Here is a 211,772-nt window from a genome sequence, read left to right on the forward strand (position 1 = left end):
GTCCTCCGAACGCAGCTCTGGGTTCGGAAGGGGTGGCGTGCCGGCCGACAGCTCCCTCCCTGGGCAGAGGATGGTGGGACATCGCGTTCAGTCAAAATTCAGTGAATGCCTCCTGTTACAGAAAGAAATTAGGTTAAATTTTGTAGGTTTACTGTCCTGTGAATAACAAAGCATATTGCTTTCCTGGGGGGAGAGGAAACATCTCCGATGCTTGTCAGCCAGGACTGGCCTGGAGGAATCGTTAGCCGCGTGTGGGTGAGGAGGCCTTTGAATCCACCAGAACGTGAATAAACATATTTTATGTTTGTGTGTGTTTGTGTGAATTCCTGCTCTTTCGAAAGGGACCTGTGAATTGGAAATAAATCTCGTGCGTAAGTTGTGTTCTGGGGAAGGGAGGGGGCTGAGAGGATGCTCTCAGTGTGCTCGTCCTGGTGGTTCTGTTGGCTGGAAACCAGCGCTGATGTTGCTCTGAGGCAGTAACCTGTAAACTGCCGCTGGGAACGGTTCTTGTCCTGGCAGACGTTGGGCTGATGGCGTTCCTTCAACTTCTGCTGCGCTTTGGGGAATGGAATGGTGAAGTGAGCAGTCAAACAAGATGCTCCGCTGTAAGGATGAGGATTGCTGAGATATTGCAGGGAGAACGTCGCCCTCTTCAGAGCTGTGCATCCTCGCACTCTGGAGATGTGGGATTTAGCAGTTAACGATCACTGCACCGTTAAAACTGAAGATACGTATTGAAAGGCGTCGGGCAGTTTTGCCTTGCTGCTCTTCAGCGTAGCGCGTGTGTAGCTGGGTCAGCGTAGCTCAGCGCATCCGGGCCGTGGTTCTCCCTGCGTGCTCTGTGACGCTCCACTTTAACCTCTGCCCCTCTGAGTCGTGTAAACCAAACACTGAAAATACTTTTTTATCAGGAAAACGACATGGTATATTTAAAGGGCCTTAAGGTAGGAGTTAATATTTTTTGGGACCTTCTTGCTCCCAGTGTGCAAGTTGCTTGGAAAGTGCCAGCGACCAGTCATATTGGAGTAAGAATTTGTTAGACTTTATAGAGGGAAGTCACGTATGGTGCAAACACCCCATGTCTTTATTTGGTACTGGACGGGCTTTAAGTTCTATTGTCTCAGTATTTTATTTTTTCTCCTCCCTGTCAATTCAACTTACCAGCTTTCAACGATAGCCAAAATTCTTCATGCTGCCCAGCTCTCACATTTTAAAAATTGACACGTTTTGCGTCAATTTTCTCGCAACTCTTTACAGGTCCTTTTATTTCCAGCTGCTGGATTTCCAATTAAAATTTGGATTTTTTTTTTTTTTTTTTTTTTTGCATTTTTTTGACTCGCACTTGCTTTCTCCTGCTCTGTGCTGCTTTTGACTCCGCTGGCCAACCTCTGGGTGAAGCGGCGCCGCCTGCAGCCCGTCCTGCCGGGAGGTGTTGATGCTGCTGCCGTTGATTTTTCGGATGGTTGTGGCAGCTGGGCTTGGAGGTCAATCCCATGCCAGGATCAGTAACAAAGAGCTTGTTGCTGGACCACCTCCTGGCATTAGGGGGGAGCTAGTGAAGGTTAAATGCCGTGGATGGCTTGGGGGAACCTGAACCATCTGGAACTGATGTAAAAAGGTGAAACTAAAGGAAAGTAGGTGATAATGATTGTTTTACCGTTGATAGCGAGATGAATCACTTGTGAGCTGATGGTCTGGTTTAAATGTGTGCCCTGTGATCGCTCTCGGTGCTCTAAAAAGTCATGTTTAGTTTCTGCTTTGGACTTCGCTGTTTTCACTTCTTGATTTCTGGTGCTTTTTCTCCTACGCAGCTTCTTTTTGCCTTGTGATGAAATTCTTTCCAGAGCAAAATAAATGGGTTTCTGAGAGAGTCTTGCCCCAAAAAAAAAAAGTTAAAAAAAAAAAAAGTAGTAGAACCTCTTTGATCGTGACCTCCCCAGAGCCGCAAAACACTTCAGATTTTAGCTGCAGCTGCCACAATCCCCTCTGCCTGTCTCAGAGGGACTGAGTGTGTCTGCAGATGCTGAATTACGGTCGCGAGAGGGCTGGTAGGTGCCCAGGGTCGGCAGGATTGGGCCCCAGGACCTGGTGTGGGGCAGGTGGATGCAGCACGGGAGCTCTGGGGCTGCTGTTCCTCGGTGAGGAAGGCTTGCTGAGCTTTGGAGCACACCTTGTGTGTTTTTTAAGTAAATACTCCAAAGGCAAAGTCAGGCTGACCTAGGGCACGCGCGCCAATGCAGGGCGGGAGCTGGGTCCTTGTCTGCCTCCCAGGCTTTGGCCTGACCCGCTCTCGCGGGAAGCCTGTACTGCTTCCCCCAGTTTCCCTTTATGTGGAAAAGAGTTCCTGGAGAATTGCTTGGTCCGTGCTGCTCCGATGTTAGTGGAACCCGGGAAGGGCACAGCGTCTGGGGGCACCCGCTCAGGGGTGCGGTGCAGAGCTGGGCGTCTTTCTGTGCCCAGTGAGGCGCTGCGTTAATAAGGAAGAAGTACTGCTGGGGCTGTCACGGTTGCACTTGGGCAGTGCTGCGCTCAAATTGAGCCTTTTAATTTTTGCATCTGGTGTGATCAACTAAAGAAAAAATAATTGAGAACAGAAATCACTTTCTGTGCTGGGGACAGCAGAGCTTGGCTGTCTTCTAAGATACGTTGTTTTGAGGCACCTGGTCTGGTGTGTTTCAGATCTGCCTGTCCCGTCTCCTGAGGCGCAGCATTGCCAGCAGCATGGCAGAGGAAGAACGGCTTCAGTACCGCAACAGAGAGGCAAGTGCCCTGGCCTCGTGGGCAATGGGCTTTAAGTCCTTTGCAGAACCATAGTTTTGCCAGCTGGCCTGACGAAAAACGTGCTGTGTATACTTAGGCATGTCACTAATTCTTGATTTCATGGTCTTCTACCAGGACAGAAGTTAGAGATACCTGGTAACCTAAAACACCAGAGCCTGGCTGAAGGGGCTGGGGCACGACCCAGGCGCAGCCGTGCAGCTCCTTGGAGGGCAGTTACCACGATGATGGTGCAGAGCAGGGCAGGTAACGAGCTTCAGCGTCCACGAATAGTGTCTTGGAAGTTTCAGATTGGATATGAGCAATGTCTTTGTGAGGAGAGCAGTGCAACAGTGGGACAGGCTGGAGAGATCTCCATCCCTACAGTCTCGAGCTGGGGTGGGGGATTGCTCTACGCGAGACTTGAAGTTGGGTGAGAGATCCGCAAAGGCTCTTTCCAGCCATCACAAAAGGGCTCTGCTGCAGAGTGGAATGAAAATGTGCTGCCATCTGAAGAAAAACTAACAGCTTTTTTTTTTTTTTAAATAAAAAGCTTTGCTTTGGGTTACAGGAGTGATGTTCTTCAGCCAGCCTTCCTTCTGTCTGAAACTTGTGGTCTTGTAGGTCATCAGAAAGTTGCAAATAAGCAGCAAATGGAATAAAGAATAGCTTTGAAAAAAAACCATCTCTAAACCCTATAATCCAAAGCTTAACCTCTTTGGTTATAAATAAATGATGTTGTAATGTCCCTGCCCGCAGCAGTTTTGATTTCTCTGCACCAATGGAGGGAAAAAAGACCACTGAGAAACACCAGCTAGCACTGTCCGGGCAGTGTCCCCCAGCTCCAGCATTAGCCATCCCATTAGCATTAGCCATTAGCTTGGGGGAAGAGAAGTAATAACCTTCTCCTCTTCCTTTTGGCCCCCGCAGCCCCTCTTGGCCCAGGTCAGTGGGACCAGCGTGGTCCTGCCTGGGTCAACTCCAGTCACCCAGTTCCCTGCATCTCTGCTGGGAAGGTTCAGGAGAGAGGTTTGATCACTAATAAACTACTCTGAAGCTGTTCCTTAAAATGCAAATAATGCATTAAAACAAGCCAGTTAGGTCTCTTCTGGCCAGCATTGTGTCTCTAAGAGTGGGCACTTCAGTTAATAGAAGTCTGTTAATGTGCACGATGGATGGAAGCTACGAACATGAGCTGGCTGACGGTGTCCAGTGCTCCCCACTGAGCACAGGGATGTGCGCGGACACGCTGGGCTCGGTGCTGCAGTAGGAGTGGAGTGGAGCCCAGTCCTTTCAGCTTGTCCTGGTACAGGACAGAACCTCTGCAGATGGGCAAGAAAGGAGAAACTGGAGAAATAACCTCTCAGAGTGCCCTTGGGGGAAGTTGCGAAGCTTGTGAATTGGAGTCCACTTTTGAATTTGAAACTGATTCTTTGACCTCAAATGACGGAAAATGGAAACTCAGGAGCAGGAGGTGCTGTCCTACCCTGGTGTTGCACAAAGTGCTGCTCAGGGTTTTGCAAGTAGGGAGATGGAGTGATAATGCTTATTTAAGGTTAAAAAGCCGTTATGGTCAAAGGCAATGGAAGAGCTGACCTGCAGCTTTGAGCGCATCCAGTGTCTTGTAGGAGGGGAGGGAGGTTTGAACAGGAGAGCTGGACCACAGCAAGGGGCAATACTTTGGTAATAAAGGCAGTCTGTACAGGAGGGATGAAGTTCTGCTGGTGCTTAACAAGGTCGTTAGTGAGATTGATCTATTGAAGAATGGAGAAAAAATGTGAGTGAAGTTCTGTTTCCCCTTTAAATGACAGGATGGGGGATGGAAGTAGCCTTGGCAGAAGGAGGGGTGGTGTGCGACCAAGTTTTGTGAGTGTACTGTGGTGTGAGGATGAGAACCAGGCTGAAGGGCTTGGGGGTCCAGGCGTGAAACCCAGGGATGAAGTTGTGTTGGACGTGGGAAACCCAGCTCTTGCTTGGTGTACAAGACGTGCCGTTGGTGCTCGCCGTTGTTGATCAGTGGTGAGACCCTAGAGCTGGGACAGGGGATGCAGTGCAGACAGCAGCTCAGCGCTTGGGAACGGCCAATAGACAAGTTGGGTGTTAGGAACTACTGTAAAGGAAGAGAGAACTCAAATGAATCTAATTACAGGGCTGAACACCCCCCTGTGCACTGCTGCCTCTCTCTGCCTGTTCCCGTCCGTCGCTTGTTCTTGGTGCTTTGTGCCTCTAACGTTTCAAAGATATTACTGAAGCCTAATTTTCCCCTCTCCACCAACATCTCTGTCTGGAGAAGGGCCGCAGGGCCCGTGCCAAGGAAGGGAAAGGAGGGGTTTGATAGTATTTCCAGTCTGTAAGAAATGCCGTCCTCTCTTGCTCTTTCCGTACCAAGAGGATGTGCTACTGTAATTTGCTGTCACTTGCAGCATGTGATCCTTCCTCATTTTCAAGGTTAGCAGTCGGGGATTGTACGTGGAAAACATAGGAAGACGGTAAATTATGTATTCCACGTAAGTTTTTGCTTGCTCTCTCGCAAATGATTTCTGGTTTTTTTGTTGGTGGTGTTTTTTTCCTAGCTGTGCAACTCAGTTGTGGGCGAGAAAATGTTGGATGTAGCTAAATTAGGGAGGAGAGTGGAAATGAGGAAGGATTGCAGGGAGGGAGCTTCAAACTGTGTAAAAGAGATTGAAAAATCTTGTTATGCGTGTTAATTAATTAAACTGGAGATCTAACCAGTTAGCAGGGCTCCCACCGGAGCATCACGCTCTGTCTGCCTCCTGGGCAGCAGATGAGCGCTGCCGGGGCAAGCTGTGCGGGTGAGGCACGCAGGATGGGTCCGTCCTGCCTCTGAACCGATGCGGAGGGACAGGGGCTGCAAGCAAAATGTTGGGAGTTTGCTCTGGAGACCCCCTCGCACAGTCGCACGGGGACTGCGAGCGCTCTCCCGAGCGCTTCTCCAAGGCGGTGTTCCATCCCCCCTGCACAACCGCCGTGAAGAGCCAAGAGCGGGGGCAGGAGATCCTCCGGGTGCCTGCTCAACCTCAGCTGCTGCCCGCTTTAAAAGTCTACGTGGTTCACAGGCAGAATCACCCCCTTGTGTCTGTGGGTTGTCTCAAGCGTTGTAGACAGCGTTAGAGGCCGCAGCCACATGGGTTGGCCTTACACAATGTCTCCTGAGAGACAAGGGGAACAGTGGAGAGAGGGACCAGCACTGGACCTGGGTTGTGGTGGTTCCTTTAGCATCTTAGGTACAGGTGATACTGGGCAGTGGGCCCCAAGGGAAGGGGAGGAAAGAGATTGGGATCATTGAGGAATAACCTTTCCATCTTTATCCATCAGAAAGAAGTTAAACTGGATACGAGGCATTTCTTTTCCCTCCGTGTGGAGTTGAGTAGCCCATAGCATCGTGGAGGTGCACGTAGTTCAACTGCAGTATGATTATGCAATTCATATTCAGTTCAATTCAATACACAATATGAACTGTGTGGAATACAGAGAAACTGTCCGAGTGGCCAGCAACCAGACTAGGCAAGCTAAAGCCCAGATAGAACTAAATCTGGCTAGAGGCATCAAGGATAACAAGAAAAACTTCTATAAGTACGTCAGGGATAAAGGCAAGACTAGGGAAGAGGTGGGCCCTCTCCAGAAGGAAACAGGAGAATTGATCACCCAGGATATGGAGAAGGCTGAGGTACTTAATGACTTTTTTGCCTCAGTCTTCACGGACAAGGGCTCTAACCACACTGCCCAAGTTGGAGGATGCAAAGGCAGGGGCTATGAGAATGAAGAACTGCCCACTGTACGAGAAGATCAGGTTCGAGACCATCTGAGGAACCTGAAGGTGCAAAGGTCCATGGGACCTGATGAAATCCGTCCATGGGACCTGATGATATCCATCCATGGATCCTGAGGGAACTGGCAGATGAAGTTGCTAAGCCACTTTCTGTTATATTTGAAAAGTCGTGGCAGTCTGGTGAAGTTCCCACTGACTGGGAAAGGGGAAACGTAACTCCCATTTTCAAAAAGGGAAGAAAGGAAGACCCAGGGAACTACAGGCCGGTCAGTCTCACCTCTATGCCTGGCACAATCATGGAGCAGATCCTCCTGGAATCTCTGCTAAGGCACATGGAAAATAAGGTGATTGGTGACAGCCAACATGGCTTCACCAAAGGCAAGTCGTGCCTGACAAATTTGGTGGCCTTCTATGATGTTGCCACAGCATTGGTAGATAAGGGGGGAGCAACTGACACCATCTACCTGGACTTATGCAAAGCGTTTGACACTGTCCTGCACGACATCCTGGTCTCTAAATTGGAGAGACAGGGATTTGATGGATGGACCACTCGGTGGATAAGGAACTGGCTGGATGTCCGCACTCAAAGGATTGTGGTCAATGGCTCAATGTCCAAGTGGAAACCAGTGAGGAGTGGTGTTCCTCAGGGGTCAGTACTGGGACTGGTGCTGTGTAATATCTTTGTCAAAGATACGGACAGTGCGATTGAGTGCACCCTCAGCAAGTTTGCTGACGACACCAAGCTGTGTGGCACAGTCGACACACTGGAGGGACAGGACAGGCTGGAGAGGTGGCCCCATGTGAACCTCATGAGGTTCAACCAGGTCAAGTGCAAGGTCCTGCACCTGGGTCATGGCAGTCCCAGGCACAAATCCAGGCTGGGCAGAGAATGGCTTGAGAGCAGCCCTGAGGAGAAGGACTTGGGGATGCTGGTGGACGAGAAGTTCAACATGAGCCACCGGTAATGTGCGCTTGCAGCCCAGAAAGCCAACCGCATCCTGGGCTGCATCAAAAGAAGCGTGGCCAGCAGGGTGAGGGAGGGGATTCTGCCCCATACTCTGCTCTGGTGAGACCCCACCTGGAGTACTGCGTGCAGCTCTGGAGTCCTCAGCACAAGAAGGGCATGGACATGCTGGAACGGGTCCAGAGGGGGCCATGAAGATGAACCGAGGGCTGGAGCCCCTCTGCTGTGAGGACAGGCTGAGAGAGCTGGAGGGCTTCAGCCTGGAGAAGAGAAGGCTCCGGGGAGACCTTCCAGCCCCTTCCAGTCGCTAAAGAGGCTCCAGGAAAGCTGGGGAGGGACTCTGGATCAGGGAGGGTAATGATAGGACGAGGGGTAACATTTTCAAACTGAAAGAGGGGAGATTTAGATGAGATCTTGGGAAGAAATTCTTGGCTGTGAGGTCAGTGAGCCCCTGGCCCAGGTTGCCCAGAGAAGCTGTGGCTGCCCCATCCCTGGAGGGGTTCAAGGCCAGGTTGGACGGGGCTTGGAGCAACCTGGGCTGGTGGGAGGTGTCCCTGCCCAGGGCAGGGGGTGGCACTGGGTGGGCTTTAAGGTCCCTTCCAACCCAAACCATTCTGTGATTCTATGAAGTGTGTTTCCTTCTGTGGACCTGCTTGGGTCCAGCCCTGTATCATCCTTCCTGTAATTCCTAAATAGCCTCAAGTTAGCTACAAACCAAACAGGTTCACTGTTCCTTATTGCGCCCAGCATACAAAGTTTGTTGTTGGAGTAACCTATGTGATTAACTGGAAGCTGATCATTGATGACATCTGAATGCTGGCAGCAGAATAAATGCGCATGCAGCGGGGTGACGGTGTCCACGTGTGTGTGTGCGCGCACACATCCATGGTCTGCCAGTCCCGATTAGAAACCAGAGCATGGCTCCGGGTCTTGAACTTCAGTGAACTCCCGTTATCCCCTTTGTGAAACCATCTGCACCTGTGTGACAGCGCCTGTACCTGCGTATTGTCTGCTGTGACGATCTGTCTTATTATCTGTCTGGCACGGCTGCCGTAATTGCCTCCCACGTTTAAGTTCTTCTGCCCAGCTTCCTCCCGCAGCAAAATTTGCAGTGCCTTCAAAGGAGAAATTGAAATTCCATGAAAACCTGTAATCCCTGTGCCCTGGCTGCCTTGGCTGGGACCCTGTGGCTCTGCTTGCCTTTTCCTTCCCCTCTCCAGGCCGGGGGTTCCCTGGCTCCCTGCACCCCCGTGCAAATAGGAGCTACCTCCTGCGTGGCCAAAAGTGTCTCAGATCAGATCAGAAATCCTGAGGCATCTCGAGTGCATTAAAAGACGGGGGGGTTCATGATTTACACGTGTAATTGCCTTCATCTTACTTGCGTGACTTGGGAATGATTTTTGTGTGTCCTGTGTGCCTGCGCCTAGTGCCGGGTCGGGTTCTGGGGCAGGGGGGCTGCTCCCCGGCCCCTCACCTGGGGCTCGTGGCTGGGCTGCCCCGAGAGCAGCACTGGGGAGATCCGCAGCAGCCCGGGAGCACAGCCCCACGCTGGGGCCAGCGTTCTGGTTTTTGGCTGTCTTTATTGCTTATCAGCAAAAAAATTATTTTCTCTGGGGGCGGGAGGTATGGACCTGGGTCACAGCAGGCAGAGCAGAGGGTTGCAAAGTCACTGTGGCTTCTGTGTGATCTGCCTGTACAGAGATAAGTACATTATACTCAGATATGGTACACACATGCTAAACGCAGTCTCCTACTCCAGGCAAAGCCCAGACCGGTGGCTCTGCCTGGAGATCTGGCCAAGCCAGACCCCGCAGGCAAACCCCCCCCTTCCCCCGGCTCTCCGAATACGCTCCCCTTTGAACCGTGGCGTAGTTTTTCATGACTTGGTGGGCTGGATGGATGGTCTGGGTGTCATTATATTTGTAGAAGCCCTGGACGTACTGTGTTCCCTTGGGTGAATACAAGACCCATCTGTCACCACCTAAGACAAGGGGTGGTCTCCCGCTGGCCGCTGGTCCAAATGCACCCTGTGAAGACCCTGCCAGACCTTTTTCCCAAGGACCAGCCTTCCTCAAAAGCCAGGCAGGGGCCAGCTGTTTCCAGCGGCAGACTTTCAGGGTGCTCTTCTCCCCTTTCCCTGGTGGATGTGCATCCAGTGCCCAAATGTGGCTCCTGGAGGGCTTGGGACTGGGGCTGCGCTGTAGAAATCGCTCTCAGACAGCTGGTGCCTCCTGAGCTGCAGGCTCCTGGCAGGAGAGTTGCCTGCAGGATAATGTGTGCAGTGAAGATGCTTTTTCCAAGGAGATACCTGTAGTGAAGATGCTGTGACCAGTACACACACAACTCCGCCGTGTGGCTGGTGGCGTGTCCTCCTGGCAGGGCTGAGAGTTGCCAAGCGGAGAGATTTTTCAAATGGGTTTTGACTGTCTCGGCACATTCAGAAACCTCTGAATAGAAGAGGGTAATGCAGGATCTGTGTGTCCCTTCAGAGATGCCGTTTTGCCGAGGCGTGGCGTCAGCATCTCCCCAGAGTGGGAGCGGAGGAGCTCTGCTTCTGCTCTTCTGGCTCTCCAGGGCAGGGCAGCTCATTTCCTCGCTGTCCTCGGCCTTCTGGTTACAGGCTTGGAAGAAGCCACACTCCTGCTTTGGGATGTTTGTGTGAAACGGCGACATGTCCTGGTGGTGCTGTTTCTCAGGGACTGGCTTGGGCATGGCTCAGCCGGCAGCAGCTGGGGTTGGTGCTGCTTCCCCAGGCCACCAGACATTCTGTGAGGAGAGGGTGAATGCAACAGGTTGGACTTACAGCCAACAGAATATATACATATATATATTCTTCTATATACATATTCTTCTATACAGCTTGTTATCCCTGTAAAAGCTGTTCAGAACTGTTGGGCACCTCAATACGAGAGAGATCTCGAGGTGCTGGAGTGAGTGCAGAGGAGGGCAACGAAGCTGGTGAAGGGCCTGGAGAATAAATCTGATGAGGAGCGATTGAAGGAGCTGGGACTGTTCAGTTGGAGGAAGAGGAGGCTGAGGGGAGACCTCATCGCTCTCTACAACTACTTGAAAGGACACTGTAGAGAGGTTGGTGCTGGTCTCTTCTCACAGGTCATTAGCGATAGAACAAGAGGGAATGGGTTCAAGCTGCAGCAGGGGAGGTTTAGGCTGGACATTAGGAAAAAATTCTTCCCAGAAAGAGTGGTCAGACACTGGAACAGGCTGCCCAGGGAGGTGGTGGAGTCACCATCCCCAAATGTGTTTAAGAGTCGTTTGGATGTGGTGTTGGGGGATATGGTGTAGGGGAGAACCCTGTAGAGTGGGGTTGGTGGTTGGACTCGATGATCCCAAGGGTCTTTTCCAACCTGAATGATCCTATGATTCTATGATTCTATGACTGTTGCAGCCAGCGCATTTTGTAGGTGTTGCCCAACTGTGACAAACATCATTCACCTAAGACAGTGGGGCAAAAGAAGTCCACCAGTCTTGGCTCATTATAACATTTTGAGTGATTGCTCCTAGGGAGAGGAATGACTTTGGAAACTTCCTAGGAGATGCAAACGGAAAAAGGGCTGCTGTCTGCAGGGCTGGGCATCCTGCTGCCACGGATAGTGGCTGCTGTGAGGAGCCTGCAAAAAGCGACCTGGTATTGCCTTTGCATGAGCGCTGCTGGCCAGAGGCCATGTCCCGGGGAAGGCACGAGCCCTGTCGTGTCACAGCCCTAGAGGCAAGCGACAAGACACAACTCCAAGCTCCTGGTGTCCATCAGGATACGTGGTGCTTCCTGCAAGAGCCCCTGGGTCCTCCCAGGTTGTGGCAGCCGTTACACCCGCCTGTTCCTTGGTGGGGAGGTTGCCATCTTCAGCACAGCAAAGATGAACTGGCTGCAGCTTTTTGCTCTTCAGTTACTCATTTCTGAAGTTTCATGGTAAATAAAGACCTGTGGTGAGACAGACTAGACCCTGGTTGCAGGTGGCTGCATACCTTTTAGTATCATTTTTTCATTTCTTTTTCTTATTGTGCAGGGAAGCTGTAAAATAAAATATGGGCATTGATCGTATTTTGTATCTTCTGTAGGCTCCATCTAGGTGGTTTGGGTGAAGTGAAATCAGAAGTGAGTTATGGGGGAAGTTCCTGGTGCCTGGTGGTCTTTTAAAATATTTTCTATGTAGTCCTGACGTATTCTGATAAAATGCTGTGGTGTCGCACCCTGGGGAGAGTGGTACAGTGGAGATCACTTATCAGAGAGGAGGAATTTGATGATTTTGATGTCTACAGAAATGGAAGGAGGACAAATGCAAATGCGCTGAGCAAGAGTAAAGGATGGTCCCTTTATGGGGAGATTTTGCACCATCCTCGGTCTGGGATGCAACGCCTTCAGAAGAGTCACTTCTGAAAATGATTATAAAACACAGTTGCCCACGAGGTTCCTGCTAGAACCATCTTGTTACAGGCATGTCTGCCTGTTTCTAACGTTTACAGAGACCCTCAGACGTGTCCTGAGGAGCTCACAGGAAGGTTGGGGTGGTGGATGTTGCTAAGGCAGCAGCACATAAGGAAGGCTCTGCCTGAGCGGTGTCTGCAGTGGGGAGCAAACTGGGACCACGGCCAAGGGGTTATCTGAGTTGCACAGAAGACTGAGGAAGCCTTTCCCATGCAGCCACATGCTATTCTTGAGATGAAAGTTGGCAAGCTAACGAAAAGGGCTGGGAACTGATGTGGAAAGCAAGAATCAGCAGAATCAGCTGCGGATAAGACACAAAGAAATCATTCCCTGTCGTGTAGCTGTCAGTGTGTCTTGGGGAGCAGTCTGGGGCAAAGGAGACCTTTGCTATGACCTTCTTGGACAATTCGGGTGTTCCTGTCACCTCTGCTGGTCCTGTACCAGGCGCAGCTCCTTGCTTATCCTTGGTCATTGCCCTGGCTGTTTTGTTCAGAGGACTTGGGGCTGAGTTTCTGCTTTAAGCAAGAGTCTATCTCTTGCCAGGACAGGGACGTGGGGCTCACAGAAATGTTCCCATGGGCTGTATCCAAGCTGGTCAGTTATGATTGCGTCTGGAGAGCCCTGAGCTCTGCTACGTGGTGGTTCCACCAAGGCCACGGGAAATTTCAGCTCTGGTGCATGCAGGGGTGTGATGGGAGGAGAATGACTGAGCTTCCACTGTGGAGACCTTCCAATGGTGGGCTGGGAGGTGCCCCGAAGTCAGGCTGGTGAGGGGTCTGGAGCACAAGTCTGGTGAGGAGCGGCTGAGGGAGCTGGGGGTGTTCAGCCTGGAGAAAAGGGGGCTGAGGGGAGACCTTCTCGCTCTCTGCAGCTCCCTGAAAGGAGGGGGCAGCCAGGGAGAAGCCAGTCTCTTCTCCCAGGGAACAGGCGATAGGACAAGAAGAAATGGCCGCGAGTTGCACCAGGGGAGTTTTAGGATGGATATTATTAAAAATTTCTTCACCAAAAAGGTTGTCAAACATTGGAACAGGCTGCCCTTGGAAGTGGTGGAGTCGCCATCCCTGGAAGTATTTAAAAGATGGGTAGATGTGGTGTTGAGGGACACGGTTTAGCGGTGTTTTTGGCACTGTTAGGGTGGTGGTTGGACTAAATGATCTTAAAGGCCCCTTCCAAGCCAGACAATTCTATGATTCTGTGATTCCATTCTATGATCAACAGAGCACAGGGTTCTGCTGCCTCCAGAGAAAGAGGCTGCCTTATGGGGGACGGACTTTCCTGGGAGTTGCACTTAGACCCAGACTGAAGTACAAGCAGAATAAGGACACAAGGAAGGGCCAAGATGGTGTGTGGACAGAATAACGCTCACGCAGCCCTTCAGCGCACTCTAACAAGTGTGCTCTTGCAGGGCCATTAGCACAAAGATGGAGATGGGCTGACTTGCCCTCTGCACGGCACAAACATTTCATCATTCACTTTTTTTATGCCAGTCTCAATGGGCAGCAGGAGGCCTTTTATCATCTGTCACCAAGGCATTTAAATAGCTAATGCTTATCCTAGGCAGGTGCTTGTAGCTCATCTTGGTGTATTTGATGTAGCTGTGCTGACTCTTGCTAATTGTTGCAATTGAAAGCTGGCAGGTGTGGGGAGATAAAGGCACTGATGGAGGAGCATGAGCTGTGATTTCCTGCACTGGAGGAATGAAAGGATGTTTGCAGAGAGGAAATCTCCTGCTGCTTACACTGCAGAAATTGCTAGATCCACTTTATGCCGTGCGAAGTGTGAGGGATCAGAAGGCTGAGGACAGAGCTTCTGTGGTTGTAGTTCAAAGGCAGCTGCTGGGGTTTTATAGAACTTAATTGATTTAGGAGCAGGTGGCTCTGTGGTAGCCAGTGCGATGCAGGGCATCAGGTGAGGCTCTTAGGCAGAATGCTGAGTTACAGGAGATGCGATGCTTCATATTTAACGTCCAGTAGCCCTCCAAGTGGCTCATTTTTCCTTGCAGATGCCAGAAGGAAAGAGCTGAAAGCCTAGTTTTGAATGAGGACACTAAAAAGTGTGTTACATCAGACGCCTGGTGCGAGGAAGTCACTCTGCTGCTGGGGTGCTCGGTGCGCAGCAGAGATCTCCAGTGTCAGTGTAGGAGTGGTGCCATGTGTTAAGGGAATGGTGAAGTCACGTTAGTTAAATAAGCGGCTCAACAATTAACACAGGGCCCTTTTTGAAATGAAGTTAGAGGCCTAAAAGCCAAAGGAACAGTGTTAGAAATGGCTCAGGACATGGAGGGACACTGAAAGGCTGAAAGCAGGAAAAGGGGTAGGAGTGATAAGAAGAATAACGAAGAGGCGATTGTCTACAATCAACATGGCTTCACCAAGGGCAAATCGTGGCTGACAAACCTGGTGGCCTTCTATGAGAAGGTCACAACATCAATAGACAAGGGGAGAGCAACTGATGTCATTTACCTGGACCTGAGCAAAGCCATTGACGCTGTCCCGCATGACCTCCTGGTCTCCAAGCTGATAAAATATGGCTTTGATGGACTGACAATTCAGTGGATAAAGAACTGGCTTGACGGCCGCACCCAAAGAGTGGCTGTCAATGGGTCCATGTCCAAGTGGAGGCCAGTGATGAGTGGAGTCCCTCAAGGATCAGTACTGGGACTGGTCTTGTTTAACACCTTCGTCAGTGACATGGACAGTGGCATAGAGTGCACCCTCAGCAAGTTTGCCGACGACACCAAGCTGCGTGGGGCGGCTGACACGGTGGAGGGAAGGGATGCCATCCAGAGGGACCTTGACAGGCTGGAGAGGTGGGCCCATGCCAACCTCGTGAAGCTCAACAAGACCAAGTGCAAGTCCCTCCATCTGGGCCGGGGCAATCCCAAGCACCAATATAGGCTGGGCAGTGACGGGCTTGAGAGCAGCCCTGAAGAAAAGGACTCGGGGGTGCTGGTGGACGAGAGGCTCAACATGAGCCGTCAGTGTGCACTGGCAGCCCAGAAAGCCAATCGTATCCTGGGCCACATCGGGAGAAGTGTGGCCAGCAGGGCGAGGGAGGTGATTCTCCCCCTCTACTCCACTCTCGTGAGACCCCACCTGGAGTCCTGCCTCCAGTTCTGGAGCCCCTACCACAAGAGAGATATGGACGTGCTGGAATGTGGCCAGAGAAGGGCCACGAGGATGATCCGAAGGCTGGAGCACCTCTCCTATGAGGACAGACTGAGAGAGTTGGGGTTGTTCAGTCTGGAGAAAAGGCTCTGGGGAGACCTCATAGTGGCCTACCAGTATCTTAAGGGGGGCTACAGGAAAGCTGGGGAGGGACTTTTTAGGATGTTGGGTAATGGTAGGACTAGAGGGAATGGATTAAAACTAGAGATGGGTCGGTTCAGACGGGACTGAAGTTCTTCACCATGAGGGTGGTGAGACACTGGAACAGGTTGCCCAGAGAGGTGGTGGAAGCCCCATCCCTGGAAGTTTTTAAGGCCAGGCTGGACGGGGCTCTGAGCAACCTGATCTAGTGGGAGGTGTCCCTGCCCATGGCAGGGGGGTTGGAACAAGATGATCTTTAAGGTCCCTTCCAACCCGAACCATTCTGTGATTCTAAGGGAGACTTCGATTACTGCAGTAGAGATTGGGAGTGATGCTGAAGCTAAATTTAGTTATACCGCGCACGACTGCTTTGTGGAGCAGAGTAGGGAACCCGCAAGAGGAGAAGGGACTTTTGACATGGTCCAGTTAGTGCACAGGGTTTGATTCACTTTTATTTTAATATGATATTTGTGCAGGGGCAGTAAAATAAGTCATCTGTGGTGTGTTTAATGAAAAATCAAAATGAAAATGTTAAAATGTAATGTTAAATGAAATGTTAAAAATGTAATTAAAGAACCAACCAAAGGGTAAAATACTTGCAGAATGTGTGAAGCCTGTTTGAAGATAACATAGCGGAGGCTTATATCTTTTTTTTATGAAGGCCACGATGGCTACTCAGCAAGGCTAGGAAAGCTGCTGGAAGGAAGAAGCCGTCAGAGTGAAAAAAGTGATCCTGATTTTTACCTAGACAGCAGCAGGCCCTGAATTAGAATCAAATGTTAGAAACTATTAGAAAAGCACTTAAAAAGAACACAAGACGTATGTTTACAATGCTGTGTAAATCCCTAGTCTGTCTGTGTAGTGAGGCTCTCTGCAGCTTGTTCGTCTGTTTCAAGAAGGTAAACTAGCCCTGGGAGAAGCTCAGGAAAGGGCAGCAAAGATAGAAGTCATGGCATGACTTGTATGAGAGAAGTGACTGAATAGATAAGGGCAGCTCAAACCACAAGGAAGATGCCTGAGGAGTGTGTTAAGGATTATCCCAGGTAGGTTGGAGGGCTCAGATCTCCCGTTACCTCTTTCAGAATAAGAGCCGAGGACATAAGAAAAAAATGGCGGATGCAAATCAAACCATAGCTGGTCCTTCCCTTGGCATGCAGTGAAGCACGTAGACATGGTTATGGTAGCACGGAGGCTAAAGGCTTTACATGTTCTCAGAAACTGGTCTGAGAAGAGAACCCTCTCCATCAGTACTGTTACAACGGCTCCAGCTCAGGAGCCCCCTGAGCCACAGATGGATTGTAGAGGGGAAGGGTTTCTCGGGGAAGCGTCACTAAACGCTGCATGCCTGATAATGGCTGCCTGTGCTGCTTTGCAGAGGCGGAGGATGCTTGGACCTACATGTCATCCTGCAAGAATACTGTGCCCTGAAAGCTCACCATAGCCAGTGGTGGTGGAAGAAGAAGGAGCCTGTGCAGCCGTGGGCCAGGTGAGGGACCTGGAGCCACTCGCAGTCACCTCCTCTTCCAGCTGATGGAGGAGTTAAGGCAGCATCTGAGAGGGAGGTCTGCCAAGACAGCCTGCATATCGGGGGAAGATTGCCTTGGAGAGCAAGTGGATCATGCTCTTCTCTGTGACCAGGGGGGCACTGCCCAGCATGCAGCAGGGGGTGATGCCTGGACATGCGGTAAGGACTAGAAGAGGAAAAGCTTCTTCCCCAGGAGAGTGCAGCCCTGGGCCAGGTCACCAGAGAGGTGGGGCGTCTCCATCCTCCATCAAGAGCTGTCTAGACAAAGCCATAGCCAACCTGATCTGGTTTTGGGGATAGCCCTGCTCCACATGGGAGGCTAGACTGGAGACCTCCAGGGCTTCCCACAAGAGCACTGCTGTGATTCTGTGACCTGTCCCTTTGGGTAAGACATGGCCTTGCAGGGCTGGGTGAGAAGGAGAATGGAGGGCTTAGCTAACGCAGGCTAGCGAAGCTCCTCGGCCAGCTGAGAGATCACTTGGTGTAAGTGTATGAGGGGTGTTTTCAGGCCGTTTCCTGCTAGCTCTGTGCCAGGCCGCGTAAGACCGTCCCTGGATGCATCCTGTGGTACCAGATTCACTTCTACAAGTGGTACCCAAGGCTTCTTAGTGCCAGACTGCAGCGACAATACCTTGTATGCAAACCTGCTTGAATCCCACGAGCTAAGGCTCTAGAAACAAGACGGGTGCAAGAGAGATGGTTAATATTTGAGCACCACTTCCTCCACACTCAAGATCAGTGCATCCCTAGGAGCACGAAATCAGGCAAAGGAGGCAGGAGACCCGCAGGGATAGCAAGGAGCTTCTGGAAAAACTCAGATGGAAGTCTGCAGAATGTGGAAAATGGGACTGGCCACTTGGGAGAAGTACAGGAGCGTTGTCAGAGTATGCAGGGATGCAATGAGGAAGGCTAGGGCCCGCTTGGAATTAAACCTGGCAAGGGGTGTCAAGAACAACACGAAGGGCTTCTTCAAGTTCATCAGTGGTAAAAGGAAGACCAGGGGAAATGTGGGCTCTCTGAGGAATGAGGTGGGTGCCTTAATGATGGAGGACGCAGAGAAGGCGGAGTTACTGAATGCCTTCTTTGGTTCAGTCTTTACTGCTAAGGCCGGCCCTCAGGAATCCCAGACCCTGGAGGAAAGAGAAAATGCCTGGAGTAAGGAAGATTCTCCCTCGATCGAGGAGGATCGGGTTAGAGATCATTTAAGCAAACTTGACATGCACAAATCCGTGGGCCCTCATGGGATGCACCCAGGAGTGCTGAGGGAGCTGGCAGATGTTCTTGCAAAGCCACTCTCCATCATCCTTGACAGGTCGTGGAGAACAGGAGGTGCCTGAGGACTAGAGGAAAGCCACTGTCACTTCAGTCTTCCAAAAGGGCAAGAAAAGGGACCCGGGAAGCTACAAGCTGGTCAGCCTCATCTCCAACCCTGGAAAGGTGATGGAAGAGCTCCTTCTGGATGTCATTCCTAAGCACATAGAGAAAAAAGATTATTGGGAGTGGTCAACATGGATTCACCAAGGGGGAATCATGCTTGACCAATCTGATAGCCTTCTACGGTGGCATGACTGGCTGGGTGGATGAGGGGGGAGCAGTGGATGTCATCTGCCTTGACTTCAGCAAGGCTTCTGACACAGTCTGCCGTAACATCCTCATAGGTAAGCTGAGGAAGTGTGTGGGTTAGATGAGTGGACAGTGAGGTGGATCAAGACCTGGCTGAATAGCAGAGCTCAGAGAGTTGGGATCAGCGGCGCAGAGTCTAGTTGGAGGCCTGGAACTCGCGGTGTTCCCCAGGGGTCAGTACTGGGGCCAGTCTTGTTCAACATATTCATCAACGACCTGGATGAGGGAACAGAGTGCACCTCAGCAAGTTTGCTGATGATACAAAGTTGGGGGGGGGGGTGGCTGACACACCAGAAGGCCGTGCCACCGTTCAGCGAGACCTGGACAGGCTGGAGAGTTGGGTGGAGAGGAACCTAATGAAGTTCAACAAGGGCAAGTGGAGGGTGCTGCACCTGGGGAGGAATAAACCCATGCACCAGGACAGGTTGGGGGTGACCTGCTGGAGAGCAGCTCTGCAGAGAGGGACCTGGGAGTCCTGGCGGACAACAAGTTGCCAGCAATGTGCCCCTGTGGCCCAGGCAGCCAATGGTCTTCTGGGATGCATGAAGAAGAGCATGGCCAGCAGGTGGAGGGAGGTCATCCTCCATCTCTGCTCTGCCCTGGGGAGGCCACATCTGGAGTGCTGGGTCCATTTCTGGGCTCCCCAGTTCAAGACAGACAAGGAATTACCGGAGAGAGTCCAGTGCAGGGCTACAGAGATGATCTGGAGATGGCTGGAGCATCTCTGTGCTGAGGAAAGGCCGAGAGCCCTGGGGCTGTTCAGCTGGAGAAGAGCAGGCTGAGAGGGGATCTCATCAATGCTCAGCAAGAGCTAAAGGGTCGGTGTCAGGAGGATGGGGCCAGGCTCTTCTCAGTGATGCCCAGCGACAGGACAAGGGGTAACGGGCACAAACTTGACCATAGGAAGTTCCACCTAAACATGAGGAGGAACTTCTTTGCTGTGAGGGTGGCAGAGCCCTGGCACAGGCTGCCCTGAGAGGTGGTGGAGTCTCCGTCTCTGGAGACATTCCAAACCTGCCTGGACGCATTCCTGTGCCACCTGGGTTGGACTAGATGATCTCCAGAGGTCCCTTCCAAACTCTTCCATTCTGTGATTCTGTGATTACCTGGAGGACACCTCAACTCTCATGTCCTGGTCTCTCAACTGAATGTTTTCCAAAATGTCTCCCAGACATCTCTAGAACCATAGTAATTTGGTTCAGAGCTGACAACTTGGATAACTCAAAATGTATTGTAACCACACCATGTTAAATAATGCAAGATATGGACAGGATGGAAGTTAATTTTTCAAAAGGTTTGTGTTATGCACTGGTTCCTGATTGCTTTCTCATCTGTGACATATCCTCCAACCCTCTTCCTCTCCATGTTACTCAGATGCTATTGTTTTATGGGGAGTTCTTAGAGATGCTGTTACTTTATGCTTTTTTCCCCTGTAAATAATCACTGTTGATTTCTTTTTGCATTAAAAATAACATTATTCTGTAATTTTTGAACAAAGCCCACATGTGTCTTGCTTTCTTATGAGGGAACGGTCATTGAGTTAAATCATTGATGATGGCAAAATTACTCCTGTTAGAAAACACTGTGACATTTCTAGTAAATACGTCTGTGTTGCTTAGCATTTATGTGGGATTTCGTCATACACCCACAGTTTTCACTGTTGACCTGGAGATCACGTGCAGGGTAATGCCGTGCAGAGCATCACTTTGTGGAGGGCTCGTGCAAAGTGGGATGGTGCCAGCCAGTTCAGTGGATCGGCGGCAGCTCTGCTCCCCCTTACACGTCCATCCTCGAAGGTTTGCATCACTGCTGCAGCGTCTTGCAGGCTTCCGAAGGAGGCATTGGGGTGAAAGGCAGGATGGTCCAAGACCTGCACCTTGGGAATGAGGAACCAGGAGGAGGGGAGCTAACTAGCAACACGTGGTTTGATCAGGTCAGCCATCCCATGTCCCTGCGCCAGAAGGGCCAGTTGCTGCATCTGGTTCCAGCACTTGGCTGGGCTTTTGGTGGGGAAGCTGTGCTCTGAGAGTGGCCACTCACTGTCAAAGAGGTAGGGTGCATGAAAATGGGGAGGCCTGGATGGATTCATCCTTCATCCACTCCCATTAATAACCAATGCCATTGTGGAAGATGGAATATGGAGCAGGCAGAAATTTGAAAAAGAGATTCAAGCTTTTGATTCAAGATTCAAGAGAATTCAGAAATTCAAGCTTACCTGGACAAACTGGACATCTATCTGAAAGTGATAGCATGGTTTTTAGTAGAGATGTTGCCTGTTATCTTCCTAGCATTGGCATAATCAATGCACACCAATGGGACAGGGGAAACACTGTTCTGGGGAGCAGTCTGATGGACAGCATAGATTTATTGTGGACCTCAAGGTGAAGGTAAAACAGATGGGTTTTGCTGTGGAAATGGCAGGTGCAAAATCATCTGCCTTTGCAACCAGGAGGAGAATCCAGAAGCACCCAGCGGGCAACCCCTGTGCGCACAAGGACACGGCCTGGGAGCCTCTCAGCATGCCTGGAGACCACATGGTTCTAGGGTGAGGGCCATGGGCACAGGCCTGGGGGATGTCTCCTTGATCATGTTGATGAGGGGGAAAGGCTGGAGATGGTTGGTTGGATACAGCAAGTCCTCACCGAGTTAACTAATCCTGGTCACAGCTCCCTGGGCTGAGGACTCAAGTAATCTTTCCTTTAGAAGTCCTCATAAATGCATATCTCAGTACCCCTGAAAACCGGGCCAGGGTTTGCTGTGGGAAAAGCACCATTTCAAGTGCATTGACATCAGTTCTGTGAGGTTTGCAAGCCACACGCTTCAATTTGTTCCATTCAAATATTAATATCCGGTTTACTTTAACATCCATTTACGGAGTCTGAGGAATGTGAACTTTTGAGGAGAGACAAAGGTGCCGTGGGTGGGATAGCTCACATGGCTGGATGTAGGCAGCTCAGGAGAGACAGGAGGAGGGCTTGTGTGCTCTGTGCAAAGTGGTGGCTGGAGAGCATGGGCTGCACCTTGGGACAGGCAAAGGGCCAGCCAAGAGCTTGGGGGTAAGGCTCAGAGGATGGACCAATGCAGATGACCATTGCCTAATCCAGGAGACCAAGCAAATGAAATCTTTTCCAGATAGTTGGAAAAAGCCTTGTGATCGTATGTCCTGGTGCTCATCAGGAACCCCCACCACCCTGATGGGACAGGGGCGCAACGGGGCTGGGAGCAAGCAGCCCAGGAGACTTCTGGAGCGTGTTGGAGACAACCTCTTTGTGCCGATAATCAAAGAACCAGGAGATGCACTGCTGGATCTGTTACTCAGAAACAAGGAAAATCTGGTTGGGGTGCAAAGATGGAGATTAGCCTTTACAACAGCAACCATGAAGTGGTGGGGTTTAACATCCTGAGAGACAGGAGCAAGGCAAATACAGAACTACAACTGTGGACACGAGCCCTGTGAAGATTGTTTTGTTGCAATAAGGTCTTTGGACCCATATGACTGATTAAGGAAGGATTTTTTTCCTAGGGATGAGGCCCCTTGTCTTTCTCATCCTGTCCCTAATTTCTTGGGTCGGTTTGTCTGGGAAAGCCTTACCTCTGATGATGCTCAAGTGCGGGAAAGGTGCTCAATGGGAATAAGAAGGTCTCCCAGCCCAGGCAGGCATGGGCTCCCATACAATGGTGTTCCTGGTACTCAAGGCACCCCTAGAGGGAGTCTTGGGCCTCAGAAATAAATAAAACATTCATAGTTTGGCTGTTAAAGGAGGTCACTCTGCTTTTCCACTTGAGCAATTTAATGCTGTGAAGAAGTTCAGCTGCCTCAGGTGCTGTTTGGCATCTGACCACTTCTGAAATAGGAACAGACTTTGGGGCCCAAGTGTAGCATTTACAATGGAGAATGGTGATCTTGGAGAGGCGATGAAGGAGAGGTGGTGGAGAAGTGATGAAGGGAGTTCAGTAAAGCCCTGAATGGGTTCGTTCTGTCTTAGTTTGTCCAAAGTAAACCTGACTGAAGTGTAAAGGGCAACACTCCACTTACAGTGCTCACATCCTCATCCCCTTCACTCAGGCTGTGCTGGGATCTTCGAGTCGCACAGACTGCAGATCTGTTGGTGGGCTTGCCCCAGGGTCTGCCTCAAAACAACGCTGGCTTCGGTGTCTCCAAGTTAAATCTAACCCTGGAAAGCACGGACTGACTGCTCAGTTCCCACATACTGCAGGCTATAGTCTGTGGATTGGCAGTGGGGAAGGTTGGTGGAGGTTGCATGGCCAAGGGTTTGTGGATGAGGGAGGAGACACTGGTGGGGAGACGACCAAGCACCAAGTACTGAAACACTCCTACTTAGGTGGTATGTGAGCACTGGGGTCCAAGGACCCATCTCTTGTTTGGAGTACAAATGATTGTGCTTCACTCCCTTTTCTCCCCAGAGGAAAACTGTGACCAAGGCAGCTGTAACAGCCGTGAGGACAGGCTGTGGAGGGCTGTATGGTGGGCAACCAAGAACACAGTCTGAGTAGGAAAGACAGTGGCTATATATATAGACATATATATAGGGTATATATAAATATATATTTTTATACACCCTAGAGGTATTTAAGAAACATGTAGATTTGGCACTTCAGGGCATGCTCTAGAGGCAGAGATTGTAGGGGTTTTTTTCGTGTGTTTATGGTTGGACTCGATGATCTCAAAGGTCCCTTCCAACCATGAAGATTCTATGATTCTATAACCCAAAATCTCTGGTAAAAAGGGAGAAAAGGTGACTACCATGCACAAGTCTAGTCCTTGAAGGGGGCATGTGTTGGCTGGAAGGGACTTGCTGACCAAGTGTGGGCAGCAGAGATGGAGATGGTGGGTCTCAGCTCCTAGAGCAGGCTGCAGCCAGGATCACTTGTGAATTCAGTGAGGCAGGCCATGGAGCCCTTCTTTCGATGACTGGGAAATACAGGCAAAGCAAGGCAACACAGAAAAGAGCAGGACAACATAAATATTTAGATAGCTGATGCTTGAGGCGCACCTGGAGGGCCAGATGCTGCAGACAGAGGGCAGGGAACTGGATGAAGCTGAGTGTGTACCTGGGGGATGTGCCCTGGGTGGACGCTCTTCTCCCTGCTTTGGTAACCCAGGTCAGCTCAGGTGCAGTGCTGTCAGGTTTGGGTTGAACTCACAGGCAGCTTAAGGTGTACTTAAATCACACACATATTTTTTCCCAAAAAACAGCTAAGAAGGAAACTCAGAGGTCCGGTCCACACCGAGCCCCTGCCCAGCATTGCCAGGCCCAGAGGGAGGCAGCACCCAGCAGTGACACCCACCACCCTCCAGGCCCTGTCCTCCAGCTGCAGCCAGTGACCATGGTGCCTCTGCATGGCTGGGGTGTTCACGATGCTGCGAATTCATCCTTGTTCTCTTGATAACACTAACTATAGTAATTAATGGTGTGTCGTGGTTTTGGCCGGATTGGCCGATCAGGACGACAGATGGCCGTCTGTCCTCAGAGAGGAGAGGAAGAGATAAGGAGATTCACAAGTTTCAAAAAAGAACTAAACTACTTTAATGAAAACAATAATAAATAAGAAAACAGTAAATAATAATAGAATAATAAAAATTAAAGAAAAAAAAAGTATACAATATATACAAAAACCATATCCAGCTCCCAAGATGACGGTCGTGTCACCAACAGACACCGGGAAAGTCCCAGACCGGAGTCAGCAACGGACAGGAGCTGAATTCCGTAACTAGAGTCAGGAACGCTCGGACCGGGATCAAAGGCAGACGGACAGACAGGGTCCTCCTCAGACGTCGGCCATTGAAGAAAGAGCAAGCCAGAGCCCCCTTGCTCCTTTGATCCCTCAGCTTTTACACTGAGCGTGATGCAGATGGGATGGAACACCCTGTTGGTCAGTTTGGGGTCCCCTGTCCCATCTGCTCCTCCCTGCAGGTGGGACCCCTCTGCGCTTCTCCACTTCTGACCCTCCAACGGGGCAAACAGCGAAGTTAGCCGACCTTGATTGTTACGGCAATAAGTCTAAGCAAGAGCCTCTGTGCGCACCGTTCCGTGGTGTAATCAGGTCTTACCACCCTGAGAGTGAACAGTGTCTGAACAACACGCTGTTAATTTCAGGCTTTAGTCAGTTAGAAGAGGCCCAGCTGAAAAGTAAAACTGCAAATCAGAAAAGTTGTTCTGTTTTACCTCAAACCAGGCATGGTGTTAATCTCACTGCAACTGTTCCTAAGTGAGGTTCAACTCAACCTTCCTTCTCTTCTGTTACTCTGGTGGCTGCCAATGTCAGATGAGATCCAGCATGAAGACCAGTGTTAGTTGCTCCTGCTCCTCACGTACAGGTATCCGCTTCTGGGATTTCTCCTGGAAACTGAGCACAACTCTGGGAATGTTCTCCAGTTTATGCTTGGGTTTTAGTCAGGAAAAATTAGTCCGCCTTGATCACAAGAGTGTGACAGGACTAGTGACTGTGAACTCGAAGTGGTGGAAAGTGCTAGGATAGAGAGGGACGATGGGGAATTTGGGATTAGAGACATATATTTGGTGCTTGGCCATTTGGAAGATAGCTCGCTGGTTAAAGGGACAATAAACTGTCTGTCCAACATTGTGACTGGCGGGGGCTATTTTGCAGTAGTAGGGGGAGGTCTGTGATCCGAGTGAAATCGCTCTTCGGATAGGGCAGACTCAGGACGATGGTGAGTCAGGGTTTGACATCACCCTGTGTTGCACGTGGAGCCCTTGGCTGCCAAGCTGAATTGTTCTTGAGGTCTGTTCCTCCTCTCTGCTTGGTCAGGCCATCCCCCGCCTCGCCGCTGGCATCACTGTGCACCAGCTCAGGAAAACTGATGACCGGGGCGCACGCACCACTGCCGCAAATGACAGAGCTCTCTGGTAACACCAGGGCTTCGACCACCCTTATTAGACCTTCACTGTCTCCATACTGTCCTAGTCCTGACTCACCCTTACCTTAACTTGTGCCATCCTAACAGAGTCCTTCGGCTGGTGGGGAGGAGGCATTGCTCCCCCGCACGTTCACAATGCCTGTTCAAGTGCAGAACACTTTAATACGGAAGCACAGAAAAGTTAAATAGCAAAGCAGTTACACGAGAAACCATGTTCCAGGGTGGGCAATTTATTCATTTAAAGTACAGCGTTAGGCCTTCAGAACATGACAAGCACAGTGCGGAAAAGTCTGATAGATGATAATTGCTCTACTCTTTGCTAAGCAGAAATTCACTGCACAGTCTGTTAATCTTTAATTACAAGCAGTAGACTGGTATCATTTCTCTCGGCTTAGACTGATCGAGGTACTAATATTCTGAGATCACGGTTGTAGGACAAATTCCTTGATTCTTGCAGTCCTGTCATTCATCTGGGGGGTGAGCAGGAAGGCTCAACCCGGGATATGTGTGTGCGTCTGTGCACTTGATGAAGGAGGAGGAAGCCCCTCCTTGAGCCCACGCAGATCCCCCCTGCTCTCTCACAGTCCCCCTTCCCCTGCCATGGTTCCCTTGACTCAGCAGCCCCGCTGTGACCGTTGCTCACCCTTGTCTTTCCATGCAACTCTCCCACAGCCACAAAAGTGGATTTTGGCTGGTCTGCTGAGAAGCCTTGAGCTGGCTTTGGCCGGAGATTGTCATGCAGCTTTCAGATGCAGTTGTCTTAAAGACCATGGGGTGGTGCAGCCCCACTGCCTGCCCTTCCACCCTCCCAGACATCCTCCATAGCAATGGGGAAAAAAACACATAAGAAACTCTTCTGTCGAAGAAAACCACTGCATTGCAAACTGGGAAAGATACCTAAACCATCAGTCCTCTATATGGGATGGGACTGCTCATAGCCAGAGACCAGCACCATGTGCTGAGATGTGAACGTATGTTATGGTCTGGTAGTGAGGAGCAGAAGAGGAAGAATCTGGTTAATTTGGTAAATCTAGGTAAGGGCCCTGCAAACAGGGGTTTGCTTGGCTCTTGCCACATGATGACCTTGCTGCATGTTACAGAAAATACTTTGGTGTATTATTCATGCCCCTGGCACCCAGGAGGTGGCAGGAATCTTATGATGCTGCTGCTTCACCAGCCCCATCTTTGCAAGGTTAAGCCCTGGGCTCCAGTGATGCAGGAGGTGTCTGCAGCTGCCATGGCCAGGTTCCTGGCTGAGCTCTGGAGATGGGGCTGCCCCTGCCTTTGGCAGAAGACAGATGCAGTGCACTGCCCTGTTGTCGCAGTTATGGCCATGCCGGGTGCTATGGCTGTGCCAACGCTATTCAGCCCCACAGGACTGCAGAGAAAGCAACAGGGGAAGGGAGGAGCCTGGGATCCCTGCAGGGAGGTCATGGTATGTGCCTGCACAGAGACAGATGTCAAAGGGTACTCTCATCGCGCACACAGTTCAGTTCCAGCAGGTACTTCTGAAGGGCTGTTTGGAGATCAAAAGGACAGTCTTTGTGCAGAATCAGTTGCACAGTCATGGTGGGTGGCTCACTGGGGCTACGTAATGGGCCAGCCTGTGACTTGCATGCAGCTCACACAGCCCCTAGGCAGCTGGTTGGAGGAATTCAGAGTGTTTCTGAGGTGCGGTGACGAGATTGGCACCTTTGATGATAGAAAAAAAACCCAAAGGATACTGACAAGGAAAGAGTACGGAGGCCAAGTGATGCTAGTCTGCAGCAGGGAAATTGGGTGAAATAAAAGCCTGAGGACTAAGGTTCAGAAGTGCAGGATGTGGGCTGGGGGTAGCGTGGAATAAATACTAAATTGGCTAAAAAATACAAAAGTACAGCATTGTTCACACATTAAGGAAAAGTATAAAATGAAGAGGCTTCTGAGATAGAAAATAGCCGCAGCTGGCATGAAGGACACAACATCTGTGGTTCCCTGATAAGCTACATGAGGTACGGGATGGGATGCAATTATTCCGTGGCTTTACCTTATGATGTATAGCGGATACGGGAATGGGATGATACCATGAAACAGATAAGCTGCCAATTAGCTGCCCGCTAGATGCTCAGAGCCAACATTTTGTCAAATTTTGATGAAATGCTGTCCTTTGTGCGAACTTTGCTCATTATAATGTCATTATAATACCAAAACACACCTCCATCCTGAAGGCTACCCGCCTCCAAGGTGCGACCACTCCTTCTTGAGTCGGCGCCCTGAATTTCTCGTAAACTATACCTTTAATTGTGAAGCGAGAAAAATTTACACCAATCATGATAAAAGTATGTATGACTAAAGTCACTCAAACTCCACCTTGAAGATGACAAATAGTATAAAAATAGCCCAAGAGAGGGGGGATACCCAGGGAAGACACCATCACAAAGAATTACATCACTGACTTCTGGGATCAGTCGACGGGCTGAGCCTCTCTTCCCCCCCACAGGGACGCCTTTGGGTAAGACTTAGATTATACCGAGTGCTTCCTTGGGAAACTTAGAAATTTCTCTAGAGACTCTCTTTTCTACATTTAGAGCCAGGCTGTATCGTTTATAACTTTGTCGCGCGTTTTGTATATGTAACAATACTTTCATTTGCATGTGCTTTGCAGACAGTGTATTTATCACCGGCAATCCTAAGAACCTATATATCTGTTGTTTAAATAAACTGCACTTTTTTAAGTAGATAGTTGTTTTGGTTTCTCACTGAACGCCACCAAAGACTCAAGAGTGGCCGTGCTAGTTCATGAGCACGACTAGACTGAAGGTGCAGTCCACTATTAGTGTCTCCAAATCGTAATAGTTTAATACATATTAAACGCGATTGGACTGATAGTGCTGAATTGGGCATCACTCAGAATTTAAACCTAGCCGCACCTGGCCTCCCACCTCGGTGAGGAGTGTTAGAACGCAAGGGGGTTTATTTTCTGCCAAAACCGCTTTGCCCCTTTTCACGCAACAGGTAGTAGTGGGGTGTATGACAGGGCGCAACTCCCTGCAGGTCTCTGGCGATCAAGGGGGCTGAGCACAAGCTCTGGAGATGTGCAAGAGCGGCTGCAGATAGCTGCCTACATTGACCCTGTGAGATGTTGAGCCTGGCCAGGGCTTCACAGAGCGGCTGGCAGGAACAGTGACAAGGTGAGGGGGACAGCGCGGGTCAGAGCATTGCAGGAGGGCTTCCCCCTTGCTGCAGGCTGCCTTGTGCTGCCCTTTCTCCACCCTGGGGCTGCATCTGCCCTGGCACCTAACATCTTGCTGCCTGAGGCGAAGAGTGGTCCCCACCAGGTGTCCCACAGCCTGTCCCAATTTCATGGCCGTGAACCGAGCGAGAAGGGGCAATCTCTCTTCCAACCTGCTCCTGCCGTTGGTGACAGAGAAGACAAATGCCAAACCAAGCTTATCACCCCTTGCCCCTGCCAAGAGATGCCTGTGCCATGGCATGGGTTGTCCCTGGGCAGCTCAGCCTGTGCGGGCTGGGGAGCGGTGTAGCAGCATCAGCGCTTCCCACAAGGCTCCTGCATCATCTCTGCCACCACAGGGCATCTCAAGGCCTATTGAAATATTGAGTTCGACATGTTGAAGCACAGACTCCTTACATCACCCTCCCAGACCATAAAACCCGGGACAGAATACAGCTACTCTGACAAAATGTATTTTTAAGTTCTCTGGTTCTTTCCCCAGGGTGGGAATCTTTGGGCTTGAACAGGGGGTTTGCACCATGGTAAGTGTCTCCACGCTCAGGTGTAACCAGTCTAGGGAAAATTTCTTAGTGGTTTTCCTAGATTTAGGTGTTGCAGTTTCTCTTAAATCACACTCGAATGGACAAAGCAGGGTCTCTGGGCAGTAACCGCAGCGCTTTAAGAGAGGAGGGCTTAAAATGTGCCCTTTTGGCCATTGTTGCAAAGTATCTGTTGTTTCCCTCGGTCTCTGATTGCTCAGGGAAATCGCAGAAGGTAGAAAATTAGATACAGATTTTTCAACACCAATGGACAGAAGCAGCAATGCAGAAGCAGCAGCACAATTTTCCTTATTTGAAAACAAGATCCGATTCATTATGCTTAAAACTTTCTGACAAAAAACATCTGGAGAGGGTGTTTTGGTGATTCATTTGCATGAAAACTCTATTATTACAGTATAACCAGCTCTCCAATTGACCGAAGTGTCTTTCAAGAAAAGGTACGTAGACAGGGACAGAGTTTCTAATGAAAGGACAAGCAGAAAAAGTATTGATTTTTCTCATCCTTTCAGGCCTTCTTTAGAAACACAAATACAGCACAAATTTAATTCCTCCCCTCTGCATTTCATTAATGATTGCAAAGTATTTAAAGATATTAGAAGAGAGATTTATATGGCAAGACCCAGTTTTATCACTATAACATGGTAACAGGACACTGTGTTTCCCCCAGACCAGCCAGTCCCATTAAAACACCACTTTTTAATGATGATGTGGCACTATACAATCGGGCTGCAGGGGTCCCACACAGACTTGCTGGTGGTTTTAATTTTGGCCTAAAAATCTTCCCTGAATCGGAGAGAAGTGACTTCCCAGCAGGGAAGGACAGAGGGTTCAACAGCCCCTCCACACCCAGCTTCCCCAGGTTATCTCCTGTTTTACCTTAACCCACAACTGCTAAGTCTCTGAAAACCGTCAAAACCTGGATGTAAGCTGAAGGTCGCCTGAACCAGGACACGGGGAGTTGGGAGGTTGTCCTCCCTAGTGCCTCTTTCCTTCTGGCCCAGGACTGGATGCTCGTGGAGGAAAGTGGATGCCTACTGCTGGGACATGCCCTGGAACACTCATTTTTCATTGATTGCAAGGGAGAAAATTTATACAGGGGAATGGGGATAGCAGAGACAAGTGCTAGGAGAAGGGTGAGCCGCCTTGAAGCTCTGGGCTTCAGTGTGTTTTTTGCTCTTTTGCTCAATGGGTTCCCCCCTGCCCAGTCTTGGTACTCCACACTGGGTTGGGCACCCTCCTGTCCCCATAGCAGGCATGTTACCACCCCATCCCCTCAGAATTTCTTGCCAAAGCACACCCTCTCTGCACCTCTCCGCATACCAAATGCTCCCTGGCCAACCTTCACCCGGGAGAAGATGTAACGCTGGTTCCCGCTGCAGCTCCGGTCGGCTCCATGCAGCACACTCTGGTGTAGGTGGGTGCCTCTTGCAGCGTATGGAGGCGGAATCTCCATCTGCGGTGTCGTTCTGGTTCACAGCTTCCACCTGGCCCTGGTGCCTGGGGATCACCTGCACAGACCTAGTACCCCAGTACAGCCCAGCACCCTCCAGTGCCACATCTGTGCTCCATCGCTACGCCTTCGGCAGCGCCCTGCCCCCACTGCCACAATGGATGCAGTGCAATGGCTCTGACTTCCCAGGACACACAAGAGGCACACCTCATTTTGGGAGACCTGCCTTCCCGACTGTGGTGTGTGCACTGGCAGGTACCCTGGGGAGATGGGCCTTTGCGCTGATCCAGCAAGGGTCTTCTTACCACAGACGTGCAGCCCTGCCTCTGTGGGCCTCTCACCCGTTCCGAGTGCTTGGTGAAGACCATATCTTCTTTGGGCACAGTTTGATACTTTTCCAGTAGCAAATAAGGGATGATCCCAGTTATGCCTCAAGGGCAGACTGTCTCTAATCCATCTGCTGTTACTCTGGGAGAGCCTGGTCAGAAAGATATTGCCAATATCCCATCCTTTACTGTCACATGTTGTTAAAACACAGCCAAGAAAGACATCCTTGCTGCAGTGAGCCCTGCTGAGTTTGTGCAGCTGCATTGATTTTTGTAGCCACCTCAGGGACATGACTTTATGTCTAACTCCACTGTTTTCAGAGATGATGACCATCTGTATCGTCACTTGGGCATAAGCTGGATTTGTTAAACAACTCCTGTGTTAATCAGGACTTAAATCTGAGAAGCCAGGCCACTGGTTCAGGAATGTTTCAAAAGTGGTGAAGTCAGTCCTGGGAAAGACAGCTACCTTTTAGAGCTACCTCAATAAGCTCTAGGAATGGGTCAACAGGGATTTTATGAAGTTCAACACAGGCAAATGCCTGCTTCTTCCCCTGGGATGGAATAACACCATGCAACTGGGACAGGTGGGGGACAAGTACTTGGGGAGCAACTCCTTAAAAAGGCCTGGTGGACAAGAAGTTCAACAGGAGGCGGAAGTGTGTCCGTGTGGTAAGGATGGCCAGCCACATACTGAGTTGTATTAGCAAGAAAACAGACAGAGGTCTGGGGAAGTGATTCATCCCCTCGACTCAGCACCTCTGAGACATATCTCAGCGTTGTGCCCACCTTGGGGCTCTCCAGGGCAAGGGAGGTCTGACAAACTGGAGAATCTAACAGAGATGATTAGGAACGGAGGCGCACAATGTTCAAAAAGACACTGAAGGAATTGGGCTTCTTCAGCCCAGCGTAAAGAAGGTGTTAGGGATGATCAAACTTCTGTCTTCAACTACCTCAAAGGAGGGTCATAACGAAGATGGAGCCAGACTCATCTCACAGGTGCGCAGCAAAAGGACAAGAGGCAGCTCACACAGATTGCAATGAGGGAAACTGACTGCGCATCAGAAAAAACAATTGTTAACCAAGAGTACCTCAGCCACTGGAGGAAGTGCCAAGAGCTGGTAGACTCTCCATCCTTGGAGATTTCCAAAACTTGACTGGAGAAGACCTTGCTAGGTCTGTTCTAGCTTTGGAGTTTGCCCTGTGTGGAGTAGAAGGTTGTACGAGGTGACTTCCAGAGATCTCTGCAAGTCTAAGTCTTTTTCTGTGATTATATTATGAGATCTAAATGCCATAAGCATGGGAAATCCAGGTGTATGACTGGTTCTTTATTAAATCCAAAATCATTTGGATATACGTGGCACCAGTCATTCCATTCTGCCTTGACGGCAGGTGATAACTGCAAGAGTAAACAAAGCATATGAAGGAGTATAACATAATTCAGTTTGGTAGGGATCAGAAGTCCTGAATTGGAGTAATGTGATTTTTCAGGCACACTTTTGGTTTTTAACCCTCTGTGGGGCAGAGTTGAAGCTCTGTGAGATGCATAACTGCACCACTCAAAGACGAGGCTGCAATGACCATTCACCCAGCCCTATGGACCTCCTTGGTAGCTCTGCATACAAATGGGCCTCGTGGAGATGTACTCAGTGCAGAACTGAAAAAGGCTAGTCAAGATACGCAGCCAGGTGGCATCTAGTGCCCAAATTGGGGTGGATGAGACAGTTTGCAAAGGCTCTCTGATGAAAGGAGGGCTATTCATCATTACTGGCTTTCAGCAGTGCAGTCCCTTTGACTTTAAAAGAAATGAGGGTTAGGAGGGACGTGTAATATTCTCTGAAGGCAACACATCCTCTACACTGCAGAAGGAGTATGGCCTAGAAAAGGATGCAATGGAACGAGACAACGCAATAAGGTGTTAACAGATGGGTAGAAAGTATGCGCTAACAGGAACAGAAGAGTGAGCAATCCAGATCATCTGATACCTTAACTCCATTCTTTTCGTGCAGCATTTTCCATTATGTGCCCTATACAGACCTGTGTGACTCAAGATCTATTCTGATGCCTTTTCAAGGTGAAGTATTTCAGTATTTCAAGGAGATGTATTTCAGGCAGTCGCATTTAGGAGGACGATATTTCTCAAATGCACGTAGTCTGCTGAAAAGCCAATGGTTAAATGTGGCTGGCTAAGGCAGAGGCCATCAAAGTCCAGAATTTCCTGAGAACTCCCCTTCCCTCTCAGGCCCATAGCTGGCATTAGCTGGCCCCCTCCATAGTGATTCTGAGTTTCTCCTTTCCCAAGTCTTCACATTCCCACCTTTGGCAGGGCCCACCCAGAAGAGCCCCTCCACAGTCTGTCCATTGGCAGGCACAGAAGGGAAATGCTTCAAAGGAGTGTATCAAAAGCGATGGTTCCCCACATTGGCCACTGAATAGTTATGCTAGGCACGTACCTCCAGCCTGTCACCTCCATTTCTACCGTCATTGAACCCCTGTGGGTGAGCTCCTTGCCCACTTCACATTTCCTCTACAAACCCCCATCTTTCCCAGCTTCCTTACTAATTTTCTACTTTAAAAAAAATTTTAGTGAACTCCATACAGAGGATGTTTACCATAAAACCAAATAGTGGATGTGTCAGGTTCAGCCAAAGGTTTATTTCCCTGAGATGCTCTCTCTGCCAAATGCAGATATCAGCAGATGGGCAGCAGATGGGACATGGCTCAGGAAGGAACAGAGAGATGCCTTCATTCTGGGCTTTCTCCTGAAGTTACTGGGAGATGAAATAGAGCTGCTGGGTATTTCTGCATGAATGGGGAGCACAGGAGATGGAACAGCACTGCCTGCTACCTGCTTCCTCTGGCACTGGGGCTGCTGGCTGCAACAGGAGCATCCACCACCAATGTCTAGAGGGAGATGGATCCCACTGCAGTGAAACAACACAATTTTCATGACTGTTACTGCAGGAACCAACCTTGTTATCCTGGTCACTGTCTCCTCTGCTGACGGCCTCAAGTGTCTCCTGTACTGGAGAGGACGTGGTGGGACCCAAGGACACACACCTGCGCTGTCAACACTGTAGAGCAGAGCAGCCCACCTCCCTGCCAGGACAGCTGGGACCTCTCTGGCTTTCACCCAACTGCACAGAAAAAGGCTTCAGGGCGGGGGAGGGAAAGCAAGGCCCCCTCCATCCACTCTTGGCCTTTACTATCCTTGTTTTTCCCTTCATCTTCTCCCTCCTCCGCCCTACAGAGGAGGCTCATTGCATCTTAAAAGGGGAGATACATTGATCCTCATGGATCCCTTCCAACTTGAGATAGTCTATGATTACATCCCCCTAGTCCCTCACGCAGTTCCTTTTCCCATGATCTCATCCCTCATTTCCCCCGAGAGTAATTATCTGTTCTTTCTCATCAGCCCCCATAACCCTTCCGTCACTGACAGCAGAGTCAGCCGAGCAGTGTCCCCCTTTTTAATTTCCATCACACTGTTACAACCACACACCTGTGAATCCCTCTGAAATTTCACCCCTTTTGTCCTCCACAAGTTGCTCTTTCCTTGCAAAGTGCCAGTCCTGCCCTGAACACACACAAGGCTGTCCTGCCATGGGCAGGGAGAAAAGGAGGGAGGGGAGCGAAATTCCATTTCAGAATCAGTCTCCCTTAACAGGGAGACCTCCTTGACCCCTTGTTCAAGTCAGAGACATCTGAACACCAAGCCCACTTAATAAAGGTAGAACCAGGAAGGGACCTCACTGCCTCACCTCAGGACCCATCATTGTCTCTAAGGTGGCAGGAGGATGCAGGGACCACAAAAGAAAACCACAGCTCACCACAAAGGCTGTGCCTGTGTTGCAGCCCTTTCTCCTTGCTAGTCCCCTTTGGGTGGAGCTTCCTAGCCAAGAGGTAGTGGAGAAGGGCTTCCTGGGGAGTTTTCTTCGTCATTCTCACATACCTGGAAAACCCTGGTTGTCAGATGTCCCTCAGCTCTCTCCCCTCTTTCCTACCACCGCTTCCCTTTTTCCTCCTGCATCCATGCTCAGGTGTTTGTCTCCCTACAGGGACCCCCCCCCCGGCCATGGTGCAGACCCCCATGCCACCCCTCAGACTGTTGCCTTGAAGCAGTGGGCAGACTCCAAGGGCACCCTGGCTGCATGCACCAAGACTTAAACCTCCCCCCACCCGGTATGGGGTCCTTAGCTCCTCCCCCTCCCTAGCCCCCAAATACCCTATACCACCACTCAGCAGACACCAAGAACTCCACCGCCAGCCCAGACCCCTGACCTCCATCGGTGCCTCCAAGATTATCATTCTCCTTCACCATTAGTGATCCTCTGGAAGTGTCTTTGTGTCCCCTTGGGCTGAGTGTTTGGTTGGATCATGTCTGGGATGATGCTGTGCCAGGGATTTACTCCTGTTGTTAATGGGGTTGCAAAGCCCAACACAAAGGCCACAATGTTATTTAGGAGAAGCAGCGCATTAAGATGGGATGGAGCGTCCTTGAGACTCTGCACCAAGATGTGGGCAAGATGTCCAGTCTTCTGACATATTTAGAGGACTTTCATAGTTAGGGAGTTCTCCAAGGGAGGGTGCTCTCCTCGTTGTCTTAACCAAAGACATGGGGCAGAAAGAACAAGCCACCACATGTGGCATCTCCAGAGCCACCCGTAACATATTCCTGATACCTCCACGGTAGTGTTCAGAGAGCCAGAAGGGAGCCTGGACTCATCTAAGATGTCTCCTGGCACCAGCGCTGCAGTATGCTCTGGATTTGGCTCCAAATGCCTCTCTGTTTTCTCAGCAGGGAGAACAAGATATCAGCTCTCTTCACAGCACATCATGAGACTCGCCCACCTGTGCAAAGCATTTTGGACTCCTTGTACTCATGACACTGTTTTTAGTATTTAATGAATGAGCCTTACAGTCAGTAAGACTGTTTGGCTCCATTTGAGGGATCCAGTTTTCTTTTCCTGTCTTTCTTGAATTGTTTTTCGTCAGTGCAGATCTAAAAGCTAATTGGGTTCACTGGAACTCCCAAAGCAAGCAAAAAAAAGTCCTAAAAGTCCGAAGAAGGACAATGTTCTTTGAGATGTCTCCACTGAAACAATGCAGAAACAATGCAGGAACACACTCTACGTTAGAAACACTGCTTGGAGTTTCAGGTAATTTAAAAATACAAATTTAGATCACTATATTGGAATTAGAGCTTAACAGATTTATGCTTTAGTCTGTATTTCCTTTGGCAAAGCTGGAAGCTTTGGAGTGGCAGAAAGTCACCGGAGAAAATCTAAAATGATGATAAAAAAGTGGAATAGTGAAATGGACTCTTTGGGCAGACCAGAAAATATTCCAGTTGACCTGAAGTGTTTGCTTTTGAAGAATTTGTAACTAATTAAAAAACAATAATGGGCTGATTGCCTACAAATGCTTAATATCCCAGGTCTTCAGGAGAGGCTGTGGTCTCCGTTTCTGCATGACAGGATGTCAATTTTTTTCATCTCAGGAAAGACAGAGGCACTCCTCATGTCCTAGCAGAAGCGATTTCCATAGTGTTCCTATTTGAAACAGTAGTTTTCCATTTCTGCTAACAGAAATTTTCCTGAGCTCTCAGAGCTTGTTGGTCAGCTACTTTTACAACCAGGGTGTTCTCGCAGGGCATCCTTCTGTGAATGTATTTCAGTAAGTATCTTTTGGGGAAGGAGATAAGAAAACCTGTCACTTTCTCACGGAAGAGAGGTAGACTGTATTTTTGATACTGGCATATTCAAGCTGAGCTTCGCTGTAAGCCCTCTTCGTAAATCAGATGTTTGTCTGTGAATACTGAAGTTCTGTGCCTATGGATGACATCAGCATGTTGCAGGAGACAGAGGTTGCTAGGCAGTTTGTAAAATACTCTATATTAGGCATGCAAAGCCTCAGCCACTTATTGAAGGACACAGGGCTTTCCTTCCTGGCCCACCTTAGCAGAGTCTGATGGCAGTTTCTCAAATCGAAAGGTCTGTTCTCGGCATGGCTGCTTTGGTCGCACCATGGTGAGCCCATCAGTATGTGCTCCTCTTCTTCTTCTTCTTCTTCTTCTTCTTCTTCTTCTTCTTCTTCTTCTTCTTCTTCTTCTTCTTCTTCTTCTTCTTCTTCTTCACAGATTCAGAAGTCACAAACAAGTCAAAAGTTTTAATAGCTCATGTGAAATGATCACCATAGCTGTGCTTCTACTGGGCTCTACTCCACTGTCTTCCGCCTCATGCTAGAGCCGTTGCTTCCCACAGGGCAGTGAGCAAAAGCTTAAATCCCCTATGCCAGGCTTTATCCACTTCCCATTTTGGAGTGTTTATTCTCTCTAAATCTGACCTGTTGGACTGCCAGAGCACAGGACAGGCTTCGCAGGGACAGTGGGCTCACAGAAATGGCAGGAGACGTGTGCCACACATGGTGGAGTTTGCAGTCCTTATTTTTCAATTCAAAATCTGACAGATCATCTCCCAGAGATGAGATGGGAGGAAAGTCTCATTTGTGCACCCTGTCAAGACCATGACATGAAAAAGGTGCTACATTTCCATCATGACAGGGGCTGGGCAAAGTCATGTATGACTGGCAGTGGGCATGTAAGTGGTTAAGGTGATACAAACCGATAGGTTTGTGTGCTGATTTAGGGCATCTAAACGTTAAGAGTAATTTAGCACTAAGTTAGCACTAAAAATCCACCCTGAATCTGATGAACTACCGCGAGTTCCTTCAGGATGCTAAGAAGTTGTTACCAGGACCAAGCAAGCTCACTTTCCGTGGATGGTCTGGAATTATGGCTGCTCCTTACTGTAGGAAATCAGGTGATACGTCTCAGTAGTTACATGCAGTTTGAATCCTTACTGTGGGTATCTGACTTTGACATGTTGGTCTAACTCTTTTGTTCAAAGATAGCAAGGAAGACTAAAAGCCAGGAACAGCAAGTTGTGTAGGGCTTTTCTTATCCATACTCAAGCTTCCAAGCTCAATTTCCAAATCTGAGCTCTCAACTTAAGTTACCTGCATTAGTGACTTTATTTTCTTCTCCCATTTGAAGCTGGATATACCTCATATAATCCTACACACTGATCCTTTTCTGAAATTTTCTGTCCTCTATATGCCTTGCACAATCCTGTTTATTCCAAGTGGTTCTCTATAGCTTGAATATATTTCACAGCAATTTCCAGCAATATAGGAAAATAATTTTTTTTGGCAGTAAGTTCTCACAGTCTTTTCCTGGAAAAACTCTGGCATCCCACACCTTGGTGAAGAGCCAGTAAGTTCAGTCAGGAAGTTTTGTATCATGCTAAGTGGTGGCTCTGGGGAAGTTTGATCCTCTCTGATCTACTTGATCTTCCCACAGCTCCTTGCCTTGCCAGGTAGTGTTTTCACACACCGGGTACTCCAGCTGAACAGCAGCCAAGAGGCAATGGGCACAAGTTGCAGGAAGGGAAAGCCTGAATGGACAGAACCAAGAACAGACTTTACTTGGAGCGGCCAAACACAAGTGCAGAAGCCTACTGATATTGTAGGGGCTCCGTCAACGGAGGTTTTCAAAACTTGACTGGGTCCTTAGTGACCTGCTCTTTCTTCTACGCGAGTCCCACTTGAAGCATCTGTCTCCTTGGTGGACAGTGGACCCATGTTGTAGTCTTGTTTCCAGCCCTGTCTATGGCTCCATCTCCTTTTGTTCCTGACTGGACTCCAGGGAGGGACCTTGAACATCGTTCACCACTTGCCATGTCTGTCACAGAGGACCCAGTTACCAGTATCCTGCTCTGCCCACTGCGTTCAGACCCTGTGAGACTTCAGTATGTTGGTGAGAGGATGGGCTGTGCTGCAGCCACCCTCACCTCCTGGCACACCAGCCCTCAGAAAGCAGCATCTTCTCAAAACCTGCAGGCAGGCAGGCAGATATGACTTATGAAATCTGGTCAAGTGCCTATCTCAGATGTTGGAACAGAAACAGAAAACTCCCACTGCTGCCAAACTCTGTTAGCTCAAATGGCAGGTGTCCGTGTCAAAAAGATAAACCTCTTTTTTTTTTTTCAGGTTGCTTTTTTCAAATGTGTAGGATATCTTATTCTAAATAAACTGCATTGAAAGAATATCTGGATTTAGACACCTAAGCAAGTTTTCTGCAGAGATAGGAGAAATCCCTAGTATTCTCAATGTGAACAAATGAACTTTCTTCCCTCTAGACAGTTCCTGATGCCTCCTGGAGTCATCAGCACTCTGGAGATTATCTTTGGGTTCTTGCTTCCCTTGTACCACCACAAAAAAAAAAAAAGCCTTTCTAAGCAAAAAAAACCTTTATTGTACATGCTTTGTGCCAGTCCTTGCAATAACACTTCATTTGATTCGGGTTCCCCAAGCAGCCAAGAAGTTGAAGAGAAGGTCAGGGTCATTTTTGGATCTGCGGGTCCTACAGGTAGCTAAAGCTGCCCATGACTGGGCATGGGTTAACACTGGCGCTGGGTGCTCAGGTAGGGCAAATCTTTTTTTCTGCATTTAAAATGATTTGCATCAACCTAGAGATGTAGGAAAAAGGATAATGCTTAAATATGCTAGAACTATAGTAAAAGAAATCCAGGCTTTAGTAGGACTGATGGAAAAATTGCCTATTGGTTTTCTCAAATATTTTAAACACATTTTGAACATATGAAACTGTTGCCCACTCCTAGTCATTGAAACATACGGATTCTGCCCATTTATCCAGACACTTTTGTCAAGTATAATTCACCTGACTGGGGACAGTATCTAGGATGGTACAGAGGAAATAGGACCCAAAAAGAAATTTCCGAAGCAGTGACCGCTGCTGGTGGTGTTGGGATGGATCTTTGGAGAGCAGTTTTCAAATCTGGTTCATCACATTCCTCATCAAAAAGTGGTTGTACAAGGGATCTCCAACCGTTCAATCCCAGAACTCACAGATGACAGTGTCGCATCATCCTCTTCGTCAAACCCTTGATCTAGCTGTGCTGGTTATTCCCATCTACCCTGCGGTGAGGTGTTCACTGATCTCATGGAAGGGCACATTTGATTTCTAGTGTAAATCTGTTTATGAGCTACAAACACCTAGTTTTGAGCTTAAACCCATGAGGTCAAACTCATGAGTTTTGAGTTTTGAGTCATCTTTGTCCTTTAGGTAAGGTAACTCAGCCTTTCTCTGCTTACCTGATGATGTACTCAAAAGAAGAACCATGATCCAGCTGCTGCTCTCTCCCTTTTTGGGGCACCATTATTCCCAGGGCTGCGATGGCTCTCTTGAAGCACAGGAAGAACTGTGACCGCTTTTTCCTAAGTGCTGCACGACGTTGTTCTTCCCGCTGGCACTGCTGCACGAGACATTCCTGGTTTCATCTCGTCTTCAGTCTCGCTCGTGGTCTGGCCTTCATCTTCCTGTCTCAGAATGTTCTCTTTCATTTCCTGTGGGAGGAAGAGACTAGTCCATTCCTGTATGAGGAATAATCAGATATGAGTTTATTGAATACTGTTTGCTTACAGATTGCAAGCAAGTTGGATTTTAAGGAGAGAAAAGTGCCCAGTGTTTCAGCCAAAAGCCTTGGCTCCATAAAAAAAGGTAAGAGCCCATGTTGGCGATGCTGTCAGATGAATTAAAAACCTCCAGTATCTGCTCCTAATGCACTCTCTGTGATGCTGCCTCTTTGTTTTGTACAATAGAAGTACTTGTTCTGCTGCCAGACTGGAAGAAGATAATGCATTACGACTAGCCGATAGACGGTTTGTCTTTAGAACAGCTTGAAGTAACTTGCCAAGACTGCCTGGTTATATCACCTTTCTAGCATTTCCCAGCCTTCAGCCGATACCTCACTCTTCCCCTTATACAGCACAGCAGGATGTGGAAAATCAATCATGCATTTCTCAAAAAACCCACCTTGAGAGACTGAGCCCTAAGAGCAAACTCTAACCAAGGTCTCTGTAATTCACAGACTTTGAGACTAGAAAAAAGTGGTGATAATTTGTTTTCACTTGGCAGCAAAACCAGCAAATGTCCTGTTGCCTCGCCTTGATGGGCTCTCTCCTGAACAGACATGGTCAAAGGAAAAACCGAGCACGGTGAGGAACCATAGGTAGCGTGGAGTTGTTCACCCACTTTCAGCGCAAGAGTGTCTCTGGAGAGGAGGTTTGTGATGCTGCTGCCCACACAGCCTCCTTGTACGGGGTTTTTCTCAGAACCCCGTGAACTGGAATCACGTTTAACCAACAATTAATTTTCTCTTTCTTGCCAGACCTGGACCATGATTTGTGATTCAGGCTGGGCAGATGGACATGAGGCCCACAGGGTAAGTACCAACCAGATTCTGCTTATTTTCAGCTTTTCCTGTTGGGAGCATCCTTTGGCTGTCTGCAGGGTGTTACTTGTCTGGATTTGTCAGAGCACAGGACTGTGCAGCACCCTCGGTGTAAACACACGGCTCTTCACTGGGATCTGCCTCTGACTCCTTCACCAGCGAAGGAGCTTTCTCCATCACTCCTTTTTTGGCTGCCTGGGTTGCTTTCTTGAACACATCGGGAGTATTTCCCTGCAAGGGGGAGAGTTAGTATCTCCATCTCATCCTGAGGGAGGAAAGCAGCCTTGGAAGGTGAAGGATGCCATCTGCTCTGGTGTATGAGAGGTGCTGCCTCCCTGCTGGTTGGGATGCACAGAGGCACCTAAACGGGGTGCCAGGTGTCTGGCTTCCACACAACCTTTCTTCCAGTCCAGGAAGGAGTCAGGCATTATTTTGGTGCACAGAGAGGCCTAAAACAGCAAGAGTCTGAATGCAAGAAGATGAAAGTGGCATTAAGGATCATGAGCTAATAAACTCTTCGGCAAAGGCAAGCATTGTTTATTTGGGGAAACAGTACAAGAAACACAGCACAGAAAGAGTAATCTCACCCCATGTATCCTTTCCAAGCTTCTGGCAGTAAGTGCTTTGAGAACACCCTGAACAAGGGACCAAATTCAGCTACAGAGTTTATTGACATTTAGTGGAAATTTTTTGCCTTGAAATTACTTTTTTTTTTCTGGGGCAGTAAGTTTTACAACTAAATTGATAAAGTGTCCCCTGTTTCTGGTTTTAAGCCCATTACCAAGTAACTTTACTGGAAGGCCTCTAGTCTTTGAATTACTTAGAAGCTAAGTAATCATTTCCCTGTTGTCTTCTCTGCATTTGTGGTCTTCTACTCAATCTTCCAACGTGATGGCTCCTAGTCTGTTTAGTCTCCTCTCACTGCAAAACTATTGTCTATCTGATCTTTCGTCCTTCCTTTCAAAGACCTTGTATCTGTTTGAAATAGGAGCACCAGAACTCCATCCAGCATCCAAGGTGCGTGCTCACAAGAGGTGATGACGTGTGTCATCACTTGCGTTTTGTTCTCTGTTCTTCATAATTTGATTTTGAGCTATAGCTGAGCACAAAGCTCCTTTTTTTGCAGAAAGCTGCCCTCGCAAACTATGTGTAAGTAGACAATTTGTCTCCATGGCAGATCTTCAGAATTGTCACTTCTGCATCCACAGCCAGTTAAATTCAAGTGCTGTTTTCGTCACCTGTCACTCTCTGTTGTGATGTGCTCCAGCAGTGTTTCTCAGCATGCCTCCCTGGGATTACCATCAGTTACTCTGCATCACCAGCAGGTTTTCTCACGTTGTTTGTAAGCCCTTCCTTTCTCCCAACATAAATTTTATGGGACCCATGACAAGATGCTGCTGGGGAAGAGGCCCAAGCAGTAGCAGAGTAACTTCCGAATTTTTGTATATGCTTGGGAAAATTATTAAATCTACCCTTTCAAGCCAGGAATAATGTAATAAAAATGATGTAAGAGGCAAGCCAGGACTATGGGTCACAGAGCTGGCTGAGCAAATCAACTGAGTGGAGACTGAATGGGTCTTGGAGGCCTTGTGCTCCTATTTGTGATCTGAGGGATTTATCAAGGGACTTGAGTGAGGGATTTATGCCTTTCCATCAAAGTTAGCATGTAAATTAAGCATACAACTTGTGCCAAGTGTCTGTACTTTGGCAGTCTCCCTGTGTTGAACATAGAATGGTGAGCCACCATGCAATCATAGTGGTACATGTCCTGACCATCAAACGCTCCACCCAGTGTTAAGGAAGCCTGATCAAAGTTGTAAGGATGCTTATTTTGTCACCCAGAACTGTACTGCCCTGCGTGTCCCATGCTGCATATATACACTGCTCTGCTTTGTAATGCTGATACGCACTTGAGCTCAGCGTGCTTTGTCAGCTGAAATGCAGCAGGACTGAGCAGCAGGCTGTGGAAGACTGTCACACATGCCCTCACGACAAATTTAGCTGCTTGATGAAACAAGGAAAGGTACAGCAACAAAGTGCATTTGAACCCCTCATGGAAGCAGGGATGATGGCATTAGCACATGCACTAATTATTGACAATTTGTCAGGGACAACAGTACTAGGAGTCATATTAATTAATGGTAAGACCAGCATTTCCACACTCTGTCCTCTTCTTCTGACAAGTGACAACAGCTTGCTTCTGTGCTAATCAAGACATTCTCCTAACGTGACCCAGGTACTGGTCAGACAGTGGTCCACACGGTGGCATGCTCTCCTCTCTCACACCAGCAGTACATCTGGGGCAGCAACGCTCACTCTCTGCCCACCATCTGCCAGTATTTGTTTCATTTGGTTTCTCCTTTTCCTGACAATGCCTATTATTAGCAGCGTAGCATTTCAGGAGGACATAATTAGCAATGCAATCTTTGTGGGAATATTTGATTGAAGGACAGGCTGAGGCTGAAGCCCTGTGGTTCAGGATTCAGGACGTTATTCACCTCTCAAACCCCTAGTAAGAAGTAGGGACGTCTTCTCCCTGCAACCTACCTTGACACAGGACTTTGGACACGCTCTTAAAACTTATAATGTCAGGAAATGTTCCAGCTGTTCCAGCAGCTGCATCACTCCAGGCAATCCGGGGTGCCGCTGAGTGGAGCTGGGCTACTCCCCCTCCCTCCTGCTGCCCCCCCCCCCCCAGCACTGCTGCTCTTCCCACCCCTGGGGAGCCGGGGCAGGCAGCTGAACTGGCGGAGACGTAAGCTTGTCCAAAAGACTGGACCATTTTCTGCATGTTGGGTTCCTGCTTTGTCTCATGGCAGGAGCAGACTGATACCTGTGTTGATGCAAAGAGAGAGGCAGTGTCTGTGGTGGTGGCATGAGGTTCATAGAATCATAGAATCTTCATGGCTGGAAAGGACCTTTGAGATCATCAAGTCCAACCATATACACACACAAAAAAACCCACCAAAACAAAACAAACCAAAACAAAACCCAACAACCAACCTACAATCTCTGCCACTAGAGCATGCCCTGAAGTGCCAAATCTAAACGTTTCTTAAACACCTCTAGGGATGGTGACTCAACCCCCTCCCTGGGCAGGCTGTTCCAGTGCCTGACCACTCTTGCAGTAAAGTCATTCTTCCTAATATGTAATCTAAACCTCCCCTGCCGCAGCTTCAGACCATTTCCTCTGGTCCTGTCTTTTTACGCTGCTTTATATGAAAACAGTACATTCTCATTTGAGCACTCATGTTTTGCATTCTGCGTCCTTTTCCATTTTGGCCTTGCAAGGTTTCAATGTTCTTGTTTTGCTGATGTAAATACCCACCAAAAGCACTCATTTATCTGGCTCTAATGAGTACTGGGCTGCTGAAAATTTGGGATTGCATTTGAAACGCTAGCAAAAACGTCTGTCAGTTTATTCCACAAACTGTAAAGGACAGTTTAATAGATCATGGAATCATGGGATAATATAAGATGGAAGGAGCTGTAAGGAACCAGTTGTAACAGTTTACTGTTGACTTTTTCCAGTTGGGACCTTTTGAGAGGCCAGTTCATCTATGTGTCCATTCACTCAAATGACAGCGGAAGCCTTTCACATATCCAAGCGAAAACTGGTGATTTCTGACTCTACAATCTTCAGCCTAAATTTAAAAGCATATATTTAACTGTAACTTCTATTATCAAAATGCTCCAGATGAGAAATCTTTCCATAGAAAATCCATTATGTCACTTACTGAAGCCATTTGAGAACTCCTCTGAATATGGTTGCAAAGTCCCAAAAAGAAACGAATGGCTCCACTGAGGACACATCAGGCTGTCTAGCATCCTATTTTCTGAGAGTCAAGTGCAATATATTGCCTCAGTGAGGATGTGAATAGGAAGATTTGCAGGCAAAGAGGAGTGGAAGGGTGCCTGTGCTACCAGGAAGGAATACGGCTATTTGCTGATGGAGGCAGTGAGTGGCTAAACAGGCCGTCAGCTCTTTCACCGAGCTCTATGTATCAGACGAACCGTGCTTTGCAAAGGAAGGTAGCACCAATTCCTGCCTTTGGGGGCAGCTCGGATGTCATCCCCAGAATAACCCCAAGGGAATTTCACCCAGGTTCTGGTAGCAGGTCAGTCTCCAGCCAGGTCCACCTGGCTGATAACATCTCCCTGAGATGTTCTGGGTAGAAGCACTCAAGGATCCTACTGTCTCCAGAACTGCAGTTACTCCCTCCATCCAGTCCTTCATTTCATACGATCCTCTTCTGCTTCTGCCTTCATCAGCTGATTTACCTTACTACACCAAGAAAACACATTTCTAGTCTTACAGAGCTGCTCTAGCAATTTTACTAACTGGCAGCTCTGCAGAACTACTGAAACCAGCTGGGCTTTGCTCGTTAGTCTGCAACCCTTCGGGCTCCCCTGAGGGCAGAGAGTGTAGCATGTTAATCGTGTTGTGTCTCCAGCCATCGCTGCGTGCAAACAAGCTTCAATCTGTAGCGCCCTAAGCATCTCTAACACAAATGCCTGCAGCTCAACAACAGCTTCAGACAGCTGTCCAAGAGATGATGTATGCTCTGCCAGTGCCTCCATCTCTGCTTGGTGTTCAGGTACCCGCTCTGTCTGCCTTTCCACAACTTTACACCAGTGCACGCCAACTGCTGAGTTACAGCCGAGGCAATGTGTGTTGGAACCATTTTAAATAACAAAACTACAGGAACATACCATGAAAGGCCTTTCCTTTACTGCTTTTCCAGCACTAATAGTGGTTTTGGTATTTTCTTTGCTGAGAACATCAGTGTCACCAGCTCTGTTGTCCCCAGAGCAACTCTAAATGCCAAGAAAAGTCCCCAGGTTCCTGCTGAGGGAAACTACAAAGCCAGGAACAGCAGGTTGGTGCTTGTACCTTTGCAGTGGCTTTAACTCAGATCTGAAAGAGTTCTCCATGTGTTTTCTACATGGTCAATGGAGGGAATGAGAATCATAGAATCATAGAATCATTTAGGTTGGAAAAGACCCTTGGGATCGTCGAGTCCAACCATCATCTCCACTCTACAAAGTTCTCCCCTACACCATATCCCTTAACACCACATCTAAACGACTCTTAAACACATTCGGGGATGGTGACTCCACCACCTCCCTGGGCAGCCTATTCCAGTGTCTGACCACTCTTTCTGGGAAGAATTTTTTCCTAATGTCCAGCCTAAACCTCCCCTGCTGCAGCTTGAACCCATTCCCTCTTGTTCTATCGCTAATGACCTGTGAGAAGAGACCAGCACCAACCTCTCTACAGTGTCCTTTCAAGTAGTTGTAGAGAGCGATGAGGTCTCCCCTCAGCCTCCTCTTCCTCAAACTGAACAGTCCCAGCTCCTTCAATCGCTCCTCATAAGATTTATTCTCCAGGCCCTTCACCAGCTTCGTTGCCCTCCTCTGCACTCGCTCCAGCACCTCGAGATCTCTCTCGTATTGAGGTGCCCAGAACTGGACACAATACTCAAGGTGTGGCCTCCCCAGTGCTGAGTACAGGGGGACAATCACCTCCCTCCTTCTGCTGGTCACACTATTTCTAATACAAGCCAGGACACCATTGCCTTTCTTGGCCACCTGGTCACACTGCTGGCTCATGTTCAACTGTTTGTCAATTAGAACCCCCAGGTCCTTTTCTGCCAGGCCAGCTCTCCAGCCACACTTCCCCAGGGCTGTAGCGATGCATGGGGTTGTTGTGGCCCAAGTGCAGGACCCGGCACTTGGCCTTGTTGAAGCTCATCCCGTTAGCATTGGCCCATCGGTCCAATCTATCCAAGTCTCTCCGTAGAGCCTCCCTATCCTCATGCAGATCAACACTCCCGCTTAGCTTCATGTCATCTGCAAACTTGCTGATGATACACTCTATGATCTTATCAAGGTCATCAAATAAAGATGTTGAACACAAATGGTCCCAACACCGAGCCCTGAGGGAGCCCACTTGTGACCGGCCGCCAGCTGGATTTAACTCCATTGACCACCACTCTTTGTGACCGCCCATCCAGCCAGTGCTTGATCCAGCAGATCGTATGCTCATCCAGGCCATGACCCGCCAGTTTTCCCATGAGAATTCTATGGGGGACAGTGTCAAATGCTTTTCGAAAGTCTAGGTAGACAATGTCCACAGCCTTTCCCTCATCCAATAATCGGGTCATCTTGTCATAGAAAGAGATCAGGTTCGTCAGGCAGGACTTGCCTTTCCTAAACCCATGCTGACTAGGCCTGATCCCCTGCTTGTCCATTATATGAGTTGTAATGGCACTCAAGATGATCTGCTCCATGACCTTCCCTGCTACCGAGGTCAGATTGACAGGCCTATAGTTTCCCGGATCCTCCTTTCTGCCTTTTTTGTAGATGGGCGCTACATTTGCTACTCTCCAGTCCATTGGGACCTCCCCAGTTAGCCATGACTTCAGGTAGATCATGGAAAGTGGCTTGGTGAGCACGTCTGCCAACTCTTTCAGCACTCTTGGATGTAACCCATCTGGTCCCATAGACTTGTGCGCATCCAAGCGGCGTAGCAGGTCACTGATCACTTCCTCTTTCATTGCGATGACCCCGTCCAGCTTCCCCTCCCTGTCTCCCAGCTCACGAGGCTGGGTGCCCAGGGAACAGTTAGTTCCACTGCTAAAGACTGAGGCAAAGTAGGCATTGAGCACCTCAGCCTTCTCCTCATCCTTTGTGACTATGTTTCCCTCTGCATCCAGTAAGGGAGGGAGATTTTCCCTAATCCTCCCTTTGTTGTTAATGAATTTATAGAAACATTTTTTGTTATCCTTAACAGCTGTAGCTAGGTTGAGCTCTAGCTGCGCTTTGGCTCTCCTAATTTTCTCCCTGCATAGCTTCGCTATATCCTTATAGTCTTCATGAGAGACCCACCCCCTCTTCCAGAGGTCACAGACTCTCCTTTTGTTCTTGAGGTCCAGCCAAAGGTCCCTATTTAGCCAGGCCAGTCTTCTTCCCCACCTACTTGTTTTTCGGCACACGGGGACAGCCTCCTCCTGTGCCTTTCAGACTTCTCTCCTGAAGTATGTCCAGCCTTCCTGGGATCCTATATCCTTCAGGGCAGCCTCCCAAGGGACTTTGTCCAGCAGTCTTCTGAACAGGTCAAAATTTGCCCTCCGGAAGTCTAAGGTGGCAGTTTTACTAACCCCTCTCCTTGTTTCCCCAAGAATCAGAAATTTGATCATCTCATGATCACTGTGCCCTAGACGGCCACCAACCTTTACTTCCCCTACAAGTTCTTCCCTGTTCACAAGAAGCAGGTCCAGCAGGGCACCTGGATTACCTTGACTCACTTTTTATTTTTTGAGCTATAAAACACAGGCTACACGCTGAGGCTTTAAAAGAGGCAGCTGTAAACAGAAGTGATAAGCAGACAGATGACAGTCTTGCTTTTCGCTTACAACAAGGCAAAACTTGCTGGAATGTGTAAATAGTTGCTCCATGACCAAGTGCTTGGAAGTCATCTGTCATCATCTATTAGAGACACATGATAAACGCTGATGCAAAGGGTAAAAGGCTGCTTCGAATCAAATAGCAAAACTCCTCTGAAGCCCTACTGGCAACACCAGTAGTGGATCAGGGTGTTTTCCAAGCTGGCAAAGAGGCTTTTGCCCTTTGGGGATGAGTGAAGTGTAAACAGGCAATGAAAAAGTTGAGTCTAGGCAACTTTATATTATTAGAGATTTGTAACAGAAATGTCTTGGTGCCTGTGAGCATGGGTGTGAGAGTGAGACTATGGAGAGTCAACTTGAAAATCTAAACAAAATAAAAATCCCCTCCCCAAAAAAGATCTCAAGCTGAGTTTTGTCACATCAGTCTCCAATGTGAGAAAACCATATCACTCGGCAACAGGAAAATCAGAGCCAGTACAGCCAATGTCCTGGGTGGGAGCACTGTGCTGGTGGGATTGCGTGGCAGGGCTGGGAATTAGCAGCTATTTCTTGGCTACAGTAGAAAGTTTATCAGATCATCTGAGAGAGCTGGTGATGATCTGGAGTCTGGGGGATGACCCTCCATCCAGCCAGAGGAGATGGGATGCTACTTCTCCTGTCTTTCTGAACATCTTCCCTGCACACCAAGAGATCATTCATGAAACACCTCTTGTGCTGGTCTCCTGTGGCTGGGGGGTAAATCTCTGCAGGTGCAGGCCTCTTGTGCTTCTGACAGCAGATTTTCTTGGCACTCATGGATGGCACAGAGCAAATCTTGTGGTCTCCTGTTCTGTGTGTAGAGGGGCTCCAAGACACCCCGTCCTGGGCAGTGGCATGAGGTACGTAACAGGGTCTTTCCTTTCACAGTATGAGTTTGAGTTTGTGCTGTTTCCCTTGCATCAGGGCTCAGACTGTACACTTGAAATGGAAAATTAAGCAGAAAATTCTTGCAGCTTCTGAAACAGAGATAAATGCTTCCCTTGGAACAGAGCCTCAGCATGACAAGTGATTTTTTTCTGACATTTTGAAACAGAAGCATTTCTTTTTGACATTTTCAGAATGATGGCTTTTTGCCCCATTTTTTGCGTTGAAATGATACTTCTAATTAAAAATCAATCTGAGTGGAAAGCAAATTGTGTCAACAGAAGTGGGCAAATAATCCCCCTCCCCCCATCCACCTGTGCATCCTTCCCACCCCACCACTCCTGCGGAAGGCAAATACTGTATTACAGATCAAAGAGAATATTTTCTGTTGGTCCCAAAAGAAACATTTCTGGTTTTCCACGCTGATGAAACTAGAATATCTGCATTCCCCCCTGTGCAGGAGCAGATGTTTCTGAGCAAGGTGAAGCAATCTATTTACAGCAGCGTTGCCCCAGCCATACAGATCAAATCATGTGCCTTTGGGCTGAACCTCGAAAGGGAGAGGATCTCTAAAGAGGAATATGCAATTTACCCCCATAGGCTGCACACAGCTGCATCTAGAGATCCCAGGAAGGTTTTAGGGCTCTAGAGCTTCTGTTTCTCCAAACTGGTCCTCTCCCTACAGCCCTGTACATCGAGGTATATTGCTCTCTAATCCACAGAAGGAGCATGAGCCAGCAGTGTGCCCACATGGCCAAGAAGGCCAACAGCATTCTGGCTTGTATCCGGAATAGCGTGGCCAGCAGGAGCAGGGAAGTGATGGTGCCTCTGTACTCCGCACCGGTGAGGCCTCACCTCGAGTGCTGTGTTCAGTTCTGGGCCCCTCTGTACAAGAGGGACATAGAAGTGCTGGAGCGTGTCCGGAGGAGAGCTACCAGGCTGGTGAGGGGTCTGGAGACCAGGGCATGTGAGGAGAGGCTGAGGGAGCTGGGCATGTTTAGCTTGGAGAAGAGGAGGCTGAGGGGAGACCTCATTGCCCTCTACAACTACCTGAAAGGAGGGTGCAGAGAGGTGGGGGTTGGCCTCTTCTCCCAGGGGAATAATGACAGGACCAGAGGAAATGGTCTGAAGCTGCGGCAGGGGAGGTTTAGATTAGATATTAGGAAGAATGACTTTACTGCAAGAGTGGTCAGGCACTGGAACAGCCTGCCCAGGGATGGGGTTGAGTCACCATCCCTAGAGGTGTTTAAGAAACGTCTAGATTTGGCACTTCAGGGCATGCTCTAGTGGCAGAGATTGTAGGTTGGTTGGTTGGTTGTTTTGGGGTTTTTTTTTGTTTGTGTGTGTGTGTGTATGGTTGGACTCGATGATCTCAAAGGTCCTTTCCAACCATGAAGATTCTATGATTCTATATATACCACACACAACTGTTCTTATGTGCCTGCTGCAAATTTTCTCATTTCTACCTTGGCCCTGGTCCCAGGGACAATGTGACACTTGGGGGCAGGCAAAGGCAATGCAATGTACCTGGTAAAAATGACCACTGATCCCTCTTCATCTTGCCACTCTTTCCCAGCATTTCCAGCCTGGGTGAATTACTGGTTGAGAAAGCAGGGATCTCGGTCCCACCTGCCAGCCAAGCTTGGCTCAGTTCCTCTCGAGATGACCTGCCCGCTGCAACCACATGCACCCTCCCAGAATGTGGTCACAGAGCCCCTCTGGAGCAGGCTGGGTGAGAGAAGCCAAAGCACTTAAGAGGAATACAGCTCCATTCATACTGTTGGGATCAGGCCAAAGGTATCCACAGGTCTCCAGCTTTTGGCAGTGGAAATCTTGCTGCTTAACTCCTGCGTGTCAGTAAGTGTTGAGTCTTGCAGAGCGGCTTTCTGGCAGAAGAGAACCCTGTGATGCAGCATTTGGATCTGTAAAGAAAAGTTCATCTACTCTATGTATAGAAAACCTAAACATGTCGTGCGTGTCAACTGCTTTTTCTGTATGTGCTCGCATACCCACTGTGACAAATATAGGCTGCGTTAGAGAGTCGTCCCTTCTCCCAGACTCATGCTCACATCTGGTTCCCACAGTGGCTGCATCCCACAAGAGAAAAGAGCCAACTCAGTCGTTGCCTAAGATGTGTCTACATCTAATCCTGCATAACCCTCTGCCAGTCACCATCACCTATATCTCATCACACAAAAGTGCATTTCTGACTGCGGTCAATCCAAGCACCTGATAGAAAATTCAGTCCAGATAGAAGTGAAGCAGAAATTTTAAGGAGATTTTAAACTTCTGAGTAAACCTGGTGTATTTTTCTCAACCCATGACAAATGTTTGTATTCTGGGGTTATTTAGCCCTTTCACTTTAATTACTTGCATTGGACATTGGGTCAATTTTTACACGACGCTGTTTTTCCGAAGTAAATGTTTAATATTTTCCTTTATGAAATTTCTGTACCAAAAACTTCCCTAGTATGTCTTCTTGTGGCCTTAGGACTTAGTCTGCATATTAAATGTAATTAATGAAATATTATGTAAAATAAAAATTTGGCTCAGTTCCTCTCTCCCTAACTACTACTACTAATCACCCTAACTATGATTTTAAATAAGAAACATATTTAATAAATAATATTTTAAAGCCAAATTTCATAAGCACTCCAGCGGTCACCAAGTTTTAAGTAGTTTTTCCCTTCACACAGCCATTCACACGGATGCCCACGGTACCTTTTCTGAACTGCTGGTGTAGTGCAGTCATGCAGTAAGGCGGATTGAGGGATTTCTTCACAGGTTATTTTTCATGTGGATTTGTGGTGCAGCCAAGGGAGAGGGTGACGTTGCCTGCACTGGCATTGCCGCAAAAGGCAACGCTCCTGGAACACCTTAGCCGTACTGCATAGGTGCTTCAGACCCGCAGGGTCCAGCAGATGCAAGCCTGTGACTGAGGCCTGAAAGAAAAGAGCGGTCTCTAACAAAAGCCCCCATGAAAGGAACAAAAGGTACATTCCCTTGGGGACAGCTGGAAAATGAATGAATGGGACCAGTGGGAAAGCCCAAAACGTAAGAACATTGGAAACGCCCCACTGGGTCAGACAAACGCTCCGTCTCGCTCAGCGCAGCGCCAGCTCCACCAGCGCCACCAGCAGCCGCCAGCGGCAGGGACTGGGGGAGCCCGGCCCCTCTCACCACCCTGCAGGCCCGCCGGCGTGGGACCACGGAGGGGACATCCCTGCCTCCTCCTCCAGCAGCCGCTCACGGATCTGCTTCCCACCAATTTGCCCGCTGCCTCTCTGAACCAGCTGCCGTCAGCAGCTCCCGCAGCCTCTGGGGCACTCCTGATCTGCCACATGAAGAACGTCTTGGCTGTCTTACACCCATGTCCAACGAGTTTCCAAGTGCTTTCAATCCTAGTATGGCAGGATTTGGTGAGAAGCTCCGCTTTCAGCATGTCCCCTGCCTTCAGGATTTTGTGAACCTTGATCACACTCCCTTCCTCAGCATTTCCCTCTTCAGACTGAAGAGTCCCAGTCTTCTTAGTCTTTCCTTGGAAGGCAACTGCTCCCTTCTCTGGACCATTTTTGCCCTTCTCTGTTTCTGCTTAGCATGCAGGTTCCTGAACTGCAAGGTGTAGATGTTGAAATAAGGGTGCAACAAGGCTTTATATAGCGCATGGTGATGTCCTCTGCCCTGTTCTCAATGCCCTTCCTGAGGAGGCCCAAGATTTTACTGTTTTTTTTCACTGCCACTGCACACTGAATTGATGGTATCGGTGATGTTCCCAACATCAGTTTCCTGAGTTACAACTATCTGTTTCTAGCTCTCCATTGTGGAAATATGGTCTAGATGATTTTTCTCTAGATGAATTCCCTTGGATTTATTTGCACTTAATCTGTCACCTATTTGGCCAAGTTCAGTTTTGTGAGATCTTTCCAGACATCCTCAACATCCACCATCAGTGTAGCATTAGACTACTCAAGAGAGCTTAAAACCATTTTGTTTTGTTATATTTGCATTTTGTTTTGTGATATTTGGAGTCACATCTCTTAAAATAATGGTGAGAAAGTTTTAAAGCTCTAATAATATAAAAGGACAAATCAGGCTTTTGAAATTGCTGAGGCAAGTGATCACCCTAGCCTAATTGCTTTTGGGAGGCAAGTCTCCCACCTGAAGAAGAGCAGATGTTATCTGAGAATCATTCCCGAGATAGCAAGGACTGAGCGTGGTCCCTTGCACTGAGAAATTAGAACTAAAGAGGGGGTCTTTGGAGCATCCGGAAGGACTACTGGGAATTTTACCACGCAGGGTCAGAGCAGTGAGAAGGTCTTGCTGGCTGGTACAGGCAGTCACACAGCTTGTCACCCACGATGAGTGGGGTGATTCTGCAGGATGTGGGGATCAGCTATTTCTCCAAACAGCTTCATAATCAAAAGATTTAAAAAAAAAAAAAAAAAAAAAAAGGCTTTAAGTGCTACAGCTATGTTTTGGAAGATGAGCAGCTGCTCATGACAGAGCACCTTGTTTATCTTCCTGTTATCCTTGTTTCTAACACATTGCTTTGTTAAAATACTTGCATCACTCCCAAGCACATGTAGTTCACAGAGTTCCCAAACAGCTGAGTTGATTTTCTAGGTGTGGCCTTGGGACAAGGCTAAGACTTGAAAATATCTGTTTACAACCAAACAAACCCAGCATATGCAAAAGTAAAAAAAAAAAACCTGGAGCTTTCTGAGGGAAAAGGATTATCAGTTGAGTCAGACCCAGAAAGAATCAATGTCAACCAAACGTTCTATAAAAGACGGATACTTGGAAAAATCCATCAAGGTCTATAAATAAAGCTCTCATGCCTGTACGGGGGAATCAGCACGCTTGGGTGCCTCTCTGAAATGGCTCAATGCTAACGCAAGCAGCACGGGGATCAAAGGAGCGGAATCAGAAGTGTGTGTGCAGTTACAGGGCTATGACCTCTTGGGATCACGGAGACGTGGTGGGATGGCTCACACAACATGCTGCAATGTATGGATACAAGCTCTATGGGAAGGACAGGGCGGAAAGGCAAGGAGGGTGTTGCCCTTTATGTGTGAGAGCAGCAGGAATGCAGGGAGCTCTGCCTGGGGAGGGCTCAGGAGCCAGCTGAGAGCTTATGGCTCAGGTTTAGTGGGCAGAGCAACACGCGTGCTGTTGTAGTGTCTATCTGCTACAGACCTCCTGATCAAGGTGAAGTAGATGAGGCCTTCTTCAAACAACCAGAAGAAGCCTCATGTTCACAGACAGGCCAGTCTTAAGGGTTCCTCTGCAATCGACCTTGCACTCCCATCTTCTGCCTGCGTCTGAAGGAGCCACCCACAATTCCCATTTGTGATCAATATCTCTGATCCGTGGTGGTAGAACCGGCAGAATTAAGTCACGGTGTTGAAGGAAAACAGGACAGGGAAGCGATGTAGCTCCCAAAGGCTACACTAGTGAAGAGTTCAGTAGAAAGAGAGGCTGGGCTGCCCAAGTGTGAAGCAAGCCATGGCACAAGTGACCCCGGCGCTGAGCAGGGAACAGAGCCAATGGGCAGCAGTCAGGGATGGACAGAGAGACTAGAGGAGATGCTGCATGTCCGGAGAGACCCTGTGGCACACTGCCACCAGCCACTTCATCCTCTCAGCCAACCTTGGCAGGTGCTGCCCACCTCTCGCTGCTGGCTGGCAGACTGAGCATTGCTCTGGACCTTGTTCAGACAAATACTGCAGCTGGGCCAACAGGGATGTGGCATGGTCTTGTGATTCCCCCAGAAGGTGATACTATCCCAGGAGGTGGGCTGGCACTTCCAGCTCCAGGAAAACCTGGTGCAGAGCCTGTTCCAACTCCCAGCTCACTGTTCTGTTCCCGTGACACCCCAGTCAACCAGATCCTGTGGGAGCCACCCTGGGCTTTCATTCCTTGCACATGGTTAGACCTACGTATACCCCAGAGTCTGCAAACATAATTTCAGAGTGACTAGATTTGCCTAAACTACAAAATGTCTGTCTGTACCTATACTGCTAGACAGACGGGCCTCTCGCTGGCTGCGAAGCATTCAGCGCCACTAAGGGTAGCATACCAGAATCTGACTTTATCTGGGCATCTGGGATGTTCTCTGCCACAGCAGAAGCGTGATAAAGCTGGATTTCATATCAAAGATGTCTTATCTTGCATATAAACATGCTCACAGGCAGGTAGGATAAATTAAAGAAGCACAGCAGCTTGCAAATCAGCTAGCTATGAGAGCTCCCCCAGCCTCTTGGAGTGAGTGAGTCAGAGCACACGGACTGCATCAGGCATCTCCAGAGAACACAGCAAGAAGTGCAGGCTAACATGTTCTGCCCAAGAAAGCTGGCTCTGATAATTTGGATGCATGCCACCTGGTTTCTGCTGAAAAATACTCCAAAACATGAGAAAAATGGGCTGTTTGATTGGGATTTTCACAGGCTTTAAAGGAGCAGGAGGCTTTGATCTCATTAACTACTTCAAGTGTCTTGCAAACTTTCCAGTCCTGTAAAACAGCCAATGGGCTGGAACTTGCCTGCTCAGTCTGTTAGAGGGATATGAACGATCATCTCCAGGTTTCTAAATACCAAATGTTTCCACACTGTGGGGTGGTGGTGTAAAGCACTGGAAAAGGAGCCCAGTGATGTTGCAGAGGCTCCATTCTTGAAGATATTAAACACACAAGGCCCTCCGCAACCTGATTTAATTTCAAAATTAATCCAACTTCAAAGCTGGCCATGCTTTAGGGGAGATTAGTTGGACCAGACAGTCCCCAAAAATCACTTACTACCTATATTATTCTGTAAATCTGGTTTCATGAAAAAATAACAAAGAAAACTGTAATGAATTGGTCATTCTGTTTTCAACTGAAGTCCCAAGGGATTGCACTGGGAGGAATACAAGGCTGTGATGGACATTTCTTTGTATGTCTTTTTTTGCTGGTAGTTCTTGCCAAAAGCATTGCCATCCCTCATTGCTCTTATGCCAGAGCCCTCTCCACACCAGCCCTTCCTCAAACATTATCCTCAGTTATAGGGTGGAAAACTGGCTGGAGGGCTGGGCCCAGAGAGTGGTGGTGAAGAGAGTGGCGTTAAATCCAGTAGGTGGCTGGTCACGAGTGGTGTTCCCCAGGGCTTGGTATTGGGGATGGATCTCTTTCATATCTTTAGCAATGATCTGGACGAGGGGATTGAGTGCATCATCAGTAAGTTTGCAGACGACACCAAGTTGGGTGGGAGTGTTGACCTGCTATAGGCTAGAATGGCTTTGCAGAGGCATGTGGACTGGCTGGATGGATAGGCTGAGGCCAATGGTGTGAGGTTCAACAAGGCCAAGGGCCGGGTCCTGCACTTGGGTCACAACAACCCCATGAACGCTACAGGCTGGGGCAGTGTCTGGAGAGCTGCCCGGCAGAAAAGGCCCTGGGGGTGTTGGTCAACAGCAGCTGAATATGAGCCAGCAGTGTGCCCAGGTGGCCCAGAAGGCCAACAGCATTCTGGCCTGTGTCAGGAACAGTGTGGCCAGCAGGACTGGGGCAGTGACTGTCCCCCTCTACTGGGCACTGGTGAGGCCCCACCTCGAGTGTTGTGTCCAGTTTTGGGCCCCTCACCACAAAAACATTAAGGTGCTGGAGCGTGTCCAGAGCAGGGCAATGCAGCTGGTGAGGTGTCTGGAGCACAAGTCTGGTGAGGAGCGGCTGAGGGAGCTGGGGGTGTTCAGCCTGGAGAAAAGGGGGCTGAGGGGGGAGACCTTCTCGCTCTCTGCAGCTCCCTGAAAGGAGGGGGTAGCCAGGGAGGGTCGGTCTCTTCTCCCAAGGAACAGGTGATGGGACAAGAGGAAACGGCCTCAAGTTGTGCCAGCGGAGGTTTAGGATGGATATTAGGAAAAATTTTTACACTGCAAGGGTTATTAAGCATTGGAACAGGCTGCCCATGAAGGGGTTGAGGCACCATCCCTGGAGGTATTTAAAAGATGGGCAGACATAGTGCTTAGAGTTATGGTTTAGTGATGATTTTTGTCAGAGTTAGGTTGGACTAGATGATCTGAAAGGTCCCTTCCAACCTGGGCGATTCTCTGATTCTATAGCTATAGTTATATAGCTACAGAGTTACAGCAGCTCCCTCCTCATGAAGTTTAGCACATTTGAGAAAACGTTGGCTTGCACTTCTCCCACGGACAAAAAAATGCAGTTAGAACTGCCTTTGAAAATGGATTTTTTCTGGCATAGTGAAGAGTGTTTAAAATACGACATTTCTGTAAATTGGTCATTGTATAATTAGAAGCTTAAGTTCAATGTATTTTTAATATAACACATGCAGTCATCTCCATCTTTCCATTTCCAACAGTAGGAAGAAGATTGCACAACTGCAGGGGAAGAATAAATGGGTTCTCAGGAATATTCAGTGAACTGATGTTGCAAAAATTCTCATGCATTAAAGTAGTACAAATTCCCCGCCAAATCATCCAGCAGTTCTCAGGATAGGACAAGGACAAATCCACATCTACCAACTGCACATTTCTACTTGCAGCTACGTTTCACAGAGGTGAAAATCACGCTTTTCCTCTCAGACATCTTCTTATGCACTCTGAGAACAGGGAGCAATTTTAAGTCAGGTGGAGCTCAGTTCTCTAAAGCAATGGATCCTGTGTGTCACCAAGTGGTCTCTGGCCATATAAATGCCAGGCAAGACTTCTTTTCGTTCATAACAATCCTACGTCCTGACATCTTTTGCAGACAAAGCCTCTCACACTGAGATTTTTTTGAGTCTACCGCATCCTCTTATGCTTCATTTTTTCCATATTTAAGGCAGGTAATTTAAGTTTCTATTTTAACCTTTGGGCTTGGATGTACTAGTACCTCAGCCAGAGTGTCTTAAAATGGGAATTTCCAGGGTACCCTGACACCACTGACTAGGCCTCTGTGGTCTGTTTCTAACCAACAAGGACCTTAAATGACTTTGACAATTCCCTTGTAAAGGTCTAAAGTGAAATGAGCCCACTTGGTACTTGAAGCCCAAGGTACACTGTGCCGATAGCCACGGCAGACTTACCGGCTTGGACCCTAGAGGACATGGGTCAGCTTCGGCACAGTGTGACCATTTTCTTCCTGTGCGGGAAGAAGCAGCAGGCGGGACCTGCTGCTACAGCAGAGCCAGGGGAAAGCGCCTCACACACAGTCTTGGGGACCACTGTCAGATGGTCCCACTACTGTCTCCCTGTCCTTGGCTAGTGACAGGCACATCATATAACTTCAGATAACCATGGCAGAAACACTTGCAGCGCAGGCAGCCACCCTGGGCATCCTTCGAATCATAGAATCATTTAGGTTGGAAAAGACCCTTGGGATCATCGAGTCCAACCATCAAAGCCAGGGAGTCCATCCTTCATAGCCAGGGAGAGAAACACGCACAGTTAGGATGTGATTCACCTCTCGTACCTCAGCTACCTGTCTCTGTAGGACTCATTCTCCAGATCCAGTGACTAGATTTCCACTGGCGGCAAAGGAAGCGTAGCATGGGTCTAGGTGAGGCAAAGATCCCCCTTGTAGATTTTTAGGCAGGATTAAATGACCTACCTCCTGTAGAAGGAAATTCCTGCTGAAATACGGGTGGGATAATGGCATGTGGTACCAAGAAGCTGGGTTTCACGTGACTGCAGAAGGGACCCTACTCGGAGTGCAACATGGACGGTACTGGTGGGACACCGACAGGGCCCCCACAGGCGCAGACTTTGCTGAGCAGTGGGACTATGGAGAGGGAGATCCAGGATGGTGTGCTGTCACAGGGGCAGATACCAGGAATGACTAAAAAAGCTGTGGTGACACAGCCTTTGGAAAACATCAGTGTCTGTCCTACTATTAGTACTTTACGTGTTTTCTTCTGGAAAAGAGCCGATGCATAGTGCTTGCCTGGTGTGAAGCTCGGATGTCTCCAGGGAAAGCGCCCTGAGTGACAGAGCTCCCTCCACCACAAGCTCTTCCCTCGAGCTCGTTCACCTCCTGTTGCTGCAGGGATCAAGAACTGCACCTCTCGTTAGTCTTTACATGATAGCACTAACTAGATCAAGATGTGGCCTTTGGACACCCCACGGGTATTAACGGACTCCAGCATTGCATTTATAAATAAAGATTCATCATTGATCAATATGAGGGACAGGATCAATGAGGCCCTGCAATGGCTCAGGAATTGAACTTCAGGCAAAACCAAATTTTTTCTGGTTAAAAGCTTTTTTTTGAAGAGGCTCCACAATAAAAGGCGTACCAGTGGTTTTACAGGAAAGTACCTGTAGAGCAGCTACACGGAGCACCTCCAGAGCCCTGGTTTGGATGGTCCTTCTGTTCAGCACAGTCCTGTTACATCTAACTCTGTCTTGCCTGCATGGTACAGGATACTGTGGCACCTGGATCTGCCAGGTGACCAGAATTAAATTTTCATGGAATTAGAGCTATGGGAAGCAATCACAGCCATGCTTTTTCATTTACTTCTCTATCAAGTTCACAGCTTGATGGTTTCAGAGTAAGATGCTCGAGTTTGACATTTAACTTGAGCTGATCATCCCTTTTTTACCCTCTGTCAGAGCAAAGGATGGGATGGGCTTGTTGCAGGAACACGTTTGCACTGCATAGGAAATATTCACACCCTGTTGGCAGGAGAGTGAATCAGAAAGAGTTTCATGGGAGTGACGCTCCGACACAGCCCAGGGAGCGCGTGCAGAAGAATGATATCCTGAAACAACTGAGGTGCAAAAATTCTTTTTCCGATCTGCTCATAGAGGAAACTCCATGGAAGATATTAGGCTTCCACAGTTTGTCACTCCAAAATGAGGCAGAGCAAATATCTTGATATAAGGCAACATTTTGATAGAGGTTTATCACATAGCTACATGATTCTTCATGGAACCTGCTTCTCACATCTCCTAAAGCAGGTGGGGTTAATCTCATGTAACTGTACATGGTTAATTACTACCTAAGTCTAATCCTTTTGACTACCAGAGGGACAGATCAACCTCCTCTTCCTCCTGAGGGTTGCTCAGTTGAGTGCTTTTGAGTGTCTGAGTAACCCCCTCAGATATATTTATTTCTGCTGACAATAAAGCAAGCCCATAAGACTAGCTCAGACTGAGACAACCAGCTCTTGGATGGTTCTCCTGCTCCTTGGATGGTTCAACCAGGTCCTGTGGCTAGCTGTGGTGAGACCTTCTCTCGCCCTGCTCCTCGGGGTTACCGTCAGGGACAGGATAAGGACCACCTGCACCAAAAGGAAGATCCTCTGCAGCTGGATTTGCTCTGGCACTTGGCTGCAGTGCTTAGGTTAGCTAAGACACGGGAGAGTGACGAGTATTTCCAGCTGATGATTCAGATCTCTCACCCGCCCTCCCAGGCAGACAGCTGCTCTGCCACGGATGTTCCTCTCAGTAATTTACATGCTGTGTTAGTGGCAGCTCAGAAGGGGCTGAGCTCTCTCCCGTATTTGTGAGGCAAGTGGGTTTTGTTCTTTGGGAAGCAGCTTTGAGCCCTCCTGCCAGCAAGAAAAGAAAAAAATGCCCTGGGGAAGTGATCCTTGCAGGATGCTCTTCAGACTGGAAGTGGCTTGTTCAGGAGGGCTGAGGTGGAGGGGGCAGGGGGAGGTTCAGGTGGAGGTTGTGCCCAGCGTGCGCCCAGGAGCGTGGTCTGTGCTTGTGAGGAGGGACTCTGCCACGGCCCAGCGGCTGCCAGACAGAAACTACAGACTCTAACTGCCCTGGCAGAGGAGTTGTCACATATTGTCGGCCTACCTCCTTCTCCCAGTGAAGCATGGTGTGGAATTTAGATAACGAGGCGAAGTCTCTGTGTTCAAAGAGCAATTCAGACTGGCTTTGCTATCTCTTGTGCAGCCCAGGGGAGTGAAGGCTTGTCTGGCTACCACAGGATACATAAATAACGTGGAGTCCCGGGGAGCCAGGACAGCCCTGCTTTTCGTCAGTAGAGACAGTAAAATCAAGATAACAGAGACTTTGTGTAGCTCTTTGTTTCCTCGAGAGGCTGCTGTGCCTGATAATTGACCTGTGCCTCATTACCTGTGAAATGTATATTAAAGTTGACACCCCTGTATACGATAATGAAGATTTCAGAGATCACGCTAAAGATATGTGACTATAGCACTCATCTCTCTGCCCAAATCATACTACACGTCACCTAGGGGAGGGAAACCATGTCAATTTGGAGATAAAAAGACAGAGAAAATGACTGTTAAATTGAGAGAGAAGAAAGTTGATACCTGTCGGACCAGCCGACGGGCTGCGTTCTCGTCCCCCACGCCAGGCAGGGATGCCATGCTGGGTAAGCGCTGCGCCTTCATCCTCTGGGGAATGTTACACCCTGGTTGTCGTATTATCATTATTTTTACTAGCAATATTAACCTTAATTAATTAGTGCTATTGTAGTTAGTGAATTTATCAATGGCAATCTCAAACCTGTTCTGTCGCTCTCAATAAACTAATTTCAATTACTTACAAATGTGATTCAGTGACAGTCCTTTGGTGGGACTCTGACAGACAAATATTGAAACTATTATTATTTTTGCTAGACTAATTTTGATTATTTGTGAATCTGACTCAGTGAAAGTCCTTTGCTGGGACTCTGATAGTAAATCAGTGAAAGTCCTGGGACTCTGTCAGACAAATACTGAAACTACAGTCCTTTTAACGTGACACATGGTATGATAGTGGGATCACTAGAATGTGAGTTAGAGGGAAGGGTTTTAATAGGTGAGAGAGACTAATTTTTTGCCCTTCCAGATGTGCATTCTTCTTTTTCTTAACTCTCTGCCTTGAATTAGCCATTTCTCACTTTTACCATTCTTTTTAAACTACGTTGTCCAGCTTTGGAGTCCATCTGAGTTTGTCACAGGTAATTTTTCTGGACTTTTTTTAAAAGAGAAAAATGTTTATATCTGAGAAGAAACTATTTATTAATATAGATGCACTGTCAAAGCAGCACATCTTTTCTTCCCCATCTCCCCCCAAAATATTTCCAAAGGGTGATCTATGGACAAGACGAGGAAGTCGTAATTGTGGCACCTTTTTTTTTCCAGCTCTGCTACAGATGGTCAATACAAAAATTGACATCTTTCCTCTTATGGGGGAGTTGTTTCCAGCTAAATACCCTAACTTCCATGGTTACCAGTTACTTCACCTCTTAACTATCTCTAACGCTGTGTTGGCTGGACAAGAAGCAGCAGACCCATTCCATGTTGTCCTTCACTTCTCTGGCAGCTTGTCCTCTTCGAAGGACTACAGAGAAGCTCACAATCATGAGGGGCTTCTGCTGCTCAAGCAACAGCTTTTTGCTAAAAACTGTGGTTTATGCTGCTTGAGATCCATCCTATGTCCCAGGGATCAAGCCCAGAAGAGTACCCCCTTTCTTCTTCCAGAAAGATATCTGCTTTGCTCATTAAAGGTCTCTTCGTCTAAATGTGGACAGGTCACATCAAGAGCAAATATTTAGGGGAAACATCAAGAACTGCAAATGCCAAACTGTAAGTAGCTTATTAGGAATTCGGTGAAATACAGAATAACATCCCCAAAAAGTCTCACAATGTGCTTTATCATTGTGGGAATGCTGCTTTCACTGCAGCAGCATTTGATGCTAACCTGTCACTTCCTTGCAGTGTCATTTACATGCTTTGTTAAGTCTTATTCTAGTTCTACTGATCATGTAACACAAAACAGACTGGTTTGCATTTTCTTGCTAATTTCTCCTCAGAGGAAAGTTTTCTTAGGCAAGCACAGATGATTTCTACGGCTGATGGCATATCTGTCCATGCCCATAGCTTCCTTCTTTAACACATCTGACGTGACAGCACCCTGCCTGCTCAGCAGAGTGAATGTGACACACTTAGCCTGGAAGCACAGCCCTTGCCTGACTCTTCCCTTGTTCGCATATCCGTAGATTTCAGAGAAGCTGAAGCTGAGAATATCTCTGGAGTTCCCCACCTAATGATACACCTCCATGCCTCTTGGGCGCACTCTGTGCAATTTCACATCCTGGAAAATACCTGTTCTGGAACTGTGATTCCTTGAAACAGAGCAGGATTCTGGCAAGGGCACAGCTAGTTGTAGGCTGGGGGTTCTGCATGACTATCCCAGAGTCTCTGCTATAGTTACAAAAACTTTATTTCAGGAGAAGAGGATGCTGACAAAGCAATTTCTACAGGTCCTTAACTCCCTGACCCGTTATTATAAGCTCACGGGTCCATTACTTGAGTGTCTAAATGAACAGCAAGCTGGTTATTAGTAGTCTCATTTGCGCACCCTGTTCAGATTCTGCAGGTTTCACCAGAGAAGCCACAAAACAAAAGAAATGTATGAAGATGTGTGCCCCCTTGGAGGCTAGGCCTGAGCGAGAGATGCCTGTTTTCCACACCAGTCCATTTGGGATCCAAAAAAAGGGGCACGCTTTTCACCATGGATGCTGCAAGGTGGCCCAGGAGCCCCCACGAGAGATGGATGGCAGCTCTGTGGGTATTTAGAACAAAACATTTTGGCTAGTCAGACCCTTCCCAGATCCAAAGTGCTGCAGGCAGAACTTCTAGAGTCACGTCTAGCGGATGTCTGGCAGTGTAGGCTGGCTCTCCGAGCCCAGGTCTCACCAGGAAGGCACCTTGGAAAGCATCCTAGAAATGGAGATGCTCGGAGAGCCATACTGTGAAACAGAGACTGGAGATGCATTTTATACTTGCTTTCTTAGTAACTTTTGTTTCCAGTGATCCATCTGTAAGTCTGACCAGAGACAGCACTAGTGCAGAATTTTCTGGTAAGTCGTTTCCAGAGGCAGCAGGTTAACACGGAGAGCAGGAGAGCCGGAAGGAGCAATAGGGAAATCAGCTCACGAGAATATTTCCTAGTGCTTTGCAGAGTGGAGTTTTGCTTTGCTTTCAGCAGAGATTTAGAAAAGCTTTTCTTCTGGTGGTGGCAAACCAGCACCTCTTCTGCAGAGGAGCACTCTTGCCTCGAGCTAACCCCGAATGCCCTGTGAGACAGGTTTATGCCTCTTAAAACAAAGGGATCATATAATTATAAAAATTATATATTATATAATTATAAAGCCACCTTCTGCGGCTTTGAAGGATGGCTCTCCCAACCTCTACCCAACCGCAAAGCCAAATAAAGACCCCAGTGATAAGGAAAAGCCCAAGACAGCGCAGGACCAACAGACCTGGGGATGATAATAGAAAACTAAGCAGACTTTCACACTGTATTTGGACACCCAAAGGAAGTTTTTGGTAGGTAGTACCTTCAGAGGAGTCATATAACAGGAAGGCAGCACATCTGTCTCTTCAGCTCACCTGGATTATTGCTCTTTCCTGTGTGTGAACAACCAGAAAAGCATTTTACTGCATACCTGTTCATCAGTGAGCAACAAAGCTGGGCTTGTGGTGTGTTCTTAACTCTAAAGCAAGAAATCTCTTTGCTGGAAATTTTGAGGAAGCAATGGGGAGTGTGCCAAGCATAAGCCAGTGTATCTTTAATTGCCTGAATAGTACTAGCATGATTTTCTTTCCATCGTGGATGCAAAGTATGAAATACAGTAACTATGTACGGAAGTCAGTGGTCCAGCTAGTTCCAGTGAAGCAGAAGTTAATGAGAGGGTTCAGCAGCAGGGAGAAAACCCAAAGTGACAAATCGTTCCTGAACATTTAACACACCTTCTCTCACACACAGGACAGCCACCGGACACAGACAAGATGTTTTCACCTGAGCAATTACACCTGCAGTAAGAACAAGCAAGCGGAGACCAATGAGGTGGCATGTCCCAGTGCTTCTGGTGGGGAGGCTCTTTCTTTCCTCTGATCCCTTTCTTCTCAGATGAGTTGTTCTTGCTATGGGACTAGACTCTGTCCCTAAACTCCATGATGGAGTTTAGCTGGGAGACTCCTGCACCCAGGAGGTCCTGTGGCCTCTGTCCAAGCAAAACCTGTTGCACTGTGCCTTGCCCTCCTGCTCTTTCCTCCTCTTTCCATGAACTTTTCTGGAAACTGGAAGAAACATGCTTAGTTTGGGACAGCAGAGGAGGTGAGGGAAAGCCAAGTCTGCCTCTAGACCCAGCGCCAGCTGAGACACCGTGTGGCAGCACTCGTCCCTGCCCTGGGAGAGGGCATGGGTGATGCCAGCATCACAGCAGGGCCACATGTTCAGAGGCGGCTCTGCGGGGAAGCATGAAGCAGAGGGGACAACTGGTATGGCAGATACAGTGAAAGCATCAACACCAATCAAACTGTGGTGCTTGTGTCACATATATTTGCAATCCCAGTGTCACACAGGTGTCACAGAGTTTCTAACTCAGAGACGCGGTCCAGCCCTGTTCTTCATATACACCATTCCTTCCCCATCCAGGAATCTACTTCCATGTGCCAGAATCCCCTTCACTTCACTGGCCACAGCTTCACCCAAACCAAGGGAAACTTCCACCAGGAGTCTCCTGCTTCCCATGGAAAGCCAGTGGAGGCCGTGTCTGAGGAGACTGCGGCTCCTCTCACCACGAGCAGGAGAGAACAATGGACTGGGCTTTTTTACACCATGTAATGGGAGTCTAGCAAACGGAGCTGAGAGACAGGGCGAAGGTCCAGCTTACCAAATGCCCACCCACGCTCCAGGCGGAGCAGCATATTGGCACAGGGTCAGCTGCTACCGCCACAGGGCATCCCACCCCTGCCGGAGGAGCTGTGGGCCAAGTGGTTTTATTCCTAAGGCAAAATAAACAGTATCTCCTTTATTTGACATTTAAATGTTACTTTAGTGCTTAGCTCTTTTTTTGCCATGCTTAAAGGTTTCTGAGGTATTTTAATCCAGTGCTATGAAAATGAACAATGTCTTTATCTGTTGAACTTCATGAGCAAAGCACTTATCTAATCTAGCTGTCTGCTAGAATTTTAAAAGTAAATTACTAAATTCCTTAGGTACTAAAGCTCGATTGTGAACCACCTCAGTGCGTTGGGGGCGCTTGCTAAAATTCTCAGGAAAAAATTGGATCAGACCCAGGGGAAACATCCAAAATACCTTACTTTAATGACAACGCCAGATACTGAAGCAATTATTTTGAAAGCATGGAATTTAAATACGATATTAAAACGAAAGTAGCTCCGTGGTTATAAAAAGGGAGCTAGCAAAAGAAAAAAACCTTACTAACAACCATGAAAAATAGAGAGCAGCCCGGACTCCGATGTTATCTAAGATATGACACAAATATAACAAAAGCTCAACAAGTAGCCTGTTGTCCTTATGTCAACATTCACCTCACAAAAAACCTTTGACTGATTGCTTTGACTGTCTCTTTGTTCAGTGAACTCAACGAAGCTCTGCCTGCCTCTGGGTGCAAGGGCTCTGCTTGCCAGACAGCCCCAGTACCGTTTCCCAGTGGAGTAAGGGGCCGGCTGCTATGTGGTAATGTCACGCCTGGAGGCTGCTGCCAAATGATGGTCCCTCTCTGGCTGAGCACATGGCCCTGTGTTTCTCCTTTGCTTTGCTTTTGGTGGAGGGGACTTATATTCTAATTATAGGCACATTTCTAAGAACGTTCACAGAGAGCCCACAGTCCTGAAACACGAACTGAAAGAAGCGAGAGGGCTGATGACCCTTGTTTTTGTTGCATGTTCTTCAATGGGACTTCTAGTGATGTGGCAGCGCCATTTCCTCCTCAGCTGCCAGCAAAGCTCTGGCCAGCTCTGTAGCTCTGGGAAGAAGCCAGGGCTGTGAATGGTCTGCATGGAGCCATGGCGTTATGAATGACCATGTCGCCCATGCACATAGCCTTCAGCAGGAAGGTGGCTTTGTCCTGAGGAACTGCAGGGAGCCCCAGGAGAAGGAGCTTGTGCTGTGGTGGTGGGACCGGGAGTGACTGCACTGTGGAACAACCTGGGTACGCAGAGGAATGGTTCATGGATATAAATGACGATGTTAACTGTGCAGTCGCATTAAGCTCTCATTTCATCCTCAGGCAGATGTCCCCAAGGCTGATGAATGATTCCACAGACCCTAACAACCACCCTACACCCCACTGGAGAAAGCCATTTGTGTCTGGAAAATGAGCTCAGAATGGCAAGACGTACATGTCTAAAGTTTGTGTAGAGGAGTATTGCTTTGACTGAATGGGTCTATTCAAAATGGTCCATTGGGCCACACAATTTTTAACTTCCAACTAAGGCAAACAGTTTCTGCAGTGATGTCCTCTGGGGGGGGTTTTCCAGGCTGTCTTTTGCCATCTGTGTCTTAGTTGGCTTTGGTTAGATCTTGAAAGGAACTGGCAGTCAGTAGATCTCTAGAGCCAGGGAAGCAGGAGAGCTATTGCTTTTCCATTGCACGTTTTCTATAGCCATTGCTAACTAATTAGTTTCAGGAAAGTGTCCTTAACATGCATTCCCTTAACAGCATTTTTAAGGACCCATGTCACTCAGACAGTCACGTTTTCCACTCAGGCAGTCTCTTAAGGTCTGGGTAAGCTGTGCCTGGAAACTGGGAAGTAGGTACCAAAAAAAAAGCCAAACCATTCTGGCTCCCTACACCTCCCATAGTTCTGCAGTGCTTTTCCCTTTTACCCCCCAGCACCATGACACAACCTCACAAGATGGTTCAGAGCAATATCTTTAACATTGATGTGTAAAGCCACTGCACTGGCACGCTGGATCGCAGCCCGCATGGCCAGAGCTGGAACAAGCAAGGCGAGTGCTGAATAACAGGATGGACTTCCCAAAGTACATTGGCAGCAAAAGAGAGGCTAAAAAAATTGTGTCCCCTTGCTTAATTAGGCAGAGAACCTGGTGACAAAGGACATGGAAGGTTAAAGTACTCTGTACCTTCTTTGCCTCAGGCCACCCATGTCCTTGACCCTTATTGCAGAGTGTGGGAGTGAAGTGTGTCCCACAGCAGAGGAAGCTTGAGCTAGGGAACATCCAAGTCAATTGGACATATGCGAATCCATGAGGTCTGATGGGATGGATGCCTCCAAGGCTGCTGAGATAGCTGGTCGACGTCATTGTGAGGCCAGTATCATCTTTGAAAAGTTGTTTGGAGGAGAGTCCTGAAGGTAAGTGTTACACCCTCTTCAAGAAGGGAAAACCAGGGAACATGTGAAGGTGATGGAGCAATCCTCCCGTCCAGGCATCTGAAAGACAAGCAGGGATTTAGCAAGGGAAAATTGTGCCAAACTAACCAGATTGGTTGCCTTCTGTGACAAGACTAGCTCCTCATGGGAGGAAGTAGTGGATGTTGTACGTCTTAACACTCACAAGGCCTTTGACATGGACCAATTAGAGCAGGTCCAGAGGAGGGCCACAAAAATGATTATAGAATCATAGAATTGTCTAGGTTCGAAGGGACCTTTAAGATCATTGAGTCCAACCGTTAATCCAGCACTGCCAAGCCCACCACTAAACCCATGTCCCTCAGCACCACATCTACACGTCTTCTGAATACCTCCAGGGGTGCCGACTCCACCACTTCCCTGGGCAGCCTGTTCCAATGCTGTATAACCCTTGCAGTGAAGACATTTTTCCTGATATACAACCTAAACCTCCCCTGGCACAACTTGAGGCCATTTCCTCTTGTCCCGTCGCCTGTTCCTTGGGAGAAGGGACCGACCCTCCCTGGCTACCCCCTCCTTTCAGGGAGCTGCAGAGAGCGAGAAGGTCTCCCCCCTCAGCCCCCTTTTCTCCAGGCTGAACACCCCCAGCTCCCTCAGCTGCTCCTCACCAGACTTGTACTCCAGACCCCTCACCAGCTCCGTTGCCCTTCTCTGGACACGCTCCAGCCCCTCAATGTCTTTTTTGTGGTGAGGGGCCCAAAACTGAACACAGCATTCAAGGTCAGGTCTCACCGGTGCCAAGTACAAGGGACGGTCACTGCCCCAGTCCTGCTGGCCACACTGTTCCTGACATAGGCCAGGATGCTGTTGGCCACCTTGGCCACCTGGGCACACTGCTGGCTCATATTCAGCTGGCTGTCGACCAACACCCCCAGGTCCTTTTCTGCCGGGCAGCTCTCCAGACACTGCCCCAGCCTGTAGCATTCATGGAGTTGTTGTGACCCAAGTTCAGGACCAAGAACTTGGCCTTGTTGAACCTCACACCATTGGCCTTGGAATCAGAGGGCTGGAATATCTTTCCTATGAAGAAAAGCTGGGAGAGTTGGGATTGTTCAGCCTGGAGAAGAGAAGGCTCTGGGGAGACCTTTCAATACATAAAGGAGGCTTATAAGAAAGATGGAGAGAGACTTTTTATCAGGGCCTGTAGTGACAGGACAAGGGGTAACCGCTTCAGACTAAAGGAGAGCAGGTTGAGATTAGGTATAAAGAAGAAATTCTTTACTGTGAGGGCAGTGAGACACTGGAACTGGTTGCTCATGGGAGTTGTGGGTGCCCTGTCCCTGGAAGGCCAGGTTGTATGGGACTTTGAGAACTGGAAGATGTCCCTGCCCATGGGAGAGGGGTTGAACTAGGTGATCTTTGAAGGTACCTTCCAACCCAAACCATTCTGTGATTCTGTTTCTGTGGTCTCCCATTGTTGCCTCACAGTCAGACTGGTGAGATAGTGGGTGATAAAGCAGATGGAATACCGTCTGGATTGCCAGACCCCAAGGGTTGTGATCAGCTGTACCAAGTCCAGTTGTCAGCCAGCTGCTAGTGGCGTCCCTCAGGGAAGGACACAGGGACCAACACTGTTTTGTGTCTTTATTAACAACCCAGATGATGGGACAGAGCACACTCTCAGCAAGCTCGTGGATGATGGATGTGGGGGACGGTCAACACCTTGTAGAGCGTAGCTGCTGCTCAGAGGGACCTTCTTTACAACAAGGGTGGTTCATCCTTGGAGATATTCAAACCCTGACTTGGGCAGATAAGGTCTTGGGCAACCTGTTCTAGCTGACACTGCTTGAGCGGAGGGAGGGGTGGGGGGGGTGGACAAGATGATGTCATGACGTCACTTCTAACTTTTGTGATTCTGAAGCCAGCAAGTTGAGGAAAGTGCATCTTCCCCTCTTTGGCACTTTTGAGACTATCGTTGGAGCCCTGTTTCCAGTCTTGCCACAAGAAAGACACGGATATACTGACGCAAGTCCAGCAGAGGCCACCAAGATGATCAGGGGGCTGACACGTCCACCAGGATGATCAGGGGGCTGAAACATATTATGTACAAGGAGGGGCTCACGGAACAGAGTTTGTTCAAACTGGAGAAGAGAAGGCAAAAATAAGATCTCATTGTCATCTGCAGGCACCTAATGGAAGGGAGAAGGCACAGCCAGACTCTACTGTGCGGTCACTGTGCACAGTGAAAGGACAAGAGGCAACAGACACAAGCTGCGACAGTGGGAATTCCAATGAGATATTAGGAAATAATTTCATTGTGGAGATAGTCAACCAGTGGAATAGGAGCCCAGAGGAGTTTGTGGACTACTGAGTTGAAGCTCACCTGGACCAGGCCCTGAGCAACCTAATCTGCTCAGAGTGGGAGAGTGTCCTCCTGAAGTTTCTGCCAGTCTGTTCGTCTTTATGAGTCTAGATTCCATCTGATTAGACGTGCCTTATCTTCTCCTTTTTAAATTTTCTTTTTCCAGTGTAATTTCGAACATGTTTGAGATCAGCACAGATAGTTTCCTTTTTTCACTGTTCAGTTCCCCCACAAAAAACCCACAGTGAGATAATGCCAAATACAAGGAAGAGAAGAAGATGCAGCCAAAAGTAACAAAAATTCATTCAAAATTTTGTACAAAAAAAAGCAGCAGAAAAAAATAACCAATGAAAAATTTAGAAACCCAAATGTTCAAAAATTTCAGAAGATATTTTGGAAAAAAAATTTACAATTGCACAAAATGGAAATTATTTTGAGATTTTTTTTTCCCAATATTATTTTCCAGATATGGTTTCTAATTCGTAATTACCTATAAATTTGCAAATTAGGAATAATTACTCACTGTCTGGACATTCTGTCTTTCTCCTGACTAAAACCACCAAGGCCAGATTCTTCTAGATGAATCACTGTCCTGGTTCCGGTGGGGATAGGGTTAATTTTTCCTGGTATTCCATGCCATGTGAGCCACGCCCACCCTGAGCTGCCGGGGGAGGGGGCAGGAAGTTGCTGCTTAAAAGCGGGCTGGGGCGCTGAGGCGCCCGGTCCGGCTGGCGAGCTGCGGGGAGCAGCGGTTTCGTAATCGTGTTTGTATATTCCCCTATCTGTGTTGTTGTTGTTTGCCTGTTCCCTTTGCTGTCCTGTTAAACTGCCTTTGTCTCAACCCAAGAGTCTTGCCTTTTCTTACGATTCTTCCTGTATTAGGAAGGCGCGAGCGAGCGGCACGTGGTTCTTTGTTGCCGTGTGAGGCTAAACCACGACAATCACGAACCAGAAGATCACAGATCTTCCATTCCCAGGTTGATCCTTCTTTTTTCCCACTCCACTTTCTTGCCACTTGAAACAATGAAATGCGTAATTTTGAAACATGCATTAAAGACATCATCATTGGATTTGTTCACCTGCATTATTCCTCAGTATCTGTTTTGTCTCCTTCCTCTGTCTATGTACATAGAACTCTCTATGGGGAATGCCCTCCCCTGGGATGTGCCCATGGGAGCACTGGGGTCGCTGGCAGTTTGCCATCAATGGAAGTGCTTCCACAGGGAGACAACGCTTTCCTCCTCTTTTTCATCCTCCGCTATCGTGGCAAATGGCAGTCCATTAATCTTTATTTATGAATCTCCATCCTCAGAGATTTTCAGATCTCAGCTGGGTATGGCTTTGAGTAACCTGATCCACAGCTTTCAGGGGCCCAGCTTTGACCAGGAGGTTGGACTAGAGACCTCCAGGAATCCCTTCCGGTTATTCTGTGATTCGACTCCTGTTTCTTTATGCAGCAGCTATTTCAGAGTCTCTGACATTTATGAAAATAATAGCGGAGCTGAGATGCCACCACCGCCACAGAGGACATCTCGGCTGTTTGCCCATGTGCCTTGTCACAGTCTTGTGTGCTGCAGCTCTTCGTTGTAGAGTTGTGTCGTAGAGAACATGCACTTCCCACGGACTGTGTTTTCTCACAGCTTTCCTTTTAACAAAACACGTTGTTAGGGACATAATGGGAGTTGACAGGGACAAGTGGTCTTGTAAATATAATCAAAGTGTATTGTGCTTCAGAATTCAGTATTTTCTCTTGCTCTCTTCTTCACACACTTAATCTCATAATAGCCTGTAAGGCAAGGGAAGGATGGCAAATAACAGGCACAGATCTACCACTTTTAATGAAGAATACAAATATTTAGTCAATAGTGTTCACATTAATGAGCACCTGGGGCAGATGGACATTTCCTCCACAGAGAATTCATGACAACGTCAGAGCTGAATGTCAGCCCAAAATCAAAGATTCTTGGCTGCTGTATACGGGGATCACTGTCAAAAGAAATAAATGTTGACTCAGCCTGTTTATAGCCCTTTCCTTTCCATGCTGTGACTGATGATTGCTCCATGTGCACTGAGCCCAGACCCAGCCAGTAGTGGACATGGCACTCACCAGACCATGCGTGGACATCCTGCACGCGCACTGGGTACCCCTCTGCATCGGTTCTCAACATGTCTCAGAGTGAAACTCACTGGACATCCTGTGCAATGCCCGTCCCACTGAGGGTGGGGTGCAGAGGGTGTGCTGCCCTGGTCCTGGGTGGGTTTTACCTGAGGGGAAGCAGTAGTCGCAACTACAGCTGATGACAGTTTTGATTTAAAAATATATCAGTTCAGTAAATCATGAGTGCTTTGTCCTCTTCTCCTCAAGGACTGCTGCCTTGACCTTTGTCTCTGAGCAGCCACAAGTCAAGCACCTGGGTCCTGATAACCTGGAAAGAAGAACCTGGATATCTTGGGAGTTCAGTCTGGACCCCGAGACCTGACAGTCCACCTTCCCCACAGCAATGTGAGTGCTCGGAAACCTGGGGAAGACCCCCAGGATACGTGACTGTGAACAGCTCTCATGGGCAACTATCACGAACAATTAAAATGCTGTGTGCTACTGATGTGACAGCACCTTTAGAGCTTTTAATCATGGCATCTCCCTAAAGAATGAAATAAAGTTTATTTCCCCAAACCTGTTTTTCCATGAAGCTGTTTTGACTGACATTGGATGGACTGAGTCTCTTTACTGGATCATGGGGTAATGGTTTAAACTAAAAAAGGGCAGATTTAGACTAGATATAAGGAAGGAATTGTTTAGGATTAGGGTGGTGAAACCCTGGCCCAGGTTGCCCAGAGAGGGGGTGGAGGCCCCGTCCCTGGAGACATTCAAGGCCAGGCTGGATGAGGCTCTGAGCGACCTGATCTAGTTAAAGGTGTCCCTGCTCATGGTTGGGGGGGTTGGACTGGATGGCCTTTAGAGGTCCCCTCCCACCCAAACTATTCTATGAGTCTGTGATCTGTGACAAGGTTCGCGCCAGAGCTCCCGGTTCAAGTTCAAACCATGTAGAATACTTTCCAATTTTTTAATATCCACTTTTCAAGTGGGAACATGAGAGCACGCGTCCTCAGCCAGATGTGCTTTACAGAGCTTGGCCTTTATTGTTTTGTTCATGGGACATCAGCCACAGAACAAACGGAAAAGCTTATATGAATCTCACTAGATGGCCAGGATCAAAACGAAACAGTTCTTCATTTACAGTGTGACATACATGTTTTCATTCTAGACAGCACTGAGAGCTTCGGGGTGAGTTGTCTTTGCCTCAGAACAATCAACTGGCAGAGGCAGTTATTGAAAATCACGAGAGAGGCCCCCTGTCTGGGAGCTCGCTCATAAATCTGCTCTCATGTCATGAATCATTCAAAGCTGTTGCTATGCCAAGCAGTGCTATTGCTCTTCCTCCTCGGACTGCCGCTCTGGGGTTTATCACAAGGGTGGTTACAGATAAGGACGCTTGCAGCATGCCTCCAAGTCCAGATATCTGCTTCCATCTCTTAATGAGTTGATCTGCACCACTCTGCCCTCACCACGCTCCTAACTGACACTTTTCAGAGCTGTAATGATTGTTCGCGCCTTTGATTGTTTTACTCTTTATGCCAATTGGAGATTTTCCAGTGAGACGTACGATGAGCAGGAGCTGCCACTCTCCTTAGAGAGTTGGAATTTCCCTTGCTGCAGCCTGTGTCTGTTGCCCTTTCACGGCTGAGAAGAGTCTGGCTTCCTCTCTATAACCCCATTAGTCAGCTGAAGACTCCAGTTAGATTCCCTTTCCCTTATCTTTCCCAAGACGAACAAGCCCGGATCCTTCAGCGCCCCCCAAGCAACGTGCTCCAGTGCCCTGACGCCTCTGTGCCCTCCAGCGGGTTGTCTCCAGCCCTGATGCCAGTGCCATATACTCCATCCAGAAAAGGCTTGACTAAATGAGTGGACGCACAGTGCTGATGGAGATTTCCTCTCCCCTGAGGAAGGAAATTACTGTTTACCTGTAACAGAATTTTTTTTTTTTTAATGTGTAAATAAGGCCTGTGACCACATGGAGCTTCAGTGAGTTCATGGGAACTCACTGAAGTGAACAACTTCACTCAGTGAACAACTTCTTGGAAGCTGGCTGCCTTCTCAGCCACCTTCTGAATCGATCATAAAGTTCAAACAAGTTCAAGTAGCTCTTTGGGGAAGGAGCTGCAAAGCGGTTCCAGGCGCTGGTACAAGTTACCTTAGCAATTATGAGACAGGTTTTGTATTTTGATACTGTACCAATTTCTGAGCATTTCTCTGCCTGATGCAGAGGGAGGAAAATGAGGAGCCTCAGGAGAAGGAAGCATAGATTGGGCTCTGGGCTATAGTCCTTTGCAAGATTGAGAATAAAGCTCTGTAGAGCCAAAACACACCTTCTGTAGAGAAGTGGTGCCTGAGGAACTCTCCATATGCCAGTGTCTAACTGTGAGGTTTGGAATGTGACAAAAACATGGAATTCAGAGGAATATGACTCGCGTAGGAAAAGTAAGTACTGCAAGCTCCCTCCTTTTTTGGAATGTCTGGGTTTTTAATTCGGTTTTCAATGTTAAAAGTGAGGTGACATCAAACACCAAAAAGCAGAGATAATTCCTGAGCCAAAAAGAGGGACCTCGCTTGATGCATCCGCTTTCCTTAGCCAAAGTAAACTTCTTTAACAAGAAGCCGGTACATTTTGTTGACTCAAAAAAGAACCAGTTGGTTAATCACAAGGGCAAACCTCAAGGAAGGACACCGCAGGACACAGAAGACATAGATGTAAATTAGCAATGCGCAAAATTAGGCCGAAAATTAGGAAGGTCCTATGTATTAGTGTTCCGACCACAGCTTAACAGTGAGCAAAAGCAGTTTTGAGGTACTTATTGCAGTTCTCAGGATGACATCAGCCCCCCCGTTCTTCTCTAGTCTGGGCTTGGCAAGGTTTACAGAGGGAAAAAGCATTATCTCTGTTCACATCAGCAAGTGGATCTGGCTGTGATGCATCCACGGGGAGCCACGCTGCTGATGAGGAAGGAGGTATTTTTACTTGGACACCATCCAGGCCATAGCCCATTTTAATGTCATTTCCTTCTCCCAGGGAGGAGGAATTCAGGTGGTGGTTTCCACGCTGTTCAGAATTCACTTGAATTGCTCTGTCCACTGATCCTCCTGTCTGCTGTCCGCGGGGCAACGCGACCACGGCAGTTTCCAGCTCTTGGAGAGCTTCAGCCAGGGCAGTAAAATAACTCCCGTCTCAGCGATTTTGTCTTGACTCGTGTGAGTGGTGCTGGTGTTCAGTATAACACGGCAGTCTTTAAGTAAACCAGAAGCAGACTAGTTTGTGCACACACACGATGCTGCAGAGCTCTTTATTACCGACTGCCACCCCTCCTGTCAGCTCAAACAAGTGAAAACACTTCCCCAGCGTGTCTGGAAAAGTTAAATAATTAATCATCATCTCACTTCCCTGGGGAGTCATGGTAGTCACAGTAGGGGAAGCAACAGCAGCCTAATCTATGAGTTTCATCTTGAGCTAGGTCAGACCAGAGCAGGTGTCAGAACCAAAGGTCCTGGGCTCACTCCTAGGACCGGCCAGCCAACACTCTCCTGCCCTTGGGAAGGAAAGCATCCGCTTTGTCTTTGCTTACCTTCCAGCTACACCAAGGAAGTAAATTGCTTCCCACACTGTGAAAATCTCAAGTTTTTAGCCTTTCTTCTGCAGCAAGGGAATAAAAACCTGAGCCCTTTGAAATCAAACACCCAGGAGATGCACTTCACCACCTTAGAGCAATCACCAACGCTGGTGAGGCGTTCACTCGAGGTTCTGAAGAGCGAGGTTTCATTCTCCTTGTACACATCTGACCTTTCCCTCCTCCTGCTGCCCCAGGGACCCGAGTCTCGGCTGCATCCTAGCCTTGGCTCAGACTGCTGAGGGAATTGTTAAGCTGTGAGAAACAGTGGTGAGAAACAGTCATGCATGATAGGAAGCAAAATGAGAGGTAGGACTGCTGAGATGGGCTGAATTTGAAAAGGAAAAATGGAATCAGCCATGTGAAAGTCAAATAAATGGATGCAAGGAAGACACTCAATAAGACTTTGTGTCCCACAGCCCAAGGAAAAGCCCAGATCTTCTCCAAAGGACCTGCCTCAGACAGCACCAAGTGGTTGCAAATGTCCCCGAGCTACACTGCTGTATGGCTACAACTGCTCCAACACAGGAGTCTATAGACCGAGCGTCACCATCACGTTCTAGTGACTCTGTCAACCTTGCCAATGCAGCTATATTTTTTTCCCAGTGTTAAACAGAAGAGTAGACTCATTTCAAAGGCTCCTTTATCTGTAGATCTGCCTATCTTACTGACGCACACTCATACAGTCTCTGGGCATGTGCACAAATTCTCTCTGTGCACCCACCCCACCAAAAAAAAAAAAAAAAAGATAACATATCTCAAGAAAGAATAGTTGCGTTATTTTTCTAAGCAGGACATTCAACACAGGATATTAAATACAACACTGATTTTGACCTTATAAAGCGTGAGTGAAATGAGCTACAGCCGTTATTAGGCAAGAGAGTGTCTGGGTGATCAAAGTCGGAGGGAGATGAAAAATGTATTTTTTCTTTTTTCGAAAATATCTGAAGACCAGTTTGCACCTTGAAATTCCCTCTGGTTTTCCCAGTCAGCCTAAGGGAAGCCACCAAACACTTCCTTTTTCTGCACGGAATTAATGTTTCAGCTCACATCTGCGAAGCCCCAGCACGGGAGAAGAGGGACTTTACAGCAAACGTCTTCCCTGTGCTGTGGGGACCCTGGTCTCGGCCTCCGGGCGGTGGGGTGAGGCACGCGCTGCCTGCAGAGTGACCGGCAGGACAGCGGGAGCTGAGACCAGCCCGCACACTCTGCTGCAAAGCTCTGCAAGATTCCCCGAAGGATCTCTCGCCTGGAGGGTGGAATTTATTCTTTGGTTGGAGATACAAAAGAGCCAACATCTTTCCTTGCACGCTGTATCGCACCAAACACATTTCCACCCACGAAACAACACCCACATTGTTTGGAAGAAAAATAAGCTGAGAGGCACCTTCTCTAGACTTTCGAAGAAAATCTATTGTAGCTACACTTGTCTCAGTCTGTCTCTAGGGAATTCTGGAGGCTCAAAAGCTTCACCGTGTGTCCTCTCCCAGCCTGGAAGTGACATGATGCTGCAGCGAATTATCATTTTTTTTTGTAAATAAGATTAACAGCATGGTGGTGCAGTTTGAAAAGCCCCCATTTTCCTCTCATTCCTAAGTGAGTTGCAGCTTTGTGACTTACACAATACCCAGCCTCTTCGGGTTCAAAAACATGTTCTATGTCTTGTATTGCAAGGGAGAATAGATGAAATGCTGCTGTCCTGGGAGTAGCCAGCTTTGTGAGGAGATGAAGTTGGGATAAAACCCTCTACAGTTTTTGGAGAAAGCATGGCACTTCTTACGAGACTGACCTCAGGGCAGCAACAAGCACAAACGTTTTGAGCGTTAATGAGTTGTAGCCTGTCACACTGAGACAAGGTGGTGTAGACAGCTAAGCCTGGCTATCTGCAGCAGTAAGTGTTCAAAAATCACGAGATTAGCTGTTTTTTGAAAATAATCCAATATGTAAATTAGCCACCAGAGGGAAATGGAGACAGACGGTTGTCAATGGCTAATTTAAAATCTGTTTAAGGCCAAATGGTACCGCAAAGGGGCTGTGACTTCAGCATTGCTCTTTCAAGACCTTGGCTTTATTTGAATCGCTTTTCTATAAATGTTTGGTCGAGCCTGAACGAAGTTACTGCTTCTCCCCCAAACCAGTTTTTATTTCTCATTACCGACTAAAAACAGTTAAAACCCGCTAACTGGATCTCTCGGGAGAGCTGGAGCCAGCGCTCCGGCTTCTCCCGGCTCCGGACGCGGGAGGCGGGGAGCGCGCGGACACGGGTGTCCCCTGCGGCAAGGTCAAGCCCGGGAGCGGAGCGCTCAGCCCGCGGCTGCCCCCGGCCATCGGTGGGGGCTCGGTGGCTTTTCGGGGCACCCTCCGCACCCCGCTGGGTGATTTATCTTCACGCCGCCTGGACCAGCGCCGCGCCCCGCGGCCCCGCCGCCCGCCACTGCCGTGTTCCATGGGTAGGGGCGCGGAAGGGTGCGGACCCCGCCCGCTGCCGGGGCTCCCCTCGCCGCCCCGCTCCGGCCCGACGGGCAGAACCCGGGCCCGGCCCCCGGGCTGGGCGAGCCGCCGCCCCGCCGAGGAGCGGCCGGGCCCCGCGGCGGCGCGGCGGAGCGGAGCGGAGCGGGACGCGCGGCGGCGGCGCGGACGAGCCCAGCCGGGGCCGCCGGTATTTAGGGCGGGCGCTGCCAGAGCCGGGCGAGAGCGGGACGGCGGGGACGGCGGGTGAGTGCTGGCGGCGGGGCCGTGCCGGGGCCGTGCCTCCGCGCCGACGGGGCGGGCTGCAGCCGCCGCCGCCGCCGCTTGACCCGACCGGGCGGGGGTCGCCCGCGGTGCCCCCTGGAAGTCAGTTCCCAGGGCGAGACCCGCCGCGCCGCCGGGGCTGAGGAGCCTCGCCGCGGCCGGACGGAGACCCGGCGGCCCCGCCGAGGGGCTCCCCGGTACCCGCCGCTCCGGGGAGCGGGGGGGAAAGGCCGGGGCCTGCGGCGGCATCGCCCCGGCCGGGGGCGGCGGTGGATGGGGCGAGCGAAGGTGCCGAGCCCCGGCGGAGCGGGGACGGCGGCGGCGGCGGGCGCGGGCGTTATCGGGCGGGTTCGTGTCGAAGGGGGGCTTTGCTCCCGCAGGCGATTTGGAGTTTTAAATGGATATTGCGGGTATCTTCCCCCAGGTATAGGGTGATACCGGGTAAGTGAATCGACCACTTTAAAAGTATGATTTTATGTGGGGGGAAGCTTTGGGTGAGCGCGGCCTGGATATCTGCCCTGTTATGGTTGTCCCAGCATTATCCCGCCCCATCCTGGTGTGAACACCACAAGTGACCCGGCTGCCTGGTTTCTTCCGCATTCGGGTATGATGGTGACCAAGCGTCACCTCCATTTAGGTGCTAGCTCAAAGCTGGGCGTCTCCACTGTAATGTCGTACGCCTGCAGTCCTCACCTTTGTGTGCGTACGTACATGCTGGGATGCAAGCCAGGATTTCCAGGACAAAGCCCACCATTTTCTCACCTGGAGCCCATGCACTGCCACCATGTCACATGTTGCAGCCAACGATGAATGTGAACCAGTTTTGGTACTACAGCAAAGAGCAGGAGCCGGCCAAGGACAAGGGCTGCCAGCGCTGCCCTGTGATCATGAGATGGTCCTGATTTTTGCAGGATACTGTGGGCAGCAGCGCATGGGACTTGAACAAGGACTTCACGGAGAATAAAGTTTCCCCAGAAAGGCAGTCCCTTTCCCAGTTGTGAGCCTGACGCAAACCCCAAGGAAGAAACTTTCTTCACAAAACTACGTGGACAGCAGGCTTTGGAGCGATGAGAATTACTTTGCCAGTAATTGTAACTTCCTCATCGCAGGAACTGTTGTCAGTGGAGTATTAAACGGATTATTTCAGGAAGCAATGTCTGGGATCCGTGAGTTCCTCAACACAGAATGGCTTTTGTTTTTCATGTTCTCCCCAAAGTTAAGGTGGCATCATAAAAAAGGATTTAGGCCGTACGTCGTGCATGCTTCTCAAATATTAAAATGAACAAATATCGGACAAATTGTCAATGTGTTGGTTTTCATGTTGCCTGTAACGTTTTCTGGTTTTCCCATTTACTCCCATGTCCTGATGGTCTCAGAGTAGTATCTTCACCAGAGATGACTTACCCACTTTTCCCAAAATCACAGTTTGTTTTGTCTTCTTTGCAGCTGATGGTCACTCCCTGTATCACACTTGTGATGGGCTGGGAGGAGATAGAAATTGAGCACGTGTAACGCAGGCATGTGTGAGTAAATGGCAGAGAATAAGGAAATAAAATAAAAAATCAAACCATCTCTGTGGTGCGAACAATGCTGATTTGCAGCTTTCCTAGAAATCTGGGAAGAATGTTTCTTAAATTGAGAGATGTCAAAATGCAGGAAGCTGCGAGGGACCTGGCTACTCTCGGTGTCTAACACAGAATGAGCATGATGTCAGTGCATTGTCCTCACCTAAATGCAGAACAAAAAGCAATGGCAAAGGTAACAGTCTTCTTGCACGCAAGGCAATGCAGTTGTCTTGGAGCTGCTTGCCTGACTAGAGTTGTCCTACTACATACAGCTCCAAGGGGAACCATCCGGATACAAAAAGTTAGCATAAAAAGTTGACCGGTCTGTCTTTTGCCTTTTGAGTAAAGATTCCTTTCTGCCCCCTTGGCCACGCGCTCGGAGGTGCACGTGAAGAGAGACGCCCTTCGGAGTGCGCACCAGTTACAATCTGCTCTCCATCGTCCCCAGAGCTGCAGCGCAGGACCCAGCTGAGATGTTCCTTCTGGCTGTCCCACCAGCTCCCAGCCTGCCCGTTACCGACCCTCTGTGAGCACAGAGGCATTGTGCAGAGGAGAATTTAGAAATTTTACCATCTCTGAGCTCGTTGAAATTGGGGTGGCGAGGGGAGTTTATTTTAAACCAGGGGAAAAATAAGCATCGTCATTGCCATAAACCCTGTAGACTGTTCGGCATATTTGCCCAGGTTTCTGTAGCTGGAGAGCTCTTAACAGGTCATCTGTGGGAATGCTACTTCATAGTGCCTTACAAATGTTCAGGAATAAAAGGAACAAGCGTTGTGTGTCAGGCGACCTTGTGTCTGTATCTTAGAAGGTGAGTAAGAAGGCAGAGGAGTGCAACACAGTTCAGAGTGCAGTGAGAGAGGAAGGTGGAAAATTAGTAGGGAGCAATACTCAGAAAGCCAGGGACATGGGAGAAACACCACAGGGGTTCACGCAACGGGCTGTCAAAGACAACTCTTTGGTGTAGTGCTCTGCCTGGCACAGTCATGGGGAGTTCCTTAGAATCCTAGAATCATAGAATCGCTGAGGTTGGAAGGGACCTTTAAGATCATCAGGTCCAACCTTTAACCTACCCTGACAAAAACCACTTCTAAACCATGTCCCTAAGTGCCCCATCTACCCTTTTTTTAAACACCTCCAAGGATGGTGAATCCACCACCTCCCTGGGCAGCCTATTCCAATGTTTAATAACCCTTTCAGTGAAAAAATGTTTCCTAATATCCAATCTAAACCTCCCCGACATAACTGGAACCTGTTTCCCCTTGTCCTATCACTTGTCACCAGGGAGAAGAGGTCAGCCCCCATCTCTCTCCACCCTCCTTTCAGGTAGTTGTAGAGGGTGATAAGGTCTCCCCTCAGCCTCCTCTTCTCCAGGCTAAACAACCCCAGCTCCCTCAGTCGTTCTTCATAAGGTTTGTCCTCCAGACCCCTCACCAGCTTTGTAGCCCTTCTCTGGACACGCTCCAACACCTCAATGTCCCTCTTGTAGCGAGGGGCCCAAAACTGAAGGCAGTACTCGAGGTGGGGCCTCACCAGTGCCGAGTACAGGGGGATGATCACTTCCCTAGTCCAGCTCACCACACTGTTCCTGACACAGGCCAGGATGCTGTTGGTCTTCTTGGCCACCTGGGCACGCTGCTGGCTCATATTCAGCCGACTGCCCACCTTCCTCCTGTTCGTGCTCTGAAAGGGTGGCGGCTGGGAGCTCTGGTGTACCAATGCCACCCAGGGACAGCTGTTGTAAGTGGCTGTCATTCCTCACCAGTCTGCGCTTGAAGGCAATAAAAATTACCTGAATTCCTCTGCCCACGCGGAGCAGCACAGCACCCAGTGCTGAGTCCTGAGCCAGTTCTGGATCTGAACTGTGATGTTCTGTAAAGCTTGCCCTGTCTTGGGTTTTTGTTCATTTTGAATTGGCTAAGTTTACACTGTATTGCAGTTGAAGAAAATTCTTATGTTTTGCACCATTTTACACAGGGTAGACTTACCTGATCGATTTTGCTTCCCCAGTGCTGAATTGGTTATTGGAAATCGCATTCCAGAAAGGTTGTTTGACCTGCTCTTAAAGACCTTCTGTGACAGAAATGTCACAGTGTCCCCAAGCAATACTTGAAGAGTTTCACTGCCCTTACCACCCGCAAGGTTTTCCTAATGGCTCAGTCTTCCTTGCTGCAGTTAACTCCCTCTCCTTTCAGCGATATTAGTCCCAGCCACGGGGAACAGACTATTCCTTCCTGTTCTGCATCAGGCTTTCATGCATACAGAGACTGTTGAACGTCTCCTTCAGCTGTGTCCTTTCTGGCCCAGACATTGCTGTTCATTCACTTTATTCTCATACCTTTGCTTTTCTGATGATTCTCACTGCTTTCCTCTTATCTATGTCCCTATCTTCTTGAGAACGGTGCCCAAAGCTGAACACAGGGCTCCCGTCTGGCCGTGTCCAAGGTGAACACAACAACATCTAGTCGAGGTCTTACTCCTAGTCACACACCTGCCAAGGTCTTGGCCATTTTGCCAAGGCACAATACCAGCAATGCTGCTGGCAGCGCGCGTCGGTGCTGCACTGTGCAGAGCTTTTACTTAGCTGGTCACTCACCGTCACACAGTAGGGCAGCTGCTTGTTTCTACCTGAACTAAATGCCTTGCACTTGTTCTTAAACTCGAGTTTAACCTTCTTCGCCCTCTTACCTAGTATGCTGGAACCCCTCCGGCGTCATTGCACTGGATGAAGCATGCCATCCCCTTCACCACCCAAACCACGGCTGAAAGCGCCAGCTGCTGGCCCTCCTTGTTCCCGTCGCGGTAGAATTGCTGCGCGTTTCGTTCTGCAAGCGTGTAGGTTAAACCCCTGTGCGCTCTCTGACACATCTGGCTGCCAGCTCAAGGCGAGATCATTCCAGCAAAAGTTGTTACCAGTTTCTGCCTGAGTTGCCTCCAGGACGGAGGGTAAGGGGAAGCGGGATGGACGAGTGCTTCTTCCAAGAAGTGTAAGACAGTGTTGGCAGTATGGGGGATGCTCTGAGTAAATGTCTGAGTAAAAAGGCAGGTCAATTCTACCATCATTGCTTGCATTTTTAAGGATTGACTGTTTACTTAAGTGCAGGTATTAGCACATCAACCGATGCTTTCCAAATCCCTTAACAGGCAAAGCTGTAGGATGCTTTCTGGAAAAAATGTAATTCTTGTTGACTTCTGGACTGGGGAAAAGGTCAGGCAAGGAAAAAATAGCTAAAGCATAAAAGTGCAACATGGTGCATATGGATGGCCCTGAGAAATCCTAGTGCACCACTGTGCTCGGAAATGAAGTCTTATGGGAATGGCTGCGCACACTGCAGCCAAGTTAAATAAAGCATCAATAGGTGATGTGCAGAGCTGAACTGAGCAAGGATACTTGGGATGAGATCTGCAAGAACGTTTCCTTCTTTGCGTCTCTTTCAAGCACTTATCGTTGTAATCCCAGCCGATTTTAAAAGCGCCAAGGCTTAAGCGCCGAGGACTTCCTTGAATGCACTGGGCTTTTCCAGAGCACTCTGTATGAGCCCAATTCCCATTGCTCAACATTTTGTTGACTTTAAAATAAAGGAATTAGGACATCATTAAACACTCGGAAAAGTCTGAAAGCAGCCCAGAGGCACTCTTTAAGAATGATCGCCCATCCCTTTCTAAACCAGCTTCAGTGCTCTGGGGCAGGTACTCGGGAGACCCTGGCTGATCTCCCAGCCCTGCTCCGGCTCTCCTGCTGTCCGCCACTGCTTACAGGCTCCAGGCAAGGCTGGGAGCTTTAAGCTGGGCTTTGAAGTGCCGGAGTCACTCCAGGCTTCCTTTGCAGGTGTTGGAAAGAAATGGGCACCACCTAGAACAGGCTTCTGGGACAGGAGGGAAAAGTAATCACCTCCACAGAGGGAGCCTGAGATGATCAGCCACTCTTTAAATGTCAGATGTGCCGGGTCAGGCCTTCTGCATCAGTTAGAGCATCCAGATCAGAGTCAGTGTCGCTCTGCTTGTCCCAGGTCCCACCTTGCAGGCACTTGGACACGGTCTGTGTTACAATCTCACACCCTGCTGTATTTCCCTGGCCCTCTCAGTTATACGACATCGAACGATAATGGGCGTGGCCACGTGAGAAAGAAAAAGTTTACAGGAGATTTTGCACTGTGTGTGTTTCTCATCTGTAGGGCTGAGGGAGTCTAGGTAATGTCAGGTCTAAGTGCTCTAGCCCCTGCTCCCTCCAAAGCAATTGCCGGTAACATACTCTGGAGTATGTTTTTGCAGTGTAGTATTTGCCAGCATCACTGACCACTAAATCCCAACCTTTCTCTTCGATAAGTAATATTTATGCTATAAGGTGTAACAGCAGTTTTAACTTGGTATTTAGCAATGGGTTGGATAGCTAATACAGGCTAGCTGCCTATAAAGGCAAGAGAGAAAAAATATCAATACTTTCTTGAAGGCTGAGCAAAAACGTAAGGTGGGGAGAGGGGAGAGAAGGTGTTGAACATTGCCAGGATTTCCTTGCTAATTATCATAGTTGCTTATTTAAAATGGGGAATGTTTTGTATACAATTTATCATATAGACTACTGTTCTCTATATCAAAGAAACGAAATAGAACTGCCTGATTTACTTTGAAATAGTCACAATGATCCTAGCAGTAGAGATCTAGCTGTGCTGCGTGACCCGTGCTGGAGGGAACATGCGCAATGTCACCTGGACGTCTGTGGGAACATGAACTCCTTTGTACCAGCTCCCCTTACAGTCAGTGACGAGAGGTGCTCGGCTGCCTGTCGGGGCTGACCAGCTCTGGCTGAGTTTTAGGTGTCCGCGTGGACTGCGATGAATCCCACCTTAACTTTATTTTGTGATGCATCACTGAAGTAGGGGGCAAGGAGAGGAATGCTGAAAACAGTGCTCATATTACGGATTTTATAACCGGTGGAAAATGTTATATCCATAGCAAACAGAACGGATACATCAGTATAGACCTAATGTAATAAAGCAAAGAAAATACTTTTTCTAATAAATAGCTTAGAAAATGTACAGTTCGTTGTATTATGACCAACACAATACAGTGTTATTGATCAACAGTTAATCTATTACTTCTGGTATTTGAGGTTTGTAATTTCCCCATATTGGTTGGACAACACATTAAGCCCACACTGAATTCGGAAATGCTGATGAAAACAGTGCAAAGAAAGGTCAGCAGGGTGCAAATTAGCCACGACTGGCGTATTAGAGCTCTGTTTCTTGAAATATATTCCCGTATTAAAAAGTTGTTTGGTGCTGATGTGAAGTACACCCGAGATCTCAAAAGCATCTTGAATGATGAGAATAACCGCTCTGCCCCGTAGCACAGCGGCCTTGCTGCTCCCTAAACACACGAGAGCTTCAGGTGCAAACTCATGCTCCTCTTGATTCAGCTCAGAGTCTGAAGAACTTCTAATGATTTATTCTACTAACACAAGGGCCTGCAAAAATCGGGCATCAGGATCCCGTGTGAAATGTCAGTGCCAACGGCTCCCGGGACGCAGGGAGGTGTGGGAAGGGCTGGTGCGCGCCGATGCAGGTGCCTGTGCTGGCAGGTGCCTGCAGGGGTGTGCGCTGCCTGCCTGGCACGTAGGCGGGGGACTCACCCTTCGTGCTGTGCTGCGAGAGGCACCCCCCGAGAGCCTGCCGGGGGGCAGGACCCTGTGCGGTCAGCCCCCAGCACGCAGCCCTGGCCTGAGGCTGGGCAAGAGGAGGCTGAGAGCAGGGCAGTGCCTGTTTCCTCCTGCCAGCAAAAGTTGCCCCGTGCTCTACAAAGCTGAACCTTGCCCAGCCCTCCCTGTCTGGAGCTGGGGCCAGCGACGTAGGAACCGTCACCCTGCCGCGCACGTCGTGGGGGAGAGCACAGGAGCCAAGACGGAGCTTGCCCTAAGTGCTGCATGGTGGTACCGGGGCCTCGAGGGCTGCCGCTACCTGCAGGTGCTTTTGGCTTCTCCCCAAAACTGGGACGGCCTTCCAGCTCCTGATCTTTGCTTGGGCAGAAAACAAACGAGCAACTGCCGTTGTACTCATCCCTCTCTCCCAGGGACGCAGCGGTTTGTCTCAGGGCAACGGGGACACTTGTGTACACTCCCCGTGTTTGGCTCCGAGTTTAGCTTGTGTAGCCAGTGTGGAAATCGTCTCCTCATCGTGTGAGGACACCTGTTCTAGATTACTCTGCTTTCTTTTCAAGGTGCCAAGTGTAAATTCAAAAAGCACATTATCTTGTGCATAACGGACAGCAGCTAACCAAGCTCCCGCTGCAGTTCTGAAACTAATCCCCCCAATGACTTTTCTTCTTTATCTGTGATGGCAATGTGGCAGTCTCTTCAGTACACAGTGCAGCCCAATCCTACTTTATCGTCCAAGGTACATATATATTTTATTTCCTGTCAGGTTTATTCTATGCTATTGATAGCTTTTGCAAAATGTTATGTATTCCAGGCGGCTTAATCCAAAGCTATGAAACTGGTTAGGACTATGGTTACCTTTGCAGCATATCTAGTCTTTATATTGATGCATGCAAACCTACTCACATTGCATTTTACAGATTTTACCTTTTTTTTTACTTTTACACAGATTCTTTTCTGTGGATCTCATTTCTCAGTGCCTAGACTATGGCATTGCCTTGGTTTTCTCCCAGAAGCTGCATCCTGATTTGATTATGATCTATGGAGTGGCAGATTCCTCTAGTTTATTCTAAATCTATTTAGGATAAATATATTTATTTGTCTCCAAGGTTCTCATCTCCAAGTTGGACTCTGCAGATACTCTTACGCTGTGTGCTTGAGTCAATTGTCCCAAATATGCGAGAACTTATTCAAAAATTTCTCCCTCTCTTGATTTCTCCTATGAAATGTAGCTTTCAAAGGTGTGATTCCTGTTAGGAGTCCGATCTGGTGTTTGTCAGCTCACACAGGGAGTAGCTTTATTAGTGGTCAAGGTTTCAGCATGTTGGAATATACCTGTTTTATTTCGGCAAGACAGTGGATTCTACATTAAAATGAAAAACTAGAATTGGTCACAAAAAGACAGCACAGCAAACGGATTTTCAGTAGTTTGCTGAAATTTAGCTCTGGTCTCAGCCACCCCTTTGCAATCCCCCTGGTTGTTACCCAGCTACAAGGGGAGAGAATGAATTCCCCAATTCCTCCAATTTCAGTGTGGACTTAAAAGGAAACGTTTGGCTTATTAAAAGACATTTCATCGTGTTCTCCTTTTTTCCTGTTCTGTTCAGTGAAAGAGCAAATCCATTTCAACGTACTTGCTTTTGTATATACTATTTACCTCCAACACGGGTCTGGGCGCACTGAAGTGTTCTCTTTGCAGCTTGTCCCAAGGCGTCGTCAGCTGCACCGTGAAGCTGCTGTCTGCAAGGATCACCCTCTCCTCCAGAAATGGTAGCTGTGCTCCAGAAAGGACAGAAATGCGTCATGACTTTGTTTGCACTCTGGACTGATCATCTTTGGCGCTCCTCGGCAGTCTCTCCCCGCGCAGAGGCCACACGATGGCACTCTATTCTAACGAGCTGTGGTGCCGTGCAGCCTCCCGCTTGCAAGTTGTCCTGCCTTGTCACGGTTTGTCACTTGGTTTCTCCTTCAGCTTAACCAGGCTAGGGACCCTCCCCTGCTTCCCTGCCCTCGCTGTGTTAGTTTAACGGCAGAGCTGGAACGCAAAGCGTCTTTTTGAAAGAAGTGCCTGGTTTTAAGAAAGGACCCTGAACTATGAAGCAGTCCCAGTGGTTATCACCGATAGCTAAAGCGTGTTCTCTTTTTCTCTTTTCACATTGAATGTGTGTCTCGCTTCACCTTCCAGACCCTCAACTGAGCTTTCTCTTTGTCTGCTAAGTTAAATAGCACTGTCTAAAATTGCCTCTCCATTTAAATACTTTTCCCTCTGATTAAGTTGTCTTTCCTCTTTCCTTCTTTTTTGACGAATGAAAAACAATCTCTCCAGGATATCAGGACATGATGACACATCTCCTCACCCCCATGGACTTTCCCAGGAGCCACTGAATGTGTGGACACAGGAACTGACCAAAAGGTTCCTCCCTTGTGCAAACTTCAGCACTGTTGGAGGTGTAGAGACGAGGGGCATGGTCAGCCCAGATCGCATCTAGGGTGGAGGAGAGAGGCGGTTGCAGAGGGCAGTTCTGTCCTCTGGTGGTCCTGCAGTTAGAAGGTGCCATTCTCTCCCCTCTGGCTCTCCTGACTCTGCTGCTTGCTGTGGTTTATCATCGCTGTCAAATATCTTCACTCCAAGGTCACTCTGCGCCTTGGTTTCTCATCATCCTCACTGCATGGGTCTATGTTTGCCCCATCCTCCCTCAGCTGCCAAACCTGCATGCCACTCTGGATATGGCTGAACCACCGGGACAGCAGTGTGGGTCAGCCAAGGACAGCTTTGGCCTCCTTTGCTCCCTGCTGCTCCTGACTGCCCTTGTAGGATGCCTTGCCTGCAAGCATCCAACACAACCCTGCAGTTCGCCCCACGCGATGCATTGTACACGTGCTGTGCTGTGAAAACCTCCCTCTGATAGGCTGTGACATCACCTTCAACTTATTTCAGGCATTTTGAACGGAAAAAATACCCACAGCCGATGGCCAAGGGTACCCTGTGAAGCTCAAGCAGAGACGGGCCAAGGACAGTGCTGATGCAGCCAGCTCACCCGAGAGGATCTCCATCTTGAGAAGTGGGGGTGAAAAATCTCCCATGTCCTGCATGGTGGGGGCCAGAGCGATGACGTGGGCCGATGCCCACAGCACCGCAAACGCAACTTTAGGCACCACAGCTAACAGCCTGCAATTACCCAGACTGTAAATTGCACATACTGAAGACAATAACACTATCTAGAGGTGATAACATCATCAGGTTCTACTCGGTGCTCCTCACGCTCCGGAGATCATATAAAATCTGCCTAGGCAAACTTCGCACTGGGACGTGGCTCCCAGCTGAAGGTGCCGGATGGCCTCGTCCTCTGTCCGGGCTCCCAGTGGTTCAGGATGTCTGTGTCCGATGAATGCATTGGTGTTCTGTGTTTCTTAATATGCAGCTACATGTATGACCTTGTACTTGACTTAATTTAATGACTACTTGAAATTTAATCTTATTTTTCTTCAGTGCGTGTACTTTGAACATGACTTTTTTTTTCTTTTTTTTTTTCAACAGGAAAATAATTTACCTTTATTCAGGATTTTTTCTTGACTAAAAGGTAACTTAATTGAAATACTAAATTATTGGGAAGACATTCATTTTAGCTAGAAGGTAACTAAAATTCATTACATCCTAATATACTAATTCTAACTGGAGTCCCGTTCCTAATTTTTTTTTGTTGTATCAGTGGTGTTGATCACCAACTCACACAAATTAAGTAACAGTTTCCGACACAGGCATCACAGGGAAGTACATTCAAGGAAACTTTTAGAAGTAGGTTCAGAGTCCCCGATTCCTAAACACATATGTAAGCGTGTGAGTCTGTGTTCTCAGTAGCTACTGAATTTGATGGTTATTTATAGTATATGAAGTGCGTATCCGCAGCAGCGCACTGCCTGATGGTTTTGTTCACGGAGTCCAGGAGCTTCCAGCCAGCTGAAGCGCATCACAGTTGTGTTTAGAAACTGCACTCTGCTTGTTTGTTGGTTGTTTTTTTTTTTTATTCTGCATACATATTTTACACTTCCGTATGTTATACTGCGTAGCGGCACCTTACTGCTTGTAAGGGAAGGATTGTTTTGACAATTTATTCTGCATAAGTCCATAGCCCTTGGTGGTAATTTAGCACACAGGGAATATATTTTAATGTCAGCCCAGTGAACGTCCACGATAAAGCTCTAAGTAGGGAACAAAAATTCTGTCAGGCCCATGCGCTCTCATAATCTGTTTTAATCTGGAACCAATCAATAATATTGACGAGCTGCCCCGCACGATTATTGGTACACCTCTGATAGATGCTGCCTTGCCAGTCAGGATGGACACGAGCTGCTCAACGTGCTATATGTATTTCTGAGTGAAAGACTCACAATCAAAAGACTTTGTCTGTATGCACAAGTGCAGGATTTTATTAAATTTACGAATATATGCTACTTAAGGTTCTGAGGACCCCAGTAAAAATCCTGTAAGATGTGTCTGTTGCGGGGTTTAGAAACCTGACCTGGAGCTACTTTTGAGAATTACTTTCAGTGATGACAGCCTTATTTGTGGGGCAGCAAACAGCCAACGCACCCTTCCCGAGCACACGGTGAATACCTGACTTGCAGCATTTTTGTAAAAACATTGGTTCTTTTCCTTTGGCGATCACATCACAGTACATCATGTACTTATAAAAATTAATTCAGTAACTCAGTATTTGTTGAGGCATTGCTTAGTTTCAGTAAGACTTTCTCCCAGTGTCAGGCTGTCCTGCTTACTGGTATGTTGAACTTTAATCCTTCATTTGAACTCTAGACTAGTTCATTTGACTGAAAATACCATGTTTCACATCAGATTTTTTTTTCCACAGTGATGGACAGCTGTTGGAAGCAGCAGGACTACTAATGGATTTGTTCACGCACAGGTGAGTGGGTGATGCGCACTTCGTTTTATTTCACATCGCTGGAATTGTTCTAACGCTGAACAATGGCTGATACTTGCAATATATGGGAAAGGCTCGATGGCATTTTTCGCGGTAACTGAAATCAAGATTGGACTTGGCTTTAGTTTTTAAGTATTACAGTCATTGTCTTTAATGTTGCTAATCAGTCTGTGTGGTTGTTTTGGTTTAGATTTTCACCAGCGTGGGATGTGCGATGAGCCCAACATTCAGGTAAAGAGATTTCTCAGACTCTTGACAGTGACAGCTCTGAAGGGAGCTATTACTGACTCAGAGAGTTAAAGGGATGGTAAAAGTATGGGGGAAAAAACAAACCAGAGAAGAGAAAGGAACTATATCACAGAGAAACAAGGTTAACCTGAACTCCCTGTTCACTAAAAAGAATTTGGAGGATGTTTACGAGTGGAACCTTTATTTCTGGCCGAAGCGAACAAGAGCAAATCTTCACAATCAGACAGTGCTCAGCTAAAGACCTTGGTGCCCCTCAAGATCCAAACTGGAATGATGCCAGCGGGGGTGTTCACCCTTTGCACCTGCCAACGGCAAGATAGCTGCTGTGATACCAGCTCCCAAAGAGATGCAGGCAACTGCTTATCCACAAGCCTGATGTGTGCACCTGGACAGTTTGCAGAAATTATAATAAACAATAGCATTACTGTACACATAGTAAATATGGTGCTTTGGAGAATGGTCAAACTGGCTTTTGTAAAGGTAAGCTATGCCTTACAAATCTGTTGAAGTAATTGCAAAAGCAGATGAGTATATGGATTGGGTGAAGTCCAACTGATATAATTACTTGGACTCTCAAGAGACTTTTGACAAGGCCCGTTGCCAGGGACTCTTAAAGATAAATAAAGAAGGCTCAGACTACCCAACATATTAAGTGGTCTGGAAAGTACACGAATAGCAGGGTGATGACATCTGGTGATGAAAAAAAGCTCTTTAGGGTAATAAGGACTGACTGTTCAGAGTTGCAAAGAACCTTAGCTAAAAAAGTAGGAGAAGGAATACAATACAGATAGGTGTAAAAAGTGAGCAAACAGGAACAAATGCTGATGTTACCATTCATGGCTTTGGAATTCTATTAATTGGGACCGTTCTGTGGAAATGTCAGATCAGTGCTACGCGATGATTAAAAAAGCAAAGTAAGTCTCAGGAATCACTAGGAAAGAAACTGAGAAGAGAGCAGAAAATACCATTACGCTGCAGTATAAATCTGTGGTGTATTCACATCTTTAACACTGTTTGTGGTTCCGGTCCCTCTGTCTCAAAAAGAATGTATTGGAGTCGGGAAAGGATCAGAAAAAGGCAACTGGCTTGAGCTGAATGTATGGGCCATTGTTGGTGACAAGTGACTGGATTTGATGGACTTTGGTCACTATGGCCGTTCTTATATTAAGAAATTCTTATAAGTTGAACCTTTGCTCTGTGTCACCAAAATGGTCATTAGGAAGAGGGATCAGCCTTCCTTTCAATAAAAAAATCAAGAAAGTAATAGTCTAGCGTGAAATATGCGACTCTTCTAAGGTCCCCTTATTGGAAAAATACACCTCAAAAGAAAAAGCATCTCTAAAAATAAGTTTGACTCACAGAAGGTGGATGTTTGTAAAAAAATCGAACACGCAAAACCAAAAAGTGTTGTTTCTTACGTTATGATTCCGGAGATCCTCAAGAGAGGCTGTTTGACACCACAGTTAGTGTTTCACATAGAATGTATGATGCTCTTCCTCCACAGATTCCTAATCGAGTGACTCTCAGTTCTGTGTCAGATGCCACGAAACTGCACCAGTTATGACTGTTAGAGGCTTTTCTCCTTGATGGTTGAGAAAAGGCCAGCCTGGTGATTATCTTCTTAGAGAAGTCCGGCATCTCTCTCGTTAGCCCTCACAGCATGCTTCAAAGCCGTTCATGACCCATATTCAGGGTCTCTTTCACATAAGCTTGGGCTGGCATGATGTGTCATTCTGGTACTCGTGGCTGGATCTGAGCGAAAGGTCTCAAGGGAATGTGTTTTAGGACGTTTTCTTCAGGTTTGTAAAGATTTCAGGTTACACTAAGTGAATCTAACAAAAAGCATGGAAAGTCTGTAGGTTGTATACTGTGAGACCTCAACTTCCAGAACTCTTGTATCATCGTTCTGGACTAAAACATTTGCTTTCTTTTTCCAGATCCCCTTAGCAAGTCTAGTGTTCCTCTTTTGAGGGAGTCATCACTCCACAAATCATTACAGTCATTCGCCATGTGCATGATAAGGAACATCTCAGTACTTGGAACATGCTGTGAGCTTCAGCACCAACGTATTGAATTCCGGTACCCAACACCTGAGTTCAGCATTTGAAGACTGAATGTTGAACAGAAAACCTGAATGGTCTGGAGGAATAAATGAAAACGGACATCTGCACTTTTTGAAAAGAGGTCTTGATTTACAAATCTGGCAGAAATTAAGTTTACAGAAGGAATCCAGGCAGTATTGTTTTATATCTTGGGTACTGTCCTAACAAAGCGTCCCTTATAAATATCAAAACCACGACATTCAGCTGTTAGAGAGGAAGGGAAAATACTCTTGAGGATAGCTTTGTCCCAAGCCCAGGGGCATCCATTACATGCCCAGATGTTTCTTTTTCGGACTTTCACTCTTCAGTATTGATTTATGCACTTCACAGAAGATTTGTTCAGAAAGGAGGTGTGAATAAAAGATAATAAAGAATGATTTAGTCATCTGCAAGGCGAAAATGAAACCCACCTAAATTCCCATCACATATAGTACCACTTGTATTGTTATACACCAGAATTGTGTCTGGATGATTATGTTAACATTTTGCTGTAACAATGATGTCATTGATGTGATGTGATGGAAAATCTAGCTTAGGAGCATACTGTGTAAGCTGAAGTTTTCAACAAGCAAATATTTCTTCAGTGTTGGACTCTAGTATGAAAAGTTCTATTTCAGCAAAAAAGTAAGCGTCTTTCTTCATCGTCCCAGAAAGATTACACTGGAAAGTGAAAAGTGAAATCAGAGCAGAGGATGACTCAGTATAACCATTCAGCAGAGCTCTCTCTCCAGAGCCCAGCAAATAAGTCATTAAATTTCACTGAAACACCGCTGGCTTTGGATGAAAGGACCCTGTTAGGGATGAAGATTTCACTGTCGGTCCTTCTGTCTGTTATAACTTTGGCAACGATCCTTGCAAATGTTTTTGTTGTTATTACAATTTTTCTGACCAGAAAGCTCCACACACCTGCAAATTACCTCATTGGCTCCTTGGCAGTGACTGATCTTTTAGTGTCTGTCCTAGTAATGCCCATCAGTATTGCTTACACTGTCACCCACACGTGGGCCTTCGGCCAAGTGTTGTGTGATATCTGGTTATCATCAGACATCACGTGCTGCACAGCCTCCATCCTACACCTCTGCGTTATTGCACTGGACAGATACTGGGCTATCACAGATGCTTTGGAATATGCCAAACGCCGGACCGCTGGCCGAGCAGCGCTCATGATTGCCGTGGTCTGGATGATATCTATTAGTATTTCTGTGCCACCATTTTTCTGGAGGCAAGTGAAAGCTCATGAAGAAATTGCAAAGTGTACTGTGAACACAGACCAAATTTCCTACACAATTTATTCCACTTGTGGAGCTTTCTACATCCCAACTGTGCTCCTCCTGATCTTGTACGGTAGAATTTATGTAGCAGCTCGATCCAGGATTCTGAAGCCACCCTCATTATATGGGAAACGCTTTACTACTGCACACCTGATTACCGGCTCTGCTGGGTCTTCCCTCTGCTCCATTAATGCAAGCCTTCATGAAGGGCATTCCCATTCAGGTGGATCTCCAATATTTATCAATCATGTTAAAATAAAACTGGCAGATAGTGTCCTAGAAAGGAAAAGAATTTCTGCTGCAAGAGAAAGGAAAGCCACCAAAACTTTAGGCATTATTCTGGGAGCTTTCATTTTCTGCTGGCTGCCTTTTTTTGTCATGTCCCTTGTCCTGCCAATCTGCCAAGATGCTTGTTGGTTTCATCCCATCCTACTGGACTTTTTTACGTGGTTAGGTTACTTAAACTCATTGATCAATCCAGTCATTTATACAGCTTTTAATGAAGAATTTAAGCAGGCTTTCCAAAAACTAATACATTTCAAAAAGCGTTCGTCTTGATCCTCTCCTGTTGTGTTACCGACCCTTGTGCAATCTGGCAGCCTACCTGGAAACTTTCTGTGCTTTTATTCCTGAGGTACGGAGTAGTAATTGCCATCTCTGCTGCTACCCTGTGCTGTGCATGTAACTGGGAACTTCTTGCCAATTTGGTACTTTCTGTCTGGAATTCTGTATCCCATAGCAGAACTTGTCTGTGGTCTCTGCAGTGATCGTTTGTGTATGTAAGACCAACACATGAAGCAAGCTTTGTAACGAGTGGAGGAGCGTGAAGCAGAGAGCCGAGTTTGTACAATGAGATGACACGTTATCCAATTCTGCCATGCCTTTGTAACCTGATGGGAGGAAAATGGGTGCATATTTGCAGGACATCGGTATTTCTGCTGTATGTTATTAACAATTTATGTAGGCTGAGAAAGTTTCTGGAGAACAGGATCTGATGTCTACATTTTCTATGGCACGTATGTTATCTATTTGAAACTGATAAACCCTGTAACTTTTTCAGAAGTTGTGTGACACAGCTTGACTATAAGCAGCAGGGCATAGAAGCCATAGCATGTATGTAAGTTCTGTTCATGAACGCTGCATTTGAAGCTCTGCTTTTGGTGAACTGTAGAAAGAAGACAATTTATTTGAAACAATTTTTACATATTTTATCATGAATAGAATAGCCAGTGCAGAAATACTACAAAATAAATAGCATGAAAATTATTGAAAAATATCTCGATCTTATGTTTCTGTTATTTAATTTTTTAATACATAATGCATAACTTGGAGCTGTAGGCTCCCTTCTGGGCTGCCATCCCTGTATCCAGGCCAGTCCCATCTTCTGCCCTCGTGGGACAGCTGGTATGGGACCGCCAGTGCAGCGTTGGTCTGGTGGTAGCTGAGGTACGGTATCACAAAAGGTTGATATAACCACCTCTGCTAGAATAATGGGATATACAGTCTCATACTGGGCCTGCAGCAGGGCACCTATGTGACTACATGAAATCTGGAGAGATACAACTCCTGGATCCTTCAGGGCCTCGTCACTCTAAAGAACCATTTGTGGAGCCTGGGGGAAGGTCTCCTAGCCTAACATAGGACATGGCATATTCCAGAACATTGGCATCTTCTAAAGCAGGCAGACAAGCAGCCAGTTCCTCCTCAGAAGACACAGTCTGTGTTATTTTGCAACAACCTTTTCCATCATGGGTCTGGGTGATACAGGTCTTCCTGGACAGCAGTGGCCCACAACAGGGTTTCAGTCAGCCGTTGAGCTCATGTGTTTCAAGAGCTGATGTTTAAAAACAGGTTTTGTGCTTCTGGGCCCACATCACTGGAGCTCTTCACATCCTCTACCAGCTGTTCAAGGATTTGGAGGAGCCTTTCTGTTTGACATTGACTGCTTTTAAACTGACCCAGCAGTGCTGCCTGCAGTGGCTGACCCTCAGAACAAAGAGCACCCTGGGAAGTTTCCCATAGGCATATAGCATAAGCACTAGTGTGAGAGTGCCCGTAATATATGATATCCCCTCATTCCCTCAGGAATCCTCTCCTGTCCCCCAACAATTTAACCTGGGAGACAGTCCCAGCCTGAAGAGTGTGTACCTCCAGAAGTCACGGGACCAGATCTCTGTAGACTTATTTTCATGCCATAGGCAAAGGTTTCCTGTCATGAAGACACTGGGGGTTTTGGATATCTGAAGTTTCTCCTCTTTTTCCCCAATCCTCTTTCAATGCTGTCCATCTTGCCTGCACCCTGTACTTTCTGGACCCCTTTGTCTACCGTGCTCATGTGGCACAGCCCAGTGACCTGAGGGGCCCAGGGTACAGGGAGACGGTCACACAGATTTAACTGCACAAACATACTGGTTTTACAGCTTGAAAACAGAAAAGACCCAACTAGGGCAAGTGAATAAAGGACAAACCAAGTAAATGATAGTGAGGGTTACAGTCGGAACCCAGAATGAAGGTCTGAGTTCCTCAGAGACTCGAATGAATCGAAGATGGTTTCTCCGTCTCCGCTCCAGCAGCCTGGCCAGCATAGTGGTGGTGTCTTCTGCTTTGTACCAGCCTCTGCTGAGAACTATAGGCTGGACTTCCCACCATATGGCTTCATGCTGCCTAAGGCTGGTCTTGCCTTCAGCCAGGTCCCTTATGAACTACTGATTCTCTTCCTATATTATGTTTCAAGATGTCATGCTAGCAGTGAGCCCTCAGGTCGCAGTGTTCCTGTGAAAACTTGGCAGCAAGGCTGTCACTGGGTTGTCCAAATGATGCTGAATTTTGGTCTGCATTTCACTTAGGGACCTTCTCCACAGTGTCCTTGAGGTGGCATCATGCCTGGTTCTAACCTTGAAATCAGAGCCTTGGAGCAGCTCATGCCAACATCTCATTAGAAATACTCATCGAGGCAATGACAGCAAGTGTGTCATTCCTTGATCAGATCTGGGGACATGCAATACAGAGAATCAGAGTAATTCAGGTTCGAAGGGACCAGGCTACTCAAGGTTCTCTTCAGCCTTCCAAGGATGAGGATGCACAACCTCTCTGGGTAACCTGTTCAAGTGCTTGACCGTCCTCATGGTGAAAAAGATTTTCCTTATATGCAGTCTGAACCTCTCTTTTTTCAACGGATGTCTATTGTCTCTCAGTCTCCCAACAGTCACTTCCTCCTAGGTCCTGGGGGAGCTGCTGTCAGGTTCCCTCAGAGCCTTCTCTTCTCCAGACCGAGCAAGCCTGGTTCATTCAGCTCCTCCCTCTGCATTCCTGGGGCAAGTTCTCCAGTCTCTTGGCCATTCTGGTGTCCCTCCATTGACCTCACTCTGGTTTAGGTATGTCTTTCTTGTACTTAGAGGCTCCAAACTGGACACAGTGTTCTAGATGTGGTCTAAGAAGGACTGAGTAGAGTAGGATAATCACTTCCCTTGATTTATTAGCTATGCTTCTGACAATATAGCCTTCTCTGCTGCCAGGGCACACTGCTAGCTCCTGCTCAGCTTGCTGTCTACCAAGACCCCCAGGTCCTTTCCAGCAGAGCTGCTACCCAGCCAGTCAGTCCTCAGCTTGTGTCATTGCAAAGGGTTCTTCCTTGCCTGATGCAGGATTTTGCATTTGTCCTTGTTGAATTTCATAAGGTTCCTGTTAGCCCCTTCCTCCAGCCTGTCTAGGTCCCTCTGAATAGTGGCTCTGCCCCTGAGTGTATGCACGGGACCCTCCAGCTCAGTGTCATCTGCAGACTTGAGTGCACTCTGTCACCTCCTCCAGCCATTGATAAAGATATTAAACAGGACAAGTCCTAGGAGTATTCTGGAGTATTCTGGAGTCCCCTCCAGTATTCTGCTTGTTACCAGGCTGTCCACCCATCCAGACCACAACATCCCAAATTGGATACACGGATAATGTGGGAGTTATTGTTGAAAGCCTTGCTGAAGTCAAGGTAAATTACACTCCTCTCTGCTCATGTACACCTGCAGTCAATGTATCATACAAGGCAATCAGCCTGGTCAGGCATGATTTACCCTTTGCAAATGCATGCCTGCTGTTCACCTTCTTCTTCACTATACTCCTGCTCAGATCCAGCCTCCCGAGGCAGTACAACCAAAGGCCGCATCTTTGCCATTCTTTCTCAGACTGTTCAGACTGTGGTGTTGTTACTTAGAGAAAATCTCTGGGCAGGGTGGCACAGAAGCAGGAGCCTGAAAGACGTCAGTCTGAGTGACCTCTGTAGCACCTCGCAGCTTAGACTACAGACCACAGGGAAGAGTGTCTCGGAGAACAAGAGAAGGAGGGGACCACATGGTTTATGTCTGCTATGTGAGGAGTTCTAATTAATAAATAATGTTTCCCTGCTATATCTTTACAGCTGTTTCTAAGTAGTCAGTGGATTGAGATTTCTTCACTATTGCGAACAGTCCCAGAGAAGATGGCTCAAATGGATTAAAGACCAGTGGGCAAATGGAGGTAGGGTTTGTAGAAACCCAAGGGTATGTAGAAACCCAAGTCTTAGGGAAGTCCCTAAAGAAAAAGGCTTCCTCTTCGTCTCATCCCTTTGGACTGAGGGATATTATCTCTGCTTCTGTGCCAATGTTCTGAGCCTGCTCTTTGTGCAGGACGTGGTGTGCTCTGTTTCTTCCAGCTATTCAGATGGGCATCTGGAACCTAGCAAGTTGATAGCACCCACCATCCTTCCTTCAGTGCTACCCACCACCTTCAGTGGTGCCCAGTGATAGGAGAAGAGGTAACGGGCACAAACTTGACCATAGGAAGTTCCATCTCAACATGAGGAGGAACTTCTTTGCTGTGAGGGTGGCAGAGCCCTGTCACAGGCTGCCCAGAGAGGTGGTGGAGTCTCCGCCTGGACACGTTCCTGTGCCACCTGCTCTAGGTGACCCTGCTCTGGCAAGGGGTTGGACTGGATGATCTCCAGAGGTCCCATCCAACCCCTATCATTCTGTGATTCCCATAACTCCTGGATCATGAGCTGCTTGACTTTCCCCAGGCCTATGATAGTTCCTAACTAGAAAATTTTGCCCTCTTTGCACATATACAAATGAATCTGGGAAGAGGGAAAGGAGAGGAGGACCTTGACAGTACAGTCCAGAATTTAGAACGTACCTAGAAAGCAGATAACACAGGGCCAAGTCTGTTCTCTAATAAGTAGTAGGTGGTTTATGCACAGTAGAATTACTTCAGCAGGTGAAACTGCGAACTTTGTCCTTTGGTATCTGGGGAGTGACATTGTTTAACAATAGGCTTCCCAGCAGAGCATTCTGGTCACTGACTCAGGGGGGTGGCATTTCCAGGAAAGAGCCTGGTTGACATCAGTACCCAAAGCCAAGGAAAGTTCCCAGCTGAGAATCCTGGGACAATATTGACCCTTGAGGAACGCCACTCCTCACTGGTTTCCACTTGGACATTGAGCCATTGACCACAACCCTTTGAGTGTGGACATCCAGCCAGTTCCTTATCCACCGAGTGGTCCATCCATCAAATCCGTGTCTCTCCAATTTAGAGACCAGGATGTCGTGCGAGACAGTGTCAAGCGCTTTGCATAAGTCCAGGTAGATGATGTCAGTTGCTCCCCCCTTATCTACCAATGCTGTGGCAACATCATAGAAGGCCACCAAATTTGTCAGACATGACTTGCCTTTGGTGAAGCCATGTTGGCTGTCACCAATCACCTCCTTATTTTCCATGTGCCTTAGCAGAGATTCCAGGAGGATCTGCTCCATGATCGTGCCAGGCACAGACGTGAGACTGACTGGCCTGTAGTTCCCTGGGTCTTCCTTTCTTCCCTTTTTCAAAATGGGAGTTATGTTTCCCCTTTCCCAGTCAGTGGGAACTTCACCAGACTGCCATTCTCTGCCATTCTCATTCATTCCCATTGCTCTATCTGGATCAACTACGCTTTTGTCCTTTTCCTGTCTTGCCTACTCTTGAAGATTTCCAATGATGAATGTAATGGCAAAATACAGCATAGGATGATGATTCACTACTATTCTTTGGGGTTTTATAAGACGCTGTTTAATTCAAGAGCAAACAAATTAGGCCCTTTCATTGATTAGATTATAGTCTAATTTAAAAAGGCACATGGTCTAATTTTACACCATTCTGAATGCTGATAAATATTTGATACAGTGCTTCAGGAACTCAGAAAAAAATTATATGGAACTGGCACAGGAAAACACTACCTAAACATCATAAATGAAAGATAAATAACACCCCATAGTCTCTGAGTTGAAAAGAGGAGGCTATCATGTCTCAGAGATCAATGTCCGTATTTACCATGTCATTAATGCTCTGTGGATCAGTCAAGAGTACACAAATGCATTTCACAGAAGGTAGATGAGGGCTGCATGATTTCTAAGTGCCTCTCCAGTGAAGCTCTTGCAGTATTGAGCACACAGGTAAGTTAAAACACATTTTTTTATTTGTACAGAAGTATATATTGGGGTTGTCCCAGCAGATAGTTATTTCCATGATAATGTGGAAATTTTTGAAAACAGAAGAAATAGCTAAATAAAAGTCAAACCACATGTGTTCACTGCAGCACCTTGCAATTAAATTTCAGCGCAGGTTATTCCTACAACTGGAGAAGGGGATGAGCATCTGCAATGAGGAGTCACCATGACTGAAGGCTGGCAAGACAACGAAGGTGGAAGCTGATCATAGTCATGGAAAGTGTGTGAGTTGAAGCAATACTGCTATGCATACCAATCCAAAGATGCTTCCTTGTGAGTGGAGTAGGGAGGAACAAATGTCGTATGTGTAAGACTACTCCCTCCGCAGTAAACCTTCAGAGCCCTTGAAGGAAAGTCAGGAGGGATGGCTGTAGTTATGGTTCCTGTGCAATTTCCATTATGACAATCCAGCTACAAGTGCTCAGTAGCTCTTATCACTCAGAGGTGAGGAATTCCCAACAGCTTCAGCAAAATTCATTTAACTTTTCTGAATTCTGTTTTGAGAAGCCAAGATGCTTCTGTTGAAAATGCCAATGACCAGGCACATTCCATGCACTTGTCAATAAAAAATTTTGCATTTAGATTTCATCATGGGTGACCACAGAAGGAAAATAACAGTAGGTTAGTATATAGTGAAGATAAGAGCCCTCTCAGCCAGATTTCCTCTAAGCTGCCTTGTTCATATACACACCACATCCAGCTTCTGGTGATAACAGGCACATTTTCACAGCAGTTGTGTTGCCAGCATCTGTTACTGAGAGGGTGGCCCTTTTCCCTAGCTGCCGAGGTCCCTCCGAGTAGCAGCCCTGCCCTGCAGCATAGCAATAGTTCCCCCTGATCTGGTACTGTCTGCAAACTTGCTGGGAGTACAAGACAGCTCATTGTCCAGGCCATTAATAAAGACACTATTGACCTATGAGTGTGCATCTGTGAAGAACGCCCTAGCAACTAGTTGCCCCTTCAACCCAACTGTTCAGCTAGTTTTTCATTCACTTCACACTCCACTTACCCAGTCCAAATCCCGCCAACTTGCCTACAAGTAGACTGTGGGACACCATGTCAAAGGCCTTGATAAAGTCAATGCTAAAATCAATCACTACAACATCCAGTGTCCTCCTGTTGCCCACACAGGCTGTTGTCTCATTGTAGAAGTTAATCAGGTTCGTCAGACACAACTGGCCCTTGGTAAATCCCTGCTGGCTGCTCCCAGTCACTTTTTCGTCCTTGATGTGCTTGGAAATAGCTTCCAGGAGGATATGCTGTCCAGTCTTCCCAGGGACTGAGCTGACACTGACCAGCTTATAGTTGCCTGGATCCTCCTTCTTGCCATTCTTGACAACAGGTATGACATTTGTCTTTTTTCATCATCAGGAACTTTTCCCAATCACCAGGGCTTTTCAAAGATGATAGAAAGCAATCTTCAAATTACAATTCCAAGCATGCTTGGCACCTTCAAATGCTTCCCGTCTGGTCCCATGTGTAGGCCTAATTCAGCGGACATTTTTAAGACATCTGCTCCAGGAAGGGGTGAAACACTCCCTAAACTCAACTGACTTTAATGACAATAGCAGGAATAGCGTGGCCAGCAGGAGCAGGGAAGTGATGGTGCCTCTGTACTCGGCACTGGTGAGGCCTCACCTCGAGTGCTGTGTTCAGTTCTGGGCCCCTCTGTACAAGAGGGACATTGAGGTGCTGGAGCGTGTCCAGAGGAGAGCTACCAGGCTGGTGAGGGGTCTGGAGACCAGGGCATATGAGGAGAGGCTGAGGGAGCTGGGCATGTTTAGCTTGGAGAAGAGGAGGCTGAGGGGAGACCTCATTGCCCTCTACAGCTCCCTGAAAGGAGGGTGCAGAGAGGTGGGGGTTGGCCTCTTCTTCCAGGTGAATAATGACAGGACCAGAGGAAATGGTCTGAAGCTGTGGCAGGGGAGGTTTAGATTACATATTAGGAAGAATGACTTTACTGCAAGAGTGGTCAGGCACTGGAACAGCCTGCCCAGGGATGGGGTTGAGTCACCATCCCTAGAGGGATTTAAGAAACGTCTAGATTTGGCACTTCAGGGCATGCTCTAGTGGCAGAGATTGTAGGGGTTTGGGGGTTTTTTGTGTGTGTATGGTTGGACTCGATGATCTCAAAGGTCCTTTCCAACCATGAAGATTCTATGATTCTATGAATATTTCCACTGTCTAGGAAGGAAGACTGAAATGAGACTTCTATGGAAGAATCTGTAGTGTAGATGTCTAATGTATTCAGATAAACCCTGCTTTCTGTGTGTGCAAATCCTGTTTATTATTCCCGGCAGCTGCCACTCCCCATCCTGGTGTTCTCCAGATATGTCAGGTTCTGGATCCTTATGAAGCTGGTGAAGACAGATACGAAGATCCTTGATTTGGGGAGGACTCTCACTGCAATGCCACAGCATATGTTTTTTGACCAAGAGGAAGACTGCAGCAGTACGAACTAAGACATAGACCTGCTTCTGATGTTGCTGCTTGCTTCTCCGTGCCTTCATTACTGTACCTTGATATGGCTGCAGGGTCCTAGGGGAGGCAATGGTGGTATCTTGCTGATCCTAGGAACAAGAAACAGTTACACACACGCATGCACCCGCGCACAGAAAAAAAGCATACCCAACAAAACTTATGTTGGTTGCCATACAGAGTGCTGATAATGATGTAAGACTAGCAAGCTATGCAGCACTGCTGCCCACACAAGCATGCATCTGTTTCTTTTTTCCTGCTTACAGTGTTTAATAACATTCCTAAACTCTGTGTGGCACCTCACGCAGCCAAGGCTCCAGCTCTGTTAGGAGCTTTAAGAAACTAATTCAATAAATGCCAGGATCTTAAGAGGTTATAAATACTTCAAGCCAGAATACCTGGAATCAGGTAATGACAGGGGAATCTACACTTCCATTTAAAAAAATTCTAGTCTTACTTTGCAGAGACAAGCAAGAAATTTTGATTTGATGGATACCACTGGCTCAGAAAACAGTGGGCTGGTTCAACTCACTAAACTGGCAGGAAAGTATTCACTCTGTATTGGTCTTCTGCCAGTTGAATGAGCTGAACAAATGCCAGAACTGGTGCAACAGAAGCATCACAGACTCACATGTAGTTTCAGGAGGAGGGAAACAGAACTGCATGTATCATCAGCAGCAAGCTGTTAGATCAACTTAGACACCTCATTTAAATTCACCATAGAAACAGAGGAAGAACAGAATAGCAAGAATATCTGAAGAGTCAGTTCAGGGACTTCACGAACTGGGAGATGACTCAGATAGACATTTTTAATAGCCAGTGAGAAATCTGTTCATTGCGAGCCTGTCTAATCCCTTTTCAATCTCATGTCTCTGGTGTTCATGGCATCCTGTGGCTATCCACTTCTCACGTTATCAAGCTGTGCATAAACTGCATGAGCTACTTTTGTTTGTTTAAACCTACTACGCCATGTGGGTCCTCTGTTGTCAGATAATGCTGACAGCTTCTGTTGCTTCCCCATATTATTCATGATTTTACGGATGTTTGTCATCTCCCCTCCCACCACCATTTCTGGTCAAATCTGCCCATCTTACTTACACCCTACACCCTTGGTACTAAACTACCTTTTCTATCAGGTACCATAAGGAATGGAGGCTGCCACTCCACAGTGATACTCTTCCAGGTAAGAATGAGATTGCTACTTCCCTCCCAGCTTTAACCCACCTTGCTATCCATATCTGCCCACAAGCAAAGTGGTCTTTGTCAGCCCACCCTAAGCAAGTGCAGGCCACCAGCAGTGTAACCACTAGCAAACCTCCTCCTCCGCGCCCCTGTGCCTCTTCCCATTCCATTCCTTGCGTAGCTTTCCCCCCTCCCTGTCCTTTTTACTCTTCAGTGTGAGCTGGGCTCCCCTACTTTGTTCCCATCTTCCCTGCCAATTGTATACCTTTTGTTTAGCAAAAACAGTCCAGTTAAGAGCTGGGTTCCCCTCCTCACCTCGTTGCACTCCCCATTCCACTTGTCCCATTCTGTCCTTTTGTCTAGTCCTTCCATTGACTGCACTAAGTCCCCATTAATAAAAAAAAAAAAAAATTGCTCCTTCCCCTCAGAGCAGCCAGAGCTTCCTTATTTCTCCTCTTTTCCTTTTCTCTGAGATATCTGCCTAGGCAGCTGTAGCCCTGTTGCCGCAGCCACTGTATCACCATCTGCAGCCATGCCACTTCCGCACCACGCGCAGCAGGCAGGGTGTCTCCCACATGTGTCTGGAGGTCTGACATTTGTCATTCCCTGTTTTTCCACTCACTGTCTCTTCCTCTCACAGGAGTCTCCACCCAGATGTTGGTTCAGATGCCGCCTTGGTGAAGGGCTTCTTTCTCACCCTTTATTTCCCCTCATCTCAGTTTGTTCCCACACACCTCACCTCGCCTGCCTCCCGTCACTCCTGCTGGGTGGCAAGGACTTAACCCTTTGCCTTGCACTTTCCTTCCAGCAGCAGTTCATTGTCCAAATGCTGCTGGCATCCTGTGGCACAGGAGACTGAGGAGCATTCTTTATAGTCCATAGTGAGCTCTTGATCGCTTTGCTGCTTGAGGAAGGCACACCAAGGCCTGAGCCATGGTCGCAATGGCTATCGCTTGGCTTGAAAGGATGGGTGCTGTGTTTCCAAACCCAAAGAAGGGTGCCAGCACCACTGGTAGAAACCTGTCTTCCTCAGATGTCCCCTCAATGGCTGCTAAGTAGCCCACCTGGGTGCCAGGAAGGATCCTGCATAGACTGCTGCAGCCAGTGGACACTGCTAATGACAATGACCAGGTAGGACCCACACAGGTGGTACGAAGGATACACTAAGGAGAGGCTCTGCCCTGGGGAGACACATTCCCTCTTCTGTCCCTTCTTGTCTCATCCTCTCTTGAACATGGTCCCCTGGAGCCCCTGAGTCCATCTCAGTGCTCAAACTTCCATCTTCATAATGATGGGGACTGAACTATGAACAAGGAAGGTGAATGCACACTGTGAGACCCATGACCCCCTTCTGCCCTGGGATAAAGCTTTCTCCACAGCATATTAGAGGAGGAGGAGTGGAGCTGCAAGGTGGTTACTGTCCTCGTCCTCCTGGAGGCCATGGTGCAGGAGGTCTCAAAATCCTTCGTGCTGGAACAGGGTTCACCCCTGGGCTTCAGGGAGGACTCCTCTTCAAGAGTTGTGACTTAACTGTCATTTCCAAAGTCTGACCTCTGCCAACCAGTGGAACTTTTGATAGTGCAATCAGGGCCCAAGAGCAGAGCTCTGGGCCTTTAGGACGTCCCTGAATGGGGAAGCCTTTTGCTGAGCATCCAGCACATATCAGCTGAGCCTGTCAAAGGGTAAGGGCGGCAACCAACACAGCATCTCTCAACTAATTGGTCCAGAAGATGAGTGTGTCCCACACCCCCTATTTTGCTCCTACTGTGAGCAGGTTCTGCAGGACCAATGCCACCTGAGCCATCTTCACCTCTGGCCTCATAACCAGACATTTTGGACTCCAAACATCTCGGTGCTCTAAGTTCCTTCATGTTCTCTGTATTGAGAACTTGATATAAAATTGGATCTTCTCTATTTGGCTGCACCCACCCATATCCAGGAGAGCGTTAAGGCTTTTGATACGCTTTCAGCTGTTTTCACTGTGGAAACTATTGAAGACAATGGCAAGTAGATTATGCCTGAGGAATGGTAGAAAAATATGCCAAATGTACACCACCACTTTCCCAACATTTCTTCAGGCTCTTGTTTAGTCAGAGGAGGTCTTGTTGTGGGCCCCTGGCAGCCCTCGACAGAAATTTTCTTCCCGTTATTTGTTTCCTGCTTTTTTGAAATACTTATGAACATTCGGTGCCAATATCATGCTGCAGCAGTGAGTTTCACCATAAGCTCTCTATGAAAAAGTACCCAAGCACACTCTGTCCCAGCACAGCAGATCCAAGAAGCACATGGAAGGCAACCTAGGCTCTAATGTACACAACTCCTGGCAAGCTTGGAGCACATGCATTTAGCATGTGCTAAATTTTATTTAGCTGAAATAAAAAACTACCTTTTTTTTTCCATTTAATCTCCCAGTTACACCCAGCTATGCCATTGATAGATGGATTTCAAGAGCTGGCATTACATTAGCAAACCTCCCTCATACCAGTTTGGAAATTAGAAGCAGTAACTGTAAAGCAGAGAACCAAAAAAAATGTGGAATGCAGTTGCACCGCAGAGCACATGTAACATGTGCCTCTGCTGCTGAACGCTGGTGTGCAGGTGAAGTTTCAGGGAAGCAAATACTTTCTCCGTTTAGAATGGCTGTGCACAAGCCCTCCTCAATTTGCCTACAACTACGGTCTTGTTCATTCTGTATCCTTGTGTGAGCTTGGATTTTAGCTGTAAACCAAGAAAACTCACTTTAAAGTGTTGATACTTCATTCAGAACAAGTATATTTCAGAGCGTGCTATGGAAACAGGACCAAAGAGTAATATTTTAACTCAGTATGACAGCGTGGACAATATTCTATCAGAGTGTTACAAACCAAACCACCTAGTGCTCAAAGCACCTTCCTTTTGCATTGTCTGAAATGAAACAAGAGTTGGAAATACACTTTTACCTAGCATATATACTGGCAAAAGGGGACGACGCATTCTGAGACTGCCACGTCCAGCTGCACGGCCAGGAGGCTGGAAGGGATGACGGCTGCTGACTGGATCCTCTGTTGACTGAGCTGGCAATTGCCATACGAAAGTACCGAGCCACCGCCCCTCGGTGTGACCCTCCGGGTCAGCCTCACTAACTCCTGGGGCTTCGCTTCCAGCCGAGTGACACTTGGAGCAGCTTCTCCCAGTTAGTGCTGGAAGGTCTCTGGTCTTCCGATTCCATCTAAACATCTTTGCGCGTACCAGAGGTGGAAACGACCACAGTCCCCACTCGATTCAACGCCAAGTCGCAAACTTTCTGACAGACAAACACAGAAGGAGGTGTTGATACGAAGGCCCTGGAGGACGAACCTCTCTGTGCCCTCTGGCACGCAGCTCTCAGCCCTGTTTTTTGGGAGACGGGTCTCTTGTACATGAGTTAGCGTGGGGGGGAGCGCCTGCGACGGCACCGGCAGTGCCCACACCGACTCGCCCCTCCGGAGCCCCGAGGCGGCGGCAGTCCCGGGAGGAACCACCGCGGGACTCCGTCTGGAGGGCTGTCCTGCACAGACCCACGGGGAAACTCCTCATCAGAGGGCCTCATCTACACCCCGCCCCCCGCCGCCCACCCCCCGCCTCCCCGTTTCCCTCAGACGGCGGCAGCCCCTCGGCGCTAACACGAGGTCACCCCCCGCCGCCCGCCCAGCCCGGCCCGCCTCGCTCCCCACCCCCCCAAAATGGCCGACGCTCCCTCACCGCCCTCTCCCAGAATCGGGGGAGGGCGCCGCAGAGCTGCACCGCGTCCAGACCGGGCCCGGCAGCCCCCGCCCCGCTCCCCTTGACGTCAAGCACCGCCCGGTCCCCCGTCCCTCCCCTCATTGTCAGCGCCCGCACCCGCCGCCCGAGCCTGGAGCCCCCCGCGGGCTGCGGCTGCCCAAGCCCGGGCTGTCCCGCCGGCGGGAAGGGAGACCCGGCTGCTCCCCGCCGCCCAGGTAGGAAGAGGTGGGCGACGAGGTTACGGGCGGGGGGTGCCGCAGCCCCGCCACACCGGCGAGGCGGGGAGGAATTTGAGGCATCCGCTTTGTCTCCGCGGACAGCAAACCGCCTTCCCTGCCCGGGCGGGCGCCTCAGGGCCGGGTCGCCCGCGGTGTGGCGGCGGCGGGGGGACCCCGCCGCCGCCACACCGCGGGCGACCCGGCCCTGAGGCGCCCGCCGGGGCCTCGGCTCCCGCTCGGAAATGGAGCCGCCGTCGGGCTCCTTCCGACGTGACCGGAACAGCCGCTTTCCTGACCGGAGAAGCGGCCCCGCCAGCGCTCGGTCCCCGCCCGGGAAGGGCACGAACCCTCAAGGGCTGCCTTCGGGGAAGGTCCTAAACCCCTCGGTGCGCACCGTTGGGTTGTGGTGTTGATTTTGGAGGTTTCCAGGCGCTCTGTTTCTGTAAATAACCTTTTTTCCCCCTCCCCGCCTCCCCTTGCTGCAGCTACATACTCCCTTTCCTGTTGCTTATTTTTTCTGAATTCCCCTGACTTTCCCCAGCCCACCCACATTTATCGTATCATTAATAATGTTCTCCCTTTTATATGTGAGCTTTCCCAATGCTCTGTCTTTGTTAATCCCTTTAGCCCTCTTTGCTCCCCCGTCGTGAGGGAATTCATTGATGGAGCATTGTGAAACTTTGCTTTTTCTCTTCGTAAAATTTCTTAAAAGTACCACATTTGGCTTTGCCAGGTGCCCCTCGTGCTGGTATGCGAAGTAAGCGGAGTAGCAGGCATTTAGTGGTTGTCCTTGGTGACTGCGCTTTCATTGCAAATCTGCATTTTTTTAATCTTATAATGCTACATCTGAAGCCTTTAAACCAATTAAACACAAGTTAAAGTGACCGTCCCAACTAATCGGCACATTTGAGTTACGTGCAATGGGATTAGATTTTAATTGGCGTGTAAATTCTGTTAAAATCTTCCACAAAAATCACAGGAAAGAGTGCTCATCATTGCAGCCTGTGTTGGGGTTGTTCCTTATCAAGTCTCCGGCCGACAGTGAGCACCTCCCCGCGCGGTACCACACAGCGATGACAGCGAAAGGGCGAAGTATTTTTACAACCCTGGAGTAGTCTCAGGCATTCAGCGTTCTGGGAAAAAAATGTAGTTACTTACCACACGCCTACAGTCTCTTGGCAGAGATACGCATCTCCTGGCCTGCTGGATCGTGAGGAGGGACAGTGCCCCTCGGTGTCTCTGCTCTCTCTGTGAGTTCCAAACCGACAGCTATGTGCTCTGGTCCGTTCATGCAGCCCATGGCTAGCCAACGCATTTCCTCAGGGGCAGCGTGCTCCATGGCTATCTTGTGTCCACAGCACTTGCAGGAGCATAATTCCTCCATTGTGTTGGCTCCACGGCGGTAGGGACAGCAGCAAACGGTCGGCGCTGCCTGGCAGGCTGACCCCCTGCCCCCAGGGAGTGATGGGGTGCGGGACCCCTGGCCGGGATTGCCGGCTGGCAGCCGGGGCTGGGTGGGGCGGCCAGCCCTCCATGCCAGGCCAGGCACTGTGGGGAGGAGGAGGAGGACACGGAGAGGTGGTTGCTGTGTTTCTTTTGGACGTGTGGCTGAAAGTTCCTGCGGGCAGGAGTGAATCGGGGTACAGGGGTGTGGGAGAACAGAGCAGTTCAAGAGTTGGCAGGTCTCCATTAAGTAATCCCTATGCCTCTAGTCTGATCTGAGCAGGCCTTCAGCCTCAGCTTCCCCATAATCATATACATGGTAAAGTTTCTTCACTCCAGTACAGGGCAATCTGACCGATTTCTACTTTCTAGGAAGTCAAAATAAGTTATGGGAATGTGTAGTCTTCACTAGCACTCTGTCTTTCTCTGTGCTCTGAAAATTGGCCCAACTGAGAATAAGTTACTGAATTTATTTATTTAATGCGAGTTAGGAAGTGTAGACAAAAATAGCTCTTGTTAAAAAAGTACTCTCAAATATGGCTATTACCAGAAATGGTAATGTTTAAAAGCCTGGTATGCCTTACAATCTAGACCACATTATTTTGTTTGTTAAAATGGGTTGGTGATTACATCTTTGAGCATGACCTTACTGTACACAGGCACTCTGAGGTTGTGCTTGTCCTCCGCTAAACCCTTCTTTCCCACCAAGGGCTGTGGTTGGTGAGGAACCAGACAATATGTGCATCCTTCCTCATGGAAGGTTTTCAGAAAGTGTGGCTGGGCGTGACTGAGCCAAATAACAAATAGGAGAATTTTGATGAAATTGTTACGCTAAAATTAAGCGAATAATCTCTTTAGGAGGCCATTTGGATTGGAAGATTCACATGATGGTGATAATTAGTAGCAGTAATATGTTTTGCACTAACTAGTGCAGTGCAGGTCATAAGAACCCCTAAAACGTATTGGAAGGGAGAGCACTAGTTGTGATGCTTATGGTTTTGTTAGTTACATCCTCACAAGTCTAAGGCCTGTTGTACAGTCATTTTGCTTTGGGTAATGTTTGGATCTGCATGTGTGAAGAAGAAAGCACGAGTGTTTGGAAATGCTTGGTGAGAGCTGATAGGCAAGTGTTGCTTGCCAGCACTTCCTGCATCCCTGGTGCTGGTGGTCTGCTTCACCCTTCCATATTGTTATTCCCTCTGCTTTAGGCATGCTGCATCTTCGGAGGGCTTTGAGTCCCTTAATTTAATCTCCTGTGTGTTGTCACCAAAGGTGGGATTCATCTCTGTGTCCACGTTTGGACCATCTCCGTGTTTGCCAGGGTAACAGGGGAACGCAGCTTTCCACTGGTGGTGACTGCAGCCACCTACTGCAGACATTCTGGACAGCCACATCTCTCTGGATTTCAGGGTTTAGAGTTGGTGACAGAATCAGTTTGGTGGAAGACCCACAAACAGTTTGCCTTTAATAATTTGCCAGATTTAGGAACCTCCATAACCACCATGACTCCAAGAAGGCACTGCCGTTCCCACGTAGTTGGTGGCATTTGGGTTGATTCAACAGCCTGAAAATCAGAGCGCTTTTTGAAATGATCAAATATGAAGTGTGGCATTGGATTTCAGCCACCAAAATGTGGCAGTTTAGGCCTTAATCTTTTTGTGTTTCTGGCTTTGTCGGTTTGGGCAGTGATGTTTCCCTGCGGAGGCCCTAATCTGGGCAGATAAGGGGTTGTAAGGCACAGTTCAGCCCTGTGTTCTTTAACCCTCGCCAGGGTGGAGTAAGATCCACAGGTGCAACAAGCAGCCTTACCTAAGCGCACCGGCAGTATGCACAGGAGCATAAACACCATGCGCAGGCAGTTTCTGTTTCCTTCTCTGTAAAACAGAGCTAGACTATTTCAGTACTTTCTTCCAGTGGTTGTGCAGCAAATTTAACGTTTCCATTCCTGAAGGTTTGAGGGTCTCTTAGAAATGCAATCCAGAAAGGTGAATGCACTGTTACAGTAAAGGTCTGTGTAGAAAATAGGAGTTTTAATGTTATACTCAGCTATGCAGCCTTTTGCCACGAGACCTGGATAAGCTCTGCTGATGTTGGAAGCTGTTGGGATCCACACCAATACTCCCAGGAACGAAATGGATCAGTTATTCACGTTGGAACAAAGTTGACAAAATACACAGCTATAACAAGGAAACACCAGCTGATAAGTTTGTTTCTGTGTGACAGTGGGCAAATGAGAGCTGCTGCTCACTGCTGCAACTCTGTCAACTTGGAGGAGAGGCAGGGATTTTCACATCCTCTGCAGCCATGGCTTTGGGCAGCGCTACGTCAATGCAGGTGGGCACTGTGGTGGAGGAGGTGAGTTTGCCTTTCCCCTCATCCCGGACGCTTTCTCCTCTGGGTGCCCTTTCCAGCCCTACCCCAGCTGATGTAAACTCTGTGCAGCCATGTGGAGGGAGCTGATCTGGGTGAAAATTAATCATCAGTCTCCCCCCGACTGCCTTTAACCCTACCTAATTCCCAGCCTGGCCTTAGTATTGGTTTTGTCTGGCCGGGGGAGGGGAGCATGGGGCTGGAAGGGGTCAGGTGCAGTGCAGGGCCACCTAAAAATGACTGTAAAACTTCAGTCTGAGCATCTGCTCCAAACTCTATGAGGTCACTTGTGCAGTGATAGCTTTCCCTGAGCGTATTAAGCGTTGCTTCCTATGTGCCTGCGTTTGTATCTCTGCCACCATCTTGCTTTTGTGGTGACTTTGGATGTGCTGCCTTTGCAAAGTTCCTGCTCTCACAAAGCACTGCCCAGGTTTGGGCAGCAGGAGTACTGACGCCATGTGTGGAGGACTTCAGTGGAAAAGTTCCTGTATTTATTGAGTCCCAACAATTTTGGCTTCCTCACTACCCCCTCACCATCTGCCCTGGTTTGGGAGGAATGTATGGTGGTTTTGCCCCTTCCAGTCATGAAGGAAAAAGTGTAGGCTTTAACGATTTTAATCAGTACTGCATGGACTAGCCCCTGCATGTAAACACTTACAGTTCTGAATTTACTTAGCTAATTGGTTTTTAAGTTGTAGATTAAGTCATGGTTTGACCTGCTGTACAGCTTAGGCCATAGTGTCAAACCTCACTTAGTATCAAATTAACTCATTAACTTAGCCATTTTTGAGGTTTGTGATTTCAAATTGCAAACTTGATAGTTGGTGGGGGGCGTTGATGAACATAAATAAGACTTTTTGCCATGAAAACCAGTGTTCCTTGGTTGGATTCGAGATCGTTTGGCTCAAGTAGCCGGACAGATTTCATTCAGACACCCGGCAGACAGTGTTGTGGCCAAGACCTGACACACATCCTCCAGTGTGCACGGCATGCCTTTGGAAAAGCAGAGCAGCAGGAGATGAGAGATGCTTTCTTAGCCCTGGTAGGAATCAGCTTTGGTGTTAATATTACAAAACCCCTGAAGCTTGGGGCTCATGTGTCAGGTTGCACGGTAGGAGAGAAGAGCGTCTGCTTCTGTAGGCAGGTGATGTGAGAGGGCCTGACCTGTGCCATGGCATAGCAGTCCTGCTGGGCAGCTGAGGAATGTACTTCCCGGTGGCACACCGCCTTTGCCGCAGGACAGCCCCTCTCCCACTCTGGGAGCCAGCAGGCAACATGTTGCAGGTCATCCCATCAACTGCTCACACCTGCTCCAAGGGTTGAGGAGTGGGCAACAGCAGGCATGCTGTGTTAGAAGTGCGGTGCCACAGTAAGAAAAGATGGTGTAGGGGCGAAAGATTGAGCACGTTGTGGTGTGATGTGGTCAGACCTGTGTCTCTACTTCCCATATATATATGGTTTGCAGTGTTCTAACTGACCTCTAAAGCTGTACCTTCATCCTAAGCTGAAAATGTACTTTTCTAAATGACTGGTTACAATGACCATAAGCTCAAGCAACACTTTAATTAGCTGAAGCACATTTCTCTTTACCTTGGAAGTTTACTTTTTATGTTTTCCTCTGTTGCATGCAATCCAGACACTTACAGAAAGGTAAAAGAGCTCAAGGCTGTGCAGTGCGGGTGCCTGGCAGCATAACTCTGCTTTCTGGTGTCATCAGCTCTGCCACACCGTGCTGCATGCAGCACTGCACCGTACAGCTGGGAATGACAGATTTTGCTGCAGTGCTGCATCCACATTACGTGTTGCAGCAGAATCTGTCAGGCTTTGTTTTCACATTCATTCTCAAAATTGCTGTTATATAAATGGCTTTTGTATGCATTATCTGGATTTTAAGCTACAGCACTGGCTTGTGGCTTCCCTGTTGGGTTGGTTTGAAAATCTCAGGATACGTTTCCAAAGCTTAAAGGAGGCTGCAGAGGCTCCAAGCTTGTGCTGATCATCTGATTCCACTGCAGCACTTTCAGCTGCTTGTGCCTTTGAGGTGCCTGTGCCTCACGTGGGAGTGCAGTGAGTTACCTTAAAGGGAAAATCTTATGAAACTGCTTCAAGAACTTGTTGTTACAGGTGATATCTTAGTGGAATTTACCAGAATAGAAAGGAGACTCCTGACCTAGGATCTGGAACAGAGCTGAAAAAACATTAATTCCTCAGGTAGTGTGAACAATTTGGAAATATGTCTCTTTCTACTGGAGAACAGTAATTCCTGTGTGATAATAAATAACTGCTGGTACTGTGTCGTGGTGAGAATTTGAACTTGGAGCAGCTGAGAAATCCTAATGAAACTTCTCACTCCATCGTTTATATGCCGTTCTGTATAGCTACTGTTTGGGATTGTTTTTAATGTTGTTGAGTGTGATTAATGTCTTAGCATAAAAGTATCCTGTGAAACATGTGGGTGTTGATGTTTCTATGTGAGATTTGTCTGTAGTATATTATAAACTGCCTGCATATGCTCTTAAATTCTCTGGATGTTGCCTTCAGGTAGCATTGGGCAGAGCATAGCAACAAGATGCATAGTTTGGAATAGGGCATTTCTTTTTGTCTGAAATGAACTGTCACAGAGGTACTGTGAAGGGGAGAGCGAGTATCATCAGTGTTTTGGGAAAGCTATGAAACTGTGTGTTTGAAGGTGAATGCGGGAGCAATGCTATAACCTGCTGTGGAGGTGGGGGGGCCGTTTTCCTGCGGTGATTGGAAGATGGAAGGGGCTCCTTCAGTGCTTAATCTGTGGAGCACAGACAGCAAACGAGGTCCTGATACCTGAGCGTTAAATAGCTATGGATGTGAGGCAGGCTTTAGGCGCAAGCAGAGTCAAACGGCAACTGCTGAGTACAGAAAAATAGTTCACTGCCTGATTGCTGTGTGGTACCTTGATTGCCATGTAACACTCCTTGAGCCTGGGTCACCTTCCCTGCTTCTCCCCCGAGCAGCAGTAGTGGCAAGCCCCATTCTCTAGCTTGCTTTCTCTGACTGTCTTATAACAGAAGCGTGCTCCCAAGCCCTTACCCACGCATAATCTCCATTCACTTTTTCCTCTGCTGCCTACATTTTGAGCTGTTTTGTAGATCAGGGCTTCCCCTCCCCCCGCCCATTTTTTTTTCTTCCTTTCCTATTTTTTTAGAGATCTCTGCCCTGTGTGCCTCCAATGACTGCTGCAACTGCTGGAGCAAGTGTCTGGGAGTGCTCAGCACAGTTCTTGCCTCGGAGCCCCGCTGTGCTGGTGGGGCGCACACAGCACCTCTCTTCTGCAAAAGCAGGTCTAGCCGCAACAGGCTGGACAGGGTCAGCAAAGCATCGGCAGCATGGCAGTGACTGCATGTGGGGCTGTGTGAGTAACAGCACAGCGGGCAGGTCAAGGGAGAAGGTTGTTCTCCTCTGCTTGGTACTGGTGAGGTGGTGTCTGAAGTGTCATGAGAGTTGGGAGGATCTTTCACTCTATCGGGTTGCTCAAAGCCCCATCCAGCCTGACCTTCAACACTTCCAGTGATGGGGCACCCACAACTTCTCTGGGCAACCTGTTCCAGTGTCTCAACACCCTCGTCATAAAGAATTTCTTCCTTATGTCCAAGCTAAACCTCGCCTCTTTCAGTTTGAAACCACTGCCCCTTGTCCTGTCACTACAGGCCATGGTAAAAAGTCTCTGTCTTTCTTATAAACCTCCCTTATATACTGAAAGGCCACAACAAGGTCTCCCGGGAGCCTTTTCTTCTCCAGGCTAAACAATCCCAACTCTCTTGGCTTTTCTTCCCAGAAGTGTTCCAGCCCTCAGATCATTTTTGTGACCTCCTATGGACCCTCTCTAGTCTTTCTGGGGACCCCAGAGCTGGAGGCAGCGCTGCAGGGGGGTCTCACCAGCACAGAGCAGAGGGGCAGAATCCCTTCCCTCTACCTGCTGGCCACGCTGCTGGGGATGCAGCCCAGGATGCCGTTGGCCACCTGGGCTGCAAGCACACGTTGCTGGCTTATGTCCAGTTTTTCATCCACCAGTACCTACCCCAAGTCTTTCTCTGCAGGGCTGCTCGCAATCCATTCATCCCCCAGCCTGTACTGATGCTGGAGATTGCCCCGACCCAAGCGCAGGAAGTTGCAACATGGTAAATTCTGACTTGATGTAAAGGAAAATAATTTTCACTGCGAGATTGGTCTGACGCAGGAACAGGGCCCCAGGGGTGGTGTCTCTGACCTTGGAGATTTTCACAACTTGATGCTGTCCTGAGCAACCTGCTCCAGCTTTGACACTAACCCTGCTTGGAGCAGGTGCTGGACTATGTTCTGTGACGCTTGGGGTTAACTTCATCCCCTTACTGGCAACCAGGGTGAGACAAAAAAATGTGGATTTCCCACTCCTTCCCTCCGCTGTAGAAGGTGGGGGAAGCGGCGCGATCCCGACTCGGTACAGCCAAGCCAGTCCTTCCTTCCTGTGAAACATCCTTCCTTCCTTCAGTCCAGGCAGTACAAGGGGAAAAGGGACACATAAATAAGGGAGGAAGTGAGGTTAGCCAGCCAAGCACTGGAAAAGTGCTGGAGGGAGACCCTCTGCTGCCATTTGTGGCTTATGCTCTGTTTTTCGCTCTCCACTTCTTAAACGTGTGGTAAGAAGAGCATATGCCCTCTTGGCTCTGATTCATTTAGGATGAGATTCAGATAAATTAATGCTTGGCATTAAGCTTGCAGATTTCCTTATTAACATCTTGAGTAATGCTCGCACATCATGTGTGCTTCAAGAGCAATAGAATTTGTCTGTCTCTTGTCCAGAGTACTCATTGGCCATTAGATACCAGTGGACATAAAAGCAAATGCAGGCTGCCCAGTAAAGCTGCCTCTTTCTTGCTTTAATGTAGGGTATTTCAAGATCGTTGGTTTTCTAGCAGCATGAAACTGAGAATTTTGAACAAAGTTTTCCCATGATAGTCATGAATTGGTTGGCATCTTTAACCCTTTCATGCCCTGTTTGAGGGTGGTGATGTATTCAGCTCTGTCTGTGGGAGAAGTGCTGCTCAGCACCTTCCTGCTGGAAATCCAGTCCCACACTGCTAACCCTAAACAGCTTCTTAGCTGCGTACTGAAAAAACCAGCTGGATGCTGAGGATGATATTTTCCCTGGGAAGTTACAATTATTCTTCTGCTGTGTTGGTGCCCACCCTAGTCAAAGGAGTCACTTTATGCAAGCGAATGGGGAATAACCCAGGCCCGTTTCTGGGAAGAGGTGGTGGAGGTCAGGTATCCCTCTGCTGTCTGCGTTAAGGAGAATGCCAACAGTGGTTGCTGAATCCCCCGTCCAGTCACCAGACCTTGGACCTCTAATTTGTGGAGACCATTGAGTCTTCCCTCACAGCTCTTAGCCCGGAGCAGCGTCTGTAGTGCAGGGCACGTGGCTGGTCTCTGCCTGCCAGTGCAGTGAGATGTGCTCGCCTTTCTGGGCCATTTGCCCAGCTTCTGGTGCAATGCTGTATGTCCAGCGCATGAAACGCCTGTTGTCCTTTTGAGATGCTCAGCCTGCAGGTGAAAATATTCTGTCCGTAAATTCATCAAGGGTTTTACGTGGGCTGTTCTCAATGTCATGACTGAGCAGTGTCATAACACCATCCTGGTGGCTTGTCTCGGAGCCTCCCCGTTGTCCGTGGAGTATTAATTTTGAGGTTAAGGTGTTTAAGTCCCCACAGCTGCAAGTGTGCTCTCACAAAGGCAGCATATTCCTTAAAAGATCCAGGCTGTTATCTGTTATTAAAAGTTATTTTTATTTATTTTTTTGTTACATGAGGGTATTTTCAGCAATAAATTGAACACAAATACTCCTGTTACAGTCTTCCAATCCTACCCAGCTGTCGTCTTTGAATAAATCGCATTTAAGAGAGTGACATAAGCTCCTGAATACCTACTTTCATTTCACTTCACACTTGTCAGTGAACAAAAAAGATACATTCTGAAGCTACAGGATGGGAGTTTGCAGGAAAAAAAAAAAAAGCCTGTCGTTATTAAGGGAGTTCAAAATCACAATTAATATTTGTGGTACAGCCAGGGGACAGAGTTCCTGAGTTTGTGTTGGGAAGCCATGAAGGATTTGGAGATCACTCACAGTGTGTTAGCCAGCCACCATTTACCTGCTCAAGTTGTTGTGAAACCTGAGGTCCACCTAGTTCAAATGACTTCAGGGAGAAATCGCACAGGCTTTGGCTGCGTTGCCTGTGAGTCAGTGCATGCAGTGGGTGGGGTACCCGGTGCTAACGCAGGGCTTCCTGCTTGGTGCCTCGTGCCTCGTCTTGCCCGCCTGCCGTCCTGCCGGCTCCCGGCCTGCGAGGTGCTCACTCGGCTCAGCTGGCTGCTCCCTGCAGAGCACCCTGAGTACCTCTGGAAGAGACCCCAAGCTGGCGATGCAGCCTCAGTTTTGTAACAGCACCCAAGGTCTTGCTTTAGAGCGGAGCATGGATTTCATGGATTGCAAAAGGAGCACATAGTACACAGTCTCCCCTCTGCGCCGAAAGGTTCACTTCGAGCCTGCAATGATGCTGGCGGTACAGCGGAGTCCGGCAGGTGGGCTGCATGGTGCAACCCAAGCCCTGCAGCCTTCGTGCCAGAGGCATTTCAAATGGCTGACTGCTTCCTGCTGCTCCCCAGTCAGCTAGCTGGGGGATGCTGCTAGTCTCTTCCCTCTCCAACAAATGCTTGTCCAAAAGCTTGCATGGTCGCACAGTGTTTCTGGTGCTGCTGGGCTCCAGCACACGTGTGAGCTGCTGCAGTCCTGACACGGCCAGCATGCATGTGTGCAGTGCGCTGCAGGCTCCCGTGAAGACACAGCCCTGCCACTCGAAGTTTACAGTTCAAGTCTAAACACCGGTTTGCTCTGGGAGCAACAGCAGTGGCACCTGTAACCTGATTCATCTTCCCTGGCTTCCTCAGGGGCCCTTCCATGAGTCTGAATTGCTACTAATTGCAGCCTTCGTTCAGCCCCGTGTGTTTTGGCTGCAAGCGCAAGACAGGGCAGGCTGCTGAGCACACCTGCAGAAGCACTGCTGTCCATACACCCCATACATAGGATTTAGTGTCCTAAAATAGTCCCAGCAATTTCATCTTCCGCATCTGCACTAAGCAGGGCAAGTGCTGAATTTGTGTCAGGGAGGCTGTCAGATGTCAGCTAGGCTAGGGCAAGCTTCTCACGGACGAGCCAAGGGTACCCTAGAGAGGCATACCCCAGCTAGAGCAATTTTCCAGAGACTGGAGTAAAACTTTTACTGATTTGGGGGATTCTGATGATTGTGTTTCTTTCTAGTGGCAGGGCTTTTTTGTTCAGTGGGTGGATAGTAATCTAGTGGTTTATAAAGTGGACCTACAAGGGAACAGTTAAAACTGGCCTTATGCTTTAATATTGAATTTTATCAGAGTAGTTAGTCCTAGATGTCTGCTAGGGGTTATTGAGTTAAAGGGCTGTTAGTAAAGATCAATGAAAAATTAAAATCGGAATGATTCAGGTCACGTTTTATTTCCTTGTGCCACTGTGCCATTGGTCTGAGGGTCTTGCGCAGCGCCTGCCAGGCCTGCTCAGGACAAGCTCCTGCGCACACAGAGTGGAAGGAAGTGCAGGGCAAGGTGTGCAGAGAGGACAGCACGCCTTTCCCAAAATGCAGCTAAAAGTTGGCTGTTTGTCTGAGCTGTTCCCAAAAGATTTTCCCTACTAGTACTAGGGAGTACTAGAAGACAATCCTGAGCCATGAATCACCATCTTTATGTTTGTACGGTTCTTGGCACAGCTTGACCCAGACCTTCCTGGGCCCCTCCTCAGGATGGCTCAGGAGTTAGCAAGGACTGTCCCATTTGGAGGCAGCGCAGGTTTAATAGGCTAGGGGGGCTCATTCCGTACTAGTTGGCCCTGGGGTGGATGGCAGACCTAAGCAAGGCTGACGTACTGATACAGGTGTACCCTTAAGCGCTCTCTTTGGTCAGCGGGATGACAGTGCAGTCTCCAAGGGGCCATTCATCCACCTGGCCTTAGGCAGCAAACTGAGATCAGGTGAACAATTATCTGATGGTGCTGCCCGCTTTCTTTTTTTCATCTGTGGAAGGTTCCTGAACACTCTTATATTGAATGCACTGCTTTAGAAGGCTAAATTTGGGGGCCACAGGTACTGTCCAAGGAGATGGAGTGTTCAAGGAGAGAGTTAAACCAGGTTTTTTCCTCAAACCATACAAAGGTAGGGCTGGGTAGGATCTGGAGGTCAGGCAGTCGGATTTCCCGATGTAGGAGAGCTGGGAGGGGTGCCACAGGGCTGCCTTACTCACGTTTGGTTTTCAGCAGCCGCTTGGCTACCCGTGGCACTGCAGCTGAGTGGGGCACTCGGTGCTGAGGTTGTGCTCACCCCGGGGGTGGCTGAGCCTGGCGTACAGGTGGGCTGTGAGAGGGACATGGGAGTGAGCCACCGAGGAGCAGCACAAGCAGCTTGTGAGAAGAGCTGTGCCTCTGAGCCCTGCGTGGCACTGTGGTTGCATCTTCCATGCGGCACGGAGCTACCTGCTGTCTCTGGCCGATTCCTGGATAACACGACGATGCCTCGATGATCCCTTTGCGTGGCTGTGTACTCCGCAGTGCGGCCCTATAGCCAAGCCCTGAAGACAGTATCGTGTCTCAGGCCCCAAAGTCCTCAGAAAAACAGAAAAATTACTCCACCTGCTGTGCGCACAGCTCTTCTCTTAATGTGTCCAGAGCACGACTTGCCTTTTTCACAAAAGATGACCTTGTAGGTAGGTGGAAGCCTGCTTTTACCTCTGTATTTTATTTCTGCTGTGAGTCCACCCATTCTCTGTTTAGGTGGTTCTGTGGTCTGTAGTGCAGGGCTTGGACTGGGGTGAGTTTCGGTTTGGGTTCTGAAGTATTCTTCCTGTGTGTCAGGATTATTCTCTGTTCTGGGCTCACCATTGCTCTCAGCTTGGTGGCATCTCTATGTTGTCCAGTCACCTTTCCACTCCATTACCTGTGCTGCTAATGAGACTGCTCAGCAGACAGTATGGAGGGGTTGTACTAGGAAAACATAAGAGAGGAAAGATCACTGTTTGTCATGTTTCTTATATTCTTCCCCCAACAACCATTGCTGGCGATCTTCAGAGGCAGATTTTGGGCTGCACAGACCTTTGTGTGACCTCCCATAGAAGTTATTACCATCTCTGTTTTTTTGTTATTGAAAAGGCTTCTCATTTTCACACTGAATCAGGGGACAGTTTCAGACAGTCCTGGGCTTTCTTGCTCATTGTGGTTTCGTCGAGACATGTGTTTCCCTACTCTGCTTATGGGAATCCATGTGTGAGTGTCAAAAGCTTTAATAAAGTCAAGATACCTCACGTCTATTGCTTCTTCAGCTATACAGTGTGACTCTTACCTGGTTTAAGGGTTAAAGGAGTTACCAGCACAGCTATGAGTCTGAATGTCCCAGTTCTTTCTCCGTTTTCACAAGCTTATGTTTTTTACACTTCCGAGATGAGAACCTCCCTAACCTGGGATCAGTCTCCTTTTTCAGAGTTTAGGCTAGTTAGCAGGATTGTATGTTGCTCTTGACGATGAGCAGAGTCTTGTTCATTGAGGCTGGCACAGAAGTACTTGCTTAAAGAAAGAAAAGATGCAGATAAAGTTGTTAAATAATCTGTTGACAGCTCTGTCTTGGGTTGTGACACGAGACCAGAACATTCCCTCTGCGAAATTATGTGTTGCTGCGTCCTCCTTGCAGGGCCTCCACCTCTGGGCAAGTGTGGAGTCAAAGCCTTTCTGAAACAGCAGGCGCTGAACAACATGCAAGTGAGCATGAAGCTACCCATGTCCAGCCCCAGACAACATATTTGAGTTGTCTAGCCATGCACAGACCTCTCGGAATTTAAAACACCAAGGACAGGAGCAGGTCACCTGTGTCGCCTTCTGTGTCAGCCTCAGGATCAGAGGATCCAGCAGACCTGGATGCTGGGTTTGCTTTGGCTTCTCCTTGTAGCTCTGCCCGCCTCCAGGAGTGTGCTGAAGGCCGATGTGTGGATGAGATGAACCCATTCTTTACCTTTACTGTTAAACCATGCTGTTGTGCAATGTGGGGTCCAAGGTTTTTACATCTGGTCAAAGTCATAAAGCAAAGCATAGCTGCTACTGTGCCTGGCCTGCTGGAGAAGGCAGAGACCTGTAAATGAAGAGCCACTATCCGTGGTTTCCATCTCTGTCATAATCCTTGTTTTACCCAACTCCTGATGCAAATCTAGCAGGCCGGATCTTTTCCTTCTTTTATGATTATAAGCAGGGCTTGACTTTCCTACCCAAGGCCATTACACTTGTACTGGATCAGACCACAAGTGTATCTAGCCCAGTATTTTTGCAGTGGCTAAGAACAGGGCCCTAGGGAGGAGAGTAGAAACAGGGAAAACCTGCGGTAAGTAGTTCTTGTGTGCTCCCCCAACCTCTGTCCCCATGTGGCACAGGGATTTACAGAGCTGGATGTGGCTTCTGTGGATTTACTAACCCTCAAAAGACATCTGTGGTGTCACTTTATCTGTTTGCCCCAAACCCATGGAAACTTTCAGCGTCCCCAGCATCCTGTGGCAGAGTCCAACAGCTTATCTGCATGTCATGAGGAGCGGCATCTCTCCTTGTTTATCGGGATTGCAGAGACAGTGAACATTTGATCATATCCCTCTTCCCCCAACTATTCATGATTTTATAAATCTGTCATATTCCTCCTGAGTCGTTTAATTTTCCAGGTTAAATAGTTCTCGTTTGTCAGTGATTTCCTCTGCAGGAATCACACTTTTGAGCATCTTTGTTGCATATCTTTTCTATCTGGCAGCAGAGGCCGAGATGGGACCAGAACTGCAAACAACTTTGGAGATGCTGGCACACCATGGATTGATACAATGGCAAATTAATGTTTTCTTTTTTTTTTTTGTGCTATACTTATTTCCTAATAATTCATAGTATTAGACTTGATTTTTTGACCACTGTGGAACAATGAGCTGGTATTTTCCTGAATGGTTGCGGTAAGCTGAAAGATTATTATTTTACGTATAAAGTTAGGATGGGTTTTTTCCATGTCTGTAACTTGATGCTGATCTATACTGAATGTCGTCTGTCATTTCCCTGATGAGACTTGTGAGGTCCTTCCATAGATCTGCAGAGTTAGCCTTTGCCTCTGTGACCCTGAGCTCAGTGTCTTCAGCCACTTTCACTGACATGGTGGAGGAATGCGTTGATGCAGGGTGGCAGCGAGAGCAGGTCCTGCGTTGCCGGTGTCGTGCGGGGGAACTAGCTTCTCCAGCAAGGTGCGAGTTCAGAGTTGGAAGTGCAGATCCACGAAGCTTTCAGGACGCAAATCCACTTCTGCTGAAGTATTTATGTAGGTGGGAGCTAATAAGACCTGTGTCACTGTTTTCCTTAGGGAATGCTCCTGGCAGCTGTGGGCGGTCAGAAGTCTCGCTGATGGAGAAATGGTGCCTTCCTCTGCCTCTTCCTTCCTTACTCTTGTGCTGCTCACTTTCACCCTTGTTCGTACCTTCTACTCCTTCATGCTGGGACAAACATTTTCCTGTCCACTGTTTCTTACCTTAATGAGGTTAGTTTTAGCCCAGATTAGTCCTGTGTGAATGCCTGGGATAGCAGTGTGTGAGTGTGTATAGCAGGGACAATATGCAGCAGGGAGTGAGAAGGCATCAAATCCAACTCTGTCAGCATGCACTGCTCCAGCAGCTGCAGCGTTAGGACAGTTTGGGACATCCCTGAGCAAGCAGCAGCAGACCTATTACTTGTTTAAATGGCTGAAGCAGAACAAAGTGTAGGAATCCAAAATTGCAACACAAGGAAGGAAACTTGTGTTTTCATCAGATCATGGACCTCAGGAAAGACAACTTGTAAACCTTGTGTCAAATGGGCAGCGGAAGAAAGAGGACCTGGGGGAATCTTTGAGTAAATACTATCAAAGGACACCTCCATGGGTAGACTAGCTCAAAAACCTGGAAAGTGCCAGCTTCCTTCTGGAGTGTTATTGTATGGTCTGAGGGCCAGAGAGCCATTGCCGTGGCAATAGATTTTTCAAATGCTGCTTTAATGAATGAATGTTCAGAACAATGTCGAAAATAGGCCATGGGACTAGCTGTGCTGCAGTGCATCAAAAGACAGTCAGGGCTGCTGGGGAAGCCCAGTAGCAGTGGGTTGGGGTTCAGTGTGATGCCCTATAGGCTTTTTTGTGTGAATCGAACGTGCCACTGTGGCTTTTCAGAGTTGCTCCATGGCAGCAGCAGGCAGCCTGGGACCCTGCCCTTCCAGATTATTAGCAGAGCTGCTGCTTTCTTCTGAAATATACTTCAAACGATGATGACAGCAGCCCTACTGGTCCTAGAGAAAAAAATTGGGGCATGCATTAGAAAGCTAGGAGCGTGCACTGTCACGTTGAACACTGGGGATAGCTGGGGCTGTGTGGGTGGGGATGGGAGGTGCATGCCATTGTTCTCTAATTGCACTGTTGATCAGCACACTGGGAGATGTTAGGTGGTTGTTTTCTGCTTAGCCTCCCCACATGACTTTGCCCTATAGCCACATTGCTGTCTTGGCCTCCAGACACTGGTGCAGATGTGAAGTGTAGCTTCTTTTGGGCCTGTACACTTCCTTTTCCCAAAACTCTGCTGTGTCCCAGCTTTTGAGATCTGCTGGGAGTTTGCCGAATTGCATTTCTGTGCCAAGGCTGGGCAGGCACCCACCCACAGGTGGGCAACCAGCCTGTCCTTTCATTTCTGTCCAAGGCAGAAAACAGATGGTTCAGTAGCTGCCGTAGTTCAGGGCAGTCAGGAGCTGTGGCAGCTCCCTAAGCTGTTCTTGTGGTGGGTGTAAGGGAGCTAAAAAGCTTTCATTTTAGCACTTACAAACTTCATTGATTGAGTTCTTCTGTGAAGAAAGTCACAAGAATAACCAGTTTTCTGTGCTACTGGGTCCGTGAGCTCGTTTTTTTGGGAGGTCTTTTGGAGCGGTCCCCATTTTCTGCAGGGTTTGTGGGGATCTGTGTGAAAACATCTGAATGGCAGAGCTAGGCTCTTGGCCAGGGAAGCTCACAGCGATCAAAGGAGGGTTCCTGCCTAGGAGCTGGCTCAGATGTCCTTCCACCACTCCTTAGGAGAGTGGAGTTTACCCTGTATCAGATGGGGTGCGGAGGAACATAAAATACCCTGTAATTTTCATGCCAATGGGGATGTACGAGTGCCCGTGTGGCTCTCAGGTGTAATGCTAGGAAGAATGTAAAAGTTAAAGCTGTCTATGCCAAATGAGCAAAATGATTCAGAGATGGTTGTGAGTCCTTGGAGCTGCTCTTAATAGGTGTATCACAGAATCGCAGAGTCACAGAATGGTAGGGGTTGGTGTACCAGGCATGCCTTTCCCAGCTCTGTACATGTTGCTGGACAATAAATTGTGTGGGTTTATGCTTTTGGGTACTTAGCCCATTTGTAGTGTGGCGCTTGTCAGATGTGCAGTCTTAGCCCTGTCTGACCTGGATAGGTGTTTGGGGCAGGACAATGCAAGAGCCCAAGAAGATGATAAGAGCTCTACTGGATGAGAGCAAAGATTTACCTACCCCATATCCCATCTCCAGCAATGGCTGGAAGTGGTCTCCCAGGAAGGATAGGGACAGGGAAACTGTGCAATGATGCAGGCCACAGGATTCTCCCAATGTCCAAGTTTTGGCTCAGAGACTTGCTGAATTAGGAGGGGGTCCCTGTCCCTATATGTATTAACTTGAGGGATTTTTCTTCCATGAATTTATCTAGTTGCTGCTTTATGAACCCATAAGGACTTTTAGCTTCCAGAATATCCTGCAGGAAGGAGTTCCTCAGCATAACACCACGTACAAGGAGGAGAGTGCTGAACAGTGAGCCCAACCAGGGATGAGCGGAAGAGGGAGTGAAAACACCAGCAGGAACGGGAGCTGATATTACTGTCCCAGCCTTCAACACAAGTATGACAGAAGAAGGCGGAGGGAATAGAGCTGTGCTTGAAGGGTAAGATTCGTGGTGGCCAAATGAAGAGGTTAGAAGATCAAGTGTAGGAGGCAAGCTTGTTAAAGTGACAATGCAGAAGATGGGTCTGAGAAGAGCTTTTACCATACACTAAATATCTGGGGAAAATGAAAGTTTGAGAAGCGGAGGGAGGTAGACTGAAGTGACGTGGGAGAGAACAAAAGGAACAGAAGAGAGGGCACTGTAGGTCAGACCAAGGTGCCCGTCTCCTCAGCATCCTAACTGCACCAGTGGCCAAAAGCAGATGTTGGGGATGAGCGTGAGAATAGCTGACATACAGTATGATTCCCCCCACCTTGCCCACTTCCAGGGACTTCCCGAGTCATAGGATTTTGCGTTCTTTGCATTCAATAATCTTTGATGTTTTCTTCCATTAATTTTTCTAATAATTTTCTGGATCTGTATAAACTTATTCTGCAAGTGGTGATTTCCATGGTTTGGCTGCTTGCTCTGGACCTTCCCGCAGTAGTTTCAGCCGATGCCCATCAGTTTGTGTTTTATGGATGGCAGCAAACATCAACTTCCTCTGCTTCTCTCCTGATTTTTATGGCTCTGTCTTAATACCTTCTTCCCCCATCAGCTGTTTCAGGCTGGAGGGACTGATCCTGGGCAGTCTGCTTACATGCATCTGAAATGGACGAGCCAGAAGCCCGCAGCACTCAAGACTGGGCACTAGTTTTCCCTGCTGGTTTACATTCCTCCTCTAATACTCTGGAGTTTGTACTGCTATTAACATTGAACTTCATAATGTCTTCGTAAATATTGCAGTATCCCTGAGGAGTCTGAGGTCTCTTTCCTCAAAAGAGGCAGTGTTGGAGAATTACAGATAAAAAACCAACGACAACTGGGTACAACGTAGACAACAGGAACAGACAAAATCCTGGCCCTGTGGCAGGAGAGTTGGGAAGCTTCAGTTAGCCTGTGGCCTCCTAAAGTTTGGATCCTCTTGACTTTCAGCCAGCCCATGGGTGGTTCAGCTACAGGCAGCACCTTGACACTAGCACGTTATGGGGGTGAAGATAAGTGACGGTAGCAGCCATGGCCCCTGAAGCCCTTGCAATGCTGACCCTGATGGAGGTGGGAGGGAGGGATGGAGGGGTGAAGGAGGTGGAAGACAAAGGCGCCACTGAGCTGGGGCTGTTTTTCCCATGCCATCCGCAGGATGCTGCCAAGTTTGTGACTCACTGGAGAGATGCCTGCATAGTGTTTGTGAAGTCAAACGTGACAGTAAAATCTGTTTCTGAGGACAGTTACAAGTAGCAGCACGGGACACCAAGTCAGAGAAGAAAACCATGTTCCTCAGCTTTGATTCCAGTGTTGGATGGGGCAGTTTTATTGAGGCAGTGTGAAGAAGGCAGGAAGGTAATTCTTGAGGTCCCCAGCTGTCCACCAACTCTTCTGCTTGCCTACAATACATAAAAATGTGTTGCTGAATTCAAAATAAGGCAAATGTAGAACTTGTCAAAATAGGTAACTTGTCTGCTGCGTGCACAAGGCACGTTTTGATACCTGGCAGATAGGAGCAGCATGCTGGGGGGCTCTGAAAGTATTGATCCATTTCAGATCAAGAGCTCTGGAGTACAGGTACATCTTCCTTGCCATGGGGTTCCCAGGGTAAGGATGCCACCAGCTGCAGGGCTCTGTTTGGCACTTATGCAGGCTAACACAATCACGTATTGCTGGAAGGAAGATGCTGCACCTAGTCACCAAATGCTCAGACCTGGTCTCAGCGAGTCTTTATTCACGAGTCTTTACAGTGCGAGGCAAGCAGTGATTTTGAAGGGAAGCCAGAAGAGAGCGGTAGTAGGTTTGTAGAGAAAAGCAAAATCTCTGCTGTGCACAGTAAAGCAACAGCAACTGTGCCTGCTCAAACCCTGTTGCTGCTCAAAGCATCTGCCCTGATCGACTGGGCTTGGCTTGATGCTCTGCTTCTTTCACATTGGCCCCGCCAGCTCCATGTATAAAAATTCCTTTTATGATGCTGGAAGCAGAGCAGCACTAAGTTCATTGGGTGATCAGACTGCGTAGGGTCAGTGTGACTCGGTGACATGCCAGCTCCTCTCCTGCATCTGCAGAGCCTGCTGCAGTCTCCCACACTTGCTGTAGATGTTACTTGGTGTCTTTGTTTTAGTCTCCTTGAACGTTGTGCTGACTGTGGTTATTTTTGGCTGCTGTCTCATTATTTCACGTCTCTGGTCTAGCATTGTCTAGTCAATATTCAGACCACTTCCAGATTGCTTAGCTTGTTCTGAGTTTGAGAATTTCCTCTCCCACTAGATGCAGACATTTCTGAAACAGTTCATCCCTCAAAATACAGACATCTCTAAAAATCACTTGCCATTTTGCCTTTGTGTTCAGTGGGGCCAGGTTGCCTCTTTCCCCACCCTGTGTAAGCAAACACATCGTCTGCTTCTCCTCAGCTGCCCCAGGAGGTTGTATGGCACTTGCAGGTGGCACATGGCGTTGATGACACATAGTGGACTCTGGCTCTTATCTAGTCTTAATATCTTTTTTTATACCCTTTTTTCTTCTGGAGTATTTTTCTCTTGTTCCTATGAGTATGTATCATTGTGTGGGGTCAAGAACTAGGTGCTTGAAGGAGCTCATAAAAGGCAAAATAAAATTAAGAAAAACTTTCCTTCCTTCTGTCTTTAACTGATTGAAGCTCAGTATCCTCATCTGCTGCAATTTGTGACACCCATATCCTTATTCTATATAAACGGCAGAGAAATTCTGCTCTACAAATGAAGAATGACATGCTGGACTCCTCCCAGACCATTCCACCCTGGGGCAGGGAAGAAAAATCCCACTGATGCTCTCACCGTGTTGAGTGGTGATACAAGCATGAATTGTCAGAAGCATTACCGCATTTGAGCATAATATGTTCACACTCCATTGCATACGTTTGCAACACCAGAAACCCTTTCATTAAAACTGCAAATGTATATGCACAGGCAGCAGAATCCAACAAACACACCTAACCTATACTTCAGGTAGAAAAGCGTGCGTTAGAACCAGAGCATAGTCTAGTCAGCTCCCCCCTGACCTGCTTGGCCATCTGGGACCGCTAAGAGGAACTCCCTTGCTACCCCAGGTTTTGCCGATGTATGTCTCCAAACCTGTCCTTATGCCTGAAGTGACTGTCAGCCTCCTAATGCAATCTGAATACATAGCGTGGAGACCTGCATTGCCTAAGGCTCCCTTTCCCCAGGTGTGCGCAAACACTCCCAGCATTGTGCTCAGTGCAAAAATACAGTTCCCACGGGTATTCTGAGTAATAACTTAGCAGAAAACAGAACAGGGAGGATCTAAGCTCACCCCAACATTTGGGAAGGTGGAGGGAGTAGCACCAGGTTTACACCCCATTCACAAGAGCATGGACAATAGCCGCACTCTGCTCCTCCCCTAAAATTAGACCACCTGTCAGCTGAGGAATGCAAAACTCTTAACTTGTGTGCATTCGACAGTGTGGAGGACCCCTAGGACATCCAACTACAATGGGGCAAATTGCTATTATCTCTGAAGTAGAAGGCGGCAAAGGCAGGGGCTATGAGAATGAAGAACCACTCACTGTACGCGAAGATCAAGTTCGAGACCATCTGAGGAACCTGAAGGTGCACAGGTCCATGGGACCTGATGAAATCCATCCATGGGTCCTGAGGGAACTGGCAGATGAAGTTGCTAAGCCACTTTCCGTTATATTTGAAAAGTTGTGTCAGTCTGGTGAAGTTCCCACTGACTGGGAAAGGGGAAACATAACTCCCATTTTCAAAAAGGGAAGAAAGGAAGACCCAGGGAACTACAGGCCGGTCAGTCTCACCTCTATGCCTGGCACAATCATGGAGCAGATCCTCCTGGAATCTCTGCTAAGGCACATGGAAAATAAGGAGGTGATTGGTGACAGCCAACATGGCTTCAATGGCAAATCGTGCTTGACAAATTTGGTGTCCTTCTATGATGGGGTTACAGTGTTGATGGACAAGGCAAGAGCAACAAACGTCATCTACCTGGACTTATGCAAAGCATTTGACACTGTCCCGCACGACATCCTGGTCTTTAAATTGGAGAGACACGGATTTGATGGATGGACCATTTGGTGGATAAGGAACTGGCCGGATGTCCGCATTCAGAGGGTTGTGGTCAATGGCTCAACGTCCAAGTGGAAACCAGTGATGAGTGATGTTCCTCAGGGGTCAGTACTGGGACTGGTGCTGTTTGTTGGAGACATGGACAATGGGATTGAGTGCACCTTCAGCAAGTTTGCCGATGACACCAAGCTGTGTGGCACGGTCAACACACTGGAGGGAAGGGATGCCATCCAGAGGGACCTCGACAGGCTGGAGAGGTGACCCCATGTAAACCTCATGAGGTTCAACCAGGTCAAGTGCAAAGTCCTGCACCTGGGTCATGGCAGTCCCAGGCACAAATCCAGGCTGGGCAGAGAATGGCTTGAGAGCAGCCCTGAGGAGAAGGACTTGGGGATGCTGGTGGACGAGAAGCTCAACATGAGTCGTCAATGTGTGCTTGCAGCCCAGAAAGCCAACCGCATCCTGGACTGCATCGAAAGAAGCGTGGCCAGCAGGGTGAGGGAGGGGATTCTGCCCCTCTACTCTGCTCTGGTGAGACCCCACCTGGAGTACTGCGTGCAGCTCTGGAGTCCTCAGCACAAGAAGGACATGGACATGCTGGAACGGGCCCAGCGGAGGGCCACGAAGATGAACCGAGGGCTGGAGTCCCTCTGCTGTGAGGACAGGCTGAGAGACTTGGTGGGGTTCAGCCTGGAGAAGAGAAGGCTCTGGGGAGACCTTACAGCAGCCTTCCAGTACCTGAAGGGGCTCAAGGAGAGCTGGGGAGGGACTCTGGATCAGGGAGGGGAGCGATAGGGCAAGAGGTAACAGTTTTAAACTGGAAGAGGGGAGATTTAGATGAGATATTGGGAAGAAATTCTTGGCTATGAGGGTGGTGAGCCCCTGGCCCAGGTTGCCCAGAGAAGCTGTGGCTGCCCCATCCCTGGAGGGGTTCAAGGCCAGGTTGGCCGGGGCTTGGAGCAACCTGGGCTGGTGGGAGGTGTCCCTGCCCAGGGCAGGGGGATGGAACGAGATGATCTTTAAGGTTCCTTCTAACCTGAACAAATGTATGATTCTATTGCCTATGATGAGTGCTGCTTTCCAGAGTCTACTGGAAACCCCTACAGCTTCAAGAGAAAAAGAAGAAATGAATAAGAAGTGGCTCTAGGCCAAGAGATTAATAATTCTCATTCATCTTTAGGATTAGGTAAGGCTAAAACTTAACATATATGATGTGATCTTACCCTTTTGATGATGGGTACTGCGGAAGACCAGCAGTGCTGTCACTGGGGGCCCCAGCTCCCCCAGTCACAGTGAGGGTTGTGGCATTATCAGTATAAAAGTGCAAGTAAAAAGATAAAAAAACCCCGAAGATTAAGTGCAAAATGTGCTCGTGAGGGATAGCAGCGTTCTTCTAGCACTCGAGAAACACGCGTGGCAGCTGGCAGCATTTTCATCTTGGCATAGCAAAGAGCACAGTAGGAGTGGGTGCCAACATGGGTATGTTGGGGACATCCTGAAACCCAGAGCTTGTGGGGCTCGTACCAACACCCAAATCAGAGCAAGGAACACAACACGTAGGGTAAGATGCTTCTGTGCATCTGGAGAGCAGCAGTGTCACAGTTCTAAGGACTTCTGGCAGAGATTATCTGTGTAGGTCTCAAGTAATAGTCATTTAATTGCTGTTCCTGAAATAAAAGATGGTTATCTCTCAATTCATAAAGTATTTCAGCTAGCATAAATGTTTCTAGATAAAGGTTTTTTGCCTCTATGCACAGCTGTGAACTGACTGTGTGTGCTTTTTGCAAACAAGACAATATAGTCCCACTGGGAGGTTATATCGAATGATGCTGCTAAAGAAACATTTTCATAAAACTGTAGGTAATGATGAGCAAAACTGAGTGTGCAGAAAAAACTAAATTTAAAAACGGGAAGGGTAATTTAGAGTCACAAAAGTACTCTAGTAAATGTCCTCAATACTGAATTCTCACAGGTGTTAAACAGGATGCCATGGGCAAAACCATGCAGAGTCAAAAGAGCCCCGAAAACCAGTCTGTACAAACAGGGGGAGGATGCAATTGATAATGATAAATATAAATAAAGTTAGGAGATACACGCACTTGTTGAGGAAGACCAGAAAACCCAATGAAAAATCAATGGGGAAAGGTAGAACCAGAATGAGTCATTTAAATAGTGAATCCTGCAGTGAGTCGGTTAAATTGTGTGCCACATTTCACAGAATCCCAGACGGGCAGGGGTGGGAAGGGACCTCTGGAGATCATCTCATCCAACCCCCTGCCAGAGCAGGGTCACCCAGAGCAGGTGGCACAGGAACGCGTCCAGGCGGCTTTGGGATGTCTCCAGAGACAGAGATTCCACCACCTCTCTGGGCAGCCTGTGCCAGGGCTCTGCCGCCCTCGCAGCAAAGAAGTTTCTCCTCATGTTTAGGTGGAAGTGCCTATGCTCCAGTTTGTGCCCGTTCCCCTTGTCCTGTTGCTGGGCACCACTGAAAAGAGCCTGGCCCCATCCTCCTGACACCCTTTCTCTTGTGAAATTGGGTTTGGGCTTAATGTACTCTAATGAAGAACCTTGTAGATCAGGCAAAAATCTTTTCTCCTTGTAGGTATTTACCGGCCACACATTTTTGCCTTGATATTTGCTTTGAATAACAGGTGGTTGGAGATTCCCCAGGCTTCCTACATGTCTCATCGGAAAGGAGTTTTTTCAAGAAATCGAATCCAAACAGATGCTATTGTGGTTCTTGGTTTAATGCAGGATTACCCTTGTTGTTCAGGTGGAAAACTGTGATTTCTTAGAGTTTTAAAGGGTAAAAGCACTCATGACTACTTTACTGAGCTTTCCCAATATTTTCCTCAGCTTTTCCCTAAATTTCCGCTTGTGTTTTTGATGCGTGGACCCTGGAGAGAGAGGGGGACCATTCCCAGGGGAGACAACTACCATCCAGAAGTCGGTGCCTGAGCCCGTGTCTAAGCTCCTTTCATCATCAGTGGGCAGAGTACGATCCCTCAAAGGGTGATTCCTCTCCTTGTGTGGAAAGTCATGTCTCCCCGGGAAGGGCAGATGAAGACGCTCGAGCGTCTTTTTCTCTTTGAATCTAGAAGCCTGAGGAGCAATTTGTAGGTGTCTCTCTTGCTCTATTTCACTATTTAAGCAAGGTGAGATGCGTCAGACTTGGGGGTGTAAATGCACGGTCCAGTACTGCATACAAAATAATGTCATTTCTACTGTCATTCTTCTACTCAGTATTTCTTGCTGATACAGCCAAGGGCATCTGCCTCTGAGCTGCAGCAATGCGTCACCTCTTCTGTACATAAGGTTTCTGCTGTGACCATTTAAGCCTTTTCAGTGTTTGCAGGATACGGCGCTTCGGAGTCTTTGATCTCCCTTTATCAGTGACTCAGATGGCTCTGTTTAACTGAACTGTCCATATTATATTTGCCACTGCCACGGTTTTTTTTGCTATTTGTGAAAATTCTCATCTTCTTTTCTTCCTATTTTTTGCTAAAAAATGTAAAATAGAGCTAGGATGAGAACTGCTCATTTTCCAAAAAGAGAGAGAGAAATCTCGAGTCCGTACCTTCATGTCAGATCGTTCAGTACCTTTACAAGCTGAGCAAGTTATTGCCTTACCAGATTTATTTAACAAGTCCTGTTTAAACATCCCCCAACAATATTAATCAGCATTAATAATTGAATATTGAATCCTGCACCATTCCTTCTGATAAGTTGATATCAGTGACAGACTAGCGAAGAACAGTCACGAACAGGCAGTGTAATTTAGGCTGGAAGTACCCCTGGAGGTCTCTCACCGGAGGTCCAAGCCCTCACTCAAAGCATGACCAGCTTAAAGCAGCCATTACATCTAAGATAGTATTTTATATTGGCTGATTCCCCTCAATCTTATAAATGTGCACTTTATTTGTAATACTAATTTGTTACAGGTTCTGTTTCCAAGCGCTGGGGTTGGTTCTGGCTATGCCGCCAGGAGGGCCTTCTGCTAGAAGACTTCTGATACTTTCTCTTAACATATTTGTTTGTAGAAGATGTTGCTTTGCGTCTCCTTCTCCTTATTAAATTAAGTAGATTGACCCTCTTTCATGTCTTGCAGTAAATCATGTCAGCTGGGGAGGTATTGGGGAGTTACAGGGTAGAGTAGCTCTGTTAGAGCTCTGAGTACCTCCAGGGATGGAGGTACTCACAGCCTCTCTGGGCCCTGTGCCAGTGTTTGACCAGTCTGAAGGTGTTGGGGGGAAGGTACTAATATCTGCTTGGATTTTTTTCTTCTTGTAGCTTGTATCTTTTGCTTCTTTCACTGTGTTCCTCAGAGGAGAGCCTGACTCTGTCTTCTCTACACTGGCCCATTCGGTAGCTGCAAGCAGCAGCAGGTCTTTGTCTTCTCTTCTTCAGGATGAGTAAATCCAGTTCCTTCAGTGTTTCCTTGTATGTCCACTGCTCCAGCCCATGGCCATCCTACAGGCCTCAGCCCAGGACATCTGTGTCTTTCTTGTACTGGGGCAGTCCCAAACTATGCACTGCACTTTAGATGTGGCCTCGTGAGAGCCAAACAGAGGAAGGATCACCTCTCTCGACCTGCTGGCTGCAGACATGCTGACACAGCCTGACCTGTGGTTGGCCACCTTAGCCAGAAGGACACGCTGCTGACCTGTGTTCAACTTTTCATTCTCCAAGAGTCCCCAGATCCTTTTCTGTGAAGCTGCTTTCTAGCCACCATCCCTAGCCTGTCCTGTTGCCTCAGGAGCAGGACTTGGACTTCATTTTCCTGAGGCTGCTCTCCACTCCTTTCTCCAGCTTGTCAAGGTACCTCTGAGTAGCAGCCCCGCCCTCCAGCGTATCAGCCGTGCACTCCCGCACCTCCCAGTCTAGTATCATCCATGAACTTGCCGAGAATGTGCTCCATCCACCTCTGTTGTCAATAAAGACATTAAACATCATCAGCCGCTGGGGGACACCACTAGTAATTCATTCATGCAATTAATTACTGAGTTCAATTTTCTGCTTCATTCAAAGATTTGAGCGTTTCCTCCTAAATCAGGTTCTCCTCTGGGCTTCTGAGCCAGCCTCTGACATCCACAGAGGGGATCAGTGACTCAGTCCCAACATCCCTCTCCTGCTCTTTATGACAAGAGGTCATATGAACTGTGACAATGTGGCCAGAGGGTCTAAATCCTGACTCGTGGCCCACACCGAGCTCTTCACCAACCATTATCTTGTGCGGACACAAACGCATGTTATTAGCCACGGTCCAGACTCTGTAGGAACCAACTTTACGAGTGTGGTTTGGTGGAGCAACAAGATGGGTGGTTCATCAGCAATACTGGTCCCTTCCCAGGGATCTGTGCTCATAACCCCCTTCCTTCCTGGTGCAGACTGCGTTGGACCATCCCACATCACCTCCTGGGGTGATTGTTTCTTCTGTCTGCAGAAACCCGTTGTCTTCACAGCAAGGTCACCACTCTGCACCCAGTTGCTCACTGAGCTTGAGCCTCTACTGGCCTCCATGGTAGGGCTTCCCCAGGGTGCTGAGTGTATTGGGGGGAGGTCCTACTCCATCCAGGTGCCAGTTGATGCTGCAGGAATATTTGGGATGTACAAGGGGAGGGAGGAAAGGGAAGAGTGGCCCTTCTGCCTCACCCCTCTGCCCAGTCGCCTGTGGAGGTAGCTCTCCATTTCTCCCCCCTTCCCACAAAGGGGAGTGTAGGACTGGTCCCACTGGCAGAGCTTGCTGAGCCCACCATGGTCTCTGTGGTGAGGAGCCCGTCACGTGGGAGCCAGAGCCACCCCCGCAGGCCCCCTCTCCCCTGAGCTCGCCAGGAGCTGTGGCCTGGACCCAGCGCTGCATGCCAGCCCTGCTGTGCCCTGCCCGCCTCAGGCTCTGCCGGCTGTGTCCGGGGGACCAGGCCGCTCTCGCTTCCCAACCTGTGGCCAATGCCAGGTTAACCATTAACTCCCTGCTCGGAGGCCTGCTGGGGACAGGGCTTTGTTCTCGGGGCACTGCAAAGCTGCTCGCTTTGGCCTCTCCTGCAACGCGCTGGTGACGTTTGTAGACGGGACCCTGCCGGGGCCTGCACAGCCGTGCCTGTCAGCAGACAGCCGCGCAGCAGGGCTGTGGCCCGTGCGGCCTTTACGGTCTGTGGGCAGTGTGAGGGAGGGTGGCCCAGGAGCAGGATGTGGTCATGGTGGGGAGGGAGGGGACAGGCATGTGTCCAAGGCCAGGCGCACCGCAGTGCACGGCGTGCTGAGGTTCCTCTCTGGGCGCACAACGCGGTGCTCCTTTCAGCTTCCTGAGGTGCGCGAGACCAAGCAAACAGGTTGGTGATGCCCCCCCTCCCCGAGAGCGGGAGGTCCCTTGGGAGAGGGGTGGCGGGGTGCCTGGTGTGCATCCAGTGCCCGGTGTGTGCGGCGGGTGCCTGTTGGCAGCCCGGGCCCCTGGCCAGCAGGAAATGAATCACCTTCAGTCTCAAAGGCTTCGCATCGGGGCGCCGCAGTCTCCCTTACCAGTGCTGTCTCCTCCCCACATCCTGCTCGTCGCCTCTTGGCACTGTGAAATAGGAAACTCCTGAGTGTTTCCTCTGCTGGGAGCTCCACAAAAATGCTGTAGGCGAAGTCCTGCTTCAAGGCAGACAGCCTGAGCAAGGGTGCAGTTCAAAGAGCTGCAGTCACCCTCCCCTCAACTTTGGAGTAGCCCTCGCACACACTGGGGATGTGCCTCAGGCCCAGGACTGGACGATGCTAATGCTGAGCACCAAAGAGGGACGTCAGATCCTCCCCGCAGCTGTTCTGGCTTGCTCAAGTCCCCCTGCCTGCTACTCCCTGCCAAGCACAGAGGGGCTGTTTAAAAAAAGCCCTGCCACCTCTGGGGTGAGCTGGGAAGAGATCTACATTTAACGCATCGGAGTGTGCCCACGTGTTATAATCGCTGCTCATTGTCAGTAGCAGCAAGGAGGAGAGGCGTGAGCATTCTCAACTGCTCATCTCCTGGGTGCGAGTGGGTGGCAGCAGAGGGCAACAACAGCTTTTGAAACAGCAGGGAGAAACTTGAAACTCCACTGGCATAGTGTCCTTGGGATGTGACTACAAGCCGTGTGAAGTCGGGATGTGACTACAAGCCTGAGCAGTCTGGGCTGCAGGAGCAGTACTGGCAGCGATAGGCAGTGCTGACTGGCAGCAGCTCTCACATCCCCCATCTGCAAGCTGGGCGTGGGGGGCTTGCCCCTTCCTCAGTGGCCACCAAATGGCTGGGGGTTGCATTTTCTAGCTTCCAGGTCTTGTTTATGTTTCCTGAATCTTTGTCTCTAAGGCGTCTTCGGGAGACTGGTGCGGTGCTGAAAAGAGGTGTCTGCTGCGTGGGCATGTCCATGAACAGGGACCCGAGTCCTGCACGTGCCTGACCCTCCACAGCCCAAGAGCTTGCACGTGGGCAGAGCATGCAGAGTGCCAAGCGCTGGCGCGAGGGCCTGTCGTCCGTTGGTTGTGCACAACCTGCCTGCGCGGACCAGCAGAGGAGGGCCCTTCCTTCCCTTGGCTATTTGGAACAGGCTATTTTTGGAAACCCTGTATAACCGAAGCAAATGGACCGTAGCTCCTCTCTGCAGTTTCATTTCTCCTAATTTAGCACTCAGAAATGTGTTTAATTAAAAAGTTATTTATATAAATATATATAGTCTAACTTATACTGTGAGAATGTTTATATTCTGAGCTCTTATATTGATTTTAAGCATTTTTTCTTTCAGGGTGAGATTGCCTCTGTTCAAAGAAACGGTAACGTACCAGGAATCCACAAGGTGTTAAAGACCACACCATTCATCCAGACTAAGCAAAGCTTTCACCTAAAAGGAATAAAAAATAAACATGGCAGAATTTACAGGTTACAAGGAAACCTCAAATCGGCACCTACGATTCAAATTGCAGAGTCTTAGTCGCCGCCTTGATGAACTGGAGGAAGCAGCCAAAAATCTGCAGAAAGCAGAGGATGAGCTGCTTGACCTCCAGGACAAAGTGATCCAGGCAGAAGGCAGCAACTCCAGCATGCTGGCTGACATCGAAGCCCTGCGGAAAAGAGTGCTGAAGATCGAAGGCAAGGATGAAGAAATTAGGAAGGCTGAAGAGCTTTGCCGGTTAATGAAAGAAAAACTTGAAGAGGAAGAGAGCCTCACCCGAGAGCTGAAGTCAGAAATTGAACACCTTCAGAGGAGAATGGCAGAGCTGGAAAAGCTGGAAGAGGCCTTCGGTAGGAGCAAGAACGACTGTACGCAGCTGTGTCTTAGCCTCAATGAAGAAAAGAACTTGACCAAAAAGATATCTACAGAATTAGAAATACTTAGAGTGAAAGTGAAAGAACTGGAAGCATCTGAGGACAGGCTGGATAAAACCGAGCAGAGCTTAACAGGCGAGTTAGAAAAACTGAAATCCTTAGCGCTGAGCTTTATCAATGAAAGAAAACATTTTAATGAAAGAGAAAAGCAGAACGAAAAAATAATCCAGGAGCTAACACAAAAATTAGAACAAAACAATAAACTAAATAGGGCAGACCAAACTAGAAATGCATCCAACTTGCTAGAAAGGTCATCAAATAATCTCCTGGACAGAAATGATTTGAGAATTGAAGATGACTTAACTTCTGCATTGCCCTCTAAGGAGACCAGGAGGAAGGGAAGTGTAGATTACCTTAAACATGTAGAAAATGAAACCAGGAATAAATCAGAAAACCAAAAGAATAAAAATCAGGAAGACAACAAAGTGAAAGATCTCACCCAAGAAATTGATAAACTTAAAGCTCAGATCAAACGTTTTGAATCTTTAGAAGAAGAACTTAAAAAAATGAGAGCCAAAAACAATGACCTGCAAGATAGTTATTTAAGTGAACAGAATAAAAACAAACTCTTAACGGGTCAGCTAGAAGAAATAAAAATGCAGATAAAGAAACAGAAAGATTTAGAGAATGGCGAGGTTGAAAATGAAGATACAAGCTTTTCTGGCAGAGGAAAACATGACAGACCTAAATACAGAGGTGTCGCAGCTGATTTGGCAGCTGCCAAGCACAAGCCAAGGGAGCTCTCACCCCAGCAGCGCCGGGAAAGAGCAAGGAACAGAGATTTCTCTGTCAGTAATGACAGCTACAGCCATGGTGGTAAGCAGGTGCCCAGCCCAAGCCTAATGAACAGAAAAGCAGGAAAAGCATCTGGTGCATCTGCACTTTCAGACACTGCTGTGACAGATACAAAAAGACTGGAAGAGAAATCCACTTTTTCTTCTGGTCAGAAGGAAGGCTGCATCACACAAAATGAGGGGAAGAGATCAAAAGAGCAGCCCTCTGTCCTCAGCCGATATCCTCCTGCTGCACAGGAGCAGAAATCTTGGAAGTCACCTTCCAAACCTGTTGCTGACACAGGGCCAAGAGCCAAAGCTGAAAAGCCATCTCAGGTGCTCCGTGGCAACAGCCAAGCCGGTGCTGACGCACGGGATGAAAAGTCAAGTAAAGGAGAATCAGCGGCTTCTTTGGCAGAGAAGATGAAAACAAGCCAGGCAGAAGTCAGTGACAGCTCAGGGGACACGCTGCTTGCCAGGGGTAGTCACGCTTCTTCCAACAGCACAGGTTCGGCGTACAGGTACCACCTCTCCTCCCATGTGTCGGTGTTGGACTCCGCTGGCTCTAAAGCAGAAGCAGTGAACACTTCTGCTGCATCACACAAACAGCCCTTGGAGGGGAGGGCTAAAAGAGCAATAATCTCCCAGGAAAAAGAATTTGCAAGCACATCACTTGAAAGTGCGAAGCTTTCAACACTAGCAAAGCGTTCCCATCGCTCCAGGAGTCAGGAGGACATTCTGCAGATTCTCACAGGTCTTGATAAAGAAGACGTGGAGCAGTCTTCAACTTCAGCAATGGATCATGTAAACGCTGGCTTAAAAACGGACTCCAAAACCATCCAGAGTAACCTGGAAAAAGTTAATTCAGATGAAGAATTGGGAAGAAGCAAAAAAGCAATCATTCACTCAGATTCTGAGACAAGAAAGAAAGGTTCCAAGCAGTTCTCCAATTCCAGGGGAGTTTTTAGAGCGTCGCTTTTTGAAAATGACAAAAACACTGTAAACGATGAAGACTCCAGCAAGTGTATAAAACCGTCAGATGCCAGCGTTGGAGAATTTAAATCCAGGAGGTCATTCAGCCCAAGAGAAGCTCTGAGATCAAAAGCTGTCATTAAACCTGCAATTGTTGAAAAGGATACGAAGGCAGTCATGGGGGGGACTGTTTCTGAGGCAGAGTCAGAAAAACAGAAGTCTGTTTTTAAAATGGTAACAAATAAAATGACAAGCAGCATCACAATCTTTCCTTCTGAGCCAACAGCTCCAAGGACTAGTGCAGATGTAGCAGCAAGGGAAAGGCACGTTACCACCAGCAACATCAGAGTTGCTCCAAATGAGCCTTCACCAATAGCAAGCAATGTCCCCACACCCTTTGAGATATCAATTAATAAAAGTGCTCTGAAATTATCTGAGATGGACAGAACTGGCGAGGCAGCACTGAGAAGTAAAGCAGAAACAGTGGTCTCCAGAAGCAGCATTGTGATAAAGACTTCTGAACTCACGGAGAGGAACAGTGAGCCGCCTTCAGAGACAATCAGCTGGAAGAGCCATGGGTCTTCAGATGCAGCTTCATCCGAAACAAAACATGTCACTGTGAGAAGTTCTTGGAGAACACGGCAAGGCTTACGTTCCCTGGAAGACTCTCAAACCAAAGTGGAGAAAAGTGCATCTTCCAGCACTACAAACGCTTGTAGGTCCTCAGTGGACCTCTCAGAAATGGAAGCGAACAGTACAAAACCAAACTCCCTGGAGCAGACCTCAGCGAGGACCAGTGTCACGGCTAATTCCTGGAGTGCCCCTGAACTGGGGTCCCGAAGGACCAAAAGTAACTTAAGTGCATCTGAACTGCTAACACGCAGGAGCTGTGCAAGCGATCCTACAGCAGCTTCTGCTTGGCACCGGACCACGCTACCTGTAAGTATCCTGTATTAAACAGACTTGTCTTTCCGTTGCTGAGGATTTCCAAGTTGCCTGTTAGTTGTAGGGTGCCTGATTTGAAATTCTTACAGTTTATTTTCTTAAGTGCTGCCCTCTCCCAGCTCCTGCTGTCTTCAGTGGAGCATCTCATATGTGAAGTACCCAATTTAGACTTCTTGCAATTAGATCCATCTGCTCGGGTCTTGTAATCCCATATGAGTAACTACATAGTAGCATTTGGTCTTGCCAAGATTAGAGAAGACATAGTCACAGCTTATGTAGGATATGGTATGCTTTTCAGAGTGGCTTTGCACAGCACTGTCAATTTGGAATAGTAATGAAAAAATGATGGAAATGAGCAGATTTCAGTAAGGTGCCTCAGGTGGAGCTATAGCTCTAATGGCAGCTGTAGAGATATGGCTCCTTTTGGTGAGCTGCATGGTTTCCCCATGTGAAACCAGAGCTGAGAGCCGGACTGGAAATGCTTCCTGGGCCTCTCCTAAACAGATGACTGGTGACTGGTTACAGAGGGCTGCTCCCTTCTTGGTCTGTAGCAATATCCCACCTGAAAAGAAAGAAGACCCACAGGGGTGGCCGTGCACTTTTTCTGTTCCTTTGGCTGGTACCAGTGAGGGGAGTCCCTCAAAGCAGGGCTGACACACGCAGACTTGAGCTCTACTTGCCACCGGAGCTGCAGGCTCCAGTGTATTTCAAGCAAGGTCGCTGGCACCAAGTGCTGCTCCGGTCCATTAAACCACATTGTGGTTCCTGTTGCAGCTCCGGGCTCTGCCCTTCACTTAGAGCTGCTGTAAGCAGCTGCGGCCATTGCCAGTCTCCAGGAGGAGCCAGCTGAGTAACTGACAGGGCTTGTGGCAGAGGGGACAGATTCATCACCAAGTGACTCTGGCATTGACAAAGATGAGGTTGTGAAGACGTGAAAGGAGTTTTACGTTTTCGAAACTTTTCTTTCACTTCTGCTTTGCTTTGCAGAGTCTATTGCCTGCTGTCACAAAGTGCAGGTTGGCCTTCCAGCTACATTTGGATGCTAAGAATACATCAGGGGCTTAAGGCATGATGTCTGCCATTCATCAGCACCAGTGAGCAACCTAAATACCCTGTATTGAAGGGGACGCCTAGGAATGGCGTCACGCAGACACTGTGCTTGAAGCAGGTGATGGAAATCATGGGGACAAGGGTGTTGCGTGCCCCCGTTTCTGTCCTACCTGTAGGGTGAGAAGTTCCAAGCCAAGACCATCTTCCTGGCCAGGGTCGCTCATGGGTCACAGGCAGTCTGTACTTCTCTCTCATGAATCCACGCAGAACTGACATCACTGAGGTTGTCCTTTTGCATAATGGCAGCTTATGTGCTTGGGGAAGGGGAGGTCCATCCCTGGCCCTCCCTTTATCCAGGTGTTTGAATTCACAGCACCCACAACCGCGAGTCTCACAGCTGCAGAGGTCTCCACTTGCAGCTGGGCTCACAGTGGTCAGTCATGAAGCCCTAAAGAGTGGGCACTCAGGTATTTCTTTCCCATCTTCCCCCTAGCAGCCCACCCAGGGCTGAGTGTAGTTCTGCGGTACGTTCTGTGGGTGGTCTCAAGGTTGCTCTCATATCAAATTTGTTAGCTCTGCGGTGTGCCTACAAAAAACAGCTGCTGAAGTGTATGGGACAGAGCGAACTGATCTCTGTGTGGTCACCCTGGGTATCCCTGATGGATTAGCTGGCTTCCAGCCTTGCCTGTGTCCGCAGTGACAAGCAGTCAGGAAAGCGATCGCATGGTTAGTTCACGGAGGGCTGCTGAGCATTGAGTTAGGTATCTCTCTGCATCGTACTTTAAAATAAAATCACCCTGACACCACACAGTCACAAATCTGAATTCTCGGTCATAAATTAGGTATATTTTTAGCTTGTAAACGAGGAGCATCAAGTTACCCTGAAAGACTGCAGATACACAGATATACCAAATTTCATATATTTGGGCAGCTCAAATTATTGCTTATGCCCTTGGAAAAAACCACCAAGTATCTGCCTTTGAAGGCTATCTTCAGACTTGTAATATGTGTCATATCACAAGCAGTCTGTTTCTGCTGGGATTTGGGTTTCGATTAAAGATGTAGCTATTTCTCTGGCAGAAGGCTTGGCGCTGATCTGCGCTAACTTTGCACATTCAGCTTTCCTGTGAAGGCATCACTGTCGCCTCTTCATAGCTCTGCTATCCAAAGCTGAGATTGCCTTAAGAATCGTGTTTGGGAAGCACAAGGTCTGTGCTGGTTTTGCCAATATACATCTTCCGCTCCTCCATTAAATACTCACGTCTGACGATTTGCTGCAGCACAGCAGGAGCCTAAAGCAAGCTGGAAGCTCAGCTCCTGCCTCTTATCCTGTCCCTCAGGACAGACCCAAACCGAGCACCTGGAAATAATTCTTGCAAGGAGATGCCAAGGCACAAGATATAATTTCAGCCTCCTGTTTTTGTACCGCTGATGTAGGAAAAGGTCCCCAGTGAAGCTAGAGGAGGTGTTGGCAGCCTTTAGCAATACCTGTGCTACAGAAGTAGCAGCTCCTTTGGGCGCTGCTGTGGGAGACCCAGCAAGGAAGAGGTGCTGAGGGATGGATGCTGCAGCCTGAGGACCAGCTCCCTCTAGTGCTTGCAGACAGCCTTCCTCGGGCTCCCATAAAAGACACGAGGAGGTGCAAGACCTCAAGCAATCATTCTTTTGGGCTTTGTGTTTCAGATAACGAAGTTGGTATTTCTCTGGTGTGATGTTGGACTGGTGAAAATTTGCCATGCCCAAACTAGTCCAAAAGCACTGGCAGGCAGCGAGCAAATGAGCAGGCACCAAGGCAAGATGAGCGCACTTAATTTGTTTGTCTTGTGGCTGTAACATTAATATGACTGGAGCTGGGCTGTGTGCTGCATAAATTAGGTAAAAACCTAAAGGCAATCTTCACTTCTTGTGTACCTTCTTATGGTGGGCGGTTCTCATGGAAAAGTCTCACTGACAGCATCCAGGGGTGTGCTGCCTCTCACCCCTTCTCTCCTCTGCTTAGGGATTAACAGAAAGTGCATCCATCACCATTTCGCCCTTGCTGACGTCACATAAGCATCTACTTAAGCAGCCAGCCATGCCACATCCCTGTGTTTTCATCTTTCATTACTTTGTCAGTACTGAAAAATGTCAGACCTCAGTAACTTTGTCTACGGGTTGTGTTCTGTTTTGTGCTGAGGGTCACAGGCTGTTCAGAGCAGCTTCCAGGGGCTTGCCAGTGAGCAGCCTCCTGCACCTGGCTCTGTGAAACTCTTTGAGACCAGCATATCTGGGTTGATAGTCAAAAATTCATGCTGCCTGACAGCAGAGACAGGACTGACACTGTCAGATGCACAAGGGCATGGAGCATCTGTATGCTCAGCCAGTGCCCTCATCTCTAAAGACAACTACTGTATCAGAAATAGGTGCCCAGCCCTTGCTAAGCTCTCTAGGTCCGTCAAGATGACTGCCATTCATTAAATTAAAATTATCACCTCACTTTTACGAGCAGCCTGGCCCGTCATAGTTACCTCTGGCCCATGGTTGGTTGGAGGTCCCTGTCCCTGTGTTGTGTGTGTTCACTGAGGTGCTGCTGTTGCTCACATCTCGATTCTCTTGTAGGGCTTGGATCACAAGAGGGAGGTCAGGTCCAGTGTTTGCTGGATGTCATCCACAGCTCAGGGCAGATGTCTGCCCATCCAGACCCACCAGATGTCACAGCTTCTTTCTGAGGGCCCATCAAAGCCTGGTGGCCAGCTCAGATGCTTTTCTGCCAGGCACAGGGGCCGCTGCCTCCCCCTTCCCCACTGTCCCTTTTGCCACAGGGCAGGGACCAAATTTGTTCCACTAGTGCCCACAGGCCCTCACAGGGCTGTGCACTGGGTGGTTCAGCAAACACGATGCCATCCCCAAAGCAAGCAGAGCTGATAAAGTCTTTAGCAGTGCAGTGCAGCCCTTGCGCTTTGCCCAGTGATTGTTTCGTTTCTGATGGTGCTTTACAGTGTGGTGGAGGTTTTCCAGCCAGCAACAGCAAAAGCGCTGCTGTCTTCTCAGGGAGCTGGAAGGCGCCAGGGACTCCTCACCCCGTGAGTCACAGCAGGGTGCAGTAAAAGACATGGGTGCCCCAACCACCCCTGAGGCAGCCCGTAGGCACCTGAGTCCCAGGGTTATAACCCTATAAATGTCTCTGCAGACATTCAAGAAAACATTAGTGAGTTTAAAAGTGCCATTTAGATGCCTATAGCAGGAAACGGTGTAGGACACTGCCACATCACATCCTCATTGCCAAGAAAGTGGGAGATTCAGGTTGCTGGCACCCCCATCCATGGTAGTTAAAACCCAGAGTTAATATTTTTAAGAAACTGCATCAATCACTGAACTGTGGGATTTTTCTGCTGCCATTGGTCCCTCGTGGATACCAGTATTCTAGGCCCAGCGAGCCACGCAGATGGAGCACAGATTTGTGCATGGGTCACTCAGCTGAACAGAAGACTCCACACCCATAAAGCTGGGTGGTTTTAAATTACTGGATGGTTTTTAAAAAAAAAAAAAAAAAAAAAAAAAAGCCTGTATGAAACAGCACGTAAGCGAGGACATGCCAGAGCTGGCCTGTGCGCGGAGCACCTTGCACTGCAAACCCAGGACCAAAAACCCAGCACTATTCCAGACCCCTTCGTAGTCCCTGAGTCCCAACCCTCTTTATTTTCCTTTGAACAGGATGAAAGCAAAGATTTTGTGCCCAGTTCCAGAAGAAAACAATACGGCTCTTCTGAGTACCTCTCCCAGGTTGACACAGCAGGGAAAAGGCCAGCCACTAAGATGGAGCTGCAGGACCCCGAATCCAACACACACGCTCCACTGGGTCTGCAAGCGGAGGAGCAGGTATGTGAGTTCAAGGACCATCCAGAAAAGGGAGTTACAAGGCAAGAAGCCAGTATCTGAACTGACCTCCCAGTAACATAACTCAGAGAACTTGTCCAAATGAATGTAAGCCTTTTAGGAGAAATCCAGTCTTAAATTAGCACTGTCCAGAGCTGGACTGTCTACTGTATTGCCTCGGTAAATTATTCATCACGTTCCTATACCGGTAAAATGTACTCCCTTATTTTTCTGTTCTAAACTTATTTCACCTAGCTTTACAGCTAAAAATTTTCTCCAGGGAATAAGAGGCACTGCATCTAGTCATCCCCTGGCATGTATTGGACAATCAGGGCTGGAAAAAACATTGGAGAGACAAAATCAGAGCCCTTGACTTTCCTGCTTCAGCTGGCTGCTGTACTACTAGGTTGCTTGTCAGCTGCTATGTACCTGCTGCTCTGCCTCCAAAACCACATCTTCCTGGACACATAGAGAAATGGCCCATGTTATAGTGACCGTGACTTACTGCCTGACATATGAAAAGCCATATATTCCAGCCTTTCAAAGGGCACTCCCTTCAGAGGGGTCCAGGCAGCCTTTAATTCTTAGGTGCACAGCCATGCTTAATGTCTGTACAAAAGACTTTCTTTTTCTCCTGGCATTCCCTCTCTGCCTCTGCAGCTGCCCAGAGCAAAGTGCGTATTTCCATTCACGGATCACCCACAGCAGGAAACATCTTAAGACCTCAAATTTGCCATCAGTGTGTCTTCCTGGACGTGCACAGGAGTGGCTGAGTCTTCATGTGAGAGCAGCAGGGCTGCAGCGGGGCAGCTGAACGCCCTACATAGTCACATCTCGGTGACATTGCACAAAATTAGGAGCCCAGAGGGACGTGGTCCCAGCTGAGCTTTGCAGACTGGAGTTTAGAGATAGGTAGCGTTTGCAGTAGGAAGCAGTGAGCTCACACTGTCCCTGTTGGTAGCTGAGGAAGGGGACTCCACAGCGATGCTCTGTGTGGTGACCAAGAGGTATCACCCACAGTGACGTTCCTCGGGCCAGATGGAGACTCCTGTACCTGAGGCTGCGCTGTGCTTCCTTTGTCTGCACAGACTGGGTCAACAGCAAATAAAAACCTGGGTAAAGTCAGGTCCCCATAACATACACACAGTCATTTGGATCTGCTGTCTTGCCCAGAGCTCCACTGACTGTTACAGGAGCACAAACACCTCGCACACGGAGATTCACACGTTAGAGCAGCTCCATCTCCTCTGTGCTGTCAGGTATCACACATCTCACTTGCGAGATCCACATGCCGAGTGTGGAAGTGGGTGCGGGGTATGCTACGGCAAAAAAAAAGACAATAGGTCCTGCCTGTGTGGGGCAGGGCCCGGTCATTCTGCTTGGGGCCTACTCAACTGTAACCGCTGGCAGAGCCCGTATCTTCCAAACCGATCCTGCCGCTGCCCTCCCCTGCCCCACCATTGGGCAAGGATCCTGCTGGGCTTTGGGGTCGCTGCCTAAGGGCAATCACAACACTATTCCCCAGAGCAAAAATGATGCCAGAGGCAGCTGTCAGTCTGTGATGCTGTGGGGTTGTATTTTACAGAGCGCTTCCCGTGCCTGCTGGACAACATCTCGGAGATGAGTTGTATTCCCTTCTGCTCAATGGACGTGCTGCACGGTGGAGCAAGAGGCAGGACAGTACCTAGCTCTCGGGCATCACAAGCTAGCCTGACCGCAGTTTTCTAATGTGATTTGCAAGGTACAGGAGCTTTACCAGTGAATTCTTTTTCTTCATTGCTCAAGAGGCAGCTGCAGAGACTTTGCTCAGGGGACTCGCACTTCTCATCTCTGTACCTGCAATCTTAATCTCCTTCATAGGATGATAGATCTGTCTCCACATGGAAACCTTGACTGCATAGCCACTCTGAACCATGGTACTTCTTGTTAATCACTTGCATTTAGACAAAAATCCCAGAAGTATCCCTGTGACTACGGTCCACCAGCCCATGACAGCTGTCCCACATGGCTCTACACAGGGCTCAGTCCTAGGGAGAGTTTGCAGTCTCCTAATACACCCTTGTTGGCTCGGATTGTGGTCACCTCACTACCTGTGTTCCCAGCACCGCCTGTGTCTCAGCAGGAGGAGACCATTCCCCACTGGTTGCTTTACACGTTAAGAGAGAAGGAGAGCAGAAAACGTTGTTTAGAAGCAGTTTCTTCTTTATTGCTATCGGTCTCTGCAACAAGCTTTGCCTGACCTACTCATCACCAGCTGAGATCTCACGCCAAGTCATCATCCGCTGAGCCAAACCAACAGCAGTTCACGCAGCAGTGAAACTTCCCCCTGACTCGGACTGAGGTGCTTTTTTACCTGAAGCTTTATGTCCATCACGCTCTGCAGGCAGCACTTCTGCTGCTCGCTCTCAGCAGTTGAGCTCTAAGGGAAAAAGAAATAAGTGCTTTTCCTCGTAGACAAGCAGAACGTCCTTGTTCCTTCCAAAACCAGGGTGGAGACAGCAGGATTAGACCCTAAGTTGAGCTCCAGTATGGCTACATAGGCAGCCTAGGTCTGTGCCCCTCTTCAGAACCACCCCGTTCACCGTATGTGGGACCCGAGTATGGTCAGAGGCTGCTTCAAATACAGAGGTCTGTTACCCTTTCAGTGCCCACAGGCCACCGAGCGCAGATGGCATCACTGTCGGGGAAGGCACTGCCCCTGCAGCTCCAGGAGGTGCTCAGGTGTTGGAGCAGCATCTGCCCCGCGCGCAGTGCTTGTATCTGGCTCACCCAGCCAGACCTCTGCCAGTCCTTCCCTTACACCCCACCACCCAGCTTGGGGCTGGCCCACGCTTGTCCTGTCCTGGCCCCAACCACCGCTGACCTCCCCCGGTGCTTTCTTCCGCCTGTCAGAAACAGTCGCCCCTCGCTGCGGAGAGACGACGGCACCGCAGAGGGGAGACGGTCCCTTACCTGTTTTGGAGGTGCTGCCACCCCACAGCTCCTGTAGCCGAGTTGCACCCCACACTCGTTCCCACACCTTCCAGACAAGCAGCTGCCGCAGCCGCGCGGTGTGACTGTCTGCGCGCGCCTGCCCGCGCTGCCTCCTCCCTCTCCCTTGCCATTATATGCCTCAATTCTGAGAGGCAAATGAATCAAAAAAAACCAGAGCTGGTTGGCAAATATCTATGGAACCATTTATATAAAAGGAAAGTGATTAAATTCCTTTTTTTTTGTGTTAATAAGGATTGTTTGGAGGAAGGGAAAGATTATTTTTGAAAAAAAAGCGTTTCCTTTTGCAGTTTTTAGATGGTTTCCCAAACCTATCTTTTTAACCCTTCATTTATTCTTTTATATTTTATGACATGTATAAGTGTCAAGTTGCATAACAAGACAAAAAGATAATGCTTTTAAATTAGTACTAAGTGGCAGCTCTAATAATGTTAAAATTAAATTATATTAAAATAAATTATATTAACTGCTATCTTTTACCATTTCCTGACATGGCAGTGCTAGTGGAGAATGGCATAACTATATCGAGTAGAACGGCAAAAAATTTTTAAACTCAAAGTCCAAACTAAAAGTGGAAGAAACTGAAATTCTGAAGTTAAATTCAGATTTCTGAAGTGTCCCATGTTTATCAGGAAATACTGAAAATTAGACATTTTGCAATCTAAAGCCACAATGGAGATTTTTTTTTTTAATGAGCCTGTGAAATTGTAATACCCACCCTGAGAGCCCTGCTGTGCACAGAGATGAACTGTATGGCAGGATCACCGCCCACCCAGGCGAAAAAAAGACATTACTGAGATCGCTTGCTTGAACAGCATCAGCTCCCCCGGCCCGGTCGCACAATCCCGCGGCTGAGGGACACAATTGCAGCCTGACCACAAGTGCCACATCTCAGCAGGGCTCTCACAGGGCTGGCTCGCTTGCCGGCCTCTGCCAGCCTCAGGATGCTATGTGCTGACTCTTTGTCCCTTATTTTAATTTTTAAGGAAAATATTTCCCTTCAAAACTCAACACGCTGCCTCAGGTCCTCTTCCATCTGCATGGGAGACGCTGCTCTGAGCCAGCCGCGGCTGCGCTCCCACGAGCAGCCCAAATGCTTCCTGCAGTACCTGCTTGCTGAACCTGGGCGTTCTCATCTTGGAGGTGTCTTGGCAGGTACCCGCCTCTTCAGACAGCACAGTAATTATGTACTTCCATTTACATTCCCAAACTTGCTGCTGAGCAGCTCTGCAGTCGTGTGATATATACCCAGTTGCAGTCACTGGGGCAGAACCGCTGCCGACGACCTGCTTGGCCCTGCAGTTCAGTCTCACAGGGAAGCAGCACATTTAGGAGCCCCCCCGGCACCACCGCTGCCCAGGACGTGCAGCTCAGTTTTACAGGCAGCCAGCACATACGCACTCGAGAGGATGAAGGTGGCTTTGAGCAGCGACTGTATGGCTTTCTTCCCAGCGACGATCCCTGTCCTGCTGCAGGACAGTGGGCCCCATCCCGCGGGACACTTGGGTGCCTGTGCACGTCCACCAGCCCTCTCCTTGCATTCCTGGCGTGGATCCAGCTTAGCATGGTGCTTCCAAAGCTCCTCCCAAGGAAACTCGTTTCAGTCCCGGCCAGGAAAGCTGTGCATCCCTAAGACATGACGTGCCGGGTTAACGCAGGCTTCCCTGTACCTACCCACAACACTCTGGCTCATCAGAGTTCCTCAGCCGCACAGCTCACCCCAGTAACGCAGCCCCACGTCTGAAGGGCAAGGGACGAATCCACCAGCAGCAATAGCTGTTGGTTCTCCCCTTCCCTCAGCCGGGACCAGGCTTTTCCTTAGCCACAGGCAAGCTGGCTCACCGCACACAGCTGGAGCCCCAGCTGCTGACCCAGCAACGCAGCTCCTCTGGTCCCTCCTCCGGCACTCCCGGCTCTCCTCAGGTGCGTCTCACAGGTGACGTCTCTCCTTTCCCCAGCTGCCTCAGTCCTGTTTTACAGCACATACCTTGAACTCTGGCTCTAGACTCAATCTCGCTGCTTGTAAGTAACGAACACGGATGTCACTCGGTAACTGTACACTGGGTTGTTTCTACCGCAACCAAGATTAAATCTGAGAAAGAAAACCCTCCTTAAAATTGAAAGGGGCCGTACCCTCTAATCATGAGTGCAATAGGAGCTGATTGTATTATGAAACTTATAGCAATGACTTCAGGAAACACAATGTGTTTTACTCAAATTGCACACTTTTTTTGAACAGCTGTAAAATAGAGTATATGTGTAAATATTGCCATCACTGAAGTATTTGTAATTGTAGCATATAAATATAACAGGCTTTTCAGTGGGCTTGATGATGCCACGAGGCTGCGCATCAAGCAGTCGGGTAATTCCAAAGTTGTAAATGTATTTGCTGTACAGAGGAAGTCTGTCAGTGCTCGCTTCTCCCTGGGAAACGGAGACGCTGGTCCCCTCTGGAGAGCCAGTGGCTTCCCCCAGCACGGGTGGCACCAGCCTGAGGGGCCAGAAGCTTCCTGCCTCGCAGAGCGGCTTCCTCTGTGTCCAGAGGCACCACTTCAGCAATGCCGAGCAACGCCTCTCCAGCTGCTCCAGCAGCACGGGGAGTGCCAGCTCCACGGCGCAGCCACCGGTGCTTTGCACTGTCAACCCACAGCTCGGTGGACACAGAGGAGGGGAGACCCACAGCCCTGCAAATGGTTCCTCCAGGAAAGGAAACGAGCAGGAAGCACGGGGCAGGGTGGCGCACCTTGGTGCTTCAAGAGACACTCGACATCAGCAATTGCCTAGCTACGGATCGAAGCAATAGTCGCATCGGTGTCATCGCTAACATAGTAGACCTCATCTCTGCTACCCTTGCACATCACTGGAGTGGTCACATCACTGCCCCATGGCCAGCCCTCAGGGGACTGCTCTGTACGTGATCAAACGCAAAGCCATTGTCTGCAGATGCCTCTGACGGCCAGGAACCTAAGGGCCCAAAGGACCACCGTCCTGGGCTGCCCAGCACGCAGTGCAGCCTCCTGCCTTGGGGAAGCAGCACTCCAGGCTGCATGGAATGTATTTTTAAGAGAATAAATCTATTTTTTTGTATTTGCAGACATATATTTGGGCTGGGGCAGCTTAGTTAGAAGACAAATAATGCAAGAAATCTTTTCATAATCAGAGACTCATCCAAGTTAAGCAAATTTTCCAGGGCAACAGCGTTGCCTGTTGCCCCAAAACAAATTTTGTGTCCGATAGAGCTATCAGCACTGTTTCACCCTCTCAGAACTCTCCCTGTCTCAGCATGCTCAGTAGAGGGAAGCCGGCGCTTTCCTCCCCAGGCTGCCTACGCAGCGGATACAGATGGTGCTCACCTCCTTCCAGTTACACAGTGCTCTTAGTCTGCATGCCAAATGTAAACACACACTTTATCTGCATGTCTCTCCTGACTCGAACACTGTCAGCTCTACAGTATATAACCAATAAAAACTCTTCTCTTTTTACATATTTGTGATGTGGTGTTTACAGCTCTGGCCGAGTCCGTTACTGGGAGGTACCGATGCCCCTTGGTGAGGCGCTGAGGTAGCTCCAGGCTGCAGAACGGTGTGTTAGTGCTGACTCTCACCACCTTGTCCTTAGTTTTTCCCTGTAACCAAGCAGATCCCGTACATCCATTCCCAGGCTGCATTTAAGGCACGGGCAGTGCGTACACACACGGCAAACGGAGCTGAACGCAGCCGTGCTCCACTCAGACCACGCACTGCTTCTCCTCCCGTGGGCTCCTGACGTGTCACTCGCAGAGCTCTAAGTAGTGTCTTACATTTTAACTCTGGCGTCACACCCGAAGCGGTATTTGCCCAAGCTACAGAGACAGCCGACAGCTCCCCTTAAATGTGTTTCCTAATCTTGCAAACTGATCTCACCACCGTTACCACCACTCCCATCCAAAAATCAGTCCTCGCCAGGTAGGGAACACCCGCCTGACTCTGGAGCCAGTCCCACTCGTCTACGGATGCCTTTAGCCGGCACAGGGCACGCTGCCGGCCTGGTGCCCAGCTACTCACGTTCCCACCAGCAGCCTGCCTCCCCTCAGCTTCCCGGGCTGCTTCTCCTCGGTCATACCTTCACTCGCGTGCTTTTTAATCCAAGCCATCCGAAACCCAGACATAGTTCCTTGCTTTTGGCATTTGCACAGATGGACGTACACAATTGTTTTCAAGTTCTCTGCACTCAACTTGAACTGGAATTCCATGTAGCCGTCATCAGGTTATGGAAACAAGGTTTGAGGATACGTAGACCCTTCAGTCCCCCAAGAGGTGATCTCTGTTACATGCCCTCCAAGCACACACATGGCACCAAGTCAGCCACAGCTATTTGCCTTCAAAAACAAAACACTACCAGCTAAAGCGGTTGTATTTTTTATTACTTGGTGGCCTAGATGCCACAGAGAAGGGAAGGTCTCCGTTCATTCCCCTAAGCCTGCTGAGAGTTCAAGCCAACATCTGTCAGGCCTCAGAAGACCAGGGTAAAGCAGGGGAGAAGGGGCCGGGGGGGGGGGGGCACCCTCGTGCTGAAGCAGCCATGGCACAAGCGAGAACGCAGCTGGGTCAGGAGGAAATAAATGAACTGGCAGGAGGCTGAGGCTTTGCCATTGCAGAGCTCAGCTGGGAGGAGAATTGCCGAACTCGTCCCAAGGTCCCTGGACTCATCGGCACTAGCTCCGTTCTAAGCCTCTCCCAGTACTTCAAGGCGAAGAGGCACCACGTGGTGCCTGTTCACAGCCCGTGACCCCATCACCTCCCTAATACCCCAACACGAAGGCAAATGTCTCCCTCCAGTCCCAGGGGACGGCCGCGGCCAAATTGCCTCCGAGTCCAGTCAATACCTTCCTTCATCCCGAGCGATACGCACTTACTCAGGCACCCAGGACTCCCCTTATCTTCTTTAAAAACCACCATCTTGTTGGGAGCAGAAGCTGTTTCCTTCTGCATAGGAAGCGCAAACGCAGGCTGTCGGTGAACTTACTTGATGTTAACTCTTACTGACCCAGACGGGGGCCCAGCACTGCTCTCACTCCTCTGGTGCACCGTGGGTAACACCTCCGCGTACCTGGGGTTAATCACCCCAGTTATGATGCTATGGAGAGTAACCCAACATCCTCCTAGCAACGGCAGAGCTAGGCCTGGATTAGCCATGGAGTTGAAGCCTTTAACTTCCAGCTCCCATCCAGGATGCTCCTGTGATGCATCCAAACAAAGCTGGGATTGTACAGGGTAAACAATGGAATCAAAACAAGTAGACTGAACGTGACAGCCGGAGGGAGGTGAAGGCTACGACAAGGTCATCTCTTACTGTTTCCTTCACGAAACATCCACATTAGCTCAGTGTTCTCAGCCGGAGTTTTTTCCAGGTGCCTTCAGGCCCACCAAGATCTTACCAGCTGCAGCCCTTCCCATCCCAGGCCACATTCTAGGACCTGCCTTCAGGAGCAGGTTGGCTATCCCATCTCCTCAAATGGACCAGCTACCTCCAGAACTGTGATGAGCTGCCAATAAACGGGAATCTTGTTTTCTTCAAAAGCTGCAGCACCTCAGCTGCTTCTGAGAACAGGGGCAGTGCCCAAACCCTTCACACTTCAACTACAAGGAAACGCTGGGCGGCACATTCCCACCGGAATACCCTGAAAGGTAAGTAACGTCCTAAATCCTTATCCACTCCAAAAAGCACGTCCCCTGCTGTGCTAACCCACACTGCACAGTGCAGCACGGCAGGAGCACACCAAGTACCAAGGAGATGGGGAGATTCTGGCCCCTCTGGGTTACAAGCACCTGCGCAACATCAGGCAGGGCATAAGGTTTAAGAAAGGCAAACTGAGTACTCCGGTCACACTTAATTCTACATCGCATCCTCCATCACTGACAGCCTCAGAAGAAGCTGGCTTCTGTTGCTGAGCAGGAATTCAGTAGTCTCATTCATACATTGCTAGTTGCAGTAATTTTTTCACGCTTACCTCAGACCACCAAGCTGCAGTATCCTCAGCAAATCAGGAAAAAGCATTCAAAGCGAGTGGTCTGACAAGCTCTACGTATTATTCACGAGGGCATGATTCTGTGAGTGAGGAAAAATTACTAAGGACGGGCGCGTGTTGTCCAAACATCAGTTCTAACTCTGCCCAATAACTTGAAATTGCAGACATTCCTCTCCTATAACCGTGGATCGTGGCTGAGACTTGAACCCACGTGTTAAGCCATGAGCACACAAGGCTCAACAGAAAATCTGGGGAGAAAAGAAAAAAAAAAAAGGTACGTGGGACTATGAGGATGAAGAACTAGGAAGTGTGTGGAGTACATACGTCACACAGCACCTCGGTAACTTCAATTTTCAGGTGGCTGGGGGCCACACGTCTGTTTTAACCTTTGGTAACCTCAAACAGTTCCACAGAGGTGCAGATACCCAAGGGTGGCTTGCAAACAAAGCAAGCGGTAATTGCACCATTTGCAAAATCTAGGACTAATTACCAGATGCTCAAGTGGAGGAGCAGCATTTGGTGCAGGTATGAGAAGAGAAGGAGCCTGTGCGGAAGGAGGAACAGACTGCCCGCTGCACCGCTGCGAGGGATGACCGTGCCCTGCCAGGAGGTTCCAGCCAGGGACCACACGCAGCCAACTGCGATATCAACACGGGATTATCCAGACAGCCTCCACAAAGAGACACGTACCTGGGACCTCTCCACAAACAAGGTAAACGCATTCAGGAGCTTCTGAAAGGCATGACCCTGACAGATGGAAACGATACTTTATTATCATCTAGGCTGGACTGGCAGGCCAAGACTTCTCTGTCTTTCAAGTGTCAAGTCTAAAAAAACAGGTAATCTACCCTTTTTCAAGTTAAATAACCTTAAAGTTGTTGGCTGCAGCAGTACAGTGTCTAGAAAAGAGAACAAGAGACTAACAGTGAGCAGAAGTCCCTTCATGGCGAGGTGTAATTAACACTACATTGATGGGGACCAACAATGAATGAAACAGAGATCAAAACTTTTGGCCCCATGAGACAGCAGACCCCCAAGCACAGGACATATCCAAAGTCGTTTCTGTGAGCGGGAAGCTGCCAGCTGGGTCTGGAACATGGAAGTTGTAAATGGAAACTATCTCCAGAAGGTCCTTGAGCTGACAGTGTACAACTGCACTACCAACACCTGAGGCTTCTGAGTGTGGCACATTCGGCCACATACTAGTAAGAAAGGTCTGGATGTAAGTCCTGCAATACCAGAACTCAAAGCCCCAATTAACAGACTCATTAACAGCCCTGAAACTATCTGGACACAGGGACGAGACGAGTTTCTCTAGGTAACTAGTGCAGAGGAAACGGATAGGTTAGGCAAGATAATCCCCACCCTAAGTAGGTATTTCAGACATTACCATAAGTCTTTCTGCAAAATCTTCCATGAAATGTCTTTGCACATCTTTTGCTGGGCAGTGGTTTAAACGTCGCACGCGCCTGCGCAGCCGAGTCCTCCAATACTCCGATACAGCAGGAACACGACAAGGGATTTCTTCAGCTTAACAGCACTCCTGGATGCTTGTGAACAAGCCACCCTGCCGCTATTTCTTGCTTGTTATTTCATAAGGCATGTACTAAACCAGACAATATTTGCATGAGAAACTACAAAAATTATTCTGAGTGTCTCAGCGCAAGAACAGCCCCATTAACAGCATCGGTGAAGCGAGGCCAGTCGAGGTGCCAGCCTTCCTTACCGATTCATCAGGGACGTGGAAAGGTTGAACCTACAGCTACAGTCAAAATACGTGTCGTCTGTGTGTTTGAAGCATGGTCACACCTCATATGACCGCGAGGCTCCCAGTATCACCAGTGTCTCCGGTCGGCTGGAAATGGGGAAGAACCACGTGTGCCAGGGACTGTGACCAGCTGCTCTGCCCCGTATCCACGTGCGCACCCAAGAATGTGATGAGACACAGAAGTGCAGGACTGTGAAGCCTGGCCTGCGTTCCTGGTGTGAATACTTGCATTGGATATTTTCCGGCGTTTCTCAGCCCTCTGTCATGTCTTCCAGGGAGTTTCTAAACACCACGTTGACATGATGCCCATCAGCTCCTGGGATTAACAGACTCCACCAGCCCTGAAGGAGCTTTGCAAATTCACGACAACGGACACCGTAAAGAGGCAACAGCTTTTAACAGACACATCAGCAAGGCTGGAAAAAAACCTAATTTTTAGACAATTTGTTCTTCGGAAAAGACACATTCCGTGCGTGATAAGCACAGACAATTAAAGGGATGCTTTCACTCTCCACTGACCTTCTAAAGGTGACAACTTGTGGGTTTTTCGGCTATTTATCTGGTAACAGATAACACCCAGGGCATAAGGCCCGGAAGCATGCCAGTCGCTTTGGGGAAGAATGTCAGTGTAAGCATTTCCTGTAAGTTTTAATACTCCTTCCAAATGAACACAAAATTACACCTTCAGAAATTACGTATATTGGAAATTGCAAAAAAAAAAAAAAAAGTTGGTAAAAGCAGCAAACTTGAAAACAAACCAGCCCATGGCATCCAATTCTCTTTTGGTAAACATTTTTACATTTTTGGGAAAAAGTAACTAATGGAATTATCACCACCTTTAAAAAGAATCTGAAGTATACAAATAAATTAAGTTTAGTCAATTTTTGGAGCCACTTCATGGCTTAAAGACTATGAGATGAACTCTGAGCTCCTTGTTGACCATAGGACCCTCAGCTGAACTTTTTTAGAAATCTAGCAAGAAATCCGGTCAGATTAAAAGATTCATAATAAAAAAATGAAACCGAAGCCCCCCCAGTGAAGTCGTTCCTCTCGGTTTACGATCCCGTCAGTTACAAAGGTAACAAACCAGGGAGAACCCAGGCTTTGCAATTCATTTCCACTGCAGGCAACCCCACGGCAAATATTCTCAGTTCCGCACAAAGGCTGACCACGAAGGCCCTGAGCTCACGGTAGTTTATTGCAAAGTAGATGCTAGCACTTGACACCACCACAGACACGTCAGAACTGAGAAACGTCAATCTTCCTGCAGATTCACCCCGTCCCAAAACCACAACCTGAGCAGCGAGTGCAGGCGTTCACTCGGGATTCAGAACCCCGGGGCGGATCCCTCTGGTCTTGCATCTTCAGTCCGGGAAGGGAAGTCTGACCAGGGAAGAACACTTTTCTTTCCAAAACGGGCACCAATCAGTTTTGTTGTCAGAAACAGCCGTGGAGTACAGTGAGAAGGGCAAGTCCCTGAGAAGAGGCGGAAAGGTACAAAGGTACGCTACAGAGGGTGCAACCGGACTTGGTCGCAAGGTTTTGTGACCGCCCCCAGCAGCCTCAAATCTGTGATGAAGGTCATCCATGATCTGCTGAAACAGCTCAGGCAATTCCTCCAAGGAAGTCAGGGCAAGCAAACAGCAGCAAGGGGAAGAGCGGCTACACCACGTGGAAGGACGCTGAGATGAAGAGGGTCTGGTGACCCATTTAGTTACAGCGCCGTCTCCTCCGTAGGTGACAGTGGCAGAAGACTGCACAGACAGCACTTAAGTAGGACAAGCCATTATGGGTCAGACCAAAGGTCCATCTAACAGAGCCTGGCATGGGGAGCAGAGAGCGATATGCTCCTAAACGCGCACATGGATGGTCGGGACTCAAGAGCCGCTGTCTGAGGCACAGCAGAAGGCACTGCGGGGGTGACAGAAGCAGCAAGGCAAGAGCTGCTTTAACTGCCGGGAGAAGACCCGCTCAAGGAATGACACGCACTGGTAGCACTGCAAAGAAAGTGAGACCATCCTGCTCCTGGACGAACAATGGGAGTTTCACCATGTGGCCCAGAGAGCTGAACCCCAACACTAAGAGGACATCACTACGTGCTTAGGCCACCTTTTCCAGCCTGCAAGCTCCAGCTGGCCTTGGGGTGGCAGTGCTTCCCCCCAGGCTCCTCCCTCCATCCCAAGCAATTCCACAGGACACAACTGGAACAAAGGCAGTAGTCTTTGACTCTCCTCCCACCGCTGCTCCCTTCTGCTCGGGGTGCAGCCAGTGCCACTGACCACAAGAAACTGGGCAGGAGCTGCAGCACAGCAGCTCTGAGGAGTCCAGCAGCCGCTGGCTGCACAGCCCCGTCTGCATCTGTGCTGAGCCCCAAACACCCCTCAGAGCTGAAGCACTCCGAGCTGTTCACTCTCCAACACCTACTAGAGCTTGTTAGCAGGGACCGGCTGAGGAATAGGTCCAGAGACCCCAAAGGTGATGGAGAGGCCACAGATCACGGTCCTCATCTTCCCGTGAAAACCCTGAAAGCAATGAACAGGCTAGATCAAATTACAGGGCCTCCTCCCCTCGCCTGGCATTCCCATTCCTTCGCTCGTGCCCATCACCAACATCAGCCAGCACCCACCAATTCCTTGCACACCTTCAAAAAGGGTGGGAACTGTCAGGGCTCCTCTGCCTTCTCCCGTCAACGGACACCATAGTTTTCAGATGTCTGTTTGAAAAGGGAAGGCAGGGCACTGCCAGGGGAGAGATTAGCTCCGCTCAGCCAAACCAAGGGCAATGTGGGAATGGAATTCTGTTTACATTTGAATGTCTCCAACAAATTACTGTGCACTGTTTGTCAGAATTAGCCTGCCGAACAATCTGCTAAATCTCAGAACAAACATAAAGCAGAACAAAGCAGCTGAAAACAACACTACTAGGCTGATGCAGAAGTAGCTTGGTATTTGTCTGGAAAAGGCATCGTTTGGCTATGTTAAGTTGAGAACTATTTTATTTTCCAGAAACTGCTGAACTGCTTTTTCTGAGTTTTTGACGCTTTGCTAGAGCAAGTGGAATAACGGTCCTCCTGGCAAAAGACAGCACCATCGCTGATCCCAACAGCAAACCACCCCACAAATACGGAGACCCACGGGTTACAGAACATGGCACCCCAGTTCCCAAATTCTTCTCCCATCGCCAGCCAGACCAGCCAAGAGACTAGATCGGCTGTTGCTGGATTTTAAAGGCCCACCACACGTCCTGGAGCAGGATTTCTCTGGGCAGTGGTGCTCATAAGCTCTTACCTGAACACAAGGCAGGGAGTCTTGAGTCTCGAATTACTCTCTATTCACTCTCAGTCACCCCCTGGACACCCCTCCTCCACCCCCTGCTGACTTCCAATTCCTGCCCTGCTTCAATGGCAGTTTTCCAACACACCGTCGCAAAGTCTGTGTCGTTCCCTGGAAGGGAAAGTGGGAACGAGCAGTGTTGCTCAGGCGTTACCCCTTTCAATAACGGTGTTTGCAAAGTCAGAGATACAGGGAAGGCAGCGCTAATTTAGACCAAGGTCTGGGATAGAGGGTGCCCCAGGGCACCAACCCCAGCCACCTCAAAGGGCTTAGCCCTTGACACCCCAAGTCCAGGCCCTCTCACAGGCTGTTCCCCCTGGCACATCCGAGTTCTCGCCTTTCTCCCAGCTGGTCAGAAGCATTGCCTATGGAGATACCCCCTCATAGCCTTCAACATCTAACAAGAAAGCATCCAGAAGATAACAGACATAGGAGGAAGAACGATCTCCAGCTACTGAGAAGGACACATGAGAAAACAGCAGAAGCAACGACGTTAGAAGATGGAGAGTCTGTGGCCAAAGACAATACGGCTGTGAACAAGCAGGGGCTGCAGTCGTGTTTGTGTGCGTGCTTTGTTCAGGAAGAAGTACGGGCAATGCAATTGTAGGGGGATGAAGATGGAACAGGAGGAGGTACCAGTCCTCCAGCAGAACAGAAGGTGCAAGGACAGAAGAAGTCGGGACAGATATGGAGTCAGAGAGAGTGAGAACGGAAAAACCGAAAAGTAGAAAAAACACTGAACAAAGACCATGATTAGATGAGATAGAAATAAACTGTAGAAAGAGGAGAATCAGAAAAGCTGGAAGAAATAAGAAAAGCCTAATGCTGAATGGGCAAAAGAGGAGAGGGGAAAAGAGGACCTAAACGCTTAAATAAGACTGCTCTGTGCAACGAAAGGAAGGCTCTATGTGCTGAATCAACAAGAAGGAAAATATTTGGAAAAGCAGACAAACCAAAGTGTTTTATAGAAGCGTAACAATAGCAGCTGCAACATCACCTCATCAGCCTAGAAGAAATGAGATCAGCAGGTACACAGAGTGCCTACCTGCAGTGCACAGAGGTTAAGAGATGAGGTCCTTCAGCTAACTGACTGTCCAGGCAACTCTGCTCCTATACAAAGAGAAGAGGAGAGGTGTGCTCTGCTGGACCCTCTACTAACAAAGAAGGACCGGGTTGGGGATGTGACGGTTGAGGGTAGCCTTGGCTGCAGTGACCATGAAATGGTGGAGTTCAGGATCCTGCGTGGAAGAAGCACGGCAGTAAGTAGGATGACAATCCTGCAATTCAGGAGAGCTGACTTGGGCCTCTCCAAACACCTACTTGGAGGAATCCCATGGCTTAGGGCTCCAGCAGGTAGGCGGGTGCAAGAGAGATGGTTAATATTTGAGCACCACTTCCTCCACGCTCAAGATCAGTGCATCCCTAGGAGCACGAAATCAGGCAAAGGAGGCAGGAGACCCGCAGGGATAAGCAAGGAGCTTCTGGAAAAACTCAGATGGAAGAAGGAAGTCTGCAGAATGTGGAAAATGGGACTGGCCACTTGGGAGAAGTACAGGAGCGTTGTCAGAGTATGCAGGGATGCAATGAGGAAGGCTAGGGCCCGCTTGGAATTAAACCTGGCAAGGGGTGTCAAGAACAACACGAAGGGCTTCTTCAAGTTCATCAGTGGTAAAAGGAAGACCAGGGGAAACGTGGGCTCTCTGAGGAATGAGGTGGGTGCCTTAGTGATGGAGGACGCAGAGAAGGCGGAGTTACTGAATACCTTCTTTGGTTCAGTCTTTACTGCTAAGGCCGGCCCTCAGGAATCCCAGACCCTGGAGGAAAGAGAAAATGCCTGGAGTAAGGAAGATTCTCCCTCGATCGAGGAGGATCGGGTTAGAGATCATTTAAGCAAACTTGACATGCACAAATCCGTGGGCCCTCATGGGATGCACCCAGGAGTGCTGAGGGAGCTGGCAGATGTTCTTGCAAAGCCACTCTCCATCATCCTTGACAGGTCATGGAGAACAGGAGGTGCCTGAGGACTAGAGGAAAGCCACTGTCACTTCAGTCTTCCAAAAGGGCAAGAAAAAGGACCCGGGAAGCTACAAGCTGGTCAGCCTCACCTCCATCCCTGGAAAGGTGATGGAAGAGCTCCTTCTGGATATCATTTCTAAGCACATAGAGGAAAAGAAGGTTATTGGGAGTGGTCAACATGGATTCACCAAGGGGAAATCATGCTTGACCAATCTGATAGCCTTCTACGGTGGCATGACTGGCTGGGTGGATGAGGGGGGAGCAGTGGATGTCGTCTGCCTTGACTTCAGCAAGGCTTCTGACACAGTCTGCCGTAACATCCTCATAGGTAAGCTGAGGAAGTGTGTGGGTTACATGAGTGGACAGTGAGGTGGATCAAGACCTGGCTGAATAGCAGAGCTCAGAGAGTTGGGATCAGCGGCGCAGAGTCTAGTTGGAGGCCTGGAACTCGCGGTGTTCCCCAGGGGTCAGTACTGGGGCCAGTCTTGTTCAACATATTCATCAACGACCTGGATGAGGGGACAGAGTGCACCTCAGCAAGTTTGCTGATGATACAAAGCTGGGGGGGTGGTGGCTGACACACCAGAAGGCCATGCCGCCATTCAGCGAGACCTGGACAGGCTGGAGAGTTGGGTGGAGAGGAACCTAATGAAGTTCAACAAGGGCAAGTGGAGGGTGCTGCACCTGGGGAGGAATAAACCCATGCACCAGGACAGGTTGGGGGTGACCTGCTGGAGAGCAGCTCTGCAGAGAGGGACCTGGGAGTCCTGGCGGACAACAAGTTGCCAGCAATGTGCCCCTGTGGCCCAGGTGGCCAATGGTCTCCTGGGGTGCATGAAGAAGAGCATGGCCAGCAGGTGGAGGGAGGTCATCCTCCATCTCTGCTCTGCCCTGGGGAGGCCACATCTGGAGTGCTGGGTCCATTTCTGGGCTCCCCAGTTCAAGACAGACAAGGAATTACCGGAGAGAGTCCAGTGCAGGGCTACAGAGATGATCTGGAGATGGCTGGAGCATCTCTGTGCTGAGGAAAGGCCGAGAGCCCTGGGGCTGTTCAGGTGGAGAAGAGCAGGCTGAGAGGGGATCTCATCAATGCTCAGCAAGAGCTAAAGGGTGGGTGTCAGGAGGATGGGGCCAGGCTCTTTTCAGTGGTGCCCAGCGACAGGACAAGGGGCAACGGGCACAAACTTGACCATGGGAAGTTCCACCTAAACATGAGGAGGAACTTCTTTGCTGTGAGGGTGGCAGAGCCCTGTCACAGGCTGCCCAGAGAGGTGGTGGAGTCTCCGTCTCTGGAGACATTCCAAACCCACCTGGACGCGTTCCTGTGCCACCTGCTCTGGGTGACCCTGCTCTGGCAGGGGGTTGGACTGGATCTCCAGAGGGCCCTTCCAACCCTATGATTCTATGAAACAAATACAAATTTTTTTTTGAGTATTTAAGTTGCAAATATCCAATTCTGATTATTTCTTTTGTTGAAAGTATTTAATAAAACAGTGTGCTTTGCACACTCTTTGTAATACCAGCTTTCTTTCTAAAGCAGGCTGCATATGTTGTAGCAGCCAATGGACAACTTTGGAGGGGTGTGATTTGCTAGGGAAACACTTGCACCAAATTCTCAAATGCCACAAAAAATATCTTCAAAACAAACCAATAAAAAACCCCATCCGACAAAGAAGTTTACATAAATTCTACACTAAGCTACTATTTGTAGCAACCAGCTTCTAGAGGGCCTTGTGCAATTACCAAATTGTAAATACATGTATAGGTAGAAAAAAACACACCCTAAAAACCCTCTGGCTGTAAGCTTGACTTTCAAAAAGTAACAGCAGTCAAAAAAGTCCCTGACCAGCTTGGTAGTACAGGATTCTGTGTACAGTGACGCTTCAAATAGGTATAACAGATTTTGTAAAAGGATGCCAAGCCAAAGGTTAGGTAAGTTTTTGTAAGGCTGTTCTAATGGAAGTGTTATACAGTAAGTCATGGCTAAGTCCTTTCAGCAGATACTGTTACAGACTACATGAATATCTTCATCCCAAAGAGTCCACAACAGCAGCACTGTGGTCTTGTCACTCTCTTTTGACACCTTCTACTTTTCTTACATGCTGGCAGCTTGTTGTGGGGGGACCCCAGGTGTAGGCTGGCGAGGCAAAGTATACATGGCCCCAAGAAATTGGTCTGCAATGCGACCGGCTTCTCTCAGTCCACTCAGTAAAGCTCCATGAACAGTTGCAGGGTAGTTACGAATTGTATGTTCTCCCGCAAAAAACAGGCGAGGAATAGGCTGGGGGAAACAGAGAAAGAACACTGTTAAGGCTTGTTCGCATTCTTTCGGATTCTGCAGCAAACAGACACTTTAAGAAGGTTAAAAGTCCTCTGATCTCACCAGTCTCCACTAACATGAAGGTATATAAAATAGTCTATATTAAAAATATTTCGACCTGTCCTACAAGTTACCAAGAAAATCTTTATATACACCTTTCATTTCATAGGAGGGTTTAATCTTTGTACCAACTGTAATATGAGGAAATATTCTCCGATTATTTGCCAATATCTTTGCTTTGATACAAAGACAATAAAGCTCTACTTGAAAAACAATACTTTCAGAACCAGATAAGCTGGGGAGATTAACATCCCCAGCTGTATACCAAAAAAGCATTTGAATGTTTCATCTACAACTCTACAGCCAAACTGTTTAAGATGAACCATGGTCTCTGATCCTGGGACATGAACTCCAACGCAGTAAACAAACAAAAACTTCTGCAATTCACTTAAATTAGCAGTTTCTCTTTAAACTGAGATCTAAAACAACTATTGACAGTATCATAAAAAGGAGAGAAACAGACTTTCATACGTTATACTCTGCAGAGAATCATTTTATCCATAGCTATGTTTATTAATGATTTGTATCACTAGAAAAAGAACCTAAATAAAGCCAAAGCCATACATTCTTCTATGCCAGTACCTTCTGAATGGCTACTGCTTTCAAAACTTCGTCCTCTCAAAAGTGAGCTGGAGATGAATTATGCCTTCTTGGTGTTCGCTCCCAATTTGGAAGAGACTTTGGACTGCTGTTACTCTCACTCTGACCTTCACTCTCTTTCAAATCATTACAACTCACTTAAATAAGGTGATGGACAATATAAATATAAAATATGAAACACAATGACTATATTCAGACATTACCAAATTGACTTTCTGAACAAAAATGCTTTTTCTAGTATACAAGTGACACCAAACCTGAGAAGGCAGAATTCATGGAGGGAAAACTAATTTCACAGGTTCTAATTATTCCTCAGAAGATGCAAGTTATCTAAACTTGTGCTTAGACAGTTACTTAGGAAAAACATCCTGTTTTGAAGTTTTTTCTAAAAAAAAAATAAATTTAGACGTCTCACCTGAGGAGCACCTGGAATGGCTGGCCCTGGAGTAATTGGCTGAGCCATCAAATCATAGTCATTTCCAGAAGATCCAGCTGCTACATAGGAATATGACCCCCGGGCCCATGGGTCAGCACGCCAGCGGGACACCACAGTCTCTTTAGGCTGGGACAAGACAGTAACTTCAGTTGTTGACACACTGCAAGTTCTACAGTTAGTGCAAAATACAAAAGATGCAAACTGCCAAGAATAAAAGACACAAAGTCCTTAGGCTAACGTTAATGGTGGAACTCCAAGTTTATGTTCCATGATAACACATACTCAGGTAAATAACTTGTCTTTGGTGGAAACACCTTAATTCTTTCCAATATATCACCAGAACCTACTGCACACAGCTTCTGCATTGGAACTCAAGACTTTGCAGTCAGCTCTACATGAACGCTATGTACTGCTTGCATTTCTTCTCCTATTATCAACATAACGACAATGCGCACTTCCTACTCCTTTACTTCCTTTCAGCCACAGCTCATTGGAATACTTCTGATTTGACTTCGATACAGGCCTATATAAGGTCTGTAACTCATATGGGAAAACAACTGCATGAAGGGCACCTGCACAAACACCTGTATTTCTCCAAGCCACCTGGTTTCCCAAGATAATGGTCACGATTAAAGATATTCCACTGAAAGATGCAACAGTGAGAGCGTCACCAGGACTCAAACTACTATCACTCTAAGGCGTAACAGCAGTCAACAGAAAACGGGACATCTTCATCACCTTGCAGACGTAACATTGAAAAGTGATGAGTGTGGATCTTAAAACAGCCAGGACTCCAAATGCGTACCTGAGTTTCAACAGGAATCAAACCCCATAAAAATGCAAACATCAAGACAGGAACCTCGTCTCCTCTCCTTGGGCACAAAGATATTTCATGGGATTGTTTCTACTCGAACAAACCTTCCCACAAAGGAAGAAAAAGAGGCTCTATCTAGTGAGGGCGTTATCCAGAAACCAGTCCAGCAGGCACTGCACCACACTGTTGCAAGGGGAGTCTCCTGGACCCCAATACCAACAGATCTGAGATGATCTCTCTGAGGCTGGACTGTATTTGATGACTTCTGCCGAGTCTGTGGAAAGGCCACGGAGGACTGGGGCCACGTTCCAAGGTGCAAGACGTCACTGGAGGCTGGAGACCGTATTTCCCAATGTGGTCTCATGACTTCATTGAGAAAATTCTTCACCACAATTTTCATCACTTTTTTATCCCAAAGGTAAGAAACTGAGTGATGAGCCAGCCCTCAAATATTGACTGCTTCTTGAGAAAAAAGTAACCTCACATTTCCCTCCTTGTTGGATGGAGACCACTGTGATGGCGCTGTATGTTATCCCATGTCTGTCTGACAAAGAAAACTCTCAGACATTTCATAGATTTAATTCTTTCCGGTAATCATGTGAAGCATTGCAGTACAGGAATAAAGCCAGATATAAATTTTCCTCCACCGAGGTGGTTTTAAAGGTATGGCTAACCCCGACACTACTGCAGAGCAGAATACGAAACTACTGGTTCCCCAGTACTGAGAGTGCACCAGCCCAAACAGCAACTGTGGCGTTCGTGTGCCCACATGCCCACGACGGTTACGAGTCAACTGTTGTTTTCATCCTGACAAGGAAACGCTGTAATTAGGATTCCCTGTGAACAGGGAGAAGGACGGTTAGAGGACAGAACATGTACTACAAGGGAGTGGTACAAAACGGAACCCTACTCTGCAGAGGACACGAAGCTTGCAGAGGTTAGCTGCACAGCAAGGCTGAAAACGTTTCCATGTGCTGAAGAACAGCAGGGGGGGAAATGGTTATAGCTATCTTCAGGAAATGAAAACCAAACCAGAAAGAGAAAATAAGGCAGTAAGAAGCAGCAGCACAGGAACGAGGAGGAAGGCTCACAGTCCAATGAAGTGTTGCTTTTGTTTTACTTTTCTACCTCCCTGCTTTTGGCAGATCTAAGGAACTGCACTTGCACAGGAAGCTCCACTTCAAATATAGTTGTTCATCCAACACAACAGGTAAGACTGCAGTTTATCCAGGCTGAGGAACGTCTGCCCAGAGGACAGCCCCAGCAAATCTCTCCACTAAAGTGCTCATGGTACATAAGCACCTGAACCATGAACACGCTAAAACAGGCTCACTTAGGGATCTCGCTTATTCCAACCAAGAACTGTTTTCTCCTTTGAACAACTGACCAGGTACGGAGTAATTCTGCAATGGGAGACTATCAGTTGATGCACTGAAATATTTTAGACGTTCAAATAAGTTCTCTAAATTTGATGTTTATCTACAGTAGAATCCATGTTCCTCAAGACTCTGCAATTTCCTAGTGTGTGGGTTTTTTCACTTGAAAACCCTACTAGAGAGCAGCTGCAATAGAACACTTTGCTCTAGGTTTGCTCTGTAGTGATGTCTACATGCTACATGATTTCTACAGCACCTGTAGACAGAAGAGTCTCAAAGCTCCTCTCAGAGAGAGTTCTCTTTAGGAAGTGAAATTGTCATCTTAGAGTTCAGAGAAAGAGCTGTGGGTTTAACAGAACAGCAAGCCTAGGGTTTCCTTCTCTTCTATTCTCCAGTCTGAGATGTAAAATTCAACTGACTGAGCATTTCCAAAACCCGAGATCCGCTCCTTAACTAAAAAACCATGCTTACAGCCAGCTGTGAGGATTCGTCCGTCATATGGAGAGCAGTAAAATACTGGGGACGATAAAGCCACGTACAAAAAGAGCTCTACAACTAGTCGACAATAGAGACATCCAAGTGAATCTATTCCTCACGTGAAACACCAAGCAAGTAAACCGTCCAGTTTATGCCTGGCCTCATGCTCAGAGAAGACTGGTATATTAAAGTTACCATGTATTTTTTTTATTACTTTACTATATAGAAATCCTGGTAGAGGAGAGCCATTTATTTACAACCAATGCCATTTGTAAGAACTGCTTCCACACTGCCTGTCAGGAAAACAGACCAAATATTCAAGTCAGTCACACACGCTGTAGGTTGAACAGATATAAGACTTTCCAAATCCATGCCCTAAGGACACAAGCTTCTTTTTTTTGAGTAATATTTAATTATTTTCTAAACTCCCCCTTCACTGACCTTTAACACTTCTTGTGCCTAAATAATCTAGTCGTTGGCCAGCTGCACAGGGAACTGACCCAGAGGAAAGGCTGCCTTTACTCCCTTCCTCCCCCAGTCTCTTTGCGGACTCCACTGGTAAAGAGCTTTACTGTACTTTGGAGAAGGTGCAGGACATGGCAGAGAGCATCTAAGCAGTGCTGTCGCTAGCCGTGGACAGCCCTGCTGTAGCCCCAGAAACATAAAGGGTAGGAAATAAACTGAAGTATTTGACACTCTGGAAAAGCCAGAGTCTTACCTGGTCAAAAACAAATTAAAAAAAACCCAAAACCAACCCAAAAACCCACACAAACCCAAAACAAACAAACAAAAAATATCCAAAACCAAAAAACCCACCCAACGCTAAAAGCAACCAAAACCCACCAACAACCCCTCCTCCCAAAACCCCGCAAACACCCGGAGGCGGTACAGATACCACACAGCTCCGTGCTGCAGCGAATCGCAGGCCACTCGGAGGCGCAGGGAAGTGCCTCGAAGTTGCTGGCTGTACTGACCTGCGGCACAGCGCTGCTACCAAATATGCCTTTGAGGATGGCAAGGCACCGTCCAACAATGACGTCATCGCTGATATTTTCCATGATCCCTGCTGCTTCTCCTGCTACCAAGGCCAACAAAATTGGTGCTGGGGGAGGGTGGGAGAGAAGACAGAAACACAACTGAATTATTGAAATCAAACATTTTCATCAAACAAGTTGGACTGGAAGAGGCATGGATCTGCAGCTAAGTCTTGAGTTTAAAAACTAAACAAACCCAAGAAAATAGTCCTAAACCTTCCACCATCGTGTCAAATTACCAAAAGGAAAATTAATTAATATATGCTATGGTACTATTTAGAATTATCAACAGAACTTATATATTTAAAATTAAATACACACATTAGGAAGCAGATCACGGAGAAGAGAGGAAAGGTTTTCTTTAGTGCAGACATCACTTGTTTGACATAGTTTCCCCTGGGACTTAACAGTCATCTGCGCTACATTTAAGGGAACTCAATACCTTCCAAACACTCTAATTTAGGTATGATTAACATCAGTGCAGCAGTTAAGTTACCTACATAAGTACTTCACTCACATAAAGTACCTAGATTTCTTCATTACCAATGCACATTCGCATTAAATAATCTCAATGGAGTGGAAACTTTGAACAGGAGAGCAATATCCAGAAAAGCAGCAATTCTGAGAAGAATTCATAAGTCAAATGCCCAGATATGAAATAACTCAGCTGCCCATGTGATGCCGTGGTGAAGAGCATTCATGTGATTATAGGATATACAAATAGATGAGTCACTTGACATCTGACTACCTATGGTAAGACTAAGCACACGTTTTTGGTAGTCACAAATTCAAGGAAAATCTTAGCTAAGTATGAAGAGCTACCAAAATAACCCAATGGCAAGAAACATGCATTTACAAGAAGCGACTCAAACTCGAGCACAGTTACTTAATGAAAACTCTCAGCTGATCTTTCTCTTGCTGGAGATATTTATGAACTCCTAAATTTAGCAAAGGAAATACTGCAGCTAGAAACATACGTCAAGCCTACGGAAATGAGAAATAAAGTCCTTGTTAAAAATTTGGCTTTAGCTTTTGTACAGGTTTCCAAAATGAATGAATTCCTTATATCCTGGTACATACGTACAGAGATCTCCTGGTATACATTCCCATCAAGTTACTGCTCTTTAAAGAAAACCAGCTGAAGTTCACTTGCGACCGGAAGACCCAGTAATATATTACGGTTAAAAACAAAAGTCTTTGAAATTCTGAAGAAATTAGACCAGTAATGCTGTTACTTCTACGAAGATAATTACACTACTCAAGACACAATTAACGACACTTCAATACGCAGGACCTCTGTCACTAGATCCAGTTTATTAGTGAAAAGAGATACAGGATTGTTCCTCTAGTTAGACTCCATTTTCTGAAAGATCAAGCCTAGTCTTTCAAACAACAGCATAAAAGAACAAAAAAACCTGGTTTCATATGATCCATAGGCATTGGGTGGGGTTTTTTTTGTCATTTCAGCTGCAAAGTTCTCCCCAGTTTGCCATAATTGACACAATGAGATCTCTGAACTTTTCAGCAATTATTCAGTCAACATATTTTTCTTGATGGAACAACTACATATTCAAAATACAGCTTCCAGTGAATTTGCTCATGGAAACTTGTATTCAGACAACCCCAACATATTTTTATGGAAATCTTGCCTTTCCAGTCATGAGACCCTGTTTTGTAAGCATTTATCCAGACCTTGAAATGCTGCTGTTCAGTCACCTGGATTAATACAGAACTGTAACAGAAAGCCAGAAGGCTGGAGCAGAACAGTCACTACGCAAACACCAAAGCGCTGCTCAGAAAAGCTTCTTGCATGATGACCATGTGCCACTGCTCCACAGAAACTTCCCTCCTTGAGGCAGTGACGTTCACTGAGCCCTGTGAGCCCTGTGTTTGGTGAGCCACCAAACAGCGAGCAGAGAATGTGGTTTAGCCAGACATCGGCGCGTAACCACACTGTGACAGAGAAAGGGCTTCCTATCTTTTTCATCCCGTCTCTAGGAAAACCAGAAGAGCCAGGCAAGAAAACAGACACTGAAATGTCACTGGACTTCTAGAAAACACTGAGTGTTTCTGCCAGGAGTTCCTCTACCGTATGCTGATTCTCGGCATCTTGAAGTGTGTCTGTGTGGCCACAATAACAATGCAACAGCACCAACAGCCCAGGCCAACTGCTCCACGACATGCATAGCATTCCTGAGGCTTCAGGTTTTCTCAGCAGAACTAGACTTAAACCACTGCATGATTCCTGTCTGAGCTACAACAGGTCACCCAGCAGCAGTTCAAACACACGCAGCCTTTCCATCTCCGTTCACCCACCTCTCTTTAAACACTTCCCAGAGACCAGCTGGTCTCTGCCAACACAAGACCTTTAAAGAACTTCCACAGAGCTAATACAGCATGTGTTGTGATACTTACAGTTTTTGGTTTCTGGATTAATAAATAAGTTTTCCAATCTGTTCAATAGCCTCTGCCCAAAATGCTATGGCTACAGAAATGCCTAATATGACAAAAGGAAGCAACAGCTTCACAAGTTCAGCTGGTCTACTTTAATATTTCACAGTGTAATCACGCTGCCTGCCACCTAACTATCCATGAGAGATGGTAACTGATTTTTTTTTTATTTCAGTTACCTGACTTGTGCTTTAGCATAGAATTTTACTGCATTTCTGTTTTATTTTTATGTGCTCTGCCTATTTTCATGAGAAGGAAGGTTTTGCATCTAGCAGCAAAACCTTTGTATGTGATATGATGGTCTTTCCACCCAAACCAAAACCTCAACACTACTTGGTAAGTATGTAATAGAGACATCGTAAAGCCACAAAAGCAGATACACAAACAACCTTGTTATCCAAGTCTCATTACTTGTATTTCTCCAGTCAGTTATTATCAAACATTTTAAGAATTAAATACTCCAGAAAGGCACCTTCATTGTGCAGCAAATTTATCCAGTTAAAAGAAAAACCTGGCCTGCCCATGAGAGTGGAAGAAAACCCACTGGTACTTTAAAACCATCATCTGCAAGAAAAATAACTCACTTCATATGCTCACCGTACATACACCTTTGCTTCTAGTATGGTAAATGGCAATGAACAAACCCAGTACGTTTATTGAAAGCATCTTCTGACAACCTCTTGTGGCAGACACTAGCTGCAGATGAAACAAAACTACTAATGGCAAAGTCCAGGTGTAGAAACAGGCAGAGCTGTGCCTTTTGCCTACTTAACCCATTTCTAAAGAGGAGTTCAAAAATCACCGGTCAGTCTGAGACCCACTGCCTACAGTCATAGCCGCTTTGCTGCTCAGAACAGGAACCAAGGTCACCCATTCAATAAACTGGAGACACCGCAGCTTGCCTTTCCTCCTGGGCACGCTGCATCGTAACCATCTGGGTGGGCCTGCAGCTCACCAAGCTGGAAGAGGAATGCTCAGCAAGAGGAACGGAACTATCACACAATCTCTAGTCTGCTCCGCTGAAATCCGAGTGTTCAACACTCTGTAAAGGCTGCGCTGCACCGCCCTGAGAAACTGAGGCAGGGTAACCTGCAAGCATTGAGTTCTGCAACTCAAGCACATACGAGAATACACAAGTCAGTATGACCCCTTACATCTGAAGGGGAAAAACAAAATTAAAAAAAATCTTGGTTGGTTCCTAGACACTTAAGTTTGCAAAGTCACCTGCACCAGAAAGGACTTGAGGTCACAAATGAAAGGGGCTCATCTACAGTTATCCCATCATCCCAGATCGGACACACAGCCCCATCAAAGAAGTCTGGCTTCAAACTGGCAGTTCAGCTTGAAAAACATCCAGGAAGCTGAGGTTTTCAAAACCAGGACTATATTGGATGCCAGTCCCATCTGCATGAGAATCTTAGCAAAGGAGGGGAAGAGCTCAGTGTTCCACGTGGCCAGAGAGAAACTCAATGTCAAAGAGACTTATGAACTAAGAAATGGCTTTTAATTCACGGATGCTGCAGAGACAAATCACCCTGTTCTTGGAGAACTAAATACCTCCTCCTGACAAAGTAGATACTTAATTAAGACAACACTGCTCTCCAGCAAACAGAATACACATTATTTACTGTATTTCTGAAATACTTAATAAACATGTTAGGTTACGCTTTTGGGTTTTTTTCTTGATACAGCACAATAAAAATCAAAGAAGTTAAGTCTTTCAGAATACCAGTGGCAATTACATAGATGCTTAATAGAAGCAACCAAGATAACACTAAGTCACAGGACAACTTCACCAAGGTGCAAAACAATGAAGTGGCCTATAAAAACGCAAGTGTTACAGTAGATAGGTAGGAATGCAATTTAACAGACGTAGCCTGGCATTCAGCATTAGTAAACCCATACTTGTCCGTGTTCTGCCCTAATTTACTTCAGAACTGTCTGCAAGTCAGTGGTGTTCTCTGCTTCCATTTGTCTTCCTACAAATACTATCTTCTTATCATATCCACATGTGAACACCAACAGCACCGTAAAAAGTGCTCTTTTCTAGATCTGAAACTACACAAATAAGACACTGGCAAAAGTAGACATGCACCACAGCTACCTTTGTACAGGTTCCAAAACAAGAAAAGTTCTCCTCTGCTTGCAGTAGTGCTGCCAACGTGACCAAACAAATTGACACTCGGATCCCAGAAGACACGGTCAAAACACAACACAACCTAGAAACAAAAACAATCAAAGAGTTAGGAAGAGCGCACAGAAAGAAAATAAAATAAAGACAATTACACTCATTGATGTTTATTACTGGAAAGGTCAAGAAAGGAAAATCTGGTGAATATATACTGCATATACGTAAAACATAAAACGTACACCTGCACTGCCTTCCATAGCTTAGGATGCTCTCACAGTTTACAAATTTGCTGGTTAACAAGCTATAGCAGACATCCTGAGTCAAGCTACTTCTGCAATTTAACTATTTAAAAATTGTGCGGGAAACGGAGAAGAGATTCTTACAGTTCTTCAGATAATTTTCAGCATCAAAATGTATCAAAACGGCAGTGGAAAAAACATTCTTTCTCTCGTCCACCATACATATTCCATGCACGTTTCAGATTCTACCTATTGCAACCCCCAGTCTGCTCCAGTTCCCTCCATGACCAAGTCACCTTGTTAAGGTTGCCAAATCCCATACGCTGCACTGCAGAAGTTTTCCACTCAGGAAGAGGTGGCACAAACTGTACTGCTGGAGGCTGCTGTTTCAGTACTCCCAAGGGAAGAGTACACAGCACAGCATCACATTTGTAAATGAAAGTCTGGCTAGTAGATCGGGTATTTACGGCTATCACTTCACAGCCTGGAAAGGGGAGAGAAAAAATGAAATGAACTACCATAAAAACATACCCGCTTCAGAAAACATTTAGTTTACGGAGACAGCTTTACATTAACAATTACTTAACTGGTAGGCCAGTGAATGCTCCTTGCCACGTAGCTGAATTCCAGAAAGCACAATTTACACAGCATCTGAACGTGGCCATACTGGGGCAAACCTAAAGGTTCATCTAGGCCATAAATGGTATTTCAATAGAGGCATAAATAAATAGCAAGTAGAGAGAGAGTCTCTCACCGAGTTGCTCTCCCAGTTGACAGCCTCCCAAATCCCAAAAGAACAACTAGAAGATATATTCCTGCCATTTGAGTCCATTCATTTATACTTCTAATACCAGATCATGTGGCACCAAGTCTTAAGCATTCCAAGACCTCTTATTTCAAACACTTCAATCAATGAAGTAAAGAAATGGGAGAATGAATGTGAACTTGTGAGCCAGTAAATACAACTGAAAAGGATGGCATCAAATCAGCCACAGAAATAAGCAAAAAAATTTCAAGATTTATTAATATCTAACAGCTTCTTGCACAATTAATCGCAATGAGAGAAGTGGCTTTTTATCTAACCCAAAACATATAATGGGATGGTTAGTACAAGATCAGTCTTCACATCTGCCTCCAGGAGCACTGAAATCTAATTTCTGTGATCAAAATCCCTCAGAGCAGTGTTCCAGAGGAGGTGGTTTCATTTACCTGATGCTGTATAGCGAACCTGTCGAACTGCTGTGTTTAATTTAATATCCAAGCCTTCTGCCAAGGCTACAGGCACACAGGAATATCCATTCCTCACAGTCAAGTGACTGCCTGTGAATTCAAAGTCATCATCCTAAAATGAAGACGCATAAAAAGCGTGCATTTATAATGAAATCACATAATTCAGTAGAAAATAATCTGCAACTCTACACAATGGTAACATTTTTTCAAAAACTTTTTCGAAGAGTCAGTTGAATAAATTCAAAATCCTTTCTGTTTACTAGTCAAGTAATAAGCATAGGAACTTTCCGTGTACAGTTTCATTAGAGATTGTTTTGGCACTAACAAAAAGCTGTCTGGAACTTCATCAGCAAGTAAGAATCACGTCAGAGCTCAGTATCTGCATAAAAGCAGACAGGACTTAAGTGTTTAGAAACTGTTAACACAGAGAAGCTTCCATGAGAATGACATAAATATAGCTTAAGTTTTCGGTGTACTGCTGAATGAATACATTGATTGGCTACCTGGTCCCAGTGCTTCAGAGAAAGCGTAGACAGGGGCGTCGCATTAGCAAATTCTAGGTTTGCAAAATGCCAATCGAGTATTTGCCTGTCTCTTGATGACAGATAAACATCACTAGAAAAAAAAACCACAAACATAATACAGAGACATTTAGTTTGCTAGAGCAGGATGTTGCAAATGCATTGCTTTTGAAAATTTATTCACCATCTTTTTTGTTTGAGTCTCTCCTTAGTGGAGAAATAAAAAAATTAAAAAAAGAACACAAGCAAATCCTGTTTCAAACATTTGGACCTCCTTCTGAAAGCTGACTGTCAAAAACTAGCAAATTCACATTTTCAAAGTAGGGTTCGTGTAAAATACTCTAAGTGAAGCTAGAAACTTTAGAAATAAAATATTACGTAAATAGTGGCTTAAGTAGAATGTATTAAGACGACAAATAAAAACCTAGTATGATCACACAGAGCACAAAATAATAATACTCTGCCCAAATAAGCAAGATTGGTATGCTCTCGTTATTGACAGGAATTTCAAATCTCAAAGGCTTCCCGGGATCAGGCACTGGCTTACAGCAGGGATTTCGACTGAAATCCACCCTAGCTAAGAACCACCTTTTTTGTCCCAGTCACCTCTAAAAACGAGGGGAGTTTTAAAGATGAGTTCTAAAGCTGAGGGAGCTCAAACTTCATGTTTGTACCTTCCCAACCCCTTGAGTCACCATAATTAAAAGAAAGCACACCATAGCATTTTTGAAACTCAGTGAAAAGCAGTAAAAACCCTGCTATCCCGAGTAGTTATTTTTATAGTTTGTATTTTTACCTTGGTGGATTGGCTTCAAGTTCTTGTAACTTCTCTTCCAGCTTTCCTTGTGTTTCCGCCAATTCATCATACTCCTAGTAAGATTAAAAGCTAACATTAAAATCAGTTTATGTGTAAAAGGACTAAAAGACATCATGTAGCATCAGACTAGATCTAATCTCCGGATAAATCAGTGGAAGATTCATTGCTTTAGTAGAATCTAAATCAAGTTCATTTTTTATTTTTTTTTAACATACAATCCAGCATATTTTGCCCTTCTGCTGTTCAGATATACAGAAGTCTATGCCATACTACAGAAAAGATTACTATGCTAATATTTCAGGAATTTAAACACTCAGATTTGAAGGACATGCAGGTCCATTACAGTCCTGGTATTTCCAGCGTTCCTATAGTACTAAGAGCTTTTCATATTGCACAAAATCTAATTTCTATTCTTGTTTCTCTCTTAAAAGATTCTAGCTAACGTCGAACACAGAAATTTCCCAAGTGGAAGCAGTCATGCAAAAGGCAAAGACATGATCTAATTCAAGACTCTTTCAGAGTTTTGTTTGGTTTTCATTTTTTTTTCCTCTTATTTTAGAAAACGTTAGTAGAATTAGGACTAGGCAACAATCCTTTTCTTTCAAGGCAGAATAATTTGGAGTGTCCAATAATATCGACAAGAGCACAAAGCGGCTCATTGGTGACAAAACAGAAGAGCTACTACTTATGTGTACACAAACACACCGAGCTTCCAAATAAAGGTACATATCTCCTGCTGAACATGCAGCTGAAAACGATCCTTGGTTTTATCCGACCCGGGTTAGCAAGGTGTCTTTCACTATCACAGGAAGAACGGTTTTTAAGGTTTCCTTTTTATGTCCCATTTCTACATCAAGATACACGGGGGGGGGGGGGGGGACGACGACTAACTCTGCTTGTCAAGACAGAACTCTGTAATTGATAATCTTTGGATAGAAAGGAGTCTTTTATTCAGGAAACCACCTTTTTTATCTTAGGGAAAGAGCATCTCTCTCCAAATTCAGATTTTATTTACAGACTGTTGTGAGACCTAGCAGCACTAAAGACTAAGCCTGACCTAAAATTTAGCCTTCAAAACACTAAATGCCATCTCACATGAGCAAGCACAGGCTGTTACCTAACGTTGAGCCTTCAACACGTTACTACTCTCCGCCATGAGCCATGAAAGACGGGGACCTAAAGGTACTTAATACAGACCTGTTATCACATTACAGCCAAGAATTACCATCAGTCACATTCTCTTGAGAGTGTTAGACTGGAGAGAGATGTGGAAACATTTATATTGGCTAATCTTCCCTGGCTGCTGCAGTCCTCAGAAACCACTGACTTAAGTGCTTTATGTACATCACCCTTTACCTTGCAAAGTGCAGTCAGATCTCTGTGTTTGCTTTTCACAAGGAACTCTGCTGTAATATCCCGAGGTGGCTTCACTTCTGATGCTTCCTTGTACTGTTGATGAAGTTCTTTAATCTTCTCTTTTAAATTCACCATCTTTTTCAGGTGGAGTAGGAATAGGGAGAAAGAAAGGAAAAAGAAAAAAAAAAAAAAGATGAGGGAAGCTAGATTTCATGCAAGTTACTGTGTGAAATGGATATTAATCTGAAACTATGCCACTATACCAAAAAGATTCCCTGGTTTTGGCAGGCGTTACTTATATGTAATTCTACCTCCAAGAAAGCACAATAAATACCACCAACCCCAAAACAACATGGCTTAAACCTATCATCGATTTCTTACAAAATATGTTGCAACTGACTTCGGATAGGAGAGCTGTCCTAGTCATTTTTAATTTGAGAAACTTCCATGGAGAAGTACCACAATCAAAAACATTTAAGTAGGCCTAAAACACCGTTTCTACACCACAAATGAGATTTGTGATGAAGAAAGTACACGTTTTAAAATAACCCCTCAAAAGCCTCAGTCATTATCAACATCTCTAATGGAAGCTATGACACAATGCTATTTATTACGTACAGTGTTCTGCCTAATCACTTATGTGCTCCTCCTCAAAAACGGAGACTTCTTTGTCATAACAGTGCTTCTAGGCAGATCTTAAATGAACAGATACGTTTAAAAACAGCATTAATGGCAACTTTTGGATATTCTTCCACGGAAATTTTTGTACATTTTGCCACTTCCTGATGAAGACAGTGCTATCCTCTGGTTCTAAATGTCATGATCTGACCTTGTTAAGAAGATCTTTCAATTCCTCCTGTGTTTTCACAATTTTTTTCCAGTGTTCAATCTGCTCATCCTTCACATGCTTCTCCTGCAATCTGGAAACGGTGAGAAGTGAGACTCAGTTCATCACAAAATCCTCGCATTATTGAGAAATTCATTATCACAATCTAATTAGTGTAATGCAATAAAAGCACATCATGGGGTATTTTAGTAAATACTCTTATGACAATTAGAAAAGCAATACAAGTTTCTGTAAATAAGGGATACTTGACTAGCTTAACAGGAGTCTGAAGTTACCTACCATTACTCAAAGGCGTATTAGCTTTCAAGTAGCCTGGGTGGGCTGTATGTACATCAATTCATACTAAGTCAATTATCTACTACCAGTTACTGTAGCAGTGATTTTCAGGAAGCTTACAATAGAAGATGTTTGCTCCTTTAACCATCTGTGGTATATTTTGCTTCAATAAACAAGAAACACATACACAAATGAGAACACAGCAGAGACCAAACAGCTGTATCGGGTGGGTAGTGCTCACCCTAGCAGCATCACAATTGTTAAAGCATCTTTAGGAAAATCCTTCACAAAATAAGGAAGTTTACTATAAAGAAAGAAGTCACTTACTGTATGACAACCTCCAGAGCCTGACCAAGAGAGACAGGCTTGTTATTGAGAACATTAAAATCCAGCTGATGACTGAGATAGGAGGTGGCTTCCAGCAGACGATTAAATTCCTGCTCCACCATTTCATCTTTCTCTTTTGGAACCTAGGAGTCAAAAGAACAAACTTTCTTCTTAATAACCCATTCATAAACAAAAAAGAAAAAACATAGGTCACCAAAGCTCAAAGCCTCAGAGACAAGACACTTGAGAAGTACAGAGAAAATTTTAAAAGAAACCAGAGCAATGGCACAGATTACTCTCCAGTGCAGTCCAAATTCACATCACCTTATAACAAACTCAAAATGCTACCATTCCCCAGATCAGAGGAATGAGAAAGGCAGGTGTAAGGGACGGACTGTAAATTCCCTGCCGAGGGGTAGGAGCCCCTCCAAGCCTTCAGTGGAATGCCTCAAACACTCGCAAGGAAATAAATAATGCAGGCCTGGCCTTCAAAGAACTGATAAGGCTCACACTTCTGGCACCTGAAAGTGTGGGAGAACTGTCTTGTGAAGACAGGGTAGTTCTGCCACTCGTGTGGTGAGCTCGCTAGTTCTCAGTTCAAGGCCATTGTGTTCAATGAGTGACCTTTGCTTCGTTATCCGCGAAATGCATATGAAAGCGCACACCCTGCATATGCTAATGAAGATTATAGAGACCATGCTAAACATGGATGACCATGGCATTCCTCTCTCCACCCAAATCATGCCACACGTCACCTGGGAGAAGGGAGAAACCTGAGACAAGGCTGTCCCTGGCAAGGGGGGCGGACCGTGCTAATTCAGCAAACGTAAAAGGGGAAAATAAGTGCCCCTAGGGGGGAACAAAGAAGAAACAATAGAAGAAGATAGTGCCTGGGAAGATTTTTCCCAAGAAAGAAGATGATTATGCCTGGGGAGATTCCCTGGAAAAGATGCTGGAACCAGGACAGGTGATCTCTCTATCTCTGTCTTTTTCCTCTTACCTTTTCCTGTCTCTGTCCCTCGATTTCTCTTTTCTCTTAGAGTTGCTAAGTAACAGTTAGAGCAATTAAGTAATGGTTAGAGTTGGTAAGTAACCACCTTAAGTACCGCTTGCCATAATTTGTTGTATACCTGTTGTTCAGTAACACGATGCACACCTCATCACTTGCCATCATTTGTTATATACCTAACCAATTATCGTGGACTTGTTAAGACCTATTAGTTTCCCAAAATGGTTAGTATAAATGTTTCTATACAGACCTTGAGATTTATCTTGCCTTAGTCCACCCCGTTGAGGATTTACGAATCTGAGACACTTGTCCCTCCTCTTTCCTGAGAGTGGGACGTGACAACAGGGTGCAGATAATGCAGATAATTCTTACAGCAATGCTCAAAAAAAAAAAAAAGATATCACATGCCCTTAAGTGATACTTCAAGACTGCAACAAAAACGTAGCTAGCCCTCGTAAAAAGAAATTCAATAGCCTTAGCTCTCTCAAATGGTCAGACACCAAGGCCTGTACAACACAAAGTCACTTTTTCAGGATGTCTGGCCAAAGAGCTCCAAGAAAAGCTGGCAGATCATGATGACAACCAATCTCTCTTGCATGACGAAAGCAAACCAATTTATGGGCACGTGAAGATTTCCTTATTGGAAGGTGTATTGATCCAAGGACCAGAAGCTTGTCAATGGGACAAAAGAACGCTCTGATGGTAGGATGGCTTAATGCAATCACAAAGCTTTAGAAGGCCTGGCATCGCCCAGCGAAGTAGACAGTCAGTAACTTATCTTTTGGGGCGGTTAGCATGGCTAAGAACTACCAATCCAGCTTTTCCAGAATGATGGAAGAAGCACTGCAGGACACTTCCAGAATGGTGGTATTTGACTGTACTGAAGATACTCATTTAAATAGTGTGTGCTGCTGCCAGGGTGGAAATATCTGTTAGGTGATCACAGTTGCACGTGCTGAAAAAAGCAAGCATCCCATGGTATTAACATCTGTTAAACACAGTCTAGGTTAAACATAAGACAGAGAGAAAACACTGATAAGTATAAGGGAAAGATCAGCATAAGGATTAGAAAAAAAGTATATGCTTCGGAAAGACTGGGAAAGCTCTTGGATGACTGCTATCAGAACAAAAATAGCTTGAGAGATGCCGTTAACAGCGCTAAGCCTATCCCTATAACTCTATCAGATGGCTCTTTTCCAACTGTTATTCACACCTAATATAAAGTATAACCTGTGTTGACTGGGAAGCTGTATCAGTATCTCATTGCTCTAATTAGGATTCCTCTTCTGCTTTGCAGCTGGCCGCTCGTTTTTGTGCCAATAGTTATCTTCTAGCTCTGTCGATCTTTCTTGTCTGGCATTTTCCTCAGACTGAAACACTGCGGTTCACAATTAATAGCCATACTTCCATCTCTTTGTACATATCATAAGATACACAGGGATCATAAGAAACTGATCATCAGTTTTATCATTTAAGCTTCATCTTCCAAGTTCCAGCTACAAGTCACCTGTGATGAATGAAGTGGCATTGTCCAAGCATGCAGAGATGGCACTGGAAAAAAACAGAAGTCAGCCAGAGTTGAAACTCAGATGCTGGACATAAGAGGGCAAGAAGGGCTCTCTACATACACAACAGTAGCAAAAATAAGGATAATGCAGACTGCAGACCAGCTGCTGAACCTAGTGGTAATGGATATGGAAAAGGCAGAAGCACTGAATTCCTCTGTGCCTCAGACTTTAAGGGTAAGGTCTGCTTCTCAGGCCTCCTCTGGCTCTTCTCTCAGTGTAATCTCAACAAGTTGGGGGAATGGACTGACAAAACCCCCATGAAATTCAAAGGCAAAGCCTTGAAACTGTGACTGAATACCCCCATGCATCAGGACAGGCTGAGGACTGACTGTTCTATGAAGAAAAGTGAGAATCCTGGTGGACAACAAACTGAAGATGGCATTACAAAATGCACACTTCCCAGCAACGCGAAGTTAGGATGAAGAAAGGGAGAAAAACAACGTTTTGACATTCATGCTGCCTATCTTTCCACAGCTGACATCAATGCCTCATTCCAAAGCTTAGGCAGCTGTGCAGGCAGTAGAACTTCCCAAAGACTATCCAGAACTCCTAAACTGGTAAGCTTCGGAGGAAACCAACTCACCACAGATAAAGTATCTGAAACTTGCAATCATAACGAGCCCGTCCTATATGCAGATAATTTGGTTCCATCTTCACTTCTACGGACAGAAGTCTTTCTTAATTAGGTAACACCACAGCAAAGACTAAAATAATAACGACGCTTTAGAGGAGTGGTAATGTGAGGTAGAAAACTGCTCAAGCTTGGGTCATACAGTAGTGAGCAGCAAGAGAGATTTATGTCTTCAGTGCAAGGCTTAACAATAAGGATGTACACTCAGCGTATAACTGCTACGTATTTTGCCCTTCAGTAAAACGTAGATAGTGGAGAAAAAGACGTAGACAGACTGGCAGGAGCAGTTAACCACTGAAAAGAGACTTGTGTAGATGTGGAAAGCTGTCAAGACAGTAGCCGAGGTACAAAGGACATCTGATTATTACTTGTCCCTAGACTTCTAGATGCCTTCCCTGCTCTAGATGTCTGAATTATTATCGGATGTGTATTGCTGTCCAAGGAGATCTTTGATATTCCTAGGAAGGCTGGGGAATTAGCTAATTAAAAGTTACAGCTTGCCTCCTGTCAAGCACCGTGATGTTTGCCAAAATGTCAGAGGGAGAGGCAGAACATGAATGCTCTTTTGTTTGAGACAAGACAGGCTGTGCTCTTGGCTAACGTTGGTGGACACAAATAGAGAAGGTTTTGAGGAGTGCGGCAACAAATGGACTTGGGCTCAGGGACAAGTTGAAAGGAAAACGTAAAGAGACACTATCAAGTTAGTAGATGCTCTATTGGCAGGGTGAGAAAAATTTTTGCTCCCCAAGAAAGTACTTAGAAGTTTCTTGCCCAATACTCATTAGTAACCCAATGTGAACGCACCTTTGGAAGAAGAATATCCTGTAGAAAGTGATTTCAGCTTAAACTAAACTTATTTTTCACTGTTTATAAAGTAGTACCTTGGTAGTGTCCTTTCAACAACTGCAGCAGAAAGAAATACAACAGAAGTAGCCTGACAGCTATTTCAGGATAAGCTTTATACAGTGGGGTGAAAATCAAAGTACTAGAGATGTGAAACCACTGCAGAAATAGATAATCAGCATTTCGTTTTTAGCAGCGCTAATAATCAAAGGAAAAAGCGTGGCAACCTTAAGAAAGAAAAAGAAAGATTGGTAAAATAACTGCCTTGGTGTAAGTAACATCATGGAGTATGTTAAGGAAAAACAAGAGAAAGACAAAATGAGCAGTATGTGCAAAACACACAGCTTTCAAGGCACAACCACACCGCATCCGAGCCAGCGACTTCTTTTTCTTTCTAGAGCTTCCATTTTCATTTACTTACTCTATCATATGAAGTGACAACCTTTAACAGTTTAGATGGTCATGAGCTACAGGCAATACAGAGATCATAGAATGGTTTGGGTTGGAAGGGACCTTAAAGATCATCCAGTGCCACCCCCTGCCCTGGGCAGGGACACCTCCCACCAGCCCAGGTTGCTCCAAGCCCCGTCCAACCTGGCCTTGAACCCCTCCAGGGATGGGGCAGCCATGGCTTCTCTGGGCAACCTAAATATATGGCCACAGATAGATGCACAGATAGCGAATGTCACATAATCAAGATTATACTGGCATTTGCGGTATCTGGGTGGTAGAAGATTAAAATACTGGTCACCATTACTCACACCACAACTTCTCTTCCTAATTAACTGTCCCAGTTAAAATGGCTTCAAATTGGATAGTTTAGTCAAACGTTCCAGAAGCTATACATGACAGACATGCTAGGAAACAAGCAGCACACAGAATCAATCTTATATATTTATTTATTTTTAAACCAAGGAATAGCATTCTGGTTCATTACGTAGTCGCCAAGACAACATTCAACATAGGGAAGTGACAAATTTCACCTGGAAAATATATCCACTTCTACATATCAAGCTTTGTTTGCAACAGGTAAGCTGACAAATTTTGTGACATGCCTTTTTAAAAATATGACTAGCATTATAACCTTCCTGTCATTACACTAATAAATGCACACACCTAAACAGCGGCAATTCCTCGCTGCAGCAACCCCCTTCGAACACAAGGATGTTACCTGTCCCAGCGGGTTAGCCAAAGGAGCAGTAAGAACCTTTTCTGTGCTGAGGGATTCCGCCCTACCCCGATGGCTGGCTGCATGGAGCCACACTGCCAGTCTCCATCCTGACTGGGTCTCCTAGGATAAATAGCATTTGGATGTGGTACAGGAAACACTACAGAGTGACTGGAAGGAATATTCCTTTTCAGACAAACACTCCACTCCCATTGGCTTCTTCTGTAAGTGCCCGTCTGATAAGCAAGAGAAATTCCTGAACCACAGGAGCTGCATAAGGCTGCAGGGCTTAGCTGGATTTAAGTGATGTAGCTGCTGCATACTGTGAACAGAAAGGAGTGAGTTACAGAAAGGAAAGCTGCGTGGTAAAGCTGCAGGCACCAGTGCTTTACTCAGACAATAAAAGCACGGTCTAAAGTTCAAAGCAGCTGAACTGTGTGTCTTAGCGGGTGGTGTTAACACAGGGAGTCTCTTCAAATCGCACAGGGATACATCTGCCCCACTGCAAGATACCGAAGCATTACTCGGGCAGACACGGAAAACAGCTGGCAGAGGGGAACCACAGCAGTGCAGAGGCAAGCGTGTTACATGCAGGATGGGCTTCACAACATGAGAGCAGATTAACTGCTACAACTGCCTACAATGCCTTGGTAGCTTTCCCTGAGTTCATTGGAACACCCTCTTCACTCACGTGTAATTAAGAAAAGCTGCAGGTGCCAGGTTACAACAGGTTTGTGCCACGCATCACTTTTTCACGCCTCTAGCAAGAAGCCCAGTATCCTCATCTGTCTTCTTTCAGAAGTTACTCTGAGTACCATGTTTTAAGATTCGGGATGTAGGAACACTTCCAGTCAATACAGGTGTGAGATTCAGCACGAAGCTACGATCCATCCTATCTACCTCTAACAGCAATCCTTGACATTAGAGTGCAAAGAAATCAAGCTAATTAGGTTTGTGAATCCCAGCTCTAGAAAATTACTGCTGAACTGTTGCGCATGTTCAACCAGCTGGCATCAGGTAGTCAATTCTTTAAACAGCAACATAGAAGCAGAACAGCCAGAATGAGCTTATTTCAGGGAAAAGGAGTAGCAGCAACAACGACAACAGCTAGAGTGCCAGCATAGCAGACAATTGTTTCAAAGATCGAGACAGACAACTGTCTAAGGAAAAACAGTAATGAATTTGGGAAAAACAAACAGGAACTTAGCTTCCACAAAACCTTTGAAATTCAAAGTTAATAACTCATGTGGAAAGAACGGGTTTAAGAAGAATAAGTGCAGATATGCAAGAGTACTACTACACTGCCTAAAAACGGACACACACTTTCACTGCTCCCTCTCCACAGAAGCTATCTTCTGCTAGACTAATGGCCTGGTAACAAATACACTTGAGATACTATTCCTATTTAAAAGGTTCATGAAAACAGGATCAGACTTACAGCTTGTCCGTTTGCTTCATAAAGTGGGCATTTTTGTTTGATCTTAGCCAATTCCATATTCACTTGTTTGCTGACCACAGCCATGGGATTTCCTCCTGGAAAACATTTTGTACAGTCAACAGAGTGCTCCTGCAAAGTTTGTCTGCAATTAAATACAAATTCCACAGTTAAAGCTATTTCAGAGGCTAAACACACCAACTCCAGTGCAAAACGTGCTCCAGTGAAGTAATATAACACTGCTGAAAGTCTACTCTTCACAGTAATTCTTGCAACAAAGTCATGAAAAAAACCAAACCTGCCCACCAACACTTCAAGGACAGTATGTAAAAAGGGCTGCTTATAAAAGCAGAGTTCTAAGGTGGCAGCAACCTTAGTACGATTGACAGTTTATAGCTATAAACATACGTTCAAAATGCTTGTGAGCAGAGTGTTTGAAAAGCCAAGGGAAGCTCCCACAGCTGCACAGTAACTTCGGAAGCTTTTGAAAGTGTGGTGACATGGAGCTGGAACCTGAAGAATTCAGTCCCTAAAATCTTACTGGAACTCCAATAAATGACACCTGTGAATACAATCTATGAAGAAGAACCACATACAGCAATTGTACCTGGAAGATACGTAACTAAACAGATTAGAAAGCAATCTAGGAGATTCCACTTAAAAACACGAGAAAGGCAGAAAGCGTCAACTTTAAGCATCCAGAATCACTACACGTCAAAGTCTCTGTAAGTACAGCACAGGAAAGAAAAAGAATGGACACAAACAAGAAATGGCACACGGGAGAGGCAACATGGGCTTCCTCCACAAAACTAACTTTGGGAAAAGTTTTTCACATCTAGCTTCCCACTGTTCTCTGATTCTGCAATCCAGCCAAACCCAGAGCCTTAGTTCAAAACAGAGGGGGCAGTTCAGCCACCCTACCTTCCTGTCTTCAGAGAGGTGACTGAACAAGCAGAACAGAGTTTTGAAATAAGTCTAAGTTCATGTTTCAAGTTCAACAACCTACTAAAAATTTTAGTTCTTCCACAGTTTACTAACAAACCCAGAAAAGACCCTGTAACTTCAGTCTTTCACCTTCCCAAACCACAAGCCCAACCCCTTAAGTAGTCTTCCCTCCTCACATCTCTTCCAGATTCAGAAATATGAAGGATGCCCTTCAAACCATCTCCTTCACTACGAGAATCTTTCCTTCTCCGTAACGTATGCTGCCTCATTCAAGGCAAAGGGTAGATTCTTTTGGAAAAGAAACAGCCATGATGAATTAAAACATAAAAATATTAGGCAACCTTAAATCTGTTTTACCAGGACATGCAATGTAATAAAGACAAACCATAAGACAGACACTAAGTTTTCGCAGTAAGTAAAACTCAAGTTTTATAGTATTTTATCATTTCACTGCATTACTGAAATGTATTCCACACTAAACACCTGCCCATCTTCTTAGCAGAGTAACCAATACTAATAACTGATGCCCATCCAATAAACCAGCATTAAACAGGAAGAAGCATAGCTTGTCTGCCATTATTTTTTCAACTAATTTTGAAAACACTTAGAGAAAGGACTTTCTGGGTTTAAATTCTGAATTTAAGACGGGCTCTACTCTTCATTCCCTCTCCTCCCTTTTTTTCCCCCATGTAAATGCAAAAACATATTCCATCTCTTTGGGGTCTCTCCCATCTTATAACTTTGCTATTTATTTGCTCTTTCTTACTTTGGTACTAAGCTAATCCCCTCACTACATCCCTACTTCTCCACGTTCAATTTCAGCTTCTACTTGGGAAGATCCAAGGGAACAACTACGAGAGTTACCAAGAAATTCTGCCCGCAGACCTGAACTCAGAGGCCACTGTCAGCTGGGTAAAGCAGCTTTAGAAAGACTTGTTCAGCAAGTGCAGTAAACCCAGGGCGGATACCACCTTAAAGGAACTAGGCAAAGGAACAGACACACAAAAGGACAGCATGCCAAGGAAAGAGCAAGGAATTACACTAAGCACAAGTGATCTGTAAAATAATGGATCCACAACAGTTTGATGAGGTGACAAGCACCTGTATGACTTCAGTGACCAACGGCAGCTATGGCACCAACCAAAATCCCAGCGTTTAGTACAGGCTGCCATCTGTTCTAAAGATTCACTGATGAAAAATGCCAACTGCCAAAGAAATTGAACATCTACTTTTTAATAGTAAAAAATACCCAATTATTTTGGCCATTAAAGGGAATAGCATAAGGTTTCAGATTTGTAACATCTTGCTCCACAATTTTCCTCCACATTTCTTTTAATTTTGAAAAACTCACCAAGTCCTGTTACCACCATTGCTCCTAGATCAGCAACATAGTTCCCTTTGCGAAAGGTAGCAACTCTTCCTCCTACTCGGTCCTTTTAAAAGAACAACAACATATTAAACCTCTGGTAACGTTCGACATTACACCTCCCTTACATACAATCACTGAAACTTCTATAGAACATGGTGTAAGTATTCTCTTATCCAAAGGTTCAGTAAATAGGATGTACACTTCTCCAAGAACCTCTGCAAATGAACGCTTGATCTCAATTAATTTGCCTAAGGTAAGGAATAAAATGTTTAAGTTGCATTTACATTAAAAAAAAAAAAAGAAAGAAAAAAGGCAAAGAAAAAGAAAAAAAATAAAAGCCTAACCTGATTTGGACAGATTTAACTATCTCTACAGCAGGATCTACTGTGATTCTAAAACCAATCCCTCATTGTCCATGGACAGATTAGGTTACATTCTGTATTTCCCCCACCACTTCCCACCACAAAATCCAATAGCTATATAGGAAATGATTCAGCTGGGCTTGAGAAAACTAAATGGTAGGGTTAGAAAAACCATCAGCCAATTATTCCTATCCTCCGCGGAAGAGCCAGCTATCGATCGCAAAGATAACCATGAATCAACAGCCCATTTTAGAAGCAGGAAAAAAAAAGGTTTTGATTCTTGACACATACTACTGACTTAAGGATGACACTTATTTTCCTGCCACTTTAAACTTAATAAGGAAAAAAAAAAAATATCTGCCTTTCCCTATTCTTAGTCTGTCTAGCAGGATGATAGAGAGAAATACCAATTACAGCTGGGCAAAGATCCCAAACAGCTACCGATTAATAAAAAACGTAAAATTTGAATTTTATTAATTAAATCGGCAATTTGGAAGCATGTAAACTAATAGTCTAAAAGTTACCGAAAATGAGTGGCACAAACAAACTACCACCCGAATCACTGAAATCATGTGAGAAAACACCAGACAGCCTTAAAAAATAAAAAACATACAGACTACTCAAGAAGAGATGCAGCAGACTAGAGAAAAATGACTGAAAACATTGTGCGTTATTTTAAAATGGCCTCTTTCCAGATCTACATACTGGTTATAACGAAGATGAGTAGAACAAAACCCAGGTTACAGCACAGATCTTTTTCTTCCAGCTTCAAAAAAAACCCCAAAAGCAAAAACCAAACCAACCAAGCAAGCAAGAAGTCCCACAACACAAACAACGGGACTGTTGTGCTCTCCTTTGCTCTAGTGGCGTGGAGCCCGAGAAGCACAGAGCCAGCAGCACCAGGAGCAGTAGCTAGCAAAATTAAGGGCCTGAAACATTACTGTAATAAAAAAACTTAAGCAGATTATTTTCATTTGTGCTAGAAAAGTGTCAGAAGCAAATATACTAACAAAATGACGTCAGGAAGTAAAACATAAGAAATTCAAATTTAATTCGTCAATAGATTCATTTATTTTACATGACTATCAAGTTGTTCTCAATTGATTAGATTATCTGAAAATAAACTTCCACTTTGAAAAAAAGGAGATTCCACTCAGGGCTGGATATTAAAGACTACCTTATTACTGGAAGAACAATCAGCTAGTTCATGGACCACAAAATGTAGCTCTATGTAACTTTAAAGCCTATGTTTAGCACACACTAATAAACAAGGGAAGGAATTAACGTAGACTTAAAAGGTGCAAGAAGAAAAAAACCTGCCTGATGTTGTCTGGCAATTCCAAATAATGATTCTATTTAATAGGCAAGTTCTTGAAATGCAGACTTGCATTCTGCTGTCCAGTGAAAAATCAGTTCCTGATCACAAAAGGAAGAACGTTCCAAGCTGTTACTGGTGTAAGCGTAGGACACTAGCACCCGATGTGGCACCCCACCCCCGAGGGAGCATTAGCCATCTGCCAGCGAGAACAGAAGCTCGTTTCCTAGTGAGACAGGTTTAGTACTCAGCAATACAGCACAGCCGTCTGTAACGACACACAAACTTACCCGTCTCGGGCATGCTGCTGGGAGACTTAGCTTTAAGCTAGTACCAAATGGGGTTATGGGTTAAGTTTCCATACAGAAGTAAAACAGCACAGAAATTCATACCCTGGCTTCCAGAACTGTGACATCCATCCCAAAACTCTGTAACTGGCGAGCTGCTGCCAACCCAGAGACTCCAGAACCGATAATGATCACCTTTCCAGTCTTCTTGGCTAAAGAAAGGGGAAAATAAGCTACAGGTTCTATATGCGCATCACTACACTGGAAGCGGTCATGTTAAAGTTGCATTTAAGAGATACCAAGAACAAAAAGAAGCTTCCTTCTCATTGGCAGTTCTGACAGAGCAAACTCTTTAACTGAATAAACAGCCACAAGAAGAAAACTGAAGTAATTATGCACATGGTATAGCAACAGTAAGACACTTCACAATTTTTCTTAATGAGACAGGTACAAGAAGAATACATCAATGGTGCATCTGTGACAAGGAAGAAAACAGGAGGAAAAATACTTCTGAAGGACAGCTGTTTGAAGAAACTGAGTCTTATTAATTACGGGGGGACAAAGTATCATAGTCTTATTTCTTTCTGCCCCAGAAGAATAAAACCTCGAAAGGACAGACAATTTCAGCAGTTGTAAAATTCAATCATCAGAAAAGCGTACAGCATTGTTTCTGCCTTTGTAATTCAGATGAGGAACAAGGATAACTCATTAAACAGTGACAGCCACCGAATCATCTTCCCTCTCAAAGTGATTTACTTAAACACGTGGCTTCGCCATGCCAAAACAAAACACATGAACATCTATAGCCAGATGGCTTTCCCGCCTTTTTTTTTTTTTTCCCCTCAGCATTGCAATCCTAAAAGAAGCACTCCGAAATTTGTCCCAACACATCACCGAACAATAAAACAAAACTCCAACCAGAGACAATTTTCAAGTTTCTTACTTGGAAGGGGCTTCACTCTTTTGTAGATACCAAAGTTGATTAGACCATGCCGTTCCAGATAGCTGTGTACTCTGTGAACAAGCACTGTATCACCTAAAAAATTGTAATGGTTTAAAATTATTCTGTATGTTTGGCAGCACGTATATACTGAAAACATTCACAAGCAAACGTGTCACAGCAGCAACCCAGCAAAGTCACACGGAACACATCCCTTTCTGCATCCCCAGCTGCCCTACCGAAAAATTAATCTTCTCAAAGAAGGGCGAGGTTAAAGCTTTCCGGAAACCACAAGCTGTTTTCCATGATATACTGCAGTTTTGAATACTGCCCAAAAAGCTGTACAGGACATTAAATGCTTCCATTTGTTTAGTGCAGAAGAACACCTTGTCTGAAACTGACTGTGGAAGTCTGGAGATCTTCACACAGAACTGTAATGCGATTTGCCAGTTTTAAGCCACCCCATTACTAGAGCACCGAATTCTCACTTTTATTTTTATAAACACAATAATTCACTATTTTGCAATACTCGACAGCGTATCTGCATTCATTTCAGCATTATTTCCTTCTTTAATTCTCTTTCTTTGTGGCTCCCCTCCATCCTTTTTCAGTTTATTGGGATCTTTTTTGGGAAGGGTGGAATGGCCTACATTCGCAAGCAGTAACTCCTTGCCCTTTTACTGCCTTCTTTCATCACGGCCACTCCGTCCAAGTCTCATGCAACCTTTTAATACCTCCCAGGAACCTTACAATTAACAAAATCTCACAGCTGCAAATCACCACAAAGTTGTAGCGAACCTTAAAAGCTGCAAGTGAATTCACTCACAGGAAACTTCTTTAACAACCCCTCTTTTTACCAGCTTTTTTGAATTCTGCGAGGGATATATTTCTTTACCAGCCAAACGAACCTAACAAACCTGAAACATGAGCGTACTGCATTCTGTACAGGAACGCTCGTGGAGCTCCACTAACAAAAGGACCCATATGAAGTCCTCTCTTAATTCTGAGCAGCTTTTCCCCAACCAAAACTGAAGAAGCATAGCAATGACATGTACAGTATGGTTTTGGCAGTAGAAGACTTGACTTACTATTATACGGTGCTTCCAATTGTTGGATAGTTGCCTCAAATGTCAACTGAATCTTTGGATTATCCAACCAGAGCTGCAGCTGTATTTAAACAAACAATAAGACATCTTATATTAAGCAATACAGAAGAGGTGTTTCCCATGTTTCCATATTTGTTACCAACACTGTTAGGAGATGAAAGGCTCTAACAAGTTAAGCTTCAGCAGTGCTATCCAAGCCGCACTGAACTTCGCCTTCCCATGATTTAAGGTGCAATACATTCCATTTTAACTTCCTATGCCATTTGAAATCAGTGGAAATGCATCAAGTTAGCAATCTCCTAACCACACATACAAGAAAACATACACAGGAAGAACAAAAGCTACAAAACAAAAGCGCCAGAATGCTTACGTGTACAGCCTTCCTTCCACCTGCATAGGTGAGCGATATTTTAATTGCAACATCAGCCACCATCTGACGTTTCGGCATCAAATTTCCCATTATTTTTGTAAAAGCTACAGAAGTACATGTCGTCTTACGAAGTTTATTTACTTCACAGCATAGATGGCAATAGTTAATAAATAACATTTTATTGCTCAATCTAGGTCATACACAGCATCTCCACACCATTTAACATTCCAGAATGAGTCATTTATTCAGGTATTTCTCTACAATTGCATTACTGAACTTCACAGCTCCTCACAGATACCAAACTAAAGTGGAAATCATACAAGTATAACGAATAGGAAAGATTAAGAAAGAATTTCCATATAACTTGGGAGGCCATTTGAGGCAAAGTTTCCGAGGCAAATTTAGCATAGTACTTTCTTCTACTCGTTTTCCAAGTAATTTTTAACAATGTTCTTTCTGATCGTTTCCGAGTGTGGAACTAACCATTTCATAGTACTATGTACTGCCACGCTGAGATCCATTCTCAGCTGGAAGAGCGCACAGCCCATAATCTGTATTTTTTAATATAAATCTCTATGTATGCATATAATTACTTCCGTTATTCACATTGGTTTACTTTTATTTAAAATTAATTTAATCTGCTATGTTATAACCCAGTTACTCATAAGAGTCTTCATCTTTTTTAGGTTTTGTAGTCCCCATTTTACTGCGTAAAGTAACTTAGCATGTGTAACGACTGACCATTTCTTTACAAATTCTGATTTTTAGACCCTCTACAAATACACAGACCACTGCAGGCCTTAAAAGATTTTAAAGGCTTCAAACCACAACTGCCCCGCACTGCCACAACAGATCATTTACCCTACATTCTGCTTTGTAAATTTTCACAACAGGAATTTAGCAAGAGCTTTTACTGTTTTGCAGGCTTTTTTTCATCGGTTGGTTAGTATTTTGTTTCGGGGTGGGGGGATTCATGTAGAAGATCACATGAAGTGGATCTCCGTTCGCTTTCTCACGAGTCCTTCGAAGAACTCATATGGATCGTAAAGGATGACTTCCCTTTATAAAAGCTACTGTGAGCCTTCCAAAATGTAAATGTATTTTTACTTAGCAGGTCATTCATTCAATTCTTGATTCCATTTATTACCAGGCAAATTAGACTAATAAGTCTGATACTTCCAGCTCCTCTAGGCTCTGGGAACCCCAGGTGTTCATGCTCTCTTCGATATTTTCAAATCCCTCAGTACTGTGCCAGATATAAGAGGATGCACATGGCAGCCCACAGCTCCTGCAGAGCTCTGCTGAGCACTGGGTTTGTATTACCATTTGCTTCACCGGCTGTTCTAGAATCTCTGCTATCGTGACTGGAGAAGATCACAGAATCATAGAATGATTAGAGTTGAAAGGGACCTTGAGGATCACCTCCTTCCAACCCCCCTGCCATAGGCAGGGACTAGGCCGGGTTGCTCAAAGTCCCAGAGATCCTCTCACAAGTCTTCCTCGGAAGGCGATTCCTGCTTAGGAACTTCTCCAAGTTCCTCCATAGCGAACTGGGACTGAAGACCAACAGTGCAGCCCGGCAACTAGCCCTTTCCAAGCACTCCTTTAAGTCCTGGTGATTTATTAGTTTCAGGGGAAGGCTCTTCTGCTTCTAATGTGTTTGGAAAACAATTCCTCACTATATGTTTTGAGCAAACTGTTTTTCAAACTTTCTGGCTTGCCTTGATCTGTTTTTACATATCTCACGACTTCCCGAAAGTTACAACTTAGGTTAATTAGAGGGAGATTTCACAGGAATAACAAAAGTCATACTCTTAGCATGAAGATGTCTACCATGCATATGTTTCAAATAACTTCTTTATGTTATTAAGCATTGGTTAATACACTGTGATGCCCCTTGATCATCTTAAATCTGAAAAAAACTGAATGGTGCATAAGGTGTTTTCTCTCTTACCTAGGGTAACAAAGCAATTCTCAAAATATTTCTTGCTTTTCTACTGTTATTTTTTTTTAACATGATTTAAGTTTCCTGAAACACTCTTTTCTAAATACAGGGCATTGTCACCATTTAAAAGCATCATCTGCAAAACACAATACTACCGCTTAAGTTTTATTAAGGTTTAAGCTTCAGGTGTGCTTGCCTGAACCCAAGTGAATGAACTCCCCACTGAATTACTTGAATGTAACTCCTTTCGATATTTTAAATTGCGTGGAAGTTTTGGATTGGGCAGAAGTGCTACAAACATTCAGAAGCAGTTTCATTTCTTCAACGGTAGAATTTCTTTCATGAAATCAAAGCTGGCAAAGTAACTATTCTATTCTGAGAATAAGCCACATGACTGGCTCGATGTACCAGTATTACAGCAACTGAACAATAAGCAAAGTAAAAAAATAAAAGCCGAGAGGTTTGCCTTATTCTATGCAACAATGTATTTGACTGAATATTATTCAAGTATTCTACAGAGACCTCTTTAATCTGAGATCAAGTAACAGAACATTTGCACCAGCTTTCTATTTGTTTCTGTCTTTTTAAAAGCTGTATTAGCTGAATCACATAGTTTTGATGGTTGTTATGACTGTGTTTTGGAGATTGTACAGATTCTACAGCTTCTTTACGCTGCCTCACAGCACTGCCTCAACCAAGAACTGGGTAACACCTTCCTTGGCAACTTAGAGCATGATGGGATGCAAGAAATGAACCCTCACCCTCTCGAAATAAAGAAACAAACAAATGAACCTATCAGTTGTTAGACATGGTAACTGCCAATAAGTCTTTGCAAGGTACACAAGCGTCCCATCCTTTTTCCATCAATACTTTTACAACAAACTTACGGTGCGGTTCCTGATGTACAGAAACACCTTCTGAGTCTGCTGTGGCCCACTGATTATATCAGGGAAGCAGGCAGCTTCTTGAGATGTCATACGGTCGTGTGGAAGTCTACTCTGGAAAGCTGCACCCTCCACACCTACAATAAAAAGACAAGTTGTCTACATGCACTGCAAAAGGAACTGCTAAATAAGTATTTTTACACTACCCTTCCTAGCAAGCACACCTAGCCTTGAGATGATAATGGTGCCCAATTCCACGTCATGCTTTCATTTAGTTCTTTTATTTATTTCTACAAGACATGCAGGTTCCCAAATCAACAGTTCTTTGAACAACAGGTATCATCTAGGGTTAGTGAAAAAGCTATACTGCGGGGGGGGGGGGGGGGGGGGGGGAAGACACAAAGGAAACCCACAAAACCCCTGAAAAATAAGGGAGGCACGGGTACATATCAATATACTTTATAATATTATATATATTATATATAACACATATATATAATATAATACCAATGAAACGTAACTGCTTTAGATACTGTCCTTCATTTGTGTGGTTTCCACTTTCTACTAGAATATGCCAAACATTTTGGAACCCATTCAAAGCCAAAAGATCTATAAGATACAAGCAGAATGCCTACAGTCCCTTCTCACCTGATTTTCAAGGTTTCACTTGCATTGAACTCCCCAAGCTAGAGGAACGCATCTAAACCTCTCCTTTTGTGGATATTTCACAGTGCAATGAAATGCAATCCTACTTATGCTTTTCCCGTGTCCCCTGCGTGAGTGCCGCCTACAATCAACGACTACAGATTTCTGACTTTTCCTTTTAAATGCTCCACGTGTGAAAGACTAACGTTGAACACGTCTTCTCTGTGGAAAGACTCCATTCATAAAGGCACCTGTACTACCAATTCAAACACTGGCAGTGCAGTAAAAATACGGTTGCATACCCTACAATCCTTAATCTCATCTGAATGTTATACTATATATAAAGTAACAAACTTAAGACACAGCTGCATAAAGCGCTACAGCACAAGTAGAGTGCAGAAAGCGAATCTTGCAGGCACAGCAAGCAAAACGAAATACTGAGATGTGAAATACAGAAAGAACAATATAAATCTCCTATGTCCTAGGAAGTGACTTAAGATCAGGACAGAGAGAGGAGAGGACATCCAATCTGGAAAGATATAAGCCAACACACCCCAAAGGGAAAAAACCCACAAATAATACAGTAAGATTAAGACCATTTGCTGAAACTGGAATTGTTGAAGAGATTAGAAAATATAAGCTTGCAGTGTGTTACACTAACCAAGACAACTGCTTGAAATTGGAAGTTCACGTGCAGAGGTACACACGTCGTTGTACTGGGGAGAGGAAATCTCTTATTTCAATTCTGGTGCAACCACGCACACCTTTAACTTCCAAGCATTTTTACATCCCAAAGGTGAAGAAAAAAATTTATGCAAGGAAACAGCTGTGAAGCTAACAAAATTCATTCACAAGCAAAGATTAGAAGATCCAACTGTGTGATGATGGAAGGTAAAGAAAACTGTCTGTAATAATGTACAGGAATTTTACAAGAGGAAATTAGTAACAGAGGCTACAGAGCACTGCAAGAAAGTAAAACGAAATTAACAATAGAAAAGCTGACACACTCGCAACGCTTCTTGACACTAATATTCAGCTGTGGAACCCATAGCTCTGCTAGAACTTCATCTGCAGTAATAAACATCCCCCAGCCCTTTTGCTGTCCTTCAGTCTCACACTGAACTGACTGTGCAAACATTTACAAATGAATGCAGAGGCTGAACTACGAACTCCATAACACTGTACATGGAAATCAAACCAAAGTTACCAATTCTCTGATACTTTATTAATGTTAACAATTCTTAATTAAGGCTCTAGCTTAACACAATCAAGCGTTGGCAAAAAGCTCAGCAGCACAATTTTCAGAGAATGGCCAGTTAAACAAAGATCTGAAATGCTGACCCTGACTCCCTCTTACAGGCTTACGCTAAAACGAGTGCGCCTTCTCCAGATATTTGCTAAAAAGGTTGACTGTCATGCAGTGATCAACTACCAGGAAACTCCCGGACATGTGGATTTAAGGCAACTCACCAGTTTCTTCAAAAGCTTGGTGATTTATTTCTTCAAACGGAGAAGCCAGAGAAACTGGCCCTCCTGACAGCCTTGGAAAGGACTCCAAAGTATTTTTTTCTTGTTGTTTTTATGGCCACATGTCTTTTATGGCAATACCTGAACTTTAACATGCCAGAATAGCTCCAGATGAGCACTGGTATTCAGGAAAAAAAGACCACAACGAGGTTTGACACCAGAATTTAGAAAAAACCTAGCTATTAGTAGCGAAGACATCATTTTTTTTGGCCCAGACACCCAAAGATCTTAGAAGAACTAAATGTCCTTGAATCTACTTTTGCAACTACACAACTTAAAAGTTAAATGAATTTCAGGCTGATTAAATCCCCCCCCATCCCACACCCTTGCTGCTTGCGATTCATGAAAGCAACAAAGCAACACGTTAAAGCAGTACCAGTTCAGAACAACCTACGCTTTCCTTGGGGCAGGCAGCTCTTTAATGACTGTAGGAATGGCTCTGCCTAGACTGGATTCTCATCTCCACACACTTTCGCGCACACACTTGCCACTTCCTGACATTCAGCATCAGCAACTAATGTGCTGAAGTTTTGATTATCTTCTTCCCCACAGAAGAAATCTTGAGGGATGATGCTTATTTAAAGACTTACTGAAACATCTGCAGATGAAAAACACTCTAGAGGAAAGTTATTTGGCTGCTGGATCAGACAATTGCTAAAGCATACCCTCAGCACATATATAAAATGCAAAATACGCAGAATTTCCAAATAGCCAATGCCTGCCTAAAAATGAAACAGGCAATGCATCCTTAAGCCCACAATCGTCAGAAATTCTATGCAGGTGGTAAGAGCCAAAGGCTCCTTTACTCAGAACAGTAGGGATGGACTCTCAGATTAATATCTTGAAGTTATATTTGCTTCAAAAACATCATCTTGGTGGTACAGAATAAGTTCTGGAGCCTGTGACTCCTTTGCTTAAAACGTTAATCCTCAAGCGAGATCGAAAGTGACAGAGTTGGAGGAAGATTTTCAGTAGCACCCTAAGTTCTTAAGAGTAAAGACACCAATTATGTGAGTTAATCAATAAATGCATACTGCTAGCATCAATACTTAGGTCAAGTGGCAAATACAATTCACAATCCAGTCCACTGAGAAGCAGACTATGAATCTCCCCAACAGATAAATCTCCTGGGCTAACCACTGGCACGCAGCTCAAACACAAACCCTTTCAAAAGAAAAAAACAAAAACAAAGGAGCAAAAAGGCACTTCACACTATGTTTCTTCAGCAAATTAGAAAAAAGTCTACTGTGCTGAAGACCAGGGCTTTCTGTGTCATTCTAGGTGGTAGAAACTGGCTAGGTAAGAAGTATCTTTTTGCACATTTGGACTCCTCTAAACATGGAGAGGAGTGGAGGGATGAGAGATCGGCCTGAGGCATGTCAACATAGGTCAGCGTCCTTTTCCGCAGTTGGTACAGACCTCAATTGACATTTGAAGATACTCCTCACTTTTTTAACAGGTGGGTGAACAACTCCTGTTTCTAAGTTCTGGACAACCACACCCATGCGCACTTGCAAGCATCAATGCCTAACTTGGCGGCTCTTGCTACTAAGTGGCAAGCATCAAACGCCACCCTCACCTGATGCTTGGCCGTCTCCATACCCTCCAGAATTGTCGTCTTGAAGTCCTCCTGCTTGCCCTGTGGAAGGAAAGAGGAGAACTCAGGGACCTTACTCCATAAGTTAAACCATACTGGACATAAAGGCCCGGCAGTTGGCGTTTTAGGTATTAAATTTCACCAACTAACTAAACCCATTTTCTGAGAATCCCATCTTCTGGAACCTAGGTTCAGGGCACCAAACTCTGTGGTCTTCTAAAGTGTCATCCATGTTACTGGAACGCTCTACATCAGACTTTATGGGAAATAAAGAAGTACACAATATGTAGCATTCCTGGTGGCTAAATACTTATGATCAATTTCATTATTGGCTAGGACTTCGATAATAAGATTACATTTCTTACTACCAAGATCTGGTGGACAGATACCATCAGATTCTATGGCTCTCAAACCCTAAGCATTTTATAATCTTGCCCTTGGTACTCCCGAGTCTTCCCATATGCACGGGGATAGTTTGAACCATTCTGAAAAGCCTCCTATTTTCAAGAGAGCCTATTCTTTTCTTTGCCATAAAACCCTTACTTGGAGCTTGATGACAGAACTTTTTTTGAAAGGCTCAGACCACTTATTTCAGCTTCACCGCCCTTGATACACCAACAATGTTCTAACACACTGAAGACCACCTTTGAAGCCAAGTACATGTCAATATCATTGATCAGTAACGTGATCAATACCTAGCATGAAAGACATCAGTCTTTCAACGTACCCAGGGCTAGAAACATGAGGAAAGGCAAAGCACTCATCTGAAAGCCCTGAAGAACTCTCAAAATGAGCTTAGCCTGCATCTAAGTCCTAAGTAGCAGCGTTGACAGGACTACGACACAGCCAGGAACAGAGCATTTCTGGAACAGAGACAAGTACAGCTGCGATATCTGCAGGAACAAAGCTAGTATCAGTCACGTCACATGCTACTAATCTTCACAGGAGACACTAGCTCCGAGTTTAGCTCATCAGCAATACTCTTCCACAGTCAGATGTTCGACTGAAGTCTCGTCAGCCCCAGAGAACAGGAAGCCGTGGAACACTTAACGAGCACTGTTTGGCTAGCTGCTCCTGTACCAAGGCTCTTGAAAACCAAGTGCTTCAACAGTCAGCAAACTGGGTATTTAGTCTAAAGTCCAAACAAACCCACACTGAAACTAACTGCTGAGGTTAAGGTAGCAAATAGAACAGCCACTTCCTAGAGCGCAACCGCTCAAGGAGTAATCTCCAAACAGGTAAGAGTAAGGTCTAACCTGAGGCTGAACACACAATTGTTAAGATTACTCTTTAGAGTTTGGGATCGAGTGGACAATCTTGTCAGAACGTAATTTGAGGCTCTTAGGGGATACGCTAACTTAAAAGAATTTCATCTGAACTGCAAATTTAACCCCTAAAGCAAGACACAAAGCAAAGCAAACATTTTCATACTTCAATAACCTAAATTAACATCTGAAATGCAACATCACACATCTCCAGATAAAATAGAATAGGAACTGAAACGAGACAAGACATTTTCACTCAGCTACAGCAGAGAAGCAATTGTCAGTACTTTTATATAATCAGTCTACCAGCAGGGAAGTTCAGGAACTCACAAGAGACAGTGACGAATAATTGTATTTTGACAGGCCTCAGAAGTCCCAAAGTTGTAATTCTATGAACTAATGTATCTGCAATAGCAAGAGAAAATTCCTCGCTTCACCTACACTGTAAGAACTTTTTTTTTTGCTGGGAACATCACAAGACCTGCTTGCATTCTGAGAGAGACTAACACAACTCAAACATTAATATTTATGCTCCAGCAGAGGCCACTACTTTGCAGGAGAAGTTACACTTGTGTCTTCCACAAGTTAAGAAATCGAGAGGATGCTGACATCAGCCTGTGGCATTCATTATCCCTGAACGAGAACCGACAATAAGTAGAGGGGGCAAAACTGCTCTGTTTATTTATAAAAAGAAATCAATATTTTCCTGTTCTGTAAATAACAGATAAACCATTTCCAATGTTAAGTCAAAAAAAGCATCACTATTACAGCTTGCTTGGAGACAATTCTAAACCCTACCCAGTCAGAGTACAGAAGTGTGGAAACAAGGCCTGCTCATGCAGATTTGTCTCTCCTTCCCCATAAGAAAGTCGCGTTCCAGCTGCAAAGGAATAAAGCAGCAAGCAAACTGCTGACCCACGTTAACATCAAATTACCGCAGCCGAACACAACGTGTGCAGGAGCAGAACCTGCTGGAAGTCTTAAGGCAACAGAGTAACGGACCATGAGCTGAAGAGCAATCAGGAGGAAGGTCTACAAAGGACTCCACTTCATACAGCCATCCACTGCCTTAAAATAAAGAATAGTGGTACGCGATTACCACTGAGTACTGAATTTTATTAGGAAAACAGGCATTCAGATGAAAGACAGACACAGAGCACCACTAAGTTCGACTATTCACTTGACGTTAATCTGGATCATATTCAGTCTCACATTTCCTTGGAAAACAGCAGCTAGAAACACAAGATTACCACAAAAGAATACTGACATAATTAAAAAGCCAGGATCTGGTAAAGAAAATCTTCAGGAAGCTATAAAAATGAAAATCCAATTTGGTGAGGGCAAACAAAAAAGATCCTTAGAGGAGAAAAACCAAAAGAAGTAAGCTCCTTAATTGTAAAAGGGATATTGGCAAACAAGAACACAAATGTCATTTAGCACTGAAAGTGAGTTTGGAGGGTTTATGCTATCAGGCAATATTTCTCAAGTAAAAAAAGAGGAGAGATACTTAAAGGGAAGTCTCTTAATCATGAAATACTGTTACACCTTTTAAAACTGCTCTGCAACAACATGCAGTAAATCTTGCAAATCCAGACTACAACAGCCTGCATGGCCAAAAACATCTGGAACAAAACCAAAGCCAAAACCAGCTGAACACATTGATGAAACGAATCCCAAATAAGACCAGCATTTCGCTGTCACCTGAAGTGTGATACTTAATGACCACCTCCTACAGGAATCTGTCTGTGAGGACAGGCTAATGAAATACCAGCTACTGACACTATTACGTTTTTAAGTTTGCACAATTAGGCTTTTCAACACAAAAGGTCATAACCTATAACACGACCGCTTTATACCTCTACTGCATTACCTATGTTTTTGGAGGCTTTAAACATACAAAGGAAATTATTAAGGTCTGCAATGAGAATAAATTAACAGTAATACAGAAGCTAACTTTTTGTATTTTGTTAAGTTTTCAATATGCAATTCTGCTCGAGTATTACTGTCCTATTTAATATTTCTTATGGAACACTTACATTTTTGCTTCAAAAAAGTGACATAGAGAGAAAACCTCAATTATAAACATTGCTTCTACATACAGCAGCCTCGACACCTCTTCCTGCTAATAGTTGTTTGAATTGGAAGTTTCAATGCACTTTAACACTCAGTATAAGATGACCTGATGCTCCTGACCCCTGCATTAATAAAAACAAAAATAGAGAGCACCACCAACGTATACAGTTTCAGAAGCCTTCAAAAATAAGCAAGACCAGCTACGGCATGACAACTGAAAATTTGTCGTCTTCCTACATAACTGCTTCATGCATATCACAGGATTTCTAGGAATGGAGAAAGGCTATGATGACCTGAGATCAACTTATTTCCAGACAGCTAGATATAGCCTGGTTTAAAATTGATTGTATTTAGAATCATGGAATGGTTTGGGTTGGAAGATCACCTAGTTCCAACCCCCTGCCATGGGCAGAGAACACAATTTAGATTACATTTAGACAGTGAAATACAATGCTTGCAGAATAACTGTTCAACAGACTGTTGTGCACATAGAATAGCGTGAGTCTATCACTGCCTCTCTTCCGTGTTTCTTCCATCATGGGATGAAACACCGTACTTCACTGATTATGCCTCAAATCATTCTTAGAGGCACAAAATGGCATTTGAGAAGTATCAAAAGAGTATTAATATTAGGTCTCAAGGATTAAACCCAAAGTCTAAGCTAAATTAAATAGTAAACAAGATACTTGCTTAATTACACCTATTAAAATGCCATTTTTGATAGATCAGCTACAACTATGGGTGGGATTGATTTTTACCGTTGCAAATATTTCAGTCAAGAATGTGAGCTATAGTATTCCTGTATCAAGCCAGGAGCCAACGGTCACAACTGAGGAGAGATTACAGGGTAAATCCTAAGAGACAGAACACAACTGTGGCTTTTAGTATTTTCTGAAACTGAAGGTAAGCATCCCCAAACTGACGTCAGTCCTATTGTCTACATTCTCAAATCTGCCAGTCAAAAAGAAGCCAATTAAGAGCAGTAGAACTGAAGACCAAAAGTTATTCACATCAGTGATGAACCACCAAAAGTTCAACTACTAGATTTCAGTTATTGCCTAAAACCAACCAGCCCACATATCATATCACAGAATCTCTCCGACACCTAAACTTTGCAAAAGCATGATTTTGTAGATAGTAGAGTGATACACCAACACCAAACCTAAGCAGTGGTGGTAGCTGTAAACACAACAGAGATAAAGAATGGATAGGGTACTGCTAATACCGTAAATTTCAAAAGCTGCTTCCTGAACAAGACTGACCAAAAAACTTTCCAATGTAAAGTGAAGCTTTACAACTCTGTCAAAGGTAATGCCGAAAGCACTGAACTTCAAGCAAACAGTATCCAACTAGACCTTAAGATCAGAGTCATAGTTTAAAGCCACAGGAATCACTGTAGATTAAATTTGTCCTCCTGCATAGCAACCCCCCCAAGTAAATCTAACCTCTTTTCTCTCAGAGGAATAAGTGAATGTTGGTACATGAGCAGGTGTGGCAGCTAAGTGCCAAAGAGGCTATTCTGACAATAAGCTTCCAAAGACAAATCAATAAGGATCATGAGAATCTAGTATGAGAGGTTTGGCTTAGTTTGGAATTAGATTGTGCATATTCCCATCTTTATCAGGCTGCTCTTCTGCGTTTTTTCGCCTCCTTCCACATATGAGGCCAGCAAAGAAAACACTGTAGAACAATCATTCAAAACCAGATACAGGATTCATGATGCTGCACCTGACCCCATTTAATTTCTGGCAATAAAACAAGTAGTGTCAGAGGAGGTGGTCTCTCTTTACTCACCAGATGGCTCCTCTGGCTCGCTTTCATTCTCTTCTTCTACAGGAGCTGGTGGAGGTGGCGGTGGTAGTTTTTTCTCTTTCTCAGCTTTAGCATTTCTCTCTTCTTCAGAGTAATATTCATCTTCTGACAGGTTTGCAAGACTCTCATCCATCTCTCTATACTCCACCTGTAAAAAGCAGAACAAAGGATAAACACACTGAAGATATCTGTAAGTCTCACTACTGAAATTAACATTGCAAGCAACAAAATTCCTTATAGCTCCAAGAAAAGACTGAGTTAACTTGTCCAGAGTCTTATTACAGCTACCATATTATAAAAATCTTCAACAGCTTAACAAGTTCCACATGCTTTTACCTCCACTGAAAAAAATAAAAACATCTTCAGCACTCAACTGTCCAATAATAGGAACTTTCTACTCATACTGAGCCCAGTTTATGTGTATTTGTTGTATCATCATTTAACCTCTCTAGTTTTGTTCCCTTCCTTCACCTCCCTGACAAACTCAGGAATAACAAATTGCCTGTATGTCCAATCCATATGTTCCAACTTGAATTTATCTGCTAGATGCAAGTGACCAGAACTGTACACAAGATTTCATCTTGCCCTGGTACAGAGAATCACATCTGCCTCCTCTTCGGGATGCTCACACTAGTGGCTCAACACAAGGAAAAAATATAAAACAAAAAAACACCTTTAGTGCCATATATGTTTTGTTCTGTTCCCCAGTAAAAATAAATAATATTACCAGCTAAAAAGACTCACTCCAACTTAAAGGAACATGGAAACCCCAAGAAATAACCTAGAAGGGATGCATATCATGCTTTTTAATAAACCAAGCTTTTTTCCAAAGCAAGCAAGCCTTGTAGATTGCTATTGAATTTCCCTACCAAGTGGAAAGGAAAAAAGCACTTCTCACAATATGCAGCCACCAGAAGAACAAAAAGAAAGCAGCTAGTGTACCTCCAACATCCTACAGGTCAGCTTCTACCATGAGATGACAAATGCAACTCGTAATTTCTCATCAAAAGAATGACATAATCTTTCACAGTTCAGTCATTAAGAAAGGGCATTAATGGGCACAATTCAAAGTAGCATTGGGAAGCCTATGTATAGGAAAGCCTAAATTCAGTGAAACACTAAAACACTCCATGGTCTGCTACCTCTCAAATATTTACATTCCGTCCTGTCCAGCACATTCTTTTTTTCACGCTGTTGAGCAGATGTTGCACCACCAGGATCTTTTGTGAACTCCCACTCTGAAACAAGTTACATTGATCCCACAGCATCCTAAGTGTAGCAACACACGTATTTGAAACCAACACAAACAACTAAGGCCCTCTGAAGTCTCCCATCCTCCTTGAGCTCACACAACTTTCAGAGAACAACCAAGTCCAATAAAAAACTAAGCTTTTCCCTAGCTTTATTTTTAACCTGCATAACCTCCTCAACTGAGTTCACACCACAAACATTCACAGTAAGGCAACCTTGTGGTAGCCTGAAGTGATCACAGGGATTTACCATGTTAAAAACAGATTAATGCCCTTATAGCAAATGAGTATTGTGAATGCAGAGAAACATCATTGAAATACAACCCACAAATAGTGCACTAATTCTTACTTCTTAACAAACCACTTAAGTAAACCCCCGGTATGCTGCAGTTGATTATCACAGAATGGTTTGGGTTGGAAAGGACCTTTAGAGATCATCTCGTTCCACCCCCTGCCCCGGGCAGGGACACCTCCCACCAGCCCAGGTTGCTCCAAGCCCCGTCCAACCTGGCCTTGAACCCCCCCAGGGATGGGGCAGCCACAGCTTCTCTGGGCAACCTGGGCCAGGGGCTCACCACCCTCACAGCCAAGAATTTCTTCCTAATATCCAATCTAAATCTCCCCTCTTTCAGTTTAAAACCCTTCCCCCTCGTCCCATGGCTCCCCTCCCTGATCCAGAGTCCCTCCCCAGCTTTCCTGGAGCCCCTTTAGGGACTGGAAGGTCTCTGCAGAGCCTTCTCTTCCCCAGGCTGAACCCCCCCAGCTCTCTCAGCCTGTCCTCACAGCAGAGGGGCTCCAGCCCCTGGATCATCTTTGTGGCCTCCTCCTGTCCACATGTCCTTCCTGTGCTGAGGGCTCCAGAGCTGGACACAGCGCTCCAGGTGGGGTCTCAGAGAGCGGAGCAGAGGGGCAGAATCCCCCCCTTGCCCTGCTGCCCACGCTGATGGGGATGCAGCCCAGGGTATGGTTGGATTTCTGTGTCATTGCTGGCTCATGTTGAGCTTCTCAATAATCATGGCATGTTGCTCCCATTTTTTAAATCACTGTCTTCCAGTGTATGGATTTTATAGGAAAACAACATGTTTGTTGTTGTGCATGCCTAAATTCCCCAAGGCTGTGGCTGCCCTGTCATGTTCCCGTGGATAGTAAAAAAACTGAATGCCGTTACAAGGAGAGACCTTCTAGGCTGACTTCTGTACTTCTGGTGGGGCCCTCAGCAGAGACAACACTTCTCTGTTTTCACTTGCCTGTTGTTTTCTGGCTGTCTTTGTTCATGCAAGATCTTTGAATGTTATGATCCCGATAAAGCCTTCTGACACTATTTCACGAATTCTGCATCTTGGCTGCAGTGAATTATTTGAGGGAAATTGAATTTCCAGTTAAGTCTGAGCATGTCTTGTCAAGAATGGTTACGGCAGAGAATGGGGGAGGCTTAAATGAAACCACCTCGCCTTTGTCTGGCCCTGCCAGGTGCAAAACCTGTTCTCCTCCCTCTCCCCTAAAGTTTACAGCTGGTGCCCTTGAGCCCTTCAGTTCTCAGTTCAGTTCAGTTTTTCAGTTTAAAAGATGCACCAGAACAACCTACCCAACAGTTCTGATATGCAAAGGACCAGCCCAACTATCACATCACATAAAAGTTCTGAAGAGCAAGATATTCAATGCCACAGTTACAATACAACAGAGTCCCTAAAAGTAATTTCAGCTTCCATATCAAACATGCCCAGCTTTGGGCACAGTCAAGATCTTCAAAGTCTTCTGCAACCAGTTTTCCAAGAAAAAGTTTCACAAAAAAAAGATAATGTTCTCAGATGTTCAGAATAACAGATAAGAATTACATACCACAGGCCCAAATTACTGGAAACTATTTATGGCCTTTATATGCCATGTTTATGGCATTGCTAAATCTCACCCTAATACAGCATTGGCTCAACTCTCCAACACCAACTGAGGGAAGCTGAAGAACAGGGGACTGAGTGTAGCCTTCACCAGTGTCATTCCATGCACATAAGTATCAAGAGAAGCTGCATCCATATAACCCTAGTAAGAACATGAAAGTGCTCATGAAAATGTAAGATCGTTAAGAACTCAGATGCAATGCTACAGTGTTTTTGTGGGGTTTTTTTTGCTGCTGGATATCTGACCAGGAAGCCCTCCATAGTTCCGAGGCCATCGCAGACTGCTCTCCTTTGTGAAAGCACGAGTTCTCCCCAGACCTCATGATGGCGAGCGGTGACTATACAAGACCTTAATCCGCATTAGCTTCCTGCACGCCCGCATGTTTATCCTGGAGGAGGACTCGCCTTCCCGGGGCAGCAGCCGCACCGCACACACCAGCGCCGCCCGGTAAAGCCCGATCGGGCCGCGGACTCGGCTCAGCCCCACGCCCGCCAGGCAACGAGCGGTCCCGAGGGCACCGGCCCGCCGCCCGCCCCGCGGCCCACTCCCAGGAAGCCGTCCCGAGTAGGGGCGGGCCCGGCAGCCCAACGGCCAGAGAACGTCCCGCCCGAGGGACCGCTGTGGCTCCAGGCCGGCGTAGCTCGAGCCACCCCACACCTACTTTGGCCCGCTTGCGGCGGCTGGTCCTGCGACCCTCTGGGGTCTCGGCGATGCCAGTAGTTTCGGCGCCGGGCGCAGGGGCGGCGCCAGCGGCCGGCGGCTCAGACAGACCGCCCGGGGGCGAGGCCCGCGGCGGCTCCTTCTTGCGGGGAGTGCGTTCCGCAGCCCCGCCGCTCTCAGCCGAGGAGGCCAGGGCCCCCCCGGCGGCGGGCGGAGGTACCGGCGCCTCCGGCCCGCCCTCACCGCCCGCCGCCGCCTCCGCGGCCTTCTTCCCCCCCGGCAGCATCGCCGCGCCGCACCGCACAAAGGCTGCCGCCCGTGCGCGGCCTGCACCGCCTCCTGACGTCACCTCCGGGCCGCGGCGCGCGCGCACTGGGGCGCTCGTGCCGGCCGCGCGTGCGCGTGCGCAGGCGGGACCGACCTTCCCCCGCGGCAGGCGGAGTCCCCTCACGGCCGCGGCCCCCAAGGGGGCGGGAGGGGGCGCGCAGCCGCCGGAGGGCGGCTCGGGCTGGGGAGAAGCCGCCGCCCTGAGGCCGCGCGGGGTCCCGGCGCTGCCGGGCCGGGCCGGACGTCCAAACGTGGAGGCCTCGAGGCCGACTTCGCAGTCTCTTTGCCCGCGTGCTGTGGCCCTCGCTGTTCCTACAGACAACGGTTGGCCTGAGTTCACAAATTCTTATTTTTTTCTGAGGCATATTCTAGGGGAGCCCTCGGTTACGTGCCTGGCCTCGTGGAGCTCTTTAGCGGGTCTCTGTCCTGCAAAGCCTCCCCAGCGCCTCCATTAGATCCCTTCAGCAAGCTGAAACAATGCATGTCCAGTTCACTTCGTGCCACCAGACAAATTTACCTACGCATTGATCTCTTCCGGAGCTTCCCTGCCTACGTGTCTAATCCAGACACAAAGTGGCAGGACCTGTTCATGACCCAAGAAATGGGAGAAGCCCTGTGGCCACAGCAGTCCTGCGTGGAAATAAGTATGTCCACAGCTTGACTCATGGAGGCCCTTGAAACGTCCCAAAATTGCTAAAAAGGAGCAGTCATCGTACTATTTCCATAAAGCGTTCAAATTTTAGTCCTGCCTCCTTTCCAAGGCCTGGGCTGGACTTTTGTCCACCATGTCCTCTCACGAGCTTCTACTTACACCACCAGAAAAAGCTGTCGAGGCAGGGAATGGGAAGCAGGAGCCATCAGCCTTTGGGCAGGACACTGTTGATCGGTGCCCACCAGCCCCATGGACACCAGCATGGAGTGTACTGCCAGAGATGGTCTGCTCTAGGTTCCCTTGCCTTGAATATTTGAACATTATTAGCTAAAGGTAACAGAAAACAAAACCCCACTTATCTTGCCTCTCTCCTCAAAACTGGTCATTAATCAGAAGGGAGGTGTGGCTCATCCTAGTAGACATGCCTTGTCATCAAGCTGGTTTGTCCTGGCTGGTCATGTGGTTGTGTAGACTCTGCAGGAGGATTTAGATACCTGGGAAAGCAGCAGCTGCCCAGAAAGATTTAGGTGTGATTTCAACCATTCTCAGAACAAAGTAAGCAACTAGAAGGCATAGAAGGTCTGCAACGTGTAGCTGATGCATTCCAGATGTCTGCACCGTAGTATGGGCAAAGGCAGAAGGTCAACAGCACACACTGACAGACGATGCCAGTGCTGGTAAGCATCTGGAACCAACTCTGAACCGTTGTTCAGAGGAGTTAGATGACAAAATCCATCTGGAGAACTGCAGAGATCAACTCCAAACAGTGACAGGGAAGAAAAGAAAGTAACAGGCAATTGCCATAACATCTTCACCTGTAAGCCTAAGTACTTGAAGTATTTCATGCTTCCACAGGAATTGGCATTTCTTTCATTATCCCACTTTACTCTCCTTTTGTTTGTGTTTAGCCAAATTTCTGAAATAGCTGCACAATTCATGTTTTAGTATAAGTTTTAACTAATGGGTGACACAAATGGTTTTCTCAGAGCACATTTGACATGTTTTCCATAGGTTTACACCAACCAACATCTCAAACTGAAAACTTGACACATTTATTTACTCTTCTGAATTCATAGATTCAAGTTAATCCTTTTAAGGGCCATTTATTAAATGCAGTTAACACGACAAATATAGGCTCCCCATATTTGTAAAACTGTCTCCGAAGTCCTTATCTACATTTTAGCTTCATATTTGCTAGGGTATAAACACAATTAGAATAAGGCATAGAAAGAGCTTCCAGCAACATCTTACACCTTGTTGCACCTGAGACATCATCATGCCCATCATCTTATAAGGCATTTT

General features: G+C 47.1%; 3 protein-coding genes across 11 annotated transcripts; 2 read left to right on the top strand and 1 right to left on the bottom strand.

Annotated features, from left to right (window-relative positions):
• The first annotated feature begins 78,780 nt into the window (after positions 1-78,780).
• Positions 78,781-96,384, top strand: HTR1D (5-hydroxytryptamine receptor 1D). 4 transcript variants are annotated; one of them, XM_063356122.1, is made up of 6 exons: positions 78,781-79,342; positions 88,902-89,126; positions 90,114-90,156; positions 91,444-91,497; positions 91,706-91,746; positions 93,702-96,384. In XM_063356122.1, exon 6 carries the CDS (start codon positions 94,559-94,561, stop codon positions 95,693-95,695), a length of 1,137 nt encoding a protein of 378 aa, XP_063212192.1. In that variant the 5' UTR covers positions 78,781-79,342; positions 88,902-89,126; positions 90,114-90,156; positions 91,444-91,497; positions 91,706-91,746; positions 93,702-94,558; the 3' UTR covers positions 95,696-96,384. The 4 variants fall into 4 exon arrangements, with proteins under 4 accessions (XP_063212192.1, XP_063212194.1, XP_063212193.1 ...); XM_063356124.1 differs by lacking the exon at positions 88,902-89,126 and having other exon boundaries at positions 90,114-90,209; XM_063356123.1 differs by lacking the exon at positions 88,902-89,126.
• A 12,753-nt stretch (positions 96,385-109,137) lies between these two features.
• LUZP1 (leucine zipper protein 1) lies at positions 109,138-149,816 on the top strand. Of its 4 annotated transcripts, none has more exons than XM_063356016.1 (4): positions 109,138-109,256; positions 138,988-142,252; positions 147,002-147,166; positions 148,749-149,816. In XM_063356016.1, exons 2-4 carry the CDS (start codon positions 139,106-139,108, stop codon positions 148,785-148,787), a joined length of 3,351 nt encoding a protein of 1,116 aa, XP_063212086.1. In that variant the 5' UTR covers positions 109,138-109,256; positions 138,988-139,105; the 3' UTR covers positions 148,788-149,816. The 4 variants fall into 4 exon arrangements, with proteins under 4 accessions (XP_063212086.1, XP_063212088.1, XP_063212085.1 ...); XM_063356018.1 differs by lacking the exon at positions 109,138-109,256 and adding an exon at positions 110,378-110,509; XM_063356015.1 differs by lacking the exon at positions 109,138-109,256 and adding an exon at positions 115,096-115,283.
• A 3,287-nt stretch (positions 149,817-153,103) lies between these two features.
• On the bottom strand, positions 153,104-209,843 carry KDM1A (lysine demethylase 1A). Of its 3 annotated transcripts, XM_063356022.1 has the most exons (21): positions 209,493-209,843; positions 205,668-205,833; positions 200,518-200,577; positions 196,770-196,903; positions 193,550-193,628; positions 192,465-192,557; positions 191,627-191,733; positions 189,540-189,621; positions 187,247-187,341; positions 185,812-185,931; positions 180,590-180,732; positions 179,969-180,059; positions 179,140-179,274; positions 177,763-177,836; positions 176,949-177,060; positions 176,425-176,557; positions 175,512-175,699; positions 174,950-175,064; positions 170,335-170,462; positions 166,673-166,819; positions 153,104-165,558 (listed from the first exon to the last, which is right to left on the bottom strand). In XM_063356022.1, exons 1-21 carry the CDS (start codon positions 209,775-209,777, stop codon positions 165,373-165,375), a joined length of 2,673 nt encoding a protein of 890 aa, XP_063212092.1. In that variant the 5' UTR covers positions 209,778-209,843; the 3' UTR covers positions 153,104-165,372. The 3 variants fall into 3 exon arrangements, with proteins under 3 accessions (XP_063212092.1, XP_063212089.1, XP_063212091.1); XM_063356019.1 differs by lacking the exon at positions 185,812-185,931; XM_063356021.1 differs by lacking the exons at positions 185,812-185,931; positions 200,518-200,577.
• Positions 209,844-211,772: the final 1,929 nt, after the last annotated feature.

Source organism: Chroicocephalus ridibundus, chromosome 19, assembly GCF_963924245.1.
Source record: "Chroicocephalus ridibundus chromosome 19, bChrRid1.1, whole genome shotgun sequence".
Lineage (NCBI taxonomy): Eukaryota > Metazoa > Chordata > Aves > Charadriiformes > Laridae > Chroicocephalus > Chroicocephalus ridibundus.

Coding starts and splice junctions, on each gene's coding strand:
- HTR1D (XM_063356122.1), top strand. CDS start 94,559: ATGACTCAGTATAACCATTCAGCAGAGCTCTCTCTCCAGAGCCCAGCA.
- LUZP1 (XM_063356016.1), top strand. CDS start 139,106: ATGGCAGAATTTACAGGTTACAAGGAAACCTCAAATCGGCACCTACGA. Junction 142,253..147,001: donor GGCACCGGACCACGCTACCT/GTAAGTATCCTG, acceptor TCCTTTGAACAG/GATGAAAGCAAAGATTTTGT. Junction 147,167..148,748: donor GTCTGCAAGCGGAGGAGCAG/GTATGTGAGTTC, acceptor TGTATTTTACAG/AGCGCTTCCCGTGCCTGCTG.
- KDM1A (XM_063356022.1), bottom strand. CDS start 209,777: ATGCTGCCGGGGGGGAAGAAGGCCGCGGAGGCGGCGGCGGGCGGTGAG. Junction 166,820..170,334: donor GTAGCAGCGCTGTGCCGCAG/GTCAGTACAGCC, acceptor GTCTTGTCCCAG/CCTAAAGAGACTGTGGTGTC. Junction 165,559..166,672: donor CCATTCCAGGTGCTCCTCAG/GTGAGACGTCTA, acceptor TGTTTCCCCCAG/CCTATTCCTCGCCTGTTTTT.